At 50.2% G+C, this 284,250-nt stretch overlaps 3 protein-coding genes and 4 long non-coding RNA genes across 9 annotated transcripts; 3 read left to right on the top strand and 4 right to left on the bottom strand.

Annotated features, from left to right (window-relative positions):
• Positions 1-5,564: 5,564 nt before the first annotated feature.
• Positions 5,565-40,354, bottom strand: CD99 (CD99 molecule). 2 transcript variants are annotated; one of them, XM_038586723.1, is made up of 10 exons: positions 40,223-40,351; positions 25,030-25,062; positions 24,545-24,589; positions 23,739-23,786; positions 22,992-23,060; positions 18,926-18,970; positions 17,386-17,439; positions 15,849-15,962; positions 8,994-9,050; positions 5,565-8,118 (listed from the first exon to the last, which is right to left on the bottom strand). In XM_038586723.1, the coding sequence occupies exons 1-10, from the start codon at positions 40,287-40,289 to the stop codon at positions 8,093-8,095; spliced, it is 558 nt and encodes a 185-aa protein (XP_038442651.1). In that variant the 5' UTR covers positions 40,290-40,351; the 3' UTR covers positions 5,565-8,092. The 2 variants fall into 2 exon arrangements, with proteins under 2 accessions (XP_038442651.1, XP_038442652.1); XM_038586724.1 differs by lacking the exons at positions 5,565-8,118; positions 8,994-9,050 and adding an exon at positions 9,424-11,746 and having other exon boundaries at positions 40,223-40,354.
• LOC119878048 lies at positions 13,257-15,840 on the bottom strand. The gene is made up of 2 exons (XR_005386055.1): positions 14,298-15,840; positions 13,257-14,264 (listed from the first exon to the last, which is right to left on the bottom strand). It is a non-coding gene; the product is annotated as an uncharacterized LOC119878048 (long non-coding RNA).
• A 2,351-nt stretch (positions 40,355-42,705) lies between the features above and the next one.
• LOC119868347 lies at positions 42,706-49,057 on the bottom strand. The gene is made up of 3 exons (XR_005386054.1): positions 48,421-49,057; positions 44,101-44,176; positions 42,706-43,311 (listed from the first exon to the last, which is right to left on the bottom strand). It is a non-coding gene; the product is annotated as an uncharacterized LOC119868347 (long non-coding RNA).
• Positions 49,058-61,667: 12,610 nt separating this feature from the next.
• On the bottom strand, positions 61,668-82,451 carry LOC119868346. The gene is made up of 4 exons (XR_005386053.1): positions 79,436-82,451; positions 77,569-77,754; positions 72,522-72,988; positions 61,668-61,908 (listed from the first exon to the last, which is right to left on the bottom strand). It is a non-coding gene; the product is annotated as an uncharacterized LOC119868346 (long non-coding RNA).
• Positions 82,452-83,443: 992 nt separating this feature from the next.
• LOC102156672 lies at positions 83,444-96,014 on the top strand. Of its 2 annotated transcripts, none has more exons than XR_005385886.1 (2): positions 83,444-83,557; positions 94,707-96,014. It is a non-coding gene; the product is annotated as an uncharacterized LOC102156672 (long non-coding RNA). The 2 variants fall into 2 exon arrangements; XR_005385887.1 differs by lacking the exon at positions 83,444-83,557 and adding an exon at positions 92,924-93,210.
• A 37,174-nt stretch (positions 96,015-133,188) lies between these two features.
• ZBED1 (zinc finger BED-type containing 1) lies at positions 133,189-141,911 on the top strand. Its single transcript, XM_038586720.1, is given in 3 exon segments — positions 133,189-133,328; positions 138,534-139,684; positions 139,686-141,911. Coding segments are annotated over 2 exon segments (2,094 nt in total). The 5' UTR covers positions 133,189-133,328; positions 138,534-138,586; the 3' UTR covers positions 140,682-141,911.
• On the top strand, positions 133,198-271,245 carry DHRSX (dehydrogenase/reductase X-linked). The gene is made up of 7 exons (XM_038586722.1): positions 133,198-133,328; positions 157,727-157,834; positions 164,410-164,478; positions 236,283-236,384; positions 246,376-246,583; positions 253,200-253,407; positions 270,788-271,245. The coding sequence occupies exons 1-7, from the start codon at positions 133,220-133,222 to the stop codon at positions 270,989-270,991; spliced, it is 1,008 nt and encodes a 335-aa protein (XP_038442650.1). The 5' UTR covers positions 133,198-133,219; the 3' UTR covers positions 270,992-271,245.
• Positions 271,246-284,250: the final 13,005 nt, after the last annotated feature.

Below are 284,250 nucleotides of genomic sequence, written 5' to 3'. Positions count from 1 at the left end.
CTCCAGCCGCCCGAGGTCCATTGTCTTTTGTGTCTCGTTTTGTCCTGGAGCAAAGGAAGCTAATGACCGTGTGGAACGGAAGGTCAGGACCTCTTGAAAATGATTTTATGGCTGTTCAATCCCCCCTCCCCGAAACAAAAATCAGGACCATGGACTGAATTGGGCCTTCAAGAGCGAGGGCAAATTCCACGGAGGGAAAGGGAAGGGAGAAGGTTCTGGGTGAGCAAAGCGGAGGGGGTGCAGCTCTGTGCTCTCGTGTCTGGGCTTTGATAATAAGGTCTGTGTGGGGTCCCCGGAGGGTTAAGCCGATGACCGGCCGGGTCTTGACTTTGCTGGCCCTGAATGCTGTATAAAGATTGTGGGTCTTCTGCAGGCAGGGCGGACAACACCCCACTCATAACCAGGGCATGATGGAGACGCGGTCCTCACGTGAAGGGAAGCCCACTAGTCGCCAGGAGATGAGTTACAGATGGGGCTAAATTTTTTTTTAAGATTTTATTTATTTATTCATGATAGATATACACAGAGAGAGAGGCAGAGACACAGGCAGAGGGAGAAGCGGGTTCCCTGCAGGGATCCCGATGTGGGACTCGACCCCGGGACCCTGAGATCATGCCCTGAGCCAAAGGCAGATGCTCAACCGCTGAGCCACCCGGGTGCCTCCACGTGAGGCTAAATTTAACGGAAGGATATCACAAAGGCTGTTGCTGCCACGCTGGGGGAGGCGACGTGGGCAGAAGTCGGGGGGGGGGCGGTTCAAGCATCGTTTAGAGAGAGAACCAGCGGAAACACGGTGGTCACATTCCATCACAAGGGGACCTTCAAAATACTCTTCTACGGATCTGGAGAAATTTCAGTCACTAGCGTACGGCAGAGCGAGGATTCACACCCAGGCAGCCTGGGGGAGCTTGGGTGGCTCAGATCGTGATCTCAGGGTCGCGGGATCGAGCTCTGCGCTGGGCTCCGTGCTCAGCAGGAAGTCCGCTTGAGATTCTCTTCCTCTCTCTGCCTCATCCTCTGCTCTTTCTCTGTCTGAAATAAATAAATCTTTAAAAAATGTAAATGTAGGGAGCCTGAGTCCAAGACGTGTGCATCCTTAACCCGTCCCGCTGGTGGCTAGCCCCAAGCATGTGCTCAAACATCGCCCGTGAAGGTAAACTGAGGGGAAAATTGGATGAAGGCGGCTGGTGAAGGGAATGGAAGTGACTGTGGAGTGGGTCGAGTTGACCCCAGAATGAGAGGACGAAGTCAAGCGTGATCGGCAGCGCTTGGCTTCAGGAAGTGAACTGTTCTCCCCCAGTGGCTTGACTTTCCGGTGAATAACGGACGCATCTGTTTCCCGGTTTCCTGAGTATTTTTCACATCTGGACGACTCAAGTCTCTCACCCGGCAACTATTTAGCAATGACCTGCTTGATGAGAAGCATGGTGAGGTGACATGTGCCACTGAGCTAACCTCACGTGGCGCCTTCAGGAGATACTCAAGTAGGCGTTTTGGGATGGCTTGTGTCTCTCTTCAGAGGGATACGTTATAGTCCTAACTGCCAGGAGCTCAAAATGGGACCTTATTTGGAAACAGGGTTATTGCAAGTGTAAGTAGTTGACATGGTCCACGTGGGCCCAGAGACGGAAGACGAGACATATCAAGTCTCTGGAACCTGAGAACTTCACCTTGTTTGGAAATAGGGTCTTTACACATGGGAGTAAGTGAAGGGTCTGAGATGATCGCATCCTGGATGAGGTGGCCCTACATCCGACGACAGGGGTCCTTCGAAGAGACAGAAGAGGAGACGCAGGCGCAAAGGAGGAGCCGTGTGAGGATGGAGGTGGAGACGGGAGGGACGCGGCCACCAGCCCGGGGACGCCTGGGGCCCCAGACGCTGGAAGAGGCAGGAGGGACCCCCCCTCCCCCTGGAGCCTCCGGAAGGAGCGTGTCCCTGCCTGGCCTGGATCTCACCAACCCCATGTGGGTCTCAGATGTCTGGTCTCCACACCGGGGAGAGGATACATTCCTGTGGTTGAAGCCACCTGACTCGTCATTCTTTGTCACAGCAGCAACAGGACATTCCTACAACTTGCATTTTTTGAAACAAAAGGGGGGGGGGAGGTAGTAGGCATCAACATTTTTCTTGTAGCACAGAAATCCACCCTTGAACCCCGACGTGCTAGCCGTTGGTGGACCCCACCACTGCCACGATATCAATGCCACATCCTGTTAATCAGCGCAATCATTCCATGCATCTCGTTTGTGTTGCTCTGTGTGACTTTTTTTCCCTGCGCCTCTTTTGTTGGGTTTTTGGTGTTTTTTTTTTTTTTTTTTTCCCCTTCCATCAAAGAAGATTTGGACTCGGACAAAATGTAATAGTCCTGAAAAAGGGTTGGAGCCGAACGGAATGCGTCTCCCAAGCCCACATCAGCCCTCCCTGACACGGTGACCTGCGCGAAAAAGGCAGGCGATTCACCGCAAGAGCATTGTCAGGACACAGAGCCCGGCTTTTCCGGCAGCCGCTCCGAGGTGGAGAAGGCATCCAAGAGGACGGCAGGGCTACCACGCCAGACGACTGCGGCAGCCTGCGGCCGGCATCACCGCCCAGAAGCACTCAGGTGCCGGGAACGCGGTCCGAGATGTCACTTGCAGTGAATTAACCACTCTGCCCCCCCCCCCCCCCGCCCCCGCCGCCCGCCGTCCAGGACCTGCGGTGCTATCCAGGACGGGAACCCAGGCCCAGAGCTTTCAAGCTCCATCCGACTTTGCAAAAATTTGCCCTTTCGTTCCTCTTTCCCCACAAAAGGCAAACAACAACAACAAAAAAAAAAAAAAAAAAAAAAGGAAAAAAAAAAAAACCAATAAACACATCAGTGAAGTCGGAGGCACTCCAAGGAAGCACCAAGTTCTTTCCAGCTTCTGTTTGGAATCCATCTGGAGAAGAAATACAACAGGGTGGCAAATCCAGTGATTTATTTCCCCCCTATTTTCTCAGTTTATTACGTGTTCTCCCGCAGGCTCTGTGATTAAGCCGCCATTGCACAGACACCCGTTGACCGACCCTTGCTGGCTGCCTACCTCCACGTGGCACAGAAGAATACAAAGTCACCGTTTCCGGGAGGCTTCGAACCTGCCTGATAAGTGGAGTTAGTGCACAACTGCATTTTATTTATTATAAAATAAAATAATAAAATAAAATAAAATAAAATAAAGTAAATAAAATATAAAATAAAATAAAATAAATAAAAATAAAATAAAATAAATAAAAATAAAATAAAATAAAGTAAAATAAAATAAAATATAAAATAAAATAAAATAAAGTAAAATAAAATAAAATAAAAAATAAAATAAAATAAATAAAAATAAAATAAAATAAAATAAAATATAAAATAAAGTAAAATAAAATAAAAAATAAAATAAAATAAATAAAAATAAAATAAAATAAAAAATAAAATAAAATAAAATAAAGTAAAATAAAATAAAATAATAAAATAATAAAATAAAAACTAAATCTTGGTTGTGAAAGCTGTGTCTAAACCATCTTATCCCTCCCCCCCCAAAAAAAACTAGATTTAGGTAAAACAGACATAAAAGGGGAAACGAATCCTGATGTTTTTTTGCAAGTTTTGTTTCTTTGCACTTAGAATATGTGTGCATGTTTCTTGAGCTCCTGGTGCTCTGGTCTGCTTCTGCGCAGAGCATCATTGTAGAGCGACTTTACCGATGCAGGTAAGGTGTGGGTGCACACAGCAGTGTGCACGCTTGTGTGTGTGACGCTTTTTATGTACTTTTTAAAAGACTTTAATCTATTTATTCATGAGAGACACACAGAAAGAGGCAGAGACACGGGCAGAGGGAGAAGCAGGCTCCCTGCAGGGAGCCTGACGTGGGACTCGATCCCGGGACCCCGGGACCCCGGGATCATGCCCTAAGCGAAAGGCAGACGCTCCACCACTGAGTCCCCCAAGCTGCCCCAATACTGCATGATTCAGAAGGCCATGGGCACATAGACACAGAGGTGGGACAAGCCAAGGGACGCTCAGGACCGCCAACAGCCCCCAGAAGCTGGGACACAGACATGGAGCAGACAGTCCCCTGGAGCCCCAAAGAGGAATCAGTGCCGTCCACACCTTCGTCTCAGACTTTGGTGTCTGGATCGGAGCAAGAACACGGTTCTGTGGTGGAAGCTTCCCCATCTGTGGTCCTCAGTCACGGCCACCTCAGGAAACCAGAACACGACGGTTTCGTATGTGGTGACAAAAATATCTTGGAACCAGACAGATGCAGTCGGAGGCACAATGTTGGGAACGTGCTACATACAGGGCAGGCATGAGGGTTTTGTTTATGCTCTTGGCCCTTGGCGCCAGATGATGACCTAGAATGACCCCATCCCAGCATGATGAGGGTGGGGAGCTTGGACGTGGATGAAGGGATGTGGACAGCTTCCCTCAACCCCATACAGATGGATATAAGGACAAAAATTTGCAGAATATAAAATGCCCTGTTTCAATCACCCCAGGCTAACGATAAAAATGCAAAGAGCTGCAGGTGTCGTGGGAAGTGGACGCAGCCAGCAGGGTGCAGGGAGGTGAGGAGCCCAGGGCCGCGTAGGGGGCCCACGACCTCCAGAGTGGGACCTCTGACGACGTGCCTCCTAGCAAGTGTTGTCTCTCTGGAAAATAGTAGGAATGATCCGTGTCTACACGTGAGCTCAGAGGCTGGAATATTTACAATATTCAATAAGAAATGATGGAAAAGCATGGAGATTAGTGTTGGAATCAAGGTACGTCTGCGTGGAAGGCGGATGAACCCGACGAAAGCCAGCGACATGGATCAGAAATTAAAAGCGCAGAAATGGGGAAGCGTATCCTCCAACCCTCATTTGAGAACCGAAACTGGAGACACAACAATAGTACAAAGTCATAAGGATGTAGTGAATGTTGAACAATTAGAAGGAAATTCTTTGTTCAAATCAATGCAGTGGCATTTGAAATCTCAGGAAACATGGATGATTTTTCCAATGAAGAAGTGGAAATAAAATTTAAAAAAAAATTTTTTTTAATTTTTCTAAGACAGAAGCCAATTACCCCCCCTACACACACACACACCCTCTTGCCTAACAAAGCTGCCCTCAGACAATAAACATACAGACGCTCCGACAAATGTATAATGTCAGGGATTCCTTGGTGGCAACAACCTGCACACAGCTCACATCGCCTGGCTAAATACATCATGACCCAGGTTGAAACCCTCTAACCGTAAAAAAATAAAATAAAAATAAAATAAAAAAATAGAAAGAAACCAAACCCTCTAACCATGTTACTGTGTCCCATTAGCCCTTACATACATTTTCTAATCCTGATTTCAAAACCGTGACACTATGCCTTCTTCATATAGAAGCCTGAAAATGATTAAACAAAGCCATTTTTGTCAAGATACCTAATGACCAAATGAGCCACCTAATTCCAATTTGATTTCTCAGAAGATGCTTTCTTTTCATGTCAATGTGAACTCAAAGCGGTTCTACAAAGATGGGCATCCACCCTCCATTAAAAAAAAAAAAATCAGTCCCATTGATGTATCGCTTAAATGTAGATTTATTTACAAAGGAGTCATGATTTCATATACCTTAAAAAAAAATATCCATGGTCTCCGTATTCTCGTCTTTAAGGAGACATTTACGCTGATGGTATGACTGCAATGCTTACAAAAATGTCAATGTAGTTCACAGAGTTTATGATTTTTAAATTACAAAGCAAGTTTGCATGTGGAATCTGACCTTAAAGGCTCATTTGAGAAGAACGTGGATACTTCTGTGCTGTGTTTGTCACCTAGGTTTCGTGCTAGCTAAGCAACAGGGCCCAAGCGTATTAGATAATCCAGCCCTCAGCCCTTGACAACTGGTCGACCCCAACTCTTGAGAGGTTTGTGTTATGTCCTCCAGAATCCAGTGTCCTGTCCAACTCCGTACACACTTGAGCCACAGGGGGGTAGCTATTTGCAGAATGAATTAATGAATGGATGTGATACACACTCAGGGGTCTCAACCATTTTTTTTTTTATTTTACCACTTCACAGACTCAAAGGTTACCATCGATGAAAAACAGGAAAAAGAAGTTAAATGCAAAAAGAGCCAGAGACCATGCTCCCCATTGGATCTTGAGAATGAAGCTTGAAACCTCGTGGGCAATGGAGGGAAGTAGGAGCTAATGGAGGGATAGTGTCCGGGGAGGGATGGAGTCCTTAACACAAGGGACGAAGGCTCAGGGGCCCACCGCCCAGACTGCCAGCAGTGTTTCTGAGCTTCCAAGTGACAAAGACCCATGATGGATGACTGATACTTCCACCCCAGCCCTTCCCCTAAATCTGGTGATATGTGATGGCACACCATCCAGGTGTGATGCCAGCATACCCCTCGATGGGGACTGATGTGTGTGAACCTGGCTTGGACAACATGCTGCACCTCTGAACATCACTACTGATGATGAGATGTGCATCCTCACGAGCATGCCATTCTCCGCACGACTGTCCTAACAGATTTGCATGAGCCTGCCGTGTCACTGGAAGCTGATGAAGGTGTCCTAATTCTTCTTCAGCGGAGGGAAGTGTACGCACCTAGAACATCAGGGCTTCTGCACGTCATGATGTGAACACGAAGATCTCAACGAAGCCCTTTGCAAACTGCCACATATAAGCATGCATCTCTGTCGCCTTGTGCGTGCATGTGCGTGTGTGTGTGCAGGGCCCTACATTGGGGACGTGCTTCTTGACGTAGAAGAGTCATTGTTTATTTCAAGGAGGAAGAGTTGATGCTTTCAGTTCATTTCCAGTCTTTAGGACACAAAGCAGGAGGTCCTCTGCCACAAAGCACTTTTACCGCAAAGTTAAAGCAAGCTCTCACATCAAAGCAGTTAAAACACTTTGTAAGGATGTTACAGTTGGCAAATTTCTACAAAAAAAAAAACAAACCCACAGAACAAGAGGGCAGTACCTGAATGCAGGGTGGTATCTGATGCAGGGGAGAATCTGAATCTACAGGAGTATCTGATGAAGAGGACTATCTGAATGTAGGGGAGTATCTGGATGCAGGGCAATAACGGATACTGGGAAGTATCTGATGTAGGTGAGTAGCTGAATTGCAGAGGAGTATCTGATGTAGCGGAATGTCTGGAGGCAGAGAAGTATCTGAAACAGTGGAGTATCTAAGTATAGAGAAATATCTAATGCAGGGGAGTATCCGAATGTAGGGGGGTATCTGAATATAGACAAGTATGCAATACAGGTGAGTATCTGAATGTACAGGAGTATCTGATCCAAGGGAATATATGAATGCATGGGAGTATCTAGACATGAGGGAGTATCTGAATACAGAGAAGGATGTAACCCAGGGGAGTATCTGAATGTCCTTGGTGTACCAGACCAGAAGAGGCAAATAGGCAGAGAAAGAAAATCCCGAAAATGCAGGGGGATGCTTCGGTCAATCAACTGTCTTACAGTCCCAGAAAAGGCACCACGGGGTCTATTCCACTACTCTCCACAGCCTCCTTTAAAGGTCACCCCATGGCAAGACATTTAAGTAAAAAGTACTTGGTTTTTTATTTTTTTATTAGTGTGGTGTGAAAAAAAATCTTACCCAATGAAGGAGGTTCTGAGGACACTAACTGAAGGCTTATGTCACTGTATCCAAGGGTCAATGCCAGGGGACGGTTGTGTTTAATTCACACGTTGTTGGTCACACGACCCAGAGTTCCGGGTGGGGGAACTTTGTGGGGTCAGCGTTGGATTGATGGGCTGACTGTGATGGACGATCGGCCTTTCACACCCCACGGGGAAACGCCTAACGGCCACGGATAGCGTGAGCGCCATTCCCCTCGGGATGCAACCCGCGGCACGAGTATCCCTCATCTACCCAGCGTGGTGCAAACAGGCACAACGCATGTCAAGGTCAAAAGAAAGAGTCTCAGCGTGAACAAAGGCATGGACAGGATGGGGCTGGATCCCGGCGTGGCTGGCTCTGCCCTGGTGCCTGCGTTTGTCGGGAGGACGCAGCAGGCCAGACTCGTCCTCCTGCGGGGATTGTCACAGAGTCGCATTTGTGGCCAAGCTTTTATTTTTCCAGAAGAGTCCACTGAACTGTCAAGGACAAACAGACAAGGAATGACTTCACACGGCATGCCCAGGTCTCCCGAAAACCCGCATGTCACCATCTGCGCCTCAAACACTTCAGACGCAGGTGACTCCCTCGCTGCGGAAGACGAATGCAGGCCAAACACATTGCCGACAGAAAGCAAACACCGACTCTAACCTCCCAGGGGAAACAGATTCAACAAATTTCAGAGTATGATCAACTCTAGCTAGAAAAAAAAAAAAAAAAAAAAAAAAAAAAGATACCCCAGGAAAAGTAGGGAAAAAAATAGGAGAAAGCAATTTCTCCCAGCGACTTCTCTGACACGGCCAAAAACATCTGTGATCTGCCAAATCTCACCACACATAATTTTCTTAATCAGGTGCCGTGGTTTTTATTAATTTAAAATGATTTGGGACTACCATTTTTCTCATCAAGTCATTTACGGTGTAGAGGTCTACTGTGCATTTTTGGGGACTTCAACAATGATGCCTTGTGTGACACATCTCTCCCCATTTTGAAGTTGCCGCAAGTAAGACACGCACTTCCTAAAAGTGCCTATTTTTCAAATTCAAAATAAGTAAAAATCTCATGGAAAATTCATTTGCACACCAGCCGGCCTACCTCCCGAGCATGTAGTAGCCACGAGGGGGGCACCGCGGGCCAAGTCTCATCATTGATCGTTAAAGAGAGTCGGAGACAACAGTGGGTGTCATCTGAAAGCCTCAAGCCCCAGAGCATCTACACAGCATCACTGGAGCCCGTCCCCTCAGAAACGTGGGTACAGAGAGGAACTCATGCAATGCCCTGTAGTGCGCCATGGAGCTGCGCAGAAGCACGGCGGGAGGACAGAAGATACAAGGGCTGGTGCCCGGCTGCTCACCTGGTTGCTCGGCGTTGGTGCTCTGCTGGTTTTTCGTGCTGGTGTCACCTTGGTCGGCTGAAAGGAAGCACAAAAGATGCCCCAAGGGGATGAATACTAAGAATGCACCCTAATGTCACTGTCATTGGAACCAGCTCCCCGCCCTCCTATCCACCCCCCACTATCAGTGGGGCCAGGAGGGACGGAGATGCAGACCCGCTCAGTGCAGCCCCATCCACAGGGAATCGAAGATTAACAGGACATCACAGGGTCCCGTTGGCTTGCTTTTGGGTTTTCTTGTTGTTATCTGTTGCTTTTTTTTTTTTAATTCTTAATTCTATTTTGAAATCTGCCAAACACACATCAGAACAGACACGACCAAGGCCCCTAATCGTCCCTCCACCCCCAAGATCTACAGCACGAGTTGACCGAATTCAAGACAGCGGACAGATTTCACAGGCAAAGAGGCGTTTATTTCTCCATAGTGGTGTCGCTCAGGAACAGCGGCCGCAAAGGGGCCCGAGCAAACGACATCCAAGACCGTTCACAAAGCTCAAACTGTTATACAAAATACATTGCTTTTAGCGGGGTGGCGGGTGGGGGGAGAATCCTGTCATGAAAAGACACACCATGTGACTTCTGCTCCAGGTCACACAAGAACGGGTCCCAGTGGGCGTGCGAGAAAGCCCGTAATCTGTCCTCCGTCCCCCAGCCTCCAAAAAAGGAGACCCAGACGGTTGTAAGAGAGCCGTAAGTGCACACATGTTGGGTCTCGTGCTGGCAGGGCAGGTGGCGGCCATGGGAACACACAAGGTGTAGAGCGAGCACATGGCAACAGGACAGCTCATCCGGTGGCGACTGAGAACACAGCGGTACACGCCCGCGAGGAGCGACAAGATGGACTAATGGCCACATCCGTTGTGGCGGCAACACGTCAAAGGGCATCTTCTGATGCTTCTTGACGTTGCCGTCACACACCGCCAGCTTCCGAGGAGAACCTTCTGGAGGCAGCGGTGTAGGGAGGGTGCCTGCGGAGCGAGCAGGTGGATGCTGCATGGTCCACGACCCGTGTACGTGCCCTCTGGGGAGAAGGACACAACCTGCGCTCCCCGGAATCAGCATGCACGGGGGACAGAGCACTAACGCCAGCACCGTCGGGGTCAGTTGGCTGTGATTCAGACGTGGCTTTGCCCCCCAGGCGGTTCTCCCAGATTCTGCTGGTAATGCTGTTTGCTGGAGCGCCACACGGCCATTGGCAAGCGCCAACTCTTGAGAAGGACCCCAGCTGAGGTGCCCACCAGGGATACACAGCCAGATTCCCCGTCTCCCCAGAGGAGACCCATGCAAGCCCTCGAGACCCAACCACCCGTAGCCCCGTTGTGCCACAGGCTCTTACAGGGAGACCGGCCAGGTTCTGGGGAATCCACTCTGCATCCAAATGTAAAAACCCAAGCACACCGCATCTCAACATACACACAAAGGCAATGCGCGTGCTTTCCTGCGGCCCTAGGGACCACGTGTGGCTGCTAGAGCGGTTATGGAATTTGCAGCTTTCGCGGCTCTCCGTGCCTGGGGATTATTTAAGTATACACACAGCATGCATTTGGAGGCAAAACCATGGCCCTGGGGGACCACTGACCAGCAGCACCTCATCGTAGGCCACACTGAGGACTTGCTTCTCGGGGGCACACAGGTCCAAGTGCTAACCTGAGAGCAAGCGTCCTTTTATAAGAACTAAAACACACACACGCACATCATCCAAAGCACCAGTCAATGGCCACGGTGACAACTGAGGGGTGACCAGACTCAAGAAAAAACCATGCAGGGCCCCCATGACAGCTCACCTCCCCATCCACCAGCCATGCTAACCCCACAGCCGGCCAGCGATCCAGCCCCGACATCACCACCACCCACCCCACCCCAGGCCGGAGGCAATGCCAAGTCTCTGCATGAGGTTGAGATGAGAAAAGCGATTTATATGCCCGAGGGAAGGAGATGCCCAGATGTACGCAGGGGTAGAAAAAACCTTTAGGAAAAAAAAATAATAAAGAAAAAGAAAAAACCTATAGGTGATTTTACGTTTATGGGGATTTCCAAGATGCACGGATTCTCACGTGTCGGCACACGCCACCCTGATGTCACCTAACTTCATAATTCTCAGATCGTGACGTTTGTGGGTCATTCCTAAATAAGTGGATATATTTCTTCCCCCCTGGAGAAGTGGGATAGTCACCCATTTAATTAAAAAAAAACTGGTCAGAGAGACAGCAAGGACCTGCTTCGTGGGACGCGGCGTGTGGCGGGGAAGTCAGACGTTAAGGGCTGCGCTGCAGGATGAAACGGAGTAAGTGGTGGGCTTTGCGTCAGGAGGACGCAGCCAAGGCTCGCGGCTCCGGCGGCCCATTTGCGGAAACACGAACGCGGCAGCCAGGCGGGAACTCGAGGAACGCGGGGAAGCGCCCCACGTGCGCCACCCGCCACCATCTCTCTTCCCTTGGCTTTAAGTTTACTAGAAAATATTCTGCATTCCTCTTGGTGTCCTGAAGCTACGTATGCGTGAACGCCGTACGCGGGTAGGAGCTTCCGTGCATGTGGAAGGGGGACACGGTCGGCTGGGAGGCGTCCCAGCGCCACGGCAACGGCTAGCCACGGGGACGAGGGCAAGGGCCAGGCTTTGCTTTAGACTCTGCGTCTCAGCGGACAAGCCCTGATCGCACAGGAGCGGCTCCGGGCTTGCACACGGCTTTCTGCTTGTCCCTACATCTTCGGCTCATCTGAAACGAAAGGTTGAAAAATGAACAAAAAAAAAGAAAGAAAGAAAAGAAGAAAAGAAAAGAAAAGAAAGAAAAGAGAAGAGAAGAGAAAAGAAAAGAAGAGAAAAGAAAAGAAAAAAGAAAGAGAAAAGAAAAAAAGAAAAGGAAAAAAAGGAAAAGAAAAAGAAGAAAAAGAAAAAGAAAAAAGAAAAAACAAAAAGAAAGAAAAAAGAAAGAAAAAAGATAAAAGATAAAAGATAAAAGAAAAAGAAAACAAAACAGAAAGGAGGTAAACTTCGGAGAGGTCCACACATGTCCAAAGCCCGAGGCAGCAGCCGCCGCTGTTACAAAGGCACTCTTCGGGCAGGAGCAGAGCATGATTTTAGGATTTTAGGATTTTCTCTTTTTTTCTTTTTTTTTTTTTTAAGCGATGCTGAAAGCCCGAAGTGCCATGGAGGAGCCAAGGAGAGATGAAAGCAAAATCAAGGAGGACAGGGAGGTGGAGATGGGGATGGATGCAGCTCACGCCAGCAACGCCTCAAGCATCCGCTGCGGACATCAGGCGGACAAGCCCGCAAGCAGCCAGAACCAGCCGAGACGACAGCGTCGTGCCCGCCAGGTGACAGCTCTGTGAAAGCAGGTCACCACCCACGCCATTTGCCACTCAAACCGGTCACGTGGAGCCAGCACAGCAAACCACGCATCACGTCGGTGGGGAGCCCACGCCCCCAAACGGCTCTAACAGGCCAGCACGCGTCATTTGCAACAAAACCACGTTACACTCTTGGGGACACATCCAGACCTCCAGGAAGACAGGACACATCTACCAAATCCCATCGGCCACAGATGCCGGGCATCAGCTCGGAACGAGATACTCAAAGCGCTTCAGTACATTTACAGCAGGTCGGCTCGTATTTGCCGGATGCGTCTCGGGGCTGAGAGCGCGCCCCCGTTTGCGCCCAGTTGATGGCGCCCGGGTTAACAGACACCACAAAATTCAACGCAGTGACAAGGTCCTGGAAAACCACCCTCTTTATAAATAATCACTCTTCCAGAACAATGGTTTTCCCCCCAAAACCATGGTTCCTTCAAGCAGTGGGATGCGCCGTGGCCACACCCTTTTTAGGAAACGTCCAAGCTCGCAGCTACCCATGGATGCGCACTTCTTGACCTCCATGAAGAAAACCCATCAATATTCCTATACAGATGCCCCGAAAGCTCTAGGATCTTCCAGGGCCCAATGCCCAGACCCAACACTTCATTTCTACCTCTGTTCATAACAACGCATCACGGAGACAAACACCGAGTTCCCCACTAACACAGGTCAAAAACACCAAAATATCAATTCCTGGACTCCAAAGAGATACTCACTGTCCCGCGTTAGCGTCTTGGGGTTTATAGAAAAAGAGCACCCGGTTTTCTTTATCTTAACGCTGGGCATTTTATGGCTACAGATAAAGGTCCTTAACAACTGATATCGGAACTACCAGCCTACTTCCCTTCTTCCAATCCACCTCTTTTTTCCCACTAATTTTTTTTTTTTTACTTTTTCTTTGTGTGTCTAAATCAGCTGAGATCCCCAACTCCAATAAAACCAGAAAGCAAATCGAGCTTATAAAGTTGGCCCCAATATTCAATTGGCTCATGCAGGAGAAACTGCACGAAATCCTGGGTAAATGAAGACTTTAGCTCGCTGCTCAGTAAGCATGTGTTGAGTTCCAGAGCGCCCTGAGCACATTCTTTTGGGAAGATGCTTTTATTTTTGAAATTTGTTAATTCGACTATTTCTACCTGGGGAATTTTCCGTTTTCACCCCATGTTAGGAACACGAATGCTTCAAAGACCAAAATACAGGAATGGGGTACAGGGGGATGGAGAACACTTGCTTTCCCAAGTTCCTAACCCCACTCCAAGTATCGGACAATGTCAAGTCCATTAAGATTTTTGGGTCCTTCCCCCAAACCGCTGTGCCTTGGCATAGTGCCTTGGCATATGAATGTCAAATTGGCACCATAACATCCAAGGGGGGGGGGTGCGTATATCCCAAACACAAGGTGATATAAATGCCTTACAACTCCAGAATCCAACTGGATTTGGAGATCCAAATTGGGTTTGAAAGTCACCTACAGATTTTCAGAAAATCATTGTGCCTGGACTTCCCATACCTCCTTCCCTAGCAGGCGTGCCTTTCCCCTCTCTGGGCTGGGCATCATGCTCTGAGCTGAGCATCTTCAGAGAGGGGGTAGAAAAGAAGTCCATTTTGACACGTCCTTGACCTTGGTCATCTATTTGGGCACGTCCTTGACCTTGGTCATCTGTCCATTGGGCACGTCCTTGACCTTGGTCATCTGTCCATTTGGGCACGTCCTTAACCTTGGTCATCTGTCTATTTGGGCACGTCCTTGACCTTGGTCATCTATTTGGGCATGTCCTTGACCTTGGTCATCTGTCCATTTGGACACATCCTTGACCTTGGACATCTGTCCATTTGGGCACGTCCTTGACCTTGGTCATCTGTCCATTTGGGCACATCCTTGACCTTGGTCATCTGTCCATTGGGCACGTCCTTGACCTTGGTCATCTGTCCATTTGGACATGCTGGACGCTCAACATTCAGACAACCAAGCATGGTTTCCCAAGCAACTCTGATGGAAGGCACCCGGTCACATGTGGGAAATAGACATAATGAAGCACCCTTACCCTCAAAACAGCAGCTTATGTTAAATCTCTGAACCCATAAGCTCTTTGGGTTCAGGCTACAGATGGAGTCTGTGCATCTAAAAATCTCTAAAGATGGGACATTAAGGGCAGACTCCCTGCCTATAGTCAAATTTTGTATCACCATCTATTCAAATCTTTTTTTCCCCTAAGATTTCATTTAATTACTCATGAGAGGCAGAGGCAAAGGCAGAAGAAGATGCAGCCTCCCTGCAGGGAGCCCGATGCGGAACTCGATCCCAGGACCCCGGGATCACAACCTGAGCCAAAGGCAGACACTCAACTGCTGAGGCATCCAGGTGCCCCATCTTTTGTGTATTTCCCTAGAGTCCTCGGGCAGTGATCCATGAGAATGGAGCTCAATGGCTGAGTATGAATCTGGACTTGAAACCACAGGTAGGTTGAGACGTTCAGACACTGTGAGACTCCACCCACAGCCCAATAGGACCCCCATCGGAGTCCACCCCTCGTGTTCACCTTACAAGAGGAAAGTCAAAACTTTGAGCAACCCAGAGATGCATGAACACGAGCTATGTTCAAAATACAGCTAACTGACACCATGGCAAATCCTATGTAATCCAGGAACTCTTGCCTATATGGTCTCAAAACAGCCAACGATGAAGTTCCAACCCCTATGTTGTTGGGTGTGACATCCTCCATATTCCCCTATAAATTTTATATCCTACCCAAAAACCCTCCCAAGCACTAGTGAGTACGGGGTTATACCAGAAAGGGAATCAGCTGCCCCACATTTTAATTCCCTTGGTTGGGGTATCCCGGAGTGGCTCAGCGGTTTACCACCTGCCTTCAGCCCAGGGTGTGATCCTGGGGATGCGGGATCGAGTCCCACGTCGGGCTCCCTGCACAGGGCCTGCTTCTCCCTCTGCCTGTGTCTCTGCCTCTCTCTCTCTCTGTGTGTCTCTCATGAATAAATAAATAAAATCTTAAAAAGAAAATTCCCTTGGTTGGGGCAAACAATATGGCGGCCATCCCAGCCATCACTCTTGTCATAAGAGTGATGAGGAATGACAGCGATTATAAATAAGGATGAATTAACATTTCCATGAGCTAACATTTCTTCAACCAACCTGTCAAAACTTTCACACACAACCTATGGATCCTCACAAAAGTCCTATGGTGTGTAGATGATCATCTCTCCCTTTATAGATGGAAACCCCAAAGACAGGGGTGGTTAGTGACTTGCAAATTCCACACAACTCCACCTGGGCGGCGCTGGAATGGAAGCTACAAACTCTGGTTCTAGTATTTCAGCGATCTCTTGGACTATCAGCGGCCTCACACAGGTCTCACGCCAATCAGACTTCTGGTGTGTTTTAGTTTTGAGAAAGCACAGATTTCAAGTTAGCAAGGCACAAACGAAAGGAAGCAGCCCCCAAAACCTTACCGTTTTCTTTGAAGCACAACTTTTTCTTCTGGTAGGCGATAAAGCTAGAAATCGCTCCGGCCACGGCCACCACGACAGCCCCAATGATGCCAGGGACTACCCCAGGGGAGTCAGCTGTGGGAAGAAGCACACGGCACCATGACTGGGGACACTCGTGGACAGCAGACCAGGCACAGGGCAGGTGGCTGGAGGCCCCGCTCACGGGAAAAAGGTGGGATTGAGTGTCAAGACATAGGGTCACAGGGTGACCGTGGAAGAAACCCCACTCCTGAGCCGTGTCCAACTCCCAACACCACATCCAATCCGTTTGCATGATACGAAGGGCCAGCCATACTGCTCCCCGAAAGTCACATCTGGAATCAGAATTCATTTGACTACGTGCGTGCACCGCTTCCAATGCAAAACTGGTTTCCCGTGGACGACACACCCTGCCTCCTCCGATCCCTATGGCCAGTGCAGGGGCCCTAACAGGTTGAGGTGGAAGCTCTGAGGCGAGGCAACATGGCCCACAGTGTGTGGTACCCACCTGGGACTACTCAGAGGCTGTGTGGCATCATTCTCACCATGTATTTTCTGAAAGCGAAAGCCGCTGACCCCCTTCGGTACTTTTGTTTGATTTACGCCACGATGGAGTTTCCATGCACCATCAGTAACTCTCACGCTACGTGTAGCTGTGCCACGTTGACTTGACAGCTAGCAATTTCTCGGCATGGTGGGTACACAAGACGTCCCGCTCCATGAGTCGGTCAAGGATGGTGTGGTGGTTAATTGTGTCTACTTGACTGGGCTAAGTGGTGTCGCATGGCTAGAAAAACATGCCTTCCGGATGTGTCCGTAGGGATGCTCTCAGAAAAGCTAAATGTTTGTATCTACAGACTACGTGAAGCAGGTGGTCTTCACCAGTGAGGATGGGCAATGACCAATCCATAGGGGGCCTGAACAGAACAGAGTGCAGAGATGGGACATCCATCTTCGGCTGCCCTTGTGCACAGACACTCCTGGTTCTTGGGATCTGAGACTCGGGCGGAGACTTACACTCCTGGCTCTTCTGGTTTCCAGTCCAAAGTACTGGGACTGAACCACACCAGTGCCTCTCCTGGGTCTCCAGCTTGCAGGCAGCAGACCACGGGACTTCTCAGCCTCATAGTTATGTAGGACAATTCCGTATAATCAATCTCTTTCTGTACATTTATACCTATGTGTATCTATAGATAGATCCCGATGGTTCTGTTTCTCTGGGCAACCCAGGGTAATATAGATGGTATTCCTTCTTAGGGCACTATGGGAAGATGAGTCAACGTAACCTGTGGGTCACATCAAGACTCCCTTGCTGAGTCTCTTAAAGAACGTCAACCAGATACTCCAGCAGAGCGCTTGGGACATGGCCTGGCACAGAGCAATCGCACTTTGATGCTTCTCGCCATCATCTTTAGGATGACAGAGCCAATGCTACAGGTTTGGTCCTGACCACTGCATTCCACTTTTTCTCAACAGTGCATATAAGAAACCCAAGGCATCAGAAACCACGTGTACGTACCCTGCTCCTCCCCGTCGGGCCTTTGGCTTCCGCCGCCACCACCGCCACCGCCTCCTGCAAGGGAGGAACAGGCTTGCAGCAAGTTGCATTGGGAAGATTTTTGGTAAAGGAAATCTCGTAGCAAAGATCAACTCCTGGGACCTTGAGTTGTGAAGGGAGTCACAGAGTCCTTTGTTCCCTTTGTTGAGTCCCTGCTTTGCTAAACGTAATCATCGGACTTGTTCCCATTTACCTGACAGAGGGGCTCAGCTCCTGAGTCAGAGCACCCGTCCCATGGTAGGCTGCAGGAGACCCAGTAAGTCCTGGGTGCCTCAGGGATCCTGACTGCTCTTGGGAAGAATCCCATCCAGGGCCTTGGAACCCACCCATGGAGACGCGGCCCATGGCTATGAGGTGATCCGAGGGACATTCCTGTTGACTCTGAGGATATATACAAGTGACCCTTAAACAACAGAAGAGGATTAGGGGAGGCAACACCATACAGAGTCGAAAATCCAACTTTTGATTCCTCCCAAAACTTTACTACTTACTAAGAGCCTCTAAACTGCAAGGCTTCCCGATAACATAAATAGTTGATAACATATACGTGATGTGTTCTATGTGTTATACGCTGTATTACTGTATTCTTACAATAAATTAAGCTAGAGAAAAGAAAACGTCATTAAGAAAATCGTAAGGGGGAGGCCTGGGTGGCTCAGTGGTTGAGCATCTGCTTTCGGCTCATTTCATGATCCAGGGATCTGGGGATCGAGGCCCACATCGGGCTCCCCGCAGGGAGCCTGCTTCTCCCTCTGCGTGTGTCTCTCATGAATAAATATATAAATCTTAAAAGAAAATCATAAGGAAGGGAAAATACATTGACAGGAGTGCATTGCATCCATTGAAATAAATGCACACGTAAGTGGACCCACGCAGACCAAATCTGTTTTGTTCAACGGTCAACTGCAATATACGTTAACACAAATTATAAGTAAATATAATAAATAAATATAAATATATTCTAACTTCCATAAACACAGAAGGTCATTACATTTATCTTATGTGTATATTTTTATTGACTTATATTCTATGTATTATATGTAGCTTTGGACCCTAGTCTAACCTAAGATTTTAAAGAGAGAGTTAGGAAATCTGCTTTTTGAACTGTAATGCTGCCAACGAGGGTCACATGAGCTCATTCTCAGGGCTTTGATTTCTATGTTCATTAAATAATAGGACATGCCATTGGAGACACCCAACAGTCACTGAAAAAAACAAACAGGTGATCAGCAGTTCGGATGTCTGAGAAGTGCCCGATCAGCTGACCTCCAGCCCCATGGACATGGTGGGTAACTGAACCATTAACACAGCTCCTAGGGACCAGCCTCTCTGGGGCAGGTCTTACGGTCCCCACCCTTGATGCGTTTACAAATGCTGGAGATCCCAAGCGAATTCCAAGCAGCTGACTGTAACTTTGCTGACGGCTAAGGGTGTAGACCCTAATGTCATTGTGTTCAGCAGGCGGGTGATAGGGAGAAAAGAGAAGAAGTAGTAACTTTACCTCCATCTGAAGCTCCATCGACGAGATCGGAATCTGAAAAGCCACCTAGAAGATAAAAACACAGCATCATCTGCCATATTGGGGCTCTCGGGAGGGTCTCGATGTCTCGGAACGAAGAAAAACACTATCGGAATCTAAAGCAGATCTGTGGCAGGGGGAATCCAAGAGGGGCTCTACTTTATAGAAAAAAAAAATATTTCAAATATACAATGACAACTGAATTCCCAATTCTACTTTAAAACTCCTAAAATTGGGGATCCCTGGGTGGCTCAGTGGTTTAGCGCCTGCCTTTGGCCCAGGGCGCCGTCCTGGAGTCCCAGGATCGAGTCTCACATCGAGCTCCCGGCATGGAGCCTGCTTCTCCCTCTGCCTGTGTCTCTGCCTCTCTCTCTCTCTCTATGTCTATCATGAGTAAATAAATAAAATATTTTTTAAAAATAAAAAATAAAAAAATAAATAAAACTCCTAAAATTAGTCTTACCGAAGACTTTGCTAGAAAACCTGAAAAAGATACCAAAAGAAATGGAAAGCATCCAGCAGTCTTTTGGGTGGAAAAAAATAAAATAACCTCCAAGGGACCTGTCTGGTATAGATTCAATGCCCTAAGGGCCCTCAGTCTTCACTCTCCTCATCTTGGTGGCATGTCGATTGCAAATGATTTTTTTTTTTTTTGCAAATGATTTTTAAATCAGATGTATATGGATCTTTATATTCATATTTTTCTTTCCAGTTTTCTTGTATTTGAATCATTTTGCCTTGGCTAGAAGACCCATATTAAATTTCACCTGTCGATTCTGGACTCAGCCACGTGACTTACTCTGGACAATGGTAAGTCGGCAAAATGGGAGCCAGGTCAGCATCTTAAATTAGCCTCTGTTGGGGTTGATGCTCTTGCCTCTTGAGAGGGACTCATTTAAAAGCTGGTAGTGGGGTGAAGGAGACACATAACGGTGACCTTAGTCATCCCAGCTGAGGTGACCCAAAAAAGCCAACCCCAGAAGACCCACCAGCTGACCACAGACACCTGACAGCCATGCCAAGGTCAACCAAGGCTCGCCTAGACTCGTGACACATACTAAACAAACTTTTAAAAATATTTTATTTATTTATTTTAGAGACTGAGAGAGAAAGAGAGCATGAGCGGAGGGTGGGGGGGAACACAGAGGGGGAAGGAGAGAGAATGTCAAGCAGACTCCATGTTGAGCACAGAGCCCCACGTGGGGCTTGATGTCACAACCCTGAGGCCCTGACTTCCACTAAAACCAAAAGTGAGGTGTTCAACTGACTGAGCCACCCAGGCACCCTAAGACATAACAAGTTAAAAAATTTTAAACTACATTGGAAAAAAGAAAAAAGAAACTACATTGGGTTCAGGCACAGTGTATTAAGCAGCAGTAGGTAGCTGATACACGTCAGACTTAATCCGTCAGTTTAATAAAACCTATCATGACCCAGTATGATTTATTCCAGCAAGTCAAGGGTGTATTTTATAGTGAGACATCCTTCCATATACTTTGTCATATTCACGAGTTAAAAGAAAAAAATTGCTCATATGCATTGATGAGGACATGCACTTGATGAAATTTAATATGGGTCTTCTGGCCAAGGCAAAATGATTTAAATACAAGAAAACTGGAAAGAGAAAAATATAAAGATACATATACATGTACATCTGATTAAAAATATATGAAAAATAATATCATAGTCTTTTCATAAATGCTGAACGAGGAACGTAAAATAATTAACAGGTAATAAGGATTCGTCGTTCAGCGGCTAGTGAGGAAAGATCGACGAAATTCACTTCTGTATCACAGAAAGAAGCAGGAAAAATAAAGGGCTTACAATGTGTTCACAGACAGAAATACAGACAGGGAAGAGCAAATCCAGAAATATGCTTATAGGAATAGCAACATGAAAGAAGCACAGAAAACTGAATCCAAAAGAAAAAAAAAAAAAAAAGCTCAATTTTGCAGACAGTCGGTGTTCTCCAAATTGATTTCTTGTTGGAAAGCATTCAAATGAGAATAAAGACAGGGTTTTACTTCTTCCGAGAAGGATGAGGGACAATGAGTAAGCGATTGTTACATTAAAAGGAAAAATCAAAGAGCCGCAAAGAAGCGGGGGAAGCTGTTCAAGCATAAAAGACCCCAGGGGAAAACACACACATATACACACGCATTAAAAGACTCACTTGCCAAAAATCAAATAAATAAAAATAATCACTGCCAAAAATACTGAAATGCTAAAATGGGGGGGGGGAATGTTTTCATAATAAAAGAATGAAAATAGGATCTCCAAGTGGATGAAGCAGGCTTCTCAATCAGGAAGGAGAGGCCGGTTATCCTCAAACGTAACCCAGAAGTGGAGACAGAAGCAACCACAAAAGAGAAACTATACGAGGCCAACAGAGACACCGAATTTATTTTCCTTAATTTGAGAAAGAAAGTCATGAAATAAGGGCCTGGGGCCATGCAGCTTTTCACATGATCCGTCTGGCAACCGTTTTCAGGCTCGGTGATGGTGTGCAGGAGGGATGCCCGTTTGCACAAACAGGTGGACCAGGGTGAACTGGTACAATTTGGACAATTTGGAGAAAAAAAGGTCAAAAACCAGAGCACACACTGACCTGAATATTTTGACTTCCAGAATCTCTTTTAAAAAATAAGAAACAGGGACACCTGGGTGGCTCAGTGGTTGAGCGTCTGCCTTCAGCTCAGGTTGTGACCCCGAGGTCCCAGGATCGAGTCCTGCATCGAGCTCCTTGCAGGGAGCCTGCTTCTCGCTCTGCCTGTGTCTCTGCCTCTCTCTGTCTCTCTCATGAATAGACTAATAAAATCTTAAAAAAATTAAAAATAAGAAACAAAATGTATTTTAACTTTATCCTTAAGAAAGAAGGCGTCTTAAGTTTGCTTTGGGAATCATCATTCTCCAGCATCAGAAGAAACCAACATTTTCGACATGAAGCATGTTCCAACAGTATGACCGTCATTAAAAGTCACACGATAAAAACGGCCAAACAGAATGGAACAAATTCTTATGAAATTTAATAAACAAACAACAAAATTAGGACAATACGAACAAAAGATTGACATTGGGACTTAGAATTCGGGGCATTTAAATTTACGCCTGAAACACTGGTGACCCAAACCACCAAAATCTTGGCGGTGGTATACAACATGGAGAATATGTGTATTTTTTCCGTGTTAAAAATTAAACAAATCTGGGCAGCCCGGGTGGCTCAGCGGCTTAGTGCCGCCTTTGTCCCAGGGCCTGATCCTGGAGACCCGGGATCGAGTCCCATATCGGGCTCTCTGCATGGAGCCTGCCTCTCCCTCTGCCGGTGTCTCTGCCTCTCTCTCTCTCTCTCTCTGTGTGTCTCTCATGAATAGATAAATAAAATCTTTAAAAAAAAAAAAATTAAACAAATCTAAAGGAAGAAATGCACTCGGAATGGGAAGTCTTGACAGTCATTCAATTCAGAAAGCAGGTGGTAGTCAGATTATTCCAAGTATATCAGGATGTGTCTAAAAAAGGCAAAAGGGCTGAAAATCCACTAGCTACTCTAGAGAGAAACCAGGACCTCATACTTCTCTCCAAATCCATTCTATACACTGAGGGGCGCCTGGGTGGCTCAGGCAGTTGGGCGTCTCTGGATTTCGGCGCAGGTCATGATCTCCAGGTGGCGGGATCCAGCCCCACGTGGGGCTGTGCGCTCAGCGTGGAGTCTGCTTGGGATGCTCCCTCTCCTCTACCCCTCCCCGTGCTAAGCATGCTCGCTCCATCAAAAAAAAATTCTTTTTAACTGAAAAAATAAAATAAAATCTTCCATCGCATTTTTGAAAGAGTTCATGAGACCTCGCACGTCGATCGCAGGAAACCAAAAGGTCAAATCCTAACCAGAAATATCGTTTGGAAAACTGGTCTCCTGCTCCGGGAAAACCACCATGGCCTTGTGCCAGAGAGACCCCTACCCCCACCCCATGAAGCCCACGCTAATCTGAAATGACCTCTTCTTGACTGTAGCGTGAGACACGCACAGCACACCTCGCAGGGTAGGGGGTCTTACCAGAAGATCCAGGCTGGTTGGGGTTGGGATTAGGCTTCGGTTTGGGTGGATTAGGCGGCACTGGGTCATCTATTGGTAAAACACAAGCATTACCATGTATGTGTACTTTGCAGTCAGCAAAAAAGACCCTCAAAAAAACAAAAAACGAAGCCAAAAAACCCAAAAACCCGCATCGGTTTGCCTACGGATGGTTTAGCAGACAGTAGACGTCGGTGGGAAGCCGTACACGGCCACTGCCCATTCTACGCGCCATGGTCCAGCTGCCCTACTTACACTTACCTTTGAGAAAATGGAACCTTTCTAATACTTCCACGCATTTCCGACAGAAATGAAAGCAGGTGTCTGGACCAGAATTGGAGGGACCCGGCTCCAAACCAAAACGCGGGGCCCCTCGTTCCAAGCGCACAGAGCATTTCAAGATGGCGGCAACAACACCCAAGGGAGCGACGGGCTCCTTGTGGGAGAGGGCACGGGTCCCACGGGCGGGGAAGGGCGCTCCCATTGACCTAATAAGTGGTTGCAAGGCCGACAAGCCTGGTTCTTTGTTGTTTTTTTTTTTTTTTTTAATAAAAGCAAAAGCAGACCTGCAAAAGCCAGAAAGCCAACCACGGCCAACAAGACGCCACTCCCTCCGTGCACGTGGTGGCCGCTAGCTCTTACTTCACACCTGCAAGGCTCTTGGGGATGATGACAGTCTGGTGATCACCAGCAGCTCAGCCACCCAGGAGACTTCCGAGAGGTACTTACTGTTTCCTCCGCCGCCGAGGGCGTCCTCCAGACTGAACCCGTCATCGTCTGCAAGGGAAGCAGGCCGTGAACACCCAGGAAAGGATTCGGGGCCCTAGACAGATGGAGGAGACCCTGCATCCCTGCCTCCCTAAACACTTCTCCGAGTATCTGACCCAAGTCCCAACACAAGAGTCAAGTCCCTGAAAGGAGCAATGGAGCAAAACAAAACCCACAAAACAGAAGGTCCCAATCCACGGCGCCGTGCCTGCGGGCTGAGCTGCAGTTCCACGCTCCGCCTGCCAAGAATGTTATGGAAAAAAACCTATTAAATTAAGAACAAATTTTTTAAAAAAGCCAACAGTGGTAGATGTCCATGGTTTGGGCATCAGTTTTTGTCTGGGTGGCAAAGCAGGAGCGGATCAGACCCCCATTCCAGATTCCTGGCTTTCCTGAGAAAGACACGGGGACAAGGACTGGCAGGTATGTCCTTGCAGTCGGCAATGGGGTTCACTCACGGGTTCTACGGGCATCTCAGCCCCGAAAATCGCTTCTCCTAGGAAACGAATATCCAAAAGCAGAGCGAAAGCAGGCAGAGGTGCTGCACAAGGGACCCGCGAAAGCATCCCCGAGGCACGTCAGCCCTGTGTTGCACAGAAGTCATGGGACTCCTATGACCGGGTCACAATGTCCGTCCAGTAGGAACCAGTCTGCGTCCAGAGCCCCCGAAACCACTCGTCTCTGTGCTTGTCTACGACTCGGGGCGAACAGGAGGGCGCGCACCGCCGGGATCTCTCCCGTCCGTGCCACCCGCGTGTGCTTCTTACCAGGGCTGGGTTTCTTGGGGGGCGCCGTGGGCTTCTTGTCATTGTCTGCAGAGAAGAGACACAGAATCAGCAAGTCCTGCGGATGGGAAGCGGTGCCAACTCTCAAGGAGTTGCTCAGATTGCTGCATGCAATTTGTAGAGTCGGCAAACGTCCAAAACACCACTTTCCCTGATTGCTCAGGCGGTGGCAGCGGTTGGAGCATGAATTCCGAGCCCGCCAGGACCCCCATGGACAGGTGCGCAGGCGGACGTTGGCCCCGGTTTTCACTGAGACCAGGAGCGTGGGTGGGGGTTATCCCACCAGGAGGGTTAATATCTCCCACCCGGAGCGTCCGGATTTTCCTCGCCCTGTGTGACTCCATGAACTCCAGCACACGCGTCGCTATACCATGTTCTGATAAAACACTCATCCTCTGTTTTAAGTCAATACTGTAACGGTTCACCTCCCATCTTATAAATAAATATTAAATTTTAAGAGGACTCACCGCCAAGGGCATCCGACAAATCGAAATCTTGACCTACGAGGACAAAGAGTGCGGTTAGAAATCGAGGACGTAAGAATGTAAAAATCAAGAAGAAAACACCCCAGAAAAGGGCCTAGGTTTCGTGATGCGTGTGGCATTGAGTCGCTCTTTAAAATGTATGGCGCAAAAAAAAAATAAATAAATAAAAATTAAAAATAAAAAAATAAAAAATAAAATGTATGACGCTTTCTAAATATAGAGAATGTGTAATAGAACTCGTCATCTATCCGAGAGGCTCACGTCGACGGCGAAAATAAGACGCTAGTTCACGTCTGAATGATCTGGAAGTTCAGCAGCAGTGACGACAGTAGGAGAACGTGGTGATTTTGCCCGAGCGTCATTCGCGAGCAGCTGACGCTCTGAGATCATGAGTAACAATTTTCCATACGTGGTGGAAAAGACACACGAGCAGAAAAATCCCCTTTTATGACCGACTTCCCTGACTACACAACTAACACAGGTTCCTGCAGAACCACTAGACGACCCAAGAAATTTGGAGGAGTGTGCACAGGCTGTCTGGTCAGCGGCGAGGGCAGTGACCGCAGGCCGGACAGTAGCCGAGAGGACCAGACCCCAAGGGGGCAGCTTCCCCACCTCAGGGAGTGCTAGACGTTCAACACCCCACAAACGTGCCATGGGGCCACCTCCATGTGTTCAGGAAGGAACGTGCGTGGGGCACGTTTCCGTGAGGCAGCAGGTGGAGAGTTTATCAACACCAAAGACCTCACTGGGCATGTGCATATACATGCGCGTGCATTGTGTGTGGGACTCCGTATGTGCCGTGGGTGTGAGCGTGTGCGTGCACTGCATGTGCACATGCCTGTATATGTGCACACTGCACGTGAACCCTGCGTGTGTCTGCACTATGCACGTGCATCCATTTGCACTACAAGGGAGCACATACGTGTGCACTGCTGCATATGGGTGTGTGCACTGCACATGAGCCTGTTTGTGTGCATTGCCTACCAACACTATGTATGTACACTGCACTGAGCACACATGTATACATGTGCACTTCACACGAGCATGTGTTTGTGTGTACTACATGAGCACATGTATGTGCACTGCACGTGAGCATGTGTGTACATGTGAACACTGTGTGCACTGCACGTAAGCACATGCGTATGTGTACATGTGAACACTATGTATGTGCACTGTGCGTGAACACATGTGCATGCATGTGCACTGCACGTGAGTACGTATGTGTGCACTCCACTGAGCACATGTGTATGTGTACTATGTGTGAACACTATGTATGTGCACTGCACATGAGCACACATGTATGCATGTGAACCGCATGTGAGCATGTACGTGTACATGTTAACACTGTGTATGCACTGCATGTGAGCACGTATATGTGTACATGTGAACACTTGTGTGTGCACTGCACGTGAACACATGTGTGCACTGCACGTGAGCATGTGTGTGTGCACTGTACTGAGCATGTGTATATGTGTACTGCATGTGAACACTGCACTGCACATGAGCATGTGTATGTGTACATGTGAACACTTGTGTGTGCACTGCATGTGAACACGTGTGAGCACTGAACGTGAGCATGCGTCTGTGCACTGTACTGAGAACATGTGTATGTGTACTACACGTGAACACTGTGCACTGCACATGAGCACGTGTGTATGCGTACATGTGAACACTGTGTGTACACTGCACGTGAGCATGTGTGTACTACATGTGAACACTGTGTGCACTGCATGTAAGCACATGTGTATGTGTACATGTGAACACTATGTATGTGCACTGCAGTGAACACATGTGTATGTGTCTGCACTGCACGTGAGTACGTGTGTGTGCACTCCACTGAGCACATGTGTATGTGTATTACATGTGAGCACTGTGTGCACTGCACATGAGCACGTGTGTATGTGCGCTGCACTAAGCCCGCGTGTATGCGTACTACATGTGAACACTGTGTGTACACTGCACGTGAGCATGTATGTGTACATGTGAGCACTGTGTGCACTGTACGTGAGCACGTGTACACTGCACGTGAGCATGTGTGTATGTGTACTACATGTGAACACTGCACGAGAGCACATGTGCATGCATGTTCACTGCATGTGAGCACGTGTGTGTGTGCACCACACATGAGCATGTGCACGTGGGCTGACCATGACCACTGACCTGGGACTCACTCTCCCTAAAACGTCCCCCTTGAGTCACCACAAGCAACCCGGAGCCCACTGTTCCCAGGACCCCCAGGTCAGCCAAGGGCAGCAGTGTCAGTGGCCCCCTCCTTCCCAGCCTCGTCCCCAACGCCTGCGTGACCCCGGAGGACGCGCTCGGCCCCACAGCAAGGGCTTGGCTTGCAGCCCGACCTGGGGGCTGGCGCCCCTGCAAGGTGGCCGTGGGCCGAGGTCACCATGCAAGACCCTGAAGCCTTCAGCTGGCATCATTGCAGCCTGGACCCCATGTCTCAGGATTCTCCCTGCCCCGTGCCCCTGGGGACCCCTGTGTCCTGGTCACGAAGCCACACCCTCATCACGTGCTCCCCACGAGGCTACAAAATCCCACCGCACCCTGCCCGTTGTGCGGATACCCAGAGGCCAGCTGCTCCAAGGCTGTGCCGACGTTTGCACCAGGGGTGCGCCACATCCTCATCAGCTGAAACCCCCCAGGGACAGTCGGGAAATCCAGTGATCCGACAGCAGGAAGCCCTCCCAATCTAGTTCTATCCGAATGCAACCTATCCGTCTACACAACTGGTCTACCCGTTGCAAGCCCAGACTGCTGACTCTGTGACATCAGGGGCGACCACGTCAGGGGACTCCGGGCTCCCCTGTGCCCGCTGCTGCCCACACTGCCTCCTGGGGCCAACAGAGCCAGAGAAAACAGCACCAAACCACCCGGTTTGTCTGCCACCACCCAGACCCAGAGCCTGGGCCCCGTGTCCAGTGTGCAAGGCACGTAGCTCCCTGGTCCGGCTGCAAGTGGAGCCCTGTGCGCGGAAGCCTGTCCAGCCCCGTGGCTCCAACAGCCCTCCAAGCTGCAGATGTTCACGGGAACTCAGCGGTGAGTCACGCAGGGCGAGGCTCCCCCCGGCCGAGCGGACACATGAGTCACCCTGATGGCACCACCTCCCCAGCAGCCCCTCCCACCGTCTATCACCCAGTCATGCGGGGACACAGGCTGCGCCACGTGCCGTCCCCAAAACCCTCAGGGTGGGCGTGTGGGCGGGTACTCCGGACTGCAGATGCAGCCCTGCCTGGATCTCCATCCCCCCTGGATCCCTGTCTCCCCTGAACCCCCATCCCCCATGGATCCTCATACTTGCTGGATCCTCATACCCCCAATCTCCTTCCCCCTTGGATACCCATCCCCCCTGAACCCCCATTCCCCCCAATCTCCATCCTCCCGGATACCTGTCCCCCCTGAACCCCCATCGCCCCTGATCTCCATCCCTTCCTGGATCCCCATGCATGCTGGATCCCCATCCCCCCTGATCTCCATCCCCTCCTGGATCCCCATGCATGCTGGATCCCCATCCCCCCTGAATATCCATCCCCCCTGAACCTCCATCCCACCAATCTCCATCCCCCTGGATACCTGTCCCCCATGAACCCCCAACCCCCAATCTCCATCCCCCCAGATACCTGTCCCCTCTGAACCCGCATCCCCCCTGATCTCCATCCCCCCGGATACCTGTCGCCCCTAATCTCCATCCCTCCCAATCTCCATCCCCCCAATCTCCATCCTGCCAGATACCTGTCCCCCCTGAACCCCCGTCTACCCTGATCTCCATCCCCCCAGATACCCGTCCCCCCTCAACCCTCGTCCCCCCCGATCTCCATCCCCCCTGCATCTCCATCCCTCCTGGATCTCCACTCACCAGATCTCCATCCCCCTTGGATACCCATCCCCCCAGTTCCCCATCCCCCCACTCCGCACCTCCATCCTCCCCAGTCTCCGTCCACGAACCCAGCCAGAGTCGAGTCTCTCTGAAATTCTATCAGGACGGCGCACCATTGCAAACACAAAGCAGGACAGAGATAGTCGTAATAATAAATGACAGAAATGACAAATGACAGGATTCATATGAGGAACTTATGTGAATAATAGAAATAAACTATAGGTGTATATTCAGAAGAAATTATGTCTGTTTCATATATACTGAACAGAATCCTATATAGAACATGGAATAAAGAATAAAAATAAATAAATAAATAAATAAATAAATAAATAAATAAATAGGAAAAAAGAACATGGAATAAATGGTAGATATATATTTGGAATAAATAATATTTTTTCATATATAGAAAATATAATATTGTATGTAAAATATGGAATGAATTATAGACATACACGTAGATTATATTATGCATATTACATCTGATTATGATGTGCAGGATATTTATAATATGAACTCAGAAAACATCAGGTATGTAATGTTTTATAAGACTTATAATGTTTTAAAATAAATTGTGCAAATTGCTAATTATATAACTTACACAGGTCTTCTAAATCCTATAGATAAATTATAAGTCATAGAAATAAAATTTGAATAGGAACAAAATATCGGTGATGAATTATAGAAACTGTAAATCAGGTTATTTATGATCATACACAGAACTTACACATTTATAAATAATATGTAAAATGAAATACAAGTAATAGAAGTAAAATCAGAATACAAGTGAAACAAAGTATAACAGTTTCTGAAAGTCACTAATTATGCAACTTATAACCTATACACGGAATTCATAAACCATGTGAGAAACAAGTCATAGGATTAAAATATGATCATTTCTGATAAAGCACAGACGCTGGTTGCACGCGATCACGTGTTATCATTTGCACAGAGCTTATTAATTACATAAATACGTGAATAGAAATGAATTCCAGAAATACAAGGAGGACAAAACTCCACGACACATATTCACCGTAAAGGCTAGAAAGCGCCGATCGTGTCATTTGCGGACGTCACCCGTCCATGTAGACACAGACACCCAAGTCAGGGAAGGTGACGGGAGCAACAGCAAGGACGCAGGGAGGGGCTGCTCAGGTTTTCGCGCATTTCCTGGGAGGAGCAGCGTCGGTGAGTGTGCACAGTCGGTGGGTGTGCACAGACGGCCGCGGAGCCTCCTACAGGGAGGGGGGCCTCCCGGGTGACCACAGGGGCACAGGGAAGGCCCCAGGAGCGCAGACACCCCCCGAGTGCGCCCGTGTGAGCCCCGCAGCTCACGAGGGCGCAGGGCGTTGTGCCCCCGAACGGCATGCGGTGTCACTTGACCTTCCCGCCTCCGGGACGCCCGGTCCCCCGGACAGCGAAGGGCGCATCGCTTCGGAAACACCTCGGCGCACATCCCGCCCATCCACCTGTCCTCAAGTATTCGCTGCAGACAGAAGGACAGCACGAGCGGGTGACGGCGGGTGACGGCGGGTGACGGCGGGCAGCGGGCAGCTCCATCCCACGGCGTGAGCCAGCCCGTCCCCCGGGGGGAAAGCAACACTCGGGCGCTGAACCCACGGCGTCTCCCCGGCGCCCCCCACGCCGCCCCTACGGATCTATGAGTCCAGCTTCCCAGAGACACTCGAATTCACGACACCGCATGAACCGTCTTGCATAATGACTCAGTTGGCGGCCGCTGGCCGGTGAGCGATGAAGACCAAGGCGACCGGATACGGGCGACACCCCGACAGCGGCACGTGGGGCCCTGAGCACCCCGCGTGGCGCCGCTCAGCCGTGTCACCTCGCCGGCCGCACAGAAGCACCTGCCTCAGGACCCCCTGGCTCATCGTCTTGGGGACCCTCACAGCCCCGGGGGCCGAGCCGTGGCGGCTGTGCCAACATAGTCCTGATACGTGGGGCCGCCACCTGTGCACCTGCTTTTCTCACCATCTGGATGCCGCTGGCCCTGCCGGCCAGGACCCTCTGTGCCTGACACCCCAAAACACACCCGAACCTTCCGTTCACTCATTGCTGTGCCTTGTCATCGGTCACGGAAGGCACGTTCTACACATTGTCGGGATTGCTGCACACGGATGCTCCGCCGTCGCTCCTACGGGTACGGAGACATACGGGGTAAGGACCCCGCAGCCGTGGGTCGGTGCCCACCGGCGACTCGACCACAGCGCCTGGTTTTCTGCGTGTTCCGGCTTCATCACACCTCACTGATCGCTGTTGTTGACTCCTCGGCTCTGCCAAGCCCAGGGCACAAAAATGCAAAAGACGTGGCGCTGCGCAGACAATGGAGAGGACGCTCGTTGACGGCCCGGAGGCTGGGCGGTGACTTAGATACTCTGCACTTTCTGTGCCCGTCCCCGAACCCGGAGGGTCCTCATTTGGGAGCTCCAAATAAAGGTTAGCGGGCGGGCGAATTCACAAGGGTCGAATCCATCACTATGGAGGAAGCCCTGTCCGAACTTCTGTGACACCCAACACGTGTTGCTGTGTGTTCCTCAAACCTTTAAGCCCTACCCCCAACAAAGCCTGCCAGGACTCTGTGGGTCTGGAGTGAGAACCATAGCCTGAGATCACCTACAGTCCTCATTCGGATCCTCCCCTGCCCATACACGCCAATCCCTTCTTTGCATGCCAGGAAAACTCCTATTCATACCTCAAAGCCCCGGGGAAAATGCTGCCTCCTCTGGGAAGCCCTCTGTCATGCCTGCTGGACACCGAACCACGGACTTGCACGTCTAGCTTTGCTTTACAAAATCAACACCCCCAGCCTGAGAAGTCCTCTCTCCACTTTGTCAGGCTTCCACTGCTATGAAGGGCTGTCTATACATGGAAACTTGGTGGCCTTGGAGGTCCCACCTGCGAGGAGCCCTCTCTGACCCCCTGGGGGAGGGTGGTCGCTGCTCCCCTTCACCACAGTGCAGCAGAACAGATGTCTTGCTTGTTACTGCCCAGGAAGAGAAGAGAGGATGGGGGCCAGGTATCTCCTCCCCGGGCCCCCAGCACACAGCATGCAGAGAATTCAGATACCACCAGGAGTTCAATCTATGCTGCCTGAAGGCATGCGTGAGAGCCAGGGCCTGGGTGTGGGCATAAGCGCACAGATGGACAGGTGAGTGGGCTTGTGCGTAGATGCGAGAGTGGGTGGATGGATAGAGAGTAGACAGGCACATAAAGCTAGATAAAACAAAAAAAATGGTGTTAGTTATGAATAAATGATGGAGGATAGATGAAGCATGGGTGGACGGATAAATTAATAGATGGACAGGTAGGCAGATGGATGGGTGGGCAGATGGGTGGGTAGGTGGAAAATGGGTGGATGGATAGATGGATGGATGGATGGACTAATGGACAGATGGGTGGATGGATGGACAGATGGGTGGAGGGAGGGACGGGTGGATGGAAGGAGGAATGAATGGATGGATGGACGTGTGGATGGACTAATGGACAGATGGGTGGAGGGATGGATGGACAGATGGATGGATGGATGTGTGGATGGATGGATGGACTAATGGACAGATGGGTGGGTGGGTGGATGGATGGATGGATGGACGGACGGATGGATGGGTGGATGGATGGATGGAATAATGGACAGATGGGTGGAGGGATGGACGGATGGATAGATGGATGGATGGATGGATGGATGGATGGATGGATGGATGGATGAGCTGATGGATGAGTGGGTGGATGGGTGGATGGATGGATGGATGGATGGATGGATGGATGGATAGGTGGGTGGATTAATGCATGCACAGAGGGATGGATGGACAGAGCATGGAATCCATGAGGAGGTGAAGAAGCCTCAGTGACTGGTCTTGGGTACGCTGGCTACTAGGATTCAGAGTTCTGTTCCACGTGCAGTGCAGTTCCACTAAACATACAACAATCTCCTGTCTCCTCGTCAAGCCACATTACTGAGCGAGGCAGCTCCCTCTGTGGTCTACACAGCCCCACGTGGAGAGCTCCAAGCAGGTGCCAATGCCGGAGCCCAGTGGCCCCAAGGCCCAGGTCTGGCCATCCAACATAAATCTGACATCACAGGTAGGCCCGGGCAAGAGTGACTTCTCCAAGCTCCCAGGGGTCCCTGCTGTGGGGCCAGGCCCCAGAACTCGGATATAAGCCTCCAGTGGCCACTGAGGGCTCCTGAGCAGGTCTGCAATGGCAGCCATCGCCCAGGCAGCAGGACAGAGAGCAGAGGAGGGAGGCAGGCAGGGGGAGGATGAACAGCCCTGAGCCCAGGATCTTCTTCACCTGAACACTCAATAATTGGTTTAATATAACCAGTTTCCCCCACAACTTTATGCATTTTATCTTGAGCATTAAAAAACATGAAGTATTGTGAGGAGTAGTCCCCACAGCCGTCCTAAAAGCGCCTGATTTAAGTCCAGGGAAGACACTAGTTAAGGGCTGTTTCATTTATCTGAGAAAAAATGTCAGGGGTAGGGGTGTGAGTCTTGAAATAAAGAAAAGGGAAGGGGAAGGGGAAAGAAATTACAAAGAAAAGGAAGAACGAAGAAAAAGAAAAGGAGAGAAAGAAAAAAAAGAAAAGAAAACAAGGCAGAAATAGAGAAAGGAGCATGCATCGAGACTCAAAAAAAAAAAAAAGAGAGAGACTCAGAAGATGAAATCAATGGGATCTGCTAATGGATGGAACAGGGGGCGACGGAGCTGGCAGGACTGAAGGGTGGCTCTTCCTTCTGAGAGTCTGGGCAAATGGCCACATCAAAAAGACAGGAATGAAGGAGGAGGCGTAAGCCGAGGACAAAATAACGAGAAGTTCCAGATACAGAACATTGGAGACACCACGGGTGCAACCACATAGACCTGGATTAGGGGCTAACCTGGGGACAGTCAGGGCCGGGGCCTCAGGGGAGGGCGCACTGGCAGCCCAGGAGGTGGACGGGGAAGCTTCCTGACCTGTGGCAGGACACAGGGTGCCCAGCTAAGGCTCATCCTCCTCTCTGTCATGCCCGCTCCCCGACCCCTTCCCCGACTCCAGGCCAACTCCCTCTTGTTGGGAGGCAGAGAATCTGACCCACGCGTCACCCGGTGCTATGCTCATGACTCGCCAGGATGAGCCCAGCTGCTTTCAGAGCAAGGAGACATGTCCACCTCCTGGGGGCCATCTGGGACAGGCTGGGGCATCTGTCTCAGCTATGTGTCTAGCACCTGAGTCTCTGTCTGTCCATCCATCCTGTCTATGTATCGTCCATCCATCCATCGCTCCAATCTATTTATCATCTATCCATCTAATCTATCATCCATCCACCTACCCACTCACCCATCCATCCTTCCAATCTATTTATCTATTATCCCTCTCTGCATCTACCCATCCATCCATTCTATCAATCAATCTATCTATCATCTATCATCCATCCACCCACTCACCCATCTACCTACTTATCCACTCATCATATCTGTCTGTCCATCTATCTATCTATCCATCCATCCATCCCTACATCTATGTATCTATCCATCCATCCATCCATCTACCCGAACATCCATCTATCATATCTATCTGCGCATCTATCTAGGTAGCTAGCGATCCACTGTACCACCCATCTACCCATCTTATCTATCTATCCATGCATCCATTTCCCCATCTATGTATCTGTCCATCCATCCATCCACCAACCCATCCACCCATCCATCCACCATATCATCTATCTACCTGTGTACCTACCTATCCATTCTATCCATCCATCCATCTACCTACTTGCCTATTCATCTATTTATGAATCCATCCATCCATCCATCCATCCATCCATCCATCTACCATCTATCTATTCCATCTATCACCTATCTCTCAGCATGTATTATCAACCTATCCATCCATCCACCCATCAAGTGTACTATCTCGATCACTTATCATCGACCTATCAGTCATCAGTCAATCCATCCTCTATCTCACCCTTCAAGTGCTACCTCTCTCCAGCCAGGCCACAAGTCCTCACGCAAGCCCCCCAGCAGGAAGGAGGAAGGGGCCACGGCCTCATCTTTCACGCAGCGTCCAGCCTGGATCTGAGCAAGAGTCAGCTGTTCACGATGACCTCCCGCTCGCTGGGACCCCAGCGTGTTGTTCCTTTCCTGCCACATCATGTGGTGCTGCCTCACATAGCCGACTCTTCCCCTTCCCATCTCCCTTCCTCCTGCTGGGATGCCCTGGGCTACACTCTGTGCTGAGTTTGGGCCAAACACCACAGTTTCCATTCACACTGAGCACAGAACCCACACCTTCCTCTAAGACAGCTAACAGCCTCAGAAGGAAACTGGCAATACCAACGTTCTTCCTTCATACTGACGAAATGGACCTGCCTCCAAGACCCTCTGCCCCCAAGACAACGTAATCTGTTTATTCTTTGTCCATGCATAACACGGGTCCACGGTGCACTCCGGCAGATGGATGCATCCTCCATTCTGCAGCCCTTACGCTTGCCAGGGAGCAGCAGACCAGCACTCAGAGCCTGTGGTAAATGCAGCAGCAAAGGGAAGCAGCCAGAAATCTCTGGCCGCATAGTCTCAGGATGAGTAATGCCTTGCAAAGCATCGGAATGCAGCCTCTCCTCCGGTACTTCAGCCGCCCTTCTCAGGGACGGCAGTTCATTTGAGAACTTAAAATCACTATTTCAGAAAGCACTTGCTTGGAGTGACTGTGTTGCCCCTCACGCAGATCCTGATATGCTGCAGTGTGAAGGCGCCTCTTGAAAACAGAGGGGACCATCCAGAACGTCCAAAGCAGAGGGGACCTACCCGAAACTTGCAGAACGGAGGGGAACCATCCAAAACTTGCAAAACAGTGGGGACCTGTCCAACACTTGCAAAACAGAGGAGACCTGTCCAAAATTTGCAAAATGGAGGGAACCTATGCAAAACTTCCCAAATGGAGGGGGCCTACCCAAAACTCCCAAAATAGACGAGACCTATCCAAGACCTCTAAAGCAGAGGGAACCTATCCAAAATGTCCAAGCAGAGAAAGGAACACGATTTGGAGGGGCTCTGGGTTGGCACGGGCGTTGAAGCACTGCTGCCTGCCCTCCAGGGCCACAAACGCAGGTGGTGTCTTGGCCCAGCCCACCTGGACGCAGAGGAAAAACAAAAGCCTCAGAGATGCTTACTGGGCGGGGCCTGGGCAGGAACACACAGGTGCTTTCACCTCCAGGGAGTTTTCTTCATTTCAACGGTCTCAGGCCACACAGGGAACTCTCGCCCTGTTCCCCCACCCCCAACCCCCAGTGGGTCCCAAGGTGCCACCGGAGAAAACACCCTGGTTTGATGGCTCGCATCTGCCTCTCTCTGCCTCGGAGGTGGAGGGGGGGGGGTGCAGGAAAAAGGAAGTCTCTGGTTTCCTGCGTAGGGGATTTTAATAACCCCACTAGCCAGCGAGCAAGTGTGAGCACACCAGGGATAATAGCAGGGCTGAGTCATTCCGAGACAAAGCTGAAACACTCCCAGGTGCCATCTCCCCAAACTGGTCTAACGACCAGGCAACGGAAAAACAAGAAACTCGACAAAGACAAGTGCTCCGTCCCCCTATGAATTCACTCAGTGTAATCAGGAACTTTGGAGAGTGACCATCTCTCATCCAACACACCCGCACACACGGGGAAGGGCGTCGCGTGTTGGGTGGCGAGCCACGTGAGGCGCCCAGAGCAACGCGGCGGGCCTCCCAACCTGGCCCGTCGCCCCCAGCGGGGCTTCCTGCCCCTCGTACCTCTGTCACAAAGCCGTCCCCGTGGGGAGAAGGCTTGTCGCCTCGTGACCACCACCCACGACACGTTTCCTGCCCCCTCACAGATTTCCCAACGGATGCCACCAGCAGGAAAGAGTGGGCAGGCACTTGTTCCGCGTGGACTTAACATGCTCCCTGGTAGCAATCCTGACTCGCGGTAGGCGTCCTCCCGAGACCTTTAAAAAACCATCCCTTGCAAGAATCAAAGGACGCCCCAGTGTCTGAACCAAGCACATGCAGACGCAGGGACATGTCTTGTGCCCCGTGTGTCTTTCCGACCCCCACAAAGGCCGGGCATCCTAAAAAGCACTCCTCCCACGTCTGGGCATCCAAATAATCCCACTTCGAGCCGAAATGATGACTTTTTAATTTTTAATTTTTTTTGAGGTAGGCCTTCTGTGGGTCGGATCTCAAACTCAGCCCTCCCCCCTCCACCCCGATCGAGACCTGATTGCAGATCAAGAGTCAGATGCTCAACCAATGGAGCCAGCCAGGTGCCCCTGGGATGCTGAGTTAATTCTGTAGGAGTCTTGGGGCTCGCCGTATGTACCAATCTTTTCCCCCTTAAAGAAGCCACAGAGCGTTGGAAAAGCTCAGTAGGTGGAAACACTGCGACGCCCACGTGCGTGGGCTGCTCAGTGTCCCGCGGGGAAGACTTCTGCTGACAAAAGCGCCGGATTCCATGCGTGAAAACCAGCTCAGGTGGCATTGGTCACACGGCTCCCCGAGCCACATCCACTCCTGAACGAGACCAGGTGGCCAAGAGACAACCCAGATGAAGGGGGAAAATATCTACCAAGGTCAAGTGTTTGCATAGCTCGACATGCAAAAAAAATAAAACATAATAATAAAAGGAGGCGCCAGCCTCGTACACCGAGAACGGGAAAAGAGCCCAAGCACGGAGGCCAACAAAGCGCAATTAAAAGTTTTATCAGAGCCCAAAGGGCAGGCCCCTGCGGGCAAATAGGCGGACCCGAGGAACCCCATTTCCTGTGCCCGAGGGAGGGAGGGAGGAAGGGAGGGAGGGCAGAAATGGGCATGCAGGCTGCGGAGACCGGAGCCACCAGGACACTGCCGACGCCAAGGCCACGGCGTCCTGGGCGCTGCGGGCTGCTGAGCGGAGTCCCTGTCTCGGCTACCACAGGCCACTGGCAGCCCGCCCCCAGCTGTCCTAACTCAAAAAAATAAATAAAAAAATACATAAACAAGAAATAAAAATCCAAAAATAAATAAAATTAAACGACCCTAGGCACGTCCAAGTGAAACGTGAAATGGCCTCTTCCGGGTCGTTCCCTCTGGATCCCGCCTCCCATTCCCATGGGAATCTCTTGAGCAAGCCAGGAATCTCGGCCTGGGGGGTGGTGGGTCCCGAGGACTTTGAAATGCGCTCCTCCTGCTCCGGGCTGTTAAAAGCCAAGGTCTGTCCCCAGGCTCCAGAGGGCAGCGTGCAAAGCGAGCCAAACACCTATTTCTGTAGGAAAGTGTGCTCGGAATTGAGCCGAGAACACACTTCCCTAATGGAAACCCGTTGGCATCCTTAGGGCACCTGATTCCTACCCCCCAGCCCCCCAGGAGCACCAGGATGGTGGGTGAGCGGATGGCGTGTGCATCACCGCGTACTAAAGCTCCATCCTAAAAAAAAAAAAATAAAAAATAAAAAATAAAAAATAAAGCTCCATCCTCCCACATTTCTCTGCTTTTTTTTTGGGGGGGGGGGATGGCGTGTGCATCACCGCATACTAAAGCTCCATCCTAAAAAAAATAAAAAATAAAAAAGCTCCATCCTCCCACATTTCTCTGCTTTTTTGGGGGGGGACGAGGCTGGCTCGCCTCTCCTCCTGCCCTCACCCCGCGGCCCCCAGCAATGTCACCCGTGTTGCACTATCTGCATAGAAATCAGGTAATTCCGGGATAACCGAGCTGCGGGTTTTTCTAAAATAATAATAATCATAATAATAATAATATAATAAAATCACGAAATGACTTCTGGGGCCCCCAAGGATATAGGGCTGCCCCAGATCTGTGATGCTTTTCCCTGGAACCCCGGCACACGAGTGGGGGGGGGGGGACGTGCTCAAAGAAAACCGCAGGAACAGACACCCAGACCGATGGGCGAAGGCGCATTGCAAAGAAAGCAGCACCGAGACCGCCTTACCAGGGACCAAAAAATTAATTAAGTTGTAATACGGTAAAATAAAAAGCAGCCAGGGCCAAAGGAAAAAGGGTATTTGCATAGGAGGAAAGAGGGAAACCGCAGAGCCAGCCGGGGTCCCCCCCCCGACAAGCGCCCTCCCCAGCAGCTGTGAAGTGCTCCAAGATGCTCCCCCCAGACCCACCACAGCGCGCGGGGCGTCCTGCGCATCCACACACCCTCCCTGCAACACCCAGGGAGCCAAGGGCGCCAAAGTCCAGGCCTCCCCCCCGCACCCCGCGCCCCGCCCTGACCTGGAGGTCCCCCAGAGCAGGAGCATGCCCAGCACCACCGGGCCTCCCGTCGGGGTGCGCGGCGGCACCATGTGTCCAGGTCCCAGCAAAGCTGTCCTGAAGCTCCCGCGCGCTGCGCAGCGCACCGTGTGGCCTGAGTCAGCGGGTGGGTGGCTGGCTGGGTGCACGGGGGGGGGGGGGGAGGCAGCGGGGGGGGGGACAGAAGCCAACCCAGGGGCGGGGGCGGCTTGAGCCTTGCCACGCCCCGCACAATCTGAGCTTTCCTTTAGAGACGACAGAGAGAGAGGGAGAAAGGGGACGCCAACTTCCACTTAGAAAGGAGAGCGAGTGGACGAGGCGCAAGGCTCAGAAGCAGGCCCGGCTGCTGCATGCGCAACGGGGGGGCCTCCCCTGCGCCTGGGGCGGGGGGGTCTGTGCCGGGGGCGGGGGCGCACGGGCAGGGCGGCCGCTCAGGACGCGGGTGTGCCCCGCGCGCGCACGGAGCCTCCCCCCCCCTCCCGCGGCCCCCGGCTCGGGCACCCGCCTGCGAGAACGTGCCCGGCGCTCGCGGCTGCCCCAGTCCCCCACCCCGCTGCCCGCTGCCCGCTGCCCCGCTGCCAGGCCGCACAGCCTCGGCCAAATTTAGGCCGGGAACGCAGGGCGTGGCTGCGCGCGCTCCAACCCGGCCGGGGCGCGCGGAAGGGGGGCGCCGGGGGACGGGGGGCGCACCCGGGCCGCTGCAGGGGCGCCGAGGGGCGCGCGCGGGTCCCGGGGCCTCACTAGCACCAGCGCCCACGCGCGGCCCCAGCGCCGCCAGCTGTCGGAGCTGGCGACTTCGCAAAGACCCGCCCAGGAAAAAGTTGGAGGAGAGTTTAGGCCGCGTCCCCGGGGCGTTGGCTGCCCGCGGGCACGCGCGTCCCGGCCGCCCGGCCGCCGAGGGGAGGGCCCGGGGGTCCCCGGGCGCCCCCGGCCGCCCCCCCAGCGCGCCCCCGCGGCCCTCCCCGCCGAGCGCTGGCTCCGCGCGCGTCCCGAAGCGGGTCCCCGGGCCCCGCGCCCGCCCCCGTGCGCCCCCAGACGCTCACCCCGGGCGGGCCGCAGGGTGCCCAGCAGGCCGAGCAGCAGCAGCGCCACGGCGGCCCGACGAGCCATGGTGCGCCCGGCGCCGCGCAGGACGGTCCCGGGAGTGGGGCGAGCGCTGGGCGGCGGCGGGAGGGCCCGCGGGGCGGGGCGGGGCCGGGCCGGCGGGGGGGCTGTGGGTCCCGCGGCCCCGCCCCGGCCTGCGCTTCCCCGCCCCCGGACGGCGCCGGGCGGGCCCCTCGGGGGAGGGGCGAGCGCGGGGGCGCGGCTACCCCGGGCGGCGCGGGGGCGGCCCGGGATCCCCTCCCCGCTCGCGCCCCAGGGCGGCCCGGGAGACGCCAAGACTCTGCTTCCTCCCTGCTGGGACACCGGGGGCCCCCCCACCGCCCCCAAGGACCCCACAGGGCCGGGCGGGGGCACGGGACCCCTCCCCGCTTGGAGAGTGCGGGTCCCCCCACCGGCCCCAAAGACCCCAGGGCGGCATGGAGAGGCCAAGACTTTCCTTCCTCCCTGCTGGGACACCGGGGGCCCCCAGACCGCCCCCAAGGACCCCACAGGGCCGGGCGGGGACACGGGACCCCTCCCCGCTTGGAGAGTGCGGGTCCCCCCACCGCCCCAAACACCCCAGGGCGGCATGGGGAGGCCAAGACTTTCCTTCCTCCCTGCTGGGACACCGGGCCGCCTACCGGCCCCCAAGGACCCCACAGGGCTGGGCGGGAGCACGGGCCCCCTCCCTGCTCAGGAGGTGGGGTCCCTGCCTGTGTCCACCTCCAGCGCCTGACGCTTCCCCCCCCCCCCCCCCCGCGTGGAAGAAGCAAAGAGAAAGGACACTGGGAGGACTTCCTCCCTGCTCCTAAGGGGTGGGGACAATGTGAAAGGCTCTCCTTTGCCGGGAAAGCTGCTCCCCTGCCCCCCCCCCCCCCCCCCGTCGGTCCCCCCTCCCCTACCCCAACCCCAGTCTGACGGCACAGAGCCTGGAGCTCGGGTGGGGGCTTCGGGCCGGGGCAGTGGCCCACTCCCCAGCGTCAGGGGGGCTTCCCTGGGGGGCGTCCCAGAGCCTGTCCCCACCCGACCTGGGGTAGGTGGGGGTACGGAGGGGGGCCAGGAAGCCCCTCCCTTTCCCGTTGGGAGCAGCTGGCATGCAGAGGGACTCTGGCGGGGCCTGGCCGTGTCCACTATCCACGTTCTCCCGAGGCGTTGGCTCAGGTTGTGTCCGTGGGCCCTCAGGGTACAGAACGTGCCAGACCCAGGGGGCCATAGCCCAGACGGTTCCCGCGGGCCACCCTGCGCCCTACCCGCCTCCCCTCATGGCCGCCTGGCTGCACCCCGCAGGACCCCGGACCCCTGCTCTCCCCGGGCCTCCCCGCACCTGTCCAGCTGTGACCCACGGCCACCTACAAGGCGGCAGGCATCCTGCACCCCCCTGGGGCAACCACACGGACACTTACCTTTAAAGGGTGGCTGTCGGACCCTAGGCACCTGGCACCCGGAGGCCTTCTGACCCTATGAACCTGGGGGCCTTGGCCTTACACACCTGGAGGCCTTCTGACCACACACCTGGAGGCCTTCTGACCACACACCTAGAGGCCTTCTGACCACACACCTGGAGGCCGCCTGACCACACACACCTGGACTGGAGGCCTTCTGACTGTAGGCACTTGGAGGCCTTCTGCCCCACACCCGGAGGCCTTCTGACCCTATGAACCTGGGGGCCTTGGCCTTACACACCTGGAGGCCTTCTGACCACACACTTGTGGAATCCTTTTGACCGTACACACCTGGAGGCCTTCTGACCACACACCTGGAGGCCTTCTACCATACACACCTGGAGGCCGCCTGACCACACATACCTGGACTGGAGGCCTTCTGACTATAGGCACTTGGAGGCCTTCTGCCCCACACCTGGAGGCCTTCTGACCACACACTTGTGGAGGCCTTCTGACCACACACACCTGTAGGCCTTCTGGCCATACGCACCTGGAGGCCTTCTGCCCCACACCTGGAGGCCTTCTGACCACACACACCTGTAGGCCTTCAGGCCGTACGCACCTGGAGGCCTTCTGCCCCACACCTGGAGGCCTTCTGACCACACACCTGTGGAGGCCTTCTGACCGTAGACACCTAGAGGCCTTCTGACCACACACACCTGGAGGCACGGAGGTATCCTGTTTTCTAACAGCCAACGGAAACCCGGTGATAAGATTGTGCTTTCAGAACCATGAAGACAATGGAATCATTTCTCAGGAAAACCCAATAATCTGCCTCTGAAGTCAACCTGAGTTGACGCCCAGCCAGAGACCACCTGCCCTCAGCCCCCACGCCTGCCGTCTAGACACCTCTCTGCACCTGCCCCTCCATGCAGCCTGGACTCTGCCAGCGCGCACCTCCCTCCTCCCTGGCCACAGCCTTGGGACCCGTAGAGACTGTGTGGACCCCGGGCCACGGCAAACAGGAGGGTCTTCTGGAGCAGCAAGGGGCTGCTGGGGCTGCTGCAGCCATTCTGTCACCTTGAGGAGGGCAGCAGCATGAAGGAAACCACATGCTTTGTGCCAAAGTCAAAATCCAAAGAGCCCTCCCCAACCCAGGGAAGTTTCCAGTTCAGCCCTGTCACCTTCAGAATAGAACCTCAACCTGAACAATCTTTCACCTCTGTCCCTCGGGCTGCACCGCGGCTACAGCTGCCCTGTTCGCACCACCCTTAATGTTCCAGCACATTCTGCAGGCTGAGCGTCCGTTTTATCCCGGAGAGACTCGATCCCCATCACCAGCGAGAATAAATATGCTTTGTCACTTGCGCAGTGAATGCCAGGCCTTGACTTCCTTTCTTTCTTTCTTTTTTTTTTCATTAATTTATGTTCATACCCACAGGCATTCTGAAGACTTCTCTTTCTAATTCATGCAGTTGACTTTTGCCTTTTTTTTTTTTTTAAGGGCTACCTTCCTTGGCTCAAAATAAAAATTTCCATCATTTTTTGCAGTTGCTCTGACATCCAGAAGCTCGAAGCTCCAGAATAAAGATGACATTGATTGAAGCGGCCTCGGGAGCTGTATGCAAGCACCACAGAGCACGTCTTTGAAGGTCGTAAGGTATGATCTAGAGAGGGAGGGGGAGAGGGAGCGCCTTTGGAACGGGCTTCTTGCTCTGCCGAATGTGTCCTACTGATTCCAACTCGGGACAGGATGGAGGTCTTAGCATTTTTGACAGTCCCCGTGCACACGCCTACGGACTAGCCCGTCTCCCACCTTCTAGGGAGGATCCTTTGCTGAGCACGGGGCTCTGTTTACTGACATGGAAAATGGGTCTCAACGGGGACCCCAAGCACCCAACAGACGGAGAAAAGGAAACTTACAAAAGCAGAGCAGCAAAGACGGGATGCACGGAGGGCGTGAGGGCGGCAGAGAACCTCTGCGGTCAGAAGAAAAGTTTGCAGAAAGGGAAATCTGTCTAGGGAGGAGTCCCTAAAGGAGGCCTTTCTGGGGTTGCAGGAGACTGGGGGCTGTCCCCATCTCCTGGAGGGGGGAGACTCTGTCCCCTACTGCAACCCAACATGGGGTGGTGCCTCCTTGGGGCCCAAGGAGCCAAAAGACACCACCAAGCCAAAGAACAGGAAAAGGAAGGGTTTTACTTGCAATTTCCCCAAGTGGTGTCTTCTCCAAACCCCAAACCCAAAACCCAAAACCCCAAAGCCAGGTGACTTTGAAGCTGGAGGTGCATGCATGATCACAGAAGGGATGAGGACCCGCTCACAAATGGGTTGTCGAGGGAGGGTCCCGGAAAGTGTGGACCGGGGAACGCAAGAGAAGGAGCTAAGCCAGGCGTTTGTGTTAGCTGGGGATGACTCTTAACCTCACCCCGCCAGACACTCTAGGGTGTGGACCGTACCTCTCGGAACCAAGAGGGCCAGCAGCTCTTTGTCCACTTGTGCCGCTCGCTCATTGGCCATAGCCCACATTGCACCCTAGGGAGTGGATATGGAGATACAGGTATAAATTTTTTTTTAATTTTTATTTATTTATGATAGTCACACACAGAGAGAGAGACAGGCAGAGACATAAGCAGAGGGAGAAGCAGGCTCCATGCACCGGGAGCCCGATGTGGGATTCGATCCCGGGTCTCCAGGATCGTGCCCTGGGCCAAAGGCAGGTGCCAAACTGCTGCTGATCCCTTTTTTTTTAAATTTTTTTAAAATTTCTATTTATGAGATACAGGTATAATTGTTAGGGTTGGCAGCTCGCCTCCAGCCAGGAGACTTGTTTGGATGGGGCAGTTGTGAACTGTTAACAGCAGTGGGTGGATATTAGCAAAGCATTCAGGGTGTCCACCGCAAGACATCAAGGGACACCCGAGTGTGGTCACTAGCAAGCTGGGCTCCTTCAGAGCGAGGGGTTGCTCATCAAACTGTACTGTGCTGTTACTTAACTCATCTTGGACCTTTCCCAGTCTGTGAGCTGACACCGTGTGTTATGGGTTGTGGATTCCTCCCCAAAAGATATGTTGAAACCCCAGCACCTGGACATAATCCAGAGTACCTGTGAATAAGATGGAAAGAAAGAAGGATGCATATATGGATGGATGGGTGGTTGGATGGATGGATGGATGGATGGATGGATGGTTGGATGGATGGATAGAAGGATGGATGGATGGATGGATGGATGGATGGATGGATGGATGGATGGATGATGCACAGATGGATGGATGAATAGATGGAAGGATAGAGGGATGGATGGATGGAAGGATGGATGGATGAAGGATGGATGGATGGATGATGCACAGATGGATGAATGAATAGATGGAAGGATTTAGGGATGGATGGATGGATGGATGGATGGATGGATGGATGGATGAATGGATAGAAGGATGGATGGATGGATGGATGGATGGATAGAAGGATGGATGGATGGATGGATGGATGATGCACAGATGGATGAATGAATAGATGGAAGGATTTAGGGATGGATGGATGGATGGATGGATGGATGGATGATGCACAGATGGATGGATGAATAGATGGAAGGATAGAGGGATGGATGGATGGAAGGATGGATGGATGAAGGATGGATGGATGGATGATGCACAGATGGATGAATGAATAGATGGAAGGATTTAGGGATGGATGGATGGATGGATGGATGGATGGATGAATGGATAGAAGGATGGATGGATGGATGGATGGATGATAGAAGGATGGATGGATGGATGGATGATGCACAGATGGATGAATGAATAGATGGAAGGATTTAGGGATGGATGGATGGATGGATGGATGGATGGATGGATGATGCACGGATGGATGGATGAATAGATGGAAGGATAGAGGGATGGAAGGATAGAGGGATGGATGGATGGATGATGGATGGGTGAATGGATGGATCTTCTTAGCTTCTAGTCACACCAAATCTTATCCACCAGACTATCTCCTAATATGTGAATTATTCCCGGTTAGTCAGTGAAAATCACACATTTGCAATCTGGTGCCTATAGATTACCCTGAATCACATCAGCTCCACTGCACTTTCAAACTTTAATTTTTGATCTCTGAGCCTGGGCAGCACTAGACCTTTGGGCCAGGTGCATTCACCAGGGCAAAGCCCCTCAGCATGTCCCTCCTCTGAATCCCCACCTACACAACTCCTGCTCCCGTCCTCAGCCTCGTCTCCCCCAAGCTCCTTGGGAGCCCTCTTCTCATTGATTCCTTAGCACACTCAGCCCCTCAACAACCACCTGAGGGCCCTCTCTAAGAGATGCAGCCGTGAAATCAAGCAGCTATGGCCCTGCCTCAGAGAGCAGTGTTTAGTTTTAATAGCCCTTGATTTACGTGTATTTATTTATGTTTATCAGAGTCTCCCCAAAGTCTTTGAGCAGTCTCATTTTTTATTCTATCTCAGCACCTGGCTGAGAGCCCAACACACAGAGGCTGCCTTTCAGATGCTTAATTACGTGATTGAATGCAAGCAAAACAAAAATGAGCTTGCCACGAGGGGCTGAGCATTTAGATAATGAAGCTTTCTTATCATTACCTTTATCCTACAAGGGCACATGCGTACACACAGACACGTGCACAGAGTACACATGGCTATAAATGTCCACACGTACGTTTGTATGTACACCTCCATCCATCCATCCATTGATCCATTCACCTTCTATACATGCAAGACTACACATTGTCCTTCCCATATCCCTTCTACATTTTTCCATAAGGGACTTTGATTTTATTGATGTTGGCAATATGGTAGCTAAAAGACAATTTCCTCATTCTCCCTTGCAGCTGGATATAGCCAAAAAGTAAGTTCTGCTCAAAAAAATAAATGTAAGCAGAAATTGTTGGAGAAAATGTCTGAAAAGTTCCTTAAAAGATGGATGGATGGATGGATGGATGGATGGATGGATGGCTGGCAAGGGGCCCTTTTAGTTCTCTCCCTGCTTTGTCTTGTCCTTGCCTGGAATACTAAAATGATACCTGTAGCCCCAGCAGCCAGCCTGGAGAAGGAGGTAACCTAGAAGATGGGAGCCCCTCTTGAAGGATGATACAACATAGAGGGAAAAAACAGCTGTGGTTGTTGGTCGCACTGCAGAATGGCCATACTAGCCCTAATCTGACTCTCTTGACTGCATTTATGGGAAAGAGAAGCAAATTCTCATCGTATCTTTTTTTAAAAGTCATATTTGCTTCAGTCTTATTTAAACCATTTTTTTTTCTTTCTGGCCTTTGTTACCAGAGGTCGAGCCCAGTCTATAGTGGAGACCTGCTATGAGTTCCTTACGGGCAAACAGCTAAGAGGTGTCTGGGTACCTGTTGAACACATGTTCAAGAGAAATTTCCTGAGTCAGTAGAATGGTAGGTGGGAAGATGGGTAGATGGATGAGTGAGTGGATAGATGGGTGGGGGAATGGATGGATGGATGGATTGATGCATAAGTAGATGGATGGATAGATAGTTAAAGTGGATGGATGGATGGATGGATGGATGGATGGATGGATGGATGGATAGATGGATGGATGGCTCGATGGATTGATTGATGGATGGATGGAAAATGAAGGTAGTTGGTTGGGTGGATTGAACAATAGTTGGATGGATGGATGGATGGATGGATGGATGGATGGATGGATGACAAATGAAGATAGCTGGTTGGGTGGATTGAGCAGTGGTTGGTTGGTTGGATGGATGGATGGATGGATGGATGGATGGATGGAAGGCTCGATGGATCAATGGATGGACAAACAAGTGTACCTTTTACCAGACATCCTTGTGCCATATATATTATTACTTCCACACCAGGAAACAATGAAGTAGGGATATTGGACTGAATAGCCCACTTCAGTTGATGAGGAAACTGCCTGGGCCAGTGGAGCTCATGAGCGGTAGACTGGGATTAGAACCAAGACTTTTTGATTCTGAGTCCAGGCTGTTTGTACCTCACTACCTCTTGGCTGCCTCCAAACCACTGGCATTTTGCTCAGAATGTTCACAGCAGCCAAAGATAAACGATGTGTTGTAAACCAGAGTTTTTACGTTAGAAACTTCACGGTCTGTGCCCGTCCGTGGTCCATTCTATTTTAAAAACAGCAATTTAATTAATTTGGCAAAAAGTTCATGTGTGATCCTTAGGTGTATACACATTTTTCCCCTCTTAAATGTAGCGTAAGTTGGGTCCTCTGCAAAAATCAAAAGATGTAGTGAAGCTGCATAATGTAACAAACAACTACTTTGTCGAAGGAGCTAAAGCTCGTGGTTAGTCCATCTGGCTTAGAATAAAGAGCAAATCAATTTTCCGGAGGGGGGGGGGGGCGGAGTATCCTCTCATCCCCAGGGGACACATTGCAAGGCTCCAAATGCATGCCTGAAACTGCAGATGGCACCAAACCCTACCGATGCTATATTTTTCCCTAAACATAACACCTTTGGTAAAGTTTATTGTATCGATCAGGCACAGTCTGAGGTTGAGAGGAACTAATCGGGGGCACCTAGGTGGCTCTATCCAACTCTTGAACTCAGCTCAGGTCCTAATCTGAGGATCATGAATTCAAGCCCTCTGTTGAGCTCCACGCTGTGCGTACAACCGACTTAAAAAGCAAACAAAGGAAAAACGACGACAACAACAAAACCCAATAACTAATCCTAAAATAGGACAATTAGAACACCATGATAACAGGTAGGTGAACGTGGTCTTTCTCCCTCAAAATATCTTACTCTTCTGTACTCACCCTTCTCCTTCTAGGGATGACGTCAGAGGATACAATGTCCACGTGATGAAGTGATGTGGTCGACACAGGCGCTGTGACCTAGCGTCAGGCTACTGCTGACCTTCTGGTGATCCCTCCAGAAGATTATCTGCTTCCCAAAGTACAGATAAGGGGACAGTACTGAACTGCAGTGGAAGCATGAATCCTGTTTGTTTGTAGGTCTCAGTCCGTGTGAGCTGCTAGCACTGCGTCTGGGACCTGGAGTGGGCTGTTCCCCATGACAAACATAGGCCATGATGGTCATGGGGATGGGCCAGACGGAGTTGTCCGACAGTTTCCCGAAACCCAGACCATGGCACAAGAGCTGTTTGATTTAGGTCTCTTTATTTGTGTGTCTCCGAGTCTCTCCTAATAGGCTGTGAGCAGTGTCAATTATTATTGATATTTATTCTATGTCATGAATAAATAAATAAAATCTTAAAAAAAAAAAAAAGAATTTCAAAAATGGTGGCAACCGAGCATTAAGCCAAGCATGGAGCCCCCTTCTGACAGCAGGTCCAAGTGGACGGATTGCCAGCCCGTGCGATCGGCCCCGGCTGAGAAGTGTGGGGAGACAGTCACAGAGAGCACCTCCACGTGGCTTCCTCGCATGGTGACGGCTGGGTTCCAACAGTGAGCTTCTGGAAGGAGAGAGAGAAAACCAAGTCATCCCTTACACGGTGTCTCTTTGTGAAAGTAGCCACGAATACATGGCCAATTTCAAGAGATGGGGAATGGTAAGGTTCTGTAAGCGGACACGGGACAGAGACATCCGTAGCGTGTGCGGCACAGTGGCACGGCCGGCCCAAGCATGCTCCAGCATCTAATGCGAGACTGTGTGAAAGTTAGGTCCGTTTATCCAGCACACGTTAGTTGAGCACGTGGCACGTTGAGGATCTTGTTCTAGATCCTGAATATGTAAAGGTGAATTAATTACTTCACCTATCAGTAGATAACCCATTGGGCCTCTTGAAGGACACTAGACAACCCTCTACAGTCTATGCAATACGATGTTCTACAGATGGTGAGCACAGAGCATCACGGAAAGGAAGAGAAATTGAAGGCCGTGTCCGAGGGATTGGAAATGGCTCACCAAGGAGGTCACGTGTAAGCCATGTCTTGGAAGACTCTTGCGGGATTTCCAGATAAAGAAAGGGTGGGGATGCATTCTACAGAGTTTCCCTGCTTGAGCAACGACGTGGATGCTGGGGGGAGAAAAATCTATGGCACGCGATGAGTAGGAGAAAGGGTAGGAAGGTCTGGCTGGGAACGTAGCCGGGAACCAGATAGGGATGGACGTTGCATGTTTACCAAGCAGTGTCATCTTCATCTAGAAGCAGATGGAAACCCCAGAGACATTGTAAGGCAGATAAACGTCGGCTCGAATTTGGCTCAGACGGGTAGCTAACCGAAGGCAGAAAATAGGGGTGAGGGCTCGGGAACAGGAGGAAATTCTGGGAATCCCCCAGGTCTCTGCAGAGGGTGATTCTGAGAGCCTTCACTTGCAGCGTGGACAGAAGGGGATCCTTCCCAGAGAGCTTGAGAAGGGAGGAATTAAGTATCTCTTGTTCAGATCAGCATTCTTTGTGAGCCAAGTAAAGAACGTATTTCCAACTTTTTGCAACGTTTACGTCGTCCCTCTACCCCCTGAAACTAAAATCCTCATTTCTTCCTGACGGTTTTCTTGGTTTTTCCAGAATTCAGTAAAGCAATCGGCCTGGGATTGGTGTGTGTGTGGTCAGGGATGATGGCTGGTGAGAGCGGGCGGTTGTTGGTTGGAAGACCCTTCTACACCACAGGATGGCCATAAATCATTGATAAACCGGGTGGTTTCCTGTGATATGTCTTGTGGGCAGGAAGGTTTTGACATGAGTACACAGGGAAAAACAACCCCTCTCGCCTTCTAACGGTGTCCTTCTGGGGTGTTCCTGGCTGGGGGGTACCAAGACCACACAAGTCTCTCTCCATCTCGCCGATAAACTCATAAGAGTAAGACCAGCTGCTTACTGCAGATAAAGACATCCACAAGGATTGAGTGGACATTTACCTGAATATAAGCCACATCTTTCTCTTTTCCTGTTGTACTGGCAAATCCAAGTGGGATCCTGTCCAACTACACATTTGCGGTGCTTTTATTTTGGTCTTTTCACCAAATTAATTCCCCTATTATAAAAACCAAGAAAAGGGACCCACGGTGGTCGACTTGTAACTTGACGCTGAAAAAGCTCTTTTCTGAATGCACGTCTCCTCCTGGACAGTGAGCTGCTGACGCCTGGACATTCTGCTTCTGTGCTCTTTTGATCAGCGAGTCAATAAATGGCGATTCTAGCCATGAGTTCTGAGCTGTAAGTGTATTTACACACCCATTCGTTTATCCCAATCCCCTCATGGATTCTAGTAAATGGTTAACCCCGCTTTCAAAAAAACCAGGAAGCTCGCTACACACTGTTGTAGAACTGCCTCTTTTCTACAACCAATCGCTCTCAATCGACCTCAAAGATACACACACACACACGGTGCTTTTTGGTGGCAGAGACGCGATTTCATGATTCCAAAGGGAGTTTCGATTCTCAAATCTACCACAAAATATAAAACATACTCCTTTTCCATCGTTTTCTGTGCAATGAAACACACACACACACACACACACACAAAATACAACACTTTCTGTTTTAAAATAATTATGGACTCATGGAAAATTTGCAAGGACTGACGACTGGTGCCGGTCATCCTGTTTAAGCCAGCTGCCCCTCAACGGAGCCATTTACCTTGAAGCTACAGTATAAAATCAAAACCAGGACATCAACACGTCTGCTCATGCAACAACGCGTCCCACCCGACTCCACACTCACCAAGTCAACGCACGGTGACGCGTGTCCGTCAACTCCTGTCTATGTGCAGCATGGCTGAGGGTTTATCGTCTACGCGCCAACCAAGAGATAGTTACGGAACGCCTGTTCTATACTAAGTTTTGTGACAAATACTGGATGGGTTCACGGTCCCCAACTCCCCCATGGCACTGGATGAATGAGCCCTTTGAGATTGATGCTCAAGAGTCTTCTTGCTTCATACCACACGGGATAGGAATCCCAGCGCTGGCTTTCTAGGAATCCTTGAGGGACGAGAAGGGCTTCCATTGTTTCGGTTCATCTATGGGGTCAGAAAATGAGGGTGGATGTGAAAGCATTGAAGGCATCAAACCGGCCCCATCAGAACCACCCCATACCTGAAAATGTGTGAGGAATTGCTCTTAAGGATGAAGGTCCCCAGGAAAAAGAAGGAGCCAGGCCACGTAGCAGGAAACGTGTGGTCTACCAGTCGCCTCCCGTGGGGACAGAGATAAGGGAACGCAGCCAAGCGCCCCAGGTGTTAGCAGGGCTAGAAGACGCCGTGCAAGGATGGGGAAGCCAGGGATGGGCGCCTTGAGCCAGAGTGGCTGCAGGGGAGTGGACTCCAGGTCAGGAACTATGGCTGATGGGCCGAGGGTGGAAATGCAGCAGCCTGAGGCCTCAGGGAAGAGAGCACAGTTATATATGAGCTTCCTTGGGCAACGGTGACAAATTCCCACCAACTGGGGACTTACGATGACAGGAATCCATCCTCCCCCAGCTCTGGAGACCAGAGTCTAAGGTCGAGACTAAGGGCTGCTGAGCTCCAGATTGGGCAGGGCTGCGCTCTTTCCCGAGGCTCCGGGGAGGGTTCCTCCTGCGTCTTCCAGTGTCCCGGGCTGGTGGCCGTGTCCCTCCCGTGTCCGCCTCCATCCTCACATGGCTCCTCTGTGTCTGCATCTCCTCTTCTGTCTCTTACGAGGGAGGACCCCTGTCGTTGGACGTACGGCCACCTGGTCCAGGATGAGCTCAGCTCAGATCGTTCCCCTAATCCCATCTGCAAAGATCCTATTTCCAAACAAGGTCTCATCCTGGGTTCCACCGGAGAGCACTGCTGGGGCGACACTGTATAACCCATAACGTGACTTTTGAAACTCCCCCAGGTTGGTCAACTTCTCCCAGAAGCCAGCAGGCCCAGGAGCACCTGACATAACCCCTACACGTCAATACCCAGAACAGACTGGAGGGTACAGAAGGTTAGAAGCAAAGTCTGGGGACCTGGGACATAGACTCAGCACACAAGCTACACCTGCCGGTCAGTGGGTGGCCTCGGAAGCCACAGGATGGTAACAGAAACCCCTTCCCCTGGGGCTTGCCCTTCAGACTTCTTGCATGAAGAAAACTCAACTCTTGACAATAGACGACTACTGGGGCCCCCGGGGGGCTCAGTCAGTGAAGCGTCTGCCTTTAGCTCAAGTTATGACCTCCAGGTCCTGGGATCGAGTCCCACATCAGCCTCCCTGCTCAGCGGGGAATCTGCTTGTCCCACTGCTCCTCCCCGTGCTCATGCTCTCTTGCACGTGCCCTCTTTCTCTCAAACAAATAAAATCTTAACAAAAAAATAGATGCCTATTAAAAAACCCACTTATTTCTTGTACTGATTTATACAATGTTGCTATTTTTTCTTTAAAAAATGTCAAACTAAATAAATAAATAAATAAATAAATAAATAAAAATTAAAAATGTCAAACTAAAGCACTGAGGGGGGCACTTGACGGGATGAGCACTGGGTGTTATTCTGTATGTCGGCAAATTGAACCCCGATAAAAAATAAATTTATTATTAAAAAATTTTAAAGATAAATAAAAATAAAACCATTACTTCTGAAAGCCCTCTCAAATACTTTTGTGGAATAAGTAGGGCAGGAGTAGAGAACTATATGAATAAATAAAACATGACGTTAGCAGCAGGCGTGCTACACTTCAAGCTATGCTCAGGAGGAGTGAACACAAAACATGGAGAATTTGCAGGAATATTTCCCTCCCAAGTCAGGTTTTAGTGATTTTGCTATTTTTCTTTCTTTCTTTCTTTCTTTTGCTATTTTTCAACTGCACAGGGGAACTTGACAGGAACACAAACAACTTGATTTTCTTAGGCTCCGCGCTTCCTGTCGCTGCCAGTCCCTCCTTCCCCGCCTCTCTGCAGTGGAGCTGATGTCGTAAGCGTTACTTCTGGAAAAACTGAGCTTTAAAAAACAAATTGCAAAACAAAAACAAGAACAAAAAAGCAAAACAAACCCAAAAAGCCAAACTGCACGGGCGTTGGAAATATCCCCAAAATACCTGAAATATTATCTTTTCTCAGCGGGTGGGGAGGGAGTGGTCGTGGGCAGATGTCACGGGAACGCCTTATGCAGGGACCTGTTTTGAGGACAGAACCGTCATTCTGTCCCGTTGGATGACACTGGCGGGGAGCGGGGATGGTTTTGGTTCTATATCTGAAAAGGCGCTTTGGGAAGATAAAGGCGTTTGATGTGACTTTTTGACGTTTTGAGAGACAGCGGAAAGCAAAAACAGGGATGCTCAGCTGGAGGCCTAGAGTGAGGCCCATGGGGTGGTGGTGGGGGCAGGTCCAGGCTTTTGGGAAGGCTCATGCAGCACCCCCGAACCTCCCCTGAGGTCTCCTGCAGCCTCGCCTGGTCCCCAGCATGCCACTTGGAGGTCCCGTCATCACTGCATTGCGCACTGATTAAACCACATGGCCCTGCTCCATGCAGGGGGGCCTCACCTCACGTGTTGAGGGCCGGACTTGAACCGAAAACGGTGGAGAATCAGGGATTCGCCATCTGTCTCGGCTGCAGCAGATCCATTTGTCTGGTCTTGTCACCCTTGCACGCGGGGCTCCGGGTCCTCAGGCCTTTGGATTCAGAGCAAATAACACCACCGGCTTTCCTGGGTCTCCATCTTCTGGATGCAGATGGTGGCAAGTGGTCTGCCTGCAGTATCGCAGGAGCCGATGCCTCTACCGACTGTCCTCTTGCATGAACTTACATGTCAGAGCCCTGACTTAGGGGGTGCGGGTGTCGGCTAGCAGGTACTCCAAGAAGACGTCTCCGAACACACGGGTGGTCTCCGATGCCACAGGAAAGGAGCAGAGCCCGTGGCATGGACGTATCGACCCCGAGAACCTCCATCCGTCCCCACGGATCCCTCCATTTCGGACTTGCGACTGCCAGCGCTCCGAGACAATAAATATCCGCTGTCTTGAGACCGTCCTCCGACCCCCAGCGCCGGTGTATGGTCCTGAGAAACAGATGCAAGAGACAAGCGGACAAAGACATCCCGTCTGCGCCCACCTGTTTCCTCCCATCACAGATGCTTCTGTGCAGGGTCAACGGGGAGGATGGAGCGGGTGGCCTGGGTGGAGAAAGCTCCCGGGTGCCGTTCCCGCTGGCTCGGCTGCGCGGTTGGCTCCTTCAGCAGCCATCCTGCAGCATCCATCACGTCTCTTCGTCGCGACGACACAATTTGCAATCGGGGTGCAAAAGCCACCTGTTATTTATTGCAAGGAGGTCTGGGTGCTGGGGGATTTGCAAAGAGCGGGTGTGGCGCGCACAGATCGAGAGCGTGGGTGCTCGTGTCCGACCCCCCTGCGCTTGTGGGCGGGACCTGAGACGCATCTGCTTCTCATCCACACAATACGGCGGCCGGGATGGGAACCCACTGCCACGCGGGGCACAGGTGCCTCCCCGTGGGGCCTGTTCTGTGTCCTTCAGCAACGCCAGTCGAATTTCAATATCCGTGGACTAGAGTGTGAGAGGAGCACGGCCACACCCGTTCCTTTCTGTGCTGGGCCCCAGGGCTGGTTTGGTGAGTCATTGCAACAGATGGCCTGGCTGTCCCCTTGCACGTGTGGCCCCCCTCCTGCCCCCTGGCCTGGGGGGGAGGGACGAAGGGCACAGTCTTTCCAAGGAACAGAAGCAGACGCTCGGACGAGCTCACCCTTTTGCAAACCAGGCCACCTACTTGCACTTGTGGCAATTGCCCGCCTGTGACACTGTGATTTGTGCTAAGTGCATACCATTGGCGCCTACTCCCCGCAGCCTGGCCCTGGAGCTCCCCGAACCCTGCGTTGTCCTAAGGGCTGGGTCTTTGTATCGTTGTGTGGAGGAGGTGACTTTGGGGGAAGCCCTATGGGTGGCCGCTGGTTGCCTTATGCCTGGACGTTCGCAGCTTTCAGTCACTCCCGCAGGCCGTCGAATCCATCCCCCGATGGCCAGCGACGACTTCCTCGATCACGCCTGTGCTATGGAGCCTCCCCCACAAAAAAAAAAAAATCCCAAAGAAAAGGGGTTCAGAGGGACTGGAAAGGCAGGAGGATCTGGGGAGGGAGGCCCACCAGGTGTGCATGCTCGGGTGCTTTGCGGGCCGGACCCCTGACTGTCCCCAGGGAGGGAGGGGTTACTGGCACCAGACTGGCGTCACCTGCTTTGGGGGCAGCCCAGCGCCGCCGGGAGGAGGGTCTGAGCAGCTCTAAGGCCTGACTCATCCTCCAGGGCCCCCCACGGGCCAGTTTCTAACACCCAGGATGACCTCGCTGGAGGCCAGACCCCGAGGGTCCACGTTGGGGGAACGTCACCCAAAATACCTCCTTCCTTCTTGCTCCAGAGCCCAGACCTTGTGGAGGGTGTGCAGCCGTGCTGTGCCCCAGAAGATGCGTCTGCACGGCAAAGTCACCCGCTCACCCCCGTTTCCTTCCTCCTGCTGGGCTGCCCGGGATGACTCACAGGGCGTGCACCCCACCCAGAGAGCACGCCCGCCCCAATTTCACACCCCGTCCCCAGCCAAACATCCCAGCTGCAGAATTCCTACAACACAAAGTCCTTGTTGGAGGATGAAAATCAGTGAGCAAGCGTCTCTGGGGCGGGGAGGGCGGGGGAAACCCTGTGCTTCCTCTTTCTTCTCCAGACTCTGTGTTGACAAGGGGGCGAGCATCCTCCCCTGGGTCGCACCGTCGCGCGGCGGGGGTTTTGCTTGCGTGCTCCACCACCACCAGCAAATGCCCCCAAGTCACCGAAAAGCAGGAAAACAGGAGGAACCACACCCAGATGTGACCCGCTGGGCCCCCCTCCAACCCCCCCACCCCGCCCGGCTCACGGGGTTTCTCTGCCTTGGTCTTGGGCCTCCCGGTGGAGACATTGCTCTGCGATTCTGGGAACCCGCTTCTTTAACCACAAAGCACGAGGCGCTGACAAGCAGCCCCGAGACGCACGGGTCTCTGGGAGGTTTTGCAAAAGCAAATGGTAATGGACCTAAAACTTGAAAAGGTATTTTCTTTGCAACGTGTGTCTTTAGAAACTGCAATACATGCTTTTAAGAAGTTTGCAACCCGTGTTTTTAAAGAAGCCGAGACAAGAGTCACTGGGCCAAGAGAAGCCTTCTGCGTGTCGTGTCGGCGGTGGAGACCACTTCATCTCCACCCCACTGGTCCGCGGGAGGACGACATGGCTGGTTCCTATTCCCAAGGGGACGGCCTCCCAGTAGACGAGACACACTCGGGAGTGGAAGGCTCTGTGAGTCTCCACGCCCACATCTCAAACCTCCGTGAAGTCGGACACAATCCAGGGCCTTGTGGGGCGTCAGGAGGAATCACAGGGACAGGGCGGCCCAGGTGGATGGGTTCGGGAATTCCGCGGGACAAGCTTGCTCAACTGCAGGCTCCGATTTCACCCATGTGGGACGTGGGGGCCATTTGGTGTCTCCAGCAAGCACCCCGGAGATGCAGCGGTCGCTGGCCGCAGGACCCCACCCGAGACAGCAACGTGGAGAAGATGGACCCCAAGAACCTGGTGAGGAGGGTCTGAACGTGCTCAGGAGCAGGGAGGCTGGATGTGTCGCAACCTGACGGATGTTGGAGTTTGCTCCCTGGAACGATGGACCGTGGCTGGTCCCGCGTGCGCCATGCTTACGTCACAGCAGAACTGCACGTGCAAAGAGGAAAGGTCATCGTGTCTGCTTGCTTGGTCCTCACCGTGTCTCCGAATGAGCAGCCGCCTCTGCAAACCACAGACACACTGAGGTGTGGACATCCTGAACGTTGACTCCAGCGACTTTGTCCGAGCAAGTGCTGGCACCGCAAGGCCTCAGGTGAGCTGTTTGCAGAGCCTGCTCCCATGGATAGACCCCATCTAGTTGGGGGTCCCCTGCCGTCCATCTGTACCCAGCTCCCCAGCTCCTGACTTGGTGGCGCTATGAGCTTCCCTTGACCTTGATGCCACGATTTTTTTTCAGCCAGCCGCCTGGCTCAGCTGGAGGCTCTGTGCTCTCCTCCCACATGAGGCCACGATGAATGGACAAAGACGGCCCTTGGTTATTTTCCATAGCCTTGCACCAGGTCCTACTGGTTGGTTCATCACCATAAGGGTCCCTTGTCACTTTGACACGCTCCAGTCCTCCAAGGAAATAACAAAACCTTGAGAGTTTTGGAATCTTCCTCTCTGGGCTGAGTCCGGTCTCTGACTCCTCCTCCATCATCAATGCTCCCTTGTTCCAAGGCCCCCCCTCCTGCTCAGGTCGGGCACCATGACCAAGCTCAATAGGCAAAGGGAGTTCATTGTGAGTTTCTGCACTAGACGCTCTTCTTTGCCTGAGTCATCCAGGGAGAGGATTTCCTGCAGGTGTGCAGAGCTCCACCCCCAACACAGGGCATAAGACCCCCACACACACTGCTTCTCACCTTAGCTGAGAAAATTGCGATGACCCAGAGAACGTTTTACCTCAAAGACGCCAGCTGAAATCCAGGCATGATTAACGTGCCAAGAAAACACTACACCCTGGGGACTGTGAGTGGTGCCCCCTTGCAAAATGCGTGAGTGCCAGCCTCCACCTGTGGGCAACACGGAGCTGGACCATCCATCCCTGACCCCCATAGTGCTTGACAACCATCCGGAGAACAATGCATCATCTTCACAATATGGAAAACCCTCATTTCCATCATGCACCTCCACCAAACTGACGATGAACCGTTGGGGGAATCAGAGATGCCCCGGTAGGCGGGGGTGCCCACATTCTCACCAGAGAAGCTGACAGGTTAAGCAGAAGTGAGCTCAACAATGCATTCCTGTCTTCTCCACCCATTTTGTCCATCTTCTAATTTTTCTCCCCGCTGACAACCATCAGTGTGTTCTCTGCATTTATGGGTCTGTTTCTGCTTTTTTGTCTGTTTATTTGTTTTTAGATTCCACGTAAGAGTGAAACCATATGGTATCTGTCCTTCTCTGACTTATTTCAAGAAGGATAATACCCTCTAGGTCCATCCGTGTTGTCTCAAATAGCAAAATTTCATCCCTTTTTATGGCTGAATAATATTCCATTATATTGGAGAACCAAGGTGGCTCAGGAGGTTAGGCACCACCCTTTGGCTCAGGTCATGACCTCAGGGTCCTGGAATCAAACCCCACATCGGGCTCTCTGCTCAGTGGGGGTCTGCTTCTCACTCTGCCCCTCCCCCTGCTCATGCTCTCTTTCTCTCCCATTAATTAATTAATTAGTTAATTAATAAATAAAATCTTTTCAAAAATTCCATTGTGTGCGTACACCATCTCTTCTTTATCCAGTCGTCTATGGATGGACACTTGGGTTGCTTCTATATTCTATATTTCTTTTTTTTATTATAAATTTATTTTTTATTGGTGTTCAATTTGAGATCCTGCATTTCTGGCTCACAGGTAATCAATAGCATTTCTCTCCTATGGATATCCTGTGTGAAGCAGAAATAGAGATGCTCAGATAAATTTCTTTCTTTTTTTTTAAGACTTTATTTATTTATTTGAGAGAGAGCATATGAGAGAGCACAAGCGGGGAAACAGAGAGGAAGAAGCAGACTCCCCGCTCATCAGGAAGCCCGATGCGAGGCTCCATCCCAGAACCCCAGGATCATGACCTGAGCCAAGGGCAGGTGTTTAACAAACTGAGCCACCCAGGTGCCCCCTCAGATAGGTTTCTAATTTCTAAGAAGTGTTTTGATTTGATTATATTTTTGTGGGGGGACTTTTGACTGTAGATTTGGTTTTAATATGCCACATGGGTTTCCAGTGATTTGAGATCACAGTGTCAAGAGCACCGTCTCCACATATGCGCTAGGGTAAACTGGCTCTTCACAAAAGGTGATTCTATTTTAATGTATTTTGGTTCGTTCTTGAATTCAGACTGGTGTGTCCCCCTCAGGTCCAGCCAGATGGTTCCGGGTTGATTAGAGACTTTGGGTCAGTGAACAGTATCGATGATTCTCCCTCATTTGTAAAACAACACGTTAGTGCCTGTTAGAAACAGATATAAAATAAAGCAGAGGTGTAGACCTTGCAAAAGCAGCACCCAATGCTTCCATTCCTCCTCCAGTTTCACTGAGCATAGCAAAGAATTGCAAATTTTCACACGTACCCACACCCATTTACACAAACCCCTTGCCAAGACCATACATGTTTTGCCCCATTGTAAGATCCACCGACTGCTGGAAACCCATGTGATGTATTAAAACCAAATCTACGGTCAAAAGTCCCCCCACAAAAATACATGCGTCCTCTAAAAATCTGATAGAAGACCCAACTGGATTAACCCTCATGCGTAAAATGGCTTCTAAAAATCACAAATGACCTGCTCCGGCTGTCAGAAGTGATTCAATTCTCCCGGGCAATTGCTAAGTCAGTCCTTTATCTGGTGTCTGGCAAACACTACTATGCATTTAGATACATATCACATCAAAGGATCTGGAGGCAGGTCTCATGCTACCTTCTGGTAACTTTTAAATGAGGACGACCACACACGACGTTTAACGATATTTTCAGTGCCATGAAGAAAAACCCAACATGCCACGTAGGCACACAAGGGACAGGCGAGTAGCCATGTTCCTTTGGAAAGAGTATTTAAAAGCTAAATAAATGTATGGCAGAAACAATTGACACGAATCCTTTTTGATTCACCCCCACATGAGCGCAGACCTCACGTTTGCAGACCCTGGGTTGGAAGGGATCTGGCTTTGGATGAAAATGTCTATCAGATTGCGAGTGAATTGCAGGTAAAAACAGGAAAATGGTGTCTTCTGCGCTGAGGAAAGCCTCTGACTTTATGTCCGTCCCAGATGCGCATCCAGACCTATGTCGGTGAGATGCACCTGGAACCTGGATTCTTTCAGAGTTAAGCACGCTCTTTCTGCAAGACGCCATTAGTCCACGTCGATGGTGGGATGATTTGCTCCATCTTAGAATTGCTGGTCCAACCAAACTTGGTTCAATTTCTTCCTTCTTTTTAAAATTTAATTTAATTTAATTTAATGTTTCAATTTCTTTCTCGGAAGAGCACCGTTCTGTGCGCATCCAAGGGCAGGCGTGAAATAAAATGTATTGAACAGAGCCTTTGACTGAGGCAGCTTGGATGTCGCCATAACTCTGATTCCACTGGAGCCATAATCACGTGGAGGAAACACCTATAGATGGATTGTTCTCTGCTGAAAACAATTAGGATTATCACAGCGAATGTGGTCCATGCATCTTCTTTATGTTGCCTGAGTATCCATGTGTTACGGTGAAGATAGTCAACGCCATGGAGTCCAGGTTGGAACAAGAGCAAACCAGAGCACGCGTTTGACGAAGGTCCCCATTCCAGTGTTTTAAATTCTAACCCACCTCTCTATCCTGTACTTTTCCCTTGTGTGAGGCCGCCTGGGGTGAGGTGGGAAGAGTATGAGCATGGTGACCTTCGACACAGATCTGGGCTCACCCCCAGTTCACACCAGTCCCCTGCACGGGTGATTCTGGAAGCAGAGGGTCTTCCTACCCAAGTGTCTCCAGCCCTTAGGGTCCTGACCCCACAATAAAGAAGCTGCTCCCAGACCTAACTGGAGGGGAGGGATGTGAGAGTGAAGGCAACACAGGCTGGTGTGGGGACCTGGGGAGACAAGAAGCGAGGCCCAAGATGGTGGTCAGAGATAGCATCTTCCAGAAGTTTCCAGAAGGCTCTGGAAGATGACAGGTGGTAGAGACAGGGATGGTTCCCTGGAGAAGCTTCTAGGGAAGAGAGGGGCAGAAAGCAGCCATGGGTGGAGTTGTGCGGATGAAGGCGTGAGGTTGAGCACAATGAGCACGATGGGCCAGCAGCGTGGAGACAAAGCCAACGGTCAACGTCCTGCAAGCAAACAGCCTTTACCAAGAGTGTTGCGGATCACGAGCATGGCTCCACGGAGCTTGGGAGAGGCTGGGTCCACCATGCGCCTGACTTGTAAGCGGGCATGCCTGGGTGTTAGGATCTATTCTTTATTGGCGTAAAATTCACGTACTGTGACGTTCGGTATTTTGAAGTACACAATTAGCACATTCACCATGTCGTGCAGCCCCCACCGCGACCTGGTTCCAGAACATTCTCATCCCCCTGTCTCCATGAGCAAGCAGTCCCTCCCCATCCCCTCCTGCAGCTCTTGGGACCCACCAATCTACTTTCTGTCTGTGGACACACCTGGCATATAAGCAGAGTCTCACACAATGTGGCCTTTTGCGCGTCTGCTTCCTCCCTCACCGTCACGTCCTCAAGATCCATCCACATGGTAGCCGGTGTCAGAGCTCCGTTCCTTCTCATGGATGAGTAACATTCCCCTGTAAGGGGGAAAAGCACATTTTGCTCGTGCCTTCACCCACTGATGGACACCTGTGTTGTTTCCACCTTTGTCATGCACGGTTCTGTGAACATGCGGGTGAAGGTATTTGAGTGAACACCTGTCTGTTGTTCCTTTGAGTTAACACACGTACGAGTGGGATGATGGGATCATAAGGACCATAGGGTAACTCTATGGGCATCTGTATGAGGAGCTGCCAAACTGATTCCTACAGCGGCTGCACCGTGTGACCTGCCCACCAGCACTGCAGGACGGTTCTTTCTCCACAACCTCACCTCTATTCTTACTTTCCCTCTTCTTTTTTTTTTTTTTTTACTTTCCCTCTTCTTTAAACGTTAACACCACCCTAGTGATACGTTAAAGCCTGAAAAGCTGCTCAGAACTCTGGTCCTGTACATCTAGAAGTGTAGAAAACAAAATTCAGCTATTTTTTTTTTTGTTTCTTTTCTTTTTTTTTTTTTTTCGGTCATATAATGAAGACTCAAAACATTGCACCATTACCAGACAGTGGAATGTATTTTTTCTCTTGCTAAATTTATACATCTTGCTAACATGCAACCCAAAGCCCTTGACAGGTAGGAGGAGACTGGTGCCCCGGGTTTGCAGTCAGCTGGAAGAAAGCCTGGTTCGAGCGTGACGAGAAAGACCCTATAGTTGGCAATTTATGCCTTATCACACTTTTATGACCAGGTCTACAGATGGCGCATCCATCACGGCTGAAATTATAAGGCCGACAAGTAGACAAATCCGATAATGAGGACATGATTTCTGCAACCACCTCCTGCAGCGAAATCCTTGTGGCTCATCGATCCTCCTGTTGTAATTATGCTTCTTTCAATGGTGAGCATCACTGGGGGAAAGAATACATATACAGCCAAAAGTGCTGAGTCTCCTGGTCCATGGATTGCCTTTGTCAGTGCGAGGTAGGCTGATGCCCTGGGGACCAGCCAGAGGCAAATACATCCCACTTCCCCAGGGAAGAGGAAAGAACCAGAGTGCTCCAGAGAACCGGGTCATGAAAATGCCACCCATTGGAGTAGGAAGATGGCACCCAGTCCCTAACTATCCCTGTCCTTATAGCCTTGGGTCCAGCTCTGTTTCCCTGATGGTCAGTTCACGAATCAGCTGGCTGTGGCCCGAAGCACCAACTATCTAGCTTCCAGGAGTTGCCAAAGTCCCTGAGTCCTCCTTTTGGAGGAGGCATGTTTCCTGCCACCCCGTAGGCAGCATACACAGCCTTCCCACTGTGGCTGTAAAAAGGTCAAGACGGCATGTGCCCCATGGAGAGGAGGGAATGTATGAATGCATTTGCAGACAGGATGTGAAGGACCAAGAATTTCCATGACTTTTGAAAATATGCCCTGCAGTCATCTGTGCCCGGCCGGGTTCCCACTCAGGAGACGGTGCCTACTCAGCAAACCCCGAACAAGGCTTCTGTGTCAGGGAACAGCTGCTGCTGACCAGAGGCGGCTCACTGGGCATGAAGGACAACACAACATGGTGAGGAGAAGGCATCGGCAGAGTGAAGGGTCCCACAAATGGTCCCAATAGAGGCAAACAAGCCCATTCTGGGGTTTCCAGCATGGTCCAGAGAGGCTTGGGTTGCCCAGCTGGGTGCCAGAGGACCACATATTACCAAGAAGGAGAAGACTAGAAGGTGCTGGTTGACAAAGGAGGAAAGAGAGACCCGGGACACTTCGAGGATTTGGTAAAGGTCACTGTGCAGAAGAGGCAGCTGGGCTCAGTGCCCAGGGCTACCCTACATCTGCACTGGGGTTTTCTCTGGACACCAAGACACTGGGAGGAGGGCACACCCTGACTCAAATGACACACGGCTGGGGATGTAATTCTTCCTTTCTGACCCCAAGAGGAAATCCTACCAGTCATTTTCTTCAACCTACCTTTCTCTCTTTATGTATCCATCCATCCATCCATCCATCCATCCATCCATCCATCCACTCAAACATCCATCCATCCATCCATCCATCCATCCACTCAAACATCCATCCATCCATCCATCCATCCATCCATCCATCCATCCATCCACTCAAACATCCATCCATCCATCCATCCATCCATCCATCCATCCATCCACTCAGCCAGCCAGCCACCCAGCCACCCATCCATCCACTCAAACATCCATCCATCCATCCATCCATCCATCCACCCAACCATCCATTCATTTAGGCACCTATCTACCCACCCATCCATGTACTCAAACATCCCTCCGTCCATCCATGACTCCATCCATCCATCCATCCATCCATCCATCCATCCATCCACTCAAACATCCATCCATCCATCCATCCATCCATCCATCCATCCATCCATCCACTCAGCCAGCCACCCAGCCACCCATCCATCCACTCAAACATCCATCCATCCATCCATCCATCCATCCATCCATCCATCCATCCAACCATCCATTCATTTAGGCACCTATCTACCCACCCATCCATGTACTCAAACATCCCTCCGTCCATCCATGACTCCATCCATCCATCCATCCATCCATCCATCCATCCATCCATCTACCCATATACTTGTTGCTGCCTATTTTTTCTTGTAATTTAAAAAGCACGACAGTCCAAAGCAGACGAGCTAAAATGGTGTGTGTGGCAGGTGAACAGCTCGCCTCGCACCTAGGATAGGCTGTCCCCAACATAATAGAGGGGTCAATGAAGCCTGTGTCCTTCATTTCAGACCTAGGAGAGTGGATGTAGGAGGTTTTTAGATTGCACCAAGCGGAATCCAGTCGCCCAAGAAAGGGAGCTTAGACGGTGTGAAGTCTATGCATGGGGTACCAGGAAGGTAAACTGAGGCTGGCTCACCACCAGGATATCCTGGTTGCAAGCACAGACTTTAGAAACATCAAGAAGGAAAATCCTTGATATTGAAACTTGCTTCTGCCTTCAAAAAAAAAAAAAAATCATGCTATTGGAGACGCCCTGAGCTTCTTGGATTGAGAGTAACAAGCTACACACCCACTTTGTCCATGTCTGCGTCTGATAAACATCACACTCAAACAGTCTTAATCCGGACGAAATTCTCAGTAGGCTCAGCTCGTGCCGTTCACCCACAACAGACCCTGTCAGGCAGTTTGAGATCTTGCATGATTTCCTGGTCCGTGATGAATGCTCCTGACATTCGCACTGACAGGTCTTGGCGTGACGCCTTCACGGTGGAGAAGAAGGCGGATGAACATCCAACTATCGCTCTCAGCTTCTCTCCACACCCCGGGTTCCTTCTGCTTCTTTTGCTGATGCTGGAGCCATGTTCCCTCCTCAAGGAACACACCCGGGTCACTTCTCCGTGCACCCACAAGACTTCATCTGGTCACATCTGGTCACGCCGGCCCTGTCACACCTACTTAGTCCCTCAGGCTTTGGGGTCCTGCTCTGGGGGGGGGTCCCGAACACTGATTCAAGCAGATCTCCTCAAGAAGGCGGCAGTGATTTGCAAGATCCAGCGGGCAGAGTTCCAGACACCTGTGGTCGGCACAATAATGAAATCGTAATAATGACAGAAATAATAATGTTGACACAAACAACAGCTTGTTCAACCTAATTAAGGGGAGTGGGAGAAAACACACCCACTCATGGGACTGCGGCAGGCTGAATAATGCCCTCCCCCCCAAGAGTGTGCTGGGCAGTGGAGTCAAGATGAGCACAGCGAGGCCACGGCCAGTCACCAATCCTGAAAACGTCCCTTTGGCTGTCCCCAGGGGGCCATCGTTGCCTTCCATTCTGATTGCCTTCCCCCAGCTGCTCCCTGGGAGCTCCCTCCTGCCCCCAGCTGCCCATCTCTCTGCCTCTAGCTTGGGCTCTCACGTGGCTGCTCTGTCCCCGTTGCTAACGCCCTTCCCTGGACCCTTGAAGTGCAAAGTTCATTTTCCCATCACGAAAGGAGGCTCTGCTCAGTGTTGACAACCAGGACAACCAAAAGAGGGTGGTGGATGGAGAAACAGCACTGTGAATTCTCCGTGGAAGGAATCCAGTGACGCCACTCGCAGCCAGCATCCTGAGGGCAACTTGTCCGTCGTGATCCTACTGTAGGGCATAGCTTTCCCTTCTGTGTGGACGGTGGGTTGGAGGCTCCCAGTCCTCTCTCTAAGCTCCTCAATGCACTGTGAAGATGCAGTAAGTGTCCACCAACCAACTAAGGCAGATGGCTTCTGGACACTGCAAAAGCCATGGAATTTCTTCCTCACCGGCAACGGCCCCACCAACAACCTATTTGACCTGGTAAAACCCAGACCCTACCTCTGGCCCCCAGAAATGCGAGATCATATATTCCCATCGTTTTAAGCTCTGGGAATAGTTAACAGAAGCAAAGAGAAACGAATGCACTCCACATACTCCACCCCTCCTCCTCCATCTGTGTGACATAAATCTGCAGAGTCTCCCTCTGGTTGGCAAGAATAGTGGAAGCCACAGAGCCCAGCCCTGACCTGGGAGCCAAAGGTCAAGCCCGGCCCTGCAATCACACCTGCTGATTTGCAATCTTATGCATCGGTAGCTCCTTACAAAAGGTGGAACACCTGGGGCAGGCAGGGTTTGGCCTTGGTTTTGGTTGTGTTAGGAACTGACTGCCCTGTCTGTTGAGCCTCCATGTGACCTCGGGAGCCTCCAAACCCCCACAAGGACAAGCAGAGACGGTGCATGGTTGGTTGGGCTTCTGGCAAGGCTTCATTGGAAACGTGATGACAGATCCACATCACCGTGCTCACTGCTTCTGTTATTCCAAATGCAGAGTGTGGGTCTCTTAAAAAGTGCAAGGAAGGAAAAAAGTTTAAGTTGATGAAAAAAAATAAGAGAAATGAGCTACAACATCAAGGTACCTTGGGACGAGGTGAGCATTTGCGCTAAATGCCATGAGATGCTTCCACTCACACCCACGAGGGACCGCGCCATGGAAGGCATTCCCGATTTGCTCCCCTTAAGCCCACCGTGTCCTCCATCTGAGATTCCCCAGGGCGTTCTTCTAGCATTGCATCTGCTATGGCCTCTCATCTCTCCAGAAATTGAAGTCTGACCAACTCAAAGATGTGATTATTTGCTCTAAAGGCTTACAAATGAAGATAGTGGGAGGGATCTAATTTTAGCTAAGGACGCTAAGGAAAAAAAAAAAACAAAAACCTTCTCCATCTGATGGGGAAAAATGTCTTAACAATAACACAGATGTGTCATCAAGGAAATCTTGCAGATTTATATCAGCTTGGCCCACGGTCACTCCCAGCCCTGCTCGGTTTTGACAGAATCACCTGGAGAGCTTGAAAAACACCAAAGCTGGGGTCACTCCTTGGCCTGGGACACGGATGCATTTGGTCTTGGGTGCAACTTCTTCACCAAACCTCCAGGGGTGGGATGTGTGAAATTTGGGAACTACAGTCTGGTTTTAGGGCTAATTAATCAGCGTCCTGAGCTGACTGGCATTGGGGCTTAATTGCCATGCAGGCCAGTAAGGATGAATATTGGCTAATGATGGGGTGCAAAGACATCTTTCCTGTTTAGGGTCGTGGCTCTGGTGATACTTAATATTCCTAGTGAGTCATCAGAGGACCAACAAGATGGTGGGGGGAACAGCAAGCCCAGAAAAGCCCAACAGGATGGCGGCAGGGACAGCGCTCAGATTTGTCTGCTCGGGGTCTTCATGTACCTGAACGACTTGACCAGTTAATAGCCCCTCCCAGTGGACCATGGATTCCGACCCGATGATTCTGAACAGCTTTGCTTAACCTCTTGAACTTCTGGTGCCTCTGACAAGGGACGTGGCCGATGCAATCTCATTGTGCCTGGGGAGGATTCGATTGGATCTGTGTAAAGAGCCTGGTACTCTGGTGGCCTATTATGAACGTCAAGTATCACTCCTCTCTGGGCGCAATGTTCCCACTGTATGAGCTGGTGTCCTGAAGATGCACCTGATTTATCTCCCTACTTACACACCAAGGGGTGCAACACCTTGATTCACTTGCAAAGGGAATGACACACATCACAGAATTCTAAAAATTCTTGGTCACTGCAACGGTCTTGAGCGGGAGATGAGAAATGTATATGCTCCCAGTGCCCGACTCCTTCTCTGACTGTGGAGGGTATTAGCCCCAGGCCTTGAGAGTTTCTGACGTAGATCACAAAAATGTATCTCCTCAAGGCTTCCCGTTTAATTCCCCTGGGACCTGTGATCTACACTTTAATTTTAACCGTTATTGAATCTACATCTCTACCAGTGTGTTCATCTATTATCTACCCTCTGTCCATCTATCATCTATCCATCCATCTGACCGTTTATCTATCATCTATCCATCCATCTACCCATCTATCCATCCATCATCTATCTATACATCCATCCTATCTATCTAGTCATCCATCCTATGTATCCATTGTATCTACCCATCCAATCTATCTATCCATCCAACCATCCATCTACCCATCCATCCATCATGTCTAACTATCATCTATCATCTATCATATTCATCTATTCATCCATCCATCTATGTCATATCTCTCATATTTATCCATCCAGCAACCATCCAACCATCCATCCATCCATCCATCCATCCATCCATCCATCTATCCCTATGTCATATCTATCACATTTATCCATCCAGCATCCATCCATCCAACTCAATGTCCTATCTATCTATCTATCTATCTATCTATCTATCTATCTATCATATTCATCCATCCATCCATCCATCCATACATCCATCCCTATATCATATCTATCATATTTATTCATCCAGCAACCATCCATCCATCTCTATGTCCTATCTATCTATCTATCTATCTATCTATCTATCATCTATCTATACAAACATCTATCGATATTTAATAATTTACTGACTGTAGACAACACAGGCATGATTAACTCACACTTTTTCTGAGAGCAAATCTCAACTTGTCCCCCACAGCTGGCTGTCAGAATAAGGAAGAGAGTCTGAAACAGCAATGAAGAAAAAAGAACCCCTCTCTTCTGATGAGAGACCGCCCGGGCAGGGCAAAGTGCCTCAGGGCTGGAGACCGTCCCTGTGGTGAAGGCGAGGAGGCAGCAAGAGCATTGGCTTACCGGGGGATCCTTAAGTCACTCCACTGAGCACGTGGTCCTTCTTGTCCAATGTTCTCTGCACCTGCTTATCCTTGAAGGGTCACAACCAGAATCTCACTCAAGATGAACCGAATGAGGACGTTCTGTGGAGTCCCCTGTGTGGGAGCCGCCCCTGGGACAGGTGCCCTGTTTAGTTGGGTTTCTCCCCGATAGACCACACAGCCGCCCCAAAGACTCAACGGCCTGAAGCCAGCACTGAATATGAATTTCACCATTTACTTAATACATTACTTGAAAGCTTTAAAAATAAAATTCAATCAACAACCTGGCCAGAGGCAAACAAAACCACGGTTGTCTCTTCCTCCCCCAGATGCATCCCTTCAAAGTTTGTGTTTTTAATATAATGGAAATCATGACCATATTTCTAGAGGCTAATGAGGAGTCATGAGTTTCTTTATATTTTTAATATAAAAGGGAACATTCTTTGCCCCTGGGAAAATATTTATGAGAGACGTAACCGAATGAAGAATCCGCTTTCCCTTTTTATTTTCCTTTGGAGTCGTAGATTCTCCTGTTTGTTCGGAGAACTAATTAAATATTTAACGCAGTCATCCTGTAGAGATTTATCTTCGTAAATTGTTTCCATAAGCTGGGGGAAAAGTGGAGGGTGGGCTGCTACCTTCACGAGTCCACGGAGGAAGGACGTCTGCTAGGGTTGGAGGCACTTTGACGTGGTTGGCTTCATAGACGCTGGTAGTATCAGTGAGAAAATATGGAATTTCATAGGTTTATATTATCCAACTGCGCCTCGCCGCTGGCTCCCCGTGGTGTCCTGGGCCCTCAGAGCGCTCACCTGAGCAGGCCATGTTTCTTGCACGTGACCAAGGTGGCATCTCCTGTGGGCCGAGGAGCGGACAGGCCCCCTTCGAATGTGTTAAGAACGAAGCACTAAAAAGCACATTGTTGCTGCTAAGTACGACCTTCCCTTGAAAACGTGGTTCCGATATCTCCACCGCAGATCCCACCAGGAACACGACGCAACGTTCTTATCGACCACATGTCCCTCACCCACGTTTTCCTTCGGGTGGCTCAGATAGCCATGGTCAGCTGACCCTGAGATACGAAGCATTCTTCTCAGGAACGCGGCCAGTAAAATTCCATAGATCCCAACTCAGGGTCACAGGCCGCAGACAGAGTCAGGAGCGGGTCTCCCCCCCACACAGCTCCCGAGAGCCGTCGGCCAGCCTCCCTGCACAGCGAAAACACAGAATTGCTTATTCCAACGGACCAGTCTCTTTTTTTTTTTTTTAAAGAATTTTTATTGATTTATTTTTTTTGAGAGAGAGAGAAAGCGAGAGCATGAGCACGGGGGGAGGCGGAGAAGCAGACTCCCCGCTGAGCTGTCAGTGTGGACCTTTTGTGCCTCCCAAAGACAAGAGCTGGAAATACACAGACGGCCCAAATCAGAGCTTGCCTGTGTCCCTCCCATCCTGCTCACACCCAGGAAAAGTGCAAGGGTCTGATGGGCAGGTGGGCGTAGAGCTCACAGGGGAGCTTGCATGGTGAACTGCGTCCCTGGAGCTTCCCACCAAACGACATTCCAGAAGGTGGATCCTATACACCAGGGACAAACTCCTCACCCAGTCCCTAAATGAAATGTGATTCGTTTCTTCATTTATAGCTTGTGCACATTCCTAATGGCTTAAAACGGGAATCTAGTCTTGTCTGGCTCTGGAGACCAGAAGTCTGTGCTCCCTCCGGAGGCTCTGGGGAGGGGTCCTCCCGCCTCTTCCGGTGTCTGGGGCCCCAGGCGTCCCCGGGCTGGTGGCCGCATCCCTCCCATCTCCGCCTCCATCCTCCTCTGCATCTGCGTCTCCTCCTCTGTCTCTTATGAGGACCCCTGTCATTGCCTGTAGGGCTCATCCTCATCCCGGATGAGCTCATCACTAGATCCTTACCTAATTACACCTGTAAAGACCCCATTTCCAAGTAACCCCCCCCCCACCCTAGTTGGGATTAGGATAGGGCGGATCTGCCCTGAGGGCTGCTATTCACCCCCCGCGGGCGGGCGCTGATTGCATATTCACAGTATGCAGGCTCCTAGGCCATCCCTGCAGGCAAACAAGTGGCCGGTGATGTTTGCAGGCTGATGCAGCAAGAGGAGAAAAGGTAGGAAAGCAGGTCATCCTCATCCAGGAGGAGCTCATCTCAGCTCCTTCAAGTCATCCCATCTGCAAAGACCCTATTTCCAAATAAGGTCTGGACCACAGGCACCCCCCCCCACGTCACCTCCTTCCACATGCAAGCTCCGTTTAGGGTCTGTTTGTGGGAAAAGCAAAAAACGATGACACCTCTCCCTCCTCTGGAAAGCTCTGCTGGGCAGTGACTTCTAAGAGGCACAGAATGATTCACAACGTGCACTGGCAACATGTTCCCTTTCCCCGCTGGGCCTCTGCCGTCAGGCACCACAGATGCGTGACTAAGAAGGCATAAAACTGTGCCCCCACAGGGTTGACGAGGGCGAAACGAGCCAGAAAGTTTAAAACCTGTCTTTCAAAGAATTGCGTCTCCTGCATCAGCTATCGTGTCTCTCTGGGGCCCCACTAACCAACCCACGGGCTGTCTCTGCAGAAGCCTGGATTCGAGGTCAACTGATAGGGACACAGCTTAGGAACATTCCTTACCCGAGATAAGCAGCCCGAGCCCCCATCCAGTTGATACTAGTTCTAGGAGCGCGCCCAACACCGGTTCTTCTCCGTCCTAAGATAACCTCATGACTCAGCGGCTGAATTTTGCCTCATTCTGGGGTTAAGCGTCCGCCCCACGCGGACCACGGGATGTATGTTCCATGCACGTTAGCCCAATGCACATGCTCCACGTTTGCTCGTCAACAGTACACTTTCCTGCCCTGTTCATCAGTACGTGTGCAATCTCAACCCCCTACGATCATAAAACACTTGTTCTCAGCCCCTTTGGGGACGTGGATTCAAGGTTTGCCCTCCCGGCTCCTCATCTGCCCGCCTCTCCAACAAACCCTTTGCTTCCTCTGCAAACCTCACGCCTCAATGATTGATTGTCATGCACACATGGACTTGGGTTTGCAAAAACCGCCTCACCTGCCCAGGTGGGCAGCACACGCAACGCCATCCCCATGCCTGGATCTCAAGCTCCAGGCAGCTCCCGGTAGACCCACCAAGGGTGTCCCCAACGGCCACATTGGCCCACCCTCTTGCAAAAACAGGGGCCAGCTCCTTGCACCGTTGACTTTGCACGCTCGCAGGAAGCATCTACCAGGCTTCTTGTAAAGGAGACCGTGGGAAGCCCTGCACATCTCACTTTACGGCTCACAGAGAATCCCAGCAAGGGCCTGGAGATGGGGAGCTGGACTCGGACCAGTCACCCTCTCCTCTTAAACCCAACACCTCCATTCTCACGAGTCTCCTTCTCACAAATCCCTAGACGACAGGCATGGGGAAGGAACTCCCGGGAAGCACCGTCGTGCATTTTTATTCCGGGGGCTCCGCGTGGAAGCCCAGATAACGCACTCACCGTGTATGAATTCCAGAAGAGCGCGTTTCCCAATCTCCCGAACTCACTCAACCGTGACCAGGGGCAGCATCCAGTGATCCCGCAGCTCAGCACAGAAGTATCCATTCACAGCTCCCCCAACAGGACAGGTGCATGTCGTTTTGGAGATAAAGTTAACGCCGCTCCTTTCTGTTAGAGGCTCCGAATGCTTTGCTCAAAGGAGGGTCATTGTCACTCCTTATAATTCCTCTAAGGAAGAGGGAAGCGAGTCTGGTGAAATATAGTCTTGAATCCTCTCTAAAATCAGAACATCTCAGGGCCGTGGGGATTTTAGGGCTGAGCCCTGATTTTTCCTTGATGTCCAACTTGTGTGGTGTATTTGTGACCAAAGGGCATGTGCAGAAGGCGGCTCTGTAGCTCATCTCCCCGGGAGCATGAACATAAGGTCCCGACTTCGGACGGGGAAGCGCAGAATACCAAAGGGGTGCCTGTGAAGCAGAAGAGCAAGCATAGGTTAGACCGCAAGGGGTGGGGCCCTCGAGACCGCAGGAAACACAGAGTCAGGAAGCCACACCACGTGTCCGGGGAAAAAGGTGATGACCGTGACCACGGGGTCCTGACCCATTTGGGAACGTGCCAGGTGACGTGGAAATTCCAGGCGACTGTCAGGAAACCAACCCAAGGGTCATGGGCACCGAGGGATCCCAGGATGACACCTACCAGACAGTGGCGGGTGGCAGTGCCTGCTGGGCAAGTGGACATGGGTCCACCCTTCAAGAGACCAAGCCGTCCGCCTTGTCCCACAGAAGGTGACGCTCTTTATTTTCAACGGTGCTTCTGCCCCGCGTAGATCGCCGTTTGGCCAACGACGTGAGGGGTGGGAAATAAATTAGAGCTTAGGACCCGTTGCTTGCGTGGAGATGTCCTGAGGGAGACCGTGGTTTCTTTTAAGGCTGCTAAGGAAAGGGTTGCGTTGCTCTAGAGCGACATTCTCAACCAAGGGCAGAAGACGGGTGGGCCCTCTCCTGTTTGATGCTGGCCTGGAAATAGGTCAGGACAGGTCCAATGGGGCAGAGCCCCAAAACAAAGGGGATTTCTGGAGTTACTGTCTTTAGGGACAAGTAGAAACTATGTAGAAGGTGGGCCGGAAATTGTCAAGAGCTCCCCCCTGAGCCACTTTCCAAAAATCTTAAATCTATGGTTGCTGGGGTCATGGGGCAGCCGTAACCAAGTATGATAAACCCAGCGGCTGAGAACGGTTCATATCTATCAGCTCTGGAGACCAGAAGTCTGAGATCCATGTGGGGCAGGGCTGGGCTCCCTCTGGAAGCTCCATGGGACGGTCCTTCCTGGCTCTTCTGTGTCTCCTCCTCTGTCTCTTACAAGGACACTTGTCATTGGATTTAGGGTCACCTTCATAGGATGAGCCCATCTCAAGACCCCTCACTTAATGGCATCTTTGGCCACATCTTTCGTCATAAAAGATCATATTCACGGGACACGGGCATGAACACGTGGACCTGATTTTGAGCAAGCCACCGTCCATCCTACTATTTTCAACACATACGAGGGATCAAACCCATTATTACTTTATTATTGCCTAGGTGAACCCCACTTCTTAAAAGTCACAGTGAAACATTTGTGGAAAGGTTACTAAGCACCAGTTACGTGAACCGCGTCTATTTCCACCACGGCCTTAGGAAGTAGGTCCTTGGTCTGTACGATGTAGACTCAATGTGCGCATCCCTCCGAAATACGTATGTGGGATGGGATGTGGAGGTGGGGTCTGGGTCCACCCCGGTGGGAGAGGATTAGATCTTGAGGATGGAGCCCCATGATGGCGTGAGTGTTCTCAGAAGAACCCGGTTGACCCTTCCTCCGTGTCGGGACACAATGGGAAGATGTCTACCTGAGAACCGGGAAGTGGATTCACACATATTGAATCTGCACACTCCTTGATCTTGCATATCCAGGGTCTACAAGCATCAGGACTAAATATCGATTATTGATAAGCTCCCTAGCCTGTGGTGCCCTGTTAGAGCAGCCCCGGAAGTGGGCCACCATCACCATCCGCACGGAAGCCTTGTCCCCATGAAGCCATCTGTCCCCATTCCCCTCGACAGCCGCGGATGGACTCTCTGCAGATAGATTTGCCTTTTTCTCCACATTTCATGCAAATGGAATCACATGTGGGCTCTTGTATGTGGCTTCTTTTACTTAGCACAGTTTTGTGGGTTTTTTGTGGGGTTACTGTCTTTAGGGACAAGTGGAAACTATATAGAAGATGGGCCGGAAATTGTCAAGAGTCCCCCCCTGAGCCACTTTCCAAAAATTTTAAATCTAAGGTTGTTGGGGTCATGGGGCAGCCGTAACCAAGTATGATAAACCCAGCGGCTGATGGGAGCAGGCGTCAGAGCTTCTCTTTGTGGCCGAGTGATATGCCCCTGTGTGGACAGACCCCGTTCTGTTTATCCATTCATCCATCCACGGACATTTGGGTCGGTTCCAACGTTTAGCTGTTGGGACTGGTCTTGCTGTAAATATTACGTATTCGAGCATATGAGTTTTTGGGTAGACGTGTGTCTTGGGTATACACCTGGGAGAAAATTGGTGGGTCATACGACACATTTATGATTAATCTTTTGAGGAATTGACAGGATCATTAAATCTTTGTACGCTTTTAATTTCAATTTAAAGGAATTTAGCTCTGACCCCTACACTAGGAAATGAATCTTCTTCACTTTCTCCTCCTCTTCCTCCTTTTTCTCCTCCTCCTCCCTCTTGTTCTTGTTGCTCTTCTTGTTCTTGCTCTTCTTGTTCTTCTTCTCCTCCTTCTCTTTCTTCTGCTTCTTCCGCTTCTCTAATTATTAATGTAGGTAGTTGTAGTTGATTGGAGGATTTAGTAGGAGGCGTATTATGAGCTGTCTAGGGGGGGAGGAGGAGGGGGAGGGGAGAGGAGGGGAGGGGCGAGGAGGAGGGGGAGGAGGAGGAGGGGAGGGAGGGCGGAGGAGGTTGAGGAGGAGGGGGGGAGGAGTAGGAGGCGGGGAGGAGGCGGAGGAGGGGAGGAGGAAAGGAAACGGAGGGAGAGGAAGAGGAGGAGGAGAGGGGGAGAGGAGGAAAGGTCGATTCTCCGAAGGGGAGGGAGGACGGAGGAGGAGGAAGGGCGGAGCGGCCCCAAGACTTCTCATATTCTTCATCTTCAGCTTCTCGTCCTTTCGTTTGCTTCTTCACGTCGATTCTCCTTCTCCTCTTTCTTCTTCTTCTTCTTCTTCTTCTTCTTCCTTTTTCTTCTTTATCTTCATCTTTGTCTTCGTCTTCTTCTCCCTCTTCCTCTTTTTCTCCTTCTTCTCCTTCTCCTTCAGCTTCCCACTCCTCCCAAAGGTCTTCTAGACATTTGGGTCACGATGCATGTTCAGATGACTTGGAAAATGGTCCTTCCTCGTCCACGGTGGGGACTTCCCTGTCCACTCCCTGCATCTCCGTGATAACCCCAGGGGATGCAAAGATCTGTGTCGAGACTGGACACCCAGGACCATGGACTCGAGCAGCCGGGCCAGCTGGTTGTGCACCAGAGCACCTGCTGCCTTTCCCTGGTGGAGAGCCATTGACGCTGGGAGCTGCCCACGCAGTCAGGGGTCCACGGTCATCGTAGTGTCCCGGCCACCTGGGAGCCCCTGCGCTGGACAATTCTGGAAGTGAGAAGCAAACATCTAGCACCTGACGCGACGGAAGCTTATACGGGTCGGCAGCTCATTTCATAACAATGGGCGTAGCAGGGAGGTTAAAGCAATGCCGTGTTGTTCTTTTGGGGTCGGAGCAGGGAGAGAACCTCCATTCGTCCCCCAACCCCTCCATCCCATCCCCTCAAGATCCCACCTCGACATCACCAGTCAGTTTACTTTGTGGTAGAAGCTTAAATGCTGAAATTCTGCGGGGGCAACCAATCTTCAAACGTGGAAACCCCGCCTGAACAGGGGTGGGCACGTCCTGTTTGGCAGGTGGCCCCACAGCACAGCGTCTGCGTGCAGGTGCGCAGGTGTGCACGCGCCTCCATCAGGGCTAACGACAGCCCCCCTCCAGCACCCGGGGACCAGACTGAAAGGGCAGGCAACCCACACCCTACGGGGCCGCTAGGTGGAGCCATCAGACAGGCGTAAACCCAACTGAGGCTGTAGCGCTGTCGCCTGCATGGGGACGCGTCCCACGAGCAGAAGAACCCACAGGACACCCTCAACCCCGGAGGGGAGGGGGGTCCCCGTCAGACCCCAAACCTCACGGTGATGATTCTGCAGAAGCGTCTCCCTATGGTCCTTCCCGTCCCGAAGGAAAGCAAGCTACGGTGCTGCCAACCAGCCAGACGAACGCCCCGGGGGAGGAGGCCGCCACCGTAAAAGCATCAAAGGACCCGCGCGTAAAGCATGAATCGGTGACCCTGGACGTGGCCGACAATATGCAACAATTGCCTTGATGCGTTTTTCTGGTACCCCCAAAGGAGCACACAAAATCTGCCTTTGTAACTTGAAAATGTAGGATTTGTGTTGAAGACGGGAGTTTTCCAAAAAAAGAGAGAGAGAGAGAGAGAAAATCACACTTCTGTTCTGACCCACATCTCACGCCTTTTTGGAGCTTAGGACATGATTCTGTAGGAACCCTGAATTATTCTGATGACCGACCCCCCACGGGATGGCGGGGTTCAAACCTCACCGGTGACTCTGTCCTGCTGCCCCTGTTCCCCCCCAACACCCAGTTCAGCTCTCTGGTTGGAGAAGGGGCACAAAACTACCTACCTCGGAGGGATTGGCTCTATGGGACCTATTAGAACGCCCTCAAAATGCCACCAAAGAGTCACTGATTCATGCAAAGTATCTGCTTGTTGCCCCAAGTGCCCCACAACTGCATTTGCACCCCCTGTTGGCACGTCCCCACCTCCCGTCCATGCTGTCTGATGATTGAGGAGGCTGAGCATGCGGGGATTCCTACACCAAGGCATGCGACGTTTGCAAATGATGCAGGCTTGCTCGTTGCACACCCAAGTGACAAGGCCCTGGGACAGATGCCGTTTGCTCACCTGGCTTTCCCTGCTTTCTCTCTGGAAGGGCGGGGGCGGGCAGCTCTTCCAGACCTGGACACCGTTAGCACCGCTCTCCCCATGCACCATTTTTGGACGAGCTGTCCCTGAGGGCACGTCTGTGGTGTGTGGGGGACTGTGTTCCCCTCCGATTTTCACTCCGTGTCATCTTGTACTTGTGAGATCCTGTGAAAACACGACATATACATATGGACGCTACGTGACGGTTTCCTATAGAGCCATTTCAGAAGGGACTCCTCACGCACGTGGCCATCGGCCCTCGTTCCTCCAACACGTCTCATGGCCGTTGTCCAGTTTTCCCAAAACCTGCCAAGGGTCCCCATCGACCTGAGTCAACCTGACAACATGTGGATCAACCCCCATGCCTGACGTGTCATATTCGGAGAGCGCTGGACACGTCCAAGCCCACGGGAACACACCCCCCCCATTCTGCGCACGGCATCCTGGTGCGTGAAACATGATTGATCATTAGCTGTACCGAGCACAGAGTCTAAACGGGGACGCAGCGGGGGCACCTGGGGGGCCCAGTCGCTTGAGCTTTCCGACTCTTGATTTCGGCTCAGGCCATGACCTCTGGGTCCTGGGAGGGAGCTCCACTCAGCACAGAGTCTGCTTCTCCGTCTCCCTCTCCTCCTCCTCCTCCTCTGTCTCTTTCAAATAAATAAAAGTCTTAAAAAAAAAAAACAAAAAAATGGAGACCATGAACCCAATGAGTCGCGTGTAGGACGCCTGGCGTCCAAGCATCACGCTCTGCTGGGTGCTCCGGCGACGGAGTCGAGGGTTAAGGTGCATCTTCCCCGGGATTGGACGCAACCGCCGTGCTTTCTGGATTCCCCCAAGCGGCACAGAGAGATAGGTCAGGATGACTCATCCTTCCCAAATCGGGAAGGGCCCCTCGCATCCAAGACGTGGACCAACACGAACTTATGCTCAATGCGCATTTCAAGAACCCATCGCTCCAGAAAGGCAGCTCAGGGCCCTTCACAAAAACTGGGGGGGGGGGCGGGCCGGGGCGGGGGGGAAGAGACATAACGAGATGCCAGCCTGATTCCAAAACTTGGGTTTCCTTTCGCAAAAATAAGCCCACGAGTGTACGTATTATTTCGTCTTTTTCATTACACAAAACGTCTCATGCTATATAGACTCTTTGGGAATTTTGTTTTATTTTTTAATATTTTATTTTTGACGCCTTAGTGAAATTCAATCTGCCAACATCTCGTATGTCATTTTTTAAATGATTAAAAACGCCCTTTCCTGTGGTGTTTGTAGTCCGCTCTCAACCCATCGCTGCTGGGATGAAGTACAAAAATACAAGCGTGCACTGAACTCTGAAGGTGGCGTGAGCTCCATGAGCATATTACTCCCGTGATGATGCGGTGAGTGTCACGGATATGCGTTTGGGGACACAGCGGTGATCCCGAGAAGGTGAGGGATGCCTCCTTGTGTGAATGAGCCCGACCTACTCGGCCGACGGGCTACCTCCGCTTCCCTTTACGTGCAAATCCTTCTAGTGTCAGGCGCATCCGGCAGCAGACAAAAATGCGACCAACCAACCTAAACCGTGTGGGTTGAAATCCCCCGAGAGCCTGTCCGTAAAACCTTCGCTTGGAGCAAACAGCCGGCTTGCCCTCCTGGCCTTTCGGTTGGTTTTCACCATTTGCTTTGTGCGTCGCCCGGAAATACCACGTCCGTGCGCACCTGAGCCCGCGCGGAGCCTTCGCGTAACCAGCCATCGTCATCGTCACCACCGTCGTCGTCACTCGGGCATCGACCAAGAATAAAAATAACCCTGATTTCAACCTCCTCAGACCGCCCGTATCTACACGCTAACCAGCCGCATACAAACCGGAGGTTCGTGAATCCCGGTGTTTTGCAAATGATTCCTGCAGCCGGGAGCTGGAACCACGGCCTCCCCGAGTCGCAAGGGGGCTGAACGTTGGCTGACTGGGCGTGAAGACCCCGGGGAGACGAGAGCCCCGAGATCGGCCGTTCTCAAAAGAAAAAAAAAAAAAAGCAACCGATGAGCAGAACTTGGCCAAGCTTCCTATGATTAAAAAAAAAAAAAAAAAAAGCAACACATTTTCGCGTTCAAAGGGAAGCTCGGGGAGGAGCAGTTATTATTGGATTACTCGAGGCCACTGAGGCAAGAGCCAGAGAAGACGCTGTCCAGAAACGCTCGGGAGCGCTGTGGAAGCTGCTCTGTAACACGCTGGACCCGGCCCAGCGCTGTGCAGGGTTCGCCTGAGGCGTTGAACGCGGCCCGGACACCGCGCAGGTGGCCGCACATACGCCTGAGGTCGGTCCACACCGCGTGCCCCACGCCCAGCCACGTCCCCACTCGCGAGTTTGTACGTGCAACCGTGCTCGGAGGTCAACACCAACCTGCTAGGCTGCTCTGCCTTCCTGTGTTAGGTAAAGACACGTGCTCGGGTCACCTTGCAGGACCTCCGACACCTGCCCACTTCCTTTTACCCGAAGGAACAGGCCTGGCTCCCCCGTCCATGCATCCCTGGGCGTCTACGGCTCTCCATGCCTCACCTGCCGCCTGGTGTTCTGCAAACACTTCTGACTCCCACGTGTCCGTCCCCAGCCAGCCCCGCGGCGTGCACATGCACGCACATCCCAGCGAGACGAGAGCTTCCAGCGCCATCCAAAGGCCCGCCTCACATCGGGCAGGCACCGCATTCTCTTCCACCCTAAAGCTCCAGTGCAGCGCGCACGCCCCGCAGGTCACAGGCCGCGACCACCCAGGAGACAGCGAGGCAGCACCGCGATCCGGCCCGCCGGTGCAGCTCCTGTTCCCTTCCGTTAGAACGCAAGGCCCATGGGGTAAGTGAGCCAGCGGGGTGCCTTTCCCGGGACGCCCGCCTGCACTGCACACCTGCACACCTGCACACCTGCGCGTGCTGTGTCGCTCCGGGCTCTGTCGTGGGCGCCCCGCAGGCTCTCTGCACCCAGAACCAGGTGGAATGCACCACGTCAGGGACTCTGGCTCCGCTCCCTGAGCGTACTTCTGAGGAGCAGGAGCTCTGAGCGTGCAGGAGACACAGAGACACCTGGGCCAAGGGGTGTCTCCACTCAACCAGCCTTTGCCTTCCAACCAACGAACAGCTGGAGGCTGGCAATGCTCGTGTGCAGAGGGAGAAGCTGGAGCCCCTCGAACATGCACCGTATTGGCACACCTGCCTCTGGCTCAGGGCACGACCCCGGGGCCCTGGGATCGAGTCCCGCATCGGGGTCCTGGCGCAAAGCCTGCTTCTCCCTCTGCCTGGGTCTCTACCTCTCTCTCTGGCTCTGTCAGGGATAAATATATAAAATCCTTAAAAAAAAAAAAAAGGAAAAAAGAAAATGCACAGTATTGAGGCAGACACTTCATGGTGATACTAGCAGGCCACTGGACATGCCATATATATGGAATCGAATGGGACACGCATATGTATATGGGTTGCATATATATATATAGGAATATGTAAATATTCACTAGAGATGCATATATATACAGGATCTATATGGGAGATGCATATATATATGGGATCTATATGGGAGATGCATATGTACATACAGGATCTATATGGGAGATGCATATATATATACACATACGGGATGTACATGGGAGATGCATATATATGCAGGGTCTATATGGGAGATGCATATGTGTACGGGGTCTATATGGGAGATGCATATACATATATGGGATCTAGATGGGAGATGCATATATACAGAGAGAGAGAGAGAGAGATGGGACTGAAAGCCCCCTGACTACACGTCCTGCAGCTGGCTCATTTGTCTTGCAAGGATCTTTCCTGCCCTCCCGTTGCGGCCCGCCTCCCTTTCCACAGCCTGCAGAGCCAAACACAAGCCCTTGGATCCGCCCTCCCAGCTGCTGCGTGTTGCCCATGTGGGGCTCCCCGTTTGCCCCTGGTGGGGAGGGGGGTGCCCTGCTTCCTAGGCCATCCTGGGGGGACAGCCCTGCCTGGGGTGCAAGCATCGGCCAGCAGGATAGGCACGGAGCCGGCAGGGCCGCTCTGGAGGCCACTCCTGACGAACGCGTCCCCACGCTGGACCCATGCAGCCCCCCTAGTACCAGCTGTGGGCTCAGGGGGAGACCGTGTCCACCTGGGCCACGTGATGTCTTCCTTCTGCGAGGCTCTCAACGTCACACATGGTGCCTGTACCTACAGGGAGTCGGGCTCACACACAGGGTGTGCACCCCGGCTCCTTCTACCTCCCCAGGGACCCGGGGATGGGGTCCTCGCCTGCATTTCTGCAGGGCTCTCTGACTGCTGCTCAGCAGGTGCACGTGACAACTGCTCTCACACACGGTGGACCGGCCAGCCGCTGCTCCCTGGTGTCGGGGGTGGTGGAGACAGGACCCAGAGCATGCTGGGCCTGAACTCCGTGCCCTCCGGCTCCGGGGTTGATGTGCTGCTTGTCTGGCACGGAGTCCTCCCCTAGGCCCCACATCCTGCACCCCCAATGCGCCACATCCGCATCCAGGACAGTGAAGCTTAAGGCCGCCCGGCTGGGTGGGTGGGTACCCCCTGCTTTTCCTACGACTTCTGCATAAGCCTTTGCGAGGGGGGGGGGTGTCCCTCAGCATGTTCTGTTGACTCGTGGTCCTGGGAGTGGGCCCACCAGGCATCAGCCCTTCATGCAGCCCAGCCTGCAGGATAGGTGTGAGTGTGAGTGTGTGAGTGTGAGTGTGAGTGTAAGAAGGAGCTGGGGGCAAGGTCCCTGCTCTCCTCTCCATGGCCCAGGACGGGAGCCTCCTGCCACCGTGCGGAGGGGGCTTCCTATGGAGCCTCAGAAGGCTGCCATCCCCGCCCCCCTCCCCGCATCCCGCGCTGGGGTCTTCATCTGTCCGTCACAGCACAGGGCGCCCCTCTCCCCCTCCCCCCGGCTCCTGACACCCTCTGCTCTCCAGCCGCATCGCCAAGCAGCTGCTTGGACGCAATCCCGCAGCCCCCTCCCCAGGAAGAAGAAGGAAGGGGGCGCCTTCCCTGCAGCCGCCCTCCAACCTCGCCATTCGTCTGAGCGCAGCGCAGCGTGCCAGCGGCGGCGGCAGGGGAGGGGGCTCCGCAAAAGGGCCAGAAGGGGACCCCCGGGAGGGGTGGGTGGCGCGCAGAGACGGACGCGGGGGGCCCCCCTGCAGCCTGCCATGCGCCCCCCGGGGCGGCCTGGGGCGCAGGGGTCGCGCGCAGGAGCCCCGCAGCCGCAGCGCTCCACCCCCGCCTTGCGCTCGCCCCCGCGCCCCCCGCCGCCCGCGTTCGGCCGCGCGCTGCGCCCCGCGGGGCCGGGCTTCCACCTGTCACCGCGCGCCCGCCGCCTCGCCGCCGCCCAAGTTCGCGGGGACTTGTCGGGCGCGCCGCCTCCCGCTCCCCGCCCGCGCCCGCGTCCTCGCCCATGGCCGCCGCCCCCGCCCGCCCGCCGCCCGCGCCCCCCGCGCCGCCCGCCCAGCCCCGCGGCCGCCGGGCCCGGTGAGCCAGCAGCGCGGCCGAGCGCGGGCGCCCGTCCCCGGCACGGAGCACTGCGGATGCGGCGCGGGGCCGGCGCGGGGCTCCGGGCGCGCTCGGGGGTCGTGAGCGCCGCGCCCCGCGCCCCCGCGCGCCCCCCGCCCGCCCGCGCGCCCCGCCGGGGCCATGCAGTCGCTCATCTCGCCGGTGACCAAGGCGATCCTGGTGGCTCTGTTCATCTTCGCCATCCTGCTCATCCTCTACGTGATCCTCTGGTACATCTGCCGCGATGTGGACTGCGACCACGGCATCTGAGCCCCGCGGCGCCCGGGCCCCGCCGCGCTGAGGGCGCCCCGCCCCGAGGGCCGCCGCCGCGCCGGGCATGGGGGCCGCGCGCCCCCCGCCCCGGGCCCCGCCGCGCGCCCGCCGCCGCCTGCAGCTCCGCCACCACCGCCACCGCCACCTCCAGCGCCGCCGCCGGGCCGTGACCTTCAGGATCGGAGCGCCGAGAGCCGGTGAGTGCGCGCGGGCGGGGAGCCGCAACTTCGCCGGGGCGCCGCGCGCGCTGCGGGACCGGCCCCGGGTGGGCGCTGCGCCCCGACTCCCTCCCGGGCAGGCGCCGCCCGCGCCTGGGGTCCGAGGGCGCGCGGGCGCTCCAGCCGCGGGGCCACACCTGCGCCGCGCGCGCTGCCCGGTGCCGGGGCCTCGCCCGAGGGCGCGGGGACCCGGGCGCTCAGTTTCCCCCCCACCCCGGGCAGCCCTGCGCGGCGAGAGCTGCGATTGCAAACAACACTGCACAGATCGGTGGGGAGGTGGGTGCGCCCCACCGAGGAGGCCCCCCACGAGGGGGGTGCGCAGCTCAGGAAGGGGGCTTGCTTTGGAGTCCCCGCACCCCTGCCTACCTCCCCCCACACACACACACACACGACAGACACCAATGGGACCAACGCGAAGCTTCGCCCTCCACCAAGCGCGCCCGAGCAAGTTTGTGACTTAAATAAATAGCTTGTTAGCTAGAGAGAGAGAGAAAAAAGAAAAAAAAAAAATGCCTCCCTTGGAACGCGGGTGTGCACAGAGGACCTGCGAGGAAAAACAGCGCGTTTCAACCGGCTGCCGATGCATGCGTCTGCAGAGACTGGGGTGCCTTCCCGGGGAATCAGGGCGAGCAGGGGGTGTGGGTCCCCCTCTGCTGCACGGGCTGCCTGCACCTCACACGCCCCCCGGGGAGGGGGACCTTGCAAAGCCTGCCCTGTGCCACGCATTCCCCTCATGCTTTTTCCCCTCCACCACTTCCAGCCGCTTGAGGGTTAAGGAGAGCGGAAAAACGCAGAGACTCCTTGTCCCCGGGAACCTTGCGAAGCCCGAAGCGGGGACCAGACTGTCTGATGCGGCGTGTGTGGGGCGGGTAGGATTGGGGCTGGCGCCAGTGTGGTGGTGTTTCTCCTGTAGTTACCGCGGGTGTGCAGACACTGAGTGATTTTGCAACACGGGAGGGCTTGTTTCCAGGATCCAGTGCGGGAGGACGCCGGGGAGGAGGAGGAGGAAGAGGCTGGAAGGCCCATTTCCAACATGAGGAAAGGGATTTGAGAAAGCGCAGAAAGGTTTGCAGAGCCCCCTGCGCACACACCCCTAACGCTGCCACTGGTGCAAGTGCATTATTCGGGGATTCTGGGGAGCTGCCCAGATAGAGCTCCTCCGAGATACAGGGTGCACGTCTACAAGGCCCTGCCCCGAACCCAAAATCTCCCCAGGGACCCCACGCACACCACACACACACACACACACACACACACACACACCCCTCCAGCTCCACTCTCCAAACACCAACTCCGTCCCAAACAACGCCGTGGTAACGGTGCACAGCTATCTGTGAGAGCTTTGGGAGGCAGCCCCGTGCCCCAGGCACCAGGTGAGATTAGGCAGCAAGCGGAGCGTAGACGCTGGAGGACCACCTCCCAGAATGCGGGGGCCTTGGAATGGCTCCCGCAGAGGAGGAAAGGCCACCGGAGCTCCACGCGTCTGCATCCCACGCACAGCACGTGAATCGAGATCCAAAATTATACCCAACACACACACACACACATGCACACAGACACACACCCTGTGGGCTAGTCAGTCGGGGAAAGCAAGGCGACCAACACGACATGGCGTGGGTCTCGGGTGAGCCTCCCCGAGAGGAAATTGTGGTGTGTGTGTGTGTCTCCGTGTGTGTGTCTGTGTGTGTGTGGTGCAGGGGGAGCTGGGTCACTCCCAGGGCACGTCTCGGAGGGACGAGAAAACACAGTTACAATGAAAATAGTCAAAAATTATATAAGTGGCAGCCTCCAGGATTTTTCCATGTGGCCGGGTGGTCGGTCCACTCGGCGAATGATGCGACGCCTGCTGCACACGCAGGAGTTGACGCTCTGCTGACATCCGGTGACTCCCGAGGTCCGTGCACCCTGCCCCTCCGCGGGAGGGTTTTGCTCACACTCCATGTCCATCGCAACAGAGTCGTGTTGATTCGGTTTCCCGGAGAACGCGTCCCCGTCCACGAGGGGCTCCCCGGCCGCACAGGGGGCGCCGTGAACGACTATTGAGCAAAATGTCCCCACGTGAGAGTCATGAGGACATGTGCTGGCAGGGTCATCACTGCCTGAGAACACAGCACGATTCAAATGGCAGAGGCACACGTGGTACTGGAGGCTCCTGCTACAGGAACGGGAGTCCCCACCCTACACGGACCCCCGAGGAGCCCGGGATACACCGACCGGAGCCCTACAGGCCAAAGGGATCAGAATAATTCACATTCCACAGAGCCCCTCTGGGGTCTGCAAACGCCCTTTGCAGGGGGTGGCCCTCTGGGTCTATGTCACCGTCCTGGGAAGAGGCCACCGTGTTGCAAGCATCCCCGACTCCGCTCCAAACCAAGGCAGGTGAAGGCGGTTTCCTGGCCAAGGTCACACAGCTGGGAAGTGCAGGGTCATCCCCGGTCAATGACGGATTTGCACCCGGAGCTTCCGGGCCGGAGACCGGGGCACATTTCTTTCACACGTCAGCCCTCTGTCTGCTTCTGTGCAATTAGTGCCCGGTTCCCCGTCGCGTCCGTCAGGGCTCATTCGGATCCACCGGCCCCCCCGGTGAGCCTCTAGATCGTGCTGACCCCGTGGGTTATCTCGTGCCTAAAAAACAAAAACACAAGGAAATTTCATTTGTTTCAAAAAACACTTCACATCCCTTAAAAATCCGTCTTGGGTCCTGTAACATAAAGCCCGAATCCACGCAGAAGGATGATCCGGGAAAAGCCTAAACAGCGTGTCAAGACAGAAATATCTACAATCTCTCACCTTCCTCATTTTCTAACGGGCAAGCAGACACACGGTGGCTTGCACCACTGCCAAAGAAATAAAATTATAACCAAAAAAAAAAAAAAAACCCTAAAAAACAAAGCCCGGTTTCCCATAAATAACCACGATACCTCATATTTCAGAGCGAGGCCCTCGCGTACAGGACGTGAGGCGGAAAGGGTGTGCTTCCCACAGCGGCCTGCGGTCCTCGCGGCAACCGGGTACACTCATGATCCCGAGGACACGGAGCGGGAACGTGAGGCCACACCACGAGGTTATGTAACTTGCCCGGGATCGCCAGAAAATCGGCGATCGTCTCCAGGCCGCTGAGTGCACGCACGCACGCACGGCCGTGTGCAAGGGGTGTGTACCTGCGTGTGTAAACAAAATCTCACATCCGGGGCCTCTCCCCAAAGTTTTACATTGTGTTTCTGTTGTCAGCCACTGTTTCTCTGTTAAGTGGTTTTTTTAATGGGATACAAACAACCACTTACCATATATTTCTAAGTGTGCACACCCAGGCCTCAGTGGGGAAAAATAAACAACGTTGCACCGATTTCTTCATTAATATGGATAACCAGCATAGGAATGGGGGGGAAAAGATGGAATTCAGGAGGGTGGCCCCAATTTGGAAGCTGATTATTCACATTTAACAATAATATTTCTGTTTTAACTTTTTTTTACGGGTGACAAAATACTGTATATTTCTAAGTAGTGCACACGCAGGTTTTACTGGAAAAAATAGACAAGTTTGCACCAATTTCTTCATTAATATTGATGACCAGCATACAAATGGGGGGGGAAAAGAATGAATTCAATAGTGTGGCCACTTTTTTTAAGCTGCTTATTTGGGTTTAACAATAATATTTCTGTTTTAAGTTGTTTTTTTTTTAATGGATGACACAATAACCACTCACTATATATTTCTAAGTAGTGCAGACGTAGGTTTCGGGGGGAAAAAATAAACAACTTTTCACCCATTTTTTAAAATAATATTGATAACCAACATACAATTGGGAGAAAAAAGAATGAATTCAGGAGTACAGCCAGGATTTGGGAGCTGCTTATTCGGGTTTAGCAATATTTCTCTATTAAGTTATTTTTTTTTATGGATGACAAAGTAACTACTTGGTATATATTTCCAAGAAGTGCACACTCAGGTCTCAGTGGGAAGAAATATACAACTTTGCACCCATTTCTTCATTAATATTGATAACCAGCATACGAATGGGGAGAAAAAGAATGAATTCAGGAGTGTGGCCACGTTTTGTAAGCTGCTTATTTGGGTTTAGCAAAAACATTTCTCTTTTAAGTTTTTTTTTTTTTTTTTTGGTAGATGACAAAATACTGTACATTTCTAAGCAGTCCAGACATGGGTTTCAGTGGAAAAAAATAAACTTTTTACCCATTTCTTTGTTAATATTGATAACCAACGTACAAACGGGGGGAAAAAGAATGAATTCAGGAGTGCGGCCAGGATTTGGAAGCTGCTTATTCGGGTTTAGCAATAATATATATCTTTTAAGTTTTTTTAATGGGTGACAAAACAACTACTTACTACATATTTGTCAGTAGTTCCCCACCAGGTCTCAGCGGCAAAAAATATACAGGTTTTCACCCGTTTCTTCATTAATATTGATAACCAGCCTACGAATGGGGAAAAATAAGAATGAATTCAGGAGCGCAGCCAGGATCTGGAAGCTGCTCATTTGGGTTCAGCAATAATATTTGTCTTTTAAATTTTTTTATAGATGACAAAATAACTGCTTACTATATTTCTAAGTAGTGCACGTCCAGGTCTCAGTGGGAAGAAACACACAACTTTGCATCCATTTCTCCATTAATATTGATCCAGGATGGGGTTATTGTGCAGTTGCTAAACCCGAATCTCATTGCTAAAACTGATAACAAATAGGAAAAAAAAAAAAAAGCCAATGAATTCAAGAGTGTAGCCACATTTGGGAACCTGGCGGTCATGGTCCTGGTGCCAGGGGAAAAAAAAATTGTTTTAGAGCAATGTTGTCTTAATGCTTTATGTTTTTGAAGCCTGAGAATGGGTTTATGAGCGCTGAGTGGATGGACTTTGGATCCTGTGTCGTTGACGGACGGTTCCCGGGACACCTGTCGTGTGGCTCCTGCGGCCTTGCTGCCCTGGAGGGTCTGCAACGGGGCAAAGAGGGGCGTCCTGCGATCCGCCACTTCTTGGGAAGGATCATTAATAGGAAGGAAGAGATTCCATGCGCTTGTGGAGATCAGAGGAAGGGAAGCAGGACACCGGGCATGCAGGAGAGGGCGTGCGTGACGCCAGCAGAGCGGCTGGCTGTCCTTCGGCGGAGAGAACGTCCTCAGTGTTACCATTCAAAGGTCGGGCCCAGGCTGCCCCACACGTGGCCAGGCGGTGCTCGCTTGTGGGGCCGTTGGCTGGGGCGTCACCCGGGGCAGGGGGCGCTCGGGGGCGAACAAGAGAGCGTGCATCCCAGCTCTTAGTCCCCGAAGCCCGCGGCCCACGTATCCCGGGTGCACGTCCCCGAGACACAGGACTCCTTGGCAGAAGCGAACGTTTTAGCATTCAACAGAAGTGACGTTGGGCGATTAAGAACACCCAGGATGTCTGATCTTTGCTTCCAAACCTCTTTTGAGTTAAAAAGAGGAGAAATAAAAAGGAATGCCACTCGGTCGGGGGAGGTGGACAGCTCTCACTCGTGTCTTCTCGCGCCGAGCACTGCGGCCCAGATGCTCACGTTTCGGGGGCTGGGTTGCAGGTGCCTCTTAGAAAGTGGGGGGCAGGAGGGTGATGGCCAGCATGAAGGTGCAGGCCGAGGGGGGCAGCCAGCCCAGATGGGTCGTGTGGGTCACGCGGAGCTGCAAGGGGAACGTGCGACAGCGCGTGGACGTGTACGTGAACGTGGAAGGGTGCCGTCGGGCACGGGAGGCGGGAGGTGCCAGGGAGCCCGCGGCTGCCCATCTTGCCCATCCCCGAGGCCCCGGCAGCAGGAGCGGGAATGCGTCAAGGCTTGCAACGAGCAAAACCATCCCGTGCAACGAGACACACGCCTGGAGGGGACTTGCAGACAGGGGGTCCGTCCGTCCCCACGGGGACTCGCCGGCGCCCGTGCTCCCCGTCTCTGCCACGTGCGGTGGCATCTTTCAAGCCACGCCAGCCCTGCTGAGGCCCCCACACGCACGCGGTGCCTTCCGGGCGGACGCCAGGAGCTTTGGAAAAACCTCAGCCTCGTTGGTCGGAGCCAAGTCCGGGAGGGGAAGGAGTTTGCGAGCCAATTTAATAAATGTGGCTTTTAAGCTCAAAATAGTGTGAGCGTAAGGGGAGGGCTGGGCAGGGCGGGGAGGCCGTTCCAAAAGGCTTCCAAAAATACCGGGCTGCTTTGAATCTGCGGGCGGCCCCGAAGGGAAAGGTCAGCCACACTTGTGCGCAGGCCGGTTGTTCCCTACATTCTCTCCATTCACACTTTCCCTCCGAGTGGGGGCTGGGAGCGAGCGCCGCGGCGGGCTGGGCGCCTCCCGTGGCCCTGACTGTTGGCCGCGACTCTCACGCGAGCCCTGGGGTGAGCCGTCAGCTGGTTGTCCCCGCGCGGGTAGGAGCGCCGCGGTGGGAGCTGTGACCGTGGAGACCCGAGGGCCTGCGGCCAGGGGCCCCCCTGTGTGTCACCCACCCTCGGGCCAGACTCAACCTGGCGTTCCGTGCACCTTTGCCCCCGTGGGACCCAATGCGTGGCGATGGGCCTGAGCCCGGAGGCGATCGTGGAGCATCACTCCCAGAAGACGTGCACCGCCGCCGCCCTGAGTGCCCCTGCCCCACGGAGCGAGTCTCAACAGGATGACCGCATCGGGACGCTCAGCCGCCATCGACGGTGAAGCAGAAAAATTTGGAGACAACAAGCACGACAGGAAAAATCAAGTGCGTCGTAGCGTGGGGAAGATGGGGGGGCACACAGGTGGACGTGTGAGTGTAGACTTTTGCTGCGGGGAACAGGGTGGTAACAAACTGACACAGAGTGGCCACTAACTGGCGCCGAGTAGTAACAAACCGGCACAAAGTGGTAACAAATTGGCACACAAGCTTCCGTCTGAGAACTCGGAGACACGCCCTGAGCACGCTGGGGGATTTGTGTTTGCTCGTGTGCGGTTCATCTGCGAGAAATTCCGTGTGGGCCCACACAGCTGCACGCAGGTGGGCTGAGCAAAACACACACGTGCGCATGCACCTCTCTCATTGTGATTTCTGTCCACCCGGGACCGGCTGCCCTTCCCGGGTGCAGGTACGAGCTGCACACCCTCGGGATTTGTCCAAGCCCACGAACAGACGTGTCCGGGTACGCGGCCACGTGCATTCTAGTGCGTGCCCGTCTCTTGACGCACCGAGTACTGGCAAATCCGCGCTCATCCTTTGCTGAGATTCCTATTTCTTCCCCCGCCCCCCACCATGCATCGGTGACACATTTCTCCGGTATCATGACCCTAATGCCATGTCCCTGTAAACGATTTGGTCATTATTGCGGATTTGCGTGGCACCGTGATTCCAAGAAACACACACATCGCCTTCTTGCAGAACCGACCGACCCTACACACTTTCCTTTGTGTTGATTTATTTTGTTTTAATTTTCTGCTTCTTTTTTTTTTTTTTTTCTTTTCTTTAGGCAGAGCCCCGGATCCTAATGCTCTGGAGAAGCTCACATGTCACTGTGCAAAACAGGAATTAGCGGTTTGAGGTTTTCCTCTGTCCGGGGGTTCTTTCTCTTTTTGTCATATCGTTGCGTTTCTAGGGTGCAGAGCCATGAGGAGGGGCTGTCTTATACCAAAGGAATTATATTTAGGAAATAATTATTCTTCTCCTGGAATAAAAAAGTCCCCTAGGCCGCGTCTCCAGCACTCGGGGTTTTATTTAGTCCAGCGTGCTATAAAGAGAAGCTGCTTCCTCTCCGAGCCGGGTGACCTGTTTTGAAGCCTACATTTCCCCACTCCTGGCGGCATCCCCAGTGGAGGGAACTTCAGCCAACCGCGTCTCTGTCTCCGAACAAAGCAAAAACGAGGGAGGTCCAGATACTAACCTAGAAATCATCTGGGGTGCCCCGTTTAGTCATTAGTTGCGTTCCGGAGTGATGGCTTGTCTGTCGATCCCAGGTGGCGGGCTCACCGGGTAAGGCGGGGCGGGGCCGGCCTTTGACCAAAGCTTCATTTTGTGCGGGATCACCCGTCATTGTCACCCAGGGGCAGTGTGTGTGCGTGTGTGTGCATGTGTGTGCGCGTGTCTTGAACCCTGTTGTTCGCGTGTTTGGACAAAGACAAAACAAAACTCGTGTGCACGTCAGAGGGATGGCAGCACGTGAACCGCGCTTATCTCCTTGGTCCGACGGTTATCTGAGGCCTCTGGGTCCCTATGCAATACTGCACTGAGATAATTTATCAAGAAATCAACGAAACACCCAGTTTGGAGGAAACGGTAGAACTGGGAATTGGGCAGTGGGGCCCCTGCTCCAGTGTTTAGCTCAGTGGAAACCGTGTCTCGTCGCTGCTGCGGTCCGTGGCTTCCAGACTGGAATCGGCACACCCGGGGCGGGGGGGGGGGGGGGGGGGCGGGTGGTGAGGGGGCTGAGAGGAGCCCCCTGCCCGTATGCAACTCAGATGTTCTCAGGAGGAGGATCTTGCCCCAATTTGAGAGGCTGCCCCGATTCTGAGAGGTGCCGTTGAGACAAGGAGGTAACGGGAATAAAGTCAAGGTGCGGGCAGCCGGGTCCCTTACGGAAGTTCTGGAAGAGGATCCATGCTTGCCCCTTGCTGCCATCATTTCAGGATGGCGCAACCATCCCAGGGCCTTCTTCTGGGGACAGCTGGGAGGGGACCAGCTATTCGCAGGGCTTCCTTGAGGGTCAGAGGAGAGGAATCCAACCAAGAACAGGACGGGTGAGAACTCTAGACCTGCTCTGGCTGATACTGTAGCCCGCAGCCGCAGCGGCTACCAAGCACTTGGAGGTGGCTACACCCACCGAGCGCCCCGGGGTTTTAAATTGTGCTGAATTTTAATTGATTCCAGTGCCACTCCTCACGTGGCTTGTGGTCACCACCGAGGCCCCTCTCCTGGTCATGTAGACACCGTCTCCTCCTCGTGTCCTCACGTGGTCGTCCCTCTGTGCATCTCCATGTCCTCATCCCCTCTTCTTATAAGGACCCCAGTCCTATCAGATTAGGATCTATCCCCAGTGGCCTCATTTTGCCTTAATCCCCTCTTTAAAGCCCCCTATATCCCAACAGAGTCCCATTCTGAGGTCCTGGGGGTGAGGGCTTCAATACGTGACTTTTTGAGGGGGACACAATTCAGCCTATAGCAGTCACTTAAAACCTTTGCTGACCTCCTTCCCTGGTCCAGGAGCCGCAATATCTGCCAGATGTGGCTCATATTCCCTGAGTGTAAATTCCCGGTTGGGGAGACGGCAAGGTTATTTGATAATAGCGGTACATTTTGATCCACGCTGGAACAGAAGTCTGGGCAGGCTGCCATGAAACACCTGGTAGACAGACCGCTCAGTCTCTGTGCTACAGAAACATGGAGTTGGAACCCAAGTAGGGCCGGGGCGGGAAGTGGCGGCGAGGTTTCTCAGAGGACATGACCCCCGGTGGAGCCCTGAAGGGCAAAAAGCGGTCCTCCAGAGGGCCTTCCAGGTCGAGAGAGAGCGTGCACACGCACGCAGAGACGCGCATGCTGTGCCCGGGTCGGGAGGCGCTGCAGTAGTTTCTGCTCCACACGTCGTGGTCCGGAAGCCAGTGAGACCTCATCGTCATGCCCCACTTGGGAGCCCCCAGGCCCTGGGTCCGGCTTGGTCCTACAGGTTCAGAACATCCTATCTGGGAAAAACTTTGCGCCACTTTCTGTCCAAAGTGGAGGGGCTCGGGGTCAATGGGCATGAGAGGCACGGGGGTGGGCAGCTGCCTGTCTGGCCAAGTGACCTCAGAGAACATTATCAACCACCTCTACATGTGGTTGTTCTCTACATGTGATATTCCTGGCTGGGGGACGGGCCCATACAACGTGAGTGGGTTTACACATGACCAGAGGATCTGCTTCTTTGATGGATGGTTGCTTTTTGGGGTGGGAACCCCAAAAAAGAGATTAGCAGGGACTGGGAGTGCCCCACTAGGCTACACGGAATGTCTCCTAAGGCTTGAGATGGCCCAGATGGCCAGATCTTGGTTCCACTTGGTCCAACCATATGCAGAATAGAAACAATCCAAGAACGGAAAATTCTATTTATGAAGGTGCATGTCAAGCCCCCTCCTGCCTTTTTTGTGAAGGTAAATCCCAGACTTCTATTTGGGTGTCACTACTTCTAACCTAGTGCCCTTGACCTGCCCTGGGACCCATCCAGGACGCCATATTTCATTAGTTGTCATGTCTCCTTAGGTTCCTCTCGGCTGTGATGCTTCTTCGACAATTTCTTGAGGAATTCCTCATATTCCTTGTTCTTTTTTTTATTTTTTTATTTTTTTTTCATATTCTTTGTTCTTGATGACCTTCACAGCTTTGAGCAGGACTGGTCAGGCTTCTTCTTTTTTTTTTTTTTTTTAAGGATGTCTTCTATGGGGATTTGTCTGAGGTTTTGGCCATGAGCAGACTGGGGTGATTGGTTTCTGAGGGGAGGACCACAGAAATGAAATGCCATTCTGGGCACATTTTATCAAAGGTACCTACTGTCAGCATGACTTACCGCTGTGGGTATTGATCGTCATCATCTGGCTGAGGTTCTATTGGTCCAATTTCTCCTCCTCTTCCCATACCTTTTGGAAGGAAGTCACTGTGTACAGCCCACACTTAAGGATTAGGAGTTTACCTTCTTGAGGGTGGAGGCCCTACGTCAGTTATTTGGAATTCTTCCGCACGGGACATTTGTCTCTTCTCCCTCATTTGTTGGTATGATGCAATCATGCAGGTGCATCGGTATGGGCTCCTGTGGATATTTATTTTACCTGTTGGGTGACAACCCAATGGCATTTCATTTTTATTCTCAAAGTGTCGCAGTGTTGGCCATTGGGCATCTCTTTCGGGGTGGCTTCTGCGTCCCTTTGACATGTCCCCAAACATTTTGGGTTTTGAGCGTCTCCTCGCTTTCTAGGACTACAAGATGCTCCAGGCACATCCTTCGTCTTTCAAGTGTGAGTCCTGGAGCTAGCCAGTTCTCCAGGGAGCCCCGGTTTCTTTGATTTGAGCTTGCGTTAGGAACCAAGATGTGGACACTGGGTGAAGTGGCTTCTCAGTAGCCATGAAGACTGCTCACCTGTTTTTCCTCTTACACATTTGTTTTCTTTCTTTCTCTTTCTGCCTGTTTAGGGCCCCTGAAGGGACGGAGAGCTCCGGTGGCTGTGGAGCCTTTGTTCACCTGTTCTCCAGGTACAAGTCAAGAGGTTATGAGAACATCTCCATCGTGGGCCACCGGCAGGCCAGGACTCCAATGTAGAGGGGTGGATCCCTGGAGGTCACTGCTCAGCCCTTTTCTGGAGACTGCCAACCAGCATGCCATCCCAGCTGCGTTGTGGGGGTGAAGGGTGGGGTGACCACCAGTGAGGGTGAAGGCCACCCCCCTGTCACTCATCTTGCCAAGCCATTACCAGGCGGTCAGGACTCATGGGCAGTGTCTCCTCCGGGGCCATGCTGGCATCTGTAACCTCCACACACCCCAGTGGTCCCATCCAGCCATCCCTGCCCACCCGCCTGGCCCACTCTGTTGTGAAGTTCTCATCAGCCTTCCCCTTGTGCATAGTCGTAACTCACAGGGGCTCCAACGCCCGTAGGGCAGCCCATCGGAAGTGTCTCCTCTTATTCCCGGCTAGAGACGTCCAGAGGACAATCAGCTTCAGATCATACCATCGGTAAGGTAGGTGCAACTGGGGCCTGACACACTTCATCTCAGAAGCAATCCATGCTGTAAAAAAAAAAAAAAAAAAAAGAAAAAAGTACACGAACCGCCCCCAGTGCTTTCTGGCCTCCTCCTGTGTGCAGAGCAAATGCTCAAAGGAAGAGACACAAGGAACTCCCCATCCCCCTTGTTGCCAAGATATCCCAGATATCTTTGTCAGTCTGTTGCAAGGAGAAGGAACCGCGCTCTGGAAGAAACCGAAGTGACCCCGTAAGACACAGACTGGAGATTTTGCACATGGAAGAAGAAGAGAGTTGTGGAAAATTCTAGAAACACGCCTAGCGTTAGTTACATTTGGACTCTCTACAATGCATCAGGCACTTTCTAAATGGCATCATGTGGCAAACGTTGCATTGCCCTCCGTCTGGCAGCCACGAAGGACTTTGAGGTCGTTTTCCTCTGCTTGGTTGAAAACCCGAGGGAAACCAGATGACAATTCAGGTGGGCCCTGCCACGCGGGGCGTGTACGCGTCTCCATGAATGTACTCGGCGGTGTGCAACCCGGCAACGCCCACCCCACCCCCCATCCTGTCCGTATGCACCCTGGTGAGCATTTTATACACTCTCCTCTAACGCTACCATCGTTCTGTCTCGCAGGTGTGATGTATGGCGCCTCCGTGTCGTCCTGTCATAGCTTCCGCCTCCCCACGCGGAGGGAGGCCACAAAGACAAAGCTGAGACATTATGGCTATTCCAGAAAATAAAATATTTTTGAAACCGCACGGCGTAGGTACAGATCTTTGTGTCATTGTGGTAACACAAAGTGTGGCAACCGTGCCCGCCAGCACGGTAGCGCTTGGGACACGCAGAGAGAGGGTTCAGTGTCCCTGCAGACGGGCCAGGGCAGGAAGGCGTTGATCACATGAGGCTGGCATCGTCTAGTCTCTGCGTGCTTTGCAGAATGAGACACCTCCCGAGTGCTTCTGATAGGTGTGAAAGGGTGTTGTTTCTATTAAAACAACCAGGATGAAAAAGCAACGGCAGACACTTGGTTTTGAATTTAACACCAGAGCTCTTCTGAGGTCATCTTCCTAAATGAGGTCAGGTTTCCCCCGTATCTCAGGAGGGTTCAGGAAGCCCCTCACCTCTGGGCCTACAGAACCACGCAGGCCCACTGCCCTCAGTTTTCACGGGGCGAGTGCCTGATTTCTGAGCTGCCCCTCTAGGGGACACATCCCCCCCATTAGACGCAAAGCAGGCCCTCAACGCGACCCAGAACAGGACGGAAACACATAACAAGTGCAATTATAATTGGGTGAGGAAAAAAAAAAAAACTAACGCTTCTGCTTAGAATGCATTCATTTTACTTTTAATCCAGAGAAGGAAAATATGGGAAAAGCTGGGCTAAGAGCTACTTTCTGTATCTACACCCATTCCCAACACAAGGATCCAGTGCTGGGAGGGGCTGGGTGGGGGCATCATGTTCCCTTTGGAAAGGGGGCTTCCTTGATGTGGAGCATGGCTCATGGAAGGCAGCAGGTGACGTGGTCATGAAGTGGCTGCCTCAGTGGTCACCTGGGGGATTTGTCAGGGGCTGAGCCTGGGGGATTTGTCAGGGGCTGAGCGCCCAGGCGCGGGGAGGAAAGGAGTCCTGACGTAGCCAGCCCGGCCCCCATGTTTTGGGATGTGCCCTACAAGACCCCCCGGGAGGCCTAAACGTGGAGAATCCTGAGTGGTGCCAGACATGTCATGACCCTAATGAGTTTCCCCTAATGTCACCGGGTGTGGGAGAAGGTGGGAAGACCCCCTGGGTTGGGGAGTCCTAGCTAAGAGCATGGTCTAGACTCAGGCTTCACCAGCTTGCAGTCAGATTTGAGCATCTCATCACTGGGACCCGATTAGAAAAGTGAAGATGGGGGTGGGTGGGGGATGGGGCAACCGGGCGATGGGCATGAAGGAAGGCACGGGATGCAATGAGACTGGGTTCTATGCAACTGATGAATCACTGACCTCTACTTCTGAAACTAATAATACACTATTAACTAAAGGAATCTAAATATAGAAAAATTTAAATAGATCAAACATTTATTTATTTATTTTTTAGACCAAAATTTTAAAAAGCCCACCAAGATACAATAACAGGAAGCCTACTGTATGTGGCCAGCGTGATAAGCATCTTCATGCACGTAGAATGTCGTTAACGACTACGGTGTACATTCTCCACGTGGGCCAGCGACTGTTATTTTTAACGTTTTCACTTCACCAAGGAACAAAGTTAGGACAAAAAAAAAAAAAAAAAGATGTTTGTGACCTTACGTGAGAGAAGCTTGTTGAATTAAGAGGGCAGGGTTATCTCATTAAGTCACAGGGTGTACGTTTATCCAGGCACGCTGGCTAAGAAGATAAGAATTTACAGTCCTCTCTGAAAACCTTATGTTAGAAAAAGACAAAGGATCGTAGACCTTGTCTAAAAATCTGAGCGGCAAAGGGACGTTTCTCGTTCTAAACGGAAACGGCCCCATCAGAGGCTGCAGTTGTGTTTGCCGTGGCAGCGGTGACGGGATGGGAAGACGGTTGTCTCCGAGATTCGCATGGAAACTCTTGGCTACAATAAATTCAGGACGCGCGCCAAAAGTTGTAGAAATGATGAAGCAAAAAAAAAAAAAAAAAAAAAGAAGGTGATTATTGGTAAGTGTCTGGTGCTCGTCATATTGGTAGTTGCGAGAAAAATGTTTTCAGATCCAAAGCATCAGTACGTTTTGCAAAAGCTTAGCGTTCTGGGAGAACCCAGGAGAAGTCCCGCCCACACGTGCCTGCCTTCCTTTCCAAATGGAGACATGGAAGGATCCGTTCTCAGGACTCGATTCTAGGAGTCAGGGAGGCCATTAATCTGGCAGAAGCGTTGCTACTTAGCGCACGCGCTGTCCTAACACGTAGATGCATAAAAATATATCATCACTACGGTGTCCTAGCCGGCGCTGCCTCATTCACTCCCTCTGGCCCCTGCGAGGACGGAGGGGTGCTCTTGGTCCTTTACAGACTGGGGGAGCTGACGAACGGAAGTTGCTTGGTCCCAGGGAAGCGCAAGCCGGGAGCAGGCGTGATGCGAACTCCTGTGTGTCGCACTTGCAGGCCCCATGTGTTAACCCCCTACGACATTCTCGCTGGCTCTTTAGTTGATTTTGTGCGCCAGTGTGAGTGGGCACAGCCCACTGTTCTCGGGTTTTGCACACGGTTATCCGTCTTCCCCGTTTTGACTGACATACCACACTCCCTCCGTTGTGGGATCTTGTCCTGAGCTCTCACTATGCCGTGGGGACCCAGACTTCCTCACAAAGCCTTCAGGACAGTCCCGTGAGATAGGCACTGTGGATGTCTCTGCTTTAAGCATGTGACAGCGGAGGCACAGAGTGGTTGACTTGCATGCCCACGATAACACAGCTCATCCGTGGGGCCCCTGCCACAGCATACCTACGCATAGCCTCAGCAGACAGCCTGAAGGATGGAAGGGGATGGGCGGCAAGCCACGAAGTTGAGAATCTTTCACCTTTCCATCACCCACCCATCTACTCACCCAGCTGTGGATCCATTCAATTTATCCAGCCATCTTTCTATCCATCACTCATTTATTCTCCATCCACCCACCAGTCCATTTATCATCCTATCCGCCCATGTATCCATCCATCTATCCATCCATCTTTCTATACATCACTCTATCCTTCCATCCACCCACCATCCACTCCTCCGTCCATTTATCCACCCATTTTCCATTCATCATCCATCCATCCATTCATCCATCTACCCACCAATCCATCCACCCACCAATCCATCCATCCATCCATCTACCCATCAGTCCACTTACCCATTTATCCATCCATCCATCCATCCATCCATCCATCCATCCATCCACCCATTCCATCCATCCATTCATTCATCTACCCACCAATCCATCCACCCACCAATCCATTCATCTGTCTGTCCATCCATCCATCCATCCATCCATCCATCCATCCATCCACCCATTTTTCCATTCATTGTCTATCCATCCATTCATCCATCTGCGCATCAATCCCATCTACCCACCAATCCATCCATCCACCCATCACTCCACTTACCCATTTATCCATCCATCCACTCATTTTTCCATTCATCATCCATCCATGCATTCATCCAACTACCCACCAATCCATCCACCCACCAATCCATCCATCCATCTACCCATCAGTCCACTTATCCATTTATCCATCCATCCACCAATTTTTCCATTCATCGTCCATCCATCCATTCATTCATCTACCCACCAATCCATCCACCCATCAATCCATCCATTTATCTGCCCATCCATCCATTTTTCTATCCATCATCAACCTGTGCTTCCTTCCATTCATCCACCTACCCACCAGTCCACTTACCCATCTATCCACCCTTTTATCTGTCCACATACCCACCCACCCCATCCATCCATGCACCCACCTATCCATCCTTTACTTTCTGAAATCAAACATTAATACCTATGTAATATCCAAACCTACTTCAACCCTTGCCATAGCCTAGGGAATCGATACTCATTAAATAATAAATGCACCCATCAATGAATGAATTGGCCTAATCTAGATCATTCTGCAGACTATTTATATGTGTATTCTTATTTTCACCAAGGAATAGACCCAGAGGAAGAGAATAACTTGGTTAGAAGAGACTTGTGTTCCCAGTTACACTGAGGGGAATCATACCCCTGGAGAGAAAGACAAGCTCGTGATGCAAAGAAATCACAAAACATCAGAAAGGGAGACAGAACATGAGAGACTCCTAACTCTGGGAAATGAACTAGGGGTGGTGGAAGGGGAGGTGGGCAGGGGGTGGGGGTGAATGGGTGACGGGCACTGAGGGGGGCACTTGACGGGATGAGCACTAGGTGTTATTCTATATGTTGGCAAATTGAACACCAATAAAAAATAAATTTATTAAAATAAAAAAAAAGAAATCACAAAACATATTCCGCACAGTATGTGTTGATCCCTTTACAGTTCTCTCTGCTTAGCTATGTGTTCCAGAGACAATTAGATTCCAAAGAGTTCCCATGACTTTATACACAAGAGATTACATTCTGGCCACGTGTAATTGGTTCAAAAGTTATGGTTCATAAATAACACTAAAGAGAAGGATTATATTCCCCTGATGGTTCAGGAAATTGGAAACGGCAGGTTGCAATACTGAATGTTATTCACTGTGTCGTCAGTGAGTAACATTCTCGGCCCGACAACTGAGCACGTCCTACTCTAGAAATCCGGAGAGCACAGGAGTCCTGTTTGTGGCTCCCATGTGGACAAACAACTTAACGGGTCTGAGATATTTTATATTCGAAACGTCGCTCATTTCACGATGCCTGGAAGGTCTCATGCCTTTTCTTTCTTATTTATCTTTATATTATCCACCTTACTGCACCTTTGACCAGGGTTTGCTGTATCAGTGAAAACAACCAATTATCCTGGATTAAATTAATTATTCCACACCACTGAGGTGGGCAGATGCAAGAAACACGGTGAAAGGTGGCCCTATTAGCGTGTAGACGCTGGAGAATTCCAGTATCCCCTACTAGTGTTGGCAAGCAACCAATCCAGACTTTTTCTTTTTAAAGCCGAGTCCTGAGCCCTCTGGGCAGATGCACTTTGCTCTGCGTAGAATCCGGCTCTGGATATCTTCCACAGAACTCCGCAGGGAGCACCCCACGCAGACTCTGCCTCTTTCAACAGCGAGTTCTAAAAACCGTCAGCTTCGTGAGACTCGTTTTTAAAATTTAATGAAAAATGTAAAATTCCCTTTGTATCTTCGTTCGCTGTTTACATAACACGTTACTTAGCACCGATTTGTTTTTCCTTAAAGTTCCTTTTCCCTCCACGATTTACTAACGCCCGTTTTGTAACTGGTTTTCCCTGGTTTGATCTACGTCGGGGACACGCTACACACAATCACATGTAAGAAGGCGGGAAGATTGCTCAGGTGCATGATGTTGGTGGTTTCTGGGAATAGTAATGCATTTGAGCGACCCATCTGGGGTGCTCCCCCTGTCTTCTCTGTGATGCATCGCCCGGCCTTGTGCATTTCGCACTGCGGGTCAGTCAAGTGGCTTTCCCACATTCCATCCCCACCTCCCGGGTTAGGCGGGCCGGCCCCGCTTGTTTTCTGCAATGAGTTCCCACAAATAACCACCTCTATTGTGTAAAAGCTTTGCTCCAGGGAACGGGTCAAGAACGCATCAGACTTCTCTGCCCCTGAATTCCCAGTGAACTCGGAAATAGCTGGCCCTCCTGGCTGAAGGCGGAGATGCGAAGAAGCGACGTTCCAACGAGCAATGGTTCCATTGACGACTGGTGAGTTTAGGCGAAGAAACGGGACAGTCCTCCAAAGACCCAGGCTGAAAGGCAAATGAGCACCATGCAGTTTTGGGCAAGATGGTTCATCACAAAGTAATCTCTTATTTTCTGGGCTAGTTTGTGTTTGTTATTTCACGAGGTTGGGACAGGCTACATTTGCCTGACCCTTCACAGCTTCCCACATGGGGCTTGTCATTTGACTGCCCCATTAATCTTATTTTCTAGGCAAGGAAGTGTCCCCATTTCTAGTAGAAAGCATTGTGGCTCAGAGTCTGTAACTCTTACAAGACCAGTGAGTGGTTGAAATAGGGGAATTCTTTCTTTTTTTCAAGATTTTACTTATTTATTTGATAGAGAGTAGGGGGAGGAATAGAGGGAGGGACAGGGGGAGAATCTTGTATTCCCAACCTGGGGCTCCATCTCATGACCCTGAGATCATGACCTGAGCAGAAACCAAGAGTCAGATGCTCAAGCAAATGAGCCAACCTGGCGTCCTGAGCTAGGGCAACCATGATGAGCCCAGAACACACTTCTGAATTTCCAGAATCCCTGTTCTAAATGTGGAGGGGCAGGAAATCCTTTGTTGCCTCATTGGTAACCCAATAGCCTTGCCTTATGTGGTAGGGAGGATGATGGCCTCCAAAGCCTTCCATCTCCTGATCCCCATATTGGAGATGGAATGATGTCCCCAAAGACGTCCATATCCTAATTCCCATGTGGTGGATGTGCTAATATCCCCAAAGATCAGTGCATTTTCATCTCAGTACGGTAGGCAGAATAATGTCCCCAAAGATTGCACATCCCGATCCACGTGTTGGGGACAGACTAATGTCCCCAAAGACATCCATGTCCCGATGCCCATGTGGTGGTCCTGTGATCCTGATTTTAGACTATTTTGACTTAAGCCACAAACTTGGTGATCATTTGTTACAACAGCCGTAGGAGACTAATAGATTTGTCTTCAACTTGAACGGACCAGAACAAACATCACTGCGGAGGCCGCCTTTTCAGGTCATAACACGCATGCAAATCACCCAGGGGTCTTGTTAACCACGGAGTCAGCCTGAGCAGGTCTGGACAGGCCAAGATGCTGTGTTTCCAACCAAGTCCCAGGCAATGCCGGCGCTGCTCGTCCGGGGACCGCACTTTGAGCTACAAAGCCAAAGGTGCGTTTCAGCACGGTTTTCATCCTTTGAAAAGTGTTGGACAGAATAACGTCCCCACGGTTCCTTGGGGTTTCTCAGGGCTGGCAGTCAAGGGAACCTCAATGGTAGACTCCAGACTCATTCACAGACACTGGTGAGTTTGTCCAGGTCTTGGAACACGCTTATTGTTTCCCCAAAATTTCTTGGACAACGTAACCACGAGAGGGAATGCCCCAGTTCCCTATTAATTGAAATTGGAGATATGCCCTGACGAGCAAAACGATTTGAAAATTAATTATTGGACGTCTTCCTTGGCTAGAGCCTACAATTTTCAGAGCGTGTCACACATTCCCCACATTTAATTTCTCCCAAAGACGGAGGTGCTGCGGGTTTTCCAGTATCACCTGCATGTCTTCCAGAAATAGTGTGGTTCAGAGGGGGAAGCTATAGGACCATGTGTACCCCATGCATCATTTCTAGGACCTCCACACGGATTTAAAAGAAACCCCCTCAATCTCCTGTTCTCATTGTTCTTTTTTTTTTTTAAGATTTTATTTATTTATGCATGAGAGAGAGGCAGATCACTCAGTGATCTCAGGCAGAGGGAGAAGCAGGCTCCATGCAGGGAGCCCGACGCGGGACTCGATCCCGGGACTCCAGGATCACGCCCTGGGCGGAAGGCGGCGCTAAACCTCTGGGCCACTGGGGCTGCCCTCACTGTTATTTTAATTCAGTATCAGAAACATCTTTTTAAAAAATATTTTTATCTATTTATTTTGACAGAGGGAGAAGGGGCACGAGTTGGGGGAAGGGGCAGAGGATGAAGGAGAAGCGGGGAGCCTGACACGGGGCTCGATCCAAGACTCTGGATTCATGACCTGAGCTGAACCACAGAGGCTCAACCAACTGAGCCACCCAGGTGCCCCCAATGATCAGAAATACCTTAAGGAAGGGCCACAGTCTCTGTTGTAGGGACTTGCCGTCACGTATGTTTTCGTCACGAGGCTCCAGGCTGCACGTCCACACTTCCCTGGAAATCTGCGGTCTCAACACCACGCATCTAAACGTTGAGTGCAAACCTCATATCACGTGCTTAAGTATGCTGGACACATGCAAGACTTCCGCAGAGTCATAGAGACTTTTTTGTAGATGGAGAAGGATTTTCCTGGAGGGATGAAAGAAAGTCATTACTTCGGGAAAAATAACTCTGATAACACAAGATTTTAGCACATGAACAAGTGCGTATCTGTGATGCATGCGTTTGATGCGTGTCTGTCTTACACTCCACTTTCGGGCACGTGGCGTATGCGTATTTCACCTGCAACTTCCTTGGCAAAGGCCTTCTCCTCTTGCCCGATTAGCATCTACTCAACTATATGAGCCGTATTATTAGTCCACCAGGTAACCCGCTGAGGGTTTTAATGGTTTTATCCCCTGGGATCCAATCTGATCCAGATGTTAACGACATGACCCAAGCCAGGAAAGCATCCTGTAGTCAGGTACGTCGGGGAAAGCCGAGAACGGTACCGTAATATCCGTCCCTCAGGGAAGATTTCACTGCATTTTCGCAAATAAATATTGTATAAAGGAGACTTTTTGCTGCAGTGAAGACCTCAGCTCTTGTAGACCGGCGTTTCTTACGTATTTTGGCCCATAGAGCCTTTGTTACTTCCCACTGGCACCGCAATTAGCTTCCCGGGTGATTTGTTAGAAGGAATCACTCAACAGAGTTTGGAAAACACCGAAGTCAGTGAGAGACGATAATCTGGTAATTTGCACTGGAAAGTGTGAGCTCTCACTGGTGGTGCCCACTGACATGCTTCTTTCCGTGGACCACACCCCTTAGCCGGTCTACAACACCCTGGTGCTAACAAGAGTCTTAGCCCTAGGTTTTATAAATACATATTTTTATTTGCAGAAGTTGCATGAGGCCGCTATCAAATAATGTACATTAAAATATTTAATAAACGTCCCCGTCTTTTTAAAGCACCCCATTTGTGCACTTACGTGTGACTCTGAAACATACCACCCTTGTTACTTAGAACCACGGGAGCACCATTGCATCTCCGAATTAATTTTTTATTTTTATTATTTTTTAAATATTCTATTTATTTATTCATGAGAGACACAGAGACAGAGAGGCAGAGACACCGGCAGAAGAAGAAACAGGCTCCATGCAGGGAACCCAATGCAGGACTCCATCCCGGGTCTCCAGGATCACACCCTTGGCTGAAGGCGGTGCTAAACCCCTAAACCCAGGGTGCCCCAAATTAATTTTTATGCAATCTTGGAGAGTCACTGAATCCCCAAATCAAAATAAATGCCATTCTTCTTCTTCCTTTTTTGTCTTGCACAAAGCTTTCCTATGCCTTTACAGCTGAATGCAATTTCTGCCTTGACACAATTTTCTCACATAATTAGCTTATTAGTCTGGCTGACCAGATATACAGGCTTTGGCTAAGAATGACACATTTTCCTCCAACGAGAAGAGCATTACAAAGGAAAAAGCATGTGGGATCCAGAAGCCAATGCACAGTGACAGGTGTGGATGAAGCTCGTCTGTGACTTTATGGCGAGACTGGACACACGTGGTATGCCAACTCTCAGTTCTGTGACACCTTCTGGTGCAATTTAGCCTCACACGCTCTTAAATATTCCTCAGAGATGCTCACGGGCCACCACCTCTTCAGTCTCACAGAATTTTTCTAGGCAATGTCAAATCTCCTTCCAGTATTCTGACTCTGTTTTGCATCCACCGGTGGCCTCTGGACACAGCACCTGGGCTGATTTACCTGTGCTTACGTGGCTATGGTAACCCTGGGTGGCAGCTCCGGGCAGCCAGGTGGGAGCTCTGTCCAGCCCGGGGAGCATGTCCTGGTCATACTTTCTCCTTTGCGTCTCTTAACACAACCATGACCCTCTGCAAATCCTCACTCAAGTGGACATCCAAGGGAGTCTGTGCTGCTGGGGGGGTCACATCTCCTAATGTAATCATGACATTCCACAGCTTGTCACTCAACCCAACGGGCATCGGAGGGAGTCTGTGATGCTGGGGGTCACATGAGAGCTGAGGGGGTGATACCCATGCTTGCTTGCTTGGTGGCTCTGGAATAAATGTACTCATTGCCTATGAACGAGGAGGATTCCATCCACCACAAGGCATGGTTATCTAAAGAAGGGGCTTTTCACCCACTCAGATCAATGCATTATCTGTCTTTGGTGGATGAGGTTTTGCAAAATCCAAGTGGGTTGTCCCATCCCCACCCCCACCCCACGCTCGTGTATCATGAATGGTCCCAGAAAGCTTCTGAAACCTCAATGCATCTTTGCACAGGTCAGAGGGTACACCACCATGAGCTCTGCACCAATCGGAATGGGCGTGTGTTTTGGGGTAACTGAACGGAGTCTCCCGCATGGTGGATGTGCTCACATGGGGCCGAGGAGAGACTTTGGGTTTGCAGAGGATGCCTGTAGGGTCACTGGCAGAGAGCTGTGTTTGCAAAGACAAAGGTTCCAATTACCATATGTGCATATGAAAACCTTCTCAGGAAAGAGAACAAAGAAAGAAAAAGAAAAGAAAAGAAAAGAAAGAAAAGAAAAGCGCTAGATGTGCAACCTGGGAAGAAATTCCAGGATCTTCAGGATCCAGGAAAGTTGTTATAGAGTCACAGGGTCTCCTGGGTCTAACTGGCTTCACTGTGGTAGAAGGACATCAAGCAAAAATAAACTTATTAAAATAATGAACAATTGATATTTCATATATAGGATTATTATATATTATTATCATATATAGGAATATTATGTATATTATCATATAATATACATAAATATACAAAAAATCCTAAATAAGAAATAGCTACCCAACCTTATAGGACACCTCAAGAGCTTTGCACAGAATCCCAACGTTTGTGAAGGACCAGCCCAGCCCTGTAAGGACGTGAGTAAAAATCTCAAGCCAGAGGCGCCATCCAGGCAGCTTTTAACTGACAAAATTTCTGTGTGAAAAAAATGCCATGCTAGTACCATTGCCAATTTTCCCATCGCTGAAGGGACGGAAATATTTTGCAAACACCTGAATGCCTTATCAAGCCGAAACAGAGCTGCTGTACTATGTGAAAGCATTGGATTATTTCCAAAAAAAAGAATTTTTTTTTTTTTTTTGGCCACCGAATTCTTCTAGCTAAAAATAAACGCATTTGGAGTAAAAAGGTACGATTTTGGTTCCAAAATATTTCTCCCCCGAGGGCAGAAGGATGGACGCCTCGTGCCTAATGTATTTACGACTAATAGAATTTGGTATCAATTATAAATTTGCCTTAGAAGTCAGGCTGGAAATGAAGTAAAGCCATCAGTGAGAAACACGGCTTGTAGTTTACTTTTAAATGTTTAAAATAGGGACGTGTGCTGAAAATAGGCGTCCGTGCATTCAAGTGTCCCCATTGGTTGTTTTGTTTTGTTTTTTTATGGATATTCTCTGTGATGGAGCATTAGCACGTTGTATAATTAATACATGGTGATTACAGTTGCTCAGTGAAGCAGATGAGAAAAAAAAAGTACATAAACCCGTCTGGGGATAGTCACTCGCCAGTGCTGTTGGAGCTCCATAAACCCACCAACACGTGGCATATATTGTACCTGCACAGGTTAGAAACTGAACCACAAAGAGAAGAAAAAGAAAGGAAAAAAAGGAGCATGTAACGTGCAAAACACAATGACACATCCATCATCACTGAGGCAGGCGCACCTTTCAACGAACCCTGCGGAACACAAGCTCAAAACCCAGCAGAGAAACCCCGAGAAAATGTGCATCCAGCTCCCGGTGCTTTTCCAGCAGTAAAATAATTCAAATAAATCGCTCATTTCTCCCCAAAGACACCTGGAAGCCTGCGTTTTCACGCAGCCTCAGGACGCAAGGAAAGCAAAACGTCTGTAGCCTGCTGCTGCCGCCAGATAGGGATCATCTGCAGCTCCCGGGTTCGTCGACTCGAAGATGCACACGTCTGCATCCATCCAGAGGATCATCCCTCCGTTCTAATTAAGGGACGTAGTAAATAATTCAAAACCGTGACTCAGAAGACGTGTGCCTGGCTTCTCGGGCGGATGCTTATTAGCAGCTATCAGGGATCTACAAGCACAATTACACTTTAAGAGCCGGTGTAGGGGGTCGGAGTTCTGTGACTAATAGGGTGACAGATGCCTGAAGGAGCAAATCTGGAATGGCGTGAGCACCTCTCAGTGGCTCAGTGTTGGGACCACCAGGCGCTCGGCGTAGGTCCTGCGTCTGCTCTCACCCTCCTCACCCACATGCTTGAAGTTTATAGCTATTAACCATCCGGGATTCTGGACCAAAGATCCCAAATGTTCTCCCATCGGGGAAATGAGGACCAGCCACATGCGGGTCACTTTGGACGACTCATGCGTAACCAGCTGCCTGGCACAAAATAACTCAAAGTGAAAAAAAAAAAAATCAGTGCAGCACAATGTGCTCAGTGCCGAGCAAACAAACAGGGGGTGAAACAGAGAACAGCATCCCTAAGGATTCATCCCCACGTTTTCCTACGGGAGTGGAAATTTCAGCCCCGTGGCTCCTTTTGGAAGCTAGGGAATGCTTCTTACATGTTTAAACCACGTCATCTGATTTTATTTTTGAAGATTTTATTAATCTGAGAGAAAGAGAGAGAGAACATGGGCAAGGGGAAGGGCACGGGGAGAAGCAGACTCCTCACTGAGCAGGGAGCCCGACATGGGGCTGGATCCCAGGACCCCGAGATCATGACCTGAGCTGAAGGTGGGCGTGTAACCGACTGAGCCACCAGGCGCCCCCCAAACCGTGCCGTTTTAAATGGAAGACATAACCCATATGGGATTCTCCACTGTCCTTCTTAGCCTACAAACTCTGAGAGACTGACTATCTGGTGTTTTTTTTTTAAGGAAAAGTTTCTGAGTCCCACACTGGAGGAGCAGCCATTCCTGAAATCATTGGAAATGTGTTGTTTCATTTTTGATTTTTTATTTGGACAATGTAATCACATGTTTTGATCCAGCACAGTAGACATCCAGGAACTCTCTGAGTCTGCCCAGGTCTCTCTAGATTCACCTGAGAAACACAGGAGAATGGAACCGTGTCCTAGGGCAAAGGAAGGAGCCACCATGGTGCCAAGAGTGTGCTGATGGAATAACAAGGCGGCTTTATGAGTGATGTTGGGGGTGGGAGGTCACAGAAATTAGGTGTTGAGCCAAGGGAGGTGGTTGGTACTGGCTCTGGGTCACTAGATATGGTTTCAGGTACGAGATAACAGAATATCCTAGAGACAGAGAGTTATATTTGAGAGATGTTGTTTTTCAATATTTGAAGTGGATAAAGAACCAGAATGGTTAGGGGCAGCATGGCAGATTAGGGAATGCAAAGGTGTGCTGGTCAGGGTCTGCATGGAATCAATAAGATGGATGGGAGGATGGATGGATGGATGGATGGATGGATGGATGGATGATGCACAGATGGATGGATGAATAGATGGAAGGATAGAGGGATGGATGGATACATGGATGGATGGATGGATGGATGGATGGATGGATGGATGGATGGACAGATGGATGGGTGGATGGATGGATAGATAGGTAAATGGATAGATGGATGGATAGATGAATGAATGGATAGATGGATAGATGGATGGATGGATGGGTGGATGGGTGGATGGATGGGTGGATGGGTGGATGGATGGATATAGGTAGATGGATAGATGGATAGATGGATGGATAGATGGATGGATGGATAGATAGGTGGATGGATGGATGGATGGATACATAGGTAGATGATGGATGGATGGATGGATGGATAAATGGACAGATAGGTAGATTGATGGATAGATGGATAGATGGATGGATGGATGGATAGATAGATAGATAGATAGATAGATAGATATAGGTAGATGGATAGATGGATGGATAGATGGATGGATAGATGGATGGATGGATAGATGGGTGGATGGATAAATAGGTAGATAGATGGATGGATGGATAGACAGGTAGATGAATAGACAGATACATATTATAAGGAATCAGCACATGCAGTTATGGAAGTTGAGAAGTCCCAGGATCTGCCATCTGCAAGTGGGGACTGAGGAGTCTCTGGTGTAAGTGCCAATAAACAGCAGGAGAAGAAGACATATTTCCCAGCTCAAACACTCAGGTGGAAGGAGACTTTCCCCTTCTTTCTCCTTCTCCACCTCTTCAGACCTCACCTGATTAGACGAGGCCCACCCACATGGGGGAAGGCCCTCTGCTTTCCCGGCTCCACCTGTCCAATGGCTCATGTCATCCAAAAACACCCTCCCAGCCACACACCCAGAATCATGTTTATCCACGAATCTGGCCACCCCATGGCCCAGTCAAGCCGACACATGGAATCCACCCACACAAAAGGAGTGGGGAAGATCCCAAGCATTTGGCAGAAAAACGCTTCCTTGTGGTGAGCTTGGAGCAGGAGGTGAGCAGGGCTGGGATTCTGACCAGGATTTGGCAGGTCATGGTCACAGTGGAGGCAACGGGGTCTCATCTTGCAGGGAGAGAAGACAAGGAGCAAAGGATGCTGAGGTCTGGCTGATAAAGCAAAGTGTCTTCAGAAATCAAGGAAGGAGCCCGGGCTGCTGGCTCAGAGTGGGTGTCTTTGCACCTGGACCCCAGGCAACCCTGATTGCCTTCCACTTCCAGCCTGAAGTGGCAGCTGGTGTAGACAGTGGTGTGCTGGCTCCCGACCTCGAGTACGGCGCCCTCTGTCTGGACTCAGATGGGCTGAGCTGACACTTTGCTGAATCCCTTAACACCTGTGGTTGGCGCGCCGCATGTGTGTGTGCGTCTACAGTATTTTTCCACTTGCAAAACATCCCACCTCCTCTGCACATTTTTTTAAAACTAACAACCACCCGAAAAAGCCACAGACACACAAAAACAAACAAGAAGAGAAAACCACAACCCACCCATGAGTGTTAATGAGATGCCAAATTCAATTTTCCTGCTCAGGAGAAATCTGTGTCTTCCTGGGCTTGGAGGTAGGTGAGAGGGGCTGGCACGGGCTCACGGCCGCAGGCATCAGAGGCTGGGTCAGGACATCCGCTGACACTCATGTGCCCCAGGGGATGTCTGCTGGCGAACAGATAGCCCGAACCCAGAAACAGGCCCGATTGCACGAGACTCGTTTCAAACAGGCTGATGTACCGGACACAAAAGTGGGATCGATCTAAGTGCCTGCCTCCCACTCTGTACCATGGGACAGTCCCCCCAAGCAATCTCGGGAGGAGGCGTGGTGGCCAGCGTTGCGGGTTAGGGCCGCACCAAGGCCACTCGTGTGGAAAGCTTTCTTCCTTTGGGAAGATTTAATCCAGCGGAGAGCACTACGTGGGGATGTCTCTAGGGTCACACAATCTAGTGTGAGACTCCAAACAGCCCCCCCCCCCCCGCACACTACACCTGTCTTGCTCATCTATATGCACAACCTAGACAACCTGAGTCTCTTTTCAAAAACCTGTAAGCGTCTGCCTTCAGCTCAGGTCATGACAGGGTCCTAGGACCAAGCCTTGCATTGGGCGCTCTGCTCGGCGAGAGTCTGCTTCTCCCTCTCTCTCAAATACATAAATAAAATCTTTAAGAAAACATAACCTCCCCCCTCCCCGTATTTCCATTCCAAGCACCCGTACCTACGTGTGTGCATTAGTGATCTCTTGCCGAAGAGCAAATAACCCTCAAGCTTAGAGGCTTCACCAGCCTGCACCCGTGAGCTTCCTGGGCATCAGGGATGCAGACACAGCTTCAAGACGCAAGCACAGGAGCTAGGGCTGGGGGCGCCCCGAGATGTGTGGGCAGGAATCGCCTTGCAGCTCTGCTCACCAAGGGCTTCAGATCCACCCTGGCTGTCAGCTGCAGGTCACCCTGCATTCCCTGCAGTGAGGGCCTCTCTCCATTAACAGCTCACCCCAGGGCAGCTGGCTTCCATCAGAGCCAGCCAATGGGACAGTCTGCTAGTGAGACAGAAGCTATCACCCCGTGCAGTGCAATCATGGAGGTGACATCCCACCTCCCACCATCCCACATTGCCACAGTGTCCTCCCCTCCCCCATAGTCATGGGGACCAGATAGCACAGGGGTGTGCATATCACTACCTGGAGGTCCTAGGAGACCCTCCTAGAGGCTGCCCACTGCCAGGAAATCCTCCTGTAGTGGTCCTGCATGGAAATCTCCCTGCGGCTCCAATATCAAGCTTCTCCTAAATACCACGTTGGGGGGCGATGAACCCAACTGTTGGCTATTCTTGACTGCAAATGGCAGGGTAGAAAGGAGTAAGCCTGCCTGAATTCTCAGTAATTTTTAGCAGCTGCGTCTTAGGGCCATTCATCATGATCATTATTTGACTTTCCTTGTAGTTGACTTTATCCGTGATCCAAGGCAGGCTCGTCAAAGGACGAGCATGGAGGACAAACCAAGATGGCACCACGTGGGCTGGATTTGCAGCCATTTCCCCGCTCTTACCTCCCACGGGGGCACACACAGAAAAACAAGTGAATTCCATGCATGTAAAACTAAAGTAGGAAACCACACACCCGCGTCTGGTGTAGAGTCGGGCCAAATATTTACTCAGCAGAGGCCAGCTGAGTTCCTGACTCCGGAATGTGTCAGAGTCCCAAACAGAAAACAAAGAGGCAAGGTGGAAAACTGCAGTCGGAATAGAAGAGCAGGATCTAAGACTCAGTCAGGGGCTGGCCTGCAAGACACAAAGGCAGGACACGACTCAGGAACCAGCTGAAAACAATCCCATCCCAACGGCGGCAGGCGCAGCTGGATGTTGACGCAGTTGAAGGATTCACTGCAAGAGCAGCAGGGCTTCAAAGCGATAAATCCTAATGAAATGAAAATTCCTAAACAGACAGGCAAATTAAACACGACAAAAACACAGCTTAGGAGGAAGAAAAAAATAACGGACAAGAGCAAAGAAAATTAAAAAAAAAAAAAGAAATAATGCTATAGGTGACAGAGAAAGACTCCACCAGAGGAGGCATTCAAGACATCTGCAATAAGACATGTCTTAGGTTTTATATTTGAAAAAGGAGTAAATGCAAATGCAAAAAGTCCTTCTATTTGAAGGATGAGATACGAAGGGATCACACCAAAGACTTTCACGAGTTTATTCTCGAGTTTATAAAGCCAAGCTTTGTATTACAAGGGTTTCAAAAGTTGAATTAATAATGCATTCAAACGGTAACACATTATTAAACTATCAATAGATAGCAGACCAACAGGGACCTGCTTTAGTCAGTAGAATAAAATGAATTATAATTAGCTTTTCAAATAATGTCTCATTCTAGTTGGTTTTTCTTAAAATTTTAAAAAGAGTCTACAGAAGTCAAGTTAATTTTAAATCTCTCTCCTAGTTCTTATAAAACTGACCAAGGCTCCATTTTCTCCACACAGGTACGCAGGACGATGATGGGATGCTCTGAACAGCCGGGGATCGTGTCGAAAATGAAAAATAAAAATTAAGCCGCCATGTTGGAATTTCAATGGGATGGTTTTGTCAGCTAATCTTTTCAGAGCAAGATAGTTGGTGAACTTGTTAGTAGGCTGAAGATGTAAGACCGGTTTCTGATTCTAACTCTGCAAAACAAGGCCCGCCCCCTTCCAGTTCCATATTCCATTCACGCCATACAAAACCAAGTGTGAATGACATGTGATACCATGGATTGGAACCATAGTCAAGGCGACTTTACATATCCAGTCAGGGGAAGATAAAATTCACAATATGACACACACAACGGTCTCTTAAATGAGTGCACACGGGAAATGCTGGCAACTCATCCTCAGTGACTGTCTTAGAAAACAAACCCCTTTGGATGGACGCCCCTACTTGGTCTCAGAGAGAGGAAAGCCCACGATGAATACAAAATGGCGGGCAGGTCAGGCTCATGTAGGGTTTCCAACAAAGGTCTCGAAGTCATTCCCTTGAATAAGTTGCAGAGCCCAGTGGCAAACACACCAACTGAATGGAAAGTCTCCCTCGATTGAGACAGAAGCCACTTGAAATTCAGTATTGCTAAAGATGGAAAGAATCTGGATCCAAAGCTTGCTGAGGAATAAAATAAAAATGTTTAAATGGCAGCGAAAGGGAAAGCCTGCTTGCATTCATTGAATTTTCTTCCACATTTTAGGCTCTGTGCCAGGCACTCTGCACGATGTAGTGTCTCATTTCAATTGTCACGGTAACTATAGTGTTAGAGTTAAAATCTGTGGTTCTGGGCAAAGGACTAAGATCTGTCAGGGTAAAACCCAAGAAAAGTCGTACTGATCAAATCCTTACACAAAGGACCATTCCAGAGAAATGATGGCCTCTCCCCCGCTTGCCAATGACCTCCCCATGGAATTGTGCAAGCCATTTGCCAGCTGCAAAGGTAAACATTCAATCTCATCCTTTTGAGCTGGGGGTACCCAGAAGGCATGAAACGCTGAGAAATTCAATGTTGGCCGTGTCAACAACTTGAGTTCCTTGACAAATGGTAGAAGGGGTGGGAATAACTCTCTGGGCTCATGGTCCAGAAGCCCAGTGCCCTTAATTCTGGAGAAAGGGCATCCAGTTGGGGGACCTCCATTTCTAACCCATTCCTGAATTCTTCCATTGGTTGGAGACACCCGAGATTTCCTCACTAAAATTAGGACAGACTTATATATCCACCTCCTCTGGGACAAGTATCTTTGGATCTTCAGAAATGTTGGCAGAGGGGAATCCTTATTCTGCTTCCTCACCCATGGTGCTGACATGATACCACTCTCTGCATCCTTCACTTATGTTTTCAGAGCCCCTGGTATGTCAGGCATGGTGGGCACTGGGATAAAACAGGGACTGGAGAGAGATGAAACTTCCTGCTTCCTTGGATCCTCAGTCTACTTGGCACGATAGACATAACCGCACAACTGCACTTGCAAGCCTCTTTGACTCTACTCTTAACTTTAGGACTGGAATAATCTGCTCGTTTAGCCAACTCAGCACACGTGTGTTGAATGCCTACTCGGCACCATGACAAGTCCTGTGAAGACAAAGAAAGATCGGCATCTTCACTCTTACAGGGTTCACAGTCTGGTGGGACAAGACAATGAGAGGATCACTAACGGGAGGAGTGCTGCCATGACTCCATTAGAAGATGGACATCACTTCTATCCCAGGATCCAGGCCTGTCATGAACTCCCTCTGTCATCGATGAGCAGGAGCCTTGACTCCAGGGCATCCCTTTCAGTTGCTTACCTTCTCATCACTGAGTTCCTTCTTCCTTCCTTCTTTTGGAAATCATTAAGACATTTCCATCGCTAACACCCCATGCTTACCGACATCCTACTCCATGCATGGGCTGAGGTAGACGCTGTGCTTATAGATCTGCAGTGGAAACAGTGTTTCAGATGCAAAATATAGAGAAATAGAGGTATGTATACAGGGATACAGATATAGAAGGAGAGGCTCAGACGTACATATATATGTCAATGGAGGTGGGGTAAAGGTATAGAGATACAGACAAGAGAGATGGAGACAGAGGTATAGCCATAGATCCAGTATAGGTGTATATTGTAGAGGTGTGGCTAAAGAGGTACAGGTGCAACTGTAAGTGTACAGTGATAGAGGTATAGCATCACTGTAGGGGCAGAAGTATGAACATATAGGGATAGTTACAAACATGAGTACAGAATCATAAATATATAGTACAGGTACGGGTGGAGAAGTAAAAGTCTATGGATATAGGGACGCCTGAGTGGCTCAGCGGTTGAGCGTCTGCCTTTGGCTCAGGGCGTGATCCCGGAATCCTGGGATTGAGTCCCACATTGGGCTCCCCGCGGGGAGCCTGCTTCTCCCTCTGCCTGTGTCTCTGTCTCTCTCTCTCTGTGTCTCTCGTGAATACATCAATAAAGAAAGTCTTTTAAAAAAGTCTATGGACATAGATAAAGCTATACGGAGACAGATGTAGGGATATAGATGAAGTACAGATAGAAGCATGTAGTTGATGTATAGAGTAGAGGTTCCTAGAAAGGCATATGAGTAAAAGTCTGGATGCAGGTATATCCACATAAGCCCAGGTATATAGACATAGGTAAAGGTATGTACATGTACGTATATATAAATGGATGTAGGTAAAGGTATAGGTACAGCTACAGGCATATGCCTGTCAGCATAGGAAGAGATGTGTAGACACAGGTATAGTACAGGTGTAGGTGTACAGGTAAGGGCATAGAGATAAAGGTCTAGCCATGCACATGGGCAGTAGATATGTACCTCAAGAAAGGTAAGAAAGATGATCAAGGGAATGGAGAGGAGGGGCCAGCCAGCCCTCTGGGAGGACCAGGTGCAGCACCCTGACAGAGGGAAGAGAGGCCCATTTGGTGTGGCCCAGAGGGTTTTCCTCAGCACCCAGGAAGGACAAGAGGGGATTCCCAGTGGGGTCCTCATGCAAATGGCAGGACGAATCCAGTCTCTTCAAGCCATGAACGGGGTAGAAGGCAGCTGTGAGCTGGGACATGACCCTGGGTCACCTTATCTGGGTTCTGAACGCCATTATGGTCTTTGCCCATTAGGGAATGAGGAGACCATGGGGGCTCATGCATCTCGTGAAGCCCAGCCTCCTCCCTCTGGATTTACTTTTCCCCTTCATGCTGCCGTATCTCAAAGACCTGAGTGTGTCACCTTCACCTGGAAGACCTACCATTGCTTTTGGTGCCATGGAGGCCAGAAGATGGTGGTCCCTTGGGGGAAGCACCAAGAGATTCCAGAAGATGACGACCCCAATCCCTGGGACAGTGGTTGTAGCATGGATGACACCCTGGTCTCCACCACCCATTGAGCTACCATTGACCGCTCAGCATGACTTCTTTCTTCAGGGACTCCATCAAGGAGGGGTCTTTGCTTCTGCTTCCTTCCTGCACAGCTTCTACCAGACACAGAGCAGATGCACCTGTTCCTTGCACCTGCTCTGGGTCGAGGCAAGTCCTGACTTCTGAGCCCCCTCGGCACCTGCTCCTCCTGCCCCCGCACTCCCAGAGCCTTTGGCTCATCTGCATCCTTGGTACAATTTTCTGGATGCACATCCAGGGCAAAACACATAGAACTCAGGACATGGCCCCCAAAAGGCACAGGTTCAGTGATGTCCTTTCATAAAAATGTGAATGAAACGATCTGACATGATGAACCAGCAACATCATCTGATGGTCAGGAGATGAAAATTACCCCCGGAACGTGTTCTGTTTCTACATCAAGGGTGGGTTCCAAGACAAATTTGATTTTCTTGTTCTTTTCTTTTCCTTTCCTTCTTTTTCTTTACACAGCAAGAGATACACCAACAGGAACCAGCCTTCAGGATGTCAAAATATTTTTGCAGCTTCCCTGTGAGCAACAGAACCTTTTTAAAAAAATTTTTATCTGGTGCTGTGACACATTGGATGGTAAAGTTCCATGGTTTATTCTCAACATAAGAAGGCTCGTTGTCTCTTTAGCATTCGAGTGGGGGGGGGGGCTCTGTGTGCTTAAACATCCATCCGGAATTTGAGGGGTTGTGTCCACGTGTACATATCCTTCCAAAATAGAAGATTTAAATGCGCAAAAACTGAGGCGAGCATCAAGTCTGGACTCGCCGTTTCAGCGGGAAGGCAGGGACTACTGATTTGGCAGTCAGATCTGTTACATAAATTAGCTTTTAGCTTTCATCTGCCTCCATAAAAACACTCAGAACAGGAAATAAGCTAAGATGAATAATTTATTTGTTCAATTAAAAAAATTGAGCCCTCTGCACACATGCCCTAGAGACCAAGCTCAAATAATTAACACAGTGATAAGTCAAATATCACACGAAGCAGGAGAGTGAATTCCAGACTTATAAAATCCACAGGCAGATTTTGTAGTCTCTCCGTAAGCTTCCTGGTTCTTATGGGTTGAATGATAAGTCCCTTCAAGCTACTTATTGATTAAAAAAAAAAAAAGTCTCACATACATCTCGGCTAAATTCTGCGTTTGTCCCAAATATGGAAAATCAATGATTGTGTTTTATTCTTTTAAATTATTTTTTAAAATTGGAGTATAGTTGATGCACAATGATCCAGTGATTTTAAAATGAAGACTGGCTGCCATGACCCATTGGAAGCATAGCTCTCAACCTCATCTTTGAAATTCATTCTTCTGCAGTCCACGATCAACCCCGGCCAGAGCGCATGGCTGGAGAGATGTGCTTCTCCAATGGACAGTGCCATTGTAAACCTGCTTTTGAGGCCATCTTCCCTGGTATATATGGGGGGGGGGGGCGGGGGACACCTTACTCTCTGTCCCTCTTGTACCTGGAGGATTTTGAGCATTACAGCATTGCATGGGATTGGTGCTTATTTAGAAGTCTCTATTTTTGTGTGTGACTTTTCCTTGGTTCTAAGAGGGCCAGAGAGTTCAATGAGTTTAATGGGTTGTAGTTCTCAACGGGGGTGATTCTGTCCCCCAAGGAACACTAGGTAATGTCTGGAGACATTTTGGATTCTCACAACTTAGGGGTGGGATATATTACTGGCATTAAGTGGATGGAGAACAGAGATGCTGCTCCAACATCCTACCATGTACAGAAGGCCCTCCCACCGTAAAGAGTTATCTGGCCCTAAATATCAATACTGCTGAGCTTGAGACTCTGGACAAGGTCCATGAACTATAACAGCATCCTGTAGTAATTTCCTAGAGCTGCCATAGCAAATGCCCACAAAGTGGATGGCATCGAAACATTGGAAATGTATTTGCTGATAGTTCTGAAGTCCAGAAGCCAAGGTGAAGGTGCCAGAGGTGTTGGTTCCATCTGTAGGTCCAAGGGGAAAAAAATGTTTTGCCTCTCTCTCAGCTTCTGATGTTGCCCATGATCCTTGACACGCCTTGGCTTATCCACACATCACTCCAATGTCTGATCTGCTGTCACATGGACAACTTCCCTTGGTCCACAAATGTCTTTTTTTAAGGCCACTGGTTGTTGGATTTAGGACCCATCCTAACCCCATGGGACTACATTCTACTAAGCTCATTATATCTTCAAAGACCCTATTTCCAAACAAGTCACACTCATGGGTTCTGGGGGTCGGAGCATCAAAATATCATGGAGGGAGACACAATTCAACCCATCACACATTATTCACTTGTCAAATATTTCATTAACACTTAGTACGTGCCAAGCTCTGTTCTTCTCAAAGGAACATGGTGAAAACCTCAGAATAAGCAAAGTCCTCCTGGGATTTCCACCTCTGTGTGTGTGTATGTGTGCACAGACCAGACATTAAACAAGTCGAATGCTCAGTATTCCCCAGAGCAGCTATGAGGTGCTGTGTGCACACATACAGACGTAGAAACATCAGGACACATCTTAGTACAAACACAAACAGAATGTGAATGTTGGGCAAATCTCAAAGGTCAAATGTCCACCCTGTTCATTGTGTAGATAACAAAGTCGAGGCCACACAGGGGGCATGGCCCACCAGGTATCACGTGGACGGTGCTGAACTTTGAGTATCACATCCAGGGACCTTGAAACCACCACACAAAAGAGGCCAAAAGACAAGAAAAAAAAAAGTAGCAACTTCCTAGAGCTTTAAAGATTTCTCTCTGTTGGTCTTTTTAAAGTCGGGGCTGGCCGTGCAGAGCTTTGAATGCAGATTCTGGACACTTAAAATAATGACCTTATTTCCAACAGGTGTCTAGTTATTGTTTCGCAGATGCTATTCATTTGTCTCTTGTGGAAACTTTGCTTGTGATTTATCAAGTCATTTGCATGTGCCAGCCCTCCCCAGATCCTACCTAGTTTGCAAGAGTGGCAATCACCATTTTATTTGAATACCGCCCACGCCCGCCCCCCCCCCCCAACTCATTGTGCAATGAATTCCCTTGAGTCAACTCATGGACCATAAAGAATGGTGGGAACCAGGTAACATCAGCAGATTTCAGAGTAAATGACCTGGACTCGAACAGAGTTCAGGCAGAGCCATGTGTAGCACCAAAAAAATCAAGCATAATGAAAGAACATTCGGCTCATTCAAGTCTTGTCCAACCTGAACCTTTTTTTTCTGTGTTGAAGGAAAACCTGTTACCTTTCTTGACCTTCCTGGCCCCAAAATCATGTCCGGGGAAGAAGTTTTCCATAACAGGTGGAAGGAGAACTCATGACCAGGTGGTGTGAGTCCCCACCTGCATGATTGCTCAGCTCGATAGAGATCGTCTCAGTACCTGGGAAGAATATCTCAAAGGCAGCTTTCTTGGAGGATGTCAATGGCAGGCATCTCTCACATGTGAAGCCAGCTCACCTGACTGCAGGTAGGCTCCACTTGGTGACAGCTTATGGCGACAGGGGGAAACTGAGTCTTCCCAAGTCTGATTTGCTATAAGCTGAGGTTGGCCAACTTCCTCCAAACTCCAGCTTCCCGGACTTGGAGCTGATATGATCTGCATGCTTTTGCACAGACATAACTATGGATGTGCACGATGAGCGCATCCTTTCATGGCCTATGGGATCACCGGGGTGGGAAGCACCCAGTCTCCCATTCCTCCACGAAGAACCTTCTTGCTGTTTCAAGACCAGTGAGAGGCAACATCGTCTCTGCAGCCTTGGGGCCGTCATCTGTGTCAATGCTATCAGCGTGGCAATGCCCTGAGGCAGGAAAGTAGAAAGGAAATAAGACATTTTGGCATGCTTTCTTCCAAAGATTCGCTCTGGTGCAAGGCTGTGTGAGACCCCTTGACTGGAGAGTCTGAGGATGGTTTGGGGGGACACCCTGACCGCTCAGTTACAATTTAAATTGATAGCAGTCATGGAGGGGATCATTCCCTCTTGACTCTTTGGCAAGCTTGCTGCAGTATGTATCTGGCTGGGATTTGTTTTCAAATGCTTAGTGAGCATTAAGGGAGGTCCCACTCTGTTGACGACACACTCAACAAAACTAATGGGGACCGTTGCAACGGACTATTGGTCCAACCCAGCAGGGATAGCTGGTCTAATCCCGGAGAACGATCCAGTCTTCCCTTCTTTTTCTCAGTAGCCTCGCCCTCATGACGCGCACCCTTCATCATCACCAGTCCTTGGCCATCGCTCCCGGATCACGTGTAACAGAACCTCCCCTAATGCAAAGATTCACCTAAGTCGGCCCAGAAATGGCTTCACTTGAAGGATAGTTTGTGTTTCTGCATTTCTGGAAGAAATTTTGCAAAGGAAAGCCATTGCTTTAGAAATAACTCCTCGGGGGACACCTGGGTGGTTCGGCGGTTGAGCGTCTGCCTTCATCTCAGGGTGTGATCCTGGGGACCTGGGATCCAGTCTCACATCGAATTCCCTATGGGGAGCCTGCTTCTCCCTCTGCCTGTGTCTCTGCCTCTCCTCTCTCTCTCTCTCTCTCTCTTTCTCTCTCTGTGTCTCTCATGAATAAATACATAAATAAATAGATAAATAAATCTTACAAAAAATAACTCATGGAAAGTGGCCAAGGCATGGGTGTCAGATGAGGCATAATCTGAGGAACATTCACCAAACTCACCCACAGGACTTCCACATCCTCAGGTTGCAGATGCTTTGAAAAATCAGAAAGTGTGTGTAAAACAAACAAACAAAAGTGGTAGACATTATTTGCAGCCATCAATGCCCTGATCATTTTGGAAGAAAGTAGGGGCACATACTATGGAGAGACACATCAACAAACACTGTTTGGTGACTGAGCTGAGTCAGGAAACACACCTCGGCTTCCTAGGTTGGTATCTGATAAGGAAGGGAGAACGATGCTGAGCATTTTTGCAGCCACACCGACCATGCAACCCCTTCAACGTGCTGTTCTTCCCCAAAAAGTGATAGCAAACTTAATTTGCATAAATACCAATACCTTTCTCTGAGGAAATGCAGACTGACATCCAAAAAATACATGGAATCGCCACTCCTGGAGTGTGTGTATTCACATGGGTGGTGGGTATCTGAGCATGCATGCATTGCATTGTGTTGTGTTGCCCTTTGGGTGCATGGTTAGGAGATATTGAAATGTAATGTGTATTGTTTAAGCATTTTAACTAAGATAATATAAATAAATAGCATACATGTCTATCATACACAAATATAAATCCCATAAAACATGCCATGTGAACCATTTTCCAGGGTACAGATCATTGGCTTCAGGCATTTTACGCCATTGTGCAACCATTACCAGGATCTGTTTCCAGGTATTTTTTTTTTTTTTAATATAGTAATCCAAGAGGAAACGTGCTTGGCTTTCCAAAAAAAAAAAAAAGCATTTGGACAAATGCTTTGAGAACAGATGCCAACTAATCTTTCTAAAAATGATGAAATCATCGGAGTCAAAGCGCAGGGCACTGAGATTCGCATGAGTGCTGCTTTGCTCGCCACCGTCCTGCACTCCAACGCTCCTGGTGGGCCCATCTGGCCCCGAGGCGTCCCCCATGAATGAGCAAACCCATGAATGAAAAGTTTAAACCAGCGATCATCACTCCTGTCATGCATCCCGGGATTTCAAGCATCAGGATCCTCAAAATGCCTTTTATAATCTGGGCAGCGTATTTTATTATTATTTTAAAGAGCTCTCCGTGACCCTGCCTCTGTGTTCCGTGGAGTGCAGGAAAGGGATTAACGGCATTAATCCTTCCCGGTGGCCTCTGATGGCACCCAGGCATGCATCACCCTTCCCCACTCCCGTGGATCTCGCTGTAATCTGGAAAGTGGAAACCCTGTTTCTGCGCACTTTCTGAAGTCTTTCATGGTGGTTCTGTATCTAGGAAAGCACGCGGTTGCAGGTTGTAAGACACACGATGTCCGACGACCAGGAAATAAGGAAATATGGGTTGGTGTTGGTCGGTTTCTGTGACAGGCTGGAGGACTAGGTGGTGTTGCAAGAGCGTGTGGGGGACACGCCATCAGAAACCCCAGTAAGGCGGTGGTGTCCCCAGGAGAGCTCGTGGATGGACGCAGTCTGCACCTTGACTTGGGGGTGCGCCGCTCAGAGCAAGCAGCACACACCCCACAAAGCTCTGAAGCCTCTGAAGCCTGCACGACAAAACCAGGGGTGTCCGCAATCGGCGGTCGGTCTGCTCTTGGTGATAAATGGAGCTTTGCGGTCTCCAGAGTCCTGTTGCGTTTAGTTAGGGGGGGGGGGGACCCTGCATAGCAGAATCCCTGCATTGTCCACACACGCGTGTCCATCCACGCAGGAACCCGCGGTCCCGTCCTTCCTTCTTCCTCACATACTGATTACAGTTCCTTCCTTCCCATCTCCAACTCTTGGAGTGGCAGAAAGCATGACCAAGCTCTTCTCCCGGTTGCTCGTGCCTTGCTACATTTCCTCAGCGTGCTCAGCCCGCTGTGGAGGGCTGAGCCACGTGGACCTCGTGGATGGGGCTCCCCTGTGCTCTGGCTGCCGTTTGGGGTCCCAGCCATGGGTGAGGGACCCTAGCCCTAACCCTAACCCAACCTTCCCAGGATATTGCTGGAAATAGCAGCCACATTAAAACTCTTCTGGGACACACAGGCCCCTGGTGCCTGCTACCTCCTCCTACACAAACACCCTCCCCTACCTCTTACAACGCCTCCTTACCCCACAGACTCTGGACCCACCTCTGAGCCTCACTAGGAAGCGGAGACCCTACCCCATGCAGAAATCCCCAACCTACAAGCCACTCAGATGCTGCATTGGAGATGCCCCTGAAAATGCTGCATGGACCATGCCTGTATGGGGGGAGCTGCAAGAGCAATTGGACTCATTTGAAGGGGAAGCACTGATCTGCGTCACAATCCACACACACACACATGCAAAAAAACAACCCCCGCATTTGCTATTTATTGAGCACTTAGTGCATGCACATGCATTATGCTAACTGTTGCACACACCTTCCAATGCCTCCGTGAGGCACCAGCATGATGTCCAGTTTCGGAAGAAGAAACCAAGGTCCTAAATGGATGGACCGTGGGCATGTCCCACCCCTCCACAGATAACTGAAATGTTGCATTTTTATTATGCTTATTGCTGTATTCATATCTGCACAATGATATTGGAATAAAGGGGCATTTTTAGCACTGGGTGTTCTGTGATAGATCATATAAGGCTGTTTTACAGGAAACCATCTTGTCCATGCAGGGGGCCAGGTTTTAGGCAAAGTAAGTGAATCAGGAACATGGGATGAACAGCCCTTTTAGAGCACTTGGGGGGCTGGCCCCAGCCACGATATTACAAATACAAATCCCCATGAATGGAATCGTCCTCCAGATTCCCATGAATGGAATGAGAAGGGCTGAGATGATAGCAGAAGGGATGTGTCGTCTGCAGACCACTCGGCACCACATGGATTGTCATGCTGATTCTTTACCAGACACGCAGCTCCAGTTGTTAGCATGTAGTTAAACTCGGTCAGGTTTTTTTTGTTGTTTTGTTTTTTGGTTTGTTTCAGAATACTTTTGCGTTTGCAGAAAATGGCCACGATAGTACAAGAAGTGCTTGTAATCACCACAAAATCAAAGTGGCAGGTTCCCCTATTGCCAGTATCCTATATTGGTGTGCTACATTTGTTATGATTGATAAAGCAAAATTCAGAACAAATTGTTATACGGTCAATACATGATACAGTCAATACATCATAGTTAACTAGTTCATAATTACTCAATTATTCCCATTTCCTCCGGTATCCTTTTTAGTATTTCTTAATATCCCACATAATATTGAGGCATCCCGTGTCCTCGAGTCACTCTGGGCCATGACAGTTTCTCAGGCTTGCCTTGCTCCTGGACATTTTTTGGGGTTTTGAGATGTGCCAGTCAGGGATTTCGTAGGATGTGCTTCTCTGGGGATTTACTCATGTGATTTTTTTCTCATGATGAGACTGGGGTTGTGGGTTTGGGGAGCAAGAGCACACAGGTGACATGGCTCTGTGGTCATATCATATCCAGGGCACCTGCTCTCAGCCTGACTCATCCCCATGGACACCAATCTTGACCACCTGGCAGTGGTCTCCACTGTAACCATACTCCTTGACCTTGTCTTCTCCATACCGTTTGGAGGGACATCCCTGTGTGCTGCACACAGTTAATATTTCAGTTTTTAAAAGTAAATATTTCTCTCCGATTCAATCTCCATATATAAGAAGTGAGACAATACGTTCTCTTTGTAATAACAGTGGAGGGAAATATCCACCAATAACCACAAAAAGCCTTCACAATGAACAAACCGCCATATAATCATACCGTAATCATTATAACATTTTCCCAAATCTCCCCGTTTCAAAGGCTTCACCATACGAAGCTGTGCAATACCATCAGATATTTTCAACACAGAAGTGAATGCTAGGCCCCAGTGTGTGAAAGCAGGGTTCTCATCTTACCTCCCTGAGTTCTTAAAGTCGCTTGTAAGGAGTGAATGCCACTTCTTGCAATTGCAGAGTGGCTCCTATTGGGCTGACCATCCCAGATGGAACAAGGATAAAGTCTCAGTGGAATTTAAAAACAAAACAAAACAAAACAAAATGAAACTACTTGAAAAGTGTGATGAATGACCTCAAACAGGCAGAAATTGCAGAGGAGGAAGCGCCTTGAAAGAAAGAGGAAGTACACTGTGGGGCCATGCCCAGTCAGCTGACCTGGGTGAAGCTGGAAACTCTGCAGATTTATTTATTTTTATTTTTTTAATATTTTAATTCTTTTGTTTATTCAGAGAGAGAGAGAGAGAGACAGGCAGAGACACAGGCAGAGGGAGAAGCAGGCTCCACGCAGGGATCCCGACGTGGGACTCGATCCTGGGTCTCCAGGATCACACCCCAGGGTGCAGGCGGCGCTAAACCGCTGCGCCACCGGGTCTGCCCACTGCAGATTTATTAGCTTACAAGTGACAGCACAGATCTGACAGGTAGCTGCCCGGGTACTTGGGAAATGAGGAAGGAAATACAAGAGAGACCTGCAGGGTGGTGGTGTCGCATCTGGGCCTGAGCATCGCCCAAACCCCTGGAGGATCTGCACCAGGCAGGTGCAGGCAAGTGCCAAGGAACGGGGGACAATCTTCAACATAGGGCAAAGATTTCAGGGTTGTCCACCGCAGGGAAGGCGGCATTTCCTTTACTTTAGCTGAGTCACCCGTCTGCTGCTCTCTGCAGAGTCTGAAACACGCCATCTGCAGCGTCCATGCCTATGAAAAAAAACAAACAAAAAAACAAAGATAGACAAGAAGAATCAGAAAGATGTCATCTAAAATCATGAAAAAAGCATCATCAGGCAGCCCAGGTGGCTCAGCTGTGTCTCTGCCTCTCTCTGTCTCTGTCTCTCTCTCATGAATAAATTTTAAAAAATCTTTAAAAAAAAAAAGCATCATCAATATCAACCAACCCCAGATAATGACTTAATGGTGGAAAGAGCAGACACTTTTATTTAATTTTACTACTTTACTTAAATTTTAACTTATTTTATTTTTATTTTGTTTATTTAATTTTTATGTCGTTTTTTATCTTATTTTATTTTATTCCATTTAAATTCCAGCGTAGTTAACATACAATACAATATTGGTTTTAGCGGTACAATATAGTGATTCAGTGCTTCCATTTGTCACCTGGTGCTCATCACAGCAGGTGCACACCTTCATCCCCCATCACCTGTATCCCTCATCCACCCACTCACGTCCACTCTGGTGACCATCACTGTGTTCTCTAGAGTCGAGAGTCTGTTCCTTGGCTTGTCTCTCTCTTTTGTGCCTTTGCTCATCTGTTTTGTTTCTTAAATTCCACACAGGAGTGAAATCATATGATAACTGTCTTTCTCTGATTGACTTATTTCACTGAGCATAATGCCCTCCAGTTCCATCCATGTCATGGCAAATGGCAAGATTTCTTTTTTTTTTTTTAATGCCTGAGCAATATCCCATTCTCTCTATACACGACCACATCTTCTTTATCCATTCACCTGTCCATGGACATGGATTGCTTCCACCAGACACAAACTGTAAAAATCTTTCTGGATCTAAAGGAAAATACTGACAATGAATGAGCAGATGGGGAATTTCATGAGAAAAGTAAACAAAGAGCCAAGTGGGTATTCCATACCAAAAGAATAATATTGGAAACAGAACATTTACTGAATACACTTTATTGCAGCCTCCAAATGGCAGATCAGTACTTTTTTAAAAAAATATTTTATTTATTTATTCATGAGAGAGAGAGAGAGAGAGAGAGGCAGAGACACAGGCAGAGGGAGAAGCAGGCTCCACACAGAGAGCCCAATGTGGGACTCGATCCCGGGACCCCGGGCAGACGCTCAACTGCTGAGCCACCCAGGCGTCCCTCAGATCAGTACTTATGAATATACAGTAAGAGAAGTAATTTCATCTGATGAATAGGGAGGAAAAATGATGTGAAAAATGATCAGGGGCCCAGTGTCTTGTGGGACAGTATTAAATAGTCTAGAATAGTAGTTTGGAGCTTTATGTGTATATGTTATAATATTCATATACTATCTAATAATGCAATAATATGTAATAGAATATTTTATTATCATACAATATATTATATATTATGCATATTATACATATATAATATGTCATAAATATATTACATCATTACATTATACTGATATAATATATATAATTAATATATTAATATATTATGCTAAATATCATATGGTACATAATATAATATGTCCTATAATAACACGATATTGCATTATTATAAATTATAAATAAAAATGTATCATATATTATCATAACACTATTATATATCAATATTGTTATATATTAGGGTATTGTATATAATGCTCCTATATCATGTATTATCACATTATGTGTGTAATATATATGTTATTATATTATACGTTATATTGTCCTTTGTTCTATATTAAATTATATAATATTGTATAATATATAAGTATATATTATATGATATATATTACATATTATTTGATCAAATAATATGTCATTTAACATATCATATAATATGTTATTTAATATATCAAATAATATGTAATTATGATATATGTTATATTGCATAATAATATATTTATATGTAATTATATATGAATATATAATATATTAATATATTTACATACGTAATAGGTATATTGTGTATTCCTATTATGTCCCCAAACAGCTAGGAGCCATAACAACCCAAACCCCCCCCCCAAAAGGTGAATGGATAAGCACATTGTGGCACTCCCACTTAGAAATAAAAGGAACCGACCACAGGTACGTGGACCAACGTGGACGCATCTCGTTTTGCGGACAGCAGATTTCAACAAGAGTGCATCCCATGTCATTCCACTTATGCAAAGTCGTAGAACAGATGCAACTAAGTTACCATGCAAAGAAGGTTAAAAAAAAAACCCCAAACCCAAAAACCCAGTCCCAAACCACTGGTTTTTGGCAGAGCGCTGCCTGGGGCGGCCCACGGCTCACTGTACAGAGCGATGCCCGTTTGTACATCTTGATGTCATGGGTGTCGTGCGGCTGGGGGCAGATGCATTGGACAGTGCGCTCAAGACGGCTGCTTTTCCTGAATATACATTGTGCCCCGAAGAAAGGACTCTAATCGATATAACGTGTTTTATCACATATTTACCAACGGCAGGGCAGGGATTTGGGATTTTGATGTCACTGCATTTCTGAATGAAACAACATTTTCTGAACGTCTGGCGCGCATCCTGCATCGTCCCCAACCCCTCACTTTCAATCGAACGCACAGCTCTCCGGAGAAGCGAGGAGTGCGAGCGGGTCGGAACCACCCCAAAGTCCTCCTTTGCCATCCCCAAAGCATCCACCTGGTTACAAAGAGGATGTTGGAAACATTACACGCTGAGTTTAGGGGAAAGTGAGTCACAAAATGTCACGAACCTACTGGAAGGCACCTTTCGTGGTCCTTGACTGTGTAAGCGGCTGCACACTTGCTGGCGCACCCAGAATAAGGGGTGTATCTGAAGTGGAGGGGGGGCAAGAGCCGGTTGTCTTTGAGGTGGGTTTCCGAATCTCTGGTCCCATTTTATTCTATGCCACCGTGATGAGCGGAAGGGGAACATGGGCAGGTGCATGTGGGGCCGCTCTGGGTGCTGCTGATTCCCCAGCGGGGGCTGTTCCAGGAGCCTCGGGGCAGCCTCGGTGGTCTCCAAACCCCGCGGACTTGTGGGGAAACGTCCCTGTACATCCTCGGGCTGCGCACGACATCTCTGCAGGGTCCCGCCTGGCTTGGAAACACTGGGGTCCCCTGTGTCCCGTGTGGCGCCACCTGCGACCCCAACTCCCCAACCACACAGTGCTGGAAGGGCCCGTATCATAAACATCATAGCTTCCTTGGGGTCTGGAGAAAACCCGCACGTCCCCGAGCGGCCCGAAGTGCTAACTCTCCACCCCACGCCGCCCTCCCTGGTGAGGTCCCCTCAGCGGACGACCCTTCGTATCCTGGGGACCAGGCACAGAGCCTGCTTCCCTCTGAGCAGCAAGCTTGAGGTCCCCAGCGGCTCCAATAAGGTGGTCACATCCTCCCACGGGAACCAAGGTGCCCTCTTGGTCTTGTTCCTAAAACACCTGCCGGCTCCGTGTCCCCCTGTGTCCGTTACCCCGTGGGAACTGACCTCCTTTCTCGCACGCTTGAAGGTCCTGCGTCATTGGGGCCAGCACGTGGTCACCTTTGCCTCGTCCATCCGTCACATCTACGCAATAAACCCCGACACTCCCCGGCTGCACTGCCTGGGTTCCCCACATTCGTCTTGATTGCATTCTCACCCCCCGATTTGGAAAGATGTGACACGGGAAAGCACCGTCCCCGGGCGGTTAGGATTTGCATGCACCCCTCGCGGGAGGTGGGGGCCCCTGAGTGGCGTCCGGACCCTGGGACACGCAGAGGGCAGCTCTCGCCATGTAAATGTGGTCCGTCTGCGCCTTAAAATAGGCGGGTAATCCTGAATTAACCTGCTGCCTGCGTTCTAATCCCGTAAGCCCCCCAAATACACCGAAGGAACAGGGGTGCCGGGAAACCTGCGGGGAGCCCGGGCTGGCGCGCTGGGAAACGGCGATGTCCACCCCACGACCGCCAGGACCTAGATTCTGCTCGCGACCGACGTCCTGGTCACCGGCCCTTCCAGGCCATGGCCACAGGGGCCCAGGGGCGGCGGCGGGGGGCAACCCCCAGATTTGAGCCTTTGGCAGAACCAGAGCAGCCAACCCTGGGGACGTCTTGCCCTGCAGAACACTGGGCTCCCGCACGATTTGGGACGATTTAGGACAAGTCTGGTAAAACCCGTCCAGAGGAGCATATGGGGCCGGGGAGCCCCTCAAAAAACCATTGCTGGAAGCACTTAGGGAAGCCCGCAGCTCTCAGCACCCCCTCCCCAGTTCAAGGCTCCAGAAACCTCCTGGGAATATAGGAGAAGGGGGAGCCTTCAGCGTCACCCCCGGGGCATTGACTGGCCTGGCTGCGTGTCCACGGCGAGCTCGCTTTGCTTTTGGGACAAACGCTCCGAAGTCCCTCCCTCCCTGCTTCCTGCGGGAATCGCAGCCTGGGCCCTAGATCACGGACACCCACCCAGGTCCCCCCAGGCGCCCCTGACACCCGGCCCCCCACCCGGGACCCCGCCTGCATCTCCAACCCCCGTCCACAGGCCCCGCCCTGACCCGGGCCAGACCGGGGACCTCCACCCACAGACCCTGCCTGGACCAGGGACACTGGGTCACAGCCGTGCCCACCCCACACACCAGGACTTCATACGCGGGAAACCCTTTGGGGAGTGGGACGGGGTGCCAGGGACCGTGACTCCCCGGTGCTCTGGGCGGGGCACACCGGGGCCCGCGGGGCAGGCCGACAGGGCCACTTGGCAGGGGATCCCCCGAAGGCTCCTTGGCCTCAGTTTATCTGTAGGACCGGGGGTTGCAGAGGCGGAAGGAACCCTCCTAAACCAGGTGGCCTGGCCGCAAGTGCAGTCCAGGGGCCGCGAGGGAAGGGGTCGCTGTGCCCACGACCGCGAATCCGAGAAAGCACCGAGCACACAGGGTTCATCAGCAAGAGCGAGCTTGGGCCCCAGTATGCGCGGCCCAGGGGGGCGGGGGCTTGGACCCCGAGGCGGCTCCAGCTGGGATTCTATGGGCTGGTCTGGGGGATTCCAGAAGGGGGGCAGCTTCTTTGTTCCCGTATGGGGGGAAGTGGGGGGAAGTTTCTTAAGCTGTTTTCATTCTCCCCGTGCGGGACTTTCTGGCGAGGGGCCTGCGGGTTTCCCGCTGAGTGAAGTAGGGGCCTGGGGGCCTGTACTGTGCCAGCGCCGAGCTTCAGGTGGGGTGCCCTAGATTGTCTCAGCCTCCACAGGGTACAGCCCCCGTGGTAGGGGGTGCCCCTAGGGCTGGGCGAGGGTGCCCCCTGCAGTCGGACCCGGTCGGTCCCCGTCCTAGTCCTCGGGGAGTGAGGAGGGCGAATCCAGGGGGTCCTGGTGCAGGGTTCAGGGTTCTGGAGGCTTCCAGCGTGGGATCCTGTGTCCCAGACTTGGCAGGGGTGGGTGGATCTCTGCTGGTGAGTGTGCAAGGGACGTTAGTGCAGAGGCTCCTTGGTGCTACCATTAGGGGGTGTGAGCGGGGGTCTCGGGCCCTGGCAGGCACTGAGGTCCTTGTGGGGCCAGGTGTGGGGGTCCCTTGGGAGGGTTTTGGGTAGGGGTCTGGGGGATGGGTCTCAGAGAAAGTCCTAGCAGTGGTCTGTGCAGGGTGGATGGGGGGGGGTCTAGGGTCTGGGAAGGGTCCAGGGGAAAGGTCTTGGGTGGGTCCTGAGCCGGGTTGAGGGATCCGGGTGGGGGTTCCCCGTCTAGGGTGCCTGCTGGGTTCCCAGTGCAGACAGGGGTCAGGAGGGGTTGCGGTGAGGTTCCGGATTCGGGGAGTTGAGGAGGGGTCAGTGGGCAGGGGTGCGGGGTCTGGATGGGGTAGGGAGTGGGTCGGGGTCCTAGGGACAGGAGTCTGAGGGCGGGTCGTGATCCGAGTGGGGTCTCGGTCGGGGTCCACAAGGGGATTCTAGGGTGTAGCAGGGGTCGGAGAGGGGTCCACGGGCAGTATCCGGGGTCTGAGTGAGGTCGGGGATGGGTCCGGGGGCGGAGTCCGGGGTCCAGGCATGGTTGGTGAGGGTCCTAGGTCGGGGGTCCAGGATGGGGGAGGCCGAGGAGAGGTCAGCAGGCAGGGGTCCGGGGGCTCGGCGGGGTGGTAGTGGGGGGTCCGGGGGCAGGAGTTCGGGGTCCGGTTGGCGTCAGAGTGGGGTCCTGGGTCGAAGTCCAAGAGGGGTCTAGGGGTGTGGGTGGGGTCGGGGAGGAGTACCTAGATGGGTCCAGGGGGTCCCGGGCGGGGTCTGGGAAACTTAGAGGGTCTAGGCGGGGTCGGGCAGGGGAGTTCCGGGGTCGGGGCCGGGGTTGGGGAGGGGTCCCTAGGGTGGGTTCCGGAGTCAGGGTGGGGTTGGGTCAGGGTCAGAGAGGGGTCCTGGGCAGGGTTCCGGAGTGTGGGTGCGGTTGGGGAGAGGTCCCTAAGGTGGGTTCCGGGGTCGGGGCGGGGTCCCTAGGGTGGGTTCTGGGGTCGGGGCGGGGTTGCGGGGTCGGGGAGGGGTCCTCGGGCGGGTTTCTGGGGGATTAGGGTGGAGTGTGGTCGGAGCAGGGTCTGGGCGGGGTCCCGGGCAGGGTTCCGTTCCCGGGTCGCGGTGGGGGCGGGGTGTGTGGGCAGGGTCCGTGGGGAGGGGGTCGGGGCGGGGCTCCGCGGTCGGGGAGGGGTCCCTGGTGGGGTTCCGGGGTCGGAGCAGGGTCGGGGCGGGGTTCCGCGGTCGGGGAGGGGTCCCGGGTGGGGTTCCGGGGTCGGAGCAGGGTCTGGGCGGGGTCTGGGCGGGGTTCCGAGCGGGGTTCCGTTCCCGGGTCGCGGTGGGGGCGGGGTGTGTGGGCAGGGTCCGTGGGGAGGGGGTCGGGGCGGGGCTCCGCGGTCGGGGAGGGGTTCCGAGCGGGGTTCCGGGGTCGGAGCAGGGTCTGGGCGGGGTCTGGGCGGGGTCGGGGCGGGGTTCCGTTCCCGGGTCGCGGTGGGGGCGGGGTGTGTGGGCAGGGTCCGTGGGGAGGGAGGGGGTCGGGGCGGGGTTCCGGGGTCGGGGAGGGGTCCTCGGGCGGGTTTGTGGGGGATTGGGGCGGAGTGGGGTCGGGGCGGGGTCCCGGGGCGGGTTCCGGGTATCGGGGCGGCGCCGGGGCGGGGTCCGGGGTGGGTTCCGGGCGCGGGGCGGGGATCGGGGCGGGGATCGGGGCGGGGATCGGGGCGGGGATCGGGGCGGGCCGGGGCGGGGTCCCGGGTGGGTTCCGGGCGCGGGGCGGGCGCGGAGGGCGGGCCGCGCGGGCGCGTTTCCGCCGGCCGGTGTGGCTCCGGGTCCCGGGGGCGGGCGGGCGGGCGGGTGTCGGCGGCGGCGGCGGCGGCGGGCGGCGCGGAGGCGGCGTCCGGGCAGCCATGTCGCCTTTGTCTGCGGCGCGGGCGGCCGTGCGGGTGTACGCGGCGGGCGCGGCGGTGGTGCTGGCGCAGCTGGTGCGGCGCTGCGTCGGGGGCTTCGCGGAGCCAGGTCAGCGGGGCGCGGGCGCGCGGGCGGCGGGTGGTGCTGCTGGCGGGGCCGGCGGGGCGGGGGCGGGGGCGGCGGGGCCGGGGGGGGGGCGCTCCTAGCTCGTGGGGGCGGGGGCGGGGGCGCTCCCAGCTCGGCGGGCCTGTGGGGGGGCGAGCGCACCCTGGCTGCTCGCCGCGCGCCCCCTCCCGGGCCCCGGCCGGGCCCGCGCGCCCCCCTCCGTCCCCCTCGCGCCGTCCCTCCCCCGACCTGGGGCCCGGGCGCGCGGCCGGGGCGCCCCCGTGTGCCCCGTTCCCCTGCGCCCGCGGGGAGCGGCCTTCCCGGAAGGCCTGGCCGTGGCCCCGGCGCCCTGGTGCTCGCGGGAGCTGCGGCTGCGGGGCCGGCTCGGTGCGCGGCGCGCGGGCGAGCGGGTGCGGAGCGGCCCGAGCCGGGGAGCCCCGGGGAGCCCCCTGCGAGCCCCCTGCGAGCCGGCGGGGACGCGCGCCCTGCGCTCCGCTCGCCCGGGCGCCGCGCTGCACCCCCGAGCCCCGGGGTCGCGGAAGCCGCAGCCTAAATGCCGGGGGATCCTCGGGCGACGCACAAGTATCTTGCAAACAAAGTATCCGCTGCGGCCTGGAGCGGCGCTACATTGTAGCTACGGGCGCTTCGCCCGGGCCTGGGGGCACCCCGAGGGGCGCACCGCGACCCTCCTGGGCCGAGCGCACGCACTCCGCGCCTCGCTGCCAACTACGCTGGGCGCTTCAACAGCGCTGCTCCCAGCGGCCCACGGCGCTCCACGCTCCCTTTTCTTTCTTTTTCCATAAATACTGCAAGATTCTGTAAGTGCCTTTTTTTCTGCCTTACGGTTTTCCACTTTTTAAACATCTTATTTATGCATGAGAGAGACACAGAGAGAGGCAGAGACTCAGGCAGAGGGAGAAGCAGGCTCCCTGCGGGGAGCCCGATGCGGGACTCGATCCCGGGGCTCCTTCCTCGCCCTGCAGACGCTCAACCGCTGAGCCACCCAGGCGTCCCTTTCTAATGACTTCCTTAATCCCGTTCCCTTTCCTCTGGATTTCGTCATGGTAAGGAGTCAGCACCCGATGCTTACAACACCCAAGATTGTGCTCACGCACTGTGCACACGGGGGGTGATCCTCCTGCACAACAGTGGGCTTCTCCTAGCGAAGGTTTGGGGGTCCTCAAAAGTGATAAGCAGATGCTGCAGGGTGTGTGTCTCTGGGAAGTGGGTGCCCCCGGCCCCCGTGTTGATTTGAGCATCGGCTGCACTTGTGAATTCCTTCCTGTCTCTACCCACTGATGTGGGGCAGCGCACGGGGATCCCGGTGGGCCACGCTTTGCAGAACCTCAGCCCTGAGCCGCAGGAAGGTGTTTGTCCGTGAACCCCACCCTCCCAATCCTCCACCCCGGGGGAGAGGAATCTTGGTTTTACAGGACCTACGCTTTTACCTGTCTGATACCCTGCAATTCATTGCGGTTTTTGTTTCTTTTGACGTATTTACCCGCGTTAGAGCGCAACACAGGGCGAGGAAGGAGGCAGCAGGTATCCCGGAGGCCGGGGATCGACAAGGGAACGCGTGCGCCTTTCCAATCCGCTTGTGAACCGGGAGGCACGGGGGACAGCCACTCCAAACTGTAGAGCGCCGTTCCTTACGTGTACCCGTGCGATTTCCCTTGGACACGGGCTTGTCACCCGCCTAGGAGCCCGTTCGGGGCACGCGGCGAAAGACGGGGCGAATCTGGGAGTGCGATTCAGAGTTGCGGGGTTGTCACTGCACCAGGACACCAAAACGGGCTTGTTTGGCAAACTTCTTTATGGCGTGTCTACATGGATGGCTTCTTCCTTTGTTCTTTTTAGTTCTTGATTAAAAATAATCGTGAAAACATTAGAATTCTCATGAAATCACGTGGCAGCCAGAGGAATCCTTGTGTGTGTGCCCAAAGACAATCCTTATAGATATAAAGATGAGTTTTTCCTTGTTGGTGCTACGCGAGCCTCGGCCTGTCTGTGGGGTTAGAAACGGTTTTAGATTCTGGTAGGAGAGCGTTTCTGTCATGTGTTTCCTGGAGGCCCCGTCGCAGTCGCTGTGCCTTTCAAAGCTTTTGTGATTTGCTCCACACTGGACGGTGGCATTTGAACTTTTTGCCCCTGGGACCTGGGGCCTCCAGCTAAACAGTCACAAAGACCCAGTTCCCATTTCCGGTTGGAAGTAGCTGGAAGTTTTCTTTTTCTTTACTTCCTCTTTTTTTTTTTTTTTTAATTTTGCGAGCACTGACAGAAAGAGGTCTGTCTTGCACCTTTTCTAAACGGGAATACGCGTGGCACGTGCGATGACTGGTGTCACTTAGATGGTCTGAAGGAAGGGAGAGGCGAGAGGTCCGCTGTCCTCGATGTGCACGTTTCCTGATTTCTTACGAGTTACCCCAAACCAGCTCATTACAGACTCAGGATTGATGGTCATGCCTTTGCAGACACGGTCTGATTCCCAGAACCTCTGTGTTCTGGAGACGGTATCCAGGCGGCCCTCGCAGACAGGTGCGTCCACTCACCGTAGCTTAGAATACGTGATTTAATTACCGCATCCGACATCCTGAGGTCGCCCGAAAAACTCAACCCGTGGGTGAGATCCTGCCGCAAGTTGTTGTTCTCTTGGGAGCGATACGTCTCGATGTATCAGAGCGTTTTGAAAAGGAGAGAAAGTCTCTTTGATGGGTTCTCGAGCGCAGTTCCCACATTGTACACATTTTTTATATGTTCCGCTGGAAGTAGGCGGGCATCCGGGTATGGAAAGTATGGTACCCGGGTGTGGTATACCTGCGGAGGCCGCATCCACCCCAAACCGTGTCAACCAGCCCGCGGACCGAGCTGTTTGGGAAGGCCTCCTGGTTTCCAGACGACAGGATTTTAAGACGCCTGTCCAGAGAAAGTGAATTCTTGTTGCTTCTGTGGACACGGTGGCTCCAGGCACATGAAACCCTGGGAGATCCCAGCTTCGTGATTTAGGGTTCCTTTCGCTTCAAAAAACAAAACAAAACAAAAAAAGGAGGATCCCAAACACTGTTAGTTTATGTAACTTTTACCTGCTAGAAATGAAACCAGAAATGTAAGACCTAGTTAAGAATATATTAAGAATCGCAGTGACAAGCCAGCTGCCTGTAAGTAGCAGTGACACGGTGCTTCGGGTGCAGAATAACGACGTCCTCCAAGACGGAGGGCAGGCTAGTGATCGCGGCGTCCCCGCCCCCGTGTTGCCTGTTAGCAGGCGTCTCGAGCTCCGGGATGCGGGGAAGGCGGCGAGTTCTCTGTGCTGTTGCTTGCACCTCCCCTGGGATGCACTGTGTGGGTGGCTGTGTGGGAAGAAATCTGGCTGTTCTTGCTGGAAAAGGCAGGACTGCGCAGGATCCTGGGGGGGGGGGGAGACGGTCCCCCAGGGGTGCCTGGACCGCCTGCCTGCATGAGCTGTGAGAGTCTATCTTGAAGAAGCCTTTGCTGGCGACTGTGACCGAAGCCATGGTGGGCCGAGCGGTACGGATGGTGGCGGAAGGTGCCTTATGCAGCCTTACAGGGGCTCCTCTGCTCATCGCCTCCTTTCCTGGGGGGCCCCGGAGATTGAGACGTAACTGTTTGCACCCGAGGAGAGGAAACCCAATTGGAAGGCCCAGCGGGGGCGCCTCCATGAGAACCCGCTTGGCTGGGGATTCCTTGTGCTTGGTGCGCAGTGCTTAGCTGGGGTTTCGTGACATGGTTTGGCTAAGTTGATGATACTTATCAGAAGCAGGATAATAGGGCCGTAGGAAGACCTGATACGGGTAGATGGTGTCGCCAGAGTAGGATGTACCGGCCCCTACTCCACACCCAGGGCGAGGCGCCGTGGGTTCCTCCCACGGTTCCTCCCGACTGGGCCGCAGAGCGTGCAGCCTGGGGGTTCTTCCGTCCAGCCCAGGTTCCACAAAGCCCCATTCATCAGACCTGTTGTGACATCTTCCTGGAAGGCCTCAAGCAGGCCGGGGTGGCAGGGTGTGGCCTGTCCCCGGGGACGTGGAGGGTGCGGGGGCATTTTGGGCAAGACGTTGACGCTCAGTACCTTTTATGAGTTTTACCCTTGTCCTAGGACTGCCCTGGATCCGCCTTACGCTAAGTCCCAATGGCTTAAAATGGGAGAACTTCATCCTTTCCAGAAAGTCATCCTCTCCCAGTTCTGGAGAGCGGAGTCTGAGACCCACATTGCTGTGTGAGGCTCCAGGGGACGTTCCTTCCCACTTCTTTCAGCTTCTGGGGGCGGGGAGGGGGGGGCGCTCCTGGCTTGTGGCCCGCGTCCGTCCCACGATCTTGTAATTTCTCGTTTAATCACATCTGGGTCCTGTTTTGAATAAGGTTCGGTTCACAGGTTCTGGGAGTACCTGAATTCTGCTGGGTGGGGGGGGAGCACCATGCAATCCCCTGGAGACGTCGGCATTTCGCTCTGAACAGATTCCCAACGCTCGGAAAAATGCCTGGTTGGTGCAGGCTGTTCTCTAACCGCCCACCCCCGTCCCAGGGTTAAAAAGTTACAGACTTAACAGACACCTTTGAACAGAACCCAGCTGCCGATTTGGGTGTCTCTGCCCTGTCTGGCGGCTCTGAGGGACCCGACATGGGGGCATCAGGGACAACAGGACCCCCCTACCCCGCCGTCCGCCCGGGGGGGCCGGCTCCTTGGTTGTCAGAGCCTCCCTTCCGAGAGCCTGGTGATGCCGGAACCCGTGCACGGCAAATACATATTTGTGCACGCACGTGTGGTTGCCCACGCTGGGCATTTTGAGAAGCTCCGGGGATCAAGATGTCCATTCCTGCCCCGCTAACGTTACCGATGACGGATGTGCCAAAGATAAAAGGAGAACATGCCATGTTCAAAAAGGCGTCGTTTCAAAACATTAAAATTCGGAAAAAAAAAAAAAAAAAAACCAAACCCAAAAACGTTGCAGTGCCTCTTAGCCAACCCAAAGACTGCTCTGTCCAAATTAAAATCTTGCTTTTTGCTTCCTGGATACCCCTGCCTGCCGAACCTCGGGCGCTTTGCAAAAGCCACGCGCACCCGGAAAGGCGGCCCCGTCTGTGGCCCGCGGCTTGGAGACAGAGCTGCCTCGGCGTGGCGTGCGCTCGCTCTTCGCAGGGCGGCCCCCGTGCCTGGGTCCCTTCTCACGCTGTGTTTGTCTTGCTGCTTCTCAGCAGGTGCGCAGGAATGAGTGGAGGCCCCGCAGGCGGGCCGCGGCGGAGAAGCCATGGAGGCGAAAGGCCTGGACCCGTCCCAGACAGACCTCAAGTTAGTGGCTCACCCGCGCGCCAAGAGCAAAGTGTGGAAGTACTTTGGCTTCGACACGAACGCGGAGGGATGCATCCTGCAGTGGAAGAAGATCTACTGCCGCATCTGCATGGCCCAGATCGCCTACTCGGGCAACACCTCCAACCTCTCCTACCACCTGGAGAAGAATCACCCCGACGAGTTCTGTGAGTTTGTCAAGAGCAACACAGAGCAGATGCGCGAGGCCTTTGCCACCGCCTTCTCCAAGCTGAAGCCCGAGGCCTCGCAGCTGACCCCGCCGGACTCGCTCGCCACCAAAGCCGGCCACGGCCACGAGAGCAAGCGGCAGCAGGAGCTCACGGCCGCCGTCATCGGGCTCATCTGCGAGGGCCTGTACCCCGCGTCCATCGTGGACGAGCCGACGTTTAAGGTGCTGCTGAAGACCGCCGACCCCAGGTACGAGATGCCCAGCAGGAAGTACCTGTGCAGCAAGGCCATCCCCGAGAAGTACGGCGCCGTCCGCGAGGCCGTCCTCAAGGAGCTCGGCGACGCGTCCTGGTGCGGCATCTCCACCGACATGTGGAGGAGCGACAACCAGAACCGTGCCTATGTCACGCTGGCCGCGCACTTCCTGGGCGGCGGGGCCCCCGGCTGCCTGTCCGTGGGGTCCCGCTGCCTGAAGACGTTCGAGGTCCCGGAGGACAACACCGCGGAGTCCATCACCAGGGTCCTGTACGAGGCCTTCATCGAATGGGGCATCAGCGCCAAGGTGTTCGGGGCCACCACGGACTGCGGCAAGGACATCGTGAAGGCGTGCTCCCTGCTGGACATCTCGGTGCAGATGCCCTGCCTGGGGCACACGTTCAACGCCGGCATCCAGCAGGCCCTGCAGCTGCCCAAGCTGGCCGGGCTGCTCGCCCGCTGCCGCAAGCTGGTGGAGTACTTCCAGCAGTCCACGGTGGCCATGTACATGCTCTACGAGAAGCAGAAGCAGCAGAACATGGCGCACTGCATGCTGGTGAGCAACCGCGTGGCCTGGTGGGGCAGCACGCTGGCCATGCTGCAGCGCCTCAAGGAAGCAGCAGTTTGTCATCGCCGGCGTGCTGGTGGAGGACAGCAACAATCACCACCTCATGCTGGAGACCGCCGAGTGGGCCACCATCGAGGGGCTGGTGGACCTGCTGCAGCCGTTCAAGCAGGTGGCGGAGATGCTGTCCGCCTCCAAGTACCCCACCATCAGCATGGTGAAGCCGCTGCTGCACATGCTGCTCAACACCACCCTCAACATCAAGGAGACGGACTGCAAGGAGGTGAGCATGGCCAAGGAGGTGATCGCCAAGGAGCTGTCCAAGACCTACCAGGAGACCCCGGAGATTGACATGTTCCTGAACGTGGCCACCTTCCTGGACCCCCGCTACAAGCGCCTGCCCTTCCTGTCCGCCTTCGAGCGGCAGCAGGTGGAGAACAGGGTGGTGGAGGAGGCCAAGGGCCTGCTGGACAAGGTCAAGGATGGCGGCTACCGGCCGGCGGCCACTGCCGAGGACAAGATGTACGCGCTGCCCGAGGAGCCGCCCGTGAAGAAGCTGGTGCTGGCGTCCACGCCGCCGCCCACCAGCGTCATCAACAGCATGCTGGCCGAGATCTTCTGCCAGACGGGGGGCGTGGAGGACCAGGAGGAGTGGCACGCACAGGTGGTCGAGGAGCTTAGCAACTTCAAGTCCCAGAAGGTGCTGGGTCTCAACGAGGACCCGCTCAAGTGGTGGTCCGACCGCCTGGCGCTCTTCCCCGTGCTGCCCAAGGTCTTACAGAAGTACTGGTGCGTGGCGGCCACCCGCGTCTTCCCCGAGCGGCTCTTCGGCTCCTCTGCCAACGTGGTCAGCGCCAAGAGGAACCGGCTGGCCCCGGCGCACGTGGACGAGCAGATCTTCCTGTACGAGAATGCGCGCACCGGGGCCGAGGCCGAGCCGGAGGACGAGGACGAGGGCGAGTGGGGCCTGGACCATGAGCAGGTGTTCCCCCTTGGGGATGCTGTGCACGCTGGCTTCTTCGGCATCAGGGACAGCGGCTTTGTGTAGCTGCCGGTGGGTGGACAGGTGGTCACCACGGCGCTGGCCGCTCCGCTGTAAATACCAAGCGCGCGGGGGTGGCCGTGCTGGCGGGAAAAACGTGGGCTACGCACCTTTCCTCTGAGAGCCCCCTCGCATCCCAGCCAAAGCGTAGGGATGCGCTGGGAAGGTTCCAGAAGCCCCTTTACGCACCTGCTGGCTGCCGGTTGCAGATGATAGCTCCCAGAGCAGTGCAGCCAGGAGGGAGGGACAGTGCAGGGAGGGACGGAGGGAGGGAGGCCCCTTCGCTTCCCAGATAAGGAATTCCACCCCCCAGGACCAGGTCCTGTTCTCCGCGGGAGGGCTAGCTGTAAACCCAGCTGGGAAAATTAAAAAAAAAAAAAAAAAAAACTCCCACGTCCTTCCAGCCCAGAGGCTGTCAGCAGGCCTTTGCACACCTGTCGCACTCGTGCGCTCCCGTTTACTGTCCAGTCCAGGTGGGTGCGGCTGGGGGACACTGTCTGCAGCCCACGTGCCCCGCGAGGAAGACACAGCAGCTTCAGGTTTGGTGCAAAGCGTGAAAAGGGAACACAGGGCGAAGCCGTGCCAAAAACGAGCAGGAGAAAGGCGTGGGGCGCGCCTCGTCTTCCGCCCTGGCCCTCGCTGCCATTCGCTCTGTGCATGTGGTCCCGCGAGCCCGAGGCACCTGGGTCCTGAGCGTGCTCGTGTGTCCCCGGAGCTTCGGAGGGTCCTCCCTTTCCCCAGGACGAGAGTGGAGACCCTCCTGCCCGCCCTCGGAAACCCTGGTTTTCAAAATTACCAGGGACCGGAATGTGCCCAGGGTGATTGCACTTCTCCCTTGGGGGGCAGGGTGGGGGGGTCGAGGGACTCTTGCATTGTGTCTTTTTAACTCTGTGCTGCGAGGGCCGCTGATTTATTTTTTTTAAAACATGGACAACGGGACGCTTTTGCCTTGATGACTACATCCAGGAACCTGGAGCCGCTGGGCACGACGCGTGCGGGCAGCACCTGCGGGCATCCCGGACATTGAGGGAGGCGGATGCCGCCGTGTCCTACGGAGGTGACCCCCCGCGGGGCCCCTACCAGGAACGAGACTTGGGTCCCGACGACACCGACTGGGTAGGAGGTTTCCTCACGGGATGTGCTTTTTTGTTGTTTTTTTTGTTTTGTTCTGTTTCCTATTTAACGCTTTCGAATTTGACTCTTGTTCAATAAACCCGAGAAGCCAGCGGGCTCCTACTTATTTGTGTGATGTGTGTTCATTGGGATGGAAGCCCTCCAGGCGCACGGAGGCTGTCGTGGCTTCCCTGAAAGACGTTCTAGGCCGCGAGGAGAGTCCCTGCCCGGGACGAAGGGTACGTATGGCCCCTTCTGGAGACCTGCGCACCCCTAAACGCAGCGGAATAAAGCCGCCCCTTGGTGACGTGCCGGCCGGGAGCAGGCCTCTCGCGGTTTCCTTCACTGGCTGGTCTTCGCAGGCCAGTGGTCTTGGAAGCCAGGGCCTCTCGGAGCGGTGAGCAGACACCTGTGGGGAGGGGAAGACCTGGTGCTGGTGCCACGGGGACGCAGGCGACGCGCGGGGGTTCCCCGGGGAGTGTGTGTACGGCCGTGTCACGGTGACGCAGCTGGTGCGTGGGATTCCCCGGGAACATGTGAGTGCCCGTGCCATGGTGACGCAGCTGATGCGCGGGGTTCCCCGTGGAGCGCGTGTACCCGTGTGTCACAGTGACGCAGCTGGTGTGTGGGGTTCCCCGTGGAGCGCGTGTACTCCCGTGTCACGGTGACGCAGCCCGTGGGCGGGGTTCCCTGGAGAACACGTGAGCACTCGTGCCATGGTGACACGGTGATGCGTGAGGGTCCTCGTGTAGCATGTGTATGCCCATGTGGTGACAAAGCCGGTGCGTGGGGTTCCCCGAGAACACGTGAGCGCCCATGCCATGGTGACGCAGCCCGTGGGCAGGGTTCCCTGGAGAACACGTGAGTGCCTGTGCCATGGTGACGCAGGTGATGCGTGGGGTTCCCCGTGGAGCGCGCATACGCCCGTGTCACATGATGTAGCCAGTGTGTGGGGTTCCCCGAGAACACGTGAGCGCCCATGCCATGGTGACGCAGCCTGTGCGCGGGGTTCCCTGGAGAACACGTGAGCGCTCGTGTCAGGCGGCGCAGCCAGTAGGCAGGGTTCCCCGGGGAACACGTGACCACTCACGTCACGGTGACGCAACACCAGTGCGGGGTTCTCGAGAACACGTATGCGCTGGAGCCACGGTGGCGCAACCAGTGGGCGGGGTTCCCCAGAGAACACGTGAGTATCCACGTCATGGTGACGCAGGTGATGTGCTGGGTTCCCTGGAGCATGTGTGCGCGGGAGCCATGGTGAGGCAGCCGGTGGGCAGGGTTCCCCAGAGAACACGTGAGTATCCACGTCATGGTGACGCAGGTGATGTGCGGGTTCCCTGGAGCACGTGTGCGCTGGAGCCACGGTGACGCAGCCCATGCACGGGGTTCCCCATGGTGGAGCATGTGTGCACCTCTGTCAGGTGACGCAGCCGGTGGGAGGGGTTCCCCGGAGAACACGTAACCGCCTGTGTCACGGTGACGCAATCCGAGTGCGGGGTTCCCTAGAGAACACGTATGTGCTGGAGCCACGTATGTGATGCAGCCCGAGTGTGGAGGTCCCTGGAGAACCCGTGAGCACAGGGGTCAGGGTGACGCAGCCGATGCGCACTGGCCGACCTGTGGGGTTCCCCGTGGAGCACGTGTGGGCCGTGGCATGGTGATGCAGGTGATGCGTGGCGTTCCCTGTGGAGCGCGTGTGCGCCCATGTCATGGTGACGCAGCCGCTGTGTGGGGTTCCCCAAGAACACGTGAGCGCCTGTGGCATGGTGACAGGTGATGCCTGGGGTCCCCTGTGGAGCGCGTGTGCGCCGGAGCCATGGTAACATAGCTGGTGGGCGGGGTTCCCCGGAGGACATGTGAGCGCCCGCCTCAGGGTGACGCAGGTGATGTGCGGGGTTTCCTGGAGCACGTGTGCGCCGGATCCGTAACGCAGCCCGTGGGCGGGGTTGGTTCCCCAGAGAACACGTGAAGTCCCCGCGTCAGGGGTCAGGGTGACGCAGCCGATGCGCACGGGGTGACCCGTGGGGTTCCCGTGGAGCACGTGCAGGGCCGTGCCACGGTGAGGCGGCTGGTGCGCAGGGTTCCCTGGACAGCACATGTGCGCCCTTGCCTGGTGCACACCTGTGCATGCGCTTCCCTGGGCACACGGACCCCGGCCTGCACGCATCCCCGTGCTCACACTCTGCTTCTACGCACAAGTGTGCGTCTCTGGCTGTTACGCTCACATCTGACTCTAAAGCCCTAAGTCTGAGCTGCGGTTGATTTCATTATATCTATTTTCTGGACAGAAGGGTTATCCAGGGGGTGCTCTCCCGGTCGGTTCTGGGGCGCCATGGATGCGGATCCCGCTCAGTGCGGTTCTATGTGGGAGCCGCTCGCAGGAGCCAGCGCTGTAGCGGGACACGCTGTCCCCGACCAAGGAAGTACCTGTGTCCTCGTGGAGCACGCGGTCCCCGAGGCCATCGTCCCACTGGGCTGTGGCCCTGCACGTGTGACGCAGCGTGGGCGCACAGGACACCTCGAGGCTCCCATCTGCCCTGCGGTCTTGCATGAGCCCTGCGGTCGCCGCTTAGGCCGTGTGCACACGGGGAACCCTTGTAGGGACACCCACAGCATCCTTTAGGCGCGCACGCCCTGGCTGCCTTCCCGACCTTGACGGCGGCTCCTTCCTCGTGCGCTCGTCTGGATCCCGGGGTTTGCCCTGTTTCTTTCCAGCCCGGCCGGGTCATTTGCGGGTTATGCGGTTCTGTATCGCATTTGCCCAGCGAGGCGGGCCGCACCACGTGTCCGTGAGGTCAGGCCGCGGGGTGACCGCCCTGGGAGCGCACGGCCCTACCCGCTCAGGCATGAGAAGGAACAGGGGCATCCCTGGGGTTCTCACGTCACCTCCTGAGTGGCTGCAGGAGCTCAGGCCATCTGCACACACCCTGGGCACCACAGCTGGATTCTTAACTTGGGGCATGCGCATTCCGGGGGGTGGACAGAGGTAGGAGGACATGCACTTGCCTGTTTAGCGTGTGCCCGTGCTGTTCTGACACTTTCCATCTTGTGGTGTCGGGGTCCCCAAACTGGCCCCCTTGGCCGCATCCTCCTGAGCTTTGCTGGCTTCCTTGGTGGCACTCTGCACGTGCAAGGCCTCCCGCCTTTCCTTTGCGTGGCCACCACAGTTCCGATGAAGCCCACCATCCTCTCCTCAGGGGTCCCGGGGGCGTGCACACCAGCCCCATCGTGTTAGCCCCTGACATAATCCTGTGCCCACACCCCACTTTCCCAGGACGTGACTGCAGCCGCCGTGCGGTACAAGAGCCCTGCTTGACGGAAATACAGACCCAGTGTCCCTTCTAGGGACCCCTGATTCCGAAGCTGTGTGGTCTCTGGGTTCCCCAGGTGCCCACCAGTACCCTGTAGTCTGCGTCTCCAGGGTTGGGGGGCTTTGTGCGGCCCCTTTGTTGGGGATGTTGGCCTTGGTTATTCTGGAAAGATTCTCCTAATATCCGCCCGGTGTTTTGACCCCGGTCACAGGCAAGCCTTGGTGGCAAGGTGGTCGCAAGTCCCACCTCCTGATTCCAGAGCAGTTTGTCTGGCGTCTCCATTGTCCCAGACATGCTGGATTCTCCCAGTGACATGGGACGAGGCATGCGCATCGCAGCTGGCAGCTGGCACGTGCTGGGGGAGCGCTTGCTTCAGGAGGCCCTTCCTTGGGGCAAAGGGCCAGGGCGTTCTCCGTTGGAGCGATGCAGCCCTGAGGCCTCTGCGCCTGTCTCCAAAGTGAGGCGGTTCCCAAGAGCGCTGATCACGGGGTCCCAGGCACCAGTGCTTCTCGTCTCAGATGGTGGCAGTTCTGGGACATGGTACTTGATGGGTACTGCGTGCCCATCCATCTATCCATGTATCTGTCCACCCATCTTCATGCCCATCTATCTCTCCATCCATGCATCCATCCACCCACCCACCCACGCATCTATATATCTATCCATCCGTTCACCTATCTACATGCCCATCCATCCACCCATGTGTCCATCCATCCATCCATCCATCCATCAATCCATTTATCCATCGATTGATCTATCCATCCATCCACCCATCTACATGCCCATCCATCCATCCTATACTTTTATGGTTAAGTTGAAGGTGCATTGAGTGACTTTTATTCTCCCTTCATGACATTTAATGAGTTGATGACACTTCCTTATAGGACACCCGTCACTGATTGGCGCGTCATGGATTTACAGTTTTGCCCACTTTCTAAGTCATACCAGAAGGACCCGTGTGATTCCTATGGTGCAGCCTCCCCAGGTCATGGAGAACCTTGGAGGACTGGACCTTTTGTATTTCTGTCCCAGGGGAGTTGGGTAGAGCATCAGCCTGCACTCGGTGTCCAGTCCCCTGCGTCCTCGGCTGACATGGCTCCCACCCCTTCACACACTTGGCCAGGGAGATAGATAGGACATTTTTCATAGGGTCAGGTCACCAGACTGTGAAGTCAGCTGCCAGCAGGGGACGCTAAGGCAGGGCCCTGTTGGCGACGGGCAGCATGGCTGTAGGCCTGCCTTGGGACCACACAGCCCGGGCAGGGGTTCTGCAGCGGGACACACATGGGGAGTTCCAGGCAGGGCAAAGACACCTAGGTGCAGGCATCTAAGCCAGCAACAGGCTGCCTGGCGGGTGTCTGGCACGAAGGACGCCCCGTTGGAGGGGCCAGTGCTGGTCTGAGAACCAGGAGCTCCAATGTCCAAGGGCAGGAGATGGTGAACACGTGGGCTCCCGCAGCGACGGCGCATTCTCCCCCTTCTTCCATGTTTTTGGGTGCTTTTCAGACCATCAACTGATTCAGCAGGGCCCACCCACACTGCAGGAGCCCCTGGGCTTTACTCAGTGCCCCGAATTGGGTGCTCATCTCTTCCAGGAACACTCTCGCAGACAGACACACCCAGGAGGAAGGTGTAACCAGCCCTCTAGGCTTCCCTCCACCCAGTCGGCTTGACACGGCTGATGATCCCTCACATGAACTGGCGGCTCCCACGAGTGACTGGAGTGAAGACGCTGGGCCAGGTCTTGACTGTCACATCCCCAGGAACCACACCTACTTTCCCAGGGTGCTCACAGTTTGTTTTCCAGCCCACAGGAGGGGTGGAGCTCATAACCACTTGCACAAGGGTGCTCCTCGGAAATCCCAGCAATACGCCTGTAAAGCGCCCTCTGTGTTTTCTACATGGGGTGTTTCTGGGACCGCCGGGGCTCCTCCCCAGACAGCTATGTCCTTGGGTGTTGGCTCTTCCTGAACACCACATCTGGCATCTTCTTTTCTTTACTATTATTATTTAATTTTATTTTTTTATTTTTATTTTTATTTTTTTTAAATTTATTTATTTATGATACACACAGAGAGAGAGAGAGGCAGAGACACAGGCAGAGGGAGAAGCAGGCTCCATGCACCGGGAGCCCGACGTGGGACTCGATCCCGGGACTCCAGGATCACGCCCTGGGCCAAAGGCAGGCGCCAAACCGCTGCGCCACCCAGGGATCCCTAATTTTATTTTTTAAAGAACAACTTTAGGTACACCCTATAACAAAAATACCCAGCATGCAAATAAATGTGTCCAGCAGCAACATTGTGGGGAACACACAGAAATTTCCCATGTACCCCTGTGACCACACACATGCACAGCCTCCCCCGTGTTCATCCCAGCCCCACAAATGGTTGATTTTCTATAATTGATGAACCCACACCAACCCCATCATCCTCATACAGATGCATTCTTTATGTTAGCGCTTCTTCTTGGGAGTTGTGCATTCTATGAGTTTGCACGTCGCCAGTGACACATGTGCAGTTATAGTGCCATGTAGACTATCATCCATTCATCCCTCCATTTATCCATCCATCCATCCATCATCCTTCCATCCCCTCATCCACCCACATGTCCATCTATGCATCCATCTATCCATCTATCCATGCATCCATGCATGCATCCATCCATCCATCCATCCATGCATCCATGCATCCATCCATCCATCCATCCATGCATCCATCATCTATCCATCCATCCATCCATCCATCCATCCCCTCCCTCATCCACCCACATGTTCATCTATGCATCCATCTATCCATCTATCCATCTATCCATGCATCCATCCATCCATCCATCCATGCATCCATCATTCATCCATCCATCCATCCATCCATCCATCCATCCCCTCATCCACCCACATGTCCATCTATGCATCCATCTATCCATCTATCCATGCATCCATGCATCCATCCATCCATGCATCCATCATCTATCCATGCATCCATCCATCCATCCATGCATCCATCATCCATCCATCCATCCATGCATCCATCATCCATCCATCCATCCATCCCCTCATCCACCCACATGTCCATCTATGCATCCATCTATCCATCTATCCATGCATCCATGCATCCATCCATCCATCCATCCATGCATCCATCATCCATCCATCCATCCATCCATCCCCTCATCCACCCACACGTCCATGTATCCATCCATCTTTCACTTCTCAGTATGTGTTTCGGGTAGCTTCCTGGCTTCTCACAGCTCCATAGCTCGTTTCTATTTAGCACTGAGTAATATTCCCCGGCCCAGATGGACCGCACTTGATGCATCCATCCACCTGCTAAAGGTCACCTTGGTCGCTTTCATAATCTTTTCAAGGAAGGCAGACTGTGCCCTAATCCTTTTGGGGTCGGAACATGGACAAGGCAGTTTTCCGACCATATTGTCTGAGGCCACTTCTGGGGCCTGCTGGGTCTCTGAGATGCGTCCCTGGTCACCTGACCACAGGGAGCCCCTGTTTCAAGCCCGGGGCCCAGAGCAGCTTCCCTGCATCCAGATGGGCATTTGGAGGAAGCACATAGCTTGTAGGACCGCATGGTGCACATGAGATTCCACCAAGAGCCTGGGAATGGGGAGGGCTGGCCCAGGATGGAAGGAATTCCAGCCGTGCGCCCCTGCGCTCCCCATCTCGTCATGTCACCCCACGTCTGTGATGCACAAGGGGCGGTGGGGCGGTGTGGTCCATCCTCGGTTGCTTGGAGCTGCCATCTGCAGGGTGACGTGTGCCGCTCCCGTACATGTCGGTCTGCCGGCAGCGGTCACGGGTGTTAGTGGCGGCAGCAACTGCGGGATGGCAGGCTCATGACCACACAAGGGGAGCTTGTTGGGGTGAATAGGGCCCGGTGGCCGGCTCCTGTGCGTCCTGCCGTTCTGCCCCTGAGGGCACTGTGGCACCTTCTCCTGGCATCTGTGCCAGCTTACCACATTGTGCAGACACACTGGGCTGAACTGGGCGCCCGGGCCTCCAGTCACAAGGACGAGCCACCGTGTGGACAATGGCACCATGTTGGCGCCTCCTCCATGCTTTTCTTTGGCCCAGCTGGCTGCCCCCTGCCCGGGTCCCTGCCACCTCTGTCGCTGACCTCGGGCCTCACGTCACCTCCACATTCAATGAGGAGGTCCTGCCTTTCCAAGGAACCTGCCACGTGCAGGGCGTTAGGCACCATGGCCCCGTCCGTCTTGCTTCCCTCCAAGCGCGTTTTTGGGGTGGCCGCTCTCTCTGGTCCTCCTGTTGCGCGTGCTTCATGCAGTGGCCTCACTCAGGAAGGCCCTCGCTCACCGAGCAGACTCCACGCTTCGGGGTGGTTGGTGTCGGCCCCTTCGTTGAGCAGCACGATGTGTATTTTGTGACGGTTAATTTTACGTGTCCCCTACGCTGGGCTGTGCATGCAGACCTGTGGTCCAGCGCTCGTTTAGGATGTCGTAGGGACGTATTTCTACACGAGGCAAACATTACAACCAGTAGCCTTTGAATCAAGCAGGTGACTCTGTGTAGAGTGGGTGGGCCTTGTCCAATCAGTCGACAGCTTCGTGAGAAAACAGACTGCCCTCCCCCTTGCTGGTGGAGGTGATTTTTTTTTCCTTTTTTGATGTTGTTTTGACGCTTTTTATCTCCTCATAACCCGAATTCCTTTCCCACATCATCCTACATCACGTAGTAATTGCTATCTTTTCCCCTTGGATCGTTTCTCTGTGGTTTATTGGAATCCAAGCCTACAGGGGCGGAAAATACTTGGGTTTGTCTGGATGGTTCTTTTCTTGATGGTGACATTATCAACAGCCTTCCTTCCTTCCTTCCTTCCTTCCTTCCTTCCTTCCTTCCTTCCTTCCTTCCTTCCTTCCTTCCTTCCTTCCTTCCTTCCTTCCTTCCTTCCTTCCCATTCATTTAGTTAAGGGAGAGGGAGACTGAGGAAGTCTTCAAGCAGACCCTGCTAACTGCAGAGCCTCATGCAATGCTTGATCCCCTGGCCCAGAGATCCCGACCTGAGCTTCCAGTTCATTCCTTTTCTAGCAATGCATATGACCCTATTATGGGATATGCCCCCCCACACCCCGTAGTGTTACTGGGCTTAGTTGGCATGACATCCTGCACGTCAAACGGCAGAGCTGCTTGTGTAGAATTTCAGAAAGGTCACGGGCATGTTTTCAACGTGGTGGTTGCTTTGTTTTCCCTCCACTGAGATTTTCTTAGAAATGGAATCGTGTCCTACGTGGTCTTGGGGACCCTGACTTCTGTCCCTGAGCATCATGTGTTCGTGGTCTGTGCACACGGTAGCAGGTGTCCGAGCTCCGTTCCTTTTCATGGCTGAGTAATAGTCCATCCGTGGATCCGTTGGTCCACTTGGGTTGTTTCCATGGCTACTGTGAATAACGCTGTTCTGAGCCCTGCTGCACACACACGTACATGCTTCCGCCTCTCCTGGGTAGATGGGTACCGGGGAGCGGGACCGCCAGACCGCGTGGTTTCTCCTTCACGTTCCAGGATGCCCGTGGCATTTTAGGTTCCCACCAGCCACGCGCGACAATCCGCATTTCCCTCCATCCTTGGCAACTAGTGGGCGCGAAGCGAGATCCCACTCCCGTTTTGGTTTGCGTGTCCCGAGAGGCGGACGGTGCAGGGCATCCTTTCGGGTGCTTGCGTCACAGAGCTCCATTCTCACGTCCCAGCGGGGAATAGGAACGCATTATTTGATGGCCAAGGACGGAATGCACCGGAGACCGCCTGGCGGCCACATGGAGCAGTGATGTGTGCACAGCCCTCAGCATTTGGGGAAAGGACTGAGACGTGCATTTACCAGCAGCTCCGACGTGAGCCGTAAAACACACTGGCATTTCCAACACAACCGGGCAGAAGCCAAGATGGCAAAGACTTCCCTGTTGTTAAATTTGCCTTTTTTTTTTTCTTTTTTAAAGCGGATTATATGACGTGGCTCGAGATTATTAGACTTCTTATGTCTGTCCTTGCAAATCCCCGTAGTTCACACGCAATTGCAAAGAAGAATATAGAGAAACCTCGCGGACACTTTACCTGCTTCCCCCCTCCCCTTGCCAAACTGTAGTGCGCGACCCCAACGCACGTGTCAGCGGGCGTGCGAGGCATCGCTCTTCTACCCACACCTCGCCGTTTTCTCAGGTACCCACCCGTGCGTTGCCGGGGTTCGCGGCCTGGGATCTCCTTGCACGTACAGGGTGGTGCCTCCCTCATCACGGTCAAGATGCAAAGCGTGTTTCCCGCCTCGGGCTTCCCACCTGCATGCATCCCTCACCCCCGGCAAACCGCTCGTCTGTTCTGCGCTTCCACGGCGCCGTCGCTTCAGGACTGCCACAGAAACGGCCTCGCACGCCATGCAACCCTTTTCAAATTGCCTTTTTTTTTTTTCTCTCCCCCCCTCGGTCTCCAAACTGGGCATAATTTCCTGGAGGGTCCTTCCCAGACGTCACTAGGACAGTAAGGCTTTCTTTTGGAAGAGCACCTGTAACAACTCTTGCACGCGACGACATTCCCACTGAAGACCTGTGTCTTCTCAGCGAGGCTGGCAGCTCCTGGGCGAAAAAGACACAGCCTTGGTGCACACGTCTCCGTGCAACCCTGCACTTTTTTTTTTTTTTTTTTTTTGCAGGACCAGGTGTTCCAGGGGAGGAAGAGCCGGCATTTGTCATTGATCGGCACCAATAACTCGCTTCCCTTTGCTCGTGTTTAATTCTAGACGTGAGTTTCTTTTTAATTTATTTTAATTTATTTTTATTTTTTATCATTATTATTTTTTTGAGTTTCAACACTGCTTTAGGCGTGAATGTTTAGCTCAGTATCTGGGACCCCTCGTTCCTTTTCTTTGTCTCTTCTCGGTGGGAAGGAGACGACATGCTCCTGTTGCTTCACGAGGACCCCGTCCGTCATGGACGAACAAAGCATCCTTTATCCTGTACCTGGCAGCCCCTCGTGTGCCTTCTGATATTACCCGACGCACTTTCGATTCTGCAGAATTAAACCTTTTTTTTTTTACATGCTCAGTGTGACCTGACATTTCCCTGCACAAATTCTGTGAGCTCCCTAGAAAAGGCATTGTCGCTGAGCGGTCACCCACTAATAGCCGCCACCGCGTTCCCGTCGGTTTCTATCATCGGGTGTTTAAATATTTCAAAAGTTTAAATATTTGAATCGTTTAAACAATATTTTAAACATTTCAGGTGTCTGAATATTTAAGTAAAATAATATTTTAAACATTTCAAATATTCGAATATTCAAGTTAATATTTTAAACATTTCAAATATCTGAATATTTAACTTAATATTTTAAACACAAGTATCTGAATATGTGAATTATTTAAATAATATTAAAATATTTCAGGTATCTGAATATATGATAATTTAAAGAATATTTTAAATACTTCAAGTATCTGAATATGTGAATTACTTAAAGAATATTTTAAGCATTTCAAGTATCTGAATACATTAATTACTCAAACAATATTTTAAACATTTAAGATATCTGAATATTTGTATAAAATAATATCTTAGACATTTCAAGTATTTGAATATTCAAGTTAAATAATATTTTAAACATTTCAAATATTTGAATATTCAAGTTAAACAATATTTTAAACATTTCAAGTATCTGAATATTTAACTTCATATTTTAAACACTTCAAGTATCTGAATATGTAAATTACTTAGAGTATTTTGAATATTTCAAGTATCTGAATAAATTAATTACTGAAACACTAAATATTTCGGATATATGAATATTTACATAAAATAATATCTTAAACATTTCAAATATTTGCATATTTAAGTTAAATAATATTTTAAACATTTCAAATATTTGAATATTCAAGTTAAACAATATTTTAAACATTTCAAGTATCTGAATAATTAAATTACTTAAAGAATTTTGAAATATTTCAAGTATCTGGATATGTAAGTTATTTAAACAATATTCAAATATTTCAATCATCTGACTATGTGAATCATTCAAACAATATTTTAAACACTTCAGGTATCTGAATATGCAAATCATTTAAACAATATTTTAAATATTTCAAATATTTGAAAATGTAAATGATTCAAGTAATCATTGAATCTTTCAAATATTTGAATATTTAAATTGTTCAAATATTTGAAAATTTAAATTCCTTAAATAATCATTGAATCTTTCAAATATTTGAATATTTAAATCCCTCAAATGGTTGGATATTTAGATTAAATTTCGAATATATGAATATATAAAGTATTCAATAATTTGCATACATAAATTATCTAAATACTACTTTTAAACATTTCAAATCTTTAAGTATTTGATCCCTGTCTTACTTCCTGTGCTGTGGTCCGCGAGCTGAGGTTGCCGAGAGCTGTCATTTTATTGCTTCCCTAGATGTTGGCCCTCACGGAGGCATGAGGTCAACCCTGGACATTTCAGTTCTTAAAAAAGCATAATGACCCACGAGGGCTCTAAACATAGTCCGGGCTCTGGACGGGAGCTCTTTCTCAGGACGGCCTGCACACTTCGTGCCTTTGCGAAGCAAATAGGCTTTGGAGGTGCTGGTTGCTTTCCTTGTGCTTTGAGTTGTGCGGTGGCCCCCAGAACAAATCAGGGGTGCGCCGTTGGACGTGAGGCTGCCGAGTGGGGTGGTTTGGGGATGAAAGCAGCACGTTGTCCCCGAGCGGCCTCACGGTGCGTGTGTAGCAGCTGCTGACCTGGTGCTGGCTGGTTGGTGGAGGTCAGGTTACAGCCAGCATGTCCCGAGCGCTCCCTCCTACCCGTCGTTGGTGAGCTGGCCTGTGGGACTTGGTGGCGGAACCAAGATAAAGGAAGGACGCGGGCGTGCAGAACAGAGGGTGGCGTGCAAGGTGATGCACGGTGATCCCCGGTTTGCAGCCGGGTTTGGGAGGCGGGGCGGGTGGGGAAGCATAGAAGGCGTCTGGGCTGCAACTGAGCTGCGTCCGGGAGATAAAATGAATGGGGAGAGTGGCCTAGGGAGCCCCTCTAGTCAGGCTGGTGTGCCCTTGCACAGATGTGTGTGTGCATTTGCACCAATTTCTGGGGTTTCAGTTGTGCCTCCCTCCCTCTCAAAAAAGATATGTTGAAGCCTTGGCCCTGGTACTTGTGAAGGGGGTCTTACTGGGAAATAGGTGCTCTGCAGATGGTCGAGATAATGTGAGGTCATGAGGGTGGGCCCTGATCCCATAGGACTGGGGTCCTAATAAGAAGAGGGGCGAGGGCACAAATATGCACGTGGATGACCACGTGAGGACACGGGGAGAACATGGAGTCTGCTCACCAAGGAGAGAGGCCTCACGAGGAACCAGCCTCAGCTTGTCCATCCATCCACCTGTCCACCAACCAGTCATCTATCTCTGCATCCATCGATTCTGTTTATCGAGCTATCCATCTGTCTATCCATCCATCATATCTATATCTACCTATCTCTCTCTCTATTTCTCTACCTAATCTATCTATCCATCCATCATCTCTGTCAATCTATCCATTTTATCCATTCTATCTATCAATCATCTATCAATCAATCATCTGTGTACGTATGTTTGTATGTATCTACCCATCTATCTCCTTGGGTAGTGGCCTCCATGGCTTGCTTGTTCAGTGCACGTGGCAAATTCTGGGATGCGGACACAGCAGGTGCACACCCCAGCTTTGAGGGGGGCGGGACCCCCGGCGGGTCAGCCTCTCTTCCTCCCCTGCGACGGCCTTGCCTGATGCAGCCTGAGGGCCGGCCTCTGTGGGACACACGTCAGGCGTGCATTTCAGCGCACGCGTGTGCAAACTATACTTCAGTATCTGTACATCGAAGCCGCTGTGTGCAGGCTGAGCAATCAAGAGCAAAGCCTTTACATTTGCATCCCCGTTATGGGGTGTCCACGGGGCTCTGCAGCGCCGTCTGCTTCTAAAAAATAAATCCTACGTGCGAACCAGTCGGGATTTGGAAGGAATTGAAAGCAGCTCCTGTAGAGCGGGTCCCGGAGGAGGTGGGATGCGCGTTGCAGAACATGAAGTTGACTGCATTGATCGGGAAAGCATGGCGGGCGCACGGATGGGGGACACATTTGTGTTTGCAGGAGGTGGGCATGTAGCAGGTCCACGGGGATGGGGTCTGCTTTGCACATAGGGTTGAGCCCCGACACCTCGATGGGGAGGGAGCCCCGCAGGCGGTAACTGTGGCGCTATCTTTCCTGCCCGTCGGGCCACGCGGCCCCCAATCTCGTTTCCAAATGCTTCCTGGGCTTCCGTCTTCTTGCACCTGCTGTGCATCCTCCCTTGCACCTGAAGGATGTTCACACGCCTCGCCCGCTGCACGCCGCTCAGGTAGTCACCTCCTGCCTCCGCTCTGGCTGCTGCAACTTCCCTCCATCGTGCACGCCTGTCCTTGGCCCCCTCCAGAGCAGCAGCTCCTGTGTGCTTCCTCGTGAGCCCTCGCAGGCCTGCCCCGGAACCGGCCTGGATGCAACCGCCAATGGCAGTGCGCAGGACCGTGCAGCAGCGCAGCCCCGGATGGCGGGGGCTCTGCGTGCGTGCTCACCTGCTCCGCGGACCCTGTTGTTGGACAATGTGCATTGCAGGGGTTGCCACGGGGCAATGAGAGACACGGTCACTCTCCTTCCTGGGGCTCGCGCACGCCTCTCCAGCCCCGCAGATGTCCCCCTGGCAGCTTGAAGGCCATGCCATCTGGCTCCCTGACCCCGATGTGTGTGTGAGGTCGGCTTTGTGCGGGAGCCGGGGCCCCGGTTGCACTGCCCCACGCCCCTGCCTGGCGAATGTCCCCCAAAAGCGCATGTCTAGGACCATTGATGCATGAGTGTTGTTTCCAGCTGCGGTTAGGCCAATCAAGGCTGCTGACTGTTCCCTGAGTGACTGTGGACACCAAGGATGGGCTAGGACACCCCACAGCGTGGATGTGTTGTAGGCTGTTCATCCATGGCCCTACATGCAGGGACGTGGCTGTAGTGAGAAACGTGGGCTCCATGATGGCAGCCCACCTTGCATATCCAGGGCACATTCCTGGAAATGGTTTTGTGGCATCAACAGATAAATGTGTTTCAAATTGCACTAGATAGGGACGCCTGCGTGGCTCAGCGGTTGAGCGTCTGCCTTTGGCTCAGGGCATGATCCCGGGTCCGCGGATCAAGTCCCACATGGGGCTCCCTGCATGGAGCTTGCTTCCCCCTCTGCCTGTGTCTCTGCCTCTCTCTCTGTCTCTCATGAATAAATAAATAAAATCTTTAAAAAAAGTTGCACTAGATGTTACCCGAGGACACCCCCCCACACACCCACATGGACTTTTCTTTGCATTCCCACGCACAGTATACATGAGTGTCTGCTTGCCAGCACCGTGTCAGAGAAGTGTAGCATCAAAGTGTTTGCACTTTTGCCAGTCAGATGGCATCTCGGTGAGTTTTCGTGAACATGTCTCTTACGGGGTAAAAACTCACACTTCTTTGTAGGACCATTTTGTATGTTTTCATATACAGAGTTATGTTTGCCCTTCTTTATAGAGTGTTTTTTTTTCTTGATTTGTAAGAACTCTTTACATATCGGGAAAAAAGCCATTTGCATGTGATAAGAGTTGCGATTTTTAAATGGCTTATCACTTATTTCTAGCTTTGCTTTTGGTGTGCTTTTTTTTTTCTTTCATTTTCATAGTGAAATTTGTCTGCTTATTCTTCTCAACTTTGACCTGTAGTTATGAAGGCGTTTCATATTCTGAGGTTAAAGATAAACGTATTCATGTTTTTCTTCCCCCTGCTACGTTCATTGTGTAACTTCTTCGCCTTGGTTAATTTTGATGGGTACTATATGAGGTATGGATCTAATTTTGCCTTTTTTCCCAAATGTCTATTTATGTGTCTCAACACCGTTGATTGAAAAGTCCATCTTTGGGGCACCTGGGTGGCTCAGTTGGTTAACCGTCGTCCGACTCTTGGTTCTGGCTCAGGTTGTGATGTGAAGGTCCTGAGATCGAGCCCACGTTGGTTTCCACCCTCAGCATGGAGTCTGCTTGAGAGTCTGTCTCCCTGTCTGTCTGCCCCCCCCCCACCCCGCTTGTGCTCTGTCGCTCGCTCTCTCTCTCAAATAAAGACATAAATCTTAAAAATAAAATTAAGTAAAGATTTTCATCTTTGTCACCTTTATCAAATGCTCAGTCTCCCGGGGCTGGCCAGTTCCTAGAGATACCAAGCGCTTCGCCCGGGAGCACGCCTCTCATATGCCAACCAGCCAGTTCAGAGCCCTCACCCCACCAGGTCCGGGACCACACACTTGGCCTCTGTCCACCCAAATCACCGCAACGCCAGGGACGCACAAGTAGGGACGGGCCCCCGTGACCCAGAATCTACTGAAATTATTCACACCAGCTCATCCTAAACCTGCCGAGCCTGCTTACCTCACCCATTTCTTCCCACGGTAAAGACTCTTGTCCACGTCTGCCTGTCCTCCAGTCCACGAGGACTCGGACCACAGTTACCGACTCTCAACTCCCGTTTTCCGTCGTGTGTTCTCACGTGATGAATTCTTCCAAACGTGTACTCTGCTTTTAAAACTCTGACTTATTTCTTCTTCTTCTTCTATAGTTCTGGCCCCACAACCGGAACGTGTTGCTATAGTGACCGGAGGCACGGATGGAATCGGCTATTCCACTGCGAAGCATCTGGCGAGACTGGGCATGCATGTGATCCTAGGTGATAATCGTATTTTTGGTTAATGGAAGATACCCAGTTATATCCGTGTGCAAACAGCGATTTGCTTAGGGGTAAAACAGATCTGGGAAACACCTAAGGATGTCCTTATAAGGACTCCAGCCCTACTGCGTGACAACCCACCTTAATGACCTCATTTTACCATAATCACCCGTTTAGAGACCCCCTTCCAAATGAGGTCACGTTGTGAGGACCTAGGGATCTGGGCTTCAACATACGAATTTGCAGAAGATGCACCATAGCCCACAGTAGACTCTGAGCACGTGTCAACGTATTGGCTTCCTCGGCAGCTGTATCCTATTGACACTACATGTTCCATTCTTCTGTTTGAAACTCTGTCTGGTCCTTATCCTGGCATCAAACTCTTCTTTGAAAACAAAGGGATTGGGATCCCTGGGTGGCGCAGCGGTTTGGCGCCTGCCTTTGGCCCAGGGCGTGATTCTGGAGACCCAGGATCGAATCCCACATCGGGCTCCCGGTGCATGGGGCCTGCTTCTCCCTCTGCCTGTATCTCTGCCTCTCTCTCTCTCTCTCTCTCTCTCTCTGTGACTATCACAAAAAAAAAGAAAAAAGAAAACAAAGGGATTTTCTTTGCCCGGGGAAAACAGACAGCTCAAATCAACCCATTCTACTTTTGTTAGTTTTCCTGGTGCATTGGGGGTAGAATTTTTTATCAGCTAGCAAAAATGATACGGTGCACATCACCTTTGGGGAAAAAAAAAATACACACACACAAAGCAATTCATGCTAATTATGTCCCCTATTGACATCATTTGCATTCAGTTAATATCTTTCACGGTGTCCGTTTTTACAGAAATCATATTATATGTCTGGTTTTAGGGTGTGACGGATTGCTTTCACTTCAGAGTTTCTAAATAATGTTGTGTGTGGTCCTTATTCATTAATGATTTATTTATTCCTTTCTCTCTTTTTTTCCTTCAACTTTTGCCTGCCATCATTTATTGAAGGATAATTTCAGTTAAGAAGTGATCGTTGGGGCTGGGTATTTAGACATGAATGTGTTCTACTCTTTCCTGTCTCTTGACGAGCGCGGTACACAGCCAGGTTTCCCCTTTCCTGGTGCTTGGGCCCCTTTGGCGTCTACTGATGCCTAAACACACAAACCAAAATCCATAATATTGTAAACCAAATGGGGCAGCCCGGGTGGCTCAGCGGTTTAGCACCACCTTTGGCCCAGGCCGTGATTCCGGGGTCACGGGATCAAGTCCCATGTCGGGCTCCCTTCATGGAGCCTGCTTCTTCCTCTGCCTGTGTCTCTGCCTCTCTCTCTCTCTCTCTGTCTCTCATGAATAAATAAATGAAATCTTTAAAAAACATACTGTAAACCAAATGGTATTGAGATGCAGGTAGAAAAATAGATAAGAACACAAACCTGCCACGAAATCACAGACTTTATATCTTTATACGACAAATAACAGGACCTACTGGTGGGCTCAGTAACTCCTACTGATTGGAAGCTGTGATGATCCTAAACTTTATTTTGAGACGGCTTCAACCCCTGAACTAAGGTCTGCAAACATCTCTGGTTTGTGTCGGTGGCCAAGTCACAGACCCCGCCCATACTTCTGAGTGTTGTCCACAGTCCATTGGGGGTCGGCCACCATGATGGTATTGGTTGTTGGTGTTGAAACTCACAGACCCCCAGAATTCCATGGTGGGAGGCTTTTGGGGGGCTCTTAACCCAGATGGGGAGCCCCCAGGTCTAGCCATTGTGACCTTCTGTTGTCCTCGGAAGGGTATGCTCAGCTGGTCCTTCAGTCTCATAATCAAATGGGCTCATACTTCTAACTTTGAGCTTTCTTTTTTCACTTTTGCAAAACATGACTCCACAATTTAAAAATTTTGTATCACATGACCCTTGCCCTATGTCATTTTTCTGAAAAAGCAAGTTTCTTACAGTGATTCCTCCCTGATGGACCCATTTAGGCATTTTTCTCTCATAAGCCATGGGGGTCTGCAGAATGATGCACATTCAAGCACATTCAAGCTTTGGGAGGGGTTGATTACTTCCTGGTCGACCTCACTGTTCTTTTTCCTCACCAGTATTTTTTTCTTCAGGAATGTGTCCTAGTTCCATTGTCTGAATCGATGTGGAAATGATAAAATGGTTTTTGACAAGTCCTTGCGAGGACAGTCTTTACCAATGTCCGTATCCACCCCCCTAGATGAACAGGAGTTGTTGGCAGGTGCGGGGGTCCTGCAGGACAGGAGACCCATCTGAGTGTGCTCTTCCAGAGCTCCCCTTCAACTGTAGCATCCCCATGATATGTTTATTTCTCCCTGGGACCTGAGCATGTCATGGAGACAAGGTGTGTGAGTGAAGGGTCTCAGATCTCTGGGAGACAACTGCCATGTCTTGGGTTTCTGCCACCATCTGGGATGACTTGATCAAAGTGATGTCAGAAGGAGCAGTAAGTCCCCTCTGAGGGCCGGCTGGATCAGAGCTAGTGGCAGAAGTAAGCTGGTGGAGCAGGATCCTGTGGTCTGAGAACAGGTGGGGGCTGGCATCCCCCCCTGTAACTTCTCTAGTGCACTTGTCTTCATCTTCTTTATTCTTTGTGAACCCAGGCAATGCTGCAATGCAAAGAAAAAAAATGGTTCCATTTCTGTGCTTTTTGCTTCAGTGTGGTGGTTTAGTCTAGATGGGTTAGGTCATGATGAGGTCTAATTGGGTAGCTCATGAGGAGGTCTAGTTGAGTGGGTCATGAGGAGGTCTGGTTGGGCTAGGCGATGAGGTCTAGTTGGGTGGGTGATGATGAGGTGTAGTTGGGTTGGTTCATGAGGAGGTTTAGTTGAGTTAGGTGATGATGAGGTCTAGTTGGGTTAAGTCATGAGGAGGTCTAGTGGATTAGGTGATAATGAGGTCTAGTTGAGTGGGTGATGATGAGGTCTAGTTAGGTGGGCGATGATGAGGTCTAGTTGGGTTAGGTCATGAGGAGGTCTAGTGGATTAGGTGATAATGAGATCTAGTTGAGTGGGTGATGATGAGGTCTAGTTAGGTGGGCGATGATGAGGTCTTGTTGGGTTAGGTCATGAGGAGGTCTAGTGGATTAGGTGATAATGAGATCTAGTTGAGTGGGTGATGATGAGATCTAGTGGATTAGGTGATGATGAGGTCTAGTTGGGTGGGTGATGATGAGGTCCAGTGGGTTAGGTGATGATGGGATCTAGTTGAGCAGGTGATGATGGGATCCAGTTGGGTTAGGTGATGATGAGATCTAGTAGGTTAGGTCATGAGGAAGTCAGGTTGGGGTTAGGTCATGCTGAGGTCTAGTTGAGTGAGGAGCGAGCAGGTACTGCAGACACAATGCAGTGAAAGCATGTGAGGAAGCACATAGCACCCATGCATCTGAGGACTGGAGCCCCAGCTCTCTTGTTACCTCCTCATTTAGGAGTTGTTTCCTGAGCACCAGAAACAGTCCTGCGAGCACCAAATTTCTCCTTTTCTTGAGTTAAACAGAGTAAGCACCAGCTGTGCTCCTCACCCTCCTGCATCTTCTTTCCCACCGAGCTTCTGACGTCTGCATGGGTCACAGTTTGACCCCTCTCAGGCAGTCCAATCAAGCATGAATCTTCCTTCCTCCCTGAGTCCTTCAGGGCATAATTGCGTATGCTCTGAGAGGGACAATTTTTCACTTTGTGTGACAGTTTGCTAGAAGGCCACTTAATGAAATATTATCACTGGACACTTTAATATAAATCTCACATTAAATACAAACTAAGAGATGTGTATATTCAGTTTCAAATTTTCCAATCCCAAGTCCATTAATGTTTAAAGAATACTCCATTACTTGCTAGAGAATTGGGAAGGGAACCTGGATCCAACGCAAGCACATTAATAGTGCTATAAATACATTAATTATTAAATTTCTCATCTGCTCACGGTGTCTTCATTCTTATAGTCACAAAATACTGTTTTGGTGGAGGATCTTTCTTTGTAATTCTTCATGAACAGCCATTGAAGGTTGAGACCAGGGGCTAGTAAATTTTTTTTCTGGTGTGGACCAGATAATAACTATTTGCCTAGGTGTGTCTCTCAATGATCAACTCTGCCCTGATAGCGGGAAAGCATCATTGTCAATATTTAAAGCTACAGTCATGGCCATTGTTCAATTTTTTTTTTTTTTTTTTTTTTTTACATCAGGCAGATCCTGAGATTAGGCACTAGCTTCCTAGTTTGCTGGCCCTGGTTTGGGTTCAACAGCTTTATTTTTTTTTATTTTTATTTTTTTATTTTTATTTTTATTTTTTTATTTATGATAGTCACACAGAGAGAGAGGGAGAGGCAGAGACACAGGCAGAGGGAGAAGCAGGCTCCATGCACCGGAAGCCCGACGTGGGATTCGATTCCGGGTCTCCAGGATCGTGCCCTGGGCCAAAGGCAGGCGCTAAACCGCTGTGCCACCCAGGGATCCCTGGGTTCAACATCTTTAAAACTTTGTCCTCCACAGAAAGCATGAGCCGAAGGCAGACCTGCTGTGCTTGTGCCCACCTTCTATCCTGGTCAAGTGCTGTCTCTTACACAATATTTGCTCAGTAAATGTAGGGAAAACTCTAGTGATTGCATAGAGTCAAGGTTCCATATCCAGCTCTGGGGAGCCAGCTGATAAAGATGACCTTTGCCAAAAAAAGTGCCCGTGTCCATACCTCTAATACAATGCCTTAGGGAGAGTATGAGCTGCCCGTTAGGGGGAGCGGCCACCATGACCAGTTTCCTCTGCTGGTTTGATGCCCTCCTGCTTCCTCTGGACATTTATATCTTTTTTGCAAACATGGAGCATCTCTCCCAGTTCGTTCAAGCTTCCACCGGGCCACCCCTGATGCCAGAAGGGTGGCCTGGTAATGGGTGGTTATTGAATATTTTAAAATCGCACGGGATTTCAGAAATAAGCTCATGCATGTACATAGCCCCAACTCAAAGAAAGGTGAATTTTATTTTGTTGTCTTCGATGCCTACAACACTGACAGATGGAATACAATTTTCTGGTTATCCCTGACACGGCATCCTGCCTGTCTGTGCACCCCGCCACGCAGGACGACTCTCGGAGCAAAAAATCTAACAACCGTGTAATAGCGTCTATTCTCGAAGGGGGCCCCAGGTGGGAGGGTCACGCGAGCCAGCCCTTCCCCCTTGTGACCTGGCCCTCCCAGGCTAGGTGTGTCGCCTGGTGTCCTCATGCCACCTGTCAGTTCTCGGGGCTCTGGGGGCTTCACACCCACAAGTGTGTTCCTCAGATGCCAGCTCTAATCCCCTTCTGTGGAAGCACTCCCATGACTCACCCGTGCAGGGAGTCTCACGGTTGGCTCACCCTGCAAAGGATCTGAAAATCTGCCTCAGGTCCAGTTGTTCGTGATGGCATATGGGAAGACGGGATCTCCTGAGCTTCTCCCCCGAACTGCAGCCCCATGTGGCACGCCTTAAAATTAGGACTGTGCGCTCAGGGACACAGTTGGGAAGCAACACGCCTTCCTCCAAACATCAGTGCACATTCATCTAGTCAGACATTAAGAAACCTGTTTCACTACTTCAACCCCCAAATTTCATAGTCTTTTTTTTTTTTTTTAACAGTGATGTCCCTCACGTATGAAACACTCTTTGCCTTTCTTCTAAACTCAACGACCACCGGAGCCATTTCTCTGCCGGTTTTTACAGAGTCATGGATAAGGAAATGGGAAATCCCAAGTATGGAGTTTTTATGGGATTTTATGGAGTTGTGGATGAGGAAATGAGAAATCCCAAGAATGGAGTTTTTATGGGATTTTATGGAGTTGTGGATGAGGAAATGAGAAATCCCAAGAATGGAGTTTTAATGGGTTTTTATGGAGTCGTGATTGAGGAAATGGGAAATCCCAAGCATGGAGTTTTTATGGGTTTTTATGGAGTCGTGGATGAGGAAATGGGAAATCCCAAGTATGGAGTTTTTATGGTTTTTTATGGAGTCGTGGATGAGGAAATGCGAAATCCCAAGTATGGAGTTTTTATGGGTTTTTATGGAGTCGTGGATGAGGAAATGGGAAATTCCAAGAATGGAGTTTTTATGGGTTTTTATGGAGTCGTGGATGAGGAAATCCCAAGTACATAGTAGGAATGTCCTATGATCATGTTTATAGCTCAGACCACCAGTGAGTGGGAGTTGCTGAGTGTCCGCTAAAAGTTTCTTAGCAAGGTCTATATCTGCTCTGACCTTCCCACCAACATTTTGTTGCTTAGGCTCCTCTTGGCTCCCCTGCCCCGACCCAGCCACCCCCCATGTTCATTGTGCCGCCAGGTGCCTGACGCCCCTGTAATCATCAAAAGGGGAAACTTCATACAAATGCATCCTTCTCGCCGATCCAGGCTAGAGGAGAGGCTTTGTCTGGTGATAGGTGGCGTTGGCCGCAACTGCCCTGACGGCCCCGTTCCACCCCATGGCACGATGGGAAACTGTAAAGAGATCCCTCCGGGGTTATGTTTTGCGTCTCAAGACAGCATTTTGTCATGCTCAATAATGTCTGAACAACATTCCCACCGATCCTATCTTTTCTTTTCCTTGTAGCTGGAAATAATGACAGCAGTGCCCCAGACGTCGTGAGAAAAATACAAGAAGAGACTTTGAACGACAAAGGTACTGCTCGCCAGCCAAGCAGCTGTTTTCCTTGGTCTGAGTGTGTGTTTGTGGCTGAGCCCCGGAACCCGGTGTGGGACCTGGGATCGCCAGCATGGGGTGGGGGGGTGGTGGTGGAGGTGGCACTCGGGGGGCAGGGGATGTCTCTCCCTCTGGTGTGTTTCTTTTGGAGATTTCCGGCCCCCGCTGGCGAGAGACGAATGGCAGTAACCATGTCCCCGGGAGAGCGTTGCTGTGTAGGCGGCTCCTGGGGAACGTGTTGGGAAGCGGTGCTCGTTCTTGTCTCTCGCTCTCACCCCGTGTCCATCTCCAGGGCTGCAGGCCCTCTGCGGCATGTCTTCATGCGGGAACCGTGAGAGGCACCTGCCAGCAGGTGCTTCTACTGGTTGCTGGTTCTTGACTGGAGATCATTCAAACAGGGATGTGTTTGGCTCCACCCTGCTCTGTTGCAAACCCTGTAGCGCTTGCTCTCTCTCCTTGTTCACCCCGAGCCGTGGACACCTGTCTGTAATATCTCTCCTGCTTGCAAGTGCTCTTGAGTGCCTTCTGAGCCCTGCTCGTGGGCCTTATGTGTAAAGAAAGAAGATACAGGGCTCCTGGATGGCTCCGTCGGGGAAGCGTCTGCCTTCAGCTCTGGTCATGATCCCAGGGTCCTGGGGTCAAGCCCTGCATTCGGCTCCCTACTCAGGAGGGAGTCTGCTTCTCTGTCTCCCTCTGCCGCTCCCCCTACTTTTGCGCTCTCTCTCTCAAATAAATAACAGAAAAAGAAAACATGCACGTGACCATCTTGGACTGGCTCCAACCAAGATGGCGCCTTGAGCATGTCCCATGTGCTGGGGCTTCCCCTGTCTGAGCGTATGGTGGATCTTCTTCTTCGTCTTCCCTTTTTTTTTTTTTTTTTTAAGATTTTATTTGTTTATTTTGAGAGAGAGAGAGCATAAACAGAGGAGGATGAGAAAGAGAGGGAGAAGCAGATTCTACGCTGAGCATGGAACCCGACATGGGGTGCAATCCCATGACCCGGAGATCATGACCTGAGCCAAAACCAAGCATCAGATGCTTAACTGGCTGAGCCACCCCAGCGTCCCAATGGTGGTTCTTCTTAATAGGCCAGGAGAGAGCGAGCCACGGATGGCAGTCAAGTCCAGTTAGCGTCTGTCCCATGGCGTCCTTATTATCTACCTAGGTCATACAGCGCCGCCGCGAAACTTGCCATTTCACCCTGTCCGCATGGCTGGGGGACGTCCTGGGTGCCTCCCACCTTTGTGACATGATCCCTTTGATCCTGGGACACAATAGGCAGCTGTTTCCCCAGAGCCCAGAGCTGGTTCCACTCTTTGTATGACAACAGGTGGCTGTTGCAGACGGGAGCCGATTCCTTCCGCCACCTGCCCTGCACAGAAATGGTCATGATACGCGATCTTTGTCCCCTATCCCCATTTACAATGGCTTAAGGAGGTGGTGTTCTCCGACACGCTTGTGTTCCCAGCCCCGCAGCATCACGACGAGTATGTTACAAATACAGATGCCCAGCCCTGTGAGGAGTCACACCCTCTAAGGATGGGCCCAGAAATCTGCATTTCTATCTGGTTGACCCCTCACAGTCCCGCTATTTCGAGACTCAAAGAGGAGTCTCATGGGAAACCACCAAATCATGTGTTCTTTGAGACTTTTGAAGCATTTCGAATATATATTTTAAGAAAGGACAGTTTGCCAAAACTTGCTAAGGCAAGTTAGGTTATAACCTAAGCAAGGAGGGAGTAAGTGTTCGTGACGTTTAAGAGCTTCACACCTACTCACAAACCCATAACCAGTAGCCCTGTTTGTCGGAGGAAAGAATGTTCTAGAAGCCCTGTCTGACATTAGAAATGACTAATGCTGGCTCCTGTGTTGTGTGTTGAGATTGAGCTGTGGGCGTGGAAAGGCCATGCATCGAAGGGACGGTTCTGTGTCCGCATGTCCGCGCTGGAGGGGAGGCCACCGAGGGTCTTGGGTCGGCAAGGCAATGACTCATGATCGCAGGATGGCGTGCTCACTTCTGAGAGCGGTCACCCGCCTCTCGTCAGCTGATGGCGCCTCCTGCCGTCGGCTCCTGTTTCTTCTTTCCCATCAAATGCCACAAAGTTGATGCACCGAATTAGTATCTGGGAGATCCAGGCAGTAGGACGGATAACCCTTTGGGTGCACCCCTGCGGGCTCTAGAGTGCCAGCCCATCTCGATGCATGCTGCACCCCCTTCCTGCCTCCCACTCCTGGGCATCTCCGTTTCTGAAAGGGGCAGACCCTGTGTGTGTACAAGAAGCATGGCTCTGTGTCCTTGGTGAGGGCATCTGGCCCTACTTTGCTTTGTCCTTTCTGCTTCTTAGGACAGGACTGACAGATGCCCCGAGGGTGGTCATCAGTCTTGGGCTTAGCCTGGCCTGGGAGTGGATGTGCGGGGTCGGGGAGGTGTCTGGCCCTGGGCTGGGTGAGCCCTGAGGTGTGCAGCATGGGTACTCCAAGTGGAGAACCTGTTCATGGCGGTCGCCTGTGTCCACTGTGACTGAATGGGTCTGTGGAGGGCGGGGGGAGGTCTGAGCCAGACACACACACACATTTTAAGTGAATCTTGGCTGCATTGAATTAAACAAGAAAGTAACACTATTAGTTTTATATTAGAAGTGAGTGAGTGGAGGAGTTGGTCAGTGCAGGGCCCCTTCTGCCCGCTGTGTCAGGTGGACGATGCTGGGGCTTGGCTGGATGGGGGTAGTTGGGTGGTGGTTCTTGAATAGACTTGCACTTTGGCTGAATCTGCATCCAGGCTCGGGAGCCCCCCCAAGGACGCCATCCCGGGAGCCCCAGGGCCGCTCTCTGTGCCGTGGGACAACAGGTATACCAGCAGCTCCTGTGGGCACCTGCTGGGGGAGCTGCGTCTCCCCGTCCCTTGGCCGCCGCCCGTCCGTCAGCAGCCCTCCTTCCTCTCAGCACATCTCCCTGTAATCAAGTCTAGCTCGGGATGCTCTCCAGAGCTGAGCTCAGCTGCAGACGCTTCTCTCCACACCAGCGTGCACCCACCAGAGCCTCTGAAATTCTTGCCCACACACCCCCAGTAATGCAACTTGGCTTGGCGCCTGTGTGAGCCACACTTATTATGGATTATGGCTCTTCTGTGATTTCTGTGTTGGGTAATTGTGTCTCTGCTCTGCAGAGTCCTTGTCTTTTTTTTTTTTTTTTTTTTTTTTTGAGCCAGCAAGCACACATCGTAACATTAGATACGTAATACGTAATACGTAGATAACTGTCAGAATGCAATGATTTCTCAATGCCTACCACCTTTCCAGCCTACCTCTACCTCTTCTCTGGACTCAATCTAAGTAAAAAAAAGAAAAAAAAACAAAAACAAAACAAACAACCAAAAAAAACCAGAAAACCCAACTAATGCTTAAATGCCTCATCCTCCTTAGGTTCTGGAGCTTTCTGCCTTTGAGGTCATGGTCGGTTGAGACCCTACTTTGGGCTGGGGTGGGAGGCTGCCCACGTCCCAACCTTCAGGTGATTGAGCTCTTGGAGGGACAAATTTATGAGTGTTTTCAGGGACGGAGGCGATATGGCTCATCTCTCAACTGAGCCGTTTTCCAGGGATAAGTTTCAGTGCCTTGTCATCCTGTATCCATGGTGCCACCAAAATCTTTATTGTTCTTGAGTAATAACTGCTGAAGAAAGCCATCTCTTTTGGAGCACCTACTCCTACTTATCTAGGACCAAAATCAATAAATAAAATGCAAAATAGAAGTACAAAACCCAACACCACCACAAAAACAAGTGACAGACGTAACAGGGATCCCAGTGAGCATGAGCACAAACGGAAAAGAGCTTTGAAATACTCTTAAAAGTACTTAGAGAAGGTATTTCTGTTTTGCACGTTAGCCATAGACTCTCACAAGCTGTGAGAATTCCCTAATCCTAAATCTTCCTGTGTGGCGATCCCATTGGAAATACAACGTCTGTGATCTTATCAAACAGGCTTTGCTTTGTGCTCTTGAGAAATAGCTTGTTGACCAGTTTCCATCTTCCCTGACATCATTCCGCCAGCAGTAGCTCATCCGTCTTTATCGGGAAGAGGGGCCAGCTGTTTGATTCACGGGCTTTGGCTTAGGTATTAGGTCCAAAAAATCGCTTTTGTTGAAAGAGACCATTTCCTGCACCCGGAAAAGTCAGTTGTGTTGCCCTTGCCGGCCAGACAGTTTCAGCTTAGAAATACATCTTTGAACTATAATGTTTGGATCATCCAACTGGCTGTAAAATATTTTAATTGGTCATGGAAGCAAAAAAAAAAAAAATGCTATGATGTCAGTTCAATGTGCATTATGGGAACAGGTAACAGCATCCCTGGATCGCCATCTACTAGTGTTCGTCATCCGAGGGAGATTCATATCTCGAATGTAGACCTACCGTGAGATGAGTAGACACCTACCATGTTTCTTCTTCTCGTAGACACTCTGATTCTGCAGAATGGTCCTTCTGGAGCTTGGTCCATTGGGACAACCTTGAATGAGTGTCGATTGCATGGATCTCTTGATTCTGCCCACCGGGTATCCTTTTCCTTTATGGCATAGAGTTCTCAACGCCCCGTTCCTATGGTGGAGCACTGGATGGAAGTTTGTTGGCCAACAGTCAATGATATCCCCAAGAGTAGTCTCAACAATATTCTGCACGTACATTCAGGTCTGGTGTATACTCAAGACGCCTTGTCTTCCTTACTTAACATAAAATAGCCCTTATTGATGTAAATTTTTCAAACTTGAGTCCTATTTTATTTTTTTACCCTTCAGTTTTAATTCAGTGTCCTGGGTTGGGCAATAAGCAGCCACGCTGGCTAGCTAGACGACAGCCAGGCAGACGGACAGACAGCTGGTTTCCTGGGGGTAATTAGAAGGTTTAGAAGGTCACTGTGTCTTTTCTGAAGGCATTGGAGGAGTCGCTCAGCACTTTCTGAAAATTTAATCGGCTATTATAGGTCTCACCTTGTTCCTTACATTAAAGGCTCCTCATCTCTCAGCCTTGCAACGATTAATTTTAACCTTTCGAAACACTAGCAAGGTGAGTTCTATGAGAGAGGGCAATTGTCTGCCTGGTTTCCTTAGCGCCTCTATAAATACCTAGAGGATTTAAAAAAAAAAATCCCACGAGAAAGAATTTTCATCCTCAGAGCGCCTGCCACGTTCTGCTTCCCCCACCAATAATTTATGGACGATTTTCACGGCCCACAGTGTCATCGGCCGTTTTGTTTCTGCTTTTCCCCTGGACACGTCTCAAGTGGTTCCTTCGAAGACATCTCAAGATGCTCTGTGCATCTAAGCTACGTGATGCGACATCATGCACGTGAAACCGTTTCAAAAAATTATTCTAGAAACGTTCCTTCCGTAGCATTTTTCCCTCCTGGGAAAGTGAAGTGGGGACTTCAGTTGCTGTAAAATAGAAGCATAAGGTAAGAAAGGGTTGTTTTTTTTTTAACAATAAACTGGAGTGTTCTGTAAAGATATTTTACACACATCATTAAGACCCAGGGATAGGGCCGCACGTTCTCAGTGACACATGGTTCTCAGCAGACAGAACCGAGCGTGTTCCCGAGTGAGAAATCCCTTAGGTCCCCCTGCTAGCCGATGCTGTAACCCCTTACGGGCAGGAGAGTCTTTGTGAGGTACTGTAATGCCTTGGACATAAATATTTATAGTTCCTGTATTTGCAGGTTTTATCTTAAAGGCTCTTCTTGTGGAATCACATTGCACTCCCTGCAGAGAGCAGGTGTGAGAGCTGCATGATCCCAAGTATTTATCCGCAGATGAGGTGATCCCTTTGTATCCCCATCTTCCCCTGTGGCCCCCAGCCCCCCCCCCCACCCCGCCCCGGCCCATAGATGCAAGTTTCCATCTGGGGCTGTTTCACTTCTTCCTCATAAAATCCTGCAAGCATTTCTTTAACTGTGAGTCTGCTCATCGCAAGTTTCCACACCTTTCCTTTGTCTGAAAATGTCGTTATTTCGCCTGTGTTTATTGCAAGGTATTTTCCGTGGATACAGAATTCCAGATTGAGGACATTCACTGACCTCCAGGATATTATTATTATTTTTTAAGATTCTATTTATTTGTTCATGAGAGACACAGAGAGAGAGGCAGAGACACAGGCAGAGGGAGAAGCAGGGTCCCTGCAGGGAGCCTGATGGGGGACTAGATCTTGGGACTCAGGGATCACGCCCTGAGCCCTGCCCCTGACCCTAGGGTATCAAAGTTTTTTTGACATGAATCTTTATCATTTAGGATGAGAAGTCAGCTATAATTATTATCAGTACTTCATGAATATAAGTGTCTTTTTCCCATTCTTCTGTTTTCAGAAGTTTGAGAATATGCATAAGTGTGGTTCCTATTTCTTCCTATGTTTATCCTGCTGGGGTGTAAAAGGCTTTCTATATCTGTGACTAGTTGGGCATGATCAAATTTAGAGAATTTTCAGTCATTTTTTTTATAACAATGTTATCTGCTCTGTTCTTTCCATCTTGTTCTTATGAGTCTGCAATTACACGTACGTTAGATAGCGTGACGCCGTCTGGCATCTCATGGAGCACTGTTCATTTTATCCCAGCTTTTAAAAATTTTACTCTGCGCTTCAGTTTGGATAATTGCTGTTGACCTACCTCAAGTTCACCGAATTGTTTTTTTCAATTGTGTCTATTATACTAAAAATTTTTTTTTTAAATTTGAAACAGAGAGAACACATGTGGGGGCAGGGGGGCAGCAGAGGGACAGCAACAAGCAGACTCCCTGCTGAGCAGGGAGCCCGATGCCGGACTTGATCCCAGGACCTTGGGATTGTGACCTGAGCCGAAATTAGATGCTTGACTGACTAAGCAACCCAAGTGCCCCTATTATACTTTTAATCCCATCATTGGATATTTAAAAATATATTTTATTTCTCTATTCATGAGAGACACAGGCAGAGGGAGAAGCAAGCTCCCTGCGGGGAGCCCGATGCAGAACTCGATCCTGGGACCCCAGGATCATACCCTGAGCTGAAGGCAGACACTCAACCAGTGAGCTGCCCAGGGACCCCCATGATTGCAGGAAAACAAACTGTTTTTCAGGTTCAGGGTTTCCAATTGGTTATTTTTAGTTTACCTATATTTCCTAACATTTTTCGTGTCCTCATCCTTGATGCCCATCTGTTCCTGTAGGCTCCTTAATAGGTACTAGTTATTTTGAAGTCCTGTCTGTGAATTCTAACATCAGCGTCATCTCTGAGTCTGTTTCTATTGTTTCTTTTCTCTCTTGACAGCAGGTTATGTACATGTTGTTCTTTCTTTGCACGTGAAGTGATTTTTGTTGTGTATTAAACACCGTGACTGATCCATGGTGCAGACTTTGGGTTCCGTTGTCTAACTCTGAAGAGTGTTGAGTTTTGTAGCAAGCAATGATAAGACTTGCTGAATACCTATATCTTATGGAAGCCCAGCTGAAGGTCTGGTTGTCATGAGTCTATTTCATTGTTGCCCTCGGGCCTTGGACGGAGCTCTTAATGTTGAGACACAGCCCTTTCTTCAAAGACATAGACCATCTCAGGTTTCAGGTGAGAGTCCAACATGCTTGCCAAACCCTTCCAACTTGGCAGGACTTAAATGTCATAGTGTCTCCCCAGCACCAGGCAGCGGCTGAAATTTCTCTGCTCACCTTTCAACCTTCCAGCTGTTGTTTGCTTCTGAGCACCTTGGTGTCTCAAGTTGGAGCCTTTGAAATTCAGTCCTCAGCCAAGGGTGCACAGGAGTTTCTACTCATATTTTGGTGCTCTGTTCCCCCACCCCCAGGCCTTTTGGTTTTAGGATTGTACCTGTTGATTCCAGTTGCCCTAACAGCCTCAAACTTTGACCACTGACCTCTTAGCCCATCTATTTATTATGTTCTGCTCAAGCTCTACGCCTGCGCACCTTTCAGTTTTGGCATTGTACGATCAATTCCAGGTGCCCCAATAACCCTAAACTCCGATCTTTGACTCCTTGGCGCCTCTGTTTACTGTTTTCTGCTTGAGCTCTGCATCTGTGCACATTGCAATCTGAGAAGTACCCTGTAAGGGTGGGGAAAGCGATCAAAGAGAACTGTCTTTTGCAAACCAGGATTTGTGGTCATTCTCTAATAAGCTAGTGAGGTTACAGTGAAGAGCCCGAGGAGAAGAAACCACTACACTTCTGTATGTTAGCAATTGCCATAAGCTGGGAAACAGCCAACATTGGGTTGGATACTTGCTATGGACCAGCTACTGTTGTAAAAACCTGTTACATGCGTCAATTCACGGGTCCTGTCCTTTGAGGTAGGTATTATCACTATATGCATTTTCCAAATGGGATCATACAGAGTTTAGGGAAGTTGCTCGGCTTCATGCAGTTTATAATAAGTGGAGACGTTGGAAATTTGAACTCAATCTCCAGGAATGAACTCAGAAATAAGTGAGATCCTTGGGAATGGGGAGGGATGGAGAGCGAGCAGCAGGGAAGTGGAAGGGAAAGATATGGGCAGATAGAAGTTGAGTTGGTTGTCCATCGTCCAGGGTGTTCAGGAACACTGGTTTGTATACTGTAGTGTGTTCTGTCCCCAGGAAGACCTGTTACACACACACCTGGCTTGTGCGTAGAGGATGTGCTGTGAGTGCACGTGTGTGTGAGGCCAAAGATAGCATCCCATGCTTCCGTCAGTGGGACAAAATGATGGCAAGAAAGTCATGGTGGTGACTTTCATAGGAAAGTCATGGACCGCTCTTCATATCAGTAGGAATCAGCAGAGGGAACCACATGCTCCCCAAGGACCCTGGAAATGCCCAAGGGCTGCGGAGTGTTCTAGAGTCTTCACGACCCAAGACAAGGGCGTGAATCCTTCAAATCCAGAGCATCACCTCAGGAGGAAGCACGACACAGCTGCTGCTTGGGTTCTGTGTACATATCTACCAACCAACATGAGATCCTGCTTTCCATTCCACCTATAACCTCTCACTTTTCCATGTTCTATGTTGTTGGACATATTTCTCTGTTCATAAATAGAAGTCCTTATTTTTATGCCTACCTACTCTTCCGTTGTGGAGATAGACCAAATTATTTAGCTAATTTCCTATCAATGTACCTTATTATTATTATTATCGTATAAGCTTGATGTCCTTGTATTTGTATCCTTGAATGCTTTTTCAAGTTGCCCTTGAGATGTATTCTGAGAACCAGAATGAGGAGTAGAACGGGTGTGGAATGCATGTTGGCAGGTGGCTCTCCAGGACGCTGGCACCAATCATGGCTGTCCCTTCTCCCCCGCCATGTGTTTTCATGCTGAATTGCTCATCTGGGTGATGGTTAGTCCACTTGGTGAAGCTGTGTTGGCCTGAAGAGGGCCAGCAAGGGTGAAATGCACCCAGTTGACATAGGATGTGGATGTCGCAATGCCTTGCTTTGAGAGCTCTAGGTAGAGATGCCTCTCTGCCTGCGTTATCTGGCCACCCGTCTCCGCGTGCTCTGAGCTAGCCTTCTGAACCTGGAGCACCCCCACTTGGCAGGCCACACCTTGAGGTTGCTTCAGCCTTTTTCTCCTTCTCTAACGTATATATCATCACTCCAGCGCTGGAACATGCTGATAAGCCTTGGGCTTGGACGGGGAGGGCTTTCTGTGGGGTTTCAGTGCTTGGCGTGCCTGTTCCTCAGTCACTTATATCATTACCATCCCAGGCATGGGCTTTACCCATCAGTCACCTGCCCTGACTCGTCCTTTGTTTTGAGTACTTAATTGAGGCTGTGTTTTCACCCGTCCAGTGCTGGGGAGGTGATGGAGAGGTTGACGTGATAGCCCAGGACAGCAAGGATTTCCTTAACTTGTCATCTTATAACAGCTTCCTGTCTGTGGTCTTCCCAAGTGCACTTGACTATAAGAATTTCACCTTACAGAATGACCCTTCTTACTCAAGAGAAAATTCTGTATGTCCTCTGCTTGTAAAATTCAAGGTGAGAATGCACTTTCAGAACTTCCTTTTGGGAAATGAGTCACAAGAAGGCTTCCTACCTGTAACACCCATTCTTTCTTTGTACCTGGGGGTGGGGAGAGGACATCACCGTGCATGATTGCATCATTGCTCACCTGGCCACTATGGCGAGACCTGTTGGAATCTCTACTTTTATTACCCCCCCCCAAAAAAAAGAAATTTGACGTTAATTTTTTTGTGGAATTTTAGGCTTATAGAAATTTGAGCATAGAACAGGAAATACCCAACCGTGTGCCCCCACAGCTTTGCTGATTATTAACATCTTGGCCACAATCAATGAGCCAATATGGAGACATTATTATTAATTGTTATTGTTATTATTGATAATGAAAGCCCATCGTTTACATTAGGGCCACTCTTGGTGTTGTGCATTCTGTGGGATTTGGACAAATGTACGGTGACATGGATATACCATTATGATGCCAAACAGAATCATCTTACTGCCCTAAAAATCTTCTGTGCTTGACCTGCTCATCCCTCCCCGCTGAACCCCTGGCAACCACTGCTCTTTTTACTCTCTTCATGGTTTTGCCTTTTCCAGAATGTCCTAGAGCTGGAATCATAGCATATGTAGTATTTTTCAGACTGGCTTTTTTCACTTACTCATATGCATTGAGGAATCCGCCCTATCTTTTCATGCCTTTGTCAGGTTTAATCTGATCAGTAGTGAAATGAAATAGAGAGGCCAGGCAAAAGTTGGTCGGGATAGGCTTTTAATGGGGGAGATTCCGCAGTGGAGGGAGAGAGCGGGGAAGTCGGGTGCAGGAGAGTGCAAGAGGGCTTTTTATTTTTTTTTTTTAAGAATTTATTTATTTATGAGAGAGAGAGAGAGAGGCAGAGACACAGGCAGAGGGAGAAGCAGGCTTCCTGCAGGGAGCCTGACATGGGACTGGATGGATCCTGGGAGCCACCCAGGGATCCCTGCAAGGGGGCTTTTTAAGGGGGGTGGAGTAAGGGGTTGGGTATCTGTACAGGATGATAGGTATTAGGCATATTACTGGTGAAGTCAGCATGGAGCAATAACTGCCCATGCCCTTATATGGGGTCAGAGTAAGGTAAGGTTCAGGTTTTCTGCATAGACTCAGGTTCCCCCAAGGGCGATGACATATCCTCGGTGGTCTGCCGCTGATAGGAAAGTTCAAAGTTGGGGGCCACAGGGTGGGGGATTTGCCGCCATTTTGTTGGTGCCTCCCGATCCCCCTTGATCCCGCTGGCCCAACAGTCTTGAGGACTCATTTCTTTTAGCGCTGAATCTATATTTTTATTAAGGACAGACTGCCCTCTATATAGGATTCTGAATGCTCATGAATAAGCATGAATAAGCAAAATGCACAGACATAGCTAGGCAGCAGGGGGTTTACACAAAGGAGGATGAGCAGCCATGCACGGTGTTTGCGCTTTTTGAAAATCCAGCTCCTGTGTTACATCGAAGGATGGTTAGGATCAGGGTCAGAGTGAGGTTCAGGGTCAATATCAGGGTCAGGATTAGGGTCAGGGTCTTGGATTGCCATTAGGGTTGGTAAGGGGTAGGATCTGGGACAGTGTCTAGTGTTAGTGTTAGGGTTAAGGTCAGGGCTAGGGCCACGTTCAGGGTCAAGGTTAATGTGAGTTAAGGATTTAGATATTTGGGGTTGATGTTAGAATTTTGGTTTTTCTTATGGTTTTGGCCAAGATCTATATCAGGACCAGGGTTGAAATGAGGATCAGGTTCAGGGTTGGGGGTATAGTTAGGATGAGGTTAGGGTGGAGGTCACGGTAGGATCCGTTTTTGGTGATTGTAAGGTTGCAGGTTAGGGGTTGCAGGTGCCCCAGTTTGTCAAAGTCTGATCGCATTTTGGGGTGAATCTGCCTGGAGGGCATGCTCTTCCTGACAGCCTATCCTATACGTCCCATAAGATATACGTCTCACATCTGATTACCAAGCACCTGCCACGCACCCCTGTTTTGCAGAAATGCCATCTGCGCTCTGAGTTCATTTCTCTCACGTCTCCAGGTGGGCTGGGCAGAGGGGATCCCCATTCCTCCACAGCCGCAGCCCCCCACCCCCCTGGGAGTTTCTAATCTGGCACCGTGTTCTCTGCAAACGGAACCTGTCGGGATCACGTCGTCTCCGTCTCCGTGTCAGCAGTACTGAGGACAGGGTTGTTTTACAAGTTAATTACCCAGAAGATTAAACGGGTGGTTTTAGCAGGGCCTATTGTATGCACTATTTAACAGATAAGAAGTAATGAGTGTCGTTCAAACAGTCACAAGGTGGCTTTGTCAGCTCAGCCAGAGCGCCTTATCCTGCCTGCCTTCTGGCATGTGGTCTGTGTGACCCAGAACTCGGGTTGCGGGTGGTGGTGTGGTGGTGGGCCATCTGACGGTCACGTGGAGCCCATCCTTGATGGGCCTTCTCCCACCCCAAGAAAGAGATGCCTCACTCTCACAACAAATGCCTCCCACCCCGTACAACGTTTATCAACTGCTTCTTTCCTGCTATATGTCAGCCTCTCAAATCCAGGTCTCTCCAACCTGTCCCTTTATTCCGCAGACACCTCTGTAGTCTGCTTTGGCTTTGAAAACTATTAAGTACCATTAATAAAGCTATGGTTTCTGAAATGGCAGCGAGGTGTCAATTTGGGGCTCATTGCTCTGTTTCTCACACTCTACAGTCCCCGTGTGCCTCCGACGGGGGAATGTGCCCTAGATGGTGCCTGTAAGGGGCTGATGAAAGTTCCCCACTGAGGTTCCCCTTGCTTAAGGCAAGCTGACCTCCCTTGCTCAAAAGAGCAAGGCCTCAGACCATGCGCTGCATCATTTCCCCGCTGCTAGAGATTTCCAGGTATAATTATCATTTTCTTAGGAAGTGATGGTGGCACTGGTGGGGTCTGGGCATGTTTGAGAGCCTCAGTGAGGTTGCAGAGGCATTTGAGAAGGTACTAAGAATGACTTGTAGATGCTCCTCTGGGCTGATTAATGGCCTTCAAGAAGATAACATCAATGGATGGATGGATGGATGGATATGGATGGATGGATGGATGGATGGATGGATAAATGGCATATGGTCCATGCATAGAATGGAATATGACTCAGCCTTGAAAAGAAAGGATGTTGTGCACCTGCCAAGATGTGGATGGACCTTGAGGACAGGACATCAGTGACATAAACCAGACACAGAAGCCCAAGTCCCATGTGATTCCACATATATGGGGTTCATAGAGGAGCCCTATCCATAGAGACAGGGAGTAGGTGGTGGGACCAGGGGCTGGGACGGGGATGCCAAGTTAATGTATCCTGGGGACAGAGCTTCAGTTTGGGAAGATGGAAAGTTCTGGAGATGGATGTGTATTTACCACAGACTTCTTACCATGGGGTCCCTCTGCCCATCCTGGTGGCCCCATTGAATAGGACCAATAATAACCCCATAGAACTCACTCACCTATATTGTCCATAGACTTGTTGCCCCTGCATGGCCGAGGGCTTCCTCAGGAGCGAGCCAGGCACCTGTGCTCTGTCCACCCTGAGCAGGCAACGCGATTCAGGTTCTTGGTGGTGGCGGGAGGGGGTTCCTGGATGTTCTTTCCCGTCCAAGGGAGAATGGGGCTGTAGAATAGGCAGCCATTTTCTCCAGCTGATTCTTTTCTAGAAATTCATGCTCCCCTCCCCCGACTGAATATTGGTCCCATTGCACATCTTTGGTCTGGTTGAGGCCTTGGAGTTGGGGGACCCACCTCACCGCCACTTTTCGTCTGTAAGTTCACCTCTCACTTCATATTCCTTTATCCGTAACCTTGGTGTCCCAGCCAACAGTGAGGTGGGAAGAGCCTCCTTTTCATATTTACTTTCAATGATTAAAACATGTGATTTCCACATGCCCAAACATGTTAATTTTTGAAAGCTGCCCTTCTAAAGCATGTAGACAGAAAATTCACACACAGGAAGATAGTATTTTATAAACGATAAAAATGGAATCTGCCGTATTTCTATTCCATGCCGCCATCTAAAGAATATAGCCAAAATATATTGAGAGAATTTATACGGTGCTCAGTTCTTGAATTACTAAGAAATGATGAAAAAAAAAGTTGTGTCTGGGTGCCCTGGGACTGAAGTGAAAATTGGGGATTAGGGAAATGGAAGTATTTGTGCAGAAATAAAACACCAAGTGAGAACAGAGAAGCTACGAACAAAATTAATAATCATTTCCTTTAAAAAAAAAAGAAAGAATAGTAATTCAGCAGACCATTATTCATCCTCTGCCCTGTAAGAAGAGCAAAACAAATTAAATCTGCCTTGGAACAAGAAAGAGGAAATAACATCTAATAAAATGTGATTTAAATTTGGGCGAGGAGCAATTTATTCTTGACTCTGGGCTAGTATCTTTGATTACCAGTTAGAAAAGGATGTCTCATTCCCAGATCGAAATGGAAAATCGGAGACGGATCAGCAATCTGTTGAAATAAGCGAACGTCAGAGCTCCCCACCGAAAAGGCTCTTGCCTGTGATGGAGTTCCTTTATACTTTTCCTAAACCTCCAAGGGTGGTCTAGACCAGGGTCTGCAGACATCCCCCCTGGCCTAGAGCTGGCCCTCTGCTTGTTTTTACAAATAAAGTTTTATCGACACACAGTGGCACCCTTCATTCACTTATGTGTGTGGCTTTTTCTTCTAAGAGTTGAAGAGTTCAGCCCACAAGGCCAAGTGTATTTATTTACCCCCTGGCCTGTTACGACCAAAGTTCGCCAGCCCTTGGTTTATGCCATTCAAAGTGACCAGAGCCCCCCAGCGTCCTCTCTGTGTTAAATAGAATAAACGCCATGTGTTTTCTTCCCAAATGGGCAATTTCCAAGGCAACGTCATAGACCAACCCTGCGGACCGACCTAGAGACGGACTATCTAGCTTAACGTCAGCTACTGAGTAGACTCCCAGGTTGAAAAATGTCCCTTGAGTGATGCAACTACACCTTCATTCGCCTACAGAACTATTCGCCTACAGAACTCCAAGTCCACTAATTCGTAAACCTCTGAAGTAATTAATTTTGTAGGAGCAGCTGGAAGGCGGGCGGTGCTCTGTCTATGCCTGGGGCGTGCATTGAATGCACAGCGAATGGACTGCCTTGCAACCCTGAGGCTGGTGGATTGGTTCTGCCTGCCAGGCGGAGACGAGGTGAGGACGACCCAGAAGCAAGGGCGACTCTAATCGATTAGCGATGTCTGCTGTGGTGACGGGGGCAGGATTTTGGTCGCGCGCCACATTCCTGCCCTTCTGGCCAGTTGTCTCCTAAGCTCCATAAACCGTCCATCCTTTAAAGTAGCAGCAACCACCAGCAACCACCCCAACCTTTGGCCGTGACCTGGAGGCCTTCTCGCGGCGTAGCCCCTGCTGGCGTCTCCTAGGACTCTGCGGGACACTTACTTACATGCCATCAGAGGTGTTTGGTTTCTTGCCCACTGACATTTACATTCTAGCCGCAGAGGCGAAATAATGCAAGGATAGGCTACGTAGCTGAGTGAACAGAATTCCGGTGAGCACTCAGAGCCGTGTCCTCTAGGCCGTCTTAAAAGATTGGGTTGCATGAGCCGCTGTGATGCTGCCGCCTTTGATTTTCCGGCCACCGATTGGTTCACTTCTGTGCAGCCTCTTCTAACTTGACTGTCCCGGTTATGCCTCATCCCTCAGGCTTGAGCCCAGGGTCTCACACCACATGCCTCCCCCTGGGCATTGCTCGCACTGATGTATTTTTCTCCAAGAGTCCTTCCAGCTGGAGCTCTCTGCCCGCTCAGTACATTCAGGGTAGAACTTGACCTCTTCCTCCTCCCTGTTTCATTCATTGTTGGTGCCATCCCCTCCCGGCTGGAGGCTAGACCCTGGGGTTTTCCTCATGGTTTCTTCCACCTTCCCCTTTTTATTTATTTATTTATTTTTAAAGATTTTATTTATTTATTCATGATAGTTACACAGAGAGAGACAGAGAGGCAGATACACAGGCAGAGGGAGAAGCAGGCTCCATGCAGGGAGCCCAACGTGGGATTCGATCCCAGGCCTCCAGGATCGTGCCCCGAGCCAAAGGCAGGCGCCAAACCGCTGCGCCACCCAGGGATCCCCCCTTTTTATTTCTATCTTCCGTCACTAACTCAACACTTTGTGTCTACTCTGTCAATGTCTCTCGAAAATTCCCATTCTGTTTCTCTGTTGCTGCCACGACCACACCCCAGGTCACACCTGTCCTGGTCCATAGCACAGCTTCCTAGCTGGCCTCCCAGCTCCCAGGTTCTCCCCAATCTGGAGCATCCACCCTGTAGTGCAGAGTCATGCTGTGGCCTTACCTGCATAAAGTCACAAGGGCAGAGAACCTTTCATGCCTCCTTTGAGTAGCTGCACACATGCACATGTTGTCTCTGCTTCTTGGCTGTTCTTCCCTTCCTGACCATTGAAATCCTACTCACCCTAGACTTAGCATCTGTAGAAAACCCTAAAGGAGCTGTCCTAAAGTCAGGTGCTTCACTCCTTGCTCCATAACCTCTCCCTTATCACCAACCTCATGATGTGCTGTCCTTTGGGGGATCTCAGTGAATGCTAAGTGCTCTGATGGTCATGGTGGTGATCACGGTGATGGTTGATGGTGATGATGATAATGATGGTGATGATGGTGATGGTTGATGGTGATGATGGTGACAGTTGATGATGATAGTGATGATGGTGATGGTAGATGATGGTGATGGTAGATGGTGATGATGGTGATGGTTGATGATGATGATGGGTGATGGTAGATGGTGATGATGGGTGATGGTGATGATGGTAATGGTTGATGGTGATGATGGTTGATTGTAGATGGTGGTGATGGGTGATGATGGTGATGATGGTGATGGTTGATGGTGATGATGGTGATAATGGTGATGATGGTGATGGTTGATGGTGATGATGGTGATGGTAGATGGTGGTGATGGGTGATGGTGATGATGGTAATGGTTGATGGTGATGATGGTTGATTGTAGATGGTGGTGATGGGTGATGATGGTAATGATGGTGATGGTTGATGGTGATGATGGCGATGGTAGATGGTAGTGATGGTTGATGGTGATGATGGTGATGGTTGATGGTGATGATGGTAATGGTTGATGGTGATGGTTGATTGTAGATGGTGGTGATGGGTGATGATGGTGATGGTTGATGGTGGTGATGGTGATAATGGTGATGATGGTGATGGTTGATGATGATGGTGATGATATTGATCATGGTGATATATTGTTATTGATGGTGGTAGTGGTAGTAATGATGATGAAGGTGGTGATGGTGATGATGTGACATGATGATGTTGGTGGTGGTGCTGATGGTGATGGTGATGATTGTTGTTGCTCTCTTATCCACTACAGCTATTATCACATAAAATCACAGAATTTGCAGAGTGATGCCCAGAGACTCTTCTGGGCTCTCCAGGGATGCCCAGCTAGCTGCTGGCACTGAATTTCATATTCGTGTCTGTCCCCTACCACATTCATTTCCTGCTGTGCTACAGGGGAGACTCATTAATTCTGTGGCTTCACTCCATGCCGTGTGTTGAGATCATATTTAATTCAAGATAATTGTCAGAACGAATATAGGAAGAAACTAATCTGCATTGTCTGTTTGACCTTGGACACTCAATTTCCTTAAATTTTCAGTCTTCTCTCCTGAGCTAAAATTTTGCAACTTTTACTCCAACTGAGAGCAGAGTCTTTTCCCCTGACACTACCAGAAATGAATTAATTCGTGTTCATATTCATTTTCATTGATACCTTTGTCACTTGGAATGGAGGTTTCTGGTAAGAAATCATATTTAATATTGCCTTTGTCACTTTTCAGCCTTGCATTTGCATACAGCATTCACCAGACATGCTCACCGTCACCATGGTAGCTGGATACGCTATGCATTGATTAAAATACAGTCTCTCCAGGCAACATAACATTAAAAACTACTCAATCATTTCCAACTTTCTTATATTAGATCTGCAGTTGAACCCAACTTCTCTGTTCTTCCTGTGGCTGGAATTCGCACCTTATGGAACACTTATTCAGAAAGACCTAACTTGGCAAAGTCAGTTGCACACCGCTTCACTTTTGCTTCTGGTCGCAACAGCACGGAGACAGCACACTTCCAAGGAAACATAAGTCAAGAGAATTGATTTGCTTTCAATTCCGCACAGGGAAGGATCAATCTGAAGGTTGTAAAAGAGATTCAAGGGGAATGATCATTCCCCCGCCCATTTTTCTGGAGTCCTATTTTATTCAAATCTCAAATCTGTGAATTCTAATAAGCACAGACTTCTCATCAGACCTCCTGGTGTCCTACCCATGGGAAATGTTCTTCGGGGAAAGAAACTTCGCTGACATCTGTTAACCACATTTTAAATATCCTAGCTGGGCACCTCCTAGCTGGGATGGGACCGCTATAATGCCATGTAAGGCTCATGATTAACACACTTGCCCAGGTAATTCGTGAGGTCCACTCTTCATTAGAAACATCCTTGCTGTAGGCGACCGTCTTGAGACTATTCTGGGGCCCATCCACCTGAGCCTCTGTCTCTGCCACGTCCTCCTCCTGGGGGCCTAGGGAAGCTGGCCGGGTTGGACGCCCTCCCCATCCGCTTTGTGCAGCTGATACCAGCCTTCATGCCAGCAGACTGACAGGCCATTCTGCTCCCTAGCTCAGCCAAACGAGGATTGTGGTTGAGGGGCATCCAAGATCGCTTCTCCAAGCCCTGGAGATTGTGTTACTAAATATTTTCATTAAGCCAGACGAGTCTAGGAGAGCTCATAGGACCTCCCCAAGCATTGTCCCCTCTGCAGGTGACAGTGATGCCATTGGCAATGTCCAAGCCATAGGTGATATAGAGACAGTGCTTCCCTGTCGAGCTGACTCTTCCCGAGCTGAACAGCTTGGGAAAAATGCCACACTCCAGCCACCTGCCACCGATCCAATTCTCCACGTCCAGAATCAATACCATGCACCTGCCAGGTTGAATTAATTAACTCATGCACCTACCAGGAGACTTGTCCTTTCCAGGAGAATTCTCATCATGCCAGATGTCTTGCTTCCCTTTGGCTGCAGCTCTTTTCTGGGAACCTGAGTTGCTCTGGCCTGTCGTTGGCATAACAAAGATGCTTTGTGTCCCAACTTCTTTAGCACTGACCCTGTCATTGTAGAAATTGGCTAAGGCCAAGTCTGCTTTCTCCTATCCAACCTTTCCAGTTTCTAGAGTTGTCCTTTGCTGCCCATGTGGCTTTCAGATGTTCTGCATTCGGCACCTTCTGATTCTGTGAGTTGGCGTGTACGTCAAGATGTCCTAGAAGTGATGGACGAAACTAGACCAGGCTGCCTTCCTGGGGTCTCTCTGTGTCACTTGGTGGGACTCCCGTGTGGGCGTTTGTATGGTCACGTCGTGCATTTTCTTCCTGCTGGCTGGCAACATCCATAGGTACCTGCTTCTCCTCCCTCTGTGGCTCCATCTGGGGTTTTTGTGGGAAGTCAGCAGATATTCTCAGAAACATGGATGAATGCAGAGTGCCATCGCACTTCTTTCTTATGAGATGCATGAGTGTCCTGGGGCTGTTGAAATGAATTTGTACACATTGCGTGTCTTCAACAAATGGAATTCATCCTGTCATAGTTCTGGGGTCAGAGGTTTGAGATCCAGCCAGGGCAGGGCTGTGCTCCCTCCAGAGGCTCTGGAGAGGGTCCTTCCTGCCTCTTCCCGCATCTGGGGCCCCAGGTGTCCCTGGGCTGGTGGTCGCAGCCCCACCATCTTTGCCTCCATCCTCACGGGGCTCCTCCTCTGTGTCTGTATCTCCTCTTTAATCTCTTATATGCACACCTTATATTGGATTCAGGGTCACCTCCCTCCAGCATGGGCTCACTTCCAGATGTTTCACCTAATTACATCTATAAAGACCTTTTGTCTAAAGAAGGCCATATTCTGAGGCTCTGGGTGAATATATCCTTTGGAGGGCCACCTCTCTAACCAACATGCAAGGGAGGATGGAAAAGGGATCAGATACAGATGTGGTGGGGGGAGGGATTCATGGCCAAATTACATAAACCATTGATTCCTGTTCACCGACTTAGCCTGGATATAAAGTTGAATCAAATACACTCAATACCTCTTAGCAGGCAAATGAGGGAACATTGCTCACTTGGTTCAATCAATGGAGAGAAACCATTCCTTAGGTTATAGATAATTCACCTCTTTGCAGCCGCCTCCTCCACCTCAACCAACAACCTGAGATACTCTGGTGATTTTGATTATTATTTTTTTTTCTCAATGCCAGACTTAATTTTCATTACTTTTGAATTCATTTTGTTTTTAGCTGTTGTCAAGGAGAGCCTTGGAAATTTGCGTTAGCAGAAGTGAGTGTGTCTGTGGAGCACCTGGATGGCTCAGTTGGAGGAGCATGTGACTCTTGATATGGGGGTCGTGAGTTTGAGCCCCATGGTGACCATAGAGCATACTTAGAAAAAACAAAAAGCCAAAAGTGCCTGTGTCTGTATGAGTCTGGATGCATCTGTGTCTATCTATGTTTATATCTATTTATATGTGCCTATTTCTTTAAATATATAAACAGAGATACTTATTAAATATAAATATCTAAAAGTATGTATAATATTCATAAAATGAACACATTTCCGTTTATTTACAGAGAGATGATTACATATACAGAGAGAGAGAGAGATTATTCTTCATGTTTTTTTTTATTGTTAAATGGTATTTTAAGTAATACAGAATAATCAGCTTTGCTAGATTTGTCCAGAGAAGTTTAAGGAAGCAGGTGGTGAGTTTGGTTGGGATTTCTGAGCCAACACGTGATGCTGAGACGAGTCAGGGCACAGGTGGTGTTTATGGAGTATAGGGTGCATTACTGGGCCACTTTATGTTCTCAGTGTCTATATGTCAGGACTTGGGGCGGACATCCTGTGACTGGAAACAACTACTCATTGATAAACTCATTCCAGTCCTTTCTCGGTGTTGGGTGATGTTCACTGTTTCGATAACACGAGCAAGAGCCCGTGCTACCTTAGGAACAGCCCCAGAATGAAGAGCTTGGCTCTGAGTGGACTCTGGTTGGAAATCCAGGTGGACCCCCACTCCGCCTACACTTGTGAACTTTAAACATCATCACCCCCTGTTGTTACTTCATTAAGTGAAGGAACCCCAAATGGAGCAGTCAGTGATGTTCACCATAATTGGCTAATTTACTGCTGTGGCTTCCGGTTAGCTGAGGAACTTCTCAGGGTCAGACCCTGAACTCTTTCCATTTAAATTGGTTTCCTTAAAAATAAATAAATAAATAAATAAATTAATTAATTAATTAATTAATTAATTAATTTATTTCCTATCTTTGGTCGCATGACTTTAATTATTTAAAATATTTGGAAAACACGTACAAGGTGTGTTTCCAGCTACTACCCGGCATCTGATCTTTAAAATAAAAGCCAGGATTCAGCATCGGGAATGAATTGGATTTGTTGCTTAGGTTAGTAGTAGAACCTCTTGTTTATCTGTCAAGTTCTGACAGCGTCTGATGAAACCCTTGAGATTTTAAAACTCTTGACGTTCCAACTTTGGCAGCCGGGGATGAATCACTTTTACCTGTGTTGTGTCTTGGTTCTTCCGTGGAGAATGGGTTTGATGGTCGGGTTTTCATCCATCATTCCCTATGACGCAGACATCTGCTCATGCCCCATCTGCTGCTCTGGACAGCCTCTGTGTGCATTGACGGGTCTCCAAAACACAACAGTCACCCCTGTGCTAGGGCTCCCTGTGTAGAGCCTGCTTCTCCCTCTGCCTGTGTCTCTGCCTCTCTCTCTCTCTCTCTCTGTGTGTCTCATGAATAAATAAATAAAATATTAAAAAAAAAAAAGAAGAGGACACCAGACCTGTTGGACTGCAGCCTCAGGCACTGTGGAGAAATACCTATCTATTGTTTATAAGCCTCCCAGTCTGTGCTAATTTGTTATCACAACCCACACAGATCAAGACATTTATATCATTCATACAATGTATTGTTTGATTTTAAAAAAGGAAAACAAGCAGGAAGACCTGTAAAGACATTGCCAGGTGATGGAGCAACATGTAAGACCATTATATCTACTAAAGAATTGTTAGTAATCACTAATAACAACTATGTTTGAAATAATCACTGGCTACATTGAGGAGATTTGGCATCTAAAGACATCCCACCATATTTTGTGGATATATGGAAAGTAAAGGTTATTACAAGAAATTCATTGATTAGCTGGATTTTAAAGACACAGTTGACCCTTGAACAATGCAGAGGTTAGGGATACCAACACTGCCTCCTCCCCACACAGCTGAAAATCCATGTGTAACTTTTTTTTAAGAGATTTTATTTATTTATTCATGGGAGACACACACAGAGAGAGAAAGAGAGAGAGAGAGGAAGAGACACAGGCAGAGGGAGAAGCAGGCTCCCCGTGGGGAGCCTGATGCAGGACTCAATCCCAGGACCCCAGGATCATACCCTGAGCCAAAGGCAGGTGCTCAACCACTGAGCTACCCAGGTGTTCTAAAATACCCCACACAGGTTTCCTGGATCCTCTGCTTGGGGTCCCAGAAAGCTGAATCGAGGTATGCATGAGGGCAGCATTCTCATCTGAGGTTGAGACCGTGGCTGTTGTGTGATTTCAGCACCTTCCATCTGGAGACTGACATCCCCACTTCCTTTGTCTCAGCTCCTAGAAAAGGTCCTTGGATCTTTGCTGTGTGGCTCTCTCCTGGCCCATTCACACCTGTGCTGTTGCCTTTTTTCCAGCATCGGGACTCCCTGCTGCTATTTCCATCTCTGGGGGCTTACCTGAGCAGGAAAAGACCACCACAGGATAATTCAAGGCCAATTGCTTAGAGACCTTAATTACACCTGCAGAGTCCAAATTATGTTACATTATGATGCAGCCTCCTGTTGGGAGTGACATCTCATCCTATTCACTGCCCCACCGCCCCCACCAGGAGGCATGTGCACCAAGACACAGGTACCTGGGGATGGGTCCTAGAATCCAGTTCCTACACAAGCTAAGTAGGATGTATCAATCTACCAGTGAACATGTGTGAGTTCCAACAGGGAGCCTCTTGCCCCTTGCTAACATGACACTTTAAGAATTTCAAGTATAGGCATGATTATGCCTCCTTGTGGTCGCACGTGGACTACATAAAGGCTCCAGGAGATGCCCACATCTCAATATACAGGGTGTGTGAATATATTAGGTTGGGTGGCAGATTATAATCACAAGGTCCTTTTAGGAGGAAGGGAGAAGGACCTGTCAGAGACGGAGAGGCAAGGATGGAGGAAGGGTCAGAACCAGACAACATGGCTGGGTTTGCAGATGAAGGAAAGGACCATAAAGCAAAGGAGTGTGCTAGAAGCCTCTAGAATCTGGAAGGGCAAGGAAGTGGAGGTCCCATAAGGAGCACAGCTGTGCCCACACCTTGGTCTTAGCTCGGTGAGACTTAGGTCAGACGTCAGACCTCCAGCGCTGTAAGACAATGCACCTGTGTTGTTTTCAGCCACTCAGGTTGGGGATATTGGTCACAGCAGCCGTGGGGAACCCAAGCGTAATAGCTGGATATCTCATCCACACCGCGGGTTTCACCTGATGTGTGGGCACCACCTTCTGTGTGTCAGTTGAATTCACTTCTGATTCTCTCCAGTCCTATGTCTCCACAAGTCGTTATGATTACTTTTCTCAGAGACCCTCAGTCCCACAATGCCGTCTTTCCAAGGGAAACCACCCTTGATTCCAGAATCAATGGAGAAGACGGACCTTTGGTCTCGGATTCCAGCAAGCCTGCTAGATGGGATGACAGTGTCTCCATCACTTAATGACCCTCATAATTGGTCTAATTGCTTTTGTCCTGCAAATACTCCTCCGGATTCATTAGTGTTGCAATTACGCGTTAGCTCAAGTTGATTTGAGGAAACCACGCTGATGCTGCCAGACATCGTTTTCATTTGGCAGAGGAGGGCCTTCCGTCTCCCTCTTGCCTTGATTTGTTTTGAATTCCTGCTAAGGTACGGGGTGAAATCAGGGGCACGTCTTGATACGGTAACACAGAAGGTCAAAGCAATGTCCTAGAAGGCTTCCAGCGTCAGCCCATGGATCCCTAATGTTATTCATAGAAATTAGGGATTTCCAACTGCATGAAAATGTTCTGGTACGGTGGTATTTCACAGCGTCGTCCATCGTTCCATTGACCCATTTATGATGATTTCCGAATGGTTTGGTGGTTGTTCGCATATCATGCAGGCAGGCTTAGAGTAATCCGCTCTGTGCTTGGTCACCGCGTACAAGTAGCTAGTTGTCAGCAATCAACAGAGGGTCACGTGGCATCGGCGTGATTAGGACAAGGGCCACCGTGGACTCGTGACATGGGAAGGGAGGGTGAATAGCCTCTGTGATGTGTTTCCTCAGTCCATTGTGAGATACTGTACCTCCTCTTTGGTCTTCACTGGTCCAGCATCCAGTGCGGGACCGGAGCGGATGCTATGCCCACAGCGCTTTTGCTCATGAACACTTAGCACGATGCAAGCCACAGCTGCAGAGCTGACTTACACCAACACGTCCACAGGCAGACAAAGCCACAAAGAGCCACGGGTCCACAGGGTTTGCCCTGCAGTGAGCCAGACCAGGGGTGCTGCCATCATGAGGCACCACAAACTGTGATGCTTTAATGACAGAAACATGTCTTCTCAAGTTCCCGAGACCAGAAGTCTGAAGCCAAGGCGTAGGCAGAGCTGGTTCCTCCTGGAGAACCCGAGGGAGAATCTGTGCCACGTTCTGGAGGCCGCCGGCGATCCTCTGCATCTCCTACCTTGTAGACACCCCGAGAGGCACCCCATCTGCTTCACCTCCCCATGGCCTTCTCCTTGCATCTGTGTATCTGTGCTTCTTCTTGTCTTATCAGGACACCTGTCATGCTAGATTTAGGAGCCACCCTATCCCACAATGACCCCATCTTTGCTAATCCCATCGGCTGTGACCTTAGTTGCGAGTAAGGTTGCATGCTGAGGTCCTGGGAGTTCAGGCTGGAAGATACCATTCCTTGGCACCCGGGAGAGGATGTAGTTGATCCCATCACAGCCCCTTACACTTGGACTTTTGAACACATGTTGTGTTTCATCCACCTTATGCCTGGCCCTCCTCTGTTTATTGCTGTCCTGAATGCAGTGTGTGGCCAAGGGTCACTGCTCCATCACCGTGTGCTAAACCGGCCTGCATCAGGCGATACGCACAGACAGATAGGATGGGATTTTTGCAGCGTGGGAACAACCAGACTCGGTTGTCTCAATTCGAGACTCCTTATTCTGCTCTTCCCAAGGGCCAGTCCGATGCTGGATTCCCCGAACCTGCCTCACAGGCTGGGCGGCGCTTGCATCCTCTGGGCACAGGTTTGGAGGAAGAACAGATAGGCGGAGAGGTTGTCTGGGGCATCCAGGGGTGGTCCACTTCCAAATAAAAAGCAATGGGCCAAAGCAGGGGAAGACCAGGGAGGGGTGTTTTTGGAGGACTGTATGTACTGCCCCCTCCAACGTCAAGAAGAAAAAGGTGGACTTTTCAGGGGCAGGTTCTTTGGTGCAAGATTTTCGATTCCAGAGGTTTCTGGTGGGAAATCTGTACGGAATGTAAGAACTTCAGAGACCCGTGGCGTGAGTGGTCAGCCACAGGATGCTTTCCGTGGGAAGGTATTTAGCTTCAGAGAGAATACAGGCTGCCGCACAAGGATCTGTGAATCCTTCCACCCACCCCCACACTTGAAAGCACAGAATCCTCTGCAAGATGAACTCGCATTTTCTGTACGGTTCTTGCTTGAAAACTTGCAGATGCACATGCAGATGCACACTCCCACATCCGCTCTGGGAAGTAGCCAAGACCAGGGACGCATGCCCCAAAGGTCTCGGGCTTCACTCTCTATCCTGTAAACAAGTCAAAGCTGTTAGCATCATGGAACTAATAAAGATCACGCCAGTTCCTTAGGAGATAAGTTCTAAAGGGTCATCAGCGAGTCAACCAGAAGAAAGTCCATTCTTGGGTGCAGATTTCCAAGCCTTTTGCAACGATGGAGTCTGTGCATCTTGGGTCCACTGTAACCCCAGAGTTCACGCAGAGGGTAGGCAAGTCCGCCCTTCAGATTATGGTACAGTTGAGGGTGGGCGGCCGTACTTTGTGCAGCCATAATGGGCTCTGGGGCTCAACGCAATGTGATGGGGTGGCATGAGGAATGGAGGTGGACTCAGAGAACCTTGTGTCATCTCGTACAATCTCTCCCAGTAAAAGGGACCCAGAAAAGTCCATCAAATTCTGCTAAAGTTACCACCTTTTCTGAATGTGCCAAAACTCTTAAAGAGACATCCCATTAGCAGAGGTCACTCTTCACTCTTGTCCACTGAGGTCACATGCCCCACTCTCCTAAATTTAGCTTTTCTAGAAAATGTTCCATGACCTGTGGCACATGATGTTCAAGTGACAGGACGCGTGACAGGCTGATGGCCATGAGGTTGTTGGGTTAAACCGCTGGCCGTGCCCTGCAGTGACAGGAAGGCATGGGGTGGGCGAGTGTCTGTCTCTGCGAGCTACAGAATCACTGTATTTAAAGCCAGGCTGATTCCATTTCTCTGAGTGCCTAAAAAAATCGAATGCATAGATGCAGAGAGTGGAGTGCTGGTTGCCCTTGGCTGGGAGAAGGGGACGTGGGGAGATGGTCAACAGAGGACGGAGCTTCAGGGACGCAGGGTGGACACATTCTTGGAGATCTGCTGTACAGAGTGGCACCCCTGGTTACCACTACTGCGTGCTGCGCTTACACATTTGTTAAAGGGCCCGATCTTGTATGTTATGTGCTCTTGCCCCCAAAAGACAAGCGGATGTGCAAACAAAAAAGCCAAAGAACACGAGAACATCCTGGGATGTGTTGGCTGTGGCTGTACCCTGGACCGTGGTGATGGTTCCTTGGGTGTGTGCAGACATTCACACTCATCACATGACAAGCATGTGCACGTCTGTGTGTATTGCTGATGCCTTCCTAAAGCTGGTTGGGAAAACAGGGCTGCAAAGGACCCACACACCCCAGTATGATGCTGCTGTCCTTGCTGAGCACCCATGAGATTTTATTTTTAACGTCTTCCTCTGCCGTGGTTGTCAGTTGTCCATGAAGAAATGTGGCAAGTGCCTTCCTCTTCACGTGGATCCCGCTGGTCTTTGCTTCTGCTTCTGCTTCTGCTTCTGCTTCTCCTTGATGGCACAGAGCCTAGGATGACGGTCATGGCCAAGACATCTTCTCTGTCCCTAAGGTTATGCTCAGTGGGGAGTTCCAGTTTCATGCAGAAAGATGCACTTTCCAGATGCATGTATCCAGATACACTCGGTGGTGTTTCCACTCTCTGTTGTCTTCTGTTCCCGGCCTACGCTGACTGAGCAGTGCCTTGGGAGTCTGCCTCATTTGGACATTCTCTTTAATGGGAGCCTTTGCCACCTGCGTTTCTTCCTATTTTGTAGATGCTGAGTGCTTATGGACAGAGCCTCAGGTCCTGGGATCCCACGTGAGTTCGCTAGACGACTTCCATCCACAGCACCAAAGTCTTGATGCGAAGGTGTAGCCAGGGGTATGGAGTTGTGTGTTCCTCTCTGGGTCTTTCTCCCCGGGTGGGACCACGTAGAAAAGCAGCTACACTGTTCTGAGGTTTTCAGACATTGACAACCACATATGAAAAATGTGCCTTAAAAAAAAAAAAAAAAAAAAAAAAAAGAAAAATGTGCCTTAGACTCATCATCCTCCCGACCATAACAGCATTAAATGACTTCCATGAAACTACCATCAATCCCCGGCCACTCTTTTTTGTCATTCGGTCTATTGGAAGGTACACTCAACTTTTCCATCTTTCCAGTCACTGAGTCTTAGTCTTTCTTAACCATAGCTCTTCAGACAATCATATAGTTTTAAAGTTTAAAGGAACACCAGAGCTAATTTTAGTAGCAAACTGAGATGTCTGTAACCAGGTATATTAATCTTCCTAATGTTGTCAGGAATTTCTGTAAACCGGGTGCGAAGAACAAGAGATTTGTTTTCCCCCAATTCTGGAGACCAGAAGTCTGAGATCGAGACAGGGCAGGACCACTGAGATCCAGAGGCTCCAGGGAGGGTCCCTCCTGCCTCTTCTGGTGTCTGGGGCCCCTAGAAGTCCCCAGGCTGGAGGCCGTGTCTCTCCCGTCTCCTACCTCCATCCTCACAGGGCTCCTCCTCTGCGTCTGCATCTCTTCTTCTATCTCTTCCATGGACCCCTGTCAGATGTAGGGCCACCTCATCCAGAATGAGCTCATCTCAGAGCCTTCACTTCATCCCATCTGCGAAAGTCCTATTTCTAAGTAGGGTTCCATTCACAGATTCTGAGTGTTGGCACATGGTCGCATCTTTATAGGGACACTTCAACGATTATTCAGCACTTTGTGGAGTCTGGTCACATGGCAGCTGCTGTTGGCCTTTGATGGAGTGGGTCTGGATACTTAGCTCTCATAATGGATCCTGTGGTCCAGTGGGCAGGGAAATTAGCACCACGGTGCCCCCACGCATGAATCTGCCCATGCAGCTGTGGCCTTGGGACACGCATCCTCTATCTGATTGAGAACTCAGGGGTCTTACTGAGAACAAAGGCACCTCCTTAGTGATGAATGAGGGAAGCTTTGCTTACCCGACAAATGCACAGCTGGGAAGACCAGTCAATTGGCTCTGCCGCCCGGAGGACACATCCACACTCTGTTCTTGGCCCTGTCTGAAGAAAGGCTCAGCATTTTTACAAGCCGGTCACACATTTCCTGAATACATCGCATAAGAAGTTTGGAAACAGTCCAACAACAACAAAAAATTGTTCCCTAAAGTATCTGGAAAAATTTTATTTCCAAAGTAGAGGTAATGATGTTTAAAAAAAAAAAAAAGAAGAAGAAGAAGAAAAGAAGAAGAAGGAGAAGGAAGAAAGAAAATCCAGAAATGAGGATTATCCGTGCATGGCGGCCAGATTTCATGTCCTGGAGGACAAAGGTATTTGCCAACAACACGACAAAGTCGTGCTGCCCTTTCTATGAAAGTTAACTTCCTTCTGCTCCCGCGTGTCTATTATATTCCCGCAAGAGCTCATTTCCCCATTTTGAGTTTTTATGCATGCGAGAGAAACGTTTTACGAAGTGCATTAAAAGCACTACAGAAGGGACCCCAAAGCATGCCCTACGTTATGAATAATGAGGCTTGAATGCATGCCAGGCCTGTCATTTCAACCCCTAGAGCATCTTCCGCGGCCCCAGAACACACTGAATGAGGCATGTTGGCCTGGACGCTGCTCAGTCTGAGAGCTCGTTCTTTCAAGAACAGGTCATTCATTAAGATGGCAGTTGATCCCGTAATTACTCAACTAAACCCCTACCAGGTGACAAGGACTATTGGTGCCTTGGAGACTCATTGCTACGTTAAGAACTAAAAGTAATAGGATCTCAGAAAACCAGGCGATTCTGAGGACTAGTTAGGCTGGTCCTCCATCCTATGCTGGAAAGGCTTTCTTATAAGGATGCCCGTCATCGGAGTTAAGGCTCATTCTACTCCACTCTTCAGGGTAAAATCGTGTCTCCCACCCCTTCCAGAAGACACGTTGAAGTCCTAACTTCTGGCATCTGTGAATGTGGCCTCAATTGGGCATAAAAGAGCGCCCATTCTTTCAAATGCATCCCGATCCTTGTTTTCCAGAAGACTCCACCATCTATAAGTAGCATACTATGCACTAATTATGCATTTGTCCCTTTGATGTGATACCCAGCCACTGTGCCAGGATTTTCAGTTGTCTGGGTCGTGCTTCTGTCCGTGGTTTTATGCTGTGGGATTCCCAGAGGCAGCACTTTATGGACCCATCCATGGGGTTGTTAGGGGATCTGCACATGAAGCATTATGAGAAGGACAGATCTTTCTAGAATGTCAGGCTCCCGATGCCATCACTCACTGCTCAGTGGGTCCTCCTTCATGTCACTAGTGAGGAGGAGTGTGTTGGTTTCCCATGGCTGCTGTAACAAAGTCTACCCAACCAGGAGACTTAAAACAATGCAAACTTATTTTCTCCAAATTCTGGGAACCAGAAGTCTGAAATCAAGATGGTGGCAGGGTTGGTTCCCTCTGAAGGCTCTGGAGGAGGGTCCTTCCTTGCCTCTTCCAGCTTCAGCTGGCTCTCAGCTATGCTTGGTCTTTCTTGTCTTGTAGACACATCACTCCATTCTCTGCTTCTGCCTCCACTTTGCCTTCTCCTGTGTGTCAGTGTCCCTCTTCTTATGAGGACGCCAGTCATTGGATTTAAGACCCCCCTAATTCAAGTAGGGCCTCATCATATCTCAGTTCATCCTCGAAGACCCCATTTCCCAAATACATTCTCATGCACCAGTCCCGAGCGGACACATCTAAGGGGCCAGGGTTCAACCCGCTGCACTGAGGTCCTGGGCTGGAATCGGAGTGGACGTTAGATCATCAGCCACTTGACCTGCAAATGCACTGTCAGCCTATTGCCAGGACCCGTCACGTTCATAATAAAGCCATCATCCTATTTAGATAATAAATAGCAGCCTTGCGGAGGATGCTGGCTTGCATTGTTCTTCCTTTCTGACAATTCTCTTTTGTACTTTAGTTTATGGCAAGAATAGACACACGCATACACACACACACACACACACACACATACAGGCACGCACACCCCTACAATTTACAATGCCTCAGCTACCCCGCTGCATTCAGCCCCCGTGGCCCTATAGAATTAGGGAAGAAAGGAGTCACATGGTCGGCTAATTCCATCTTTCCGCCTGAATCAGAGTCACCTGTGAAGGAGGAGGAGCGAACTCTTTCTTCTGCAGAAAAATAAGACTCCAGGAAAGTCGCCTTTTATTTGTGTTTTGGTGAAAACATTGTGGTGACAATGGTGGCTATGGGCAAGTTAGTAAAAAAAAAAAAAAAAAAAAAAAAAAAACAATCACAGAGAGGTAAATTTTACATCCTCAGGGGAAGACTGTGAATTCTTTTAAGACTCACTGATCTATGCCCTTCTTGGAGCTGACCTGGAATAACAAAGAAAAAAGCAAACAAACACACAAACCACAATCGTACAATACGTGAGGATTGTCCCTGCAGGGGTAGAAATGAGGGACACACACAGGGTTTTCCAGCCAACTACAAATAGCTCAAGGAGGGAAGGAGAGTGTTTTGGAATATGCCAGCCTTTTCTACGGTGGAAGTAGGTCATTATTTTGTCAGTGCGGAGCCTCAATACCTGAAGCACAGAAATGCATTTGAGAGCCATAGTGGGTACAGTGGCACTTGGCTATTTGGAGCCTTATTCTTATTCTTTTTTAAAAGATTTTATTTATTTCACAGAGAGAGAGAGAGAGAGAGAGAGAGAGAGAACAGAAGCAGGCAGAGCGACAGGCACAGGCAGACAGAAGCAGCCTCTCTGCTGAGCAGAGCCCCCAACTTGGGGCTCGATCCCAGGACCCGATCATGACCTGAGCCAAAGGCAGATGCTTAACCAACTGAGGTACCCAGGAGCCCCAAGGAAGCTTTTTTTTTTTTTTTTTGCATTGTGTAAATAACTTCCTGCCACAGATCGGAGTGCTTACCTAGTGCCCGCAGATCCCCACCTGGAGTTCATGCTTTGTGCACCCACAGGATCCCCTTTGACACCTGCTCAACATTTTCCACAAGCATGCGGTCCACTGGCCTCATTGGGGTCGGCGCCTTCTCAGGAAGATGCAGGTGGTGCCCTCTATTTTTGGAATGCTCTGTTTATTTTTAAGTGAAACCAGATGTGGGTAGTTTAGAGCCAAGAATGCTCATCACCTGGGGAGATGGTGGGCTGTCACCTTGGTTGGACAGGGGCGTGGGAGGGGCAGGTTTGCAGACACAGGGAGGGTCTTTTTCTTCCCTACTCACTGCCCAGGTCTCTCAGACTTGCTGTGGTCAGAAGGCCAGATGAACACCTCCTTGGGCTGAGGAGCCGTCGATGGTTTCTATCTGTCCTCATCATCCTCCAACACCTTCCAGCTGGTGTGCCCTGCTTTCAACACTTCCTCCTCCTGGACTCCCTTCTCCCCACCTCTACCTGTTAAACGTGCTACGTCTGTTTCCCCACCAGACACCTCATCCATGAAGTCTCCCAGGGATCCTGGGTGGAATCTGGCCCCTGTCTTCCATGTCTGTTTACTTTTCCAAGGCACTTGTGTCATGTGTTGAGCATCCTGCATCCTCCCGTGGGATCTGCAAGGATGCACCCCATCCACACCTGCACCAGGCACTTGGGAGCCCCTCAAAGGATCTCATCTCAATGGCCGCCTGGTGGTCGAGCCCTGGAGACCTCACCTTGAGCTTCAGCTTTGTCCCCTTTCTGCCACCCTGATAGTTTATATGTCCACGGAGACTCTGTCCAGCCACGGCCTAATTTGACAGCTCCTCTTTAGAGCTGTCATGTTTCTGATGGGGTGCCAAGGATTTCCTGCTCATAAGGCAAAGCAATAGAGCTTGAAGGACTTTGCAAACCAGTTATTGAAATGAGAGGAGGGGGAGGAGGAGGGGGCTGTGGTAATAAGGAGCGAACCCCGACTGTGAGATATACATGCAACTCAAGGTCAGCAGAGAGGACTTTCCATTTACCTGTGAGCCTAGAAGAACCAGGTGTGCCGCGTGGGATGAGCAGGTGACATGATTGAAATGTCAGAGCTGCAGATCTCTATCTTGGCAGACAGCTGACTTTTGGAGGGGTTGTTCTGCATTTTCCTACCACTCAGGCTCAGGCGAGGGTGACCTGAAGTCCCAGGGATGCAGGGTGGGGAAGGAGACAGCTGAACCAAAGTTGGATTTCATCATTCAAGGGGGCGTCTTGCCCAGATGGCTCAGAGGGTGCACACGGTTCAGCCAGTCATTCGTGAGCCTAGAAGTGGGGTTGGGAGGGAGGTCCGGATCTGGCCTGACCCAGAGGAACAGGTGGGGGGCATGGTGAGTCTTGTGTAAGGGAGATGGCATTGGTGGGTTCCTAGAGGGAAGGTGTTTCCTAGAACACAAAAGGGTAGACAGTTTCTCCCCACTCAGTGTCTTCCAGAAGCACAGGTGCTATGGACTGGATGTGTGTCTCCCCAAAATCCATGTGTGGAAGCCCTGACCTCCGTGGAGGTGGTATCAGCAGGTGGAGATTTTGGGAGGTGGTTAGGGCGCCATGAAGCCATCAAGGTGGGACCCACACACACAATGGATTAGCGTCCTCATGAGAAGAAGAAGGGATTGGAGCTCTTTCCTCATCACACATAGACCCAGCGAGAAGATGCCCTCCGTGACCCAGGAAGCAGGTCCTCACTAGACAGGACACCTGCAGATGCCCTGACCTAGGACATCCAGCCTCCAGAACCATGAGAAGTTATCTGTTTTGTTTTGTTTTTAAGCCACGCTTTTGGGGGTGCCCTGAATATGCAATGTTGTCCTGGTTAGTTTATTAACCGCCAACGCACACGCTAATAAGCGCTCTGGAAAGTCGAGCGTTTCCCCGCGCTCGACGTGGGTGGTGGGCTCGCCTCCGTGGAGGGGAATCAGATGCGACAAAGAGCGGGGAGTTTCACTTTACAGAGAAGGCAACGTCCCTTTGAAAATATTCTTAAAGAGTAGGTACGTGTAAGCATGAGATCAAAACTAATTATCTTCTGCATTTTTGAAGCAGTGAATTGAATTTCAATGTGCCCTTAAATTTTTCTATCATAATTCATGCATATGAAAGACGTAGCAGATAATGGAATGAACGAGTGTGTACCTGCTGTGTGGTTCTACCAAATCTGCCCATTTTGCTGCAGGAGTTTTAGATTGTGTTTGTGTGTGTGAAATAAGATGTTTCAGGTGCCATTTTCGTCCTGTGTATTCCTCCCCAATTATTTAGTTATCCCGCAGAAAAATGACTCCATACCTTAGGTCAATATTGTTCTGCACGGTTTAGCGATGCTTCATCTGTGCGTTGACGGGGTGGAAGGGAAGGATGCATTCCTCCTGTTCTTATTTGCACTTCTCAAATGATGCTTCAATTTAAAACTAATTATCTAAGGAAATAGCATCTCTCTGGCTCTACTGCTGAAAAATGCTCTTCTGGGAAAGCCTGGATTGTGGTGTTAGCAGTTTCTGGTGCGAGCTGTGCCGTTCGCTGATGGGGCGCCTGCACCTGAGGGCTGGGCGGTGTCTGGGTATTTGCAAAGTGGCCATTTTCAGACCAGAAGTGGGTCATGGGCGTCTCCAGCAAACCTTCGAATCAGCTCTCTGGGGAGCAGGCGCGACTGTGCACCCACGTTCGCTTTGCAATGTCAGGCACAGTCGGCAGGATATTGCACATAAAATTAATCCAGGATGCGGGCAGAGAGAGCCCCGTGATCTCTTGATGAAATCCTGCACCCTGGTCACATGTTGATACTAACTGTAATCTCCTTACGGGTTAACAGAAATACAGTTGGAGAGAGTTTTCCCACCCGATGTTTGTGGAATGCACAGTGTCTGCTCTGTGGTCCCCTTGCTTTCCACCCAGGCCTGACCACCTGGAATAGTCGGGTCCTCACGATTCCCTGAATGCCCATCGGGTTAAGGGTCATGCACATGTTGGGATTTCTCCATCTCATCCCAGTTTGGGGGAACTCATGGGTCCATCCATCGTCAGTGCTTGGGGGCCCCCGGGGGGGTCCATCCGTTGTTAGAGCTTGGTGTCCGTGAGGGTTCTCCCGAGGGTAGAAGACAGGAGGTTGCAGATTTTGGATTTGCTTCAGAGACAAGTTTTCAAGCCAAACTCTTTGAGTATATAGGAATGAAGGAAAAATCACGGGAAGGTAGCATTGAAAACAACCCCAAAACTCCCCTTTAATATGGACGTGTGTAGTCTCATGGATGATCTACTGCCTCTTCTCTTTGTCTTTGTGTATGTGGGCCAGCGATCCGTTCCAAATGTGAGATAGACCCACTCGGCTTTAATTCAACACAGTAAGAAGATTGTACTGATGATGATTCCAGATTCCACGTTGCTGCTTGGCCATCCTACAAAAACCACTCGGTGGGTCCAGGGATGGTGTCAACGATGATCTACAAGTCTCTGAAGAAGCTACAGAAACGCTTCTTCCTGTTCCAGCTTGGGATGCGTGTGAGGTTGGATCTCCTTCAACACAAACGACATGTTGCAACACGTGCAACGCAGACGTCGACGGGGAATCCAGCGGTCTTCTCTTAAGCCGCATGTTTGCAAAAGTGTGAGGCGTTCTGAACGTCCCAGTCTACGCCCAGAACACATAGGGCACGTCTCCCGTGTGTTGCCACCAAGGAGACGTTCGGCTTGTACTATCCACTTCTGCAACCCATCTCTTGCCGCGGGTTCTTCTGTTGAAACAAGGCCTGGCTCAGTCACATACATGGTTGGAAAGGGAGGAGTATTTTCATAGCTTTTTTTTTTTTTTTGAAAATTGTGGCGAATCTCTGGTGCTGCTCCAACCCCAACAAGTGGTGGTTTTGTAAAGACGAGTGGCCCGGTGGAATCTGGAGTCTTTAGCAGTGGCGGTGACAGGGATATGTCTGTGACATGCAGCCAGGGGGACCTGCTGTGGTTTGTGATCACTGGGGTGAAGTCACTCCATCTTTAGTTCAGGAACAACTCCCCGTCGTGAAGGAGGAAGTTCTGAGAGCCCCTCAGGTGGTGGTGTTCTCGGGACTCATTCCACAAGTGTCACTGAGCATGCTCTACACATCTCCATTGTGTGCAAGTGAGCGGCCAGCCCCAGACACCCTGCTCTCCTAGAGCTCCTGGCTGACATGATTGACCTGGGGTCCTCTCCCTGTATCCCCTGTGTGGAGGCTGTGCAGGAGGGACGTGTGTCTGCAGGGGACGTGGGCTAAGCACCTCCATCCCAGGCCAACCTGTCCTAGCCTGGACTCTGTATCTCTACCCCGAGTTCCTGTAGGACAGATACACCTGTGTCATGGATGTGGGCTCAGCGCCTCCATCCCAGGCCGACCTGTCCTAGCCTTGACCCTGTATCCCTACCCCGAGCTCCTGTAAGAGGGATGCCCCTGTGCAGTGGACATGGGCTCAATGCTTCCATCCCAGGAGGACCTGTCCTAGCCTGGACCCTGTATCTCTACCCCAAGCTCCTGTAGGAGGGATGCCCCTGTGTAGTGGATGTGGGCTCAGTGCCTCCATCCTAGGAGGACCTGTCATAGCCTGGGCCCTGTATCTCTACCCTGAGCTCCTGTAGGCGGGATGCCCCTATGTCATGGATGTGGGCTGAGCGCCTCCATCCCAGGCCGACCTGTCCTAGCCTGGACCCTGTATCCCTATGCTGAGCCCCCACACCTGCCCAGTAGCCCCCAACCTGCCTTGTGTATGAGGACGTCTCTGTGTTTTGGACGTGGTGCATGCAATGCACCTAGCACATGGTGGCCTGGTGCACCATTGGTGCCCATCAAATGCTCACCAACAGCATGGCACAACACTGAGGTTGCTTCTTGAGCCGCCATATGCAAACACTTTGAGTTTTCCACGTTGGGCTCTTTCTTTGGGTGTGGCTTTTCCCACAGAAGAGAAGCAGAATTTTTACTTTTTTTTTTTTTTTTTTTTGCAAATGTCTTATATTTTTCCAAATGTATGGCCTAAGAGAAAACAGCCAGAGTCTCCCATGGATGTCGGTATTCCCCGTGTTGCAGTATGTTTCCGTTGAAGAAGATCCAGCTTCACACATGTAGCTGGAAAACAGAGTGTTTTGCTTCTTCAGGTAATGGTGGGTTATCTTTGACACCATCCTCAGACCCACCAAGTAGTTGTTCTATGATGGCCAAGCTGCAGCATCGAATCTGGAGTCATCATCAATGAGATTTTCTTATTCTGCTCAGTTAAAATCAGTCGGCCTATTTATCATTTGGAATGGATCATTTCTGCATTGGTCCTTTGGAAAATATTGATCTGGTGACTTACCGAGACCCATTTCATTATACAACATCAAGAAAAAAAAATACATGTTCCAGTTCAGCCCCTGGTCTTATCAGAGAAGCCTAGGCCTTGGGAAACTGTCGAGCTTCTGGTGCCCCATACAGAGTTTTCCAGAATTCTGAATTTCTCTTGAAAGCTCGACTGTTGTCACTGGCGGCGGTAAATGCTGTCATTTGTTTTCCTTGAAGTGACAAGCTCACTGTGTTTGTTTTCAAGAAAATGTCTGCCAGATACCCAACTCGCAATAACCATAGTTTGTCTATCAGTTGCTCTTCCAAGCAAAACTGATGTTTCCTGAGGAAAAGCAGCCAGTTTAGCCTCCAACGGAAGCAGCCTGCCAGCCACCAGACGTCAGTGCGCAGTAGATGTGCTTTCTGTATACTTTACGTTTTGTCCCACAGGACGTATATAGTTGACCCCTGAACGACATGTATACAGCTGACCCTTGAACGACACACGCGGTTCATAGTACTAAGATGATGATGGTCTTCTGACTGCATGGATCTCCCGCCACCTCCCTACCCAAGTACCTGTGGCCCCGCTTGGAGAAAACATTGATCTGATGAACACTGAGTTTTGGTTCAACATGACCAGTGCTCATCATGGCAGACACGCATTGGCACCAGCATCCGCTCACGGGTACCAGAAGATACCCTCCTTGGGAGGATGTGACCCTGGAGTCCGACTCTGGCACCTCCTATCACCTTGTCCTTGGGTTCCATGAGCATTGACCTTCCCCTTTAGCTTTAGCTTTCTCGTACTGTAGATAAATACCCAACGTTGGCTTTGGCCATGCAGTGCTTCCTTCTTGAGTCTGATCTTGTCATGGTTTAGTTTCATTTCTTTCCACCACCAGGCACTGGGTGCTTCCAAGAATTACATTTTGTTTTAGGGTCTTTGCTCCAGGGACCTTCACCTGGAGCACTGATGGGCTTTTATCTTACTTTCCCAAAGTATGTGCTGTGGGTCCCCGTGCTTGCCTGGGAGTTTGGTCTACATCATCCTCATAGGGCTGGGCTTTGGGTCTCGTGGCAGAAAGACCCGAGTGCCTCTTCACCTTCCATGACATCTTGGTCAAAGTCAGCCTGCCCAGTTTGGGGATGTCCTTGCACTGAGAAGCTCCCATGATGTTTCTCGTCTTGCTGGTGTGTGACCACATGTCCAACCCCCCCCTCCCGCACCATTGAGAGGTGCCAGATACTGCTTCACAGCCATGTCCAAGGTGAACACATTGCTACTGGGCCATGTACCTGCAGGTCCCACTAGTGTCTATTTTCTTCCAACTGGGAAGCATACCTGCCATTCTTATGTCCCCTCCCACATGCATTTTGTCCCACTCAACCCATTAGATGCACCTATTCTGCAGCTTCTCAAATTTCAGTTGGGTGTCTAATTCTTCACACACACACATAAAAAAACCCAAAACAAAAAAAAAAAACCAAAAATATCATAAATACCACATGATAATTAGGACTGAGTCTCCGAGTAAAAGGGAGTTAACATGCAGATTTAAGGCACCTACCAGAGACCCATCACTTCTTTGAAATAGCCCCGAGCAATTGGAGACTCCAGAGGGACTGTCTGGTTCCCAGCTCCCCAGCCACCCTTCTGTCTATGCTCAGCCACCCGCCCACTGAGTCAGCATTTGCTGGAGCTTTTGCAGAATCAAAGTCTGCAGTTGCAGAGTAAGGGAAATCATTGACTTGAGTATTTCAGAATTGGGACTGACAGGTGTCACTCAAAACTAATGTCCCCGATGAGGACCCGGATCCAGAACACACATCAAGTGTCAAGCAGTTTCCCAGAAGTTAGGCTGTGCTCTCAGACTCGACACGCGTGCACAGAACCAGTGCAGGATTCTCCACAAACCATACAATGACCCCAAATTCAGAGCCATCCCAGGTTCAGTGGCTGCAGGATGGTGGCGCTTCCCAATGAGAAGAGCTCGGTCCAAGCCAACTGCGGTTTTGTGTTATCATCGTGCGGCGTTCACTGCAGAGCTGCCGGGGCGCCCTGGGCGTATTTTAGGATGCTGACGGTTGCGGAATTTCTAGAATCGGAATTAGTGATGGCGCTCAGTCAACCCTTTCAAGGATGTTGCCTGTGAAAAGGTCACTTAGGTGGCCAACTGATACAGCTTGTCCATCCCCACCAGATGGGAACGAACCAAGAAAGGGAGTGACTCGCAGCTGCCTGCCTCTCAGAAGATTGCTCTCTCTGATTTTTTAAAAGACCCAGGACACAAAATGAAGGATGAGCAGGAGCCTGAGCTATGGGATGATACTCATGAGACTTTGCAGTCTGAGGTGCCCCTCAAAGTCCCCTTTATACATAATTATGTGGTTAACATGTGGTTAAATATGAGTGATCATAGGAGAAGCCGTTCCCGTCCTTGACGTCTGCACAGGACAGCTGGCACCAGGTGTGCAAACAAAGACGTGCCCACACGCTTTTGTGGCAGCGTGGTGCACAACAACCAATGCACAGAAGCCCAAATTCCCATCAGCAAAGGAGCAATGGTCAAGCAGAATGTGGTCCATCAACACACGATGCAATTCTACTCAGCCACAAAAAGTGACTGTTTTTCTTTGTCATACAGCTTTATGGATGTATAATCATATGTCCTAAAGTTCAGTTATTTTTAATACACTCACTATCACCACTGTCTAATTGCAGAATGTATCTCTGGCATTCCCCCCAAGAAAGAAACACCATGTCCATTTGCAGTCATGGCCATTAACCCACCCACTCCCCAGTACCTGGCAACCACTTATCTGTGTGTTGCCTTTTATGACTGGCTTTTCTCACTTCAGGTAATGTTCCAGATTCAACCACCTAATAGTGCGTAGTCTGAGCTTCCTTCCTTTTTATGGCTGTATAATGTTCCATCGTATGGGTGGATCACATTTGTTTTTCCGATCATCTGTTGATACACATTTCAGTTCTTCCACTTTAAAGAATTTACTTAAAAATGGCATGTTCTGTTATGTGCATTTTAGCACAGAGAAACAGGAGGCTAAGTTCTGAGAGCTTGGGACATACCAGTGACTTAACAATGTGTGAAGTTTCACGCCACAGGGATTCATTGAGGTGGACACCTTAATTACCCTTATGTCATGGTTGAGGAATGGCAGATATTGATAAGCCAAGTTGCTCACAATGCCCTGAGTGGTGAATGCTGGGCTGGGATTACAACCAGACACCTCAGTCTTCCCAGGAAGACATCCCCACTCCTCTGCAAACAGGAGGCACCATATGTATGAACTCCTCCATGAACACTAATACTACTGTCATCATGACTTCAGGAATGGAGTTTGGTCCTAACTGGCTGCACCGGTGGAACGTTATAAAAGGGGGGACCATAGGTCCTAAGAGGCCAGACCATGAGTAGACAGGCAGCTCAGATGGTGGAGGATCCTAAAAGGGGGGACCATGGGTCCTAAGAGGCCAGACCATGAGTAGACAGGCAGCTCAGATGGTGGAGGATCCTAAAAGGGGGGACCATGGGTCCCCACAGGCCAGACCATAAGTAGACAGGCAGCTCAGATGGTGGAGGATCCTAAAAGGGGGGACCATGGGTCCCCACAGGCCAGACCATGAGTAGACAGCTCAAATGGTGGAATGTTCCAGAAGGGGAGGGAAACTTGGTCCCAACTGGCCAGACCATAGGTGTCAACAGGCTACATCATGAGTGGATAGGCAGTTCAGATAGTTGAATGTTCCAGAAGGTGGAGGAGGGGGGACTATGGGTCCCAGTAGAGCACACCATGAGTTTCAATAAGCCAGACCATCACTGAACAGGCAGTTCAGGTGGTAGAATGGTCCACAATGGAGGATGAGATAGCACCTTCATGAACGATGAGAGATTAGGGCATGTTAGAGGGATACTGTGAGAAGGACCACAGGCGGGATTGGCGTGCATCATGGTGAGTGTTGGTCTCTCATGATGGAGAAGCTTCCAGAAGGTTGTGAACACCTGTTTTCAGTAGAATGTGTCCAGGGTAAAAACATGTTGGGTGGAGGAGTTTCCTGAAACCTCTCCTGTGACTTCTTTTTCCCTTCCTCCTTCCTCTGTTGTTTTCCAGAAGGGACACATGTTCCAGAATCCTGCACACCTCCACACTTTTAGAATATGTCCTCCTGGCTCCTGACACCCACAGGCTGCTCTGAATTGGGGTGAGGAGAGCACGACCCAAGCCTTGCCTTTCCACTCACTTAGGTTGGAACTGGGGCCAAGTCATGTGCCTTGGCCCACTATGGCTTCCCCATCTGTGAGCCTTGGCTTCCCTATCTGTGAACCCTCAGCGTGGGTTTGAGGGTCAGAGGGACCGTTGACCTTAAAAGATTTTGCTGTGTTCAAAGTGCCTCTTACAGAGTAGCTATCCTCATGATCAGAGTGTATTACATGTGTCTACTGACAGAGGAATCTTCTGGATGGTTAGTGCATTTCTGTTGCTGACTGAAAGCTGGATCCAAAGATATGGCAAAACATTGTTCACTTTTTAAAACATTTTCCTGGATTCTGTAATATCCACAGAACATGTTTGGAAAATATGAATATCTTATATATGTTAATATTTGTAAACCAGTGTTTCTCAGCCTCAGCACTGCTGACATCTGGAGCTGGCTGCCTCTCTCATGAGGGGTGTCCTGGGCATTGTAAGGTGTTGAGCAGCATTTCTGGTCTCCATCCAGCACATGCCAGGAGCACTTCCCCCTCTCCCCCCACAAGACATGACAAACCAAAATGTCTCCAGATATTGGCTAATATTCTCAGGAAGGCAAAATTTCTCCCACTTGAGAACCAGTGTGAGGCAGATAAATAGGTGATAGAAGATAGATGATAGATAGATAGATAGATAGATAGATAGATAGATAGATAGATGGAGGTGATAGGTAACATACATACTACATAGATGATAGATGATAATAGGTAGATATAGATGGACTTGTGGATAGATGGATAGATGGATGGAGATGATAAGTATATACATAGATGATAGACGTAGAGATGGATGGATAGATGATAGATAACAGATATAGATGGACTTATGGTAGATGGATGGATGGTTAGAGATGATGGATGGTAGATGGAAAGATACAAACATACATACATAGATAATAAATGGATGGTAGATGATAGGTAGATACATAGATAGATGTAGGAATAGATGGATGGATAGATACGATGGATAAAAGAGAGATAATAGGTAGATCTAGATGGACATATGGGTAGATAAATGCATGGATGGGCAGAGATGATAGATCACAGATAGACACGCACACAGACACGTACACACACACACAAAGATAGACACATACATAAAAACATACTTACATAGATGATAGATACATAGATGGAAAGAAAGAAAAGAAAGAGAAAGAGAGGAGAAAGAAAGAAAAAAGAAAAGAAAAGAGAGAAAGAAAGAAAGAAAGAGAAGAAAGAAAGAGAAGAAAGAAAAAGAGAGAAAGAGAGAAAGAGAAAGAAAGAAAGAAAGAAAGAAAGAAAGAAAGAAAGAAAGAAAGAAAGAAGAAAGAAAGAAAGAAAGCATCTCTATGCTAAAGCGGAACTTCTCAGTCTTGGCTTTATTGACATGGGGGCTACATAAAGTCTGTGACAGACCCGTCCTGTGCCTTCTAGGATATTGAGCATCAATCTGCCCTCTACACAACGGATGTCACTTAGTGTGCGCTCCCTACCCCGGTTGTGACAACCAAAAATGCCTCCAGACTTGCCAACTGTTTCTTGGGGGAAAGAGGAGAGAGCACAACACACTGTCTTTGAGGACCACTGATAGCGAGTCCAGTTCTTCGGAGCATGGCTGCCTTAGAACTGCAAATGGCCGGGACTCAAGACCTAAATGCACTCTGAGGCTCTGGGAAGGGAGCCCCAGTCCAGTGCCCCGGGGGAGAGTTTACACCTGTAGGTATCACGTATGGCAATTTACATCCAGTTAGAGGTGGGACCTCTCCGTCCCACCAAACACTCACCCTTCACATCAACACCCCCTGTGTCTTGGGGCCTTGGGCCGGTCACGTGGTGAGCACTTTTCCTGCACAACCCCTTCTCCATTGGAAATAACTGCACACCTGGGACTCCAATCGGGTGAGTGAGGACATGGGTGGCCCAGGGCCAGCCCTCCTCCCCTTACATGCAGATTTGTTCTTGGAACGGTGATAAAAATGGCAGCATGATACCAACATACGAGATGAGAGACCCCGAGATCATGCCACCCACAGTTGGATGTATGTGTGTCATTGGTCGTGCCCCCTCCTCCTCCTGTGTGCTGGAGGCAGAGCACAACACCGGTGTCTCTGTTGAATAGGTTCTTCCCTGGGAACCTTCCATGGATGGATTGAGGGACTATCGATAAAACCAAGATGAGCTGTGCCATCTGCGCCCCTCAACCACAGCCTTGAAAGTGAGCGATCCCAAGGAAAGTCAGTTAAACAGTGTAGACCCGCCCGACACTTGCAACACCACCAGCCGGACAGCACCACCACGTCTACAGCGTCTTTGATGTCCTTCCTTCCGCAGATCCTTCTTCCCACCTGCACCACCTTCCCTTCTTCGAACTTGGGGATGGATGGATTTTGAAATTTCTTCTGATGGTATTAAAACATCAGAGTGTTTATTTGAAGCTATTTGCCAGCGATGTCAAGGATATACTTGCAGGGCCCATTGTCGTCAGTCATGTAATCCCATCTTTTTTTGATATGTGGTCCCTGTAAGCATCATTAACTGAAGCACGTATTATGGACCTGGCACTTCTCCTAGGGAAGAAAATTAAGCACTAATTGAAGAAAGAATTAGAAGCTCTGAATTCACAGAAATGCAGCCACCCTCTGTAATTAATTTTTGAAGGAAAGAAAATTGAATGCTTTGCCACTGGGTGAACATCCCCAGCATTTTTATTAGATGTTGCATTTTCTGGCTCTTCAATTGAAAGTGCCTCTCATCAGCCTGTCAATCAAGAGGACTTATCCAGCTCTGCTTTGTCTGCTTGAATCACGAGAGTCAAGATTTTAGTGGGAGGATGGGAAGGAACCAAGGAGACTGGATAGAGCTTGACGTGCGCCCACGAGGGCACCTCATCTGGGGCGCATTGACTCAACCTCGGTTCCCCGTTTGCCCCTCTTGGTAGTTGGGCATTTTTTTCATCCACCTCTAAAAATTCATTCTCCGATTTGATGGAAATTGAAAGTGTTTTCAAGACCTTACTAAACCGCAGATTCATGTTCCTATAAAACCATCATAAGTGGTAGTAGATCCTATGATGCACGGATGGCCTTACCCAATACGGTGATCATCGTTAGGATTAGCAGCAGTCTCTTCAAAAGCACTATTAAAATGTGCATGGGAAGTGTTCCCTTCATCAGTCTTGGGGTTTTCTCTAACTAAAGCCCACGCTACAGCCAGCATGTTGGCAGGATCTACAGGACAGGGTTCGTTGTCGTCTTTGTAACCACTGAATGTGAGGACAACGAGGGACCCATTCCCGTTGTCCCTAAATTCCAACCCCATCCTCGTCTTTGTAACCACTGAATGTGAGGACAAGGGAGGACCCATTCCCTTTGTCCTTAAATTCCAACTCCATCCTTCTCCCGATAGGTGCCGCGAGACCCGGTGTTCTGATAGATTCCTATAGATACTCATTTGCCATTTAGTCATTCTTCCATCAGGCATCTACCTTTGGCGCCCTGGCGGCACAATATTAAATTTTCGGCATTCAAAGGGCAGTAAGGATTTGTCCACATTCGTTCGCAGGTTTTAGAACAGTAACCAAGTAGGGCTTTGTGACCTGACTCAGCGAGTCCCAGGCCATCTCAGCTCCCTGGTTTGTAAACTCCTAAGCAACCATTGGGGTGAACCGGGATCATACAGTCATTGTAACTTCATAGCAGCGTCTGTCCTTTATCACCATTTAAATTTCCAATATTTTTCTTTGCTTTGAATTTATTTTTTTCTGAAAATAATATTTGGATCCTAGATTTCTTTGGGTTTATATTCACCTGTAATCCCCTTTTATATTTGTTCATTTATTAATTTATTTAGTAATCCCCTTTTATGTTCAGCACAGATCACTCTTTTGTTTCTTGGGTTCTTTTCTTCTTTCTTTCTTTCTTTCTTTCTTTCTTTCTTCCTTCCTTCCTTCCTTCCTTTCTTTTTTTTTCTTTTTTGACGGACTGCATATTTGTTGTTTTAAGCCTACGTGATAACGTCAATCTTCCCTTGACTAGCCGTGTTTGTCCCAGTCACTTAAAAAAATATTTGTATTTTGTATATTTTGTTATTTGTGAGTGCTCTGTCCTCCTATTTTATGTTCCCTCTTTTTTGCCTTTTGTCAGTTTTGTAGTGTGCTGTGTGTTTTGTTCCCATGGAGTCTCCATAGGTCATCCCCCAGCTGCCTGGTAATTTTTGTGTTATTTGTTGAAACTGTCATAACTTGAAGTGCTCATTACCTACATTTCTCAATCCGTCATCTTCAGGGCTCAATCAGTCATGACTACGGGCTCTGCCCTTTGAAGACCTAGGAAGTCTCCTACCCACACAATTCCACCAAACTCATTCATGTTTTCAAGAACTTCTCTACGGTTCTAATAGTTTTAACAAATAAACCTGTGTTCTTTTCTCAAGAGGTATTCTGTACCCCCCTGCATTGCTTCCCCCCGGTAGGTAGATTCAGCCCATGATTATTCAGTAATCTCTTATTTCCATGAATCCCTCATTCGATGCAGACCATCCATCTTTGCCCGAGGGTGCGTTCTTGACTTGAGCAGAATTTAGTGCTCCCGGGAGGAGCATCTGAGAGCATTTCATGGGAAACAAGTGAGGACTGGTTTTCATTTCCCCAATGCCTGGAGTATTTGACAGTATTTCACTTTCCTACCCAAAGGACTTCGTCCCTTCGGTCTATAAGGATGTGTTCACACCTTTTGTCATTCAAGACTGGCTGTTTCTCTGCTCTTTAGTGAAATTTAATGTTGGGGAAGAGGGATCACAACCTCCTTTACTGTTGTCTTTGTCTGATATCCTGTATTTTGTGCCCTGGATGCCCTTAGGATTGTCCAGCGTTGAAGATCAACCACCTTATAGGATGCGGTCGCTGGCAGTTAGACACGATTTACATAGTTAACACAGCTCACGATCACTCTTCCCCTAGCACATTTGAGTGTTTCTTTGCACACACCTTTGCGCAGACTCTCATGTTTCTTTTTCTCAGTTCCTTTTCTTCCAAGACACCGACTGTCCTTGTGTTGAGTTCCCACTGTCTGCCTTCTCTCTCCATGTCTCCATTTCCCCCCTCCGTTGGTTTATCCCTTCACCTTTCTCTGCTGTGTTCTGTATTAAGCCTTCTCTCCACATCACAGACTCAATTCTCAGCAGTCTTGATGCCGATCCTTCATGCATCTGGTGCTGTCCTGGGTTCTCCAGAACATGGTTCCATAACCTCTCCCGTGAGCACCACCAGGACCCTCGATCTCGTTACTTTACCCCTTCATCTCTTGCTGTCACTGAGATGGTGAAGGAATGATCCTTAAAGCTTGTTCTGTTCTCTCCCACCTTCTGCAAACCTACCCTTGACTGATGCTCCCAATCCGTGTCCAACATAGTGCTAGTATTTTCATGTACCCATTATGACCACGTATGCAGTCTATTTCCTCTTTCGGTGTTTTCCCACTTTTTCTCATGGGTCCCAACATTATTTCCACCCCCTGGATATGAGAAGTTCTTTTAATTAATGCCTTCTCTTTGCCCATAAAGGATGTGGGTTGGTTCGTCCACCTAAAGATGGTGGCAAGTAACAGTACACAGTTGTCTAGTGATGGCACCAGGCTGGAGCACACAGCCATGCGATGATGGTGGGAGACCAGAGTGCACAGTTGTCCAATGATGGCAGAATGCCAGAGTGGACAGCCATGCCATGATGTTGGCTCATTTTCAGCACACAGCATTGCCTTCCAGGACACATTACTCATGTTAACCATCATCCCTGGCTCAGCTACCCTAATATGGCTGCAACCCTGTGTTCCTTCATCCTCCACCAGCACCATCTTGCTGGGGTTGTGCACAGAAGGCAGAACAGGGGCTCTCAAGGGGACCCCTTCCTCTTTCCTATCCTTGCCCTGATCTTTTTCCCACCTGGGTGCATCTTCTTGCCAAACCGAGGAATGCGTGTATATCTGTTTGTGGCGGGAGGTGGGAAAGGGCTCTTTTTTTTTTACCCTAAACAATTGATAAACTAGATGATCAATCTCCCCCTGAAATATTAGTGTGTTTATTTTGCAACACATTGAGGCATGACCCAGGAAACGAATGGTTTCTTAGGGGCTTGGTGAATCAGGGGAACTTTGTGTCTCACTAGGTTGATGAGCGTGTCTTCATTCCCCTGAGATTTTCTTTACTGGCCCCACTCTGCTTGGTTGTCAACGAGGCCAACATCTGAGTTTGCTGGCCCCTGTTGATTCCCTGTGGACCCTAGAAACATGCTTGTGGCCTTTTTGGGCACACTTTTGGCTCTGTGACATGGAAGATGAACCCTCAACCTTGAGTTTCTCTGAGATTTTGCTGGTTCAAGTCGCTGAATACCCTGTAGGAGGGATTGAGGTGTTAGGGCTTTGTTTGAAGGTCTGTTCTTAATCCCCATGCTGGTCCCGCCTATGCTTGTTTTCATTGCCTTTGTGCCTGCAGTGACCCAAGGGAAATCTGCCAGGCCTCTGCTGGGTCTTGCGGAGATGCAAAATATGAGATTCTTACCCCAGAGAGCTTTCAACGCGATGAGTTCCCACAAGGCAGCCCGGAAACAGCCCTCCAGAGCGGTGTCTGCACACCGTTTCAGGAGGTGATTTATGGCATCCTGGGTGGATTCTGCATATCACAGACAGGGATCTGATGGATCTGCTGAGGAGTGCACTGCAGCTGAGGAAGGGTGAGTCAGCCCTGAGCGTCTGGGGCCACGGCCCCGCGGGTAGGAAGGTGTTGTGACGCTGCAGTCGACGGAGCGTCTCAAGACAGCTCGTGTCTTTGCAGACAGTTTTGTAGGAGTTTTATTTTAAGCATAATCTGCTTCCTTGCCACTGATGTTTCTGTGACTCATTCCCATGATCTCTGTGGAGGAAGCAGATATTACCCGGTTCCTTCTTAATTCAGGGTGCTCACGAAGCCCTGCCTTTCTGTGTTGGACACCTCGTGCTACTCTCTGTTTTCCTTCAGAGTCATAGCCTCATTTTGGGAGAGGCGATCCTCAAAGTTGTAATGGAGGCTTCACATTCTGCAGGTGACAAATAGCAAAGCACGTCGGATGGAGTCTCTTGATGTTCATTTTCGCTCAGGTTCATGGTCTCCCACTGGGGCTTCTAGGGGACACACATGCGCAGGAATTTGTGTAAGAGCAGCTGTCCCACGTGGCCCGGGAGACAGAGCTGAGGACAAAGCAGGTGTAGAAGAACCAGCTTGGCCATGTTGACTGATTTTGCTAAGCAGCCTTAACACCGGATGATGCTCAAGGCTATTGACTGGTAGCATCTTGGATGGGAAGCTGGGGTACCACTTGCTCCCCTTGCTGACCCTCTGCCCTTTATCCAGAGTAGATGGGCTGTTGGTCTGGTGGCCCCACCCCATGGGCAGTGCGTCCAGCACCAGAGGCCAGGGAGCAATAGCTGCTTCTCCAGGGGGTCAGGGACTCAGGGCTGGTCCCCAAGGTTCATCCAAAGACCAGACATGCACTATATGGCCCTCCTCGTGCCCATGCCCATGACACTAGCCTTCCACTGAACAGTATTACTGTTTCCCTCCGTCACTGAATGTGGTGACCTGCATTGTCCTGTGAATCAGAAGGTCTCTGCGTGAGCTATCAGAGGCTGAGCCACAGCCTCCCTGAGGCTGCTTGGCAAAGGCCACAGACAAAGCTATCAATGCATTTCTTATAAGCAGCAATTTACATTCAAATGCTTAATACTGGAATTACAAGTATTCTTATCCACTCATCAGAGCAGATGTGAAAAGTTAATCAGTCTCATTTTGAATTACTTCTGTGTTAGGGCATAAAAGCTTCTTCGATTTATTTTTTTAAAAATGGCATTTAATTGTAGTAAGGACAGTTAACATAAGACCTGCCCTCTTAACACATTTTTAATGCACAGTGCTGTATTGTTAGCTACAGACAGGCTGTTGTAGAGCAGTTACAGAGAACATTTTCATCCCGAATGACTGACACTCTGTCCCCGTTGACCGACATCTCCCCACATCCCATTACCCTGCCCCTGGCAACACCATTCTACTTTCTATGGGTTTGACTGTTTTATATAGAACATGTAAGTAGAATCATGCAATTTTTGTCTTTCCATGATCGGCTTGTTTCACTTAGCGTGAGGTCCTCCACCTTCATCCGTGTGGCTGATATAATGCGATTTCCCTCCTTTTGAAGGCTAATATCACACAGTACAAATACACCACCTTTTCTTCCTCCATCCATCCATCAGTGGACATCCAGGTTGTTTCTACCTCTTGGCTGTTGTGCATGATGCTGCAATGGACACGGGGTGGACATCTCTTTGAGATACTGATGTGTATCCTTTGGGTAAATACACAGACGTGGGATTACCAGGTGATATGGCGGTTCCATTTTTAATTTTTTGAGGACCTTTTATACTATTTTCCACATTAATATATTTCTGCAAGTGACAGCTGGCCGAGGGACTCAGCTTTCACATCCGCTTGCCTTTTCATCCTGCTTCTCCTCATGCATTATCTGCATGTACCTCTTTCTTATGTCTGGCAAGTCTTTCCTAGACTTGACACACTTTAGCTGCTTTATTTTTTTTCTTTTTTTAAAATAAAACCTATATACCCAGAGTGAGTATGTGAAGGGCACATGAGTAGTCAAAACTCTGGTTGTAATGGACAGACCTCAGCTAAGCCACAAGACGGGTGCTTTTGCTTCTACATCCATTCTGCACCACATTTCATGTCCACTTCCCCTTCAGTGACCAGGATGGGGGTCCTGGCAGCTCCCAGAATGCCCATTTCTGACCTCCGACATCTACTTTTCCTGTAGTGAGCTTTATTCTCTCAAATGGGTTTCTCTTCTGTTTTCCTTCCCTTTCTCTGCCTCCAATGCTGACAAACTGTCTTTTTCTCATTTACATTCAGGCCATCCCAGGGAAGCATTTGAATTGACCTGGTTTGGGTCCCACACCTGGTCCTGGGTTTGGAGCATGGCGTGTCCTCATCAACAACTTTCCCGGATCCCACAACAGGAGAGGGCGGGTGCAGGGAAGCAGCTGCCAGGGTGAAGCAGGAATGGAGGGGCAATCCTTGGGTGCTCAGAACCATGAGCATCCACCCCATGGTAGAGCTTATGGTTTAGTCGGGGACAGATACCGCTATTTTGTACATTACAACATGGGTGGGCTGCATGGCACTAGAAAGTAGAACTCCATTCAATGCAAGGGGGCTCCTTGAGACATTACATCCCTACCAAAGGGAGTGAACAATGCGGGGTGAGGTGAAGCCAGAGGAGGGTTGCAAAGATGATAGTTGGTGCTTGAGATATGAGGAGATGAGGCTTCACAGCAGCATCAAGACAGCTGGCAGGAGGGGAAGCCAGAGGCGAGAAACCAGATGGGTGCAAGATGGCACTGATTTGCATAGAAAGTTGTGCCAGCCTGGGCTGTGGCTGTAATTTTGAGAGTCATTATGAGCTTATCATAGAGGTCAAGGCAAAAGGTAGGGAGAAGATTTAAGAAGGTCAGTATGAAAGTGGTGACCAACGAGGACCAGGTCTGAGCTGAGGCATTGGTGGCCCACAGAGAGAGGAGGGTGGGCCTCTGTAGCCCTTGCCATGGGATCATGGGGGGGTAGAGCAGATGACACACCCAGGATGAATTCCATGATTCTAGCTCCCAACAGTTGTGATGGTGGGGAATGCTTTTCTCCAGCTCAAAAGGGACACCCACATTCTGAATGGAGCTTTCGGTGTTGGAATACAGTAGGGAAGACCCTAAGAATGGAACCATCTGTCCAGGGAGGGATGAGTAGGGAAGAAAGAAGGGCCGAGGGGACAATCCATGAGGGGCATCAACATATCAGGGCAAGTGGGCCAGTTCCACTTGACCCAGGAACATTGAAAGCGTACAGTCCCAATGGTGGGAGCAGCTGAGCCAGGTGACAGCGTGTTGACGTTCTAGAACAACAATCCTTCAAAGAAGCCAGGAGTCAGTTTAGAAAACGGTTGAACAGAGTGGGTTTCAGGTCTGTCTTTGATTTCCGAGCTGGGGCTTGGGATGCCATTTGGGGTGTTGTCTTGGTCGTGGGCTGGATCATCTTTCCAAACGTAGCTCAAGGCTTCTCCCTTTGTAGAGCGAATGTTTGCGTGTTTTGAAGATCGCTACTGCTTGGCGTGCTAGGATGCACTTCTTTCAGAGGCTCCTTGTGTTGTTTTTATACCCCCAGTGTGTGCTTAACTAGGAATCACTGAATTTTTTAAATTAGTAGATGGCAGGAGAAGCCAAATATGCCTTCCAAGGGACAAGTGAGAAGAACAGAGCCCTGTGGCTCCATTAGCAAGGTGAGGAGTAGGAGACAGCATGGAGCTGGGCTTGCTTTGATTGTGCCCAGTCTCAGTGCCATGAGCTTGGGAGTTATATAAGCTTCGTAAATGAATAAGAGCCAGTCTCTGCCAGCGGCCAGGAGCTGTGTCTTGGGCCAACCCAGCCGTCTTTGAGTTTCCAGGAGGAACACATGGCTCATGTGCTTGTCACCCGGTGAGTTCATCCGGTGACTATTTTTATGCTCTGGGACTCAGAAGAAGGGCCAAGCTGTGCCCAAAGGCAGATAGGGACCGGCCAGATGGGCACTGCCAGATGCCCAGTCACCCTCCTGCCCAGGAGCTAGAAATAGAACCGGCCCCGGGACAGCCGGTGAAGCATCAGAGCACATACAGCCTGGTGAAGGTGAATCCGGGATGTCGGGGTAGTTGGCTTATGGCACGATGACAGAAGACACAGATTAGAGTCTCAAACCAATTGCAATAGGATGTTCCTACCGAGTGTTGGAATTCTCTCCTCAGCACTACGTCTGGCCCTGTGTGTCTACGAAGAGTGATCTCTGCTCACACCACCATCAATTTGGCGCATGACGAGAGCTGAAGGGAGCTCTTAGTCGATCTCCATGCCCAGACGTACAAGTTTCCAAACCACACACTTGAGTGTCCATCCATCAATGGATGGGTGGATAAGGAAGATGAGCTACATTTATACAATGGAATACTGTGTGTGTGTGTGTGTGTGTGTGTGTGTGTGTATGTCCTACATGTTGTTGACTATAACCTGGAGCCTACAAGATGTAGCATCCATGTGACGAACTGCAGGACTGTCCTGCCTCTCATTGTGCAAATTACACAAGCTGTTGTCCACCTGGTGCACCTGCTTCCTGAGGGTTCTGAGCTCCTATAACAGGCAGGGAATAGGAGGTCTCGTGTCTCCTGGGAACGACAGGGCTGAGCACTCACTAATCAGCGGGGCTGGGCTCGCCAAGACAAAACACGCACTATTCAGAGATTGTGTCTGGCTCATCCTGCGACCCACTCAGTGCACTGAGTGGTTCTGACTATGACTTTAGAATGGATGCAGGTTCTTCATGCCATAGCTCAGGTGTGGCATCTCCAAGAGATGACACTAAGACCATGTTTCAATACCCCCCAAACCTTCATTACATACACGTGCATACAAGTAACGCTGTCCAATTCCATGTGACACTTACATTTCTACTTCTGCACAATGTGACGTCAGTATCCCCAATTCAGCACCTACCCGGGAGGCGCATCTGTGCCAGGAACCAATGCTCAAGTGTCTCAAGATCAATTTTGAATTTTCTTAAAGCTGGACATCTTCCTTGTCTAGAAATCAATTAATAGCCTTGCAAAGTCAGCTCTGTGCTTTGGTTGTGGCGGGGGGGAAGCATTGTTTTTCTTTTAGTTGAAACTAGATTTTTTTTTTTTATGACATTCACTTTATTTCATTGCTTGGTTTGCTTCTTATGCACTCACAGAATTGAAGATAATTACATCATGTTACCTAGAAATAAAAACCCAAGTGTCTGAACAATGTTGCTTGTATGTGAGGATGTATATGTGGGGTTGAAGCATGCTGCTACCACTTTGCTTTTGTGGTTTAACATAGAAAAAGCGATAAGGTGATATTGGTTCCAATATTCGTGGCTTAAAATATAACTCTAATGTCTGGACCTTCTGTTAAAATAGTGCAGTAAATACTTAAGTTACCCTGTTAATACGAAATGCAGGAGTGCTCTGAAGTCAGTAGGCACCATGGAAGCACTTTTATTTTTATTGTTTTAAAGATTTTATTTGTTTATTCATGAGAGACACAGAGAAAGAGAGAGAGACAGAGACAGAGACACAGGCAGAGGGAGAAGCAGGCTCCATGCAGGGAGCCCGATGCAGGACTCAATCCCGGGTCTCCAGGATCATGCTCTGGGCCGAAGGTGGACACTAAACCACTGAGCCACCCGGGCTGCCCGCACTTGGATTTTTAAATGACATTTGGCATGCTTCCATGTCATGACAGTCCTCCGACAATTCAGGCGGCTGTTGGAAACCAAAATAAGGCCAAGAAACCACTGAAGAATGGCCTCTGTTTGTTAAGGATGCTGGAGCTCTTCCATCCATTGGCTCCTTTTCTACAAGACGCCATGGCAATCACAGGAAAGATGGTGGCTTGGGGCAAGGTGGTCCTAAGATGCAGGATTCATTATTATTCCATTATGGTGAGGCCAACAGGTCGGGACACAGGTGCCCCTGAAAAGATTGTGGCTCACAGCTCCCGCGAGGAAAGGAGATACAGTGTCATGAGAACCACATGGGGAACACCAAGGCTGGTCAGGGGCAGATGGAGAGTGGGAATTGTGGACAAGAGCCTTTCTGGTGGTTTCCATGGGAGGGTGAGCAGGCTTAGGATTGGCTGCTATGAACACTCTCATCAACTCTAGGGCACAGGGGCTTCCTTAGCTGCCTGGCACCTGCCCTGGGGAGCTGAAGGCAGGTGCACCGTGGCTCAGGGAATGGCGGCCCCATAGAGATTGGGGTTGGGGTGTGGACTCTGGATGGCTTTGTATTTAAAATGTGAATCATGTGCTCTCAGGATTGGCTACTCTGTGAGGGACCGTCCATCCCTCCGGGGTCAGCACGACCCTAGCTGTCAAGGTACCAGAACTCAGAAAATCAACGTTGGACAGATGATAGATGTGATGCGAAGCCAATGGATCTGGGATATATTTTGAATTTTCCAGTTGAACCGAGCATGGCGGCAATGGGGGACAGTGAAGGGACACTAAGGGTTTTGCTCCAAGCAGTTAGGAAGATGAAGGTGGCATTTACTGAAATGCAATGGATGGTGGTCTTGATCTATGATGAGCTCATCTCAGATCCTTTACTTAATCTAGTCTGCAAAGACATATTTCCAGATAAGGTCCCCTTCCCAGGTTTGAGAGGTTGGAACATGGACATATCTTTTTGAGGACACAATTCAACCCACTACTGAGATCAAACAGTAAAAAACACAGAGCTGGTGGGGGAGAAGGGGCATTGAGCGATGTAGCAATTAGGAGTCTTTGCAGAGTGAATATTCATCCCGATTTCCATAAATCCTAACCAGTCCCATTTTGCTCCTTTGACCTCTGGCAAAGGTGATGATATTTTCAGTGCTTCTCACATATCAGCATTGACTTCCTGGCACCTTCCAGGGATCGCAGTGTGATCCACCAGGGGTATTAAGTCAGACTAAGTGGATTACAGAACAGCCCTGGGAACATCGAGCTCCTCTGTGTTTTCACGTGTCCTAGTTATTTTCGTAGAGCCAGCTCCCACCTTATTCCAAACTCATGGGGAGCCTCCTCGAGCTGGTGACACCTGTCACATGTCATCTCATCGCTGGAGCAGAAGAATCCACCGCGAATTACAACCACCCACTCTTTGCCGACCGGCCTCCCAGCCAGGGCTGAGTCACCTCGGATCCAGGCGAGAGTCAGAATAGACAAGACTGGCTGGACGTCAACAAGGATTAGCAGGGAAACACAGACGTGTGTCTCGTCTTTGTCCGTGTCCCGTGTCCATGGTCGGCCATGACAGCTACATGTCTTGGGATGTGGTCTCATCTGGTGGCTCCCACTGCGGGGTTCCTGGACCAGTGGTATCCAACACCCGCTGGGGATGTCTGAGAAATGCCACTTCTTAAACCGCACCCCCGACCTGCGTGATGCATGAAACTCTCGAGATGAACCCCCCTGACCTGCCTTTAGAAAACCACCGGCCTCTGTCTCATGTGTTCCTCCGGCAAGAGCACAATGTCTACTGACTGTCATCGATATTGGACGCATCCCGAGGCTTTGCATATATGGAACCTTGTAAATGAACCCCCCCAAACCCCAAAAAAGCTAATTTGAACCCTCTAGGCACTCGTGACAAAATGGGTACAAGAGAAAACAACATTCCCTCCTTACTCCTTATTGTGTTTCTCTGGAAACACAACCTGTTTTTGTTTGCTGAAAGGCAATTAACCTTGTTGCCCAATAAATGTTACCGCAGATGTCTGACATAATCAGGATGCATTATCCATAACAAAATGCTCTTTATTGAGAAAATCCGCGGGGAATTGCAGAGAAAGGGGCAGAGACTGAGGCTTGGTGCCTCCAGATTAAACTGTCCGACTGAGTGACAAGACAAGCATCTAAAGTAGCTGAGAAGGTTTCACTTAAAAAAAAAAAAAAAAAGGAAAATAAATAAATAAATAATAAATAAATAAATGGCAGCCCGGGTGGCTCAGCAGTTTAGTGCCGCCTTCCGCCCAGGGTATGATCCCAGGATCGAGTCCCATGTCGGGCTCCCTGCATGGAGCCTGCTTCTCCCTCTGCCTGTGTCTCTGCCTCTCTCTCTCTCTCTCTCTCTCTCCTTTCTGTGTATTCTCATGAATAAATAAATAAAATCTTAAAAAAATAAAATAAAAGCTGAGAACTCTGCACAATATTAAGAGCACTGCATTCTGTGACTCACATTTAGGGAGCTTTGGGTGTAAGTGCAAAGATGATGACAAAGTTAAATACGAGCGGACCGAATTTTCTAAGCAAATTCGGCACCAGAATTTGAAGTGGAAAAATTAAAGTTAAGGAACCAACACCTTAGAAAAAGTACTTAAGGGCAGCCCCGGTGGCGCAGCGGTTTAGTGCTGCCTGCAGCCCGGGGTATGATCCTGGAGACCCGGGATCGAGTCCCACGTTGGGCTCCCTGCGTGGAGCCTGCTTCTCCCTCTGCCTGTGTCTCTGCCTCTCTCTCACTCTCTCTGAATAAATAAATAAATAAATCTTTTAAAAAAAAGTACCTAAACCCAAATTGCGGTGTAGTTTATGATGGTAGCTCCTGGTCCAGTGCAGGACCCTGTGGTTCTCTGGGATGTGATAGGGATGGTGTGCGCTAAAGGATTTGTGCCCAAGACCGGTTGAGCATTCCTGAGAGGTCACCTCTAACCTCTTGGGATGTCCTGCCTCAGTTTACCTGGGGGCCTTGGGACATGCCCTGTAGCTTATGCTAACACTTATGGTGTGGTTCCTGGGCCACGTGCTATCAGCCTGACCCTCCTGGAGGGACTGGAGATGAAGGTCCATCGTGCAGGTGGTCAGCCACACGTACATCGCTGATACCCGCAAAAATCACAACTCAGGTGAGCCTCCCTGCTTGGCAGCATTCCACGTATGTGGTCATACATCGCAGCCTGGAGAATTAGACGCGTCATCAGTGCACAGTGATAACAGGGATACGGGTGTAGGGACGTCTGCGTCATCACCTTTGGCCAAATCGCCTGGAAGTCAAAGCACTTTCTGTGGCTCTACCATGTTGGAGATCTGAAAAAAAGTTTGCTGTTGAATATTTTTGCTGGATTTCAAAGGAGGAAGATCCCAGCACCTTTGCCAATGCATAAAATCGAGACTCCGGCGACTTGGGGCTGCACCAGGGTAGGCTGTTACCAAGTGGTGGTCATGCCCCAGAGACAGGCGGCCAGCTGGCAAACACAAATTGCATTTCACATGCACACAGTGGCTGTTGCTTCTTTTGTGCTCGTGTGTGAGGCTCCAAGTGTTTGGCGTCATCTGTTTACCCAAAGTCCTGGCTAACACTGGACGGCTAATCCCCACACGCTGTCACCTAGCCAATGCCTAATTTGGCCAATTAGCAACCTAATTTAAAAAGCGCCGTGAAAACACCACTGCAATGCTATATTGCCTTTGCCCGTCTCCCTCCTTCCTGGTACATTTCTCCAGAGAACTTTGTATTCAGCACCTTTCCTTTGGCATGAGCAGCGTGCTCCCCGGAGCCTCGTTATGGATGCCTTCCATCCATCAGTCTGTTCTTCTCTCTGCCTTTCACGACGTCTTGCTTGTCACCTCCCCTGACAATCCATCGTCCTCGTAACTAAGAAAAACAGGAATTTCAGGGTGAAGGAAGTAGTTACTGAGCACTTAGTATACGTTGGGTGTCATGCTAAGAATTTTGCACAGCTTGCTCCTAGAACGTCGCAGAGGTGGGTACTATTCTTGGCTCCCTTTTGCACATGAGAAAACCAGGTTAATGGGCCCAGCTTCTAAATGTGGAAGCCTGGACCCCAACTCATGGTTGGACAGCTCCATGAGCGTCTCCTCCCATCTTCTGACCCCTCCATCATCACCTTGGGGACCTTTGGTGGCGTTTCTTCTACCTCCTGCATAATCACCAGACACTTTAGAGATGTTTAGAATGCCCCATACTGTGTCCTTCCCTCCTCTCTCTGCTTCATACCAGGGCTTCCCATTTTTCCTCTCTCGTTGACTCCAAGACTACACTTCTGCAATCAAAATGGCGCCCTCTCAGCTCATCATGTGTGAACTGCCTCTTGCCCTTGGGTTTTTGTGCCTTCTGTCTCTGTTGTGGCTGGATGTGTCCCTGGTATGAAGGAGAACTTTTTTCTCTGGGACAACGGGCTCTAAGAGCTGGTCGCTGTGAGTTCCACAGCTTACTGAGGATGTTGTTCATAGAAGATGGACGCGAGGCATTTGCTTGGTAGACCAGAAGAACGGCAGCGCAGGAAAACAAAACGAAACAAAAAAACTGAAGGCAGCTTCCTTCGGGTCTGGAATTTGAAAGTCATTTAATGCCATTAGAAGGGTGAAATGTCAAGAATCAGAGCCAGTGTAATCTGTTTATATAACGAAAGAATTATGGTATCCCCGGATTGTTTGCAGCTTCCTAGGTTTACATTTCAAGTGATCCAGTCAGTAGTCGTGAGCGGCGGTCAAGGCAGGCTGGGCTGATTCCAGCTTTCAGTAGATTCTCCACCCACAATTAATATTCCAAATGCAGGGAGGGTGTCCCTGTATCCACCTGTCCATCCTGGTCATTGTTGGTGAGGTGAGCAAGGCGTCTGCATCCAGATTCCACAACCAGATTCCACAACCTTAAATGAAGCGTGAGCTCACACATTCACCGGGCATAAGCGTGGGGCACCATACATACCTGCAGGTGCTCTGTTGGAAGAACACGGTGCACCCTTAGTTTCTTTCCTTATTAGAGCATGAGGGATGGGAAGGGAGGAATGTGTTGCAATTGGCATCCCTAAGTGGAACTCACCCTCCTTTGTGCAGATCTCCATCTCTCAGATGACTCATGCTCTACAGTCACCACTTCGGAGGTCACGGAAAGAGAATAGACTTCTAGGGACATAGTGGGCATGGGGGTCCCTCATGATACCACCTAAGGATTTTGAGCCTGAAAATCCATTTGTTCTAAAGATTTTATTTATTTATTCATGAGAGACACACAGAGAGAGACAGAGACGCAGGCAGAGGGAGAAGCGGGCTCCCTGTAGGGAACCTGATGCAGAACTCAATCCCAGGACCCCAGGATCACGCCCTGAGCCAAAGGCAGATGCTCAACCACCAAGCCACCTGGGCGTCCCTGAAAACCCATCTTGTTATGATTTGTTCACCTGTAAATCAATCCAAGGATGTTTTCACGGAGCCCTGACTGTGGGAGATATGGGGTGATGTGTCTTCCGACTTGTGCTTTTCTCTAGCATACACCTGAGTAGCATCCCTGTGGCTGGATATGGCAGCGTCTACTTACAGAGTCAGCGTCTGTCACTGTGAGGACCCATCATGGATCATCATTAACTTTAAATTAGAAACAGGTGTACAAGCAGGTTCTAAAGATAAATAGGATGAATGTAGGAAGCAAGCCGCGAGCTGGCGTATGGCCTCCCGGCTGGAGAGATCCATGACCCAGAAAGGCAAGGAGCTGATGGTCAGCACTTTGGAGCGCTTGGCACCCACAGGGTTACTTAGCCCTGAGCCTTGACAAGAAAGAGATTTAAAAACATCCTTGATAGCTTCCACGCCGTGTCAGCTGAACACGCCGGAGCAGACACAAGACCCGACATGCACACCGTCCCGTGCTTGCAGCGTGGCTGGAAACGGGGGAGGCCAAAATATATCCTCGTGTCTCAGTGGTGGAAGCACTTACAACAGTAAGTGTTTGGCATGATTCCAGCGCTCCCGTGCTGGGTTTGCCAAACAGCTCTACGAGTGATGACAATCAGGTTTAGCGTCGAGGCTAATGCTTACAGGCCATTTGCTAGATCGGAGACACTGCACCGTGTCCTTGGTTGGCACACGGTGTCGTTTACAGCTCACGTGAGCCTGCACCCTGACACAAAAGGAAGGTATTATGCTAATCTGCAGATGATTACCTTGCCAGAGAGCAAAGGTTTGTCCCTCCAAAATGCACATGTGGAAACCTAACTGCGAGTATGTTGGCCTTAGGAGATGGGTCTTTGGGAGGTAATTAGCGTTAGGCGAGATCATGAGAGTGGGACCCCCACGATGGGATTGGTGTCCTTGTAAGACGGGACTTCAGAGAACTTATTCTCTCTTTCCCTTTTGCTATGTGAGGACAGAACAAGATGGCGGCTATTGACAAGCCAAGAAGACTGGTCTACCAGGCTCCAGCCACATGGGCAGCCTCATTCCAGACCTCCAGCCTCCAGCCTTCTCATCTTTACGTGGTGTAGTCTGTGATGCTCTGTTATGGCAGCCCAGCAGAGTGATACAACCCCATAGCTCGAAGACATGGAGGGACCTGCCCAAAGTTGCCCAACCAACAAGTGCCTTGGAGGTGGAATAGGACTCAGGTAGTCACGTTCCGAAGCTACTCAGTGATGGGGCTCTTCTCCCTTCCTAGAGATGGACCACATACTTCTAGGAACATGTGCCCTGAATATGAATAGGTGCCTTTGAGAACCTCCTGGAGATGCTCTTGAACCAAGTGAGGGTAGAATCTTGCTGGTGGCTTTTGTCTCCCATTAACTTTTATGTCTCTCCAGCTATGGAGAGGAGGAACCTCTTAGGCCAGGAAGAAGCTTTACAAATGAGAGATATGAGCATCTCTCTCCAGGTGAGAGCTGTGAATCTCAGAAATGGGGGGTCTTCCAGTGACTGCTCTGCTATGTAGTTTGGTGGTTGCCTCTCTGTCCTCATAGGAAAAAAGAAAAACAAAAACAAGAGATTAAAAATCTAAAAACCAAATCTTCCTAGGTCCTCCGAGAATGGCAATCACATGACCAACTGCTGTCCTGAAACCTGGAGGGAAGCGCGCGCGCGCGCGCCCACACACACACACACACACACACACACACAGGTGCATGTTGGTGGATGCCGAGAATCGCAAGTTAACAGGAGCAGAAACTCCCAGGGGGAGGTGGGAACGCTTGCAGGGTGATTGATGAGCTTCTGGAGTCTGAGTCTGGACAAGCCTAAGAATTTGGAACCCCAGGGACCCAGTTTGGTCCAGGTGGCTGGGGCTGCACTTTTCGGGAGCTCCCCCTGCAGGAGCGCCACCTCCTTCTAATGATGACTATTGGAGAAATACTCAATCCTGTAGTGGGAGGGGGATGGTAACCATTTTGGAGAATGTCCAGAGAATTCTGTCCCCTCCTGTGCTCATGGGAAACTGTTTCGCCAGTGCCTCAGTGGTCTGTGGAGAGTGACATACTCAGTCTGGAATTTCAGAGATACTTTGTGTGGGTGAGTGAAGGTGATAGTGTTTTCTTAGCACCTTCCGTCAAGGTGGCTAGCAAGGCCACACAGGTGGCCTGTGTGGTCCAGGAAGCATCACCTTGTTCTAAGGTGGTGGCTTCCCTGGTCACCATGTCCAGACATCCTCGCGCTGTGGGGCACGGGTGCCAACGAGGACCACGCCAGACCGTCTGGTTGGAGGAGCCCAAGGAGGGGACACGTTCAGGCCCGCTAACCGGGATCTCACCATCCACAGGCGTTCTGGGTTGAATTGTGTCCCCAGAATTCATAAGTAGGAGATGCCAGCTCCCAGGACCTCAGAATAGAACTGTATTTGGGTATAGGGCCTGGAAAGAGGGGATTTTTAAAAATTTTTTTTAAGATTTGATTTATTCATTCATGAGAGACACAGAGAGAGAGAGAGGCAGAGAGAGAAGCAGGCTCCATGCAGGGAGCCTGATGTGGGACTCCATCCTGGGTCTCCAGGATCACGCCCTGGGCTGGAGGCAGGCACCAAACCACTGAGCCACCCAGGGGTCCCCTGGAAAGAGGGGATTAAGGCAAAACAAGGTCAATACGGTGGGATCTGATCCCATAGGACTGGGGTCCTTGTAAGAAGAGCTGAGGATACAGACATGCAGGGAGGGATGACCACGTGAGGACATGGGGAGAAGACTGCGTTTACACACCTAGGAGAAAGGCCTCAGGAGGAACCAGTCTTGGCCTCACCTGGATCTCAGACTCCCAGCCTCCAGGACCAGGAGGGAACAAATGTGTGCTGTTTAAGCCTCCCTGTTCACATTGCTATTACTGCGGACCTCATGAACTCATACAACAGGAAATCCAAACATTGTTCTCTGAAGAATATTACTGCTAAAATCATTACCATCTGGGTATCTTTAAATTGGCAAGAAAAAGGCAATTCAGATAGGCTGCAGGCAGAAAGAAAAAAAAATCTAAAAAAAATCCCCAAAAAAACACAACAAACCAAAAGTGATTAGCTGGAATCAAATATTGTGACAAAACGCAAACATTTTAAGTCTGCACCTTAAGAACGTTGGCAGGCCCTTACAAAATAAGGAGAGCCGACATTAATTTGTAAAAAGATAACCGGGACTTTCTTTACTTTTTTTTTTTTTTCTTAACAGAATATTTTATTAACCTGTAGTGCACGTTGACTGTTTGGATCTGACACCGAAGAAAAAGACCATGCGATCCCCCTCGTTTTGTGTGTGTGTGTCCATTGGTCTGCAGACGCCATGTCATCTTTCTAAATTGTTTGCTTTGCAAGTACTTCAAAGATAATCCCAGAGAAAGGACAGTCCGTGCCTCCCAGGAAGGAAATGCAGAAATGGGAGAGACCTGTGGGGAATTTCCACCTCCTGGCACAACAGACGCGCCCATTCACACACTTAACCTCAGTGAGAACACCGTGTCTGTGTTTCGCGATGTTCCTTCCCGGAGCTTGTATGTCGCCCACACGCATCATTCCCCAGCCAGAGATGCCAGTTGACCTCCAGCAAACCCGGTGGCGTGCAGATGCGCCTTCTGATTTTATGGAATTTGTAGACAGTGTCATTTCCAGGCTGGTGGCTAGATGTGAAGTCATTTTGCCAGACTTCCGTATTTCCGGCGTCTCAAGCTAAATAAAGGTTTGTTTGAAGCCGATGATGGGGTTACGTTAATGTGCTAATGATTTTTGTTTTGCTACTTGAAAAATTTCTGTGACTACATAAATGATATGCAACTTTATATTATTTACTTTATATATTTGTATTATATATAAATATAATAATATACAACGTAACATAATGTAACAATACGTAGTATATATTACATGGTATGTATATTACATATTACATACTATGTATTTATTATATTCATATACTATTTATTTTGTATCTTTATATTATATATGATATATACCACAATAAATATAATCTACAAATATAAATATAGCATATACAAGGGGCACTTGGGTGGCTCAGTCACTTAAGCGTCTAACTCTTGGTTTCTGCTAAGGTCATGATATCAGGGTCGTGGGATTGAGCCCTGCGTCACGCTCCGCACACAGCACAGAATCTGCTTGTCTGTCTCCCGTCCTTCTGCACCTTTCCCAATCCACATACTATCTCTCAAATAAATAAATGAAATATAGCAAAAAAGTTCTACATTTAACATATAATAATATAGAGAGCCTTTGGTGTGGCAGGTGTCTGTGGCACTACATTTAAAAACAGTTCAGATCACCCGATATTCCTATTGACATGTGCTCTGACTGGTGCATGAATCTGAGAGCATAATAGAGCAGTACTGAGATTTTTTTCAGGGTGCTTTGAGGATGAGCGTGCACCCCAAAGTGCTGGGCAACAGCACCCAGTTCAGCCTGGGTTTCTTTGCCCTTGCACGGTGATGAACACCTTTTGCATTAGCTTGCCGCAAAGCTCACGGCAGTTCCAGCACCCCGGCCAGACTTCGTTGTCATCTGTGAGCATGTCTCAGCCATGCGTTGCAGAGGATAAACCATTTCTGGGGAGAAAAATGAAACAGATAAAAGTCCCCTGCACAAAAGTCGTCCACCATTGGGCAACACTGTGGTCCTTTTGGAGGAAAAAGAAAACTGCGTTCCACGTCCTGATGGCGCGTGTCATTCGGGAAGGTTTGAGAGTGTTGATGAACAGGTCCTGCCAAATCCTAATGTGTGCTTTATGGCCACGGGAGGGAAATGATGCGGAAAATCGATGTGGCACCCCAACAAAATGACAGTCATTACTGTGCAGATGCTGGGACCTCATTCCCAGATCTGATCATCAGGCCCCCGGTTGTGCTGCTGACGGACGCAGGGCAAGGCATTTGGCTCAGGATGAGAAGTGCCGTAATTTCCAAGAGGCACAAATAATACTGCGATGCTTTCATCTTCCCCTTGATGGGATGCGTAACAGCTTCAGGGACAACAATTTGGGAGGCAGTACTCACTCTACGCCACCTCCTTCATGAAATATTCATAAAGTAAACACAGAACACCAGGCACCATCATGTCTTGTTTGTCTGCAAGTCGGTGGGGAGAGAGTGTAGCCGAAAATGAACAACACAACAGAGCAAAATGATTTCCTGTTCTTGGGTAGCAAAAAAACAAACAAACAATGAAGACCTATTATGGGAATGATTCTTTATGTCTGTTTTTATGAACTAAGACTGGGGAATTTTGAAAAATGGAACCATGATAGGCCAGAGGGTATATTTATGGACGTGATAAATTCTGGAGTTCCCCATCACGCCCAAAGAATTTTAAAAATCCTGACATATTTAGAATGTTTCATTGTGTCCCCTGTGTCTGAAAACTTGATTAATGGTGTCATCAACTCATTTAGAGATGTTCAGAATCTGCATGTCTTCAGGGGAGCTGTTTAAGAGAAGGGAGGAAGGGTAGAAAGAGGAAGATAGGGAAGTAGAGAGGGAAGGAAGGTAGGTGGGAAGGAAGGAGGGAGGGAGAGAGGGAAGGAGAGGAGGGAGGGAGGGAGGGAAGGAAGGAAGGAAGGAAGGAAGGAAGGAAGGAAGGAAGGAAGGAAGGAATTAGGTAGGGAAGGAAGGAAGGTGGAAGAGAGGAAAAGAAGGAAGGAAAGGAGGGAGGAAGAGAGGGAAGAAGGAAAGGGAAGGAAGGTGGGAGGGAGGGAGGAAAGGAGGAAGGAAGAAAGGAGAAAAGGAGAGGATGGACAGAAGAAAGGAAGGTGGAGGGAGGAAAAGAGGAAGGAAGGAAGCATAGAGAGAGAAAGGGGAAGGAGAGAAGGAAGGAGGAAAGAAGAGGAAGGGAAGGAAGGAAGGAAGATGGGAGGGAGGAAAGGAGCAAGGAGGGAAGCAAGGAAGGAAAGAAGGAAGGAAGGAGGGCAGGAGGAAGGAAGGAGGACCCCAGTCCTACAAGTACAGGGAGCTGAATTTCACCTACAACCCAAATGAGGCTGGAACAGGATCTTGGTTCCAGCTGAGACCCCAGCCCCATCTGACCACCTCCTGAGACCCTGAGCCGAGGCCCCACACTCCCCTGCCCAGACTTTCCGTTCAAGGAATGGGGACATAATACGTGGGTGTCATTTCAAGCCAGTTCCTGCGGGATGTGTTGTTACGCAGCATAGCTAGCTGCTGCAGCTGGCCCCTCGAGCCCTCTAGTCCCGGCTAGGGGGAGGATGGTCCTGTATGTGTATCTGTATTCCCCGGGTTCCAGCTGTCCATCTGCTGTCTACACCCAAGTATCCACACTCCCTTCTCACCAGCGAGCAAGGACGGGGGAGCCTGAGAGCCACCGAGGAGGTCAGATACTCAGATAGCAATTCCCTGCATGTCCTAAAACCTGCCTCATGTACAAACATCTCGTTGTCCTCCCCTGTGGCTGGTGCTTGTCCTTTTTCTACCTGTTTTGCAAGCACGTCTGGCTGACCCTTAATATCGCCATTTAGCATGCTGGTTACGTAGGCACAGGAGGGTGTTTATTGGGATCCAATTTTTCCCCATTTCTGGCCACCAAGAGATTCCCTTGAAGCATTTGAATTTTTTTTTTTTTTATGACTGGGGTATTTATGGACAGACCTGTGTATTTCAGGTCAGCCAAGGTGATTTCTTTCTAAGTGTACAGCGTGATGGCTTCATATACGTACATTGAGGTGATCACCCTATTTGATTCAGTTGACACATTGATCACGTCACATAGCTCCCACTTGGTGTGTGCAGTGAGCACACTTACGATCTCCACGCAGTAAATTCGAGTATATGATTCAGTCCTGTTAACTATCCTCGCCGTGCTGTACGTTCGATCCTGAGAACTTGGAGCTAAAACATCATGCCCTAGGACCAACATCTCCTCGTTCCCCGTCCCTAAAACCCAGGCATCCGCCATTTTGTGTTCCTGTGGGTTTGACTTTTTTTAGATTGCGCACGTTAGTGAGATCATGCAGTCCTTGTGTTTCTCTGCCTGACTTCTCTCACTGGGCATGATGCCCTCGAGGTCCATCCACGTTGTGACAAATGCCTGAATCTTCTGTTTGAAGGCGGAGTCATGTTGTGTTGGGTGGATGGACCATCTGTTCTTCATCCATCCATCCATCCATGGGTGCTTGGGTTCCTTCCACGTCTTGGCCGCCATGAGTAACGCTGCCCTGAGCACATCTCTTAACTCTCCTGCTTTCATTTCCATCAGATGTATACCCAGAAGTGGCATTGCTGGGTTGTATAGCAGTTGCATTTGTCACTTTTTGAGGACCCTCCATACTGTTTTCCAGAGTGGCCGCACCCATTTGCATTCCCACTCACAGGGCACAAGGGCTCCCCTTTATCCACGTGCTGGCCAACACCTGTGACTTCTTGTCTTTTTGATGGTGGGCATACTAACAGGTGCGAGGTCACCTCTCCTTGTGGTTTCCATTTGCGTCTCCTCCATGGTTGGTTACATAGACCCTGGCATGGGATCTAAGCTGGGAAGTCCCCCTTAGGAATTAAGTTTTAAGAGGCACGCCATGCTGAACCACCAGGCGCGGAGCAACACCCACACTGCACCTGCATTGATGAGCAACCCGTGAGCATCAGGGCCGGGCTGAAGTTTGCCTCCTGTGCGGCCCCATTGGTGCATAAAGCAAATTAGATTCACAGGACAACAGTTCCCCTCCTCGGAGAAGGAATTTTTTCCCCCGAGCTGTTTAGAAGCCCGTTTCCATGCGACACGCTGAGTGCCTCCTAATCGGCTGGTCTATATGTTGGTTCCAAGCTGCTCTTTTCTCTTTGTGTTGAAAGCACTTTGGGGGCACCTGCTGTTTGTCTGGGGGCAGATCAAGGGTGTTCTGACAATTTCCACTTCCCTAATATTCATAGTCTGTGCTTTGAAATTCCACGCATCTCGACATGAGTGCGTGCCGAAGCCATGACTTGGGTTGCTGTGATTGGGTATTTGGGGTGGTGGCTGTTGCTGTTTCAAACTTGAGCTGCTTGGGTTTGAATTTGTAGGGCCTTACAGTGCTGGCTGGGTGGGCCAGGTATCTCTAGAGAGAGAAAACCAGTCAGGGACACCAGGACAAGGGGGTTCCCCTGGGGGTGGCATGGGCACATGTGTGTGCACAAGGACAGTATCGCTCTGTAGGGCAGACTCTCTGAGAAGTTGTTCTTGGTAAGGATGAGCCGACACTTGACCGGGCCCAGAAGGGCGACAGGTTGTCCTTTCAAGCTGCTTCGAAGGCAGCGTTTGGTGTCTGTGACGTCTTTGGTTAAGGAATGGGCGTCTTGCATACAGAAGGCTGGGCAGGTGAGCCAGCAGCATCTCCCTGAGCAGGAAAATGAGGCCGGGCTCCAGCTGCCATGTCCACCGGGCGCAGGGCCCCAGGTCTCGGACGCTGGGTCGTGGTGCTTGAGTCCTTGCAGGAGGCCCAACCAGACAGGACAGTGCACCCTGTGTGTCAGAAACAGGCCGGATGGCGCAGCATGTGGGGCTGCCCGCTGTGCGAGCAGCTGTCTGGGAGAGGCAGTGAGGGACCGAGGGCCTCAGCAGGGCCTGGCCTCTGGGTTGGGCGTCCAGGCAAATGCACCGGCCGCGTTCCAGTGGCTGCCAAGGCCTGGCGCCATTCTCTGGGCGGATGCTGTTGGCGCACCTGCCTCTCCTCCCAGGCCTTCCCTCGCTGCACACTGGGCCCCAGCGTCAGCACTGCTCGCCGGGGCTCGGAGCCCCACAGAGGCACCGACATGCTCCATGCTTCACGCACCGTGCTCCCTCCCCGCGCCCCTGGCCGTCTGCCTTCTGTCTCTCTCTCTGACTACGTCTGTGTCTGTCTCCCTTTATCTCTGTCTATCCCTATCTCTGTGTGTCTCTGTCTCTGTGTCTACCTTTCTATGTCTCTCTGTATCTGTCTCTTTGTATCTCTTTGTCTTTGTGTCTATCTCTACTCTCTCCATGTGTCTGTCTGTCTCTCTCTGACTGTCTCTCTGTGCCATTTCTCTGTCTCTGTTTCTCCCCATCTCTATTTCCATGTGTCTCTGTTCCTGTCTCTCTCTGACTGTGTCTGTGCTTTCTCTGTCTCTGCTTGTGTCTTTTTATCTCTGTGCATTTGTCCATCTCTATGTCTCTGTCTCCCTGTGTCTCTGTGTCTGTCTCTCTGTGCTATCTCTCTGTCTCCCTGAGTCTCTGTGCCTGCATGTCTGTCTTTCTGTGGTATCTATCTGTCTCTTCCTCTGTGTGTCTCTGGGTCTGTCTCTGAGCATCTCTGCCATTTCTCTGTCTCTCAGTCTCTGTCTCCATGTGTCTCTGCGTCTCTCTCTGACTCTCTGTGTGCCATTTGCCCGACTCTCTGTGTCTCTGTGCTGCTTCTCCCTGTCTCTTCAGCGGTCTACTCTTGCACACACACACACACACACACACACACCATACCCCCTGCCCCAGGGTATTTAGGGGACGGCCCAAGGGCACTGAACACCTAGAGGGCGGGATTGCCCGCCCCACGGAGGAGCGCAGAGTGCGTGTCAACAGCCAGGTGCCACCGTGCTTCACCTCTGTCCTCCGCAGAGACAGAGGTGCAGGGGGGGGGGTAGAGGGGGTCAGGGGTGGTGGGGACCTCCCCTCCTTGTGGGCGGACCCCGGCACTTCAGGGGCCCTGTTCCTTACCCCTGGCAGGGAGGGGGACACTGCGTCCCACAGCTGCTCCCCTGCCCCGGGGTGTGCCTGAAGCGGGTGCAGCAGCTCCCGGGGGTCGGTCTGGGGTCCGTGGTCAGCTATGGGTGTCACACCCGCGGGCACAGGTGTACCCCGCCTCCTGTTTGCACTCGGGGAGCAGGACATGGCCTCTTCCTGGGGGGATCCATCATTAAACAGATAACCTCTCTGGGAACGACCTTCTGCTCTTTTCCCTCCTCTTGGACGCACGGGCTTTTCTTTAACCCAAAGGGTTTTTAATTTACGTTTGTGTTCGCGGCATTTTCATCTGTGTGGGTAGATGTTACCAGCGCGTCGGGTGCTCTCCAGTTTCTGTCTCCTTGCCCTCCTGGTGCTACCTCTTTCCAGATTGTTCTATCAGAACCCTGCAAATGTCATCAAATGAATCAACTCAGCATTTTTGGGGGGGAGGGGCTGTGTGTGGAGTCAGGAGAGGTGGATTGTCTCTTTCAAAGTATAAAACAATTCGCTAAAATACCGTCACCGCCCACCCCCTCCTTTCCGGATGCCATACTTTTGTAATTTTTTATTGCTCTCATATTCGTCAGTCTGATTACTCCTAATTTCCTTGATTAGGCCATAATAATCAGTATTTTCACAGAAAAGCACTCATTTCCCTGAAATGATCATATTTCTGTTACCAATTTCACATACTAATATAGAGAGAAATAGGTGCCCATAATTATAAAATCTTCCTCATTACCAAAAAAAAAAAAAAAAGAAAAAAACAACAAAACCCACCACTCATTCCTATTTGTAAATTCGTTTTACAGTCTTGTCCAGTGTCTTATCCGCAGCCTTCTCTGGATCCTCCTCTCTTCTTGTCTGTCAGTCTGTCAAATGAGCAAAGATGGACCCTCGCGGAGCCTCCCGTAAGGATTGGGATTCTCTCGCCATCTCTCCCTGCGTGTGCAACAGTCGTTGACAAATACAGCTCGATGTTGTGCTACTCGGAACACCGTGTGGCTGGAAGTGACCTAGCACGACCATGGCGCACCATATTGATCGACCGTTGGGTCCACCGCTAATAATCCTCTGTGTCCCATTAACATCACAGTCTTGAGTTAGCCCTTCCCTATAGGAGCAGGGCCAGGCCTGCTTCCCATTGGCTTGTTTGATAACTTTTGGCCTTTTCATTGCTAATCTTTGCTTTTCAAAACTATGACCAACGTATCAAATTCACCTTCCACCCTGCCCCAATGGGATGCCGCCATATTGTTTTTGAATCAAGATCAATGGCCCAGGGCTCACACCTCCTTCTAGCATTTTCCTGGGTCTTCCAGTTTGTCCATGTGGACGACTGGTATACCTCATATTTGCCAGTCATATGTTTGACAGATAGGGTACTTCTGGTCCCCGAGGGGTACATTGAAGATTCTCAAAACATTTTATTTTATTTTATTTTTTTAAAGATTTTATTTATTTATTAGATACAGAGAGACAGAGAGAGAGGGAGGGAGAGGCAGAGACACAGGCAGAGGGAGAAGCAGGCTCCACACAGGGAGCCCGATATGGGACTCGATCCTATGACCCCAGGCCTGAGGGTGTGGGTGGGATGCAGATTTTAGGTGGATGTGCCGACTGAACCCGTAGCAAGTGTGACTCCCTGTGTCTTGTCGGAGCTCAGTCCTGGTGCTTCTACTTGACACGGGTGGGATGCCACGTGCTGCAGCTTGCCTTGTATGTTCCCGTTGTTACGGATGGACCCTGTGACAAGTCCTGGTCTGCAGTGGCTGCCTTTCCCTCCCCAACTGTGGAGCTTGGTTTAGGGGCTCATGTTCCCTAAACAATGCCAGCCCCCTCCAGCATGTGTTCCTGTTCCTGCGGCGCCAAGGGTGGGGGCAGGAGTTCCTGAATCAGCGTAGAAAAGCAGGTGTAGCCAAGCCCTTCAGGTGCCTCAGAAGGCAACGATCCCAAGGTGGAAAGGTGGCTCTCATGTTTCTGGCGAGCTGGGAACCCTTTTCTCCAGGGAGGGAAGAAGTGCCTCCTGACGTGACAGAGATGCACTACCAGTGGTCTGGCTCTGGAAGCTGACTGTGCCTGTCTACCAACCCTGTTACCAGGGGTTCTGGTTAGCAGAAGTAGTGTAGGTTTTCCCTCTTTAAAAAATCAATCAATCAATCAATCAATCAATCAATCAGTCTTCTCCTTGTGAATATACATCAGGGGGAAATTCGAATGGTGCCTCAGGAATGCGTATCCAGATGGCACGGTGTTCTAGACCAGCGCTTCCAAACCATCTGTGGCAAGACTCTCTCTTCCCAAACATGTCACAGACTGATACTGATGTAGACGGGTCAGACACGAATCACTAGAAGATTAAAATTTTAAAATATGCAAAAGTGGGGCCTCCGATTTCACTTTTTAAAAAATCATTGGATTCAGCAAGCATAAAATGACTATTGATTTTTGTTTTTTTTAAATATTCTAACCACTGTCCTCAACGTTGGGCTGTGTCTTACAGTAGACTGGTAACAATCCATTTGCAGGGTGGCACCCATCTGTAGATCTCACCCGGAAGGGCTTTGATCCAAAAGCATGTCCACCCCCCATTCCCACTATATTTCTTTACAGAAAATCTTGAAGACAGGTGCTTCCTCATCCTCACTGGCCATGTTACGTGGCACACATAAGCTTCGTACTTCACACTGAGAAGCTGGGGACTGTAGGTTATCTCAAAATGTCCCTTCGAAGTGAAAGCAAGTGTGTATGTTCCAAAAATATGTACCCTCCCGACCTAGTGCTTGTGGCTGACTCTCCTGTGTTGTGAATTTTTTTTTTAGATTTACTGTTTTATTTGAGAGAGAGAGTGCAGGGGGAGTGGCAGAGGGAGATGGAGAGAGAGAGAATCTCAATCAGACTCCTTGCTGAGTGTGGAGACCATCACGGGGCTTGAGATCATGATCTGAGCCATAATCACGAGTCAGTGTTTCTGTCCTTTTGCAGTGGAGTTTTTGTATTGCGACCTGGCGTCTCTGAGGTCCATCCGGCAGTTCGTCCAGAAGTTCAAGAAGAAGAAAATCCCTCTCCACGTCCTGGTCAATAATGGTGAGTCCTGGGGAAATCCAGACATTAACTCTGATACACACATGCATGCTGGCTGTCCCGTGAGAGGCGTCCTTGGGGAAAGCAGGATTTCCATGAAAGCTCATGAGAGCATGTGCTGTGGTCCCCACGGCTTTGCTTCATTGATGCATTCGGCTTCTGTCATTGGTATAATCAATTTGAGACGACGGTAAGCCTGATACGCGTTGTGTGGAGTTGATATTTTCACTGGCCCATGTGGGCTAAGGAGGAAGTTGTGTTATGAGTGTGTAAGGGTTGGGCATTTTCACAAATGTGACCTTATTAAATCCTCACCATGTCCCCATGGGCGTCATCAGCAGGCTGCATCCCCCAGTGTCTCTTGACTTCTGCCTTCAATCTGCCCACCTGTCCATCTTTAACACAAACCAGCCTTGACCCTGATCCCATCTTTCAGCCATATCCTGCTCTTTTTTTTTTTAAGATTTTATTTATTTATTCATCAGAGATAGAGAGAGAGAGAGAGAAGGAGAGACCCAGGCAGAGGGAGAAGCAGGCTCCATGCAGGGAGCCCAATGTAGGACTCAGTCCCGGGTCTCTAGAATCACGCCCTGGGCCGAAGGTAGGCGCTAAACCACTGAGCCACCCAGGGATTCATTCCCCCCATATCCAGCTCTTAAGAGCAACAGAGACAAGTTTGGTTTTTCACCTTCGTACCCAAGACATTCCTCTCTTCCTCTGCTACACCTGAAAGATGTCATAGAAGTTCACCCAAACCCTCCACAGGGAGGAGACAGCACCATTAACATGTCCAAATGGAATCCACATAGAACACCCAAACTACCGGAAATAAGGCGGAATGTCAGGCATCGCTTTCCATCTCAGAGACCACCTGGTTGTGCGTAGAGGAGATACATGGCATTATTAGTACAGTGAAAGGAATAGCCACAATCGGACACTACAGCTTCTTTCCAAAACACGTAAAACATTTGCTAAATCGTTCATCTGTTGGATGGCAGGGAAAACATTACCATGGGACCCCTGTGATTCCACTGAGCCTACTTGGATGATCCAGGCAAATTTCCCCAACTAAAGAGACTTAGTTGACTCTCTTCTCCAAAGTCCTTTTGCCACGGGAGGAACCACAGTGAGAAATCACAGGAATAACAATGTGGACATCTTCTGCGGGGAGGAGTGAATCTAAGTCTGTATCCTACGGCTGTTCCGCGTTAGTCCATTAATGGGGTTGGTGGGCAGGAAGTGGGTGCGGATATTCATGCTTCTGCCCAATGCATCTGTTTGATTGGAAATTCTCAGTGAAGGGAAAGACGCAGCGTATACAACCTAGAGGGTCCGACCCCACTGATTTCTTTATGTGTGAGGATGTGTGCACATATAGCTGTGATGTGCGAGTGCTGGACAAAGTCGTAACTAACACCACTTCCACTTACTTAGCCTGGGAGCAAACACTGCGTGCATGTTATTAGTACTGGGGCTACTCACTGAAAGGTTCAGAATGATTTTAATTTTACTTTCTTCACAGACCTTTTTAGATATTTTTCAAGGTTTCCCGAAATGAAGCGTACCTTAAATTTATTTGCAGAAATCAGTTATTTGGGATTTCTCCATGTTGGCGCCGGTGGGGGCTTCTTTTGTCAGGGCCTTTATCAGTATTATAAATGTTGAGAATTATAATAATATGAATCACCCAGTGTAGACACGAGCTGGCAGGACTGTGGGCATCCAGTCCAAGTATACGTCTTATGTCCTCAGTCTACATAGCACCCTCGGTAATTAGCGACCGGAGCACTTCATTATGGAGAAAGTTGACAACAGCGGGACGAAAGCTGTGTCTTGCGCTCAACAGGAATTTGAGACTTTACAGACAGATACACAACAAGACTCTGTTATATCATCAGTAGATGCTCCATAATTCACTCTCTGCCCTTCACTTTCAAGGTGATCCTGGTGGTCCTACCACAGCCCCTTGTTCTTTTCTGCAGATCGTAAACCAAGCACGTCTGGCTTATCTAACATCTCCCGGGACACAGCTGGAATGTGGGTCTGGAGAGGCTGGACCCTCTGCACGCCGTGTCCATTTTTCCTCTTCGGGGAATCCTATCCACATGTTGTTGTCACTTCAGCCCAGACTTTGTCCTACACACACACACACACACACACACACACACACACCTTCCTCTGTGCTTGGGACCTGTGTTTGCTGCTCCATGTCACAGACACATGGAGACACAACATGCTCAGGGATTTCACCCTGAGGTGAAAGGTGGCATTGGCCCTAAGACACAATCTCTTGATTTTCCTTGAAATTTCCTTGATTTCTCTTGACTTGACTTGCCTTGCCTTTTCCAGCTCCTAAAGGCTGTTGGCATTCCTTGGCTCATGGCCACTTCCCGATTCCATCTTCGAAGCCGGTGGGGTAGCATCTGCAGTTCCCCCTGTCTCTCTATGATGTTTGCTTCTGTCTGCGCATCACATTCTCTGACTCTGAGCCTCCCGTTTCCCTCTTGTGAGGACACTTGTGGTGACCTTGGACCACTAAGGTAATCCAGGACCATCCCCATCACAGGGGCCCACACCCAATCCCCATCTGCAAAGTCCCTTTATTCATCTAAGGACATACATTCACAGGCTCTAGAGATCAGGATGTGGACATCTTTGGGGATGCTATTTCGTCCACCACACTGGGTTTGGGATGTGGACGTGTTTGGGGGTGCCATCTACCCCGTATTCTTTCTCCCACATGGGGATCAACACATGGACATTAGTGGGGACATTATTCTGTCCACTGTGTGGGAACCGGGATGAGGACAATTGGGGGACATCATTCTATCTCCCACGTGGGTACCAGGATGTGGATGTTTCTGGGGACATTATTCTGTCTCCCATAAGGGGATTCAGGACGTGGATGTCTTTGGCGGGCGGGGTGGGGGGGTCATCATTCAACCCACCACACCCACCTTAGGAGAGCTCGGTATTTCACAGGCAGGAACATTAAGGTGATAAACAAGCACCGTTGACCTCCTGGAAATCATTCTCTAGCAAAGGAGACAGACACTCAACAGGCAATTATTCTGGGACATGGCTTATCCTAGAAGTGCCACCTGCGATATGACAATACGGTCACGTATAAATAATAGAAGAGTCTGCATCCCAAACATGATCTGTCTGGAAAGCCCTGGGCTTCTGAAGTAGGCATCCCATGGAACCCAAGATGGGAGTAGGGCCACAGGGACAAATGGCCCTGGGGCCAGCCAGGATGGTGCCAGTCAATATTGCAATGGATTCATCACCAGTGCAGTGTGCTCAGATTTACCTTGATTTATGGGAAGCAAAAGCATGTCTCCTGTGTCTCTCACCTTGGTTTGTGTGTGAGCATTCATTCTTGCTCTGTGCGTTGGGAATTCTGACTCAATATTCTTTTGGAGATATTTGGGAGGAGTCAACAGATGCAAACAGGTCTTTCAACCACAGGACTTGACAGAGAAGGAATGGTATGGTCCATGTCCAGGAGGGTCTGCAGAATTTCCCTGAAACTATTTGCCCAGGACCCTCCTCTATGATATCATCTTCTCCCGCCAAGGTGACTGGTTGAAAGGATGTGGGTTAATGGGACCCACTTCTGTTTAGCAGCTACATGCGTCCTGTCTCCTGGAAAACGGACCTGACTGTGCTCCACAAAGAGGACTCCCGGGGGCTAAGGGAAGCTAGAATTTGCGCTTTTGTCCTCTCTCTGTCTCTCTGTCTCTCTCTCTCTTTTATTTAATTCCTAAAGATAAGAGCTATCAAGATGTTGCAAATGTTAAGCACTTCAGAGAGGAATAGTGTTTGCATTTGCTAGTGTGATGAAAATAGAACCAGACTGCCTCTTTCTGGAAGCTCAGGATCCAAGCTGAGCATTTATCCAACACACGAAGAATCAATAGTATATCTCCTACAGGGCCGGCTCAGTATTTATAGCATATTCACATAAAAATTATACTTATCCCGTCTCCCATCTCCACACCTGATCAGGTTTGAAATCACTGCACAGAATTGATGTTTTATCCTTGTAGGACTTCTTCCCATACCTCTCATGGATGAATTGCCTGACATCAAGAATTCCTAAAAATAAATATGGCAGTGGTAACCCTTGAGAAATAGAATAACCGTGAGAAGTAAATGATTCTCACCTGGCCAGGTACATCCTGATGGAGTTTGCATCCACAGAAGACTACAGTTGAGTGAGGAGTAATGGTACCTGCTTCTTGGCAGACAGATGCCTGAGCCATTTTCCTATTTATGCACTTGGTGTTTCCTCTACAAAACAGGCTCTGCCATCATCTGGTCTCCCTTCCAGGAACACGGAAGGTGGTGAATCAGCACTGCGTGTGTGTGCGTCAATGGATTATTGGATCTGAATGTGTGTAGACCACTTCTCATCGATGCCTTCTGTTTGTTTTCCAATGTGTCTCTCCCTGTTTTCTGCCGTGTGATGGGTTTCCCTAGAACAGAAGGCACTTGGATGTTCCTCTGGTGGTGGGTGTTTGCAGGGCTGTTTGACATGATTTATTATATCCCAGAACTGCCAGAAGAGTAGGCTGGAGGCTGTGAATGTGCATTGCATCTCCTGCGTTGAACACCTTTGTTTTTTCCACATGCCCTTTGTGAGCTTCCAGGAAGTACGCTGAGTAAACATTGGTTTTCCAATTATCCAGATGCCCCGGAAGCATGTTCCCCAGAAGCTCTTCTGAAAACCACCTGGCCTCAGGTGTCCTCGATGGTGCAGATGGCGGATCCAAGTGGATGGTACTTTCCATCGAGATCCGTTGATCATTATGGAAACATCTCAGGAAATGATTGGATCCTTGCCATCGTCACGGCGTATGGGGTGGGTGATGCGTTTGCCTTTTATGGTAACGGGGAGAGTTATTCCACAATGGAAATGGGAATACGGAGCCTGGGCAAGCCATGGGGATCCATCCACATGATGTGTTCCCCGTTGTGTTCACATTGAAGAATTACTTTGGATACGCTTATTTGTGCCATCGATTTCGACATTTTCACTGGCTCACATGTGACTGTGCGTTCACTACCCCCGTGTCCCAGTCCCCATGCACCTGTGGGTTCATTGCCACCCATGTTGCCTGGAACGACAGATGTTCATCAACCTATAGATAGATCTTTCCCAGTGTCCTTTTGCAAGGCACATGCACAACTCCTTCCCTGTTCATGTTTTATGGGCAGAATCAGGACGCTCATTGCTCCCTTCCAGAATGTTCTACCCCGCCATCCCCCACATTTGCATATCCCTCTCCTGACTACCACGGTTGCCGGCTTCCAGGCATCTTTGGTTTTGCTTTCTGTGATGCCACTAATGCATATATCCATGGAATCCAAAGCTTGGACAGGGACAGTAGCTCTGAAGGTAGGGGTAGCAGTCATTCCCCAGAGTGGTGGTGGCATTTCTGAAATGTTCCTCGTGTTCTGGAGTGAGGAAGCCTTCATCTGGCCCATGTGCCACCAGACAGAAAGTGCTTTCTTCCTTCTCTTCTTTCTGCCTTTCTTGTTTTCTGCAAGGCACACGACACTCTCTCCTCTGCCACAGCACATGGTTCTGCATGCAGGTCCACTCACCAATCAAATGCATGGCTCAAAGAGCAGATTATTTTTTTTTGAGCATATTATTTTTATTGCTCCTTTTCCCGCTTTCCAGTTGGCAAAGGGAGATACCAAGGTCTCAGCAATGCTCAGTCTCAAGGGACAGCCCTCCGAAGCGCTCATGTGACAGCAATATCTCAAAAACACAAATGCACCTCCCTGGATGCACAGTTAAAATTCCTCCCTCAGCACGGAAGAGACGTTCCATAAATATTATCGTCTGAGATCAATGATGTTCTGCACAGGCAGGTGTCCGGGACATTTTGCCTTAGAATTAGAGATGAACGTGGAGTGTCTCAGTATGCGACATAATCGTGGATTATGAGTGTGCAGGGGATCCCAGACGGTTTTGGCTACAGCCTCCATGGTGCCGAGAAACCCCACCTCGCTTCCACGAGCCCGGGAATGGATTGGATACTCCAGGAGGTGACCAACTGTAGGCATGACAGTGATGTTCTCGCCACTCTTTAAAAGCACCCTTTTCCCCGATGACGCTGCTAAAACGCCAAAAATTTGCTCCAAAACCAGTTTATGATTTCTGGAGTAACCTTGAACTCGTTCTTTGCCCAGAGCATCATTATTGTCAAATTCTTAAGAGTGTGGATCAGTGAGTTTGGGCTATGATCTGTCACCAGAAACTTGTGTCAGACGAGGATTCATGCTGGCATTTCCCCTCGGGCTCGACAGTTACCCCACGCTTACTTGTCGGGGACATTATCATAGATAATCCATGATAGAAACAGAATGAGTCGGATATGGTAAGCCTTCGGGCGATTAGGCTCCGGTTGTCCTTCAGCTCCTGTGTGCGCTCACTGGACCGCTGACGTCCCCGAAACAAGTAGCACTAATGAATCCAGCGGTTCAGCGCAGGGGAGTGAAACCCAAGGTCCATCCATGCAGCTGCCCCAAGGGTCAGCAGAGCAGAGTCCCCTAGCTATTTTCTCTGCTACCATCTTGCAGGCACTCGAAGGCCATCACGAGGAAGAGAATAACCCACAATAGTTATTTATTTTATGACAGATTGTCTTTAACTAACCAGATGGAAGCCCTGGGACCTCACTGCAGGTTAGCACCCCAAAATTCAGAATAATCCTTAGTGAGCCCCATAACCCCCCACAGATGCCCCTATTCCATTATGTGGGGTTTTCCAATGAATTTGGATACTTGGAAGGCTGAGTTTGGTGACAAACCTTTGTCCCACGAGATGGGGCTCTCCAATGTGGAATTGGTAATGCATGCATGCAGACATATTGCAGGAATCAATAATAGGCATGCAGACATATTGCAGGAATCAATAATGGGCACGCACTGATATTCCAGGAATTAATAACTTATACATGCAGGGATATTCCATGAATTGATAATTTAGTCATGCACTGATATTCCAGGAACTGATCATTTATGCATGCAGTGATATGCCAGCAATTGATAATTTAGGTGTGCAGTAATACTGCAGAAAGTCCTAATTTAGGCATGCACGGGTATACCGGCAATCGATAATGGGCATACCCTGGTCTTCCAGGAATTGATCATGTAGTCACTCCGTGATATTCCAGGAACTGGTCATTTATGCATGCACTGATATTCCTCAAATTGGTAATTTACTCATGAAGCAATGTTCTAGGAATTGATAATTTCTTCATGCACGAATGTGCAGGAATTAATAACAGGCATGCGCCGGTATCGCAGCAGTTGGTAATTTAGGCATGCACTGATATTCTAGTAGCGACCACTGTGTTATTAATCACCCCCAATCCGAATGACTCAAAAATGAACATTTCTATTGCTTGCAATTTGGGGTGGGGGCAGAGGAATCTGGGCGGCTCTAGCTCTGGGTGTCCCTCGAGCTTCGATTTACATGACGGCTCACCCGGGGCTGGGTGTCCAGATGGCTTGCTTCAGTGCTGGGAGGTTGGTGCTGCCCAGCGCTCGGGCTCAGCGAGGACGGTTGACCAGATGACTGCCGTGAGTTCTCTCCAATGTGGCAGCCTCGGGGGCACCAGCCAGTCTTCTTCAGTGAAGCTGGTTCTCCCCAGAAGCAGCGTTCACAGGCAGGTAGGGCCTGCAGGGTCTTTCCTGACCAAGCCTTGGAAATGGTCCGGAATTGCCATCACTGCTGCCTTGTACTCAGCACAGAAAGCTGCACGAGGCGGCCAAGATCTGAGGGATGATGGGACACAGACTCTGTCTCCCGACCAAGCAGGAGTCAGAAACGTATGCAGGCTCATTTCCAGCTGCCTAGAGCTCGGGTCCTGTCCCAACCAGCCTCGCAGAAGCCGGGAGTTCGAGGTGAGCCAGGCTCCCCCGGCGAGGCATCTGCAGTCCCCTAGGCATGGACACAGCTCCCCTTATCTGGCATCATCACGAACAATATGATAACCAAGGAAATGACATCAGCAGGGAGGCGCTTACGTGTTCTCAAAATGCCAGACTTCACACCCGCTTGAAGGCTCGGGTGCCAGGTGCCCTTCGGGAATGCGTTCTTAGCTGACTTGAGGACCTGTGTATTTATTCTTAAATACACCTTTCACTGAATGTAGTCTAAGACCCCATGGGGCTTCGTTTGCGCGTGTATGTAGATCTCATCCCTGCGGGTCTGTGAGAGCTAAGCTCAGGGGATCCATTTTCAATCCACTGGATGGGTTTTCAGACGGCTGGGCCTTCCGGGAGGTGGCGGAAAGCACTTAGCATCGCAGAAGGTGTGTGTGTGGGATGCAGGCCACGGGCTCTCATTTCCACCTCTTTAAAGTGACTTACCTACCTTGCTGCACCCCAGACTCCATACTCCTGCCGTGATCCCCACAGCCCGGATCAGACATTTCCTTTGCCCTGAGCACCTCACAAGTGACAAGCCTGCATGAGGGCTGGACGTGTAGGGGCGTGAATGCACAGAGTGCGTCCTGCATGGCCGCTGGTGTGTGGCGGCGTGCCGTGTGGCCTGTGTGTGCAGGGAGGGGCCTCGCAATCCAGCAGAAAACTCTACACGTATGCAGAAGCACTGACGATTACATGTGGATATGCATCTGCACACACACCTAACACACGTGTACATATGCAAATACATCTATGTGTCCACGTGAAAGACGCATGAACACAAACACGTCCACGGGTGCAAACACACCTACCTAGAGAAGCACGTAGACTTAGAAGCACGTAAATAAATATGAAATACAAGCACATGCAAATGTGCACACAAATAGATATGCCCGTGTGCGTGCAAAGCAGGCACGTATATGGGCTCGTTTGGAAATTCCAAACATGCGCAAGTAAACGTGGGAATGCATGCATTATCCACAAATATGTTTGCAAAAACAAGAAATGCAAACGCAGAAGGATATTCAAACACCTTTGCCGACACAGTAACAAGCACATTCACATGTGTAAACACACACATAAAGAGACACATAAATACATAACTAGGCATATGCAGCTGTGCCTGGAAACATCTACGTGTATATGTTTACACGTTTGTGTGCAGCTGCATGTGCACATGGATGCAAGTGCCTGTAAGCACATATGCACGTGTACATATGCAAACAAACCTGCAATATATGCCCAAGTACACGCAGGATTGCACCATGTGAGATACACATACAGGTACATACGTGCCGTCCGACAGATGGACGCTGAAGCAAGGTGGGCTGCTCCAGGACACGGACTCGTACGGACCAGGCGTGTTTGCTGCGCGTCCGGGAGGCGGTGTCCACGGAAAGGATGTAAGGATGGGAGGTGGGCGGGGGGCGATGAGGTGACTGGGTGACGGGTGCTGAGGAGGGCACTTGAGGGGATGCGCACTGGGTGTTAGACTGTATGTTGGCAAATGGAATTTCTTAAAAAAAAAAAAAAGTAAAATAAAATCTAAAAGTAAATAAATAAATAAATAAATAAATAAATAAATAAATAAAAGGACGTAGTGATGGGCAGTCAGCTGGGCTTTGCCCTGATGGGCGTGGGGATGTAGTGAGCTTGGGGGAGGATGCATATGGCAGGCACAGGCAACATGCTTTAATGAATATGTTGGTGAGGTACCAGCCAACAGGGCTGGCCTGGGGTCTGGGGCGGGGGCGGCTGTGTGAATAGTTGGGTCAGTACTTTGCAGGGGGCAGCCTGGGGGTCGAGCGTGAGCGCCCATACGTGTGCGGGGAGCTCCTCCAACAAGCGACCGTTTGTGCGGACGACTGTTGTGTCGGGAAGAATCAACGTCCCAGGGCTGGCGCGGGGTGCGGGCGGGCAGCCTTTGTGGATTTAGGACCAGGAACCCTGGGCTGCCCGTGAGGACCACGTGTCCCCCCCGCCCCCGCACCGAGCTCGTGTGCGGAGCGGCTCCCCCATGTCCCTGCAATCCCCTTCCTTGCAGCCGGGGTGATGATGGTCCCTGAGAGGACAACCGAGGACGGCTTCGAGGAGCACTTCGGGCTGAACTACCTGGGCCACTTCCTGCTCACCAACCTCCTGCTGGACACGCTGAAGGAGTCGGGAGCTCCCGGCCGCTGCGCCAGGGTGGTCACCGTGTCGTCGGCCACGCATTACATCGGCGAGCTGGACATGGATGACCTCCAGGGCAGGTGCGTGCTCGCGGGAGGCCGCGCGGGGCTCGGGCTTGCGGTGGGCCTCACCCGGGGGGCGCGGGGGGGCGCGGGGCATGGTGTGCAGCGTCACGGGAACCGGTGCTCCCCTCCGACCAGGTTGGTCAGACACCTCTCTTACCATCAGCATGACCACTAGCTGCGAATTATCCACCGTTTTGCTCTGAAGCGCCTCATGGGGACCAGCCCATGAGTACGGCACGCAAATGCCCTCACCTAAATACTCCCGTCTTCATTTTATGCCTGATGAAACCAAAGCGTATTAAAATAAGAAGATCTTCCTGGGGCACCTGGGTGGCTCAGCAGTTCAGCATCTGCCTTCAGCTCAGGTCGTGACCCTGGGGTCCTGGGATCGAGTCCCACGTCGGGCTCCCCGCAGAGAGCCTGGTTCTCCCTCTGCCTATGTCTCTGCCTCTCTTTCTAGGTCTCTCGTGAGTAAATAAATAAAATCTTAAAAAAAAAATCCTCCTAATGTTACTAGACAATCACGCATAGAGTCTATATTCCATCCCAGGAAATAAGTACGCACAACAGAACAAAACCACCAATTTGGACTCTGCTCCATTGTCAGAATCACTAAAAACCTCCCTGCGAACATTCTGTGGTGTTCTCTTACTGCACCCCACAATGCATGTCTTGTTTTCTGCGTTTTTTAATTTTTTATTTATTTTTTTAAGATTTATTTATTTATTCATGAGAGACACAGAGAGAGAGAAAGAGAGAGAGAGAGAGACGCAGAGACCCAGGCAGAGAGAGAAGCAGCCTCCATGCAGGGAGCCCGATGTGGGACTCGATCCCGGGACTCCAGGACCATGCCCTGGGCCAAAGGCAGGTGCCAAACCACCGAGCCACCAAGGGATCCCCCTCAGAGTTTTTTTAAATTCTAATTTTTTTTATCGAGGTACAATTGCTATATACTCAAAAATTACATTTGTACCTCAATATTATAATCCTAAATATGACATCATAATTATAACATACATTGTAACATTATAATGTGATTATAATTGTGATATATGTCACAAATAATTTAAGTATAATTGTTATATACCATATGTATGGCATTACAGTGTCACAAATATGATTGTTATGTATCATTATATGTTATAATGTAATTATAAGTGTTATATACTATCACACATGTTTTAAAGGGTATGATTGTTATATAATATATATGACATTATACTGTTGTCATTGTAACTTACACATTAAAAAGTCATAATGTAATTGAAATTATATGATATCTATCATGTCATGTCATAATTGCTATTATACATGTTATATTGTTTCATCGTCACAATTGTTATAACGTGTCACGACGTTATCCTGTTACAATAATCATACAATGTGACTAATGTGTCACAACATTGTAGTGTTATAATTATACAATGTGACATTATATGTGTCACGACGTTACACTGTTACAGTTATACAATGTGATGTTATATGTGTCACAACACTATCCTGCTACAATTATACAATGTGACGTTATATGTGTCACGTTATCCTGTTAACGATTATCATACAATGTGACATTATGTGGCTCACGATGTTATCATGTTATAATTCTTATATAATCGACCTTACATATGTTGTCACATTACAATGTGATAATTACAATCGCCACCTCATGTGACATTCCGTTAGTGTTGGGGGGACAAGGAAACGATTCGCCACTGGCACGAATGCCAAAATCGTCATCATACTAATTGCTAATTGCATTTAACATGCATCATCGTCAGACCACATGCATCTTATGCTCCTGCTGCTTAGCTGTGCGGTGTTATCATTTTTATTTTTATTTTTGTTAGAAAGACACAAGTTGGGCGTGGACCTGGGCGTCTGAAGCAATGACATCTTCTCTTTTGCAACTGCCGGGGGCCAACCCCCTAACTCGGTGTGCCGCGCCCGGGTGACTCCTGGTGGCCCAGGAGGCGCCGCGTTCCTGTCTGTGTTTCGCGCTCTCTGCTCCTTAAGGAGAAAAGAGTCCCTGAGTGTGATTGGGGTGCGAGCTTACGTTTGTGTGGGCAGCCGTAACTGTGTGCGGAGGAAATGCCCTGCCTGCGAGGCCCCTGACCCCTGGTCTGGGATGTGTGCGGGCTGGATGCTCTCAGCGCCCCAAGGGATAGGGTGGCCCAGCCATGCGGCCCCGGGGGGAGCTTTCCAGCACGTGTTTATGCATGGCAATGCCCCATCCGGTCTTCCAGGGAGTTCTCAGCCAACCGTTAGCCAGCCAGGCTCCTGGGTGGGTGGGTGAGTGGGCTCTCTGCTTGTGCCCTGGGGGCAGGGACCACCCTCCCTGGGATTTCCCCTGGGGGCAGGAGGGAGAAAGTGGATCCGAGGTTCTGTGGGGGAGCAGGTGGTCTCTGAGGACGGGCATGGGGACGGGGCTGCCCAGGTGCTGCAGGATGAGCCTGTGCAGAGAGGAAGCAGGGGGAGCCAACGCGCGGGAGTTGGCGGGCATGGACAGCCATGCTGGAGAGGTGGCCGCATGTTAAAATTCGACAACCCCTTGGGCTTCAAACCCTCTGCTTTCCCACGTGAAGAAACTCGATCCTCGCTTTCCCCCTGGTGTAGACACAAGCTGGCCAGTTATCGTTGCCAACACTGCAATGATGTTTGCTGGAAACTCACAGAGAAGAGGGGCGGACTCTTGAAAATTGTAAATCAGTGCAACGGACTTGTGAAGAAGTGGATAGCTTTCTTAAAAAAAATGAGTTTCACTTTGGGGGAAAGGGGTGAAAGTGTCATTATTTAAGTTAAAAGCATCTCGATAAATATTTATAGATGGTTTACATGTACGACTGAGAGAGACAGAGACGTAGATTCATTTAAGGAATTGGCTCAAAGATCAGCGCGGCGGCCAAGGCCAAGATCTGCAGGGTCGACCAGCAGGCTCAAGATGAAAGGAAGAGTCAGTGTTGCCATCTTGACCCTACACACGGATAATTTAGGCAGGATTTCCACACTATAGTGATGAGGCCACATTCTTTCTTCTTTGGAGGAGACCTCCATGTTTCCTCTTAAAGCCTTCAACTGATTAGACAAGGCCCACCTGCATGATGGAATGGGAGCTGCTTTACCCCGAATCTCCTGATGTCAGCATTAATCCCATCTAAGAAAATACCTTCGCAGCGACGATTAGACTGGTGTCTGAGCAAGCCACTGGGCAGCATATGCAGGAGGCTCTTCCGCCTACACTACGGCTTGTCTGAGTGTCTGGCCTCCCTCGGCCACAGGCTCCTCTGTGTAAACCTGAAGAGTGAGTGTCCGTGCATTGTGTGGCCATTTGTACGGACGTTTTCACAGCCCGTGATGTCACTCATTGGAAACCCAGGGCTCTCAATAAATTCCCCAAAGTGTTCACGCGTTTCTGCACTGCCCTGGGATTGCATTACACGCCGCAGACGTGCCCGCCGTGTTAAATCAGCGACCACATCGCACGTTTGCACAAGGCTGCAAATTGGCACGTGGGCGCCAACGTCCCCAGGGCTGTTTCTGGGGCGTCCCTTTGTGTATACGCAGAGGCCCTTCCTTGCTCACGGGATTTCCTGAGCCCCTGCTGCACGGTCCGTATTCCCACAGTCCTCGGGAATATGAAAGGTGGAAGGCCAGGGATGGGCGCCACATGACATGTGTCCGTCCCGCTAATGGAAAACGTGGTCTGGAGGTGACAGGTGACTAGACTTGCCTCAGAACAGGTGCCGTTCATCCTTGGTCCCGAAGAGACTGATCGGGGTCGGACCCGGGGAGCGTCTGGGCTCACGGTCGCAGGTGGACTTTCCATCATCGTGTTGCTTGTGCCATGTATGCGTTAATGTCCCACAAGGGAGAGCTCACACCTTACTCACATGATGTGAGTGTGACACCCTCGGTTGTGTTGCCTTCTGCACACCTCTTTATCGAGCTGAAAATGTGCGTTTCAAACACCGTGAGCGACATGCAAATTCAGAGACACCTGAATTTTTTTTTTACTTCAGTAAGAAAACTCAATAAATTGCGTTTTTCAGCAGCTCGAGATACTCTCTCAGAAATCCCATGGTCCTGGGCACAACTTCTAGTTTGGGAAACCCACTCCTCGTGAAACAATGAAAAATAACAGAAAAGGTCCGCGGGTTTCTAGGACGGGAGGGTGTTGATTGTCCTACAAGAGATTGACGGGCAGTATAGGGCAGCTTGGCGGAGAAGGAGCCCTGTGTGCCGGCGTGGGAGTCGTTAAATAACCCGTGAAACCACATAGAAACTATATCGACGGACATGGTGTAGACAGGAGTATGCTCCGATCTGACTTAGAGCAGAACTTCAGAGAAATTCACGAATCCTACCAAAGTAACCCTTTAACTGCTGTTAGTATATATATTTATTAACCTTTTCAGAACTTACCATGTCCGGAAGCCCAGACGCCCTTTCGTTGGTCTCCTCACACCTCCACCATTTACCAAGTGTTCGTAAATTGTAAATAAACCCAAGTCTAATGCTGTTTTTGCACTTTTTTAAAGCTATTTTCTATGAAAACCCACATACGTGTATTTAAAATTGGCATGACTTCCCCCTGTAAAGCGGGCTGTCGTATTTAATTTGCATCCCTCCGTTGCAGAGCACAAAAGTACACCAGAAAAGTGTTTCTGCTTTGACAGGAGGCGAGACTATGACCGTCGATGACTTTGGTTTCAAGTTGACCTCCTGCTTATGCGTGGAGCGGCGACACCGATAACGTTCTTTATTTACTGAAAATAGGGATCTGTGTTTACGGGTCTCGATTCTGCTCTGTGACAACGCTTATTACAAAAGCGAGTCCCTAAAGCCTAGCCTTGAGATCGGAGCCACGCGGCCGCGTCCTGAATGAGTCCGCTCATCGCAGGCGGCGAGGGGCGCCGTGTGGTTCTGGTTGCGCCCGCGTGTTACCCGTGAACGTTCAATACCTTCGCTGTCTATGGTGCCCAGTGCCTTTCTGGGCTATGGGGTTTCATTGAGGACCAGCGTCAGCGGGGGCATCGCGTCCTCCTGTTAATTGGACCTGAGGTGGGAGTGTCATTTCCCCATAAACCTGTGGGGACGGGGTGGGGGTGGAGGATGGGGGTGGGAACCTCCCGGAAACAGCTGGTCGTTACCTACTTTCTTCCTGCCTCGTGTAGAGAAACACAGACGCACGTACTGACGACCCCCTACCCCGTCCCCGCTGTGTGTTCCTAACGTTCTGGGTGCTCCCCTCTCCCTGCTACCCTGTAACACCATCATCACACAACGCCTCCGTTTGCCCCCGACAAACATGCGTATTGATGTTCCCCACCGTTTATAAGGGCCGCGTCCCAAACGACAGGACAGGTGGAGACCCCGACGCTCGCGTGCACATGGCACGCAGGTGGCTGGAAGCCAAGACGAAAGTCGGCATCGATTTCCTTGCACTTCATCACCCCCTGCTTCCTGGACCTGCATCTTCTCCCCTATGGGAAGCACATAGGACACATTTCAAAAAAAAAAAAAAAACAAGTCCGTTGACCATAATTGAGGGGTTGCAGCTCGTCTTGTGTCGGGGACGGAATTTGCACGGTCTCCACCAGCCTGTATTGTTCTCATAATTCGTCCCTACAAAAAAGGGCACGTTTGGGATCATTTTAGCAATTGCTCATTGGCACGTTGGCCCGGTTGGCACCCTTTGCTGACCTGCCGTCCTTGCACCGGTTGCTGAATTTGCCCGAACCCATAGGAGGTGCGCCCTCGAGGATGAGCTCTAACGTACGGTGCGCTATGCACCTGGGTGGTGATGACGTGCGGATGCAGCAGGTGTGCCTAGCACAGCCTCTGCTGGGGATGCTGATAACGGGCGTGGGCTGGGGGCGTGCATGTCCATCTGCGGACACGGAGGGGCCACGGGAAATCTGCACCTGCCTCTGAGTGTTGCGTCAACCGAAAACTGCTCCAAAAATATACATTCTGGTAAAAAATATGAGGATCGTGTGCCTTGCACGTCATGAGGCCACAAGGATGGTAACGTTGACCTCACTCCAATTCCCACTTCTGTATATTTACTGTGAAACTTTACTGAGCGTGTCGGTTTTCGAAGAAATGAACATAGAAACAAATGTCACATGTGGACAGGTCGTATTTATGCCAAGCTTTTGGAGCTGGGCTCTCAGCTGTTTTTGCCTTCACATTAAAGGCGGGTGGGGGGGGGGATCGCCCCATCCTTACGATCACTGGGATGCTGGACTTTCTGTTCTGTTCTGGGGCATCAGGTCAGTGGCCTGGGTGACATCCCGGGTGATGGAGCCTCAAGGTTGTTGTACAAACTGGAAGAACCGTCATGAGCAGAGGGAGTGGAAACCAAACATCAGAATAGCCTAGGGGAAGACAACAGGTGGGAGACTGTGTCCCCAGACAGGTGAGGGACCCGGGCAGGTGAAGGACCCAGTCAGGTGTGGGCCTGGCAGGTGAGTGACACAGGCAGGTTAGGGACCCGGGCAGGTGAAGAACCTGGACAGGTAGGGACCCGGGCAGGTGAAGGACCTGGTCAGGTAGGGATCCGGGCAGGTGAGGGAGCCTGCAGGTGAGAAATGCATCAACCTCTTACCCATGTCCTGCTTTCCTTCCCCAGCCGCTGCTACTCCCCGCACGCCGCCTACGCCCAGAGCAAGCTGGCCCTGGTCCTGTTCACCTACCACCTGCAGAGGCTGCTGGCCACCCAGGGGAGCCCCGTGACGGCCAACGTGGTCGACCCCGGGGTGGTCAACACGAACCTCTACAGACACGTCTTCTGGGGCACGCGTCTCATCAAGAAGCTCTTCGGATGGTGGTTTTTCAAGGTAGGCCTCCTGCGCTTACCTGGCTGTGCCCGCCTCAGGTCCACGGCCCCACAGGTGGCCACCCCCAGGCCACGTACCAGCCGTGGTTGGGTGCACACTCAGAAATGTGAGCATCCCCGTGTCCCAGGTCGCCAACACCGAAGCCTCACGCTACAGCCTCCCCGTGTGTGTGGGGGGGGGGAGGGGGTGTGGATTCAAGCACGTATTAGTATTTTCTGAAATCACATGCGATTTTGGCTCTGCTTTCCCCCTGGCGGAGGCATCTGGGCGTGCTTTGCACACCTGCGTGTGTCTCTAAGGAGCCTCGCCTGCGTGCATCCCTGAGCATCCCTCCCGGGAGGATGCAGGCTGCCTCCGTTGTACAAACACAAAGTCGCACAGAAGGCCCCTTGCAGGACTCACATGGTCCTCCCCGATGTGCCCCAGGTCCCATGAGGTTGATGGGAGACCTTTGCCCAAAGATGGGACAGTCCCCGTGTGGGGGAAGCGCGTGAGCTTCTGACATGTGGGGCTGAAGCCAGCAAGTCTCATCCTGCAGAGACCCAGATGGTGCATGAGATGCACCTGCCGCCACGCACACAGCTTGAATTCTGCGCGGCGTGGAATTGTGCACAGCATTTCAAGCCACCCCAAATCCCACCTGTAGGAGCTCCCTGGTGCTGCTTCTCTGTCAACGGGGCCATCATCCTTCCCAATCCGTGTCCCCGCTCTCCCATCAAGCAATGGAGGGTCTGTGGTTATTGGCAGGCACGTCCGCGTCGGTCTGCAGCTTCCTTCATTGCTCCAGTTTAGATTCTTGCTCCTTTTTCCCCCATGGGGCGTCTCGTGTGACAATGACAATGAAAGGAAGCACGCAGCCGTGGGATCCGGGCACCGCTTCCAGCTCCCAGGGTCCTGGAGAGCGCATGGTATTAATTTCTTCCGCGGTTGAGAAAGGAGAAAGGACGAGGTCCAGGGCCATGGAGGGCAGGATGCGAGGCTTCGGGGACAGTGACCGCGGTGAATTCACCACCTTGGGGCTCTTCGTGCACCCCCGTGTTGGGGCCACATGGGAACCCAGATCCTAGTCTATGGAAGTCATCCTGTGACTTCCAGCAGGGGGTGTTGGGGGAGAACGCTGGCATCTGGCCTCAGCTGTCAATCACCCAGCTCCCCTCTGCAGTTCCACTTAAAATCCAAATCCCCTTTTATGGACATGACTTTCTTGAGTGAATTCTTTGAGCAGTTCCACTTAAAATCCAAATCCCCTTTTATGGACATGACTTTCTTGAGTGAATTCTTTGAACAGGTCCTTAGCCATTTTGTTTTCCCCACGGCGAGGGGGGGGGGGGGGCTGCGGGCTCAGAAAAAAAAAAAGAAAAAAGAAAGAAAGAAACAAAAACCCTTTCTATTTAATGAGGGATATTTAATCATGCGTCTCCTGTGGCACATCTCCCCGCCCCCCAATTTCTCGTCATTTATGGTCTTCGACGGGGTAATTTAAGCCAAAATCGAGTCAAAGGCGTTAAAATTGGTTGTCTGTTCTCTCAAGAGGTCGAGTTTCGCTTTGTGGCGTTGTGAAGACTTCCTACTTTGAGGGCTATTGTCATGTTTGGAAAATCCCCCTGCAGCAGGTGTGCATCACTCCTTTAGTATTTTCTGAAAGCACATGCGATTTTGGCTCTGCTTTCCCCCTGGCGGAGGCATCTGGGCGTGCTTTGCACACCTGCGTGTGTCTCTAAGGAGCCTCGCCTGCGTGCATCCCTGAGCATCCCTCCTGGGAGGATGCAGCAGGGAGTGATGCTGGTCCCTGTGTGTGCAGAAGCCCGTCCTTCCTGCTCTGCTGATCCCACTGATCCCAGAGGGGAAGGACTCTCCTTTTCTAAATACCTGGATGCTCCTGTCTGTTCTGAATTCACCTGTCTGCTCTGGCCATGCCCTCCCCCATGGCTCTGTGTTCTGAGCTTCCTTCTCTCTTTGGCCTAATGATCTTTCTTTCTTTCTTTCTTTCTTTCTTTCTTTCTTTCTTTCTTTCTTTCTTTCTTTCTTTCTTTCTTTCTTTTTTCTTTCTTCTTTCTTTCTTTTCTTTCTTCTTTCTTTTAAGATTTTATTTATTTAATCATGAGAGACACACAGAGAGAGAGGCAGAGGCACAGGCAGAGGGAGAAGCAGGCCCCATGCAGGGAGCCCGATGCGGGACTCGATCCTAGGTCCCCAGAATTACACCCTGGGCTGAAGGAGGCGCTAAACCGCTGAGCCACACGGGCTGCCCCTAATAATTTTTTCAAGATCAACTTTTAGATGATTTGCAGTTTGAAGAAAACAGAATTGATGATGAGGATGTATCTGCGTATTCACCCAAGTGTCTCTACATCTGTACATTTAGGCTGTTGCCAGCTTTTTATGATAGAAGAGAACAGAGAGAAATGGGATGGGATAGAAGATAGAATGAAAATGGAAAGAGTAGAATAGGATAGAGTAAGGCTGAATAAAGTAGAGTAGGATAGGATAGGATAGAATAAAATAGGATAGGATAGGATAGAATAGGATAGGATAAAATAGGATAGGATAGGATAGAATAAGAAAGAATAAGATAGGATAGAACAGAACAGGATAGGATCAAATAGGATAGAATAAAAAAAGAATATAGAATAGAGTAGAATAAACCAGAATAGGATAGAATAACAAACAATAAGATAGGGTAGGATAGAACAGAGTAGGATGGGATAGAATGAGAAAGAATAGAATAGGGTACAGTAGGATAGAATAGAATAAAATAGGATAGAATAAGAAACAAAAACAGAATAGAATGCAATAGAATAGGATAGAATAAGAAAGACTAGAATAGAATAAAATGGGATAGGATAGGATAGGATAGGATAGGATAGGATGAAATAAAATAAGGTAGGGTAGATTAAGAAAGAGTAACCGAATAGCGTGCCGTAGAATAGGTTAGAATAAGATAGGATAGGATAGAATAAGAAAGAGTAGAATAAGGCAGGATAGGATAGAATAAAGGAAGATAGGATCAAACAGGATAGAATAAGACAGGGTAAGAGACTAGAATTGAGTCGAATAGAGTAGGATAGGAGAGAAAAGGAGAGAGGAAACCAAGAGCAGCAGAATAGGATAGAACAAGACAATTGAATAGGATAGGAGAAGAAGGAGTAGATAGGATAGAACAGAATAGGATAGAATAAGATAGAATAGAATAATATAGGATAGGATAAGAAAAGAGTAGAATAAGGTAGGATAGGATAGAAGAGGAATAGGATAGAATAAAACAGGATAGTATAGGATACAATAGAAGAGAGAGAAGAGAAGAGGAATAAAATAGAATAAAACAAGATAGGATAGGACAGAGAAGAGAAGAGGAATAGGATAGAATAAAAAATAGGGTAGGATAGGATAGGATAGGAAAGGAGAAGAGAAGAAAAGAGGAGAGGAATAAGATACAATAAAACAGGATAGGATAGGATAGGATAGGATAGGATAGGATAGGATAGAAGAGAGGAAACAAAGAGCAGCAGAACAGGATAGAACAAGACAGAATAGGATAGGAGAAGAAGGAGTAAGATGGGATAGAACAGAATAGGATAGAATAAGACAGAATAAAATAACAGGATAGGATAGGAAAAAAGAGAATAGGATAGGATAGAAGAGAAGAGAAGAGGAATAGGATAGAATAAAACAGGATAGGAGAGAAGAGGAGAAGAAGAGGAGAGGAGAGGAGAGGAGAAAGAGAGAAGAGAAGAGGAGAAGAGAAGAGAAGAGAAGAGAAGAGAAGAGAAGAGAAGAGAAGAGAAGAGGAATAGGATAGAAGAAAACGGCTGGACAGGATAGGAGAGAAAAGAGAAGGGAAGAGAAGAGGAATAGGACACAAAAAAACAGGATAGGATAGGATAAAGTAAGAAAGAATAAAATAGGATAGAAGAGAATAAGAAATAATCAGGTAGGATAGACTAGACTAGAGTAGAGAGGAAGAGGACAAAATAAGAGGGAACAAAGTAGAGTAGGCCGGGCTGGGCTGGGCAGGGCCGGGCTGGGCCGGGCTAGAGTTACGGACAGAGGAGAGGAGAACCAGAACGGAAGTTAATTGGCAGGCATTTCTAACTAATCTGGGGTGGGGTGGGCGTTGAGACCTCACACGGTGATCATCTTTGTCAGAGAATAAGTCGTCTTTCCGCTCAGTTGTGTCTTTCTCCAAGCTTGCGACTTTGTGATTTATAATGAAAACACATGTTTGCTCTTTGCCCTGTTTCTGGCCCAGAGCTCCCGAAACCCTTGGAATTTCCGGTGGGTGCGGAGAGCCCGGAGGTCTCTTTTGTCATGTGAATAGGCTGACTTTCGGAAATCCCCTAAGGAGGGGGCCGGTTGCCAGGGGAACCAGCCACGTGATTAGAAGCCTCTGGGCACTTTGTGCCTCACCCCTGACCTCCCGGGAGAGGAGGCAGGGACTGCAGGTTGAATCAGTCCCGGCGACCAATGATTTATTCCTGCGATAAAGCCTCCCTTTGTAGAAAATGAAAGGTCGGGGTTCAGAGAGCTTCCGGGTTGGTGGGCAGTGCAGGTTTGGGCTGACAGGTGCACCTGGGGAAGCCATGGAAGCAGCTCCACGCCCGTCTCCACACCTGGCCCCAGGCATCCCTTCACCTTGGCTGTTCCTGAGTTAGAGCCTGTGATAAAAAACCCGTGATCTAGCCAGTGACCTGTTTCCTGGGCCCTGTGAGTCACCCTAGGAGATCAGTGAGACCCCAGGAGGATGTCCTGGGAACCTCCACTCTGTACCTGGGTGGGTCAGAAGCACAGGTGACAACCTGGATTGGTGATGACGTAGGGGGTGCCGGGCAGGCTTGTAGGGCTGAGCCCCCTACCCTGTGGGATCTGACGCCACGGCCAGGTAGATAGGTCAGAACTGGGTTGACGTGGGGGGCAGCCCCGCATCTTGGAATTGTGACCAGAACCCTAATGCTTCTCAAGAGGTGTTTCATTAATTCTCCGTAAATGCCTGTACCTTTCCTGTTGGCATTTGTTGCTAATTGTTTTATGAAGCTGCGATGTTTGATTCTGCTGTGAATAGGTTTTATTCAAAACACTGCCAACCGTGAATACAACAAAATACATTCGATGGTCAGAAGTCACATTGTCACACCACCTGAGGTGCCCAAGCTTTCCCCCCAAATGCACCTGCAGGAACTAACCCACACGTCCGTAGCATCCACTGTTTTCTTGTTTCTCCTCATGAGTGTCTCACCCATGTGTGTCTCTGAAATTTGACTTTGCGTTCTTTGACCCCAAGGTAAGTAGAATGATATCTGTGATTTGCTTTCTTTGCTCAGTAGATTAGTTTCCTGGGGGGCACGTGTAAGCCAAGGGGCTAAAACCACAGACATTCATCTTCTCCCAGCCCTGGAAACCAGATGTCTGAGTCCAGGTGGGGCAGGACCAGTGAGGTCCAGAGGCTCCGGGGAGGGTCCCTCCTGCCTCTTCCAGCGTCTGAGGCCCCAGGTGTCCCCAGGCTGGTGTCCTCATCCCTTCCATCTCCATCTCCATCCTCACATGGCTCCTCCTCTGTGTCTGTGTCTCCTCTTCTGTCTCTTACAAGGACCCCTGTCATTGCATGTAGGGCTCATCCTCATCCAGGACGAGCTCATATACCTGCAAAGACCCTATTTCCAAATCAGTGTCGATTCACAGATGCCCGGATTTGGATGCAGGCCTATCCTCTGGAGCCCAACCAGGGCAGTGGGAGCTTTATCAGAAAGCCCCTAGAGCCAGCTCTCTCCCATCAGCTGGTGGAAAAACCAGAAACTGGTGGCCAACATCTTCTGTGTCCTATTGATTCAGAAATGTCAAAACTTATGACCATTTTCAGATTAAACAGCAGCAGAAGAGAGAAAAGACATTAGAATAATTTCTCATAAAACAATAAAACATTGTGGGCAGAGGAGAAAAGACCTATCTATCTCTCCGTCGTATCTGTCTACCATCTATCGTCTGTCTATGTGTCTATCCATGTATCCATCAATCCATGTGTCTATCATATTTATCTATCCATCCAATCACTTAACCATCCATCTACCTACACCTCTTATCTATTCATCCATCCATCCATCCATCCATCCATCCAACCATTCATCCATCTGTCTATATCTCTTATCTATCTATCTATTATCTCAGATCCTTCACTTCATCACATCTGCAAAGACCCTATTTCCAAATAAGGTCCCATTCCCATGTACTAGGGGCTAGGACTTCAACTTGTGTGGGGTTTTTTGCGGGTAGGGGGGACCAATTTAACTCATAGTTCTCCATACTCAGTGTTTAAAATCAATCCCTATGGACTCCTGGAGAAGTAGATTATTCGATCCTGCCCCGGTGGCACCCATCCACATGTATGTACAACACGGTTTCGACCTGTCCTCCAGATCAGAGACATTTGGGGTGTTTCTAGTTCTTTGGGGTTTCCAGAAATGTTGCCTTGAGGGATCAATCATACATCTCCACATCTGCTTCTATCCCCATTGCTCTAGGGAACATGGCGGGCTCTGGAATGAGAAGGTTGTAGAAGGTTCTCTCGTCCACGTTTTCCAGAGCATGCCATTGGGCTCTCAAGGGCAGTTTTACCAACACATGATGCAAGTACTGAGAATGCCTCTGGCCTTATGTCTTTATGGATTCTAACTCTGACGTCCTCTTTTTCATACACTTCTGGTCTATTTAATTAAATTAGCTGGATTTCAATTTAATTTTCAAGCCGTTTTGAATTTTTAATGTGCAAATATCATAACCCTCCTCTTCTTTCTAATATATGTGCTTCTCTTGAAGATGTTCTTACCTACTCGATAGGCAACTAAATAGTAGGTGGTGTAGGCAACTCATATCTTATTTGCCATTTTGATGGTGAATCATGTAATGATTTTCTTATATATATATATATTGTCAATTGCATATTGTACTTTTTTTTTTTAATTTATTCATGAGAGATACAGAGAGAGAGAGAGAGAGGCAGAGACACAGGCAGAGGGAGAAGCAGGCTCCATGCAGGGAGCCCGACGTGGGACTCGATCCCGGAACCAGGATCACACCCTGGCTGAAGGCAGGCGCTAAACCGCTGAGCCACCCAGGGGTCCCACGCACTGTACTTTCTTATGTACTATGCTGTATATCATTCCCATTTTACATTTCCTTTGAATGAAATATGAATGTTGAATTTTACCCAAAACAAAATAGTTCGCTACATACCAAATTATGGTATTTGTGGTGCACGGGCTGGCCACATGGTTTGTCGATAAAGATTTATTGGCACACATGCTTATTCATTCACACGTTGTCCGTGTTATAAAGGCCTTGAGATCAGATGGCCCACAAAGCGAGAAATATTTACTGTTCAGCCATTTATAGAAAACATCTGCCGAGTCGGATCTACAGAGATGACTACGTTTTTGTTTGCTTTAACTCCCTTATCTGGATAATGTGGATCCATATCTTACTCTAGAATGGATGGTCCTCAATTTCTAGAATGATTCTTGCTGTAATGCAGCAGTGTTGTCCAGTACACGAGAGGATCCCATTCCCCAGCCACTTCTTTGAGGACTTCTGGATTAATGTTTATCCCAACGCTGTAGATCCCATTCTGTGCTATCTTTATCAAGCTGAGATACTAAAGTCTTGATGATTTGTTTAAGAAAAAAAAAAAAAAAAAGCCATAGGGGCATCTGGGTGGCTCAGTGGTTGAGCATCTGCCTTTGGCTCAGGTCGTGACGCTGGAGTCCGGAATCAAGTCCCGCATCAGGCTCCTCGCAGGGAGCCTGCTTTTCCTTCTGCCTGTGTCTCTCATGAATAAATAAATAAAATCTTAAAAAAAAAAATTTAAATAAATAAAAATCATAGAAAGCAAAAGAACGAGAGAATCGAGAAGCCCACTTCTCCCCCCGTATTTTTCTCTCTTATAGTTCAGCCCTAATGTAATTATCGTGAGAACTCTGTACCTTGGAAAAGTGGAAATATTAGCCTTTGCAAACTCTCTGGGTTTGGGAATTTTCAGAAAGATAATTCCAGCTTGGTTTTCAAATTTTTCTCTAATACATACTGCTTTCTTGGGGACTCCTCCCTCTTTCCACGTCAGTGTTGACAGCTTCATCTCTTAGATAATTGTCTGTTTCTTCAAGTTTGGGAACTAATGAGGATGGTTCCCAAGCCTTTTTGCGGGGTCCGCCTCCCACACCCGCTCTGGATTCCCTCCGAGCACTGCTCATGAGGTCAGCCGAGACCTGGAGCTCCCTTTAGGGCTTCATCACCTCCCTTCCTTTCCAATTTGCCTTCCTACCAACTCATCGTTTGGTGTCTACTTCCTCAAGCAAAGAGATTTCAAAAGAGTTTCTTTGGCCAGGGAAGCGTCCACACCCACCTCGTTCTGGCCCCAGCCCAGAGCGCCTGGGCCTGCGTCCTGCAGCACCTGCCCGCTTGGATTAAAAATGACCTCAGGCCGGCCGTTGTGTGCGTGGTGCCGCCGCTGTACAGAAGAGAAAAGAATATGGAAGCTGTAGACCTAAGTCGTAGGAAGAATATTCATTATGATGGAAATGAAGTAAAAATAGGATCAGGAAACAGCACAGAGTCTGTAGCTCAGCACAGGGTTGGGGCCCATGCATTGGGGCATCATCCCTATCTGCTTGCCTTCCGGCCTCGGGTTCAGTGGGTGCCACATAAAAGCGTGATTCTCAGTGCCGTGGGCGTCGGGACCCCTGTACGGGGCTCACGTCAAACAATAGCAGGCCTCCTTGGAATACTTTATACACGGGTCTCCAATTAAAAAGGATCAAATGGACAGTGTAGCATGTGCTCGCTCACCTCACAACATATGTGACCAGTGCTGGTTGGTTCTCTTTAATATACATTTGAATCAACCCAGTCGTGGGGTCATTTGATTGCTTTTTGATGGATGTGTCAGGAGGATGGCGCGTTTAATTAATCAAGTCAAGGACACACGTCTGGCCATCCTTCTTCCCACCTCTGCATCATCAGCTCCTCCCCATCGTTCATCAGCATTCAAGCGCACGCTGAATTGACAACCTTCAGTTGACCTTCTCTCGTGCCATAGGCACCTACCACTATTACTCTTCCATCCTGGGGTGTAGGAGATGCCAGATGACCCAGGGGAGCCCAGTGTCATCACACGGGTCCTCATAAGACAGAGGAGGGAGAGTCAGTCGGACAATGACAGGGGACAAGGAGACAGACCCTCACCTGGAGCGTCCAGGGGGAACACAGCCCCTGCCAACCCCCAGGTTTTACCCATTGACCTTCACTGTAGACTTCTGACTTTGTGGAATTTTAATGTGCTAATTCTGTGTTGTATGAAGCCACGAAGCTTATGATAATTCACTAAGAGTAGCCAACGGACGGGATCCCTGGATGTCTCAGTGGTTTAACGCCTGTCTTCGGCCCAGGGTGTGGTCCTGGGGTCCCGGGATCAAGTCCCACGTCGGGCTCCCTGCATGGAGCCTGCTTCTACCTCTGCCTGTGTCTCTACCTCTCTTTCTCTCTGTGTCTCTCATGAATAAATAAATAAAATCTTAAAAAAAAAAAAAAAAGAGTAGCCAAGGGAAACTCATACTCGCTGTCCTTGGATCCCAGCTATCAAGACTATTCTCTTATGTCTTTGCCCAATGTGTTGGCTTCAGCATCTTTGTCTGTAAAGCAGGTGGAAAAAGAGCTACCCCACAGGGGTATCATGAAGATGACATCAAATCAGGATGCGTGGAGCGGGGAGTCAGTGCATGATGTTCATTTGGACAGATGACCTCTCATGCATCCCTCCAGGTGCAGAGTGATCAAGAATGGTCACTGGGGAGTCAGGTGGGCACTTCCCATCATTGCTCCCAGGGCTATGGCGACTCCACTAGCTATCACTTGCTTTGACTTTGAGCATTTTCATGATTGATGAAAGGACGAATATGGTGGCAGTGGTCTGTCCTAGCGTCGGGTGCAGGAGGAGAAGGCTTCCTGGGGATGGAGCCTTTGAAGGTGGATTGAAGGTTAAGCAAGGGTCCATGAGCAATGCTGCAACCATATGTCAGAGAGAAAGTAGTTCAAGATGGCGGGTGGTCAAACTGACACCACGTCAACTGTGTCCCCCATCAAGACTTAGAAAGGATCTGAGCTACCCATGTCTCAGTTCTCCGAAGAGCCACATCTCAGGTGTACCAAGAGACAAGTCTATCATCTGTTACAAGCAGTGGCCACCTTAGGATTTCAGGGCAGGCGCCAGTTGAGAAATGTCAGTGACGAGGTAATAGGGTCAGAGCCTACAGAGCCATCCAGCCTACAGAGCATCTGATGGACTGCAGGACATGGGGCTTCTGAGGGCTCTGCTTATAGACCATTGCAGGGGTGCAGGTGGTCCTGGCTGCGGTGGAGAGGGAGAGAAATCATTTTGAACACTAGTTCCAGAGATAAAATCAAGACATCTTGGCTGGTTGATTCTGAGATGTGAATCAGGATAATATGGGGTTTCCGACTCAGGAAAGTGAGGGTAATGGTGGTGCCTGTCAAGATGACAGGGTGATTGGAAACGTCCAAGGAGGGATTTAGGGATGCTCGACCTTGAGTCTCTACTTCCAGGTACCAGCAGGGCTGCCGTGAATGTCTGTGGCTCAGAAGACAGCAGAATTGGGTTTTCATTTCAAACATGAAGACACGGAAGGAGAAGAAAAAGGAATCCATAGGCATGGGGGATGGGCCCAGAGGGAGGCCGATTGAGGACCGAGATGCAGAGGGTTGGGGTCTCCGGAAGAACCGAGATCTGGCCACCCCTTCCCTCTCCTTCTCATCCTCCGCGATGCCCCTCGCTTTGGTAATTTGTTAATTCCGGATAATAATATCTCATAAGACTGTTGTGAAAATTGCTAACATAATATATGTGAAAGCATTTCCAAAACTGTAAAGCGCTATGTAATTATGTAATTATAAGGCATTCATGTTTCCCTCCAACCGTACATTGCTTGCAGCTCTATTTAGCACGCCTTAAATTCCATCCTGTATTTATTCTACTTACTGGGCTTCTTTTTTTTATTATTATTTTTTTTTTCACGTGCTTGTGCCCAACCATCGACCCATAGCCCCTGCCTGTTGTCAACTCCAGGGTTGTCGGGGTTGTTTTCAAAATTGCCTTTCTTTGCCCCGAGAGCCAACAAAACACTGGTGAGCATTTAATAAGCATTTGTTGTGCTGAATCCAATTGAAACGGGGTGCATAGCTTCCAGCTCCAGCCGCGGCTTCGTGCAGAGAAAACCTTTAACTATAAATACGCGGAGCCCTCTTCCCTGGTCTCCCCGCGGGCATCTGGTTCCTTAGTGATCCCCCCGCCTCTGATAAGAGTAACACGTTCCCCTCTTGGGTTTGGTTTTACATTTTAGACATCTTACAAGTCTTTAAGGATGATATATATGTTTTTTGTTTTTTTTTTTTTACAAGCTGTAGATAAGATGGGATATGTTATTTGTGCCTGAGGAAGCATTGTTTAGAGGACCTTCTTATCTATTCAGACACCGGCTGATTTTTTCCCTACCCAGCGCCCGGGAAACATACTTCGTCATCCCGGGAATGAGCTGGAAGACAGCTCACCTCAACTACAACTGCACACGGGCAGATAATCAAATTTTGCCGGGGGGCTCCGATAGATCTGCAGGTGCACCGTTGGATGCTGGTCATCCGTCCTTGGTGTTCCTTGAGGCCAGAGAGAGAGAGAGCACAGAGTTGATTGGGTCATTCTGCATGTCTCTCTTAATTAGGTACTTTGTAATTTGCCTCCGTCATGCTCGTCATCATGGACCTGAATGCCCAGACATTTTGAACACAGCCGACTACCGGATCCCAGGTACTTTCCTAGAGGAGACAATCCTTACAGGTGAATTAAACAAAACAAGACAAAACCAAACGATTCCATGCTCAGCTTAGAAAACTCTAGAAGGGGAGTGTGGTTATAGAAACAGGCACAGAACGTCCATTTTCGTGTTGGAGGAGAGCAGCTTTGAATGCCGTCAGCTGTGTTCCTGTAGATACTCCGGGACAGAGTAAGCTAGAGATTCTCCTTCGTTGACCCACTCTGGTTGGCAATCGTTAGCCTGTTGCGGTTTCGTGACCCCAGAGCTCTCAGCAGATCATGGGCTCCGCTGAGCTTCTCTAGGACATGAGGTTCCATCACCGAATGACCCAAGCAGTGATCCCAGAGAGGAAGAACGGATGAATAACTCTCTTTGCTGGAGACGAGCATCCCCAAGCTTGAGCTTATTAGTCATGAAATATCGTCTACGTGTTCACCGTGCAGGGACGGATTGTAGGGGTCACAGGAGAGGAAGCCTTTTGATCTTGCCTTTTTGCCAACATGAAGCGTTGAGTTAGCAACAGTGAATCACCGTGCCCAAGATCTTCAAGAGCGGCAGGGCTGGACCTGTTAGCAGTCAACCCAGCTAGTTTTCCTTGTCAGTGTGTGTGTATATGTGTGTGTGTTGGGGGCGGGGGTGGCTCCCTGGGACATCCAGCCCGTGACCTGGTGCCCAGCCAATGGTGGATCATGGTGCCATGAGCCACAGGTGCCACAGGTGCAAGACGTCAGGTAGTAAGAACACAAAACAGAGACAAAGAGGAAAAGTGAGGGAAGAGAGGAAGCACAGGAAAAGCGAGTATGCAGCTCAGGTGTCTCTCACGCTCCCACTGAAGCTGGTCTCACCCTCCACTACTACTGTGGCGTGCAGGGTTCTAGCTCAAAGAGATTCAGGGAAAAACGGGTGGTTGTTTCCTCCTTGTGTTTTTTTTCATAACCTGGAATGTGGCCTCATTCAAAAATAGAGCTTGGTGTCGGCTCATGGACTCATCAGCTTGGGCGGCTTGAACAGAATCCCACAGACGGGGGAGGTTTGAACAACAGGTACTTGTTCCTCATAGTCTGGAGGCTGGAAATCTGAGATGCAGGCGTGGCCAACGTTGGTTTCTCCTGCGACGTCTCTGCTGGACGTGCATGGCCATGTCCCTGTGTCCTTACGTGATGGACAGACGGAGAGCTCTGGGGTGTCCTCTCCTTATTAGGGCACCAATCCCATCATGGGGACAGGCGCTGCTGCTGACATGACCTCATGCAACCCTAATTACGGCCCAGAGGCTCCACCTGGTAATACCATCCGTTCAGGGTTAGGGCTTCCACATATGAACTGAGGGGTGGCGGGGCGGGGGGGGCGGATGCATACTCGGTGAGAACAGGACGCGTGCATTCACTGGAGATGTATGTTAGAAGTATCTCCTGCTGAATCAGAGCATGTCCGTGCCATGACTCAATGCGGCCCATGAGTAGAGGCATAAGCACCTGTTTCCTGGAAAAGCCATGTGCACACAGCTCCTTCCTGGGACGGGCACAGAGCCACCGCGGCCAGCTGTCACTGTAGCCCCCAGTTGGGGAGGAGAAACCACACGGACGTCGTATGAGTCTGCCTGGGGCTGCCGAGGCAGACGAGGTGGCTTCAACATTAGACATTCATCGTCTCTCCGTCTTGGGAGCTGGGAGTGTGAGATCCAGACCAGGCTGAGGCCTCCTGACGTGGAGACCCTGTGTTCTCCCCGTGTCGTCATGTGGTCGTCCCTCTGGGTGTGTCCGTGTTCTCCTCTCTTCTTATAGGAACACAAGCCCTATGGGATCAGGATGCACACTAACAACCTCATGGTACCTTAATGCCTTCTTTAAAGACCCGACCTCCAAATACAGCCCCATCTGAGGTCCTGGGGGTGAGGGCTTCAACATATGTATTTGGGGTCGGGAGGGAACACAGTCCAGGTCATTTCAGGCTTTCTGGTGGATGTTCAGCCTTCCTGCTTCGCCGAGACAGAAGCAGGAGCTGTGCCCCGTGGACACTCTCCCTTTGGTTAAGCAGGTGTGGTGGCTCTCTCTGCACGAGATGTTTCCTGCTGCAAGAGCTCATTTGGGCTCACAAGTCTTCCCAAACCCACTGTCCCATCTGCATTTCCCAGCCCCTTTCTGAGTGTTTTCTAGGAGAAACCAGCACACGCTATGGGCAACCACGTTGGCTAGGGAGGTGGCGGCCCTGGGTACGAATCCCGGCGTCTCCACCCACCAGCTCTGTGCTGTGGAGAAGGCACTAGTCTTCTCTGGGCTCTGGGTCCTCACCTGTGAAATGGGTGTTAGTCCTTGGCACAATGCCCAGCACACAGTATGGCCACCCCTGTCGTGTTTACTGTTTACCGTTCGCAGTTGGGTTTATATGGGTCACTTGTGAGGTGCCATTTGTTTCCCCTGATACTCGTTTGGAAAAGTATTGCTACAATATCCATTTTCCGGGAGAGGATACAGGCTTAAGAGGGATGGTGGTTCGGTGAAGGTCTCACAGTTAACAGGTGGAGGCAGAATTTGAACCCAGGTCCTAAGATTCTTGGGTGTTTCCTCCTCCTCCAGATGATGCAGATGCAGATCAGTTCCCAAAGGTTAAAGTCCTGTGTGTGAGAGCTTGTGGGTGAGCACATGTGTGTGCATGTGGGCTACTGTCCATGCATGTGGGTGAATATGCATGTGGGTGCATGTGAGCATGTATGTGTGCATGTGGGTGAACAGTGTGCGTGTGTGTGGGTGAACGTGTATGTGTGCGTGTGTGGGGTATTAAGCATGTATGGGTGTATATGGGTGAGTGTGTGGGTGCATGTGAGCATTGCATGTACAAATGTGTGTGACTGTGAGCGCTTGTGGGTGAGCACGTGTGTGCATGTGGGCTATGTGTATGCATATGGATAATATGTGTGCGCATGTGAGCATGTGACTGTGCATGTGGGTGCATATATGTGTGGGTGAGTACACGTGTGCATCTTGGTGAGCATGCATGTGTGCACGGGAGCATGTGAGTGTGTATGAGCACATATGGGTGTCTATGGGTGAGTGTGTGGGTGCATGTGAGCATGTGTGTGCACACGTCTCTACACACATATGTACATCTCAACATCATGACACCCTCCCTTTTACACGGGCTCGTCCTATAATGGCTCTGATGGGTGATGATTAGCATGTGATATGAGATGTAATGAGAAATAAATGAATAAAACCATCTATTTCATGAGCTGTCAAAACATTTAGGAATTAAAGAATACAAATGAAATCTCATTTCCGTCTTCATTATAAGCCCAAGGCTTTGAAATGTTCTACGAACGATCAGCGGTTGCTTTTTTAAACCTCACATCTATCATGTACTTAAGCACATGATAGTTGTTGGTAAGTGGATGTGATTAATTCTCCGCAAGATGCCTTATAGCCAAAAAACAACTCTTTTTTTCTGCCCCTTTGTATGTTAGCAGAGCTGGCTGCCCAGGGCCAGCTACGGTGATTGTGTGTATGTGTGCAGGTGAGTGTGTGTGTAAATGTATGTGTGGCTGTGTGAATGTATGTGTATATGCATGAGTGCATGTGCGTGTGCATAAGCATGTGTGTGTCCTACGTGAGCATATGCATGCACATGAGTGTGTGCATGTGAATATGTGTGTGCGTGAGTATGTATGTGTATATGTGAATGTATGTGTGTAGACATGGGTATATGTGTGTGCATGTGAGTACCTGTGTCCACATGAGCATATGCGCACACATGAGTATGTGTGCATGTGAATATGTGTGCATGAGTATGTGTGTATGTGAATGTATGTATGTAGACATGGGTATATGTGTGTGCATATGAGTACATGTGTGTCCACGTGAGCATATGCATGCACATGAATGTGTGTGCATGTGAATATCTGTGCATGAGTCTGTATGTGTATATGAATATATGTGTGTAGACATGAGTATATATGTGTGCATGTGAGTGTGTGTCCACGTGAGCATATGCATGCACATGAGTATGTGTGCATGTGAATATCTGTGTGCATGAGTATGTGTGTATATGTGAATGTATGTGTGTAGACATGGGTATATGTGTGTGCATGTGAGTACATGTGTGTCCACATGAACATATGTGCACATGAGTATGTGTGTGCATGTGAATATCTGTGTGCATGAGTATGTATGTGTATATGTGTGTGAATGTATGAATGCACATATGGATACATGTGTGTGCATGTGAGTGAGTCTCAAGGGAGCACATTTACATGTGACTACGTGTGTGCATGTGAGTTTACGTGTATGCACGTGAATGTGTGTGCATGTGTGGATGTGTTTGTGTGCATATGAGTATGTGTGCATGGGAAGGTACATGTGAGTTTATGTGTCTGCAAGGGAGTATATGTGTGTGCATGTGAGCACAGATACATGTGAATATATGTGTGCATGTGAGTGTGTGTGTGCATGGGAATGCCAACCCCCCATGCAGTTGAAAATCCCAGTATCCCCTCTGACTCCCCGAAGCTGAACTACTGAAGCCCTCGCTTGCCTGGAAGCCTTACCGATGCCACACGCAGTAGGGGAACCCATATTTGTCCGTTGTGTGTACTATATGCTGTATTCTCACAATAGAGAAAGAAAACGCAGCTAAGAAAATCCTGAGGAAGAGAAAACACATGTATGAAACTGTGTTACATTTATTGAAAAAATCCGCATCTGAGTGCACCCGCGCAGTTCAAACCTGTGTTGTTTGGGGGTCAGCTGTTTAGACTTACAGAGGCACATGGGAAGCTCCAGAGTGGAGGGCGGGTTGAGCTTATTAAACAAAATAAGCTCCTGAAAACGTCTTTATCCTGACAATAAGAAGCGAGGGGGACACCGTCGGTTCTGGATCTGGAACCACAGCGCTGCACGGAGGCGCCTTGGTTCCCACCACTCGCAGTCTCTTGAGCTCCTCCTGGCTCGCCGACACCCCCTGACCACGCCAACACCCACTGACCACGCCGACTCCCACCCCTCATATGTGTCGTCCGCGTTTCCAGCTTCTGCTTGAACTTTGCTTTGCCCCTAAGCAGTGACCGTAGCCCGCGAACGCGTCCGTCCCCCGTGGGAAGCTCACCGTGCTGCACGGACACCGAGAGCCTTTCTGCATGGTGGCCATGAGCCACCCAGTTGCTAACTAGTGTTGCTAAAACACAGAGGCTCCGCATTCATCCACTTTGAGCCAATAAGACGCATTTGGGGTTCATCAGGAGCTGGAGAACTTGACGACGCACGTCTGGGATTTTAATATGCATCTGCCTGTGGAAATGGACCAACCCATCTCGGAAGTGCAACCTGGCATGTGTCGAACCCGAAGCCAGGAGCTGCAGGGCTCTGACCCCGCTAGGTTGCGCTCGTGGCTTTCTGCTTGAGCTTCCCGACCCAGGTGATGAGCATGCTGTCTCACCCAACGGCACCTGTGGGGGTCCTGAGAATCCCATGCGCTCTGCTCTAAAAGCTGACATGGCCTGGCCTTCTTCCTTCTCCCCACAGACCCCAGATGAGGGAGCCTGGACGTCAGTCTATGCAGCGGTCACCCCGGACCTGGAGGGACTTGGCGGCCGCTACCTGTACAACGAGAAAGAGACCAAGTCTCTCGCAGTCACGTATGACCTAGATCTTCAAACAGAGCTGTGGGCCAGAAGTTGCCAGATGACCGGCATCACCGACGTGTCCCAGGACACCTTCTCGGGGTAGCTGCTGCATTGGGGAAGACCTTGCCTTCTGTCTACCAAGCACAGGTCTGTGACAGATCCCCATGTCTGCATTGTTCATAGCCGTCCGCCTTCATGGCTGTGTCCCCAGAGGTCTCCTGTCTGCCGTCCTACCTTTGCAGGAAATCAAGGGCCAAAAGAAACATTGAATGTAATCCCCAAGTAGGTGATTCTGAGCCATAATCATGTGCCAATTTGCTACAAGTGCCATGAACAATTAAATGCTGCCTAACCCAACTGTGCGGTCTTCCTTGTGTAGCATAAGGCAGGGAGGAGATCTGGGGAGGCGCGTTCCAGGTGAGATAGGCATTTTAGGGGAGCACGATCATTGGGGCTGTAGGGGGTCCCCTGCGTCCTTGTTCTTCCATTCACACAGAACTGGACACCCACTCTGACTCATGGGCCCCCGAAACTCTACAACCTGAGACTGACCTGGTCCCCGGTGCTTCCTGTAGCCCTCAGAGCTGCTGTCATGAGCTCAAGCCCATGAGTCATGTGTATATAACCAGACGTGTCAAGGATTCTGTACATCAGGTGGGAGGACAAGGTCCAGGACAATATTCCCTGTATGGTTCCCTAGGACAGGAGGAGAGGGGTCTGAGTGGCACTCCCCATGAGGTTCTGTAGGAGAGGAGGGAGAGGAGGGGTCTACACAGCACTCCCCATGGGGTTCTGTAGGACAAGGAGGAGGAGAGGGGTCTACATAGCACTCCCCATGGGGTTCTGTAGGACAGAGAGGAGGAGAGGGGTCTAGACTGCACTCCCCATGGGGTTCTGTAGGACAGAGAGGAGGAGAGGGGACTGCACAGCCCTCCCTGTGGGGTTCTATAGGACAGGGAGGAGGAGGGAGGTCTACATACCACTCCCCATGGGGTTCTGTAGGACAGGGAGGAGGAGAAGGGTCTAGACTGCACTCCCCATGAGGTTCTGTAGGACAGGGAGGAGGAGAGGGGACTGCACAGCACTCCCCATAGGGTTCTATAGGACAGGGAGGAGGAGGGAGGTCTACATACCACTCCCCATGGGGTTCTGTAGGACAGGGAGGAGGAGAGTGGTCTAAACAGCACTCTATGGGGTTCTGTAGGAGAGGGGGGAGGAGAGGGGACTACACAGCACTCCCCATGGGGTTCTGTAGGACAGGGAGGAGGAGAGTGGTCTACACAGCACTCTATGGGGTTCTGTAGGAGAGGGGGGAGGAGAGGGGACTACACAGCACTCCCCATGGGGTTCTGTGGGAGAGGGAGGGGGAAAAGGATCTGTAATCACTCAGCACAATGTCTTGTGGGACGAGGCACAGCACTCTTTGCCGTGGAATCAAGATCTTAGGATGAGGAGGGCATCCTGGCTCATCAGGGGACGCTCAGCGCACTCACCACGTTCCCATATGAAAAACGCACAGATGGAGATTTGATTACAAAATAAGAAGAGGTCATATGACCATCGAGGAGACAAGGATGGGAGGGTCGTGGCCACCAGCCCAGGGACACCCAGGAGGCAGGAAGGACCCTCCCCTGAGCCTCTGGAGGGAGCACGGCCCTGCCCCCTCCTTGATGTCAGACTTCCAGCCTCCAGAGCTGCGGGAGGACGAATGAATGCCTGTGGTTTTTGAGCCTCCAGCAAATTGACAGGAATTTGTTTCAGGAAACTCACAGTTCCCTGTGGTTCCGAAGATCTCCTGCAGTTTACTGGACACCATCCTGGACCTCAGGGCTCTCACCCTTATTCACCCACCAGTCAGGCAAGGAAGCCTCAGTCCTCCCTCTGGGGGAGGATGTTCCCAAATGCCAACACGGACACGCGGGCTGATTTCAGACGCAATGGACAGGACAGTGTGGGTCTGCTGCTTAAGTACCTTCTGAATTCACCTCTGGAAATTCACCGCTGGTCAGCTGACCATCCATTCCCTCAACCAACAGAGTCTCACTGAAGTCCCAAAGCCGATGTCGACCCCGGGCACACGTGTGCTTTGGAATCACTGCCGGGATAGTGCTTCCAGTGTGGGGTTCACCCTGGACGCGGGGACAGGTGCGTCATACGTTAACGTTTGGTTGCTCCAGGACACATGGGGTGGACACCGTGAAGCGATTTAAGCATCAAGTTCTCCTCCTGGAATGGAGCATTACCTAACGGGAACTCAATAAAATGCCAAGGAGTGTCGTCGCTCTGCTTTGGGATTCTTGAGAGTGCCCCCGGTGGATTCTCTTTCAGTGACAGAGTTCTCCGTCTTTTCTTGGCCCAGGTGGTCAACCCTAAACAAAGCTTCTTCTCAGCGAACATGCGGAAGACCTTCTTGAAGGTCCAGTTAGGCTGGTGGGTTTTGGTTGCCCACTGGGGAAGGGTCTGAAAATGAGCATTGCTCATCCCCACCCTCAAAAGAATTCCAGACTTAATTCCTCTGGGCGTGAGCATATTTCTGTAGAGCTTCTCAAACCATCCTCTTGTTCAAGCCAGTTCAAGACCCAACCTGAACCAGACATATTCGGATCGCAGCTTCCCGCCCTGAGTGCTGGCACCTCCTCAAGCTGCCCAGATGTCCTGCTAAAGCCTTAGACCCCAGACTAATGTCTCTTAGAGCTAAACTCACGATCAAGATGTGCCTCATCTTTAGCCCTTTGCACTAAAAAGCAGAGTCTTGCGTTCTGGAAGATGCCAACCTTGGAGCACGTGTATGTTGTCCAAGAGCCTATTACAGCCTGAGGCCATCGTACACAAGAGCCAGCAACCGTTGTCGTTATCACCAAGGTGCTTTCCAAGGAGAGGCTCAGGATGGCTCCCAGCCAAGCTGACAAACTCCATCACTGAGAAAACAAGCATGCCACGGCTTGGCAGATGCTGCAATCCCCAAGCTGAGGAGATGCACTCCAAGAGCAATCTGAACCTTGTAGGACCCTGGCCTCAGATTGCTCCTCCTTGTCGCATGACAGCCCTTGTGTTGCTGTTCCTCCCTGCGGGAGAGAGGGGAAAAAAAAAATCACGGTTCTGGAGAACTTAGTATGTGCCCTCCACACGTAATCGTAAAATTCCTCGGTGCTCAGAGACCCTTCCCAGCAGCTGGAGAAATTGTGTGGCTCTCTGGGTGAGTAGAGCTGAATCCATGGCTTCACAGGCATGGGGGGAATCATGGGGTTGAGCCTGTCACTCATGCTATGGGAGTCACGAGGGTCTCTGTGCGCACGCCAGGGTGATGACTTTCCATCCATGAACTAAGACTTGATTCAGTAGTTGGACTCATGAACATGAGTGTTTCTCTCCTTGGTAAAGCTCTTGTTTTGTTCCCTCGGTGTAGCAACAGGGAGTTTTGTTTGGGTTCAGCAATGGGAGGGACCACTTTGTTCATTCATCTATTCATTCATTCATTCATTCATTCATTCCATCTGCCAAGCCAAGGTCTGAGGACAGACAAGCTCACTCAACTTGAGTGGGACCTAGCTCTTGTCCCAAAAGAGCTTGAGGTCTGTGGTGGGTAGATAATGGCCTCCGTGGATATTAGGTCCTAACACCTGGAATCTGGAGATGTCACCATAGGGGACAGCAGGGACGTCTAACAAAGAATAGTGAGCTCGGCAAAGGCCAGTCCATGTAGGACACAAGCTCCCTCTGGATGCCAACTGGATGTTGAAGGGTTTCTGTGTCTTGAACAGGTGGGCATGGGCATCCCTCATCTTGCCTATTTGAAAGTACGGCCATACAAGGTGCACTAGGCTCCTTCTAAGGCGGGACAGGTTGGGAGGCGGGATTGGGGAACTTCTTAGTTGGTCTACGGGTCAGGGAGGGCATGCCACGCCCATTTCCCATTGGATGTGAGCTTTGGGAAGGCGCCATCATTAAGCCTTTGGGTCTCTTTGTCTGATGCCTCATCTACTGAATGATGACACACCTTGCCTGAGCCCAGGTTTTCTGAGACAACAAGATCTCTGTAGATGCTCTGTTTCAGCAGTGTTCAGGAATATGACGCCTGTGGTTTTGGGTGCAAGCCCTGGGATTTAATTTGTCACAGTTGAGCCTTGAACAGCACAAAGCTAGGGGTGCCCAGCCTCTACGCACTCAAAAATCCACATACAGCTTTTGGCTCCCCCAAAACGTAACGAGTAGGAGCCCACTGTGGACTGGAAGCCTGACCAATGACATAGTTAATATTTGATGCAGTCTATGTATTGCATGCTGTGTCCTTACAATAAAATAAGCTACAGACAATAAAGTATGATTAAGAAAATCATAGGAAGAGAAAACACATTTACAGGACTGTGCTATATGTATTAAAAAAAAAATCTGCATCTCAGTGGACCCAGGCAGTTCACACCGTATTGTTCAAAGGTCAGCTGTAGTTGGGATTGTATTTTCTGTCATCTGGTACCAGTATCCTAGTCATGGGGCCTAGATTCGTAACTTGTTTACCAAACACCACAAAAGCACAAAGGTAAACCCAGACTTAAGTCCCTCCTGGTTTCCAGCGTGTGCCCTGTAGGGTCAGCGTGTGAACGTCTATGCCTAGTAACAAGCTTGGGAGTTCTCCAGCTCTGGGATTCTAGAAAGTCGAGGAAGGACATTCTCTGGTTCAGGAATAGAGCTTTACCAGTATGTGCACTTATTGAGCGTTTATCAATTTTGGTTATGTCCATTGCTAAATTTCTTCCCTACATTCTGGGATATATGGTCCGACTTCCTGACTTGATGAATGTCATTTATTATTTTTTTATTTCCATATATCTAGCTGCAGCAATGCATTAAAAATCTTGCTTGCTCTATTTCATCTAAGATCTACTTATATTGTTCTTCAAAGGACCTGCGGTACGGCTGGTCTACCATGGTGCCAGGTGTGGTGCAGTGAGTTTTCATTCAAAATATCTTTTTCTTTTTTAAGATTTTACTTATTTATTTGACAGAGAGCATGTGCAAGCATGAGCAGGGGGAGAGGCAAAGGGAGAGGAGAAGCAGATTCCTTGCTAAGCAGGGAGCCCAGTGCGGGGCTCGATCCCAGAACCCTGGCATCATGACCTGAGCTGAAGGCAGATTCTTAGCCAACTCAGCCACCCAGGCACCCTTCATTCAAAATAGCTTAGAGAAAATCATAGCATGTTAAGTAAAAGGACCATTCTTTTGGAGAGGGAGGGATATTCATTTTATCTTTCTGACTTTATTGAAGTATAACTTACCAAAAATGTATATATTTAAGGGGTAGGGCACGATGTTTTGATTTACATTTACACTGTGAGATGTCTGTTGGCCATGACTTGGGCAAAGTGTGTCCTATTATGTTTAATGGGTCTTTTTTTTTTAAGATTTTATTTATTTATTTATTTATTTATTTATTTATTTATTTATTTATTTGAGAAAGAGCAGGGGATGCCTGGGTGGCTCAGAGATTGAGCATCTGCCTTCTATCATGCCATGATCCTGGGATCTGAGATCGAGTCTTAACACCAGGCTCCTTCCAGGGAGCCTGCTTCTCCCTCTGCCTGTGTCTCTGCCTCTCTCTCTCATGAATAAATAAATAAAATCTTTGAAAAAGAGAGAGAGAGAGAGCAGAAGGGGTAAGAGGAGGAAGAGCAGAGAGAGAGAAAGAAGCAGACTGTGCTGAGCATGGAGTCTGACTCAGGCCTCGATCTCACGGCCCTGAGATCATGACCAGAGCCAAAATCAAGAGTCAGTCACTCAACTGACCAAGCCACCCGGGCACCTCTCAATGGGTCTTTGGTCCTCACACTCATGAGAGGTTGGCTATAGAAGGGAGTTAAGGCTGCGGAAGATCTTGCCTATGTGAGTAACGCCACCATTGTGAGTTGTGTCCACGTCGCATGCACCACCTGATGAGTTGGCTTTCCTTCCCAGTGGCCCAGTGGTTATCAATGCTGGTTGTTCTCCACATGGTTCATGGAAAGGTAGAGAAGAGCACACTGAAAAAAAGTTAAAGCCAAAACAAAACCTCCTGTTCATGTTTAGCGGGGTGGAGGCCAGCATGGTAGATGTGTTGCAGGGCACAGGACAGGACTACCCGGTGTACAGTGTCCCCAAACGCCCACATGACTTCTCAACATCTGCCCAGATGTCCGTGCAGGTGAACATCCTGTGTGTCATGAAATCGAGCCTAGAACTTAACTATGTTGACACATAAATACAATCATTGAATTTTCCAGGCAAGCAAACACTGCATTAATTCAAGATTGTCCTTGGTTGGATTTTTCACCATTTGCAGAAACGCAGATTGAAGCTCATGGCACTTGAGTCACTAATGCAGCATGCCTGGGGCTGCCTCCGTCTGCACCCTCTTGGGGATCCAACATGCAGAGGCTAGCATCTTACTGCTTCATCATCTCTGAGCATTGACATGTTCAAATGCTTATCACTTCATTATAAATTGCATTATATGGACATGAAATGGCTACTATTAAGTCTCCTTGTAAGTATCTGTGATTTCACTTGAAGATAGTGGGAACACATTAAAAAAGTATTAGCAGGGTGCTTAGCTGGCTCCATCGGTAGACCATGCGACTTTTGACTCAAGGTTGTGAGTTCGAGCCTGAGGTTGGGTGTGAAGCCTACTTAAAAAAAAAAAAAATTAGTATACATCCCTACAGTGCAACATGATTTCACCCTGAAAAGGGAAAGGAGTACCCGTATATACACACACCATGGGCCAGCCTCAAAAACATCGTGACAAAAGAAGCCAGACACAAAAGACCACATGGTGTATGATGCCATTTCTATGAAATATCCACAACAGTTAAATCCAGAGACACAAAAAGATTTGTGGTTCCCATGGTCTCAGGAGAGATATGGAGCATGACTGCTAATGGGGACAGGATCTCCTTTTGTGGGGATGAGAATGTTCTGGAACCAGGCAGAGGTAGTTGCACAACACAGTGAAGGTGCTAGATGCATCTGAATGTGCACTTTAAATGGCTAATTGAATCCCACGTCAATAAAACATTTGCTGTGAAGAGCATGCAAAGCACCTCAAAGCAAGACGATGCTTTTCTTTTTGGGGCACACACACTGGGTGCCCACATGCATATGGGGTATTAGTTTCCTTTTCAAACCTAGGGTGGGTCATGAGAGGGGAGGCGTCACATCCAGCTGGGAAGCTAAGACGTCAAGGCGGGAGATTCCCGGTATCACCTCACTTACCCTATGTGCCACCTGCAAACAAGGTGTTCCCATCCTCATAGTAATGTAGGAAAAAAACAGAAGGAAAGGGGGTTCTGCAGCCCCCCTTGGGCTCAGTCCACCAGACCATTATAGGTGCTCTTCCCACGCCTGATGTTGGGACACCGAGTACTTTGAACAAGGCTCTCGAGACACCCTCGTGGGCGGCACGTCATGCTTTCCAAAACACAAAAGCCTGCAAAATGTCAAGTCATTCATTTGCATGTAGATTCGAGGTCCCAGGGAGAAAAGCACACCTCCCCTCTTCAAAGACGTCTCTGCCTTCTACTGGTGGTGTTTTCCATCCCTGCATACTTAAAAAGTGTAATATCTGGACAGTCTAGTCTCACACCCACCCTCTTCATCCGCTGAGTTGGCCTCTGCTGCCTGGTCTGAATATAAATGGCTGCAGGCAGCTTTGCTTTTTTCTCTTTGGCCTTCACTCGAACATCATTGGCAAAGGCGAGCCGTTCTAATGCTGCCTCCTAGCCAAACCCCTGCTTCACTGGAAGACGTGGGCTACGCGTCTCTGGAGGCGAAGGAGAGCGCATATGAGCCATGAGTTCCAGCGGCCTTCAAAATGGGAACGAATGGATCCAATTTGGTTTCATCATTTTCTGCACGTCTTTGGAAATTCTTTCCATGGCAGGTTTGGTGAGCAGCACCGCGGAGTGAAATATGATGGTCAATTCCGGGAACCCAGGAAGCCGAGAGGTGCCACACAGATGCAGCCCTTACAGTCCCAGATGATGACAGCCACTCCAAGAAGCTGTCGGAAAGCACAGGATTGGTTTTCGGGATGTGCCTTGGGTATTAGGAGAAATGACTCGTGGTGAAGTCATATACACAAAATAACTCTGCGACGAAAACAAACGAAGCCATCGCCAGCCAGTACAAATGGCTGCTGGAACGTGGATGTGCCCAAGCGGAGACTGGGTGGGATTGGCAGTTTATAAATCACCAGCCTGAGGTCCCGACAGAGCCAGGAAACACAAGCACGTGGGCAGATCTTGGGTTTTTCACAAATTTATTTTGTAGATAGACACAGAACACATTCATATATTCATATGCAAATGCATATGTATTTATGGATATATAGCCATTATGTATCATGAAGCAAATTTGTGAATTACACACAGACATATTCATATATTCATATGCAAATGCATATATATATATGTGTGGCTATTCTGTATCCATGAGACAAATCTGTGAAATTTGTGAATTATACACAGACATTCATATATTCATATGCAAACGCATATATATATGTAGCTATTCTGTATCCATGAGACAAATTTGCAAAATCTGAATTATACAGAGAGACATATATATGCATGATTTGTATGGGAGGATATTGTTGGGTACCCTCAGGTAGTCCACGTATTCTCCACCTGGACAAAATTAGTATTTTGGGTTGGTTTATTCTCTGGGGCAGGGCATTCTGGGCACTATACACTGTTGGTCTCCACTCACCAGATGCCAGTAGTAACTCCTCAATCTTAACGATCAAAAATGTGCCCAAGTGTCCCCTGGGGAGTAAAAGCTGGTCTCTGGTTGCAAACCACTGCCATGCCTGCTGGATGGATGGATAGATAGATAGATAGATAGATAGATAGATAGATAGATAGATAATATGATGGATGGATAGAGAAGATATGATGGATGGATGGATGGATGGATGGATGATACATAGATATGATAAATGGATAGACAGATGATGGGTGGATAGATAGATAGATAGATAGATATAGGAATGGATGGGTGGATGTGTACCTGGATGAATAGATGATGGGTGGATAGATGGTTAGATATGATGGATAGAGAAGATATGGATGGATGGATGATAGATGGATAGATAGAAGGCTGGATGGCTAGATACATAGGATGGGTGGATGAATGGATGGATGGATGGATGGATGGATGGATGGATGGATGGATATGTAGATGATACATAGATATGATAAATGGATAGATGATGGGTCAATAGACAGCAAGATAGATGATAGATAGATAGATAGATAGATAGATAGATAGATAGATAGATGATAGACAGAATCTGTTATGCTGAGCCAGGTGTCTCCACCTTAGGACTATTAACATCTGGGGCTGAATGACCACTGGAGTGGGGTGTCCTGGGCATTGCAGGGTGTGGAGCAGTATCCCTTGTCTCCACCCACCACATGCCAGTGGCAGCCCCTTCATTGTGACCCCCCAGGGGTCCCCTGAGGGTCAAATTGCTCCCATTGGGGAGCCAAGAGCCCACCCCAAATACCACACAGTCCCAAACATTTCAAGCTGTGTGCATTAGATTTTACAATTGCAGAGCTGAAGTCCCCATTAACATTCCAAGTGAGTTATGACTTCATTCCAGACCAAAAATGAAGAAATAAATTTTTAAAACAGTTCCTGATATCCGCAGAAGCCCGTGAGCACTGCTGCTTACTTTCCAGAGGAGAGGTGTCCCGGGGTGATACTCTCAGAGCTCTGAGGGTCTGGGATGCTGGGGAGAGGCTGGTGGGCAGGCATCCCAGCCTCACCTGAGAGCACGCAGGTTCCGACCAGGTGCCCTGCTCTACGGCAGCTTCCACATCTCTACAGAGCTGATATCCACCCAAGGATCATGACTGGTCCATGATCGAGACGAAGAGTCTGTAGCACCAACTGGCAACTTCATACTTGGCCACCTCCCTTCTCAATTTCCTGGGACTACGTTCAGCTCAGTTCAGAGCTCTGGGCCTGACTTGGGGAGGGACGCTGGATGTTTGTCCCTCCTGCAGACTCACAGGGCTGGTGCCACGCCCGGCAGGCAGAGCGTTTCATCCATGCCCCGGTGCACGTCTGTAGACAAATACTTCATACAGGTATGATGTTCTGTATTCCACTGCAAATAAACAATTTAAAGGGGTGGCATAAAAATAAATGCAAATAGCACTCACAGTCCTACCTTTCTGAGTCCTTCTGCATGTTCTCTCTAGAGCAAGACTTTTTTTCACCTAGAGGTTCACAAACAAAAAAATAATTTTTTTAGATTATAAATTGTGGCAAAATACACACAGCATACAATTTGCCATCTTAACCATTTCTAAGTGCAGAGCTCAGTGGCATCGAGTGCATTCATACTTTTGTGTGACCACCCCCACCATCCATCTCTGGAACTTTCCATCTTCCCAACTGAAGCTCCCGTGAACCACTAATTCCCCACCCCAGGCCCTAGCTCCATCATCTATTCTCTATCTCAATGGATGGGACTCCCCTCAGGACTTCATGTACGTGGAATCACACAAGATTTGTCCTTTTGCATCTGGATTATGTCACTGAGTGCCATGTCTTCGAGGTCCATCCACATCATAGAAGGTGTCAGAATGACCTTCCTTCTCGAGGCTGTGTCATATTCCACTGTATGGATCCCATGCTGTTTATCCATCCATCCATCCATCCATCCATCCATCCCTCCATCCATTTCTCCATCTATCATCTATGTATCCATCCATCCACCCATCCACCCACCCATCCATCCACCCACCCACCCATCCATCCACCCATCCATCCACCCATCCATCCATCCACCCACCCATCCATCCACCCATCCTTCCATCCATCAATCCATCCATCCATCCACCCATCCGTGGATGCTTGGATTGCTTCCACTCCTTGGCCATTGTGAATCATGCTGCTGTGAACACAAGTGTGCAAATATCTATAAGTCCATGCTTTCACTTCTTTTGGGTAAATACCCAGTCATGGAATTGCTGGATCATATGGTCATTCTATTTTCAATTTCTTTGAACAAGTGGAGGTCTTCTCAACATCTTACAAAGAGTAGAACATTCACCTGTATCTTGGAGTAGAGTCCTGTGAGCTTTAACACATGTAGAGATGCATGTAACCAGCACCCCCCCCCCCCCAGTGGGATTCAGAACCTTTATACCATCCCGGCCAATTCCCTCTTCCTGCTGCCTGTGAATTCACAGTCCAGCGTTTTGTCTAGCAATGACTGAGGACAACCACCACTCTGCTCTCTCTCCTTCTATTTGTCTTTTCCACAAAGTGGTATAAGTGACACCATCCAGTAGTTAGCCCTTCACAATTGTCTTCCTTCACTCAACACTGAGCGTCTGACACTCGTCAGGGTTGTGCATGCAATCGTGGTCCTTCCTCTTTTGTGGCCAAGTGGTGTCCCAGGGCATGCATGCACCACTGTGCTACAGCCGTTCCCCACTCCAGGCTGTTTCTGGGGCAGGTTAGGCAGAATGCTGCTCTCAATAGTCACACCGGGCTTTTTTGTGTGTGTGTGTGTGTGTGTATGTGTGTGTGTGTGAATGTACACTGTTACCGCTCTTGCATAAATACCGAGCAATGGGACTGCTGGATCCTATAGGAAATGTGCACTTAGCTCCGTAAGAAGCTACCAAACCATTTTCTAGAGATGTGCTCCAGTTTGCATCCCCGGCCAGCAGCCCTGATGTGAGTGTTTCAGCCGCTGCACATCCTCACTGGCACTGGGTGTTGTGACTACTCTCAGTTTAGTTGTTCTGTTACCTAGGTTGTGCTCACTCATGTGCATCTTTTCATGGAACCTAGAGGCTTATCGTGAATATTTTCCAGTGATTTCTTAGTATAGATTCTAAACCAACGTTGTGGTAAGTGACAGAAGCCACACACAGCATAGCACATAGTGTATGATTCCATGGATATAAGAAACATCCCGAGTAGGCGAATCCATAGAAACAAAGTGGATTCGTGGTTGTCAGGGGGATGGGGTATGACTGCTCATGAGGATGGGGTCACCTTTTGAGGGAGTAAGAATGTTCTGGAACCAGACAGGTGTACTGGTTGCACAACATGATAAATGTACTTAAATCCAACTAAATCGTTCACTTTAAAATGGCTACTTTTATGGGACGTGAATTTCAAGATATATGACTGGAAGTAACTATTTTTCTGACTCTAACATAATACAAAGAAAAGAATGAAGTCCGTTAATAAAACATTAACCTGGACACCATAACCAGATTTTTTTCCCTACCTGGGAATAAAATCACATGTTCATGGTGAAATCCTGCACAGGTGTACCTGGTGCCGTCTGGATGAGCACATGTGTGCGGTCAGGTCAGCCAGCATCTGGACACCTCATGTTTGGGGAACCTTTCCCATCTCATGGCAAGCTACCACGTCCAACCCTACCCGGGATGTGGCAAAGTCAAGGTCCTCTCTTCTTTACAGTTCTCCATCAAGGAGACACCTGCTTGGCAGGGAAGACACATGCAAAACTAGTGACGCACAGGTGAGGGCCCATGGTCCTCTGGAGCTAACAGAGGCATGGTCTTTCCAGGCAGTGGGAGGATGGGGTCTAGAAGCATCCCCAGCACGTGGGGCCTGGCCTCTGTTGGACTTTCCTCTCTCTCTTTCCCCCTTCGGACTGGACATCCTTCAAGCCACATGTTACATTCCCTTCAAAGACTCTTGACTTGTGTTTGTGTGCACCTGATTCTAAAGGCTGAACACAGGATACCTCGTAGCCTGTATCCAAAGACCCAGCGTCTACAAGAGAAGGGCCTCATCCACTGCGTCCAACACCCAGAAAGGTCGTTTGCACCATTTTGATGCAGAAACCATATGGACCTACTTGTAGCGTCTGTTACTTCCTTTCTGCAGCCAGCTGGTACATGGGGTGCTCAGAGACAATAGGAATCATGCAGCCTGTGGAAATGGGGCGAGAGAAAAAACACTCTCGTGCTCCTGTTCCATGTCCTGCATGAACATTTGTTGAACCAAACCACCTGGGGGCATCTGACCCTCAGCAATTGTAACCTTGTATGAATTACTATTGGTTATGGATTAGGGCTCAACTCTTATCAGCTGATGTGGGAACTTGCAGATAATGGGGAGTTTATCAGTTAATGCCTGCTGGAGAGAGGAGAGGACTCTAAGTTATGGGGTTTGTCCTGTAGGACATTTGCCTCCTTTGTACCTGCCTTTTGCATCTCATGCCAATGCCTTGGCCATGTATCTGCCAACCCCTCCAGCCTGCATAGAACCTCCATCGACATCTTAATGCTTATGAACCTCCCTTACTTAAAAAGAAAGAAAGAAATC

The sequence above is a fragment of the Canis lupus genome, chromosome X, assembly GCF_011100685.1.
Source record: "Canis lupus familiaris isolate Mischka breed German Shepherd chromosome X, alternate assembly UU_Cfam_GSD_1.0, whole genome shotgun sequence".
Lineage (NCBI taxonomy): Eukaryota > Metazoa > Chordata > Mammalia > Carnivora > Canidae > Canis > Canis lupus.
Note: the sequence above shows the minus strand (reverse complement) of the source record. Positions and strands in the feature narration are given on the sequence as shown.

Bases quoted from the DNA above. Each gene is read 5' to 3' on its own strand.
- CD99 (XM_038586723.1), bottom strand. From the start codon at position 40,289: ATGGCTCGTCGGGCCGCCGTGGCGCTGCTGCTGCTCGGCCTGCTGGGC. The intron at 17,440-18,925 runs GTAAAGTTACTA...CCTCCCTTGCAG, and splicing joins CGATGGAGCTTCAGATGGAG to GAGGCGGTGGCGGTGGTGGC. The intron at 15,963-17,385 runs GTACGTACACGT...TTCTTCCCACAG, and splicing joins GCCCGACGGGGAGGAGCAGG to CTGACTCCCCTGGGGTAGTC.
- DHRSX (XM_038586722.1), top strand. From the start codon at position 133,220: ATGTCGCCTTTGTCTGCGGCGCGGGCGGCCGTGCGGGTGTACGCGGCG. The intron at 157,835-164,409 runs GTGATAATCGTA...TTTTCCTTGTAG, and splicing joins GGGCATGCATGTGATCCTAG to CTGGAAATAATGACAGCAGT. The intron at 253,408-270,787 runs GTAGGCCTCCTG...TTCTCCCCACAG, and splicing joins TCGGATGGTGGTTTTTCAAG to ACCCCAGATGAGGGAGCCTG.